Genomic DNA, 277939 nt, shown 5'->3' with positions numbered 1-277939 from the left:
GTGTTGGGGGCTCCCCAGCTTGCCGGTTGTTCAAGCTCCCTGGGGGACAAGTGGAACCTTCTGCGGCTCCCGCCAAGCTGAGAGCTACGGAGGCCTATGCTGCCAGACGGACGGTATTAATAGCATTTCCCTGGTGACCTTCCCTGCCACAAACTCATCAGTCGCAATCAGGGCCTCCCAGTTAGAGACGAAGGAGCTCCGGGAAACGGCCCCGGGCCTGAGGTCAGCTGTTCGCTCAGGGCCCTCGGCAGCAGCTCCGCGGCACGCCTGTCCGGACGCGAGGCTCCTGGACACAGGGTCCCGCAGGGAGCCTGGAGACTGGGGGTGGGGCAGAGGGATGACGGGTCGGGGCTGTGGGCCCTGGCATTGGACTGCGCGATGAGGGAGGCCGAGGGGGCCCTGGGGCCACCTGGATGGAGCAGCACAGACGGGGTGGTGTCAGTATCAGGACCGTGTCCTCCCCCAGAAACCCGAGCCTGGCTGTCCGCGGGGCTGGGTCCTCCGAGGCTGTTCCGGGTGGTCCCAGCATCTGGCGTTTGCTGGCCGTCTTGGCATCCCTTGGCCCAGGGCTCCCAGCTCTGCTCTGAGAGCACAGGGGCCTGGGGTGTGGCCTGCAGGGCTGCCTGGCCCGGGCAGGACCCATGCACGCACACACGCGCGTGCACACACACACACACACACACACACACACACACACACAGCCCCTGTCTCTGACAGAGGTCTGAGGCCCCCACCTCAGGGACCATGGACTCGGCTCTCCAGAGGCTGTGCCGGGGTGGGGAGCTCGGCCCCATTTGAGCCCCACAACCCCAACCGTGCAGCCGCCTCCTGCCAGTCCTTTCCCCTAAATCCCTATTTGCATGGGATGCACCCCTGCTTTCCTGCCCCAAGACGGGGAGGATGCCCGAGGCCTCGCAGGCCACAGCGATGGTGTGGGTGTCACAAGGGCCTTCCCGACAAGGGCGCCGACCGCCAACCTCGGCCTCCTGAGTGTGTCTTCCGGGGAAATCTTCCGCAATCTGATGTCAAATTAAAAAACGAAGCTCAGGCCTTTAAGTGTTATTTTATATCCATGAGATTGGTTTTTTTTGAAAGAGAGAGATGGGAGAGGGGCAGAGGGAGAAGAAGACCCCCCTACTGAGCAGGGAGCCCAGCGCAGCTCGATGCCATGACCCTGGGATCCTGACCTGAGCCGAAACCAAAAACTGCAGCCTCCACCAGCGGAGCCCCCGGGCGCCCCTGTATTTGCAATTTGGAAGGAACAATGGAGAACAACAAATACACTGATTTTACTTATTTTTCGTTCTAAAAGGCACACATTCCCGGGGTGGTGGCTGGCAGGGGAGCCAGACGCTCAGGACAGAAGGCCCTGCGAGCGTCAGGGCTGCGGCAGAAGTGCAATGAGGGGAGGCTGGGAAGGGTTCAGCCTCGTCCTCACGGGTCAGGGGGCCTCGGGCTTCCCTTGGCAGTACCGCTGGCTACTCCCAGGGCCGCGGCCGCTTCGGTCTACAGAGGCTGCTCCTCGGTGGCCCCTCCGCCCGGCATGGCACATGCTCCCCTCTGTGTATGGGGTCGCTCCTGTCCCTGGGTTGAAGGCATTCGTGGACCCACTTCACAGATGGAGACACTGAGGTGACAAGGTTCTCGCTGGGTCCCAGGTCCCACGAGAGTGAGCGGGGACCCTATCCTCTTCTGTCTCCCGAGTCTCTTCCCATGTCCCCCGCAGCCATCCGCCATCACCCTGGCCCCTGCCCTGCCTCCCTTCCTGTCCCATGGCCCAGCCTCGTACCCCCGAGCTCCAGACTGGCCTTCAAAGCAGAGACAACTGTTTAAGTGTTAAACGGCTCCGGGACTCCTGGGCTTCCATTTACACTCCGGATCAAGGGCAAGGAGGAGACATTTTAAAGACCGTGGAGGATCGATGTCTGTGTTCCCCGACGGCATCCACGCCTCCGTCCCCTGGCTGCGGGTGCCTGGCTGCAGGGAGGCTGCGGAACTCCCTTGGCGTGCACAGGCCGGGCGTGTGCACAGGCAGGGAGGGGACACCAGCCGGCCTGTCCGTGATGTGCCCGGGGTCCCGACACACTCAGTGATGGCCCCCCACGAGGAGAGCCCAGGAGCCGGGCGGCTCCCTCAGGGGTCCGGGGGCCCAGGCCAGGGCTGCAGCCAGACATCGCCCAGTGCACAGCAGCAGAGGTAGTGGGCACCAGCCCGCAAGCCCCCCGCGTGGGGAGGGGCCTGCACCCCACCTGGCTGGCTTCACCTGCTCTCTCGGATGCCTCCCTGGGAGGCCATGCACAGCGCTGGAGGTGACCCAGTGCCCAGCAGGGGCCCGCCCCGTGTCCGTCAGTGCACGGGCTGTGAGGAGCCACAGGGAGCCCCTTCTCAGCCACGTGCCGTGCGTCCTGGGGAGAGACCCAAGGGCACAGGCCCTGCTACCAGCCGGGGGGCTGCCAGGACCAAGGTGAAGGAACGTCAGCCCATGGGGCACACAGGGGCCACAATCACCTGGGAGGCCGGGCTGGAGAGGTGTCCCCTGGCCTGGGACCTCGTCACACCCAGACCCGCTCCCTGCTGCCCCCCGCGTCCCGGGCGTTCTTCGCCCCACGAGTGAGCGAGCTCATTCCGTCTTCAGTGTGGCTGCGTCTCCTTCCCTGAGCTCGGAACCCGGGCCAAGCCACCCGCCACTGGGATTCTCCAGCCCCATGACCCCCCAGACTCTCGTCGAGTTGTCTTCCACGCCTCCCAGAAAGGGGGCTCTTCCCCAAGCCGCTGCACCCATGAGCTCCTGGGACCGGTTTCCCCCGCATCCCCATCCCTCCTGGGCACAGGGCAGCCAGTCCCCGTGGCCTCTCAGCCAGAGGGAGGAGGCGTCCAGCCCACAGCCTTGGGTAGACCCTGTCCCGGCTGTGGGCACCAGGGACACTTTTCTGGGCTACGACTCCAGCCCCGACCCCCATCGCCCAGCCCGGAGCTGCCAGACATGAATCTGGGGCTCCCCCGGGTCATGGGGCCATGGCTCCAGGCACATCTATCGTGACCTAGTTGTGTCCCGAGCCAGCTGCTCGTCCTCCTGGTGACTTAGGACAAACAGCGTCCTCCTTGTCCCCTGCAAGCCTTCAGCAACTCAGCTAAGCTGACCCCAGGGCAAAAGCTAGGAGACGTCAGGGGCCAGGGCTCCTGGTGTCCACACGGGACGTCATGCCTCCTCCCGCAATTCACGTTTGGGAAACTGCGGGGGAAGCCCTGGGTTTAGGAAGCTGGTGTGGGCAGGAGTCTTCCCTTCTAAGACGCAGACTCCCTGAAGGAGCTCCTGAGCCGGTGGGGAGCCCCCCATTAAGAAGGCGAACGCGAGACTGCTTTTCAGGAACCCGGCCGCCGGCTGGGGCGGGAAGCAGGTGTGTTCGGGGACCTACCACCCTGCCGCACAGCATCCCTGCGTCCCTGAATGGGGGCAGTGGGCCCAGTGCTTCTCAGCAGCCGGAGCTCTTGGAGACCCCACTGTGTGCAAGGACTCTGGTGGGCGCCACAGGGGCTCCGGCAATCCCGCCCGGGTCCTGCCTCCCCCACATGATCGCCTGTGATATAGGGAGTTCACGAGCCCCTTTTAGACCTGAGACCCAATAAGTCTGCCCCGCTGCTGTGACCTCCACGGCTCCAACCTCCGCAGAATGGGTCGAGGAAGGCCGAGCCTCGGGCTGGGAAGGAGACTCAGCCATCCGTGAAAACATGTCGTCAAGCGGATGCCTGATGAAGCAGACAGACAGACAGACAGTCGGAGAGCGGCATTGCTGGAGCTCAGGGCTGGTCCCGGGGGCGGGGCGCCCGACCAGAGCCATGGGCGGCCAGCAGGGCTGAGGCCCAGGGCACCGTCACTGGGACAGGTTAGCTCCCCGTGTGCTGTGCAGGCGAGCGGGCATGGCACCCAGCCGCGGGGAGAGCCAGCCGGGCACCCCACCCCCGACACGGATTCTCACACACCACTCCCTCCAGGGCAGGGCGACGATCCTTGCGTTGACAGATGGGGAAACTAAGGCCGCTCCCCGAGACACAAAGCACACAGTCTCTAAGCAGTGCTTGGACGTGGGCGACGTGACTGCCCATGGGGCCTGGACGTGCAGGACATGGCCCCAGACTGTCTGTGACAGTGACCTTTACGTGTGGCCGTGGGTCATTTGCACGTCTTCTGTGGGGAAGTGTCAGCAGGAGTCCGAAACCAGGCCTTCAGTCAGATGACCGGGGTGTCTGCTAATGAGCTGCAGGGGTTCTTCTGTGTCCTGGACGTGAATTCGCTCCGGGGGCTGGAGTAGGTCCCCCCCATCCCATCAGGTTCCGAACTCTGCTCCCTGGTCTGCACGGCCACCATGTAGGCGGTGGGGGTCCCGGGGGCAGACCGGCCGGGTGCTGTCTGGCCACGTTTGTGCTCAGAGGGTCCCTCTCGTTCTGTTCACGTGCGGTGCTGGGACAGACACGGCCTTGTTCTGTCGCTGTGCCCTATTCCTCCACGCCTCCGCCCCAGCTTGGGTGCAGGGGGCCAGCCCCCTCCCCCCGCCCCACAAGGCCCTCACGTGCGCACTGTAGCTGGTATTGACGCTCAGGGAGGAGGTGAGGAAGTCGGGCTGAGGACGGTTCTGCCAGACAGAAGGAATCGGTTGCTTTGTTTATCTTGCAGCAGAAATGGGACATTGGAAACGGGAGGGGCAGGAAAGTTTCCAGGAGGAGCTCCACCCGGCTGAGCCCGGGGCCTGCAGGTGCGCTGCCCCCCCCGCCCCACCCAACCAGGGGGCTCCCTGCCAGCCCGCTTCCAGGGGGAGGAGGCGGAGGCACCGAGGGTTTGTGTCACTTGCCGCGCAGGCCACAGGCTCCGACAGGGCAGCGCAGGACCCAGGATCACGTCTTCTCCCCTGGGGCCCGGGCTATGGGACCCCCAGACGGCTGCTCGCCCAGGCCTCAAGGTGAACCTGGGGTCCCAGGAGGCGAGGTGCCTGGAGGCAGTGCTCAGGCCCGAACACGGCCTAGGGCCATCAGTCCATCGTCCCTTTCTGAGTTGCTAATGAGAGCGGAGGCCGAGGCCCCTTCCACTGGTGGGGAGGGGGCACACACGCTGGGAGCTGGGGACGGTCCTCCTGGTGGCTGAGCGTGTTCTGGGTCCCCGCGTGCTCTCCTGGACCCGAGGCCGACCCTGAAGGACGCTCACCACGTGACCTCGCCCTCAGGGGGTCGCACCCAGGTTCCCTGGACTGTCACCGCTCTCTGCTTTCCGGAGGCACAGCTGAAAGGCAGGGGCGTCTTGGGGCGGCCTGGCTCCCAGCGGCAGCCCTCCCCACCACAGGGCCGCTGTCCTGCCAGCTGCCCAGCAAGGGGCACGTTGCCCCAGAGCCTCCCTCTAAAGATGGGTGTCCTCTCCCAGAGGTGGTTCCCTATGCACGGCAGCAGCAGGACAGGAGGGAGCTGCCGCAGACTGGGGTTCTGGCCATGGCCCCAGGGATAGTAACTCGCCGGCTTCAGGTCGTCTGCGCTGGAAGCCTGTGGCCTCAGGGATGCAGCATGGTGTTCCGTCTCCCCAGGTAGCCTGTGGCCACCCGGACCGGTGACGCGCACGTGCAGGCTGGGTGGCCCTCAGTGGCAGCAGCCCCGCCACACCCTGTCCCTGCCGTCCTCCCTGTCCCTCAGCCCTTCCCTTACCCCTGTTCCCTGGGGTCATCCCCCCAACAAGACGCCTGTGCTCTGAATCCTTGTCCTGAGACGAAGGACCCTTAGCGGTTGCTAATGACTGTCCCTCATTCAGAAGTGAGCCATGGTCCGCAGGATCCTCCCCACACTGCTGTGATCACAGTGACGGCGTGTGCTCCCTGTTCGGTCAGAAGATGCTGGCCGCCTTGTCCCTGCACTGAAGGCCAAGGTCCCATCAGGCAGCCTCCATGAGGCACCTCTGCGGGGCACATGGCTTTGGAGAGCCTGAGCTCAACGCATCACCCACGGTCAGCCGGGGCCGCCCACCCTGTGGTCAGTCGGGTAAGTCGCCCTGATGTCAGATACGTAGCCCGCCCAGAGCAGAGGTCGGCAGGCGCAGCAAGCCTTGGCGATAGACCTCGCTGTTGGCCGTGAAGACCTCAATCGAAGGGAGACCCCACGGATCAAGGGAGTGAAGGATGCTGGGAGTTTTCATATACCAGGCTGTCCTCGCCCAAGCGGAGGGTTGTGGCGTCGGTGGTGAGAAGGGCAGTGTGTTCATGGTGGCGGTGATGCTGGCAAAACGTGGCTGCTGGTGGAGGGAACACAGATGCATTGGTTGGGTTGGTGTAGATGCTGGAGGTGGTGGTGGGCCAGGCATCGGTGGGATGTTTGGGGAGCCCACTGACCCGAGTCCAGGGGAGGGGCGCACAGGGCATGGGTTCGGCTGCACCAACAAGCCCAAACCGTCTGAGGGGACCCCGGTAGGCTACCAGGCATCTGTTCGCTTGACCAGCCCATTGAGGGGGCTGCCAGCTTATGCCCAGAGTGGAGACTTTCCAGTGGGTGAGCTTTGTGGGCTGCCCAGAGCAGCTTTCCAGGCAAGGGCAGGAGGTCACTGGGAGGAGGGATTTTGCATTGCTGGTCAAGTCCATGGCTGTTGGCCACTGGAAAAGCTGCTGGCCCTGGAGAAGCTGCAGACCCTGGAGAAGCTATTGGCCCAGGAGAAGCTGCAGATCCTGGAGAAGCTATTGGCCCAGGAGAAGCTGCCACTGCTCACCCTTCCCCTCTCTATCCTAAGAGACTGAGGCCTCTCCAGCTGCGACCCTCCTTGAATCCTAAGAAGAAAATCACTGCTGCACGAACCATCCGAGGATAATCTAGACTGGTTCATGCAGACTCAAGTGCAAGAGAAGAAACCCAAAGAAAAAGCCCGACTGCCCCCCCCTTCCCCTCCCCCTTCCCCCCGCTGCTCTAGAATCTCACACGCCACATCCTCTGAAAGGCATCAGATGAGCTGCGTGTGTGATTCCAGCTCCGTGACATTCTGGAACAGACAAAGTGACAGAGACAGCGAGCAGATCGGGAGCAGCAGGGTGGGGCAGGGAGGGGTGAATAAGGGCACCACAGGGCATTTGGGGGGTGGGGCTCCTCTCTGCGATTCTGGAGGGTGGCCCACCCATTGTCTCCACTTGTCAGGACACCCTGAAGTTTGAACCGTGCACGAGCGTGGGCTGCCGTTCATAAGAGTGCGTTGTCACTGACGCAAGATGGGAGCCACAGTGGAAAGGGGGGTGGGGATCCGTACTTTCCTACCAAATTCTCGGCAAAGGGAAAATTACTATAAAAGGCATTAAGTCTATTAATTTGGAAGGAGGAGGAGGAGAATGGGGCTGAGCTTAGCCACTCTGAACCCATCCAGCTTCGGTAGGCTACCCCTGCCCCCACTGAGAACCTCCGGCACCACCACAGACACGGCCCACCCCTGGGAGCCGGGCTCCGCACAGTCGATGTGCCCGATCCCGAGCAGCCTGGTTGTCCTGGCAGGTGAGCAGGTGTCCTGGGGACACCTTTGCTTTGACAAATCACCACACGGCTTTGTGGTGCCAGGACCTCGATGCACGAGGCGCAGGAGACAGGCTCCGACAGCTGGGCCCTTCTGTGACGCCATGTTCAGAGCCTCCCGGGCGACCCCGCTCCAGGCCGTCGGCAGCCAACCAGGGCCTCGAGCTCTAAGTGGAGGCGCCGTGTGCCCGGCCCACCACGCCGGCTCTAGACCGGGGCCAGCCGCAGACTGAGGCAGGTGCCCCCGGGGACGCCCGAGGAGGCAGCAGGAGCGCCCCTTGCATGCTTTGGCCTGCGGTCGGCGTCTTCGTGCTGTGTCCTCGCGCGGCAGAGACAGGAGCCGGCTCTCTCTCGGGCCCCTTCTTACAGGAGCACTAACCCGTTCATGAGGACCCCACCCTCCCGACCTAATCCCCTCCCAAAGGCCCCACCCCCACATACTAGCCCATTGGGATTGGAATTTCCACACAAGAATTTGGGGGACACAGACATTCGGACCGTGGCAATCACGAAAGCTTGGTGACCACCCCCCTGGAGAGATCACGAGGCAGAGTGGCCCCAGAGGTTGTACCCACCCAGGCCATGGCAGTCCTGCCCCATGAGTGGGTTCCAAGCCCACCGGCAGCCCCGGTCACGGAGAGCAGATGGCAGCTGAGCATCCATGACGTGCGCCGGGTCCCCGGCCAGCCCTGGGCCGCTGCCTTCCCCCGTCCCGAGTGCTCTCCTGCAGGTCAGTCTCCCCAGGCACTGCCGGGGGCTCTCGGGGCTGGCTGCCGGGTCCCCAACAGGACAGAAGTGCCGGCTTGTATTTCTAGGTGTATCTTCCAGAAACGACCTGCCAACAGAGGGCTGGGGACACCCAGTCTACACAACCCCCAGAGGGGAGCACAGGGAGACAGAGGGCCTCCATCGAGGCATCCCCGACACTCCCCCTTAACGCCCCCCACAGACTGTCCCGGGTTCTCTGCTTCTCCGCTCGGCGGTCCCGCTGCAGCAGAGCTACGGGGCAGGGGCCGCTGCTCACTCTTCCAGGACTGAACACTTAAGTCTTTAGGAACGGCAGGAATCACAGATTTCACCCAAAGGCCACACTATCTTGGGTGTCCTGTCACATCACAAATCATACATTGCACACGTGGTCGATCTTTGGAAATAACCAAACACAGGAGGCCCGCCGGTGGGTTTAACCCCAGGGTGGACTGATTTTCCAGGAATCCCTTGGCTCTGTGGGGTCCTGGGTGCCCAGTTCCGGAAGCAGACAAGCTGGCAGGGAAGGATGGAGCTAAGTTCCCCCCAATGCCTGTGGCGGGCGACTGCCGAGCACCCCTCACCCCTCCAGTGAGGCAACCGGCCCATATCTGCGTCCTGTTGTAAGACTGGGGTCCTGGTGAGCTCACTGGCCCAGGCAAGAGCACGGGAGCAGGTGAGAGAACCCTAGGCAGAGGGCCCTGGCCCCCGGGCAGATGTGGGGACTGAGCCTGGCACCGCGGGAGCTCCGACCTCCCTTTCCAGGGATGCCTCTGCCCCGGGGCAGCCTGGTGGGAAGCCGCCATCTCACTCGGAGTCAGGAACACCTCCCTGCCCTTGCATTTCACTCCCTGCTGAAAACGTCCTTAAATCGGCTCTCTGGCTTAGGAAGAAAACAGAGAGCTGGGCTGACATTTCAGGTGTCTGGAATATTCCAAAGCTCCGGTCCCATCGCTCAGGGCCAGAAATACACGCTGACCATATCCTGACCTCAGGACGGCTCCTGGAAGTTAATGCTGTTTTTTTCTTAGCTAAATCCCTTGCATTACGATTTTTTTTTTTTTTTTTGAGATTTCCGATGTTTTCCCTCTTAATTTTCAAAGCATTTATTCCAGGGCCAAACTCCAAACTTCCCGCCCCTTGGGAAACCCCCTTTGCCCGAACTTGGACCTGGGGATTGGGATAGCAGGGAAACTCATCTCCGGCCTCCATCCACAGGAGCTACAGACACACATGCACACTCACGCGAGCACCACACACGCACACACATTCACAGTGTGTACACGCATGCTGCACACACACACACACTTGCTCACACTCGCTCACACCCACCTCTCCCTCAGTCTGCCCTGAGAACTGGAGACCCATCTCCATGTGCCCACACCCCCGTTCCCACCTTCAGTGCCCCCAAGAAGCCTCTGGCTCCCAGGGCATCCATGTCTCTCCCCACATGGCTCCGCGTCCCCAATCTCCCTCCCACCCCATAACCTTCCCTGCACCCTCTGAGCAAATGGGCATCTGCAAAGTCCCCCAGCGCCTCCTCCTGCCCCTGCCTCCTGCTGTGAAGGGCCCACCTCCTGAGACACACTCTTATGCTGTGACATCCCCCTGGGGTCCTCAGGACCCATCCCACCCCCAAGGCCCCAGCTTCTGGGACTCTTGCCAACTCCACCCTCATTCCTGGAGAAGCCACGTCCCCCTGGACTGGCCTCCCCACCCCACCTGCTCAGCCTGCTGGCCTCACCCTGCTGGCCTCCCTGCCTGCGGGGCCCCAGACAGCGTCATCCCAGGTGCCACCCCTCCTTCCAGCCCTGTCTCTCAGGCTCACTCCTTCTGGAGCCCAGGACCACGTTCCAGTGATCCCTTCCCTCCTGTGTGTCCTTGCCTCCCTCCTGTCCCAGTGGGGACACACTGTAGGGAGACTAGGGAGGTGGACAGAGTCTAGAAAGGCACAGAGAAGGGGGCATGAGAAGGGGCTGGAGTGTGTGTGTGTGTGTGTCCGTGTGGTGTGCACATGCATATGTGCCACATGGGACCCGGCCTATGGGGGACGTGAGCAAGGACTGAGTTCTCCTGGGTGCTGGCTACCACCTGCCATCTAATCTGATGCGGGCTGGCGGACGGGCCCTGCTGGACCAGAGCCACCCCGGAGAGTGGGCTCAGAGACACCGCGCCCCTGGGCTCTGCTTAGTTAACCAATCAGAAATGGCAGGGGCGCCCGCGATGTGGGTAGGGGAGGACTTGTTCCCAAATGAGGTCGCTGCCTCCCTGCAGGGCACAGAGCCTGTGAGTCCCCCCACAGGTGGGCCTGGCTCAGCAGCCCCGAGGCATGGGGGGAGCGGGTGGCATGTGTGCCCGCTCGGGGTCCAGGCCTGCAGAGACGGACAGTGGAGCAGGGCCCGAGCCGGGACGGTGGTGGGGAACTGTGGTTGAAGACAGAGGAGTGGGACAGACTTCTGTCAGACAGACTTCCGTCTGCAGCTCCCGACCTCCGGCCCCGCCATTCCCACCTGCTTGGTTGCCCTGGAGCCTCCCACCAACCTCGAACCCAGGCCCCGGGAGCCCTCGCTGACCTCCACCTCCTGCTGAGCTGGGCGGCAGGCAGCCTGCACCCTGGGTGGGGAGATGCTCCCACGGCGGGATCTCCTGATGCCGCCCCCAAACCCCGACCAAACCCCACCGTTTCCCGGGGGTCTGCAGTGGCCCGTGTGGATGGGGGCCATCGCGGGAGTTCCCGATCTGAGGGGTGAACGCGGGGCCTGCGTGTCCTCTGAGACACCAGACACACACTCATGCGTCTCCGGGTCCTCCCGCTCCCGGAGTGACACTGGTGTCAGCCTTCGCAGAAGTGGCTTCCTGGGGACCTCACCCCAGCACACCTCACTTTGCGGAAGCGCGGGCTTCTTTGGAATCTGTGCTTGTTCCCGACATGGCAGGACCTTGGGACCCTCTGAAGCAGCTTCAGACGAGCACTTGAACGCGAGCTGGGACGGCATCCACCTTGTTCACCGCTCTCCGTGCAGAGGAGAGGGGGAGTGTGTATGAGAATTGATGTGCATACGCGTGTGGGGTGGGCTGTGCATGCACGAGCACATGTGCACGTGTAACCTCATGTGAGCTCACGTGTGAGTGTGTATGGCGTGCACAGCCGTGTGTGCGAGCTCATGTGTATGTGACCGTGCAGATTCCTGTGTGAGCGCGTGCAAGGGCACACTGTGAGCATGCGCGCACGTGTGACAGTGTGTGCCCGTGTGTGGATGTGCAAACCGCACCCAGGCTCGGTCACGGTCTTGTGCATGTCTCTGGAGCATTTCCACTCAACAGCTATGAGCTGTCGCACGCTCGGCCTCCTCGGGCCCCGGGCAAAGCAAACTTTGGTGGGCATGACCCACGCAAACGGGCACAAAAGCACAGAGTCCCCTCTCCTGCTGGGGCTTCCGTGGGCACAGACCCCCCCCCCACCGAGCCAGCGTGCACAGGGGACTTCTCAGCTCCTGTGCGCAGGCAGCCCTCCTGCTGTCTGGGTCAGGCCCTGGGGTCTGCTCTCCGGATGGGGCCCCTTGCTGCCCTGGGCATGGGAGGCCAGGACCCCCAGGCCCCAAGCAAAGAGGGATGCCAGAGTGCTCTGCGGCTGCCCGACAGGGCCCGCTCTCTGTGCTCCCAAGGACGCCAGGACCGTGGGCTCCAAGTTCAAAGCAGAGACGTCTCTTCCCTGCATTCACTTGGAACCGCACGTTTTCCCCCTAAGAAAATAAAAGGAAACAGGTTTCCTCCCATTGTGCCGGCGGCTGGGGTCCCTCTGAGTTTTGCTCTGCCAAGAGGAAAGCTGGAGGCTTCGCCCCCAGATCAATGTCCCATGGCCTCCAAGGTCTCCCACAGATGCCACATCCTCACCCCCAGCCTCCTCAGCACCCGGTTCCAGGGCCCGCTGGCCAGGAAAGGGCGCAGATGCTGCAGCTGGACCGCACAGCCCCCTCGAGCAGCAGCCCCACCCTCCGGTGACATCCTGAGCCCACGCCACCCCTCAGCCTCCCTCTGCTGCCTCCGCCTGAGCTGCCCTCCCCCAGCCCAGCTCGAAGACCCTCTCCTGCAGCCACAGCCACACCAGCCCTTGCCCTCCCTCCTGCGTGGGCAGATTGGCCAGTGGGACTCCGTCTGCTGCTCCCTGAGCACGGCACTGCCCATGTCCCGCCTCCCCCGAAAGGCAAGAGACACACACAGCTCTGCGGTTGGTGCGTTTCCCCGCTAAACCATGGGGTCTGCTTCTTACCGCCGTCTGGAGCTCAGCTTCTGAATCCCCTTTCGCCACCCCTCAACCTGGCTTTAGTGTCTACAGTGACAAGGACATCCTTGACACTCCCAAGGGATCAGCTGGCGGGAGTGTGACCCTCATGGGCCAGGGTCTCAAGCAAGCCCCATGGGAACCCCAACATGCCTGGTAGGACACAGAGCCGGGCAGACAGGGTCCATCTGTCCAGAGCTCCCATGGTGTGGGACAGAAAGTGCTTATGTAGTGGTTTAACCACTCCTGATAGGATTTACGTGACAACATGAGCAAATCGTGACAGCAGGACAGGTGTCACAGCACTGCTCCTCAGATTCAGGGCCAATGATGGGCTGGGCCAAACCCCACAGTAGTCCCAGAGTGCGGGACAGAACCCACAGGGCGAAGTGGGCAAGTGGGATGCTGGCAGGTCCCGTACACCCAGCCTGATGGGTGGGCGGGGCCAGAGCTCGTCAGAGCCGCCCGCTGCTCTCTGGACTCTGCCATGCTCTGGGGGGGTAGAGAACCACAGAGGGTGTTGGTGGTCTCGGGGCAGTTTTGTGACAGGAGTGAAACCCTTCCCGGCTGGAGCCCTGCCCAAGGAGTTGCTTCTAGAACTGGTGTTTGGGAGGCTGATCCCTGGCAGCCCCCCCACCCCTGCAGCTGTGTCCAGGCAGCCCAGAAACCCACCAGAGTCAGGCACAGGCCACCCTATCCCTCTTCACCAGCAAGTCAGGGGAGAAAATAATACAAAATATAACAATTTACGGTATGAATGACATAGTTTTCCCAGGCTTAATTAAGATTACGTTTCTTGCTATCAGAAGGAATAGAGGAATACCAGCCCGAAAATCTCGTACCAGCCACACCATGACAATGACTTTGCACTGAGGTGTGGACTTGTGGTCCCGGAGAAGCAGGAGGAAGCCCACTGCACATCCGGGCCTCACGGCGTGGAAATACGAACAGCCACGACTCCGATGGGGACTCTCTCTCTCTGGACAGAGGAAGCGGGAAAGGGTCCTGTTGGGAGAAATCCGGGACAGAGAAGAGCTGGAGGAGATGACCAGTGGCAGCCCCGCAAAGTCCCCGAGAGCTGAGCTGAGGTAGAACTCGGCCCACGGCAGGTGACACAGAACTGTGGTCTGACCCAGCTGGACCCACAGCTCGCAGCTGTGAATTAAGAAAGAAAGTCCACATTTTCCAGAGGATTTTCACAAGACCCAGAGCCTCCACATCACACTGTTGAAAATATTCAGGACAATCCAAGGGATCCAAAATTACTTGATGTACAAGGAGCCACAAAAATGCTCAAGAGAATGAAAACCTGAAGGTACGGCCCCTGCCCCTGACGTAACCCCAATGCTGGAACCATCTGGTAAGGATTCTGACACACCTGTTATAACTATGCTCCACATGGTAAAGGAAAACACACTTGAAGTGAATGGAAAGAGAAATTCTCTGTTGAGAAATAGAAACTACAAAAAACAGCTAAATAGGAACTTTAGAACTGAAAGATAAAATATCTGAAGTTTTAAAAAGTCATTAGGTGGGCTTACTATGATGGCAGTGACAGGAAAGGGCACAGAACGTACAGAGAGATCCATAGGAGATTTCCAACCTATGCAACAGAGGAAAAATCAGCCTGAAAAAGAAACTGAATAGAAGCTTAGGGACTCGTGGCAAGCTAGCAAGTGTCCACTGTTCATGCCATGAGAATCAGGAGGAAGGGAGGGCAACAATGGTGCGGGGAAAATAGTTGAAGTGATAATAGCAGAAAATGTCCCAAATTGGGGGGAAGGCAAACGCACAGTTTTAACAAGCTTAGCAATCCAGAAAAAGCTAACTCAAAGAAAACCATGCCCAGCCACATCACAACGTGCCCAACAAAACCCCCAGGATCCCATGAACCCAAGAGCAAAGGGATGTGTGCCATATTGGAAAGAGAAATTCCAATGACCCTCGCTTTCTCCCCCAAACCACTGAGACCACAAGACGATATGGAGAAACCTGAAAGGCACATCGCTAAGTACAAGAAGTCAGTCCAGAAAGGCTGTGTACCGCAAGCTTCCCACGAGATATTCTGGAAAAGGCAGAAGGACAGACAGAAGAAAGGTAGGGGGGCAGCTGGGGGAGGGTGGAGTTTCAGGACATTGAAGTTACTCTGTGTCATTACATGTGAGTCCAAGCACCAAGAGGGACGCCTCCTGTAAGCTGTGGTTTCAGTCGATAGTCATATTGTAGCAAATTTGACAGTGTGTCGTGAATGCGGGCAGGAGGGCGTGGGGTGGGGGGCTGGGGAGACACTCTAAGCAGGGGAGGGGGGAGGGGCACCACCCTGGGCTCCCTGCTCGATTTCTCTGCAAACCTTAATCTATTAATGAAAAAGAAATCAGGCCCAAAATAAACAAGCCCAAACCCCTTTTCAAACAACACGGAGGCAGAAGGCAGTGGGACAGCGTCTCTAGAGGGGAAGGGCTCCTGCGTGTTAAGGGAGGCACCGCACAGAGTGGGGGAGGGGAGGGGGAAGATCACGGCCCCGGAGCCACGGCGACAGATGGCGACAGAAGACACACGGGGGTAAAGCCAGAGAGCCAACAGCCAAGTTAAAAGGGAGTCCGGCCAGTCGTTGAAGGAAGAAGCAGAAGGAGCAGAGGGACACAGCCGGGGGGGACGAGTGAATGAGCGAAACATCGGACTGAGCCTGATTGCTTCTGCGGGCACATCAGTGTCAACAGTTAAACAACCACCAGCCTGTGTCCACAGGGAACACGAGGGAGAACCAGGGGGTCCACTCTTCGGTGGGAACGTTCTAGAAGAGGGAGCAGAGCAGGAGACGGACCGTGAGCCAGCCCCACCCCAGACCAGGATCACAGGGGCTGTCAGGACCCTGGGAAACTGGCAGGGTGAGGTGTAGGGACCCGTGGGTCTCTGGCCACTGCCCTGGGGTGCCCTGTGACCCCAGCTGGGCTCCCTCGCATTCCCCCGTTGGAGAAGCAGCATCCTAGGGTCCCGTGCCCCTCCACCGTGGTGGGGATGAGCCTGGGATCCCACCACAGAGCTGGAAAGCAAGGCGCCCCCAGAGCTCCGGTGAGCACCCCACTTCCCATCCTGAGTCATTTTTGGCTCTGTGAGAACGTTCCCTGTCTGGCCATCTGCTGGGTGTGAAAGGTCCAGACTCCCGTCCAGCCGGAGAAGGAAGTTGAGACTGGGTGGGGGGACGGCAGCAGCAGACAGGAGCTCACGAGGACAGACAGGAGCTCAGGGGGACACCCAGCAGCCGAGGGCAGGGCGCGGCCAGCACGGGCAAGCCGAACACCTCCACCTGTCGAAGGGCTGTGTCCCAGGAAGCCAGAAGATGGGGTCAGCTTCCTAAAAAAGAGGCCTGTGGCTTAGAGAGATGGAGCTATTTTTCTGCGTCTGCTGTACTCGGACAGCCCCAGAGTGGGGTCCCGGGGGCCTCGGAAGCACCCAGCTTGTCCCCAGGGAGCACAGTGCAGAGGAAGGCAGGAAGAGCATGGGGCAGCCCCTGCAGAGGGACTGAGAGTGAAATAAACAGCACCCTCTTCGCTGGGATCCCAGGGTCCATGCTCTCTGTACAGGGCCCCTGTAAGCGCCAGGGGGCCAGGTGGGCACAAGGCACTGGAGGTGGGCGGCCTACAGGGGGTCTGGGGGTGCTGGGGGACTAGAGCTGGGCTGGGGGGTGCTGCGGCCTGCGTTCAGCCGCCGGGTTTCGAGGAGCCCAGCTCCTCCTGCCTCCTTTCTATCCCCCAGCCCTGCGCTGCCCCATCCTCGCTGTCTCTGAGAATCAGAAGACGCCTGGGTACCCCCGCATCCCACCCGGGCACTGGCGTCAGGGGCTGGCGGGCTCAGCCCCCATCCAGAGAAGCTGGGGGGACAAGGAGTGCAGGGAGGGCCTCGATGGAGGTGCTCTCGGGGGTGGGGTGGTTGGGAGACGCCCCAAGGAGGCAGGGGGTGGGCAGAGGGGAGCCTGACTGGGAAGGAGCTCAGGGCAGGGCAGTGGGGGTCTGCTCAGGATGGGGATCCTAGGGCAGCAGCATTGCTTGGGGGGGCTGTCCTGACCTGAGCTCGTTTCACCAACTCTGGACACCTCTGGGGGCACCCCCCAGCCCACCTAGAGCCACAGACTCCGGGGCACCGTGCCCTGCCAGCCGGAGTAGGGGAGTGCTGGTCCCCAAACTCTGCCCACGTCCTGACCGCTGGAACCTCTGATGAGAACTTACTCGGAGCAGGGGTCTTTGCACATGTGACTGAGCTAAGGACCTCGGGATGGGGCATCCCGGGATCCCCACGGGCCCCAACTCCAGCCCAGTTTCGACAGCCGCCAGCCGCGCATGCGCACCCGCCGCGGGAGGAGGCGGGCAGCCGGAGGCCGAGGCAGGCGGCCGGAGCAGGGCTGGGGCGGGCGGCCACCCGGAGGCCCAAACCGGTGGCCTCTGCATCCGTCCCTCTGCCCCACCACTTTCTCCTCCAGAGCCACCGCCCAGAGTCCCCTTCCTGCCAGCCGGGGCTTTCCAACCAATTACTCACCACGTCCCGGTGTTTGTCCATCTGGGACTCCCGCCCATTTGGGGTTGTTCGGACTTGCCCGGGGCTTTCCGTGTGTCTTCACGCGGCTTCTGTAACGAGCACTTTGTGCACCGGGCAGGCTCCGCCGCCCCAGGGAAGCCGGCAAGAGGAAAGCCCACCACCCACGCGGGGGGTCTGCACCCGCTCCCTGCAGCCTTGGCCAAAGCACCCGGCTTGCCCCACCTCCCGATGCACCCCCCTTCCTAGCCCCACCTTCCTGCCCTGCCCCCAGTCCCAGGGTCAGAGAGCCAGCAGCAGCTTGGCCAAGAGGTGGGCTCACTGTCCGCCCTGGACCGTGATGCTCGAGCGGCCTAGGGGACTGGTGAGGGTCCCCCCACCCCGAGGCCCAGCAGGGGATGCCGAGGCACGAGTGGGGGGCTTGCTGGGGTGGGTCACCCAGAAGCAGACGCTGAAGCAGTATTCTAGGACAGTTTATGTGGGAGGTGAGTGGGGGAGGGCAGGCAGTGGGGTCCACCCGTGGGGGGCCTTGGGGACACTATGGACACATGCAAGGACTGCCCTGCCTGGAGAGAGGGGAAGCTGGGGGCCCTCTAGTCGTCTCTGTCATGGCCAGGGGCTCCTGGGGCATTAATGAGGGAGGCTTCAGGCCTCAGTGAACACAGGATGCCTAGTGCTCGGGGACCCACTGTGCACCAGGCTGGAGGGACAGAAGAAGGAGGGGGTGCTCCGGCGCCCGAGGCCCGGGGGCCCCCCTGACGAAGCTCGAAGCGGAGAGATGCAGCAGGAGACAGAGGGAGGGGGAGATACTGGCTTTTCCCGGGTCCTGCTGCTCGGAACCCACTGGAATATGAGATTGCCCAGGCCTGGGGGCTGGAGGTGGGGAAGCTGTGGGGCCTGGGATGGAGCCTGTGAGCCGAGCTCAGCAGGGGCGGTCCCAGCATCCCACGTGCCTCCCAGAGACTGAGAGGGAAAGTGTCCGGTGGGAGGCGGTGGCCCTGGACCTGCCGCAGGGGAGCGTCCAGCAGACCGGCAGAGCCGAGAGCCCCCAGACGTGCCTGGAGTGGTCAGGGAGCCGTGGCCGGGGCCTCCCAACTAGTCCCCCAGGAAAGTACCAGCCCAATCCGTCCCCCCATTTCCTATTGGCAGGGTCTGCGGGACCAGGATGTCAACACTCGGGCCCAGCCGGCCGCCTCCAGCCCCCCCCGGAGGCCGCGCGCTGACGTGGGTGCTCCGTGGCGCTCAGGCGCCTGGTCCCCTGTTTGTTGTCCTGCCCGCTGCTCCGGAAGCCGGGCTCTCCGCTTCCTGGACGCGCCAGAGGCCCAGCTCCGTTTTATTCCCCGAATAGGAAGTCTCCTGCGAGCTTCTGGCCAGATCCCTGCGGAGCTGACTGCATTTCGGCCAAGACGAACGGACAGGAAGTGTCATCACCTAAATGGGCCGATGGGCCCATAAGAAGCCCAAGGAGAAAGCCCTCCGCGGCCTTGGCCCAGAGAGCCAGCAGGAGAGGGCCACGGTGAGGGAGGGCGGGCCCCAGAGCTTGGGGGCCCCACGCCGCCTGGCCTTGGGGACTGCACCTCCCGTGTCCCCAAAGGCCCCGCATTCGGCTCTCAAACATGCTGGCCGATCTACCAGGCAGAAAAGTCCCAGAACCTCGAACAAGGGCGCCTCCCTAAAACAGTCACACTCAAAAATATTATGACTCAGCCTCCTACTCCCATGATGGGGAGGTTGTCCTAAGAAGCAGGGGTGTGAGGGCACGCACGGTGGCGTCATCCTTACCCATCACCTCCTGCGTGGGATCCCTGCACCTGCCTGGGAGCGCCGGACACGGTCGCTGTCAGGAACTGTGTCACGTCGAAGAGGACATTAGCCTCACACTGGCACATAGAGGGACGGCATCCGCCAGGCCCCGCAGGACAAGACAAGAGCTTCTGTCCCTCCTGCCGTGGCCCCACATGTTCACCGTGGGGGCCCGAGCGGGGGAGCAGCGGCCCAGTCCTCGGAGAGCCGGGCCGGCTGGTTCACGCGGAACAGTCCAGCTGCTGGGTTTGCCACCCTGATCACGCCCGCGGCCCCCGCCTCCCCAGTCCCTCGCCCAACCTGGGGATTTCATGGACTCCGGGATCACTGCCACGTGTCCCCCTCCTCTCGGCTTCAAGGGGCACAGCTGGGCCCTCAGAACCGGGGCAGTGGTCCAAGCACAGGAACCTGTCCCCTCCTCCAGCCAGCCCCCTCGCTGCTGGAAGGGCTGATGGAACAGACGTTCTCTGTGCCCCTGGCGGCCTCTGGCCAGGGCCTTGCCTGGCCTGTACTCTGGTTCCTCTCAGACTGGCCGCTGGTGGGCGCGTTGCCGACTGTGCAGGGAATCGCGAACAGCTTTCCTTCTGGAGTCTGTCTCTTTCATGAAAGAAGATGCCAGGGCTGGGGGTGCCCCCCTCGAACGGCAGGGACAGGCTGGGTCGGCTCTAGACCAGAGGTGGCAGAGGCCACACACCTGGCCAGTGGGGGACGAGACTTGAACGGGAGGCTGTGTGACTCCCTGAAAATCGTGGTGGCCCAGGAGCAGGCAGGGGCTGAGCAAGGGAGGAAACGCAGGTCCCTGGCTCCTGGGAGGCAGAGGAAGGGCGGAGAGGGGCGCCCGGGTGTCGGGGTGCAGGCCTGGCAGGTGGGGACGCAACTCCGGGGCCGTGGTCTGGGTTGGAGCATCCACAGGTGAGGTCATGATGGCGGAGCAGCAGGACAAAGTGGGCAGGAGAGAGGACCGGGGAGGGGACCGCGGCACCCTGGTGGGGGTCACAGAGGCTCCTGGGCAAGGTCAGGGGCCTCAGAGTCCCACGGACATGGCAGACGGGGACCCCACATGGAGAGGCAGCCCGCACCTGCTGCCCAGGGCCACCATGGGAGCCACTCCCAGCTGGCACTGTCCCCAACACTCAGCATGTGACATGATGGCATGCTCTGTCATCACCCCGTTTCCCAAGTGAGGAAACCTGTCGGCCAGGGGGTTTCCAGGACCAGGGACTTCCCCTTCCACCAGAGGGACAAGGCCATGGGGACCCCCAGTGGCAGTCACACACAGCCCCCCAGGCCAGGGACCAACAGGGGTCCTACTCCACCAGCGCCCAAAGCCCTCACCTCTGCACTCCACCACCAGGGAGGGCAGAGCTGCTGGCCTCAGGCCTGAGGTGGCCACTGGCCATCCATGTGAGCTCTGGCCAGCCATGTCACCCCCAGGGCCCAGGGCCCTGAGCATGGGAAGGTGGAGAGGGGGAGGTCAGCTCCAGACCCAGCAGATCCCGGACAGCCCAAATGCAAAAGTGCCAGGCCACTGGTGTGACCTCGTGAGTCACCGTCCCTGGAGCCAGGCCCGGATTATAGGAGACTGACGCGGTTTCCAAGGAGAGAAGCCCCAGCCTCGCATGGAAATGCCCACACCCAGGACACACTCCGTGCCTGCCCTTCCCCGCAGACAAGCCCTGGCCTGCGCCCAGCCGCCTACGTTCCCGGGGAGGGAGTGGCCCCCTGGACTCGGAGCCCCCACCCTGGGCGGACCCCTGCACACCGGGGGCTTTAGGCCCAGGGCGCTGGTCCCCAGTGCTGGGCTAGGGGAACGTTGAAGGAGGGCTTCCCCAGCTGCCAAAAGGCCCGGGAGCTGGTTCCTTCCTCCGCAGGGCTTCTGTAGACAACAGGACACCCGATCCTAGCAGAAATGTCCCCCATTAGCCCAGACTGGACGTGGATGGCCCAGCCTTTGGGATCAGGCATACGGGGGCCACGGGCAGGCTGATTCGCCACTTCGGGTGAATCCTTGTCACACAGGTGGTGGGGGACAGAATCCACTCTGCAGCGGGCAGCATGGCCCAGTGAGACGGCCCAAGCCGGGGGGTGGACAGTGGGTGCCCCCCACTGAGGACCCTAGAAATTTTGTTCCACCTTTTCAGCCAACACCAAGCCCCACGTGTCTCTGTGATTGGTCCCGCCTTGTCGCACGGCCTTGCCCACTTTTCTCAGGCCGGTGGCATCTGAGGCATCCTGGCTGTCACCCCGTCAGCCCGGAAACGCCCTGTCTCCCTCCCACTGGGGACCCGCGTCGGGTGACAGGTGGCTTCCTCCCGCACCCTGAGCCTCCCATACACGGGCCGGGAGGGGAATTAGATTCTGGGAGAAAAGTCCAGCTCGGAAGCCCAGCCCAGCCCTCCGAGTCCCACATGCTGGTGGGGGGCTGGTGCAGCTGGTCAGAGCTTGGCCCCCTCGGCAGCCGCCCCCTGACAGGCAAACCTGGGAAGCAGCGCGGCCCATGTGACCCTCGTGCCTCCAGATCCCTGGCCCAGCACACCCTGCAGGCACTCCTGCCCGTCCTCGGGTGCCCAGCTCTGCCTCCCCCTCTCGGTGGGCACCCCACGCACCCAGCCGTATTCCGGGGTGCCCGACAGCCCTGGGCCAGGGAAATCTCGGCGCTGGCTGACCGACCGGTCCAGCCCCAGTGAACGCCCCGACTGTCCTCACCCAGGCTGGCCTGGGCACCGGAGAGTCTCGCTACAACAGCCCCTCCCCACTGCCCCTTCCTGCTGGAGCCACAGCCACCACGGGGGAGGCCAACGTCTACCCAGTGCCCCCCACGCCACGTTCTCTCTCTTCACTCCAATGGTTCAGCCTGAGAACCCACCGCCGCCTTGCAGAGTCAGCCGGCACCAGGCCACGTACTTCCTAGAGCCCGAGAGATCCTGAGGGGTCCCGCACCCATCCAGCGCTGAGACACGACGGTGCGGCAGGAAGCGGGCAGGACCCACAGCTCACCTGTCCTGCCAGCCTCCCCGGGCGCAGCCCCCATGCCTGGACCCCATAGGCCTGCTGTGAGCAGGAGCCAGTCCCTGGATGTGGGTGAGCGGGTCCCCATTGGGGACAAGGGGTCCCTGCCAGAGTGGCACAGCGGCGAGGCCCTGTCCCCAGCAGGAACGCAGGTGGGACCCAGCGCGGAGGCGGGCCCCTCTGAGAAGGCCTGCTGGTCAGGTCCAGGCAGGGTCTCGGGCTACGTCTGCATCTCTCCGTGCTTCCACTGGGCCAGCGGGTCCCACGCATGGGCCATCCCCGCCCCGTGGGTCCTTCCCCCGATTTGAGGCCCCCCCGGCCGCGCTTCTGCAGGCCCCCAGCTGTGCAGGAGGAAGCAGAGCGGACAGACCCCGCACACCGGCGTCTCGCGGGCTCTCCGTGTCCCCATCTTGGGGCTTTCCCCTGTAGAAAGGTCATGCCTCGCGCCCAAGTCCCTGTCCCCAACTCTGCCATTAGGGGACTGCAAACGAAGATCTGTCTCTTTCACAGAAAACGTGACGGCAAAGCTCCAAACGTGGGTCACGGCTGTGGCTGCACAACTTGGCGAAGTTACTAAAACAGACCCTCGACGCCCTGAAGACAGGTGGGCTCTGTGGGACGTGAGTTCTACCCGATGAGGCTGGTTTTCAACAAAACGTCCACAACAGGCCGGAGTTCATGCAGGGGGGCAGCCCGTGGGGTGGCGGGGGGGCTGGCAGGCCCGGCCAGCCTGGGTGCGGCTGCCCCTGCTCGGTGACCCGCCCGCCGTCACCTCTGCCACAGGCTCTCCTTTCTCAAGCTCGGTTCTGCAGCTCAAACAAGAAAACCCTAAACAGGGACGCCTGGGTGGCTCAGTTGGTTAAGCAGCTGCCTTCGGCTCAGGTCATGATCCCAGCGTCCTGGGATCGAGTCCCACATCGGGCTCCTTGCTCATCAGGGAGCCTGCTTCTCCCTCTGCCTCTGCCTGCCATTCTGTCTGCCTGTGCTCGCTCTTTCTCCCTCTCTCTCTGACCAAAAAAAAAAAAAAAAAAAGAAAAGAAAACCCTAAACAAACAACAGAAGTGGCCGGGGCGGCCAGGGTCCACGGGCTTCCTGGCTGGGGTGGGGACACTGTCTGGGCCCCCGAGGCTCTCTGTTCCAGCGCCCACCGCTGCCATCCAGCCCCTCAGGCTCCAGCCTCCCTCCAAGGGGCTGTGACCCCAGGGCCACTAGGCACCAGGCAGCTTCCCGCACCTTCCTGCCCACTCGCTGGGCTAGAGGAAGCGCCCAGGAAAGGGCCCCCCTCCTGCCCCATCCCACCTGCTGCTCCGACCTGGCCTCTGGTGACCCAGTGGTGCCCACCACAGCGGACCAGCACCCCAAACAACAGAAAATTAAGAGGCCAGCGACCAGAAGCACGCAGAGAAGCGTTAGGCAAGAGTGTTAAGTGACATCCTTCTATTTTCTCAATGCCTCACTTCTCAAACTTAATGTAAAAGTCAAGGGCACTTAGAGTTTTCCCAGCCATTCCCAGTTTGGGGATGAGCGTCAGAAGGTCCCCTTGCGCGGTCACACGGCTGGTACGGGCTGGGCGTGAGCGGCCGAACCTGTCAAGCGGCTTTGCGCAGCGGACAGGACGCACACACATGTCGTCTTCGCCAGGACTGTGGCTTCAGTTGCATGAAACAGGTTGGAAAACACCAGCATTGCCTCTCACTTTGTCTTGCTTTCTGTCCTCGTGCTTAACCCTTCCAAGCCCACAGCTCTGCTAGTGTTTAACGTTTTCCCAGAAGTCTGATGATGCTAGGCGGAGCCTTCCTGGGGACCCACAGGACACGACCGTGTCCTCAACCGACAGTGACAAGGGAGTGATTGACTGATGTCTGGCTTCTTGTTAGGAAACCATCCAATAGAGACTAACGTGGAGACGAGAGCCTGTCACCCCCCAGCCGCTGTCAGCAGCGACCAGTGACCCAGGGCCAGTGGCTTCTGGCCACGCCGCACCCACGGCCCGGCTCGGGTTTCCACCCAAGGAAATCCCGCACGCTGGGTGGGTATCCCCACAGTTCTGCCTGAGCCTCCCAAAAGACAAGTCTCCCTTCCCAAATGATCACACCCGAAAATGAAATGAGCATCTGCTGGCGACTTCAGCGTTCCCAGCTCCCCTCTGTGCCAAGATGCTCCAGGAGACCATAGCTGTGCTGCTCCGCGGGGCTCGCTCGGCTGGGCCACGCCGGGTCAGCGCACAGGGCTGCGGTAGGACCAGGATGACCCTTCCTCCTCTGAGCTTCTGGAAGCTATGGGTGCCACCTGCAGGCTCTGTCTCGGTCTGGTCGGCCCCGGGGTGGGAGTGGGGTCTGTGCCGTCCCGTGGTGCACAGCGTCTGACCGCCCCTCTCCCTGCGACTGGCCGGGTGGGGGTCCGGATGGGGTCTGCGTGCCCTGATCCCCTGTGAGGGCCCCACAGCCCGGTCACCCCCTCACTCCGGGAGCCACTCGGACCGCACACCGTATCCATATTTCACTGGAAGTTGCAAAATGGCGAGATCTTCATTCCGTTCATGCATGTTCATACTAAATTCATGTCATTTTTGAACATTTACGTTCATTACGCTCACATACGTTAGCTGGCTGTTTAGAAAGAATTCTCCCTCATCAACATTTTGTTTATCGGGAAAGACGGGTAAATTCTTGATTCTGCCCCCGGATCAGTTGCCAAATAAGGGGTCCGTTCCCTAGTGTCCTGCCAAGGTAAAGGGCTGAGCAATTAATTGAAAGAAAAATAAACAGGATGACAGCCCTGGCAGGGGCCATGAAGGAGGGGCGTGAGGCAGAATGAGGTGTGCGCGGGACCTGTGAGCTGCTGAGGGCACATGGGACAGGACACCTCACCTCGCAACATTGGAGTGAGGCCAAATGGACCAAATGAAGCGAGGATGTGAACCTTGTGAGAATCCGAGAAATCACATCCTGAAAACGGGTATCATGTGCAAAGGTCCTGAGGCCACTCTGTGACCCCGAGTGGAGGACTGAGCAGGTCCAGTTCCAGGAAGGAAGAAAGGGGTGATGGAGGCCTAGGGAGCCCCCTGGGCAGCTCCAAAGGGCGGTGGGGGGGAGAAGGCGGCAGGAGGTGGCTTCGTGGTGCCCTGAATGGCAGAGTCCCCTTGGAGGAGCCACTGAGGCCAGTCTCCCCTGAGCCTGTCCAGTCCTGATCGCCGTGTCCCATGACCCCCGCCGGACCACAGGCCTCCTGATGCAGCAGCTGGGGCGGGGGCAACATGCGTGTGTAACTGAGAACCTCGAGGGCAGTCCCTAAGCCGAGAGCAGCTCTCGTATCTCCAGCAGCTCCCTCTCGGGCTCCTGCATGGGCCCCTGACCAAGGCGTCCCCGTTGTCTAGAAGACTGAGGCCAGAGGTGCCGCAGCTCCACAGGACCCCGCAGGGTGTGGTGAGCGTGGAGGCCCCCAGGTCCACGTGAGCAGCAGGCGCTCCTCCGGCAGAAGCCAGGCCGGTGGGACTCTGGGGGCCATCACACCCCTTGCTAGGCCCCTACCAGCACCCCTACCACTTTGGGCCGGCCGTCCTGTGACTCAGAGGGGAGGCAAGGCCACCAGAGCGCAGCTAGAAGAGCTTCAGAGGGACCCCAGGGACTGACCTTCCTCTGGGCAGAATTAGCAGGCGTGGCTCAGCACTGGTTGTTCCCTAGCCTGGGATGCGGGACTGCCAGGGACAGAGCGGTCCCCTCCCCAGAAGGCCAGCTCTGCTCCCACCTTGAGGGGCGAGGGGTGAGGCAGACGGTGTGGAGGGAACTGTGAGATGCCTCCTCGGTGTCCTGTCCCATTGCCTCTCTTTGGATATCCCCAGACACCACCCCCCCACACCTCCAGGAAGACCACCCAGCTTGTCCTATCTCAGCTCAGGAAGGGCCAGCTGCAGCTCACACACCAGAGCTGGGGTCCCAAGCCAGGCCACAGGGGCTCACCACACCCCCAGAGGACATCCCACCTGTCCAGGACCTTCCCACCTCTCCAGGTGCCCCCTGTGCCTCTCCCCTGTGCCCTCTCTCTGTCACTGTCTCTGTCTCTCCCACACGCAGAGTACAGAATTCAAAAAATGACAGACCTTCCCATGTGGGAAAGGACTCCATCTTTCCTCTCACATCAGGCATGTGGAAGGGGGACACCAAGGCCTGAGTCACCCAGCCAGGTCCCCGTAGCAGGGACATGGGGGCACATGGCATCATTCAGGGCAGAGCTCGACCTTGGAAAGGAGGGTTCTGTGGACGGCACAGTCCCCCACGGGGACCACAGAGAGGGAGCAGGAAGGATGGGCCACACGGCCACTGCTGGGCTGGTTGGGGAGCAGAGAGCAGACGTGGGTCAGAATCCTGGGGTTCACACCCGCCCACAGCAGGCCCCAGGACTCCGGCAGAGCGAGCCTCACGCCCTGGCCCCGGGAGGAGATGGAAATTAGTGGCTCAGTGGAACTCCTGGGCACACGAAGTTCCCATTTAATTCTCCCAACAGCCCGGGTGTGGAGCCGAGTGACGTCCCCACTTCACTGACATCTGCAACCTGCCCGGCTGCCGAGGAGGCAGGAGGATGTCTGCAGGCCCCGCCTGCCTTGCTGGCCCGTGCGTCCTCCTGTGGATCGCGGCGCTCATGGTGACATGCCGGCGCAAGGGGGCCTCAGGGGCTGGGCCGGTGGTGTGGCTGACAGTGTCTTGCAGGAGAAGACCTTGGTCCCAAGCAGGATGCCCGTCAGCCTTGCCCACCCCTCCTCACAGACGGCCCGAGCGGGAGGCAGACAGACGCTTCTCCCAGGGGCTGAGCCGAGCCCACGGCCAGGCGGAAGCCGACGTTTTCTCTGCGCGCCCTCTGGGAGGCCGGCCACCAGGGAGACACCTTAAATCATTTCAAAGCTGCCACCGGTGCCCTTGGTTGGGGTTTGGCTACTGAAATCCAAAAACGCTCTGAAAGCCACTCCAAGACCAGCTCCAGCCAGCCTCTCCCCTCGCGGGGATGCCAGAGGGGTCCCAGGGCTGTCCTTGCCCCTCCCACACACACGTGCTTGTGCACACACCGCCACTCTCACCTGCGCACAGACTGTCTGCACCCACACTCCCACACGCCTGCACACGTGAGCTTGCACACACAGGAGGGCAGCTTCCCTGCTGTCCCCCAGTGTCCCCACCCAAGCGGAAGCCCAGGCCTGGGGTGGCATCTGGGTCCTGAGGCAGCCACAGCCCCACCTAGAGTCCAGGCTCCAGCCAAGCGGCTGTGGGAGCGGGGGTGGCGAACAGGTGGGGGCCCTCAGCGCTGCCCCTCTGCTGCCCGGATGACAGGTGCTCGGTGCCATGTGGGGTCTCCGAGCAACCGCCAGGCCCGAGCTCTCGCCCTCACTGGCCAGGGCTTCCGGAACTCGGGGCCGGCCCCCGCTGACAGTTGGGGCAGCTGGTGTGTGCCATGGGCAGAGGTACAGCAGGGTCGGGCTGGGGCTCCCATCTCCATGCTCCCCTCCTGAGGCCCCGGCCTCCCAGGCCCGCTCACAGGGGCCGGATGTGAGGCCCCTGCCGTGTGCGCTGCCCTCATTCCAACCACGGCTCGGGCTCTGGGCACCGCCTTGCCCGCTTGGCTCTGGGGCCCAGCCTGGGGCTCCCCGAAGACAGCCTCCACAGGGCAGGAGGGCGCCCTCCATCCCCCGACCTCCAGGTTCCCCGACCCCAGAAGCACTGGCTGATAACAGATCAATTACGGATCAATATGCAAGGAAGCAGCAGCACTCCCAGCCAGGGTACCCGCGGCCCTTCTGGATGGTGACCCTCGCCCTAGCCCCGCTGCCCCCGAGCCCCGCTCGGCCCCCAGGACACCCCCCCGACTCCCTGTGGCTGGCGGGGGCAGAGTGGAGGCGGCTGCTCCGCCCGCGGTGAGCCGGTGTGTCACGGTCCCACACCCTGACACTGGCCTGGAGCCCCGCCTGCTTGGGGTGACCCACCCAAGGGTCCTCTCAGGCCGGGCTGGCTTGTCCGTGGGCCGCCGCGGGCACATCGTCCCCCCACACCAGAGGACGTGGCCCTCGCCGGCGGTGCTCCCAGAGGAAGGCACCGTGGCTCCAGGCACTCACAGAGACCCGGCTGGAGAGAGAGCCCTGGGAGATGGCCCGTGTCCGGCTGCTCCAGCCACCGGCCGGCGAGTCCCAGGGGGGTAGCCTGCCACCAGCTGGAGCCTCTGGTCCCGGCTGGGGGTGCTCACGGGGCAGCGAGACAGAGGAGGGAGGTCGGCTGCTCGGGAACCCCTCCCGGGTTCGGGGGATCACGCCTCCTTCAAGGTCAGGCCCCTGTAATGTTGCCAGGGGACCGCGCTGGCCGAACGGTCAGACCCAGAACGATCGCCGCTCTCAAGGGAACCAGCAAGAGAGTTCCCGCCCTCGCAGTGCTCGTCCACAGGGCGCAAGGCACCCACAGCAGCGGCGGGGCCACAGGCGGGAACCGCAGGTCGCCGAGCAGGGAGAGTCAAGTCACCTCCGTACGCGGGGTCATGCTCACAGGTCGCGCGCGCACGCCAGAGCAGACGGATGAATTCTGCAAAGCAGCAGGATGAAAATCCACACGCAGAGCCCAGCCGCGCTCCCGTGCACACACAGCGACCCGTGTGACCAGGAGCGTGAGGAGCGACCCCGCCACAGACAGGATCACCCGATGGACCCGCCAGGAGGCCCAGCGCTCGCTCGCTGAAACCCGCTGAGGGGTAAACTCGCGTTCGCGCGGCCAGGCCCGGGAGCGCGGACACGCGGTCGCACGTGGACGTGTCCACGCATGAGCGCACGAACAAGATGTCACAGACACATGCGCCCCAGTCCGCCAGGCAGCCGGCACAGACACACCACAGTCGGGCCGGTCTGTCACCGCGCCCAGATTCCGTGTCTGGCTACCGAGGCCCCTCCCCGCTTCCCAGCAGCGGGGGACGCTGATCCCACCGTGCCGTGCCCCCCGCCACGGACTGATCACCTCCCGGAGGCCCCTTCCCCGCAGAACACCGCCACGGTGGGGTGAGGAGGTGAGCGAGAAGCGTGGAGCGCCAACCGCCAGCCTGCAGCGGCGGACGGGGGAGCAGTATGCGACCTTAGGAAGGAAGGTCGACCCCACTCCCCCGTGGATGCACCTTGGGGACGTCGTGCTCAGGGACACCAGCCAGACACAGGGAGACCGGCACCATGCGCCGTGTGCACCTGAGGTCCCTGGGGCAGGCGGGTCCAGAGACAGACAGGGCGGGGGTGTGGGACACGGGGGAGGGGCCCAGAGGCCACGTGTAGTGGGGACGGAGTGCCCGTGTGGGGAGATGGCGGTTCTGGGGGTGGGCGGTGGGGATGGTGCACAGCGGCGAGTGTGCTGAGTGCCCCGGGCCTGCACGCCGGCGGACGGCTTCGCGGGTAACTGGATGTTTCTTGTGCTCTAACACGACAGAGAGGGCCCGAGGGGTCAGGGGGCGCTCCGGGCCCTGCAGCTCGTGCCGGAACGAGGGACAGCCCCTGCCGGCCTGCTGCGTGTGCTCATCCCGGCCTGCTGTACCGTCACACGTCACGTGGCTCGCTGGTGTGGCGCCGTGGCCTTGGCCACCTCGGCGGGGCCTCCCTGGCCGTGGAGGGGCTGAGCCTGATGAGACCCTGCCAGGTCCCCGAGCCCCCATCAGCTGCTGGGACGGCCCCAGAGCAGCATCTCAGGCAGAGCCTCAGAAGTGACACAGGGCTCCCCGGACGAGGGCAGCCTGGAGCGGGAGAGGAACTTTCTGGAACACGGGTTGACAGGCAGGGATAGGTCCAGCCCCTGGGAGCAGCCGGGCCTCCATGTCCCCCACCCTGGCTCCCGGGGCTGGACGGGGGAGCAGAGGAGAGCCAGCTGGAGCCCTACTCCCCGTGCCCTGCTCTCCCCTAGGGGGCTGGCACGGTCCTCCCCGGAGCGGCTCACGTCCCATCGTCCTGTGGTCACTCAGACTCACAGAGTGGACTCTCAGCTGGTATTGGGAAGTCACCCTCGGGGTCACTGGGTCAGTACTTGGACGTAGAGAATTTGTATCCGCTGCTGTCGGCGTGACTGAGGACTCGGCTCGTGGGGACGGTGCCATACAGTAGTCATGGAGAGCTCAAGCCGCTGGGTGTGCCCCCGTGTGTGAGGGGCGCTCGGTCACGTGAGTCCTGGGCAGCAGGGAAGGCCCCTGGGAGGGAGGGGGAGCCCAGCTGTGACCCCACACCCTCAGCTCCAGCCATAGGCCTGGGTGGGACAGAAGGCCTTGTCTCTAAAAGGACACAGGAGGGGACTAGGGACAAATGGCCAGCCGCCTGCTGAGGGCCTGGGAGGACCGGCCACAAGCCCGGGGGGGCTGCCTTCTAAACAGGAGCGGCTTTTCCTGGTGGCCACTTCCTCACCCTGTGGTCCCTGTGCCCACAGAGCTCAAGGGGCAGCTCCAGGCATGACCAGGCTGGGGGGGGTCAGAGGGTGAGGCCAGAAGGTGGGGGAGGGGGACAGATGCCACCTGCTCAGACAGATGCAGGGTGCACCTGCCTGGACAGGCGGCCCAGTGTCCTCAGCAGCGCGTGACCCTGCCGTCCTCAGAGCTCAGGCCTCTCCCCTTCCCACCCCAGCTACACTCACACACACACTCACACCCCACACACACACCTGCCCCCCACACCCCCCTGTATCAGCCCCTCCAGTTTTAGCCGCCCTCCCAAACCTTGTGTGCAGTGATGGTTGGGGGTCAGGGTCATAGCCAACCGCTACACCCCACACCCTGGGAGTCTCACTCAACGTACCCCCGGCCAGGGTCATGCAGGCCTTCCCACCAACACGGGACACACGCTAGAGTGCGAGCGAGGGCCTTCCCCCTTGTCTCTGGCCTGTAACCGTCGGGACTCAGGACAGCCGGGCCCAGGTGCTAAGAGCACGGTGAGGGACGCAGGAAGGGACTGCCGGGGTCCTGGGACTGCTCCAGGGTCCCCCTCCCAGGCAGCCCGTCCAGCCTCATGGCCCCAGACATCCGTGTTCCCTAGCCCCCCAGTGCCAGGGCACACGCGCCACCTACGGCAGCCATGTGGCCTCCTCCAATGTCATGCTGAGTGCCAGGCCCTGTCCTGCCTGCGGGAGAAATGGCAGTCCTTGCAGCTGTCCCCAGAGTGGGGGCCGGAGTGTCCGTCCCCACGGCTTGGTGGGGCACAGCTCGGACGGCACGTTGGAAGGCCATGTGACAGTGTCTCTCAAACAGGGAGCATGTGCCCATGACAGGAGTCCCGTACCAGGTCACTGGCAAGGATGACCCTACGGCCAGTCCATGGCCTAAATGTCCGGGCACGGGGACAGCTGGAGAGACCCGTGGCACACGCACACTTGGGACGCCAGCCTCGGGCAAAAAGGATGAGCCAGACACTCACACCCACGTCCTGACACGAAGGCCATGACCCGTTGCCGGGGGACACAGTGAGGGGTAAAGGGCGCGAAGGGCAGGTTGTGGTGAGCGGTCCTCGCCCCCAGACACGTGCCCTGCCTGGGTCTGTCACCAGACGCTTTGCCACGGCCAGAGGGAGGCTGCCGGGTGGAGGCGGGCCGCAGGGGAGGTGGAAGCACTGAGTTTTGGTGTGATACTGAGCATTTTGTAAGGGACCCTGCAGGAATGTTGGGTTTAAATAAAGTACAAGCACGGAGAAAAGGTGAGCTAAGGCACGGTCACTGCTCAGTCCTGCGGGCAGAAATCAGGGTGCAGAGTCTGCCAGTGGGAGGCCCCCAGGAACTGCCCCGTGGGACAGCCAGCTCGACAAAGGACACCCCGGCTGACTCAGAGAAGCCTGCCCACCAGAGGCCAAGCCCCCAACGCCCGGCAATTGCCACTCGTTACCTCTGAATCACGGTGTGTGCCCCAGGCTGGGGTCCTCAGCTTGTGCAACCGGGTTCATGCGTGCAAGTGCATCTACGCAGGCACAGATGCCCGGGGAGGCGGGGAGCGGGAGCAGCCTGAGTGTGTGCCCAGCATGGGTGCATGCACGGAGCACACGTCGTAGGTACACACGGGTGTGTGTGCTTGGACACGTGTGTGCAAGTGTGTGGAACGGCCTTCGGCTTCCCAGAGCCAGCACCACGATGTGCGAACTCAGGGCCCCGCCTGGCGGCCACCACACCTTCCCATCTCCCCTCTACCTTTCCTGCAGGGCCAGGCGGGCATGCGCAGGGGCTGGTGGGAGCTGGGTGCGGGCTGTGCTGGGCAGGGACATCTTCCAGCGTCCGTCCCAGAGGGTCCAGCCTCAGTTGAGGGGGAGGGGACCATCAGGCCCCCTGTGACGGCCCTGAGACATTAGGAGGTACAGGCCTCCGTCTCTCCGTGAGACTGTCCCTTGGTGCCTGGACGAGGATGTGGCCAGGCCTAAGACACCCCCACCCGGGCCTGTGGTCACCCATGGGCTCAGAACTGGGAAGCCCTGACAGCGGGACCGGTGCTGTTCCCAGGGGCAGGAAAAGGGACGGACAGAGGCTGCCATCAGAGCCTGATGAGAGGTTCAAACAGCCCCCAAGGTGGGAGGGGCGGGGTGCCCCCCGATGTGGGTGCCAGAGGGCCGCCGCACACTCTAGGGCAGGGGCGGGAGGTGGCGAGCCGGCCCTCTCTGGACTCACCCACAGACGTGGGCTGTGCAGCCCGAGGGCCGCTGGCTCAGAGGGGCCAGGAAGCGTGGAAGTTGCTGGAACATGGTCCCCCACGTGTTCCACAGAAGATGTCCACAGATGCCCAGGGGGCCCTGGAAGGTGGGAAGGCAGCCTGGGGTGGTGCCCATCCCCGGGCCGAGCTCAGAGTGGGAGACACAGCCTCCCGGCATGGGCTCCCCGCAGCTCTGCGCCCATCCTCTCCTTGCCAGGGGGAAGCGAGCCCCGCGCGGCTCCAGCAAGGAAGAGCAGAGCGCGGCAGAGCCCTGGGGCGGCCCGGGCGGCCCCGCCATGTGCGCAGAAGGCTCCGCACGGCTGGTCAGAGCAGAACTCCGTGTCCCCGTGTACGGGCTGTGGGTTAAGGCATCAGCCCCTCTTTGACCTGCATTGGGCCAGGGTGTCCCAGGGGTTCCAAAACCAGTGCAGGTGGGAGTCCAGGGGAGGGCCCAGTGGGCCGGTGCTCCCGCGGCCAGGGGACCTGGAACCAGCCCAGCTCACTGTCCTGGAACGCGAGCGGCAGCCTGCGAGGCAGTCCCACGGCACTGGGTCAGCAGAGCTTCCCGGAGGCCGACCCGCCACCGACCGCCCTCACCTTTGCCCCCCGCCCTGCCGCCGCCTTGGCTACTTCTGCGGCAGGAGGGGGATGGGCTGATTCCGGAAGCTTCTGAGGGCCGGACCCTGGAACCAAGATCCTTTCAAAGAGCAGGAAAACCTTGGCCCGCGGGTGGGGCTTTCCTTCTGGTTCCAAAGTCCTGACGGCCAGGCCAGACCCAGGACTTGTTTGGACCTTCAAAGGGACCCGGAGCTGCCCCGAGTGGTCAGCACCCGCCCGCTGCTCTTGGCCTCTCAGTCCATGTACGGGAAGTCTTGGCTGTAGAACGGACACTACCCAGCAATGACCCCTGGGTCGTTAGGGACGCATCTGAGGGGTCAGAGTGAGTCTGGATGCTGACGGGCAGTGACCCTCTGGTGCCCACCCCCAGCTGTTCCCCTGGAGCCTCTCTGCTGGCCCACCTCGACCATCAGCTCCCGACCCTCGCAAGGCTGACACCCCCAGACTTATGCCCTTTAGAGCACTGGTGGCCGCAGGCTGAGCCCCAGCCTTGCCCCTAAGTGGGCTCCTTAGAACAGTCTGGCTAAGCCTCAGGAGGCGACCCGAAGGACGGGGGTCAATGCGACCAGAGCCACCGCATCTCTCACCCCAACCTCCCTGGGTCAGGTGGGGGAGGAGCAGGCAGGGGCAGGCCCCGTCCCACTCAAGGGCTCACCAGACCCGGGGCGTTCCTGAGGGACCAGCCGCCCAGCTTCAAACGGCGGGTCGCTGTGTTTCCTGCGGGGGGGTTTCCAGCTCAATGGCAAGCGTCCTGTGGCAGCCGAAGGCAGTGAGCCAGTCTGCAAACAGGCCCTTCCTCTCCGGGCCGTGGCGGAACGGGGGCCGGGCAAGGCCAGAAGGGGTGCTCCTTGCCTTCTTGCGGACTCCTGCTGGGTTGCTGGCAGGCCCCCCACCTCCCACCCCCGCTGACCCCCCCCCATGACCTTCTGGGCCCCGAAGCTCCGCACCCCACCCCACCCGCGGGGGCCTGCCTGCCCAGCAGGGTGGTGCGACCTTGGGGACAAGGAGCACGGGGAGCTTCCAGAGCCTCGAACCACCCTCGCGGGTTTGGGAACCGAGCTGGCCGGAAACCCCACAGGGCCTGACGGAGGGACCCAAGGCCCACGTGTGTTCCTGCCTGGAGAGCCCACCGCCTCCCCTTCTAGTGCCCCAGCACAGGTGCACACAGGGGCACATGCATGCGCGTGCACACACACGGGGCCAGTCCATGGGGCCATGAAGAGGCCAGGAAGGGCAGGCGTGGGTCAGGGGTCTTCTATGAGCGGCAGCCTGCCCGACGTCCTCTGTTTGGCTCCTGGGAGTGGAGGATGCTCGGTCAGTCTCACAGGGCGCCATGTGTGGTAAACAGAGCCCCAGGGCTCGGGTGGGGGGCTGCCTGGGCCTGAAGACCCTCTGCACCAGCGCCCCACAAGACAGCAGCCCCATTTTCAGGGAGATGATGGGATCGATTCATCCTCTCAGCAGCAGGGACTGCGAATTCCTGTTCATCCCCAGCCTCGTTCACCCTCGGGATGGCCTGTCGTCTACATTACAGGCTTTCCCATTGCTGCACGGCGGCACCTCTCCGCGGTGTGCACCGGCATTTCCCTGACGACAAGTGAGGGGAACTTACTTGCTTATTTGCGATCGGTGTGAGAACATCTGTTCCCAACCCTTTGATCCAACAGCATTCTGAACGTCCGACCCAGGGCAACAGGGGCAGGAAAACAAAAACGCGGCATCCAGCTTGGGAAGGAGGTAGTAAGTTGTCTTTCTGCACTGAGGACAGAATTCGCTGTGTGGGCAATCTTAGGAAAATGTACCAAAAAACTCCTAGACCTAGTAAACATAGTGAGGTTTACATAAGATCTTGGTGCAGAAATAAAGTACATTTTGTTTACAAGCAACACGCACAATCCAAAGTTTAAATAAGAAATAACACCCAAAATATGAAATATTTAGGGAGAGATCTTACCAAAAATGTGCATGTTCTGACTGTAAATTACAAAATATCGCTGAAGGGAATTAAGGTGAATTAAATAAATGAAGAGATGAAGCATGTTTGTGGATCAGAGTATGCGGCTCTGTTCCTTCGAAGCAATCAAAGTCCGATCAGACGCTTTTGCGGAAGCCGACGAGCTGAGTGTCGAGTTCATGGGGAGATGGGAAAGGCCTGGGATAGTCCAAATGGGATAAAGAAGCCTGAGTATGGACAGATACTACCTGGTTTCGAGACTATCACAATCAAGACTGTGCGGTGTCAACATTAGGGAAGACAACATACGAAGGGAATAGAGTAGAGAGTCCAGAAGCACAGGGACAGTTTCCAACAAAGGTGCAGAGACAATTTAGTGGAGGTCGGGCATCCGTAGGCACACGAGTGGAACTTTGACCCACGCCTCTGACCATACACTAAATAACTGAAAATCGTAAAGCTAAATATATAGCCTCAAACCGTAACATTTCTAGAAGGAAACAGGAGCCAATATTCATAACCTTGAGCTAAGGTAAGATTTCTTAGCTACAACACCAAGAGCACGAGCCATAAAAGAATGTGCGTAAGTTGGACTGCATCGAAACGAAGAACTTCTGCTTTTCCAGAAGCGGTACTGAGAAGCGGAGGACGAGCCGCAGACTGGGAGAAAAGTCTTTGCCAAGCTCTTACCTGAAGAATTTACGTCCAGAATACATAGAGAACTTCCTAAACCCCAAACAGGAAAACAAACCGCCCCGTTTAAAAAATGGGCAAAACGCGTGAGTAGACATTTCACCAAAGCAGGCACACCGATCGCAAATAAGCAAGTAAGTTCCCCTCACTTGTCGTCAGGGAAATGCCGGCGCACACCGCGGAGAGGTGCCGCCGTGCAGCAATGGGAAAGCCTGTAATGTAGACGACAGGCCATCCCGAGGGTGAACGAGGCTGGGGATGAACAGGAATTCGCAGTCCCTGCTGCTGGGAGGATGAATCAACGCCCCTTTAGAGAATCAGTCTGGAAGTGTCCTGAGAAGCTGTGACCCGACTGACCGTCGCACTCCCAGGGGAAGGAAAGCGTGAGTCGGCGGGAAGCCTTGCGCACAAGCATGCTAGCAGCTTCGTTGCCCTGGCCCCAAACTGCGAACAGTCCTTGACTGTTCCTGACCTTCTGCGCTGAAACACGTCCCCTAACAATTCCTACTAAGTTGAAGCTCTAACCCATGGCAGCTCAGACGGTGACCTTATTTGGAAGGAGGCTTGTGGCAGATGTCATGAGTGATGAGGTCGCACCGGTGGTCCGGGCCCCCGTCTAGCACAACCGTGTCTGTGTAAAACGGGGAACAGGGACACAGGCTTGCACAAGGAGAGGAGAGAGGCATCCGTAGGCACACGTGCTGGTGTGCTGTGAAGACCTCCAGGCCGAGGCACACGACAGGTGCCAGCAAACGCCAAAAGTCACGGGGGCCTAGCATGGGGTCTCCTTCTGCCTCGGAGGGGGGCACCCTGCCAGCCCCAGACTTTAAGCGTCCAGCCTCCAGACTGTGAGACAATCCCTCCCTCCTGTCTAAGCCTTCCAGTCCCTGGGGCTTTCTTACAGAAGCGTCCGGCCTTCCACCAGGGAGTGGACCCCAGCTGTGGATTTTTCAGAGATGCCCTTTATCTGTTTGAAACCCTTGCACTTGCAAATAAATGAATACATACAATTATTAAATTAAATTGACTGAATTTGAAGTGGCACTAATCCACATCCAGGCAGCGTGGTGTAGTCAGGGCGCGCATTCCGCCAGAGCCCGGACAGAGCCGTCTGCCGTTACCCCTCCAGGTGCTGCCACTCACCCCTCCACGGGACCCCGCCAGCAGCCACTCTGTGCGGACGCTGGGGCATAAGCCTGCCAGGCCTCGAGGAGCTCCCTGGCCCCTGCTGCCAGCTTTGACAAGCAGGGGGGCCCCCGGGCTGTAAGCTCTCCGTGGCACGCAGGCAGCTCACCCGTCTGCCGTCTGGACAAGGGAAAACCGCGTACAGACTCGGGGTGCTGTCTGGCCCTCCAGCTGAGTGTGGCCCAGTCGGCAAGCAGCAGGCACTTGCTGAGAACGCGTCGAGGCTGGGCAAAGTGAGCAGCCAGGCCCGGGGAACCATGACCATGGTATGGGGGACCGCGGCGGGCAGGGAATGAGCCCGGGGGGCCAGAGAGCCTGAGTGGCCGGCTCTGGGGTCGAGAGCCTGCAGAGCCCACTGTGCCAGGTTTCTGAGGACGCTCTCGGAGGAAGCTCCTGCCTGCCCAGACAGCTCCGCAGCTGACCTTGAGAATACCCCCAGGGCCACAGCGTGCCAGAGTCCAGGGGTGGCCTCTCTGCCATGCCCAAGTGCCCCTCTCGCCCTGACCCTGGTGGAACCTGGCTGGGAGACACCAGGGAAGCCTCACCAGGCAGAAGGGCCGCTTGTCCAGGCTTCCGGAAATCTCAGATTTCTTCCGGAAATCTGTGTGCCCCGTGCACACAAACCTGACCTGAGACCCCAGGTGGTCCCAGCCTGGGGACCCCCACGCTCACCTCCTGCCTCCTGCAGGGCTACATGCTGCTGGTTTTGAAAGTAGCCCAAAGCCGGGCAAGGTAAGGGGCAACGTGGTGCACAGAGGGTCCTGGGACCCTGGCCCTCACCCACCAGGGAACCCCTCCCCCTGGAAGCCCGGGCTTCCCTGCAGCCTTTCTCCCCACCGTGGCCGACCTCCGAGGCCAGCAGAGCAGCTCCGGGGGATGTTTGTGCGTCCCCTCCCCATCCAGCGGAGGTGGCACGTGGGGGCGCCTGCTGGGACAGGCAGTGCTGGCCGTCTGCCCGGCCAGGAAGAGCTTCCTGCCCTATGGAGAGCCGGGCTCCAGCGAGATCACATTTCAGCCAGGCCGAAGATGGCTAATGCAGGTGTTGGCCCAGAAATGCCCTTAAAAGGCTGAGGCCGGCCAGACTCCTGTTCCCAGGGGGAGAGCAGGGGCCATGGGGGCGCCGACTGGGGCTGCCCCACCAGCAGTCACTTTAGTCACCATGGCGACCTCCAGTCCATTTCTAACTCTTGCTGGGACCGACAGCCCTCCCCACACCCTCATACCTGGGAGCCTGGGAGCCAGATAGGCGGGTCTGCTTGGCTCTGGTCTTCCATTCGGAGAACAGTCACCTTCACCTGCCACTGACCATACTCCTGGGCACCACTGCCCATCATGTGTCACTGACCACTGGCTCACTGAAGGATGGGGTCAGTGGCGAGCTCCGGTCTTCATCCCAGAGAGACTGGAATCCTGTACCTTCCCCCAGAGCTCCTCCAGACCTGTTGGTCTCTCTGCTTGGTCTCCATGCGCCTGGCTATCTCCTGCCTCAGGGCCTTTGCACTTGTGCTCCCGGCTGGTCTTAGCTGGAGCCGTCCCCAGTGCTGACTGTCGGTGCCCTTCCTAGCTTTCACCCAGCTCAGGGTCTTACATAATGACTCCTTCCCCTGTTCTCCCAGTCCACATCTGCCGTGCCCTGCCCCTCCCCAGGGCTTACGTGGGCCAAGCTGAGAAAGGACCAGGAAGGCGAACGGGAAGTGGGACAACAGTTGGAGTAGCAGAGGCACCCCCAGAAAGTGAGATTCCGGGCTGCTCTGCAGAGAGGCAACAGCCCAGCTACCCGAGGGCAACACCACCATCGAAGGGCAGGGGCAGGGCTGCTCTCTGTCATCAGAGCCAGGACGGGGCAGGCCCTGTGCTCCCAGGACTCCCCTCACCCCTGCCCCCCTCCCAGCACAGCCTGCACTGTCTCCCCAGGCGCCCACCTTCATCCAAGCCTGGTTCTCTCCAGTCTGGGCCTTGAGCAGATGGAAACTCACAGCTGCCAGACGCCCCTTGCCCTTCCCGGGGTCCCCCAGTGACCAGAGGACAGCATCTACTTGGGGACAATAGGCACCACACAGAGCAAAGACCAATGTCAGGGTCAGTGTCTCAAAGCCGTCCTCCCCCCACGGCCCACATGGTCCCAACCCCTCCCCCCGAGCCACGCCGGGCCCATGCTCGGGGCCACCAGCACTCAGACACAGCACCATCCTGGGAAGAGGCCCCAAGAGCCAGAGACCCAAATGCCGCTCTGCCGTGGGGGAAAGGCCAGGCCAAAAATCCCGTTCTGACCCCACCCAGCTCTTCTGAGAGATGCTGATCCAGCAGCCTGAGGCCCCAGAGCCAGAACCTGAGTTTGAGCCGGGCTTCTGAAACCAATAATCAGTGAGCCACGGTGAGCTGGCATTCTCTGGAAGGCCCGAGCATCTCCCTGGGGGACAGACTCCGGCTGGAGGCTCACCGCCCACAACTCTGGCACGGCCCCAGGCCCCGACCGGAGCCCCCTCCCTGGCCCGGTTCCTGGAAGCTTGGTCCCTGGGCCCGGCCAGCTCCTTGGGGCCTGGCGTGTGCACGGAAGCTGCCCCCAGCCGTGGCTGCGAGACCGTGGAGGCGGAGGGCCCGGCTGCCTGCTCTCTGCTCTGCGACGGCCACGGCCCAGGCTCCCCAGGTTCACTCCCAGCTTTGGATCCGAGCTCCCAGGGGCCTGGCCTATTTCCTGGTGAAGCTTCCTCAGGAAGCGCGGCGAGCAACCCCATTTCCCTTGTTCCCAGAACGGGCAGGGAGCACAGAGGCATGGGCCTTCTCAAGCAGCCGGGGCCACGCGGACAGTTCAGGGCCAGCCCGGCCCCGCCACACCTCCGTTCCCACAACTACAAACGGGGACGAGTCTCCCCTCCTGGATCCTGCCAAGGGCCCAAAGCCAGCACCGCCGGGTCCTTCCTGTGGTCCCGAAACCTTCTGGAGGGAACAGCCAAGAGCTCACGGAGCCCGCGTGGTCTCCGCAGCCTCTTGGCACGAGGCTAGGCCCGGACGAGGGTGGGGGACAGAGAATCAAGAGGGCGGACTTCGGGGCCGCGTAAGTGCGGACGCCGTCCACAGCCTCCCTCCATCCCAGCCCCACAGCGACGTTCAGGACACACGGTGCGGCTGGCAGGCGGCTCGGGTCCCAGCTGGGCGTCCACCCCCTTCAGGAGTCCCGGGGGCTCAGGACGGAAGAGAGAGGACAGAAGACAGAGGATGGCACTGTGCCCTCTCGCGGTAACGGCAGCGGGTGTGGCGCAGGAGGGGGGCCTCCCCAGGTGGTGGCCCGTGGGCCAGGCTGTCCCTCCTCCTCCTTCCTCCCTCCCTTTCTCCTGGCACCAGGGGCACAGATCCTGGCTTCTGCCACACATTCTCCATCTGCCCACGCAGGCCCCCTGCGGCTCTCACCACGACACCCTTGCGAGCCAAGAGCCCCCTCCCACGCCCTGCTCATCACTCCCTCTCTTTTATCATTGAGGTCCCCTTGCAGGTCTCTCGATGCCTAACGGCCTACACAAGATAGGTCTGGTTCCAGGCTGTGCTGGAAGGATCCCGGCACGTCTCCCGACTCGTTCTCTTCACCCGCATGTTCCCAAGACACGTGGCTGCCGCGGGCGGAGCCGTGGCTGCCACTCCCCCGCCAGCCCCGGAGGCAGGTCAGCACGGAGCTGTCACCCGCCGGGTGAATGACCACCGCTTCCCACGCTGATGGCCCAACGGCGCAGAGCGTCTGCTGGTGACCGCTGCCCGTTTGTCCATCGGCCTGCTGGCCCTATTCTCTCTGGGTCGCAGGATTTCTCTATTTTCTATGCAATGATCCCGTCGGTTCAAAGCGCTATGGGCACCTGTCGGGGGAGTGGCTGGCTCGTACATCTCCCTTAAGGTGGTTTTGGTAAACGTATGTTCTTAACTGGCTTCCAGTGCGTCGATCCCATCTTCTGCACTTAGGCTGCTCTGATCTGGTTTACGGGCCCTGACCCGGGGTCTGTAGAGACTCACCCAGGATGTTCTCCACCAGCCCTGAGAGCAGAGGGCAGTGCTGTCCTCCTGGGAAAAAGCCAGTCCTTAGAGGGTCACCAGAAGGTGGCCCCTGGCTTCGCTGCTGTCTTCTGGACAGACCACAAGCCGCGAGGGAGCAGCTGCCTGGGGACAGCTAGGACAGGGAAAGGTGTTTGGGGCCGATGGCCCACGGATATGCGCTGGCCTCGGAGCTGGGAGTTCCAGTGGCCCCTGTGGTCAGACCTGTAAGGACGGGAGTCCTTGCCTAGCTCCCCCGCCCCCACAGTGAAACACACCTTCTCAGCCACACGGGGTCCGGCAGCCCCAGGCTTTGAGTGGTGACCTTGTGGCTGGGAGCGAGATGGGCACACGGGGAGGAAACAGCTGTCAGGAAGCAGCCGTCGAGAGCAAGGTTGGCGGCCTCCACGGACCCCCTCCCACCCCAGCACAGCGACGGGACCAGGACGCCTGCCAAGGTTGGCATCACAGGGCAGGCCTGGCTGCATCACTGCACGGTGTCCCGTGGGCGGGCAGGTGCCCAGCTCAGGCTGGGCACAGACCACCACCTGGGTGTGCCTACACGATCTGGCTCGCTCACGGTCTTGTCGGCCCTGGCCGCTGCGACAGAGACACAGACCAGGGGCTCCAACTGCAGTTCACTGTCCCGGTCCCAGAATCGGGAGGTCCCAGATCCAGGTGTGCACAGGACGGGCTCCTCTCGCCTCTCTCCTGGGCGCGTGGATGCCGTCCTCACTCCGGGTCCTCAGGCACTTTCCCTCTGTGCATGTCCCGATCCCCTCTCATGGGGACACTGGTCAGATAGCATGGGGGCCGCCTTAGTGACCTCCTCCTACCTTAATCAATTCTCCAAAGGCCCCGTCTCCATATATGCACATCTTGAGGCACTGGGGGCTAGAGGTCCAACATAGGAATTTGGGGGACGTGACACCGTCCCTGTCACCAACACTTCCTGGGAGCTCTGAGTTGGGCGCCGAGTGGCCCAGGGTCCACGCACAGGAATCTTTAAGGGACACCAGGCATCAGTCCCTTACGGCAATGTTACCAAAGTGCAAGTCCCCGTTGGTGCCCAGGACGACAGGGCGGAGGGTCTCCAGGACTGGGGGGCCGGAGCCCAGTCCTGGACAGACAATGTTGGAAATCTGGGGCTCGGGCCCCCCTCGCTCCCTGTGGGGCTTCCTAGTTTCAGTCCTCAGACGCAGCGCCGCGCCGAGAACCAGAGCTGCGGCGAGGAAACGCAATTCCAGCAGGGGCGCCCCTCCTGCCTGCCTCCCACCACCCGCGAGCACAGGCGCAGAGGGAGGGAGCTCCACCCGTGGGGCCACGCAGGCCTGTGGCTGTGGCCCCTGCTCTCACTCTTTGCCCCTCCCAGCCCCTCAGACGGTGCGGCAGACCCCGGGGATCGAGCACAGCCCCCTCTGCGGGGCCAAAGCCTGTCCTTCTTCCCAGCTCCGAGAATGTGTGTCCAGCAGAGCAGGGGAGGCACTGACAGAAAGCTGAGCAGGGCAGGGGTCCTGTTCCCACCTTGTCCTCCTCGTGAGCAATGTCCACCCCAGCTAGCCTCCCCACGGCCCCATCAGGATGAACTCCACTAGCTCCAGGCAGACTAGAGCCCTCCCTGGATGGCCTGCCTGGGCACGAGAGCTCTGGGGGACAGTGTCCCTCTTGTTCTTAGCCAAAGCCAGGAAGCTGCCTTGCCACCCTGGTGGCCATCCGGAGCTCAGCCCATAGGCCGGTCCGCAGCCTCCTCTAGAAGGCGCATGGCAGGGGGTGATGTGCACAACACAAGGGCAGCTGATGTGCAGAGCCTGGGAGAGGCCCCACAGCAGAGAGGGGCCGGGCAGGGGTGGCCCCGGCTGGGCATTCGGACCCGCACGCCACTCAGTCCGCCACCCTCCACAACCAAGCCTGTCCCTGCTATGGCACAGAAGGGACAGGTCTGGAAAGGCGAGATAAGAGGGGGCTGCGGGAGGTGTCCCCAGAGGGCACAGCCCCATGATTAGGGGCCTGCCCCCCGGCAGTGTTCGCTCACCTCCTTCTTCCTGCGTCTCCGCATCCCAGGCATGTTCTTGGTCCGGCGGACCTCCAGGCCCCCTTCTCGCACACAGAAGGCAAAAGCCAAGCCAGCAGCATGAGCCGCACGGGCTGGGGCACGACAGACAGGATCTGCGCACCTGCTCCACGGGCCGCGGGGCAGCGCGGGAAAGTCAAAGCAACAGAATTATGTGGCCAGGTTTAGGTTTTCAAAAGACCCAGCTGGCTGCTGGGTGGAGAATGCCCTGGGCACGGAGGCCAGAGCTTCGTAAGATGAGGGACACCGAGGAAGGAACCAAGAGGCCCACTTTGACCCTGACGGTGGCCCGTTCACGGCCCTGGGTCAGGCCACAGCACCTGCTTCTCGGCCCAAGGCTGCCCCCAGTGTTCCGAGGGGTGCAGCCGTTCTTCCTGGCACTGGCCGGCTGCTCGGGTGCAGCCCAGGGCCCCTGAGTTGTTTCTGTCCTCGGGGTCCAGCTCTGCCAGGATGTATGGCCGTGGGCCAGCGGGCAAGGGCTTGCAAGGGGGTGATGCCAAGGCCAGGCACAGAGGGACCTTCCTAAAAAGGGAGGTGGGACAGGCTGGGGCAAGCTCAGGGCCAGTCCTTGCTGGCCAGAGTGGGGCCTAGAGCAGAGGAGCCGCAGGGTGGGTGAGGGAGGGCAGCGACGCCCCGGGGGACCAGTCTATAGAGGAAAGGCACAGCTGCAGGTCTGGGGACCTGGGTGACACGCTGGGCTGCTGCTTGGGGCACAGGAACCAGGGCTGGTGGTTTCGATGGCCGAGCCACGAAGAGGAAGCAGGGAAGGGGCAGGCACAGTTGGACAGAAGACGCCAGAGAGAGAGACCTATGAAGCAAGGACTTAGCTCCCTGCAGACTCTGGTCAACACACGCACGCACGCACACAAGGCCGCTGGCCGCAGGAGCTCCCGGGGGCAGGGCCCTTCCCCCTGCTCCCTCCTGCTCAGTGCTGAGCCATCCACGCACCCACACCCGCTCTCCAGGCTCCCCAGGCCACCCCTGACACCCTCAACCAGCCTCCCCTAGTTCAGGGGCCCTGCCCTGGTGTGCAGGGCTGAGCAGCACTGAATTGGGGAACATGAAAAGGGGGTTGGGACGGGGCCCCAAGACGTTGCAATCGTCCTTCCTTGCCCAGCTCAGAACAGGTCTGCAATCCCACATGGGAGCCCAGAGGCCAGGACTGGGATGTTTACATGCGCACACCCTCGGCCCTCCCAACTGTTTCCCAAGAAGGGACCCAGCCTGCAGGAAAATTCTAGTAACCAGCTTTCTAAGAAGCGGCGGGTGGTGGGGTGGGGAGGACAATCTCCAGGAAGGACGGCGCTCAGGGAGCAGCTGGTCAAGGGCAGTATGTTGCTGGAACATTCTGCGGCCAGGGAGCAGGCCGGCTCTGGGGATCCTTGGTGAGATGGCATCCTTCGTACCAGCCCTCTCTGCCCTCTGACCCCGCAAGGCCTGAGGGCCGCACGCCGTGGGCCCATTCTCGTCCCTCCGTCGCGTCAGCCCTGTCGGGGTATGCCGGACCACAAGAAGCGCGGGGGAGGGGCTCTTGTCGGGCAGGCTTTAGCTTCGGGAATGTGAACTCTGTGGCAAGGGGACCTCCCCTTACAGGCCTGACCTCCCCGAAAGGACGGTCCCCTGCAATGCCGCGTCATTGCACAGCACACAGCCCCCGTCGGCCCCATAATCATCCCCCAAGATTCAGCCTCCCCAGAGCAGTCAGTGGCCACATCGTAAAACACAGCTTAGACCCTGTCAGAGGCAGGAAGGAAAGGGGGACCCCAGCAGGAGACCAAATGCTGAGCCAGGCGTCCCGTCCTGTGTCTCCTCCGGAGCCACTGTGGGTCAGTGGTACCGCCAGGGGTGTGGGGTTGGGGGCCAGGCCACCCCAGCTGGCCTCCCGGGGACCTGCATCAGGACAGGCTCGTCCCAGCAGCATGACCTGCCTTTGCTGGGCCCCATCTGCAGGAACACATGGGTTCCCCACCTCCACCTCATGTGCCGGAGGCGTGCTCGGGAAACGCAGATCCTAACAGGAGCCCAAACCAAATGCAATCCGGAAAACATGAACACTAGGGCCAAAACCATGGGACGCGATCCAAAGTCAAAAGTGAAAGCTGATTTGGGTTGGAACCGCACTTGGGGCTCTTCTGGGCGGCCCTGCCCCTTCCCGCCGCACGGCTCCAGGAGCTGACGATACTCTAAGGGTGAACCACGCTGGGATCGTGGAAGGACAAGGGCCCACGGAGGCCTGTCACTGTGGGCACACGCTCTCCTGCCCTTGATGCAGTACCGGCCCACGACCCCGTTCTCCCCACCTCCCACGGCTCTGAAGGCCACGCCTCAGCGAGGCGGGTGCTTTCTGGTCCCGGCCTGGGAAGAGAGGGCCACCTGCTCGCCCTGACCGCCAGCAGCAAGTCTGGGGCGAGACCGGCCTGCTGTGTGGCCAGTGTCTTCACAGAGCGCTGCGATGGGTAATTGATCCCAGCCCTGCAGATCCGAAAACAACAGAGACAGGGGAAATGTGGTGGGTGTTCTTGGTGCGCCCGTCCTCCGGCCCCTGGGAACCCCGAAGCCCGAGCGGGGCCCCTCCACCCAGCCGGCCGCTCAGGCCGCGCTGACAGCACCTTCCGGAGGAGGAACGTCTGGGAGCCGCCCCGGCCCCCGGCCCCCCGCCGGAGCAGCAGCCCCGAGCCCTCCCAGCAGGGACCACGCCTTCCCTCTGTGAAGGGGAAGGCCGCCTCTCCCCAGCGGGGCAAAGCGCAGCCCAGAGCACAGGCTTCCAGAAGGACCTGGAAACGTGCAGGCACGTGCTGAGCAGGGCGGCAGCGGCCCAGACGGGGAAGCGGGCGTCCGGCCGCCTGAAGCGGCCCCTGCCCCGCGGGCTGCCGCCTGCTCGAGTGTCTGGCCCAGGGCCTAGCACTGGCACGGAGGACGCGTCTTGGCCCAGAACCGCGTGACTCATTGCTCGACAAACAGGAAGGCTTTCCACCTGCCTGGCACTCAGTCAGGGTTTCCTACCGGACGACAGCATCAGGAGCCCCGGAGAACAGGCAGTTCTGTTCCTCGCCGGGAGCTTCTCGTGCTGGTGACGTCAGCAGGGCACAAGGCGGTGCCCGGCCCGCAGGGGTGAGTGCGGGAGGGAGCTGGCAGCCAGCATCGGGGCCACCAGGACAGGGACGCTCAGCCCGAAGCCAGGTGCGGGCCTGAGAGAAGGGGGGGCTTCTCTCCTGGCAACTTCCAGGAACGGGATTTTTTCCCAGCACAGCAGAGGAAGAAACAGGATAAAGTTGCAGGACAGTGGGGGACAGGGGGCGCGGGACAGAGGCCTCTGCCTCGGGTCCCCCGTCATTCTGTTGCCGGTTCTTTGTTTTTTAAAGATTTCTTTGTATTTGAGAGCGCGCACAGGCAAGTGCAACGGGGCGGGGGGGCAGGAGGGGAGGGGGAGAATCTGAAGCAGACTCTGCCCTGAGCACGGAGCCCGGAGCCCGACACAGGCTCCATCCCAGGACCCTGAGGTCATGACCTGAGCTGAAACCAAGAGTCTGACGCCCAACAGAGCTCCGCCCCCACCAGCGCCCCCTGTTGCTGTTTTTTTTTTTTAATTTTATTTTTAATTTCTTTTCAGTGTTCTAAGATTCATTGTTTTTGCACCGCACCCAGTGCTCCATGCAGTCCGTGCCCTCCCCAATACCCACCACCTGGATCCCCCAACCTCCCCCCACCGCCCCTTCAAACCCCTCAGATCGTTTTTCAGAGTCCATAGTCTCTCATGGTTCACCTCCCCTTCCAATTTCCCTCAACTCCCTTCTCCTCTCCATCTCCCCTTGTCCTCCATGCTATTTGTTATGCTCCACAAATAAGTGAAACCATATGATAATTGACTCTCTCTGCTTGACTTATTTCACTCAGCATCATCTCTTCCAGTCCCGTCCATGTTGCTACAAAAGTTGGGTATTCATCCTTTCTGATGGAGGCATCATACTCCATAGTGTATATGGACCACATCTTCCTTATCCATTCGTCCGTTGAAGGGCATCTTGGTGCTTTCCATAGTTTGGCGACCGTGGCCATTGCTGCTATAAACATTGGGGTACAGATGGCCCTTCTGTTCACTGCATCTGTATCTTTGGGGTAAATACCCAGTAGTGCAATGGCAGGGTCATAGGGAAGCTCTATTTTTAATTTCTTGAGGAATCTCCACACTGTTCTCCAAAGTGGCTGCACCAACTTGCATTCCCACCAACAGTGGAAGAGGGTTCCCCTTTCTCCACATCCTCTCCAACACATGTTGTTTCCTGTCTTGCTAATTTTGGCCATTCTCACTGGTGTAAGGTGGTATCTCAATGTGGTTTTTATTTGAATCTCCCTGATGGCTAGTGATGATGAGCATTTTTTCACGTGTCTGATAGCCATTTGTATGTCTTCATTGGAGAAGTGTCTGTTCATGTCTTCTGCCCATTTTTTGATGCGATTATCTGTGTTTTGAGTGTTGAGTTTGAGGAGTTCTTTATAGATCCTGGGTATCAACCCTTTGTCTGTACTGTCATTTGCAAATGTCTTCTCCCATTCCGTGGGTTGCCTCTTTGCTGTGTTGACTGTTTCCTTTGCCGCGCAGAAGTGTGGCTGGTTGTAAGAGGAAATGCAAGCCTGATCTGAGCGTGCCCAGATGAGAGGTGTTTCAGGTTTGTCCTGCTGAGCTCAGAGTTGGCCTCTGTCACCAGTCACCATCTCGTTAGGCTTAACCCAACGTCGGACCACAAGTACGCTGGGTCTACGGCCAAAAAGAAACAGCTACACATCCCCAGAAATGTGCGATGTAAGTGCCTCTGTGTACCCACACGAACCCCAGACCCCATCTAACATGGGGACTCAAAATGAGGGGGAGGGGAGAAGACATGTCCGCTCTGAACCGTGGCCCAGCCCCCTCAGTGGAAGGCCATGTGTGTCCGGGAAATCCTTACTATGGATTTCCTTAGTTCTGTGTGCAAAATGCTGGAGCACAGCATCAGACAGAAAATCATCCCCACTTGGGACCGTTTCTCCTGACAAGACACAGGTCAGGAAAGGCAGCCCCAGTCCAGCCTCATGACCCAGCCCTCTCCAACCTGCTGTTTGCTTGACAATGTGGCCGAGGCTGTGCCCTGAAGGACGATCCCTCAGGAGGCTGCCACTTCTGGATTTTTACTCTTTAACGTGCTTCCCTCGTTCTCCAAGAAAGCAAGCTACACATGGAGGCTTGGGTTTTCTTATTTGTGGCCAAACTCCCACCAGGGTTTCACAGGCTCGGAGAAGAGACCTAACAGGGTAACTGCTGGACAAGGGCCAAGACACAGGCTTGGCCATGAAGGCACGACAGAATCCGCCTGCCCCCGACATGCACACGCATGCCCTCACACACACGAATGCTGACACACACGCCCAGATGCACGCACAGCTGCACGCTCGCACACCAGATCTGCGGCCATGTCCACTCACTGACGTCGGGGACATCATGACAAAGGCTTGACCTGTGTCCACACCTGAGTCAGTGTTTGGTGTGAGGGCAGGGCTTGTGGGAAGGCGCCGTGGCGCTGTGTGCATGGGGAGGCAGGGAGGGCTGCACGGGGCTGCAGGAGAGGGACCGCTGTGGTGATAGCCAGAGGCCTCTCGGGCCATCCACGAGCTCACACGCTCCCAGGAAGGGTAAAGCCCAGAGCACGAGGACCCCAGGAGCTCAGGGCCTCCACCACGGCCCTGGAAAGACCTCTCCCTCCTCACTCCTGGGGAGCCTGGACTCCGACAGGGTCAAGACGTCAAGATGGGACAGAAGCAACAAGGGGCTGAGCCTCACCAGTGGGGGCGGGGGCTCCAGCTGCCTCTTTCCCCCAAGGGCAGACCTGCCAGCACAGCCACAGGGGACGGGCTCCGCCAGAGGCAGGCAGAGCAAGGCAATGCTTCTCAAAGGCACCCTCCTGCGGACCAGGAGGACCTGAGGCGAGAACCCCAAGGCCTTGCCCCCACACGCCCCGGGCGGCTATCTCGGCGGGCTCACAGCTCGGCCTTCTGCCCTGCCACCCCTGTGCCCAGCCAGAACCAAACGGAAAGCAGCTCTGACGGCAGGGACCCGGGCAACCGTATGTGCCCTGCCCCCACCCTGTAAGCAGGGGTGCCCGTGGGCGAGGAGCTCATCCCAACATGAGAAACCGCCTCCCACTCTCCTAGCGGGACGAAGTGCGTTCACACGCCCCAGCGCCGCTCCCAGTTCCCCCGGCCTGCAGCAGGCGGAGGAAACACTGATTCATCCCGCAGAGAAGCGGCCAAGTACAATGCAGAAAGGCAGCCAGGGTGCCACGGTTTACAAAGATTGCCACGGGAACGGTTCCCTTCACAAAAGCAGCCTGGATGCCCACGAGGCGAGCTTCTGGTCTGGGGAGGAGGGAGTTCTGTGCCCACAGGACGGCCTCGCCCCGCTCTGCCCTAAGCGGTACCTTCCCAGCTGCCGCCGTCCTTGAGCTCGTCTCCATGGGCGTCTGGTTGAAGACCGAAAGCAAAGCCAACGCGCTGGCCCTTCCGCACGGGGCCGCCTCTCCCTCCGGCCCCACCGCCCTGCCCAGTCGGCCCCAACCCAGCCGAAGCCTGGCCTCCGGGGGTGGCTCGCTGGCCCAGAGCGGGCAGGAGTGTCTTTCTGCTCCTGGCCCATTAGCCTCAGCTCTCGGGGACGCAGACAAAGAAAGACACAGAGGAGGTCTGTTTTCCCAGGCTAAGGTAAGACAGATTGCAGTGACCCCAAGAACGATCAGCTCCCTGGGACAGAAGGAAATAATTTTATAAACTGACCTGCAGATCCGAACAGAATCTTTTAAAAATCAAGGTTTTTAATAGTGATGATGAATCCCGGTGTCTCCCTTGGTGTTAGCCACGTGCTACCGTGGGATCAGGCAGCCACAGGAGCCTGTCATGTGTCCACACATGCATCCACATGCCACTCGGGTGGGTGGGCAGAATGGGTCAGCGGTGGACATCTGCTGCTGTCCTCTTCTTCCCCTGCCTCCGTCCGCGCCCTCAGGGACCTACTGGGGGCACCCAGAGCACACTGGCCAGAGGGGGCCCGAGGGACTGCAACCACTGGTCACCAGAACTGCGAAAGGACAACAGCAGGACCAGACCCTGGTCTGCAGAAGGAGTGAGCCCAGATGAGGAGGGACGCACACCGAGGGGAGGCGGGGACGTCAGGCTATGATCACAGCTCCGCCGCGCAGGCAAGCCGCTTGGCGGCCCCGGCTGGTCCCCTCCCTGCAGACCGCGAGTGCGAGGGTTGAGCTGAAGCAGCGTGGACACAAGCCCTGACGGCCACCAGGAGACCAATGCCTTAAGCCCAGCTCCGGGGCCCGCGTGCGTGTGGGAGGCCTCAGCGTCTCACAGAAATCATGGTACGACCCAATGCCTGTCGTGCCAGAGCACCACATCGCGGGCCTGGCCCTACGCCAGGCCACGCGATTTTCACGCCCAGGGCCAGGGGCCACTTCCCAGCCACTGGTGGGACCCCCGCAGATGCCAGACATTGTAAGGAGGTGCCATGCGTGTGCTTCCATGCGTGCGTGTGGAGAGAAGCTTCCGGATCGGCTGAGCACCCCAGGACGCCAGCATCACTAAGGGCCTCTGACCTGAGGTCTGCAGGCCAGGAGCGCATGGACCTGGGACGGCCGAGGGGCTGACAGCCCAGGTGCCTGAGACCAGGGCCGGTACAAGCGGGCTCTCCCGTCCTGCGTGTGACAGGGACACGTCACCTCCACCTCACCTGTGCTCTGCAGGACACGTGTATGGCAGCAAGTCAGGTGCAGGGTCATGGGAGGTCCAGGTACTGGCCCAGGAGGCCTGTGTCTCACTGGCCGTGGTACCGTGAACTCCGGGGGCATACGGCGGTAGGGCTGGCAGGCCACCCCTAGGCTCCGGACGGAGAGTGTGGCCACCTACTGATGCTAAAAACAAAATCTATCTTCTTTCTATTTTGAAAGGAAAATCAGATATTGCTCCTGCTCCCAGTTCTCCAACAATACACCATCACACAGGGCAAACCATGACGTCTGCCCCATGCTGGCACCCACACACTCGCTGCCATCTCCCAACCTGCCCCAAACTCGTGCTCCGGGTCCCTGACCCCATTCTTCCTGCTCCCTGGACTCCTCCCTCAGACGTCCAAGAGCAACTGTTTGCATAAAACCATTTATTCTAAAAAGCTGAGCTACAAATACGTCTTCAATCAAAAACTGTAATTAAACTATGTGACCGAGAGTCAGTCCTTTTTTTTTTTTTTTGCATTTTTTGGGGCTAGCCTGTTCTAAGAATATTAAATAGGCATTCTTGGTGAGAAACGAGCAGCTGAGGGAGCTCCAACTTGAACTTAAAATCCTTACAATAAAAGCTACTCATGAAAAATACCAAAGATTTCTAAAATACAATGAGGATAAGATACAGGAATCTTTGTGTTTTGAAAATCATAATTGTAATAATATTTCCAAATGACAATCACAAAATTCAACAAATGGTTGGGAAAACTGGAAATCCACAGGCAAAAGCATAAATTCGGACCCTTACCTCACACCATATCCAAAAATTAATTCAAAATGGATTGACCTAAACTGCAGAGAGAAAACAATAAAATTCTAAGGCGAAAACAGAGGCGAAAATCTTCATGACCATGAATTTGGCAATGATTTCTTAGACATAATGTCAAAAGCACATACAACAAAAGAAAAAAAGATTAAGTTAGACTTAACTTAAACTTAACTCTTACACATGGAAGGACTCTTATCAACAGAGTGAAAAGACAACCACAGAATGGAGTGAACATTTGCAAATCACCTATCTGATAACGGGTTGGTATCCAGAATATATAAAGAGCTCCTGGGACTCAACAAGAAGAAGCAAACAACCCAATTCAAAAACAGATAAAAGATAAAAGACATGAACAGACATTTCTCCTAATGGAGACGTGCCAGTGGCCCATAAGCACATGACAAGATGTTCAACGTCTCTGGTCATCAGGGACATCCACATCCAAAGCACCTTGAGATGCCACCTCACTCCCATAAGGGCGGCTCTAATGAAACAAACGGAAAACAAGCCGTGTCGGCAGAGATGTAGAGAAATGGGAGTCCTCGGGCAGGGACGCGGGTGGGAATGCAGAATTGTGCAGCTGTTGTGGAAAAGCTTGGCAGCTCCTCCGACAGACACACAGGCGTCTTGTGTGATACAATTTCACATCTGAGTGTACGCCCAAAAGTCGTGAGCGCAGAGACAGACGCTGGTGCTCCAGTGTGCGCAGCAGCAGTAGGCAGTCAAGAGGCAGAACCACCCGGTGTCCATCGGCAGATGAACACACAAACAGATGCGGCCCAGGCGCACCTTGTCTTACTGTCCTTTGCTGTCCTGTGTTTCACAGGTACCGTTTTTTTGTTGTTTTTTTTTTAACAAATTGAAGGTTGATGGCCTCTGTCTGTCGGCTCTGTATTTCCAACAGCATTGCTCACTTCACGTCCGTGTGTCACATTTTGGTCATTCTTGCAATATTCCACACTTTTTCATTCTTTCTACGTTGGTTATGGTGATCTGTGACCAGCGATCCTCGATGTTACTATTGTCCCCGTTTGGGGTGCCCCGACTGCACCCACGTAAGAGGACAAACTTGACTCAGAAGTGTCGTGTGCGTTCTGACTGCCCCTCCGACTGGCTCTCCCCTCTCTCCCTCTCTCCTCGGCCTCCCTGTTCCCTGAGACACGATACTGAGATCAGACCAATTAAGGCTCCTACAATGGCCTCTGATTGTTCAAGTGAAAGGGAGAGTTGAACGTCTCTCACATTGAATCAAAAGCGAGAGATGATTACGCTTAGTAAGGAAGGCATGTCAAAGGCTGAGCTGGGCCGAAAGCTAGGTCTCCCTCTTGCACCAAACAGCCGAAAGGCAAATGCAAGGAAAAGGTTCTTGAAGGAAATCAGGATGTTTACAACATGGCTTACTGAAGGTTCTAAGCCCATTGCTGAGACGTACTGCTCAGAAAGAGAGATTCCTTTCAAAATCTGGCCATTCACTGACAGTGCGCCGGGTCCGCCACGAGCGCTGGTGGAGACGGACCGCGGGAGTGATGCTGTTTTCACGGCTGCCGTCACAACATCCACTCCCGCAGCCCGTGGGTCAAGGAGTCATTTCAACTTTCTAATCTTATTATTTAAGAAATCCGTTTCGTAAGGGACAGCGGCCATGGACAGTGATTCCTCTGATGGACCTGGCCAAAATGAAATGAAACCTTCCAGGCAGGATTCCCATTCTAGAGGCCATTGAGAACATTCCTGCTTCATCGGAAGAGGTTGATTCTGGCCCTCATGGGGGACCTCGGAGGACTCAAGACTTCAGTAGGGAGTCACTGCAGATGTGCTAGAACCAGCTGGAAAACTAGGATTAGAAGTGGGGCCTGAAGGTGAGGCTGAGATGCTCAGGGTCAGACTTGAGCAGAGGAGGAGCGGCTGCTTCTCAGGACTGAGCTAAGAAGCGGTTTCCTGAGGGGATCCTCCGCCGGGGACGATGCTGTAGAGGCCGCTGGGATGGCCACAAACGATTGGGCGACACACTTAGCTGATGCCGCAGCCCCAGGATTTGAGAAGTTCTCCTGTGGGACAGATGCCATCAAACAGCATCACATGCAGCAGAGAAATCAGTCATGGAAGGGCAAGCGTCATTCCCGTCTGATTCTACGAGGCTGCCTGGCCTCTCCAGCCTGCCGCCACCGCCACCCCGATCAGTAGGCAGCCGTCAGCAACGAGGGGAAACCTCCCACCAGCAAAAGGATCGCGACTCCCCGAAAGCTCGGACAGTGAGCATTTTCTAGCAATAAAGAATCTTTTCATGAGACACGGACATCGTGGCTTTTCGACACGGCGCTCCTGCACACGTAACAGGGAAACCAGGACGGGAGACGGCCTTCACTGCCATACCGCTCTGTTGTGGGGGTCTGGAACGAGCCCGCAGTATCTCTGACGTGTGTCTGTGTGTGGGTCCAATGGAGTGTGACTTGGCCATGAAAAGGGATGAACTGACACAGAACACAACACGGCTGAACCTTGAAGACAAGCCAGACCCAGAAGGACAGATGTTGTACGATTCCACTTAGAGGAGGTTCGTAGGGCTGTCCAATCCATGGACAGAAGCAGGACAGAGGACACCAGGGGCTGGGAAGAGGGCAGCTAGGGCAATGAGGAGATCCTGTTTAATGGGTACAGAGTTTCTGCTTGGTATGATAGAAAGTTCTAGACATAGTGGCTGTGGTTACACAACACCGTGAATGTACGTAATGCCACTGAATTCCACGATTAGTCTACATCTGGACACAATTCTTAACATGCACACTCTCAGAGCAGAGCGACAGCCGTGAGCATGACAGACGAGTTCTGAGTACAAGCTGTCTCTTGACGCCCCCGCCCTGAGCCCGGCCTGGAAAAGGAGCAAAGAGCTTCTGCCGGGTTCATCCCCCGCCTTCTGAGCCCGCAGCCTCCCTACAAGGTGCTATATCCTATGCTGCGTCCCCCAGTGCACCAGGACCTACACCCGGAGTCCGCATCTGCATCACAGGAGAAGACAGGGCAAAGTCTGTCTTGGAGACTTCTCAGGAAATTAGGAAGTCTACAAGAGTATGTATCAACCTTTTCCGTTCCCATTAATGTCACGGCAGCAGAGCTCATGGCAGGACTGAAAAACCAGGGTAACAGGCGCATTTACAACCCTCATTAACACCTTCCTTTGACCCTAGTCTGACTGCCAGCCTGGGGCGGGTTTTGAGCCTCGTGGTGCTCTGCTTGCTACTCTCATTAACTTCAAAATCCTCCAAACTGAGTAAAAGGCATGGGGCCCTGTAAGCCTCCGGGATGAGGCCGCCTCCACCCCGCCCGGCACCATGCGCAGACCCCGCTAAGGATACCCAGCCTCAAAGCCACAGCATGGGTCTGCTTTGGAACGAGGCTCCCCCAGCTCCAGGAGCAAAAGGGCAGTTCCGAGCACCCTTGGGGTCAGGGCGGGGTGGCGTGAGGCCTGGCTGTTGGCCTGGCAGGCTCCACGCCTTTACAGACAGACTGAGCACCAAACTTAATAGAAGAGGAATTCTTTAAAAAATAAATTTAATGGGGCGCCTGGGTGGCTCAGTCATTGGGTGTCTGCCTTCGGCTCAGGTCATGATCCCAGGGTCCTGGGATCGAGCCCCGCATCAGGCTCTCTGCTCGGCGGGAAGCCTGCTTCCCCCTCTCTCTCTGCCTGCCTCTCTGCCTACTTGTGATCCCTGTCTATCAAATAAATAAATAAATCTTTAAAAAATAATAAATTTAAAAATACAGGTACCATTTTCCTGCCTTTATTTCTGATTTTAAATTTACAAGAAACCCTAAACACTGCCAAGCACATGCTTTTTTGGTCATAATTTGTCAGAACTCAAGTGTCTCCTTGACCTTCATGTGAAAAACAGAAATATTAGAAAGGCTAAGCCATTCCTTAAAACTGGCCGTAAGTACTTTTCCAGAGATACATGCTCAAAACATATGCCATCGTTTTTCCCTGGAGTTTCCATGAAGATCTTGCTATCTCTACTGCGCTTCATAATTAGCAGGAGGAGAAGTACCCTCCTTTATCACATCCATCTACTAATTAGCCAAACTACACAAAACTTGGGCTTTGGCCCAGTTCCGCGTCCCTCTGCGCTGCAATCCCATCTTTGGCAGGAAAAGACCCTGCATTCTAGAGGCAGCGTGAGCGAATTACATGGGTTTATTCCCATTACCTTAACAAACACACAAACAGAAAATTCCACGCTAGAAAGAGTCTAGCGTCCTCAGTTTTACCCGCCAGCGGTCAGACCTCCCAAGCCAGCGCACACAGATGGACCAAATTCTGCACCCACGGGTCTCAAGCCACCTCCCGCACGGCTTTCCGGCTCCGCCGACCTGACAGCGTTCGCCGTTCTGTCGGCCCCCGAGACTGCCCGCGCTGTCCTCCCCACCCCTGGCTAGAAAGATGAAGCTCTCGGGGCGCGCCACACAGCAGACGCAGCTTACAGATGTGGACGAGACCCCCAGCACCTGGCTGCAGCACGTTCCTTCACCCCGAGAGGTACCCCGAGCCCGAGCGCCCACAGCATCTCTAGGAGGGAAGCAGCCCAAGAAAGGAGTGAACGAGCTCCCTGATGTGACTCTCTGGGGTGACCCGGACGGAACGTCCCCTCTCACGCGCCCGCTTCTGTTGCTCTGCCAGCGGCCCAGGCACAGCTGAGAAGGATCTGCGAGCTGTGGGCACCCTGGGACACTCCGGCAGACGTCATCTGAAGAACTCACCCAGCGGTCCGGGCGCTCGTCGGGGAGGCCCCTGTTCCTGATCTCTCCTGTATGGAAAGTGGGACTTCCGAGTGTACAAATGCCCAGAACAGCGTAAGGACAGTGCTTCCCACCGACCAAGTATCTGCATCTTAGTAAGCGACTTCCTGATAGCGAGCGTAGTGTTTCAGAACACAGGAGTCGTGCACACCAGTGACTCTTCTGGCTTTCTTTATTCAAAAGTAAAACAGGCACAAAAAAACAACTGAAACGTCCAATGTCACCTGAACTAGCAAGTTCACCGAAAGGCTTAAAGGTGAACTTGCATTTTAGGGAATCAATTATCACTACTAGAGAGAGAATGAACTGTTTTTCAAAACATGTATCTCAGGAAAATGCTGACCAGCGGGACACGTGGCTATCTCATCCCCTTCGTGCCCGGGAACCCAGCGGTCTCGGGAAGTCCCCTGAGCACCGGGAGCTGCTCTAAGACGGCCCTCCTCCGGGTCCTGGACATGGGCCTCACCGGAAGGATGGATCTTCTGCAGGCCGCCCCCTGGCCGGGTCAAGCAGCCGCCCACGGGCACTCTCGCTTGCAGGAGGAAGTGGTGTGGATACATACGCATTCACGTCCCTCTCAAGTCACTCACATTCTACCGTCTATAACACATGACGCACGGTGACTGTTTCGGAACACAAAGTGGGGGCCTGGGGGAGGGGAAGGGACACACCGAGCGCCCCTACTGGTCACGCTCCAGGGCGTGGAGGTCCTCCAGGAGCTCCTGGGCCACGGTTTGCAGGTGCGGGTTGCGGCTCTTGGCCATGGCCACGATGCGCTGCAGAGGCAGGGAGCTCCGGAACTCGGAGGCCGACTTGGAGAAGACTTCCGGCTCCAGGACCACAGACTGGACGAGTCGCAGCACGTGGAGACACACCTCTGTGTCCGGGTCTGGGGGAGAGAGGGAACGCTTCTGGTTAGAATGAGACTCTGCAGGAACCGGTGAAGTCTATCCCTCAGGAGCTCTCAGCCTTTCGGAACGACAGGTCTGATGGCTCGGTGACCACCAGCTGACTGAGACACTGTCACTTCTTGAGGTTAAAGGCTTAGTGCCTAAGAGTGACACAACAGAACTCAATGACCATCGATTTAGTGACGTCCATCCTCAAATACCACTCACACTCGGATAGTCTGAAGACGCGGAACTAAAAATAAGAGCGCCTTCGTGCTGCCCGCGTTTGCGCCCACGGGAGACTGTGTAAGAGGTACTGCCCCGTCTGTACTCGGAGCACATCGGTCCCCCTGAGCCCCGCACAGGCACGGCAGCTCCCTGGGGCCCCCGGGGCCCCAGAGTCATGGGCAGCAGGACGCACAGTGCCGCCCTGTTCCCGAAGAAGGCTCTCTCGAGTCCGGGAAGCTAGTGGTGGGCACGCGCCGCAGCATCGCCGCAGCATGGCTGGATGCGAACAGCCCGGCGCGGAGCCACAGCCGTAACCAGGAGGCTCCGGCTGTCCTGCTCCTTGTGCCTGCCGACCGGGAAGCCTCAGTGTGCCGTCCGTCCACTCTCGGCCGGATGTCGTGATGGGAACCAGGCTCAAAATCAATCCCTCTTTCTTAGCGCTACGCTTAACTCTTTGAACAAGTGAGTGGATCACAAGAGCAGACTCGGGAAGTCCGTGGTGAGAGCTGCCGAGTGTGGATGCTGCCACAGACCCCGCGCTGAGCCGGGCCTCCAGGGCCCAGTGAAGATGGCAGCGCTCCACCCAGGACGGAGGGCAGGACGTCCTGGGGCTGGACCATTTGAGTCCTCCTACTCTGGGGGAGGACATGGCAACTTCTCCCAGTATGGGCCGGCCAGAGACCCACGGCAGAGTGTGGCTGCCACAGGGAGGAGGGCAGGATCGCTGGGAAGGCCTCAGCACCCAGAGGCAGATGGACAGGTGTTGACCCAAAACAACAAAGAACTTCCCTTGTCCCCCAGCATCAGCACAGCAAACTCCCAGCAGCCAGTAACAGCCATCTACAGCCAGGAAAGGAGCGAGAGGAAGGAAGGTGACCCCTGAACACAGGCGCAAAGGGAGGGTCAGCCGCACAGGGGGGAGCAGGGTGCCGAGGAAGACATTTGGGCAGCCCAGCTCTCGCCTCATACTGCGGGAGGAAGAGAGGAGACCTGGAAGCCCATGGTGCACAGAAGGCGAGAACAAAACCCACACCCATCTCACCGCACACCGACAGCCCTGCAAGAGAGGATGCACGGCCCTGTCCATGGCCATGCTGACCTCACCCCTGCTGCAGACAGGCCGGCTCACTACGACCTGGAGACCAAATGCCGCCCATGAGCCATTTCTGTACAGGCTGTGAGTGAAGAGTGATTTTTACATTTTAAAGGGACACTTTTTTATTTTTTTTTTTAAAGATTTTATTTATTTATTTGACAGACAGAGATCACAAGTAGAGAGGCAGGCAGAGAGAGAGAGAGAGAGAGGGAAGCAGGCTCCCTGCTGAGCAGAGAGCCCGATGCGGGACTCGATCCCAGGACCCTGAGATCATGACCTGAGCCGAAGGCAGCGGCTTAACCCACTGAGCCACCCAGGCGCCCAGGGACACTTTTTTAAAAGGGGGGGGAGAATGTGCAGCAGAGACCACATATGGCCTGAAAGATATTTACTATTCAGCCCGTTACAGAAAAAGTCCGCTCTTTTGCTCTGCACACAATGTCCAACATCCAATCAGAAATTACGACAAACAAGGGAAACAAAAGGCCCACGGTGGAGTGACGAAGTAATCCATAGGGCCAGACCCAGATATGACCCAGCTAGAAAACGAATCTGAACCAAACAGGATTCATAGACGGGGAACACCGATGTACATTCCTAGAGTGCATCTGATTGTAATGTAGACCCTAGGGCAAGTCATAAAAAAAGTGTTTAAAGCATAAATGATAAGCCAACAGTACCATAAAATAGAATATTAAAATAATCTAACAGCGAACAAAAAAAAGAGGAAAAAAGAAACTAGAGATACTTTTCTATTTTTCTCTATACATTAAATGCAAATAGTATCGACACACCGAGGACACTGAAAAGAAATAAAAATTTAAAAAACATCGATTAGAAGCCAGAGGATGCATAACACAGCAAGACTTCGCTATACATTGCTCACAGGACACTCAAGATAAATACAAAGACAGAGGTTAAAAGTAAAAACAAATATTTAAAATACGCCTACAGAGCCTATATTACTACCAAACAAAGTAGACTTCAGAACAGGAAACATTACCAGGACCGCGGAGTAACACTGCCTAACCACAGAGCGGTCACCCACCAAGAAGGCAGAAGAGTCTCGGTCGCGTGTGGACGCACCGAATGACAGAGCTTCAAAAGACACAGCAAGATAGGATAGAACGCTACGGGCAAATCGATTCTCAGAGCTGAACACTGAATGTTCTTTCCATTACTGATTTTAAAAAGTAAGGAAAAGAAAATCAGTAAAAACACAGAAGCCCTGAACAATTGAGTGGAGCAAGGTCAGCCCGCGATGACCAACTGTATCCACGTATCAGTAACAATACTTTGGAAACGGAATTGTTTTAAAAGACTATCATTCACAATAGCACCAAAAACAAAATACATTTAGGTACAGATCTCACAAAATGTGTGCAAGATCTGTATGCTAAAAACCATAAAACACCGATGTAAGAAATTAATGAGGATGTAAGTAAACGGAGAGAGAGAAGTGCTTATGGACCAGAGGACCTGATACTGTTATGTCAACTCGCCCAGTGATCCACACCCAGGCACTCCCAGCCAGAGTCCCAGTAAGCTTGTTTGTAGAATCAACAAACTAATTCTCAATTTTCTTTGGAAAAGTAAAGGAATTAAGACAGCCAAAACAGTTTAGAAAAACAGTGAAAGACTCAGAGTACTTGATTTCAAGACTTAAGAGTTATCAAGACAGAGTGATACTGGTGAAGGGACAACCACAGAGATACATGAAACAGGATTAGCCTCGGGGGCTCATTGGTTGGGCGACAGCCTTCAGCTGAGGTCATGATCTTGGAGTCCCAGGATCAAGTCCCACATCGGGCTTCCTGCTTGGTGGGGCGTCTGCTGCTCCCTCTGACCTCTCCCCTCTCATGCCCTCTCTCTCAAATAAATAAAATTTAAAAAAAAAAAAAAGGAAAGAAAGAAACAGGATTAGAAAACACTGGAACACACCACAGTTTTGTAAAATCTCAACAAACATATAAACATATAAATGGCATTTTATATTCTTTTTAAGAAATGCATTTTAATTTTTTTAAAAAATAGCCTTTTCAGGTTACCTGTCTTGGTTCCGTTAGAAGAGAGTAGGAATTTTGATCTTGCGGTTGTGAGTTCAAGCCCCATGCTGGATGTAGAGATTACTTAAATTAATTAATTTAAAAGGAGGGGCACCTACATGGCTCAGTGGGTTAAAGCCTCTGCCTCTGGCTCAGGTCATGATCTCGGGGTCCTGGGATCAAGCCCCACATCAGGGTCTCTGCTCAGCAGGGAGCCTGCTTTGCCCTCTCTCTGCCTGCCTCTCTGCCTACTTGTAATCTCTCTCTCAAATGAATAAATAAAATCTTTAAAAAAAAAAAAGGATTCCTCAAGTAACTCATGGCTGTCTTAATGTAGATATTTCATCAAAGACTAAATACAACCTTATCTTGACAAATAGCCAGACCTTCACGTACTAGTACTCCCTACTTTCAGCAAACAGAAATTCCTTAGAAATGTACATTATCTCTACCCCTGCCCCTCCCTCCACAAACTTAAAAGTATGTATAATCACATGCTCCTCACCAAACCCAGTGCAACTCTTCTAGTCTATGGACCTGTGCTATAATTAAAGCACCTTTCGCACCATAAAAAATTAATTAATTTGAAAAATAATAGCCTTTTCAACAATCAGTGCTGGAAAAAATTGAACACTCATACGTAAAAACAGAGAACTTGAATACATCCCTTGCCTCACATACAAAACTTACCTGAAAATTAATAATAGACTTAAATGTAAAACCTAAAACACCAAGAACTTCTGAAGAAAACAAGAGAAAATCTTTGTAATCTTGAGTTTGGTAAGAATTTCTCAGATATAAAACCAAAAGCACAATCCATAGAAGAAAAAAATGAGTAAGCGCTATCAAAAACATCTGCTCTTCCAAAGATATAGTTAGGAAATGAAAAGATGAACCAGTAGGCCAGAAGAAAATACTTGTAAAACATGTATCTGATTTATTAAAAAAAAAAAAAAACAACGGAATACAGAGTATAAACTCAAAAATACTCAATAATTACTAATAATAAAACAAACCACCCAATAAGAATTGTCAAAATATTGAAAAAGACACATCTTTTCACGTGCTCACTTCCCATTCATGTATCTACTTTGGTTAAACGTATTTTCAAATATTTTACTCACAGTGTCTTTACTCATTGTTGCGAAAATCTGGAAATAACCCAAACATCTTTCAACTGATGAATAGATAAAAAGAGACCACGGCATCTCCGTAGGGTAAAAATGTAAATAGCAATAAAATAAATTAGCAACTGATACACACAAAACATGATAAATCTCGAATTATGCCGAGGAACAAGCTGGACTTTAAGATCTGCACTGGTGACTGCAGACATACGCCTCTGCAGATGTCAAAGCCGCAGGAAGAGAGAAGAGGCCTGCAGTTGCCAAGGCCTGGCAGCGGGAGGGGACGATCCCACCGTGGCACAGGACGACTGCGGAGATGAAACCGTCCTGGGCATTAACTACGGTTTACACGGATGTGACGCGTATGTCGCAAGTCTTGGAACTCCGTACTGGTTAAGTGGATTTCGCCCCACATGAAATTGTAACTCAGTGACACTGACCTTTAAAAAAGGGGAAAAAATTACATCTCTGGACCCTCTTCCTTACTCCCTTCCCCTAAGCCATTGCTTTTTCCCTCAAGGACTGGTTATCTATCTATCTATCTATATATATATATTTTAAAGATTTTATTTATTTACTTGACAGAGACAGATCACAAGTAGGCAGAGAGCCAGGCAGAGAGAGGGGAGGAAGCAGGTTCCCCGCTGAGTAGAGAGCCCGATGCCGGGCTCGATCCCAGGACCCTGGGATCATGACCTGAGCTGAAGGCAGAGGCTTAACCCACTGAGCCACCCAGGTGCCCCTGGTTATCTATTTTCTAAACAATCTGGGGCAGGGACCTCAGGCATAAGTGAAGAAGGATGCTCTCTCTGGAGAACACATGAAGTATGCAAAAATGTACCCATAAATTTGAAGACACCCCGTCCTCCCTACTGTGTTTCCAGAGTCCGTAGGCCTCTGCCCTGCAGACAGGAGACTACATGAGTCCTCTGCGGCCAAGCTGAGAAAGCGTGAATGGTGCCGGCCCGTGGGTTCCCGGGGAGCGGCTGCGCCGGCTCTCACCACAGTCCAGCTACCCACTGCACACAAGCGGGGCATCCGGCAGCAGAAACCGCTCCCACCGTCCCCTCTAGCGGAGGTGACGCACGTGCTGCGCGCGTTTCAGGTGTACCGTGCCGCGATCCAGCACTCCTACGCGTTACTCGTCACCACACGCACACTCTGGAATCCCCACCGCCCATCTCACCCGTCCCGCCGCCTACCTCCCCTCTGCTGACCGTCAGTTTGTTCAGGGAAGGGTCTGTTTCTTGGTCTGCCTCTTTTTTATCCGTTACTCATGTGTCTCGTTTCTGTTTCTTGAATTCCGCACGAGGGAAATCCTACAGCGTTTGTCTTTCTGACTCCTTTTGCTTAGCATTGTACTCTGTAACTCCATCCACATCATTGGAAATGGCAAGATTTCATTCTTTTTGGTGGCTGAGTGATATTCCATTTTATATACATGTATATATATGTGTGTGTATGTATACGTGTCACACACACACACACACACACACACACACACACACACGTTTATCCGTTCATCAGTCACTGGACGCATGGGCTGCTTCCCCAGTTTGGCCACTGTAAATAATAGTGCTTCTCACATAGGGGTGTCCGTATCCCTTTGAATTAGTGCTCTTATGTTTTGGGGTAAATATCCAGTACTGCAAATACTGGGTCATAGGGTCGCTCCGTTTTTAGCCTTTTGGGGACACTCTGTACTGTTTTCCAGAGCGGCCGCGCTAGCTTGCATTCCCAGCAGCGGTGCACGGGGCTCCCCTTTCTCCGCATCCTCGCCAACACCTGTCGTTTCTCGTGTTGTTGATTTTCATCCTGACGGGTGTGAGGTGGGATCTCACTGTGGTTTGGATCTCCATTTCTCTGCTGATGAGTGATGTTAAGCATCTTTTCATTTGTCTTTTAGCCATTTCAATGTCTTCTTTGGAGAACTGCCCGTTCAGGTCTTCCGGCCATTTTTTAAATTGGATTATCTGGGGTTCCTGTGTTGGGTTGTATCAAGTCTTTATGTATTTTGCATACTAACCCTCCGTTGGATAGGTCATTTGCAAACGTCTTCTCCCATTCTGTAAGTTGTTTTTCAGTTTCATTGATGTTTCCTTGGCTGTGCAGAAATTTTTTTTTTCTTGAAGAAGTCCCGATAATTTATTTTTGTTTTTATTTCCCTTGCTTCAGGAGATGGATCTAGAAAAATGTTGCTATGGCTGATGTTAGAGAAAGTACTGCATGTGTTCTCCTCTAGGATTTCTGTTTTCAGGTCTCACATTTAGGTCTTTAATATATTTTGAATTTATTTTTGTGTGTGGTATAAGAAAGTGATCTAGTTTCATTCTTCTGCGTGTAGCTGTCCACTTTTCCCAACACCATTTGTTGAAGAAATTGTCTTTTTCCTATTGCATATTCTTTCCTCCTTCGTCAAAGATTAATTGACCATATAATTATGGGTTTAGTTCTGTTCCATTGGTCTGTGTGTCTCTTTTTGTACCAGTACCATACTATTTTGATTATTACAACTCTGTAATATAAATTGAAGTCTGGGATTGTGAAACCTCCAGTTTTGTTTTGCTTTTTCATTTTCTGGGTTGCTTTGGCTATTCGGGGTCTTTCATGGTTCCATACAAATTTAAGAACTGTTTATTCTCATTCTGTGAAACATGCATTCTGATAGGGATTGCATTAGATCCGCAGATTCGTTGGGTATATGGGCATTTTAACAGTATCTGTTCTTCTGATCCGTGAATATGGAATGTCTTCCCATTCCTTTGCATCACCTTCAATTTCTCTCATCCATGCTTTATAGTTTTCAGAGTGTGGATCGTTCACCTCCTTGGTTAGCTTTATTCCTAGGTATTTTATTGTTTTTGGTACAGCTGTAAATGGGATTGTTTTCTTAATTTCACTTTCTGCTGCTTGGTTATTAGTGTATACAAATGCAACATGTTTCTCTTTGCTGATTTTTGTATCCTGTGACTTTATTGAATTCATGTATCGGGTCCAATAGTGTTTTTAGTAGAGTCTTTGGGGTTCTTTATATAGCGTATTGTGTCATCTGCAAATAGCGAACGTCTTCCCTCTTCCTTACCAATTTGCATGATTTTATTTCTTTGTGTTGTCTGATTGCCGTAGCTAGGACTTTCAGCACTACGCTGAATAAAAGTGATGAGAGTAGACATCCTTGTCTTGACCTTGACCTCAGGGGAAAAGCTCCCAGTCTTTCCCATTATGATGTTCGCTGTGGGTTCTTTATATCTGGCCTTTATTATGTTGAAGTAAGTTCTCACTAGACCTACTTTGTTGAGGGTTTTTTATCACGAATGGGTGTTGTACTACGAATCTCACCCTTAAACATGAGAAGACAATGCATATCACCAGATCTCTGAGAAAAAGATGGTCATCATTTTCAACAGAAACAAAAGGAGGGAAAAGAAAAGAGTGCGCAACAAGAAGAAAATTTTTAAAAAATATTAATACCTTCCTCAATGAGATAGAAGTTATATCATCCATTATTCAAGAATGAGATGTTACATTTTTTAATTCCAAAAAAAAGGCAGCTAGAAATTAAATGCATGATAGTAGAGATGAAGCTCTCCATAGGAAGGATGGAAAATAAAGTTGCAGAAATCTCTTAAAAGTGGTGCTAACTACTGGGTATTTACCCCAAAGATACAGAGGTAGTGAAAAGAAGGGCCATCTGTACCCCAATGTTCATAGCAGCAAAGGCCACGGTCGCCAAACTGTGGAAAGAACCCAGATGCCCTTCAACGGACGAATGGATAAGGAAGATGTGGTCCATATATACTATGGAGTATTATGCCTCCATCAGAAAGGATGAATACCCAAAGTTTGTAGCAACATGGACGGGACTAGAGGAGATTATGCCAAGTGAAGTAAATCAAGCAGAGAGAGTCAACTATCATATGGTCTCGCTTACTTGTGGAACATAAGGAATAACACAGAGGACATTAGGAGATGGAGAGGAGAAGTGAGTTGGGGGAAATCGGAGGGGGAGATGAACCATGAGAGACTGTGGACTCTGAGAAACAAACTGAGGGTTTTGGAGGGGAGGAGGTGGGGGTTGGGGGAGCCTGGTGGTGGGTATTAAGGAGGGCACGTACTGCATGGAGCATTGGGTGTGGTGCATAAACAATGAATTCTAGAACACTGAAAAGAAATTTAAAAAATAAAAAGTTTTTTAGAAGTGGTACTAAAAAAAATACAAAGAGATGGAGAACAGAAGAAAAAGAGGACTAGACTAGGAGCCTAAACATTCAGACCACAGATAGTCCAAAAAGAGAAAACGGAGTCAACAAAGAGTAATGACTCAATAATTCAAAATAATTGAAAAAAGATTACTAGAACTAAAAGACCTAAGTTTCCAAACTGAAAGGGGCCCCTTTAGTTTCTACCAACATTAATAAAATATACATGCAATACCCCAGTCAAATCAGCATAAAATTTCAGCTCAAAAAATGAAACACAAGATTCTATATGCTTCTAGAGGAAAAAACAGGTCAGATACAAAGAGTGAGGAGTCAAAACTGCTCAACACTGGACACTAGAAGATACAGTAATAGTCTTCAAAATTCGGAAATAAAAAAATAATTCTAACCTGAGATTCTATACCCAGCCAAACTATGACTACTTTAGGTGAGGGTAAAATAAACATTATCCTGGGGCGCCTGGGTGGCTCAGTGGGTTAAGCCTCTGCCTTTGGCTCAGGTCATGATCCCAGAGTCCTGGGATCGAGCCCCACATCGGGCTCTCTGCTCAGCAGGGAGCCTGCTTCCTCCTCTCTCTCTCTGCCTGCCTCTCTGCCTACTTGTGATCTGTCAAATAAGTAAATAAAATCTTAAAAAAATAATAAATAAACATTATCCAAACACATATTATCTCAGAAGCTTTGTCTCCCACACACCCATTCTCTGGAGACCTGGCAGGACATGCTCTGCCTAACAAGGAAGTACACCAAGAGAGAGGACGGCACGGGTACACAGAATCAGGAAGGCAAACACACATGAAGGAGAGAATCCAGTTGGGAGGGAACACAGACGAAGAGAAAGGTAATCACTTTATGTACTCTACAGGAGGAAAATAACACAGAACTTAGGTCTGTTCAGGCCACAGATTAGCAAATTCTGAGCTTTTACTACTCACTTTATCTTTTAAAATAATCATGGGAGACTTATTACTTGAGACAGAAAACATTCCTAAGATGTCTCAGTTACGAGTTGGGAGATGAGTGAATCAACCAGAGTGAGAGAAGGCATTCACCTGACTCCAACACAAAAACAATGTAGATATGAAGATAATCGGACGAGAGTTTTTAAGCAGCCAATATAAAAGTTATTCAATGAACTATTGTAACCTGCTGGAAGCAAATGAAAAAAAAAATCTCAGCAAAGAAATCAAAGATATAAAGAAGAACAAAGGGGAAACATTAGAACTGAAAAATACAATAAGTGAAATTAAAAACTTGATAGAGAAAGAGGAAGGGACAGAGGAAAGATCAGTGAACTGGAAGATAGCACCATAGAAATTACCCAACCTGAATAACAGAGAGAAAAAAGAGAAAAAAACCACAGAGCCCCCGGGGTCCAGTGGGACCATAAAGAAGATCTAACATTCGTCTCATCGCAGGGCTGGAAAGCATCTAAGAAACAAGAGCTGAGTCTTACCCTGTTCGGCAGAACACAGACCTACCGATCTAAAAAGCTGAGCAAACTCAAATTGGGATGGACCTCAAGAAATCTACGTATTGCGTGAAGCACGGGGTGTGGTGCATAAACAATGACTCTGGGAACACTGAACAAAACAATAAAATCACACACACACACAAAAAAGAAATCTATGCCAAGACACATCATAGCCAAACTTCTGAAAACTGAAAACAAAGGAAATAAATCTTGAAAGCTGCAAGAGAGAACTGAGACGTTGCCTATGGGAGGAAAAACAATCCAATGATACTGGATCCCTCACCAGGAACTACAGGCGCCAGAACAAAGTGACACAACACTTCCTACATGTCAGAAAAAAAGAATCATCAACCCAGAATCCTATACCCAGTGAAAATGTCCTTCAGAAATGAAGAGGAACTCCAGACATCCTCAGATGAAAGAAAACTTAGACACTCTGTCACCAGCAGACTACTCTCATAGCAAGGCTGCACCACACAAAACGCGTCCGGGACCATTCGCCGCAGCCCCGCTCAGTGACATCCCTGCTGAAACCGCAGCTTAGCTGCAGGGTCCCTTCCATTCGGTCAAGTGGCCTGAAGGGACCGGGAACTGACAGCAGGCGCTCAAGCACACAGGTGCCCTAGAAAACAGCCCAGCGAGTCACAAGCAAACGCAGTTCCCGGCAGGACTTCTCCCGCAGCCCTGAGGACCAACCCCACCCACCTCACAGCACCTTCCCCTGACGTGCGTCTTCGATGGAGCCCCATGGGCCTTCCCAGAGCCCCACTCTTCTGTCCAGCCCTCACCCAGGAGCCCAGAGCACTCACCCACAGACCCTGATAAAGGCACCCAGCCCATGTCCTGCTGCCCTGTGTCTGCACTCTGTCCTCCCTCCCCATGTGGCCCTCCCAGGCCCCTCCAGGACCTCTTTCCCAATCCCTCTGGTGGCCTGTTGTTGAGCTACCGCTGGCCATCTGGGCAGCTTCGCTGCACCTCACCAGTGGCAACTTCACAAGTCGCAACACAGCCCCAGGATGGGGGTCCCCCAAGTGCCTATCATGTGACAAGTGGACAAACAGCATGTGGTGTATCCACGCAGGAAAACATTATTTGGCAGCAGCAGGACGGACTGACACACAGTACAGCACAGACGACCCGTGAAAACACGCTCAATGAAAGAACTCACAAATGACATAATTCCAGCTTTGTGAATGGCCCAGATTAAAGGACATGCATGGACAGAGAAAGCAGATTCGCAGTTTGCAGGGGCTGGGGGAAGAGAACGGGAGCGGCTGCTAATGGGCTGGTGATTTCTACCAGTAGTGATGAAAATACTCTAAAATTAGGAAGACCGTGTCACGCTTGCACAACTGTTAACGTACTAAAATGACGGAATCGTACACTGTACATGGTTGAATTTCATTGTTTGTGAGTTCTACCTGTTTTCAGAGAAAGATTAGTAGGAAAATTGTCAAGATTCTGATGAAAGCTACAGACGAGGCTCTAGTAGGGCACCGACGTGGCTCTCCTGTGTCAGTAACTCGTCTGTGGCTCCAGAAGGCGCTAACATCAGGGAAGCAGGGTATCACTGAATTACTTTTCTCCCGTGGCTGATGTGCCATTTTTCTCACACAGCTTTCAGTAGTTTTTTCTTTCTTTGTACGATCTTCTAGGCACCACTTCTGCAAACTTTCGCTAAGTCTGAGGGAATGAACTGGAGAGAGAACAGCTCAGGACATTCCCTGAACAGGAGAGAAGTGATAAAAGAAACAATCTTGGAACACCAAGAAAAAGCAAAGAATGAGAAGAATAAAAATAAGGACACGTACAATAAGCTCTGCTTCTTAATTACTACAGAGTGTAAAAATATGTGGAAAAAACCCTCCATTTTTCTTGGATGGTCTTATCAAAATGGAGTTAAATTTTGCATCAACTGCACAGATCTTACCTGCACAACTCAGAAAGTTTTGACACGTGTACACACCTGTCTGAACCGTAATCCTGATGGGATATGCAACACTTCTGTCACCACAAAGCTCCCTCATGCCCCTTCCCTTCCAGTCAATCCCTGTCCTTTCACAACCGACGTCCTGATTCCTATGGACACAGAGTCACTCTGCCTCTTCTTGAAAATCAGACAAGTGAGCCCACGCTATTTTCCTAAGCATTATCTCGTTATTAACGCTCTGGCGACTTGAAACAAATGAAGTAACAGTCTGCTTGGCTTTTTTCTACATTTCTAGCCGTTTAGTCCCCTCCTGACATTCTGGGGATGTTTTCTTCTCACGAAGTCCTGCTGAGCACTGAGAGGGACAGGAAATCACTGCACCATACCGTGTTTCCTCCAAAACAGTACACAGATCTCTGTAAACGTTTCTACATTGCGGAGTGCGCAGGATGTGGGAGAGAGAAGTGGGCTAGGAGAGCCACCGGCAAATTCGAAGTCAGCCGCAACTTCCCTGGGTGACACCCTTCACAGTTCTGAGCTCTCCCGTCACTGGTGTCTGTCACAGACACCTCTGAGAAGCACTCAGCTCACACGGCCGCATCTGTCCCCAGCAGCAGCATCTGGAAGGAGCGTGCGTGCAGGCAGGCTTAACGAACGCGTCACGCCCATAACCGGCTTGGCTCAGCAAGGTACGCCAACCCCATGGGCCGGCTGCTGGGCCGGAGGACTGACTGCTGGCCACAGGCTCCGTGGCAGGCAACTTCCCTATTATTATCTGCAGGGATTTGGGGGAAAATTCAAACTGGAAGGCCAGGAGGTGACCAGATTTCAATAAAAGGATAAAGAATTCTTAAATTGCGTTTCTTTGGACACAGACCCTGAAGCTGGTACGTGCTGACCCAGGTTCCTTAGAAAGGAGCCCTGAGACAGGCACACCTGCCCGACAGGAAGGAAGGAAGCTCGAAGAACTCCCCTGCCCACCTCTCCCCTCACTATCCCTTCCCTTTCTCCACACACATCCATCATCACCGTCACGCTAGCTCCATGCGTCCCAAACTGGGCCCCCCGGACCCTGGTTCCCCAGACGATGACGGGTGTTTCCATCTTCCCCACACCCACCCCACAGGGCAGGAGAAGGAAGGACGTGGTGAAACAGCAGAGCCCGGGAATCAGGCCACGGCTAAATGAGGACTAGAGGACAAGGACATGTCACCGAGAGACCCACACACCCTATGTCAGATCTTGTCCCAGACACTGACTCCCAGTGCCACACTTCCCAAGCGCAGGCACTCACGCGGACACAAGGAAAACCCACCAGACCGAGCCCGATGGATTTCCTGGTGGCTGAACTGGCTCCTTAAAGCACGGCTCACACACACATGCTCACGCTCACACACACACGCTCACACACACACACGCTCACAATGCTCACACACGTTCCTGACACACACGCTCACACACACGCTCCCAACACACATGCTCCCAACACAGAAATGCTCACACACACGCTCACACACATGTTCCTGACACACACGCTCACGCTCACACACATGCTCTCACACGCTCCCAACGCTCACACACACTCACACACACACTCACACACATGTTCCTGACCCACATGCTCACACACATGCTCCCAACACTTGCTCACACACACACGCTCACACATGCCCACACACACATCTACCGACACACACTGACACACATATGCTCGCTCAGACACACGCTCATATACACGCTGACACTCACGCTCACACACACACGCGCTCCCATACACGTTCAGAGGGTCCTTCTGTCCACGGTCAGGCCTGAAATGAAAACACACACAGCTCCCTTCCTTGACTGACCTGGTGACTGCCCTTGTCTTTGCAAATTCCTACACTGAACGCGTAGACGAGAACGTGAGGCGAGCTGGCAGCTCCTCCAGGACAGAGGGCAGCAGCCTACAGAGGGGACACACGTCATCCAGAGCCACTCGCCAGCACCATCTCAGCAAAATTACTGAAACAAAGGCTTGCTAGGCGTTGGTTGTTAAATCGCCCACATCGTTACCGTCAGGACCAAACGAGGAGACGTATCAAAGCGTCTTCCGACACGCTCGGCCCGGGGCTGGCATTCCACAAACAGCAGCTTCCACACCACAGGGAGCAAACCTCAGCCCACTCTCCACTGGCGACCCGTGCTTGCCACGCGGCCTTTGGGGTCCTTCCAGCAAAGCAGGACACTCCGAGCCTGGGGCTCTTGCCCTGCCGGTCCCTCTGGAGAGAACACGCTTTCCCGCCTATCCCAAGGGCCCAACGATGACATCTCAGGTTACGGACGCCGCCACGGGCCGTCACGCATAAACGCACATGCACGTTACTCCCGAAACACCACTGAAGATGTCTCTGGAGTTACTCTTCTGTGCTGTGGAGGAGGAAAAATCCATTAAAGTAAAACCAACATCCGTGTTCACAGACCAGCCAAGCCTGATTCTGTCCTTCCCCAACCAGGACACATTACTGCGCCTCAAGCATTAAGACAGACACGTTCCCGATGTCTAACACTGCCTCGGGAGGCCTCCACGAGCGGCACGGTCTGATAAACGGCACTTCCCCAGGAAGCCGGCGCGCTTCCGCGGGGAGCGTCCAACCCGGCCGAGCACCTCGTCGGCCGTCTGCGAGCGGCCCCTCGGCCAGCAGCGGAGCTCCTCTGCCGCCGGGGCCGCTCGAGGTAAGCCCCACATCAGCCCCGCCTTCTCTCAAGGAACGGACGAAAGACGGAACCAACCCAACAAGGCAGCACGTCTGGGCAATGTAGCGATCACACGAGCGTGGGAAAGGGAGGGAGCCCGCGTCAAGCCGCCTGCAGTAAAGGACACGGACTGACCAAACCCACGAACTTCAAGGCGACGACAAAAGGTCTGACGACAGAATCCTGCCAAATGACAAGAACGATTAAAATATTCTTTTATTCTTAACTTCTCCTCACAAAAACCACAGTCTGCTAAATGAAACTTCTCCGGACGGAAGCACATGGTCACCCCGCCAACAGCGGGCGCCGGCGGCCGCCTGTGCCGCGCTCCAGGAAGGGCTCCGCGGCCTGCAGCGTCCGCCAGGGCTCAGCGTGGGAAGCAGAAACAGCCGGGGTGGGGGGCTTCCGGCACTTCCGGTGGCAGGAGGAGCCCTTCCAGCTGAGTCCCTGCCCTGCCACCAGAGTCGGCGACACGGCCACTGTGCAGAACGTCGTCGGGGCCTCTCCTGAGACCGCCTGCGAGCCCATCTGTGAGCCACACGCGGCCGTCGGCGTCACTGCCGCAGGTTCGACCCCACGTCGTCGGGCGGCATCCAATGCTGAGTGTGTCCTCGCACGGTCACGCCACATCGAACCAGCAGCGTATCTGACCTGCGTCCACGCACCACGGACCAAGGGAGGGACCTCGAGGCTGGGCTTGGGCCCCCGACCACCCACCCCCCACCCAGCTGAGCCCCGGCCTCCCTGGCCTACCGCCGACTACGGTGCGGGAGCGCGTGGCGCAGGCCGTGCTGCTTTGGGCAATGCCGCCTTCCCCGAGCCTCAGGGACACCACATCCTCCTGGTTTTCCTCCCCGCGTCGCTTCTTTGTGCTCCTTCCCCTCTCCCTCCCGCGCTGAGATGGTCAAGGTCTGCAGACAGCCGGGAAGACCTTGGGCGGTGCTCGGAGCAGGGGCCGGCCCGGTCTGACGGCAGTTCCCTAAGCCCATTCGGGCTCTCCCGACGCCCCCCAACCCTCGCCAGCCTTTTGCACCCGCACGTTCTCACTGCCCGGGCCGGCCACAGGGCCTTCGTGCCCGTCCTCGGCCCGCGAGGCTCTGCTCTCACACCCCGCCTGGCCGCCCTTCGGTTCATGCAGGCCTCGCTCCATGCCTGGAAAGCAGCCCCACGCCGTCACCCGCCAGCCCCTGGCGCTGCCCCGCCGTCACCCGCAGCACAGGACAGACGCCATTCTGTGTCGTCACGTCTCCACCCAAGTGGAGGCTGCCCGGGGAAGAATTCCGTCTTGCTCACTTCTGAGCCTGCGGCTGTGGGGACGGCCCGGAGCTCGGTGAACACCTGTTCTAAGTGAGCTCCCCGAGGGCCGTAAGCTGCAGGGCGCCCGGGCGTGGGCACCAGCCGCCGTGGGGACAGGTAAACCCGCAGCTCAGCAGCAGGGACTACAGACGGGACGCTGAGCCCAACACGTACTGCACGGGAGACAAAGAAATACAACCTCTATCTAGTCTCTCTGACCTAGAGATTTTTTTCTTAAATTAGAATAGTTCCCGGCCCCTAGCAAGCAAGAGAGCAGAAAGTGCAAATATGACCCTGTTTGTAATACTTAGCATGGAACACCCTTGAAGGAACGATCAGACGTGGGGACGGGCATCTGGAAAGGCTCCCCGGACAGTGCTTTCAAGTGGGTGTGGACGGTCTGGGAGCCTAACGCATCAACCACTAGATGACTAGGACGTGGACGGCAGAACTGTATGTAGTAGCTACCTTGTTTGTCTTTAAAAATCCAAACAGATAACTTCAACCTTTCTGAATTAACATGCCCTCGTAAGGGATGTGAACATCTTGGCTTCTTCCGCGAGCTCATCTGCTTCGGAATCACACTCCAGCAACAGATTCCTCGCTTCCCTCTTCCCAAATCACTCCTTGACTTTTTCAACGTGACACTTTAGACAACAGATCACACACAGAGGGAAGGGGGAAGGTGTTACTTAGCCCAAGTAGGAATTTGCTCCTTTTCTAAAATACTCTTGGGCGGCAGACGGCTCAGCTCCGGTACACGGGCAGAGCCTGCACCACAACCAAATTAGTCCCACTTCAACACACGCCAAGACACAGTAAAATAAGCAGATGCCAGTGAGCATAACAGAAACACGCCTGGCAGACACGGAAGTCTCAGAAGGGTGTAGCCTATTAGATGAAGGCAACACGTAATTTTCTCAGTTCACATTCCGTGTCGGGGGGGTTTATAGACAGCATGGCCCAGCAGAAAACACACGAGCTCAGCAGAGGGTCTGCAGGCAGAAGGCCAGGACGCGAACAGCAGCTGCGGTCCTTCCAAAGTGTCAGGCTATGACCAGGCAGTCGCGTTCTCTGAACCTCGACTTCCTTGTTAGCAACCAAGAGCATGCGGCCACCGCAGTCTGTACGGAGCGCAGAGCAGCACGTAAGCAGCGGATGAGGAATGGGACCGAAACTCCCACTGGCTGCCGTGCTTTCTGTCCACACAGCCTAGCCCCCTCCTCTACAAAACAGCCTCCTCGGGGCGCCTGGGTGGCTCAGTGGGTTAGAGCCTCTGCCTTCGGCTCAGGTCATGATCTCAGGGTCCTGGGATCGAGTTCCGCACCGAGCTTTCTGTTCAGGAAGGAGCCTGCTTCCTCCTCTCTCTCTCTGCCTGCCTCTCTGCCTACTTGTGATCACTCTCTCTGTCAAATAAATAAATAAATCTCTAAAAAAACAAAAAACAAAAAACAGGCTCCTCTGCTCTGTTCTCCTGACCTGTCCATGGTGTTGCCTTAGCTAGGCGGCAATTCTCTGTTATCCCCAAATAAACCCATTTTGGCTGGTAAGTTAACTGGCAGTTTTATTTTTAAGGTCAACACAAGGAAGACTCATTAAATATAAAGGCAGGGTAGGTTACAAAAATGGAAATATGCTTTCGATGTACATATACTTTTAATATATGTTGTGTATCTTTATATGTGTATTTTGTACGTACATACCCACAAGTAGATAAATGTTACTAATCAGAAGGAAGTTGCAGTGCCTGTACGGACCTCAGCAAAGTAGAATTCAGAGGAGGGATCGTGACCAGGGACAAGGAAGGACACTGCGGAACGATCAAGGAGTCAATTCCTTAAGCAGACACGACAGCCCTAAACACGCACGCACCTACTAACACAGCTGCAAACACACAGGGTGAAAACTGACAGGAGCAAAAGAAACACGAAACCCACAGAGATGGCCGCAGATTTGACATCCCTCTCCTGATAACTGATAGGATAAGGACACAGAAAACCAGGAAGGACAGAGAAACCTCAGCAGCAGCTTCAACCACCTTCAAAGTCCAGCACGCCACCCAACAACAGAAGAACACACGATCTTTTCAAGAGCATGAGGAACACCTGCAAGACAGACGACACTTGAGGCTAGAAAACATCTCGGTGAATTCAGGAGGACTAGAATCTCACATGTATGTTCTCTAACCACAGCGGAAATAAATTAGAATTCAAGTCGCATGGTGACTCGGTCATCCGACCCTTGGATCTCAGCTCAGGTCTGAATCTCAAGGTCATGAGTTCAAGCCCTGTGTTGGGCTCCACACTGGGTGAGGAGCCTACTTAAAAAAAATCAATAAAAACACGTCTGGAAAATCTTCAAATATTTGGAAATTAAATAAGCCAATCTAAATGAGAACAGGTGCCACACACTGTATCACAGAGTACGGTGGTGTCACAAAGCAGATACATGGATGGTGTCACAGGTCCCCAGAGGTCAGAAATGCTTTATAAACGTTATGTTGCACGCTCGATCAGTCATGGGTAATCATTTCGTTTCGTAGTAAATCCACACATATTCGTGCACCAACACATTCTTCACTGCAAACACCCAGGGATGCTCAAGAGGTCCTCTGATACAAATGCAGACCCTCGAAGACCCACGAAGTCTCTCCTACCCCGTGAAGCTCCGGGCCACTCCTGTCTTAAATGCGCTCACAGACACTCCTCTGCTCGGGGGCTGCCTCTCGCCCAAGCTGGCTCGTTCCCCTCCCATCGTCTACTGCTACGCACTGCACCCCTGCCATCCCCAGCCCTTCAGCCCCTCAGTCCCTCTGCCTCGCTTCTCCTCTGGCCCAGCCGCCCCGCACTAGAGGAGCTCTGACGCCCAGCCCTCGCCTCCCAGGACACCAGCAGCGCACCTGGCTCCTCGCGGGCTCACAGGTATGCAGGGAAAATGAAATGAATCCACAGAGAACCTAACAGTGAGCGTCTTCCCAGGAAGTCACCGGCCACACTCCCGCATGGGTGAGCAAAGCCGGGTTTGATCCTGACTCCCCCCCTTGCGGGCACTGTGGTCCTAGAAATAGCATTTTCTGAAAGCTGCTGCTCCACACGACAGATGGGCGGGCAACCACAGCCCAGTGCACGGGTGCGGGGCTCCTGCCACACTCACGCACACCACAGACCGGCCGTGGAACGTGCAGAGCAGGGGCACCCAGCTGGCTGCTCGGGGTGAAACGAGGCAAACCCATGTCCTTCAAACGTACAAATTAGGAACCAAACTGAAAACGTGCGGCTGGGAGGTCGGAAACCCTGCTGCAGTCCCCAGCGGTCCAACCAGGCTCCTTCATTCATCTGACAGATGCCAATGGGATACAATGGGCCCCGAACCACACATCATGGCTGCGTGCGAAGCAGGGACGGTGCAGACGGCACGACCTCCCTGGTGAGGCGGACAGTGCGACTGCAGCACTGTCTGGGCTCCTGCAGGGCAAGAGGTCGCAGACAGGCAGTGCCAAGGTATGTGCTCGGAAGGCACAGGACACGGGCCTACTGCCGGAGCCAAACACCGAGCTGAGGGACAAAGGAGGCACCGCTGGTTTCTCAGGTCCTCTGCCCGCACGCTCTGCCCGTCCTTCCCTCGGCTCCAGTTCCCATGCTTTCGAGGCAACTCTGCGATGGGTACTTTGGTTTGCTGGAGTCAGAAATGAGGAAGGTGCTCTGGATGGGGACAAAAGGGTCCTATCACCAGCAGTGACTGCCCGGAGATCAAGGACTCCATTAGGACTGCAAACCTCAGCTTCTGCGTGGAGAATACCCTGAGGCAGCTTTCCTGCGTCCGGACCATTCTGGGCCGCGAAGGGAAGAGGCCCAGACCAAGAGGCCGGGCAGCTCTCTTAGCAGAACGCCGTCAGCAAGCCTTCCCCTGGGGAACGCTGTGGGCACTGTCACGTGCTTTCAAGCCATTGATCTAGTCCACAAGGGGAATGTGACAGAAACCAATCCAGCCCTATCGGGTCGGCTGGCTCGCTCCGGAGGACGGCTCCGAAGACACCCCACAGACGCGCCGGTCGGGTCCTTACCTCGAGAGCACCGGTTCTCCAGCCCCCTGCAGCCCAACAGACGCACACCCATCACTCGAGGATCCCGCAGATACAAGAGGTGGGGATGAAGCCAGCAACGCGCCAGACAGACCTTGGTCCCCACTGCCTCGCCTCACCCTGGAGACCGCTGCAGCGTGCCCCCATCAGCGCCGTTGCCCCTCCTCTCCCGCTGGCGGGTGCTGCGGAGAGCCAGACCAGCCGGTGCACAGGCACAGCGCCGCAGCCTCTCGCTCCCTCTGCTCGCAGGCCCGGGGCGCAGCAGAAGCGCAGGAGTGCGAGGCCCTCCCTGTCTTCCTGGCTCTGACGGAGTTCCCGCTGTGCCTGTAAAACAGAACGCTCCTATCGGCTTCTGCTTTAACAACTGGAACTCGGACCGTCCGGACCTCTAGCGTTTGGTGTTTTTCAAATGCTGCCGTGCATCTACACCACGAGGCTGGCCACCGGCACTCGGCCGCAGACAAAGGTCAGAGCTCACGGACACACAAGGCCTCGTTCGCATGGGCACGCGCCTCGCTCTCCTCGGGGCGGCGGTCCCGGCCTTCCCAACTGAGCGCGGGGCCTGCGCGTCTCCTTGGAGGAGTCCGAAGCCTGCCGTGGCACGTGTGCCTGTCCTCTGGACTCCTTCGGAACTGGAGAGAACGCCGCGTGTGTCCGGCAGCAAGGTGGGAGGAGTGGCCGCGGACTGCCGACTACCGCAGGACAACCGCGGTGCCACCACCGGAGGCGGGCGGCTTCCCCAGGGGACGGTGGTCCACACGGCGGGCGCTCCCGGCGCTTCCACACACATCACGGCAGTTCCACCACGGGGCAGACCTCTCCGGGCCGGAAGGAAAGGGAACACTGCTGGCAAGCGACCTGCCGAATAAGCGAGAAGTCACCCCCGCTGACTCAGGAGGGACGACAGGGACGGACTGCTGGGTCCTGCTGCGGAGGAAAAAACCCCTAGAGGCATGTCTCCCCCTGACAGTCGAAAGAGCAGCGAGATGAGGGCAAGCTGGAAGCCAGGGGAGGGGCCCGGGGGCGTTACGTCATCACTCATGTCCTTCTGATGTCCAGTTTCAGGGAAGGACAGCAACGTCGGACGCGGGCCACCATCCTCCTGGGCCCCCATGAGTTCCATTCCTACGTGGACAAGAAGTGGAGGGTCTGCCACTTGCTTTCTACCTTCATGACTGTCCCCAGCGCTCACCCTGCCCACGGCCACGCCTCTGAGTCAGCGCGGCTCAGGCAGCTCGCTCCCGGGTCCTGGGGCCCTGGGGCACCTGCACACCTCTGCGAGCCCTAGTGTCCGTCTGTGCAAAGCAGGCAGCTGTGGGTAGCGCCCAAACGTGGTGAGCGTGGGCCTCAGTCCAGCGGCCGCCCCCAGCAAGCGCTCGGGGGTGGGTCGAGTTCATACTGGCATCCGCTGTGGTTCATGACACAAACATGACACGGGCTACCGGGGATTAAAAATTAAGCCAGTCACACATATCTAAACAATATCATACAGAAGGCGGAGCACCTGGGTGGCTCAGGCGTTGGGCGTCTGCCTTTGGGTCAGTCATGATCCCAGGGTCCTGGGATTGAGCCCTGCATCGGGCTCCCTGCTCGGCGGGGGGCCTGCTTCCCCCTCACCCACTTCCCCTGCTTGTGTTCCCTCTCTCACTGTCTTTCTGTCAAATAAAATCTTGAAAAAAAAAAACAAATTCAAAAAGAAGGCAACCCTCCACTGCCCCACCTCACGGACGACAGCCTCGCCCCAGTGAAGCTGGGTTCCCGGAAGAATGACATCACAGCGCTCCGTGTTCCTAAGAGCGAAGCCCTCGGTGCCCACCCTTGAAAGCTACACACGTAAGCTGCTGTTTTGGCCGATGTTTACAGTCATGCAAAGTGAAGTGAAACACAGCTAACTCGGCTTAGAAGGAAACTTTGCTGAATGTTATTTGAGGCCAAAATAATGTTTTAATTATCCTGATGACATCCTCATTCCCAATTTTCACTCACTACTGAGACCCTAACAGCTATCATTCCTGCAGGTCAAAATTGGACAAGTGCTGGTGACTCCGTGTGGCCCCGCCTCCTCGTCCAGTTCCCGTGCTGGCCGCACAAGGTCTGCGGCTGACTGAGCTCTTGTGGGCGCCGAAGCTCATATCGGTGTCACCGTTTTACGTTCTACGGTGGAGCCCGGGAGCACAGGCAGCTCAGCCAGCTTGGCTCGAGACCCAGCTAACAGGTAGGATTTGCACAGCATCCACCCTCTCCACGTCGCACGCGCCGCAGGCTTCACGGCGGGAGCCCGTGCTGCACATCTGGTCCACAACAGAAAGGCAGGGAGGACGGAGCTGGCGGGGTGAGTCTTCAAGCACATATGTCCATGACCTCCAACTATCACACCTCCTGTACGTGCCCTCACTCTGCGTATGGGGAAACTTGGACCCAATTTAGGAACTTTTCCTGGATTTGCAACAGAAGAGCGCGTCAGAACAGTTCCGTCAAAAGTACGAGACTGCGGCTCAGACTGGCTTGAGCAGGAACAGCCCATCACCTCTCCTCGAGTGCAGGGGCCAGGCTGCGTTCAGTGGCTCGCTGCCGTCATCAAAGGCCCGGGTTGTCTCTTCTCTCCGTCCTGCCCTCCGGAGAATCGCCTACAGGCTGTCCTCCTCGCTCCCACCAGGTTACAGTGGACGTCCCTGTTCCTATCCAGGGAGGGAGATGCCTTGCCTCCACCCTCGGGGTCCAGATGGACCTACTTCGCTCCCGCGCCCACCTGTGGGCCAGCGACTGCAGACAGACGGGTGCCAGGCACGGACCCGCTGAGGCCCCGAAGCTGAAGCCAGTCACTGGCAGGACAACAGGACTGCACGACGGCATCGGCACATGAACCCTCCAACCTGCCTCACACATTAAAGGGAACTGGGCAGGTGTGAAAACCCAGATGCCTGTGCCCCACTCCCCATCACCTACATTACAACCTTTAGGGACAGAGACCCAAGCATGACTATGAGCGCACGGCGGGGTGGGGGCGGGGGTGGGTGTTGGTTTGTGTGTTTCACAAAACCCTTACTGGAGTTTAGGATCTCGTTCTCTTAGGATCTCTTAGGATCTCGTCATGTGGATCATAAAAGGGAGGCTGAAGGAGCGTCTCGGGGGCTCAGTCACTAGGCGTCTGCCTTCGGCTCAGGTCATGATCCCAGGGTCTTGGAACTGAGCCCCACATTGGGCTCCCTGCTTGGTGGGGAGGCAGATTTTCCCTCTCCGTCTGTTCCTCCCCCTGCCTGTGCTCGCTCTGTCAAATAAATAAATAAAATCTTTTAAAAAAAAAGAAAAAAAGAAAAAGGGAGATTGAAGCCCTGAATAATTAGATACGAGGAAGAAGACAAAGGTGCTGGATAAGCTGTCCAGAGTCCTGGAAATACAGACACAAGCTAGTACCCCAGGGAAGAAGGGTGATGTGGGTCCTAATCCCAGCTGCACCCGGCTGGGAGCTGGGTTACACTTCCCTGCCCAGTGCCCAGTTTTATGTCATGCACAAGAGGGACAGTAATGTTGGCGTGCTATGACCTGATCCAGCATGAGAGACGACTTGGAAGGGTCCTGGAACCTGCAGCGACACGAGCAGAGCTCTAGGGGCACCTTCCCGGATTAAACTGCCGTGGGCAGCGTGGGGGTGGGTCCCTGCCTTCTGGGCTGTTCCTGGGTTGAAGTCACAAGAGCCTCTGGTGCCCTGACAACACCTCCACTCTACACAGGCCTCTGTGGCCAGACACTCTGGCCGGGGGTATGATGTCCACAAAGCTAGAGGGCACACTGCCCGGTGTCTGCTGGTCCAGCCAGGACCTCCCTCTACTGGGACCGTACAACCTTCGGACATAAGCGTTTCCCTCCACAACTGTGGCACTCACAATGCTGCATTTGTGTCCAAGAAATAGAACCCAACAAATATGTGGGAAACACTAACTCCCCAGTTTTACCTTCTGAAGGGTTTCTTTTGACTTCTGAGTAAAAATGGCTTCTGAGAAGTCACAAAACTAATGTCCTCAGCGGAGTGTCCACAGCCAGCAGGCCTGCAAATCAGGTGGGCACTCTCGGCCAAGGCCTCACAGTCGGATAAAGAGTGACGACTCTAAGCTCCAAGTCCGTCCCTCGTTAGCGAGCTGATGACGACCACTCAGGGTCGTCTTGTCTTTTTTTTTTTTTTTAAAGATTTTATTTATTTATTTGACAGAGAGAGAGATCACAAGCAGGCAGAGAGGCAGGCAGAGGCAGAGGGGGAATCAGGCTCCTTGCTGAGCAGAGAGCCCGATGCGGGGCTCGATGCCAGGACCCTGGGATCATGACCTGAGCCGAAGGCAGAAGCTTTAACCCACTGAACCCCCAGGTGCCTGAGGGATGTCTTTTCTTAAAGATGAACAGAGAGGAGGATCATGAAAATGATTCCAGCATTAGGGACCTATATGAAAACAAACCACTAAACATGAAGCACATTTCACATTTCAGGAACCTACTTTTATGGCAGAAAGGAAATGGCCACGCAAAGGCAGAGCGTAAGGGAAGAGAACTCCTAGTCCCAGGCTAAGCTGCATGTGTTTGACGTGAGATGCACTGATGGTCAGTTTTTAGGGACTTTCCTCTCTGAAGTCAGAATCTGACTGCCCTTGGCACGAACACCCAAAACGCTGTCCTGCCAGCCTGGCCCAGGCAACACCCCCTCCTTTGCCTCCCGGCGGCTCTGGCTCCTGCCCACGTTCCCACAGAAGCTCCGCCGCAGATCACCAGCGGGCCCCCACCGGCAAAGCCTTGTCCCCATCCCTCTTGTCTTGAGCCTCGCGTTGCATCTGACCCTATTAGACTCTCTCCTTCTCAGAGAACTGTTTCCTCCTTATTTGAAGTTCGGCCATTTCCACGTACTCCTCCGCTGGATTGCCACAGCCTCCCGTGAGGCAGACAGGTGCAGCACCTGCCCTCCGCTGTGTGGACGCAGCCTGCGCAGCACACACCACCCCACACCCCAAGCCTCTGGCCGATCACACAGACTCCCAAGTTTCTCCTCACCTTCTGGATAGTTCCATGTGGATAGTTTCCACCGTGACTTCAAACAGCACAACCCACACCAAACTCATCTCCCCACGTCCATGAGCTCCCCCTTCTACACTTGAGTCAGTCACACCTTCATCAGACGACAGTAAATCTTGGATGGCTTCCATCTTGACGGATCCAACGTGCAGAGCCAAACACTTTCCGCCATGCTTCCAGGTATGAAGTGGTCATTCGACCAGTCAAGTCCATCAGTGGCTGCACATCCAGTGTTTTAGGTTATGTTTCTTATTAAGGGTTATGTAGGGGCACCTGGGGGGCTCAGTTGGGGAAGCGTCTGCCTTTGGCTCAGGTCAGGATCTCAGGGTCCTGGGACCGAGTCCTGCCTCTGGCTCCCTGCTCAGTGGGAGTCTATGTCTCCCTCTGTCCCTCCCCCTCCTCATGCTCTCTCAAATCAATAAAAAAAACCTTTTCTTAAAAAGAAAGTGTTATGTAAGTTTTGATTAATGAAAGAGAACAGGCCCCACCATCTCCTATAGAAAGGTTGACTTCTTTGGCCTGTAAGACCTTCTGCAGGCCAAGTGTCAAGTCAATTGTTGGAGAGTTTTCGGTTGTTTTTAAGACAAATACCACCCCTACTGCACTGACAGTCTGAACACTGGGCTAATGCAACAGTATTAGGAGGAATATTTAACCAACATGATAAAACACTTATATCAAAAATCTTTCTAAACAGGGGCACCTGGTTGGCTCAGCCCATAGAGCTTGCAACTCCCAACCTCTGGATTGAGTTCAAGCCCTACACTGGATATAGAGATCACTTTAAAAGAATTAAGTATCTGGGTGCCTGGGTGGCTCAGTTGGTTAACCATCTGCCTTCGGCTCAGGTCATGACCTCGGGGTCCTGGGATCGAGCCCTGTGTTGGGGTCCCTGCTCAGTTAGGAGTCTGCTTCTTCCTCTGTCTCTGCCCCCTCCCCCATTTATACTCTTGCTCATGCTCTCAAAAAAAAAAAAAAATCTTTAAAAACAAAAATAAATAAATCTTTTCTTAAAAAAAATTTATAAATAAAGGTCATAAACAGTTCACTTTTTGATCAGTTATCACCACTGTTCACGTAATAGAGTCGCAGCTTACCAGACCCACAGCACAGACAGTGCTCCTGCAATGGCACATCCCTGGGCCGACAGGGACACTGAGGTCACACGGCCCAACTCTCCCCAGCCTCCAAACCTCTCAGCCTCCCTCATTACACAGCCCAGAGACAAACAAAGCAGCCCTCCACCTCCTCTGTGATATAACAAATCATCAACAGTGATTTTCACCCTGAGAGGATACACCTTCAAGCCAACTGGTCTTTCATTCCTTCATCTGAGACACGGTTCCGAGCACGTCCTACGTGTTAAAGGTGCCAGTTCCCTCTGCAAACCACGTGAGGAGCCCTGCCGGCCGGAGCGCTCGCACCAGCGCGGAAGACAGACACGAGCCGCCAACGGGACGAGGAGGGCAGCTGTGCTGTGCGTCAAGGCTGACAGTTGCCACGGAGGAAGACGAAGTGGCACCGGGGTGTGAGCTGGAGGAGGGAGGTACACGACCCTGACTAAAAGGAAGTGAGCCTTGAACTAATGGAAGGAAAACAAAACGGGTGATTCACAGAAGCTCCCAGAGTACCTTGAAATTGGAGAAAAAACTCAAGAACCAGGACTGGGACGGACAGGATGAAGCTGAGCAACGGTGGGATTCCTGCCGGCGTCTCCAGCCTCGGCGCCTCCCCCCCGGATTCAGGCACGGGCGGCACAGGGGGCCTAGCTCCGGCGGCCGGCGATACTGCCACAGGCAGCACAGACCGGCGCCTCCTAGTAGTTCTGCGGCCAGAGTGGCCTTCTTCACAGTTCTAGCCAGGAAAGTCTACGAGGAAGATCCCATCCCGCTCCGCTCACACTCCCACCATGGAGACCATCACCAGGCACTGCAGGGTCCCTCACTGACCGGGGGCCAGTGCAGAAGGCCCGCTCCTGGGAAAAGGGCCAGGAGTGTGGTGGGCAACCAGGGTGACGGCCCCAGAGAAACTAAGTCTAGGGCTAACCTTCCCCGCCCGGAGGCCAACTACACCACAATTGGTCTCAGTCTAGGCCGTGGGGTCACCCTGAGGCGCGTGCAGAGCCAGAGGCGTCTGCAGCCGAGGCCGGGCCGCGCGTGGGGAGCCAAGTGCTGGCAGGCAAGGGCAGAGAGCCCAGAGGCTGGGGAGAAGGTGGCACAGATCCAGAAGAGCCTGCGGTCCAGTCCAGGCTCGGGCCAGTGGAGAGCTGGAGAGCAGACCTTGAAGGGAGGCAGGGCACGGCCCGCGGGCAGCGCAGCCACGGCCTGAGGCAACCGGACCGCAGCTGCCGGTGATGCTGCACCGCGCGGGGCTGCTTGCACGGCTGGTGGGCGCCAGGCCGCGGCTGAGGGGCGCTGGGAGAGGCAGGCGGTGGTCGCAGGAATGCGGGAGAAACCTAAGATCCGGCTCCCACTGTACGGTCTAGTTGGGAGGTAACTGGCATTTGAGAAACAAAAGAACAAGAAAATGTTAAATTTTCTCCAGGTGAAACAGAAACCAAGCAGGGCGAGCGCTGGGGGCCGGGCCGGGCGGGCCACAGACTCCCACGAGGCTCCGCGAGCTGAGCTTCCGGAGCCCCAGCAAGAGCACGAACGTGGACGGAGGAGGGGGAGTCACCGCCGTGGGGATGTTTAAATACACCGTTTCAGGTGTGTGTGTCGTACAAACCGGGGCATGTTACAGTCTGGGGAAGCCGCTCTCTGGGCCGCGATCGCCTCCGACTCTCCTCCCATGTGGCTTTACTAGACTTCCACGGCTGACAAGTCAAATGTTCTACTTTTTTATCATGCTAAAACTTCCATGACATAAAACTTGGGCTGTTAACCATTTTCAAGGGCACGGGTCAGTGGTGCTAAGTCCATCTACACTGTTGTGCAACCGTCCCCGCCGTCCGTCCGTCTCCAGGACTCTGTTCATCCTGTAGATCTCACACTGTGGCCCCGTGAGACGTCCCCCTGCCCTGGCGCCCACCATTCTACTCCCAGTTTCTGAGCGTGACTGCTTTGTGTACCTCGGACGAGTGGACTCACGCAGAATCTGTCTGGGTCCGGCTTCCCTCACTCAGCGTAAGGTCCCCAAGCTGTAGTCACGTGGCCGCAGGGGTCAGGATGTCCTTCTGTTCCGTGGCCGAGGAAGGCCCCACTGTGCGCACCCCGCCTCCCCTCTGTCCATTCAGCCGCCGATGGGCATTCTGGTGGCCTCTATACCTCCGCTCTTGTAAGCCACGCTGCAGTGAACAGGGCTGTACGACTAGCTCTTCAAGACCCTGTTTTTAGTTCTTTCCGGTAAATACTGAGCACAGGGAGAAGATCTCTCCAAGCATCAGTTCGGACAGAGAGCCACTCTGAAACCCCAGCCGTCTGTGGCGATGTCCTGCCATCGTGTCCTCCCAGCTTGAAGAACGCCCTTTCTGCTCACAACAAAACGCCCCCGTCTTCGTATATCCAGGCTTGTGGCTCGCCCCCACTTCTGAAGGGTGGTTTAGGAGGACATGGAATTCTTGGTACACAGTCTTTCCACTCAGAACGTGGACAGATCCTCCCCTGTGCCACGACCACTGTTTCCGACGGGCGGAGAGCTGTTCACCTGGTCGTGGTCCCTTGCTGATTCCGAGATGCCTTCTTTGTCTCGAGCGAGAAAGGTCGAACTGCTATGCATCCAGACGCGGGTCTCTGTTGACCCCACACTGTATCGACTCTCCTTCATCAAAGGGAGGAAGTTTTCAGACATCACTCCCTCAAATAGTTCTTCTGCTCTCTTCTCTGTTGAACTTCCTTTAGGGGCCCTGCACGTATTGGTGTGCTCCCCGGGGTCCTGCGGGCCTTGGAGCTTCCAGCACTTGCTTCACACTTTTCTGTTTCCATCCTTCAGCCCAGATGGTCTCTGTGGGTCCAGCCTTCGCTCTGCTGACGCTTCGGTCAGCGGCGCAGACCAGCTGTGGAACCTGCTGGTAACAGCCCCTTCGTTTCTACTTTCTTCTTTTCCTCCTTGTACTTTATTTGGGTGGTCTCAACTTTTACAGATCTTTATGGTAGATGTTTAACTCATCAACCTCCTGCCTTCCTCTTTAAACTAATAAAACTTCTACTAAACAGTTACTTAGATGCATTTCCTCATTTTTGACATGTAATATTTTTATTGTTCACTTCAAAATATCTGATTTCTGTTACGATTTCATCTTTCACTTATGGGCTACTTAATTTCTAGATGCGAGACTCTACTTATTTTTTGTCACTAATTTCCAGCTTCACTGTACTGTGGTCCAAGAAGATATTCCTCATGATTCTGCTCTGAAGTTTGTTGAGGCCTGCTGTATAACCCAAAACACTATAGTTTTCTTTAAAGATTTCCTTTATTTGAGAAAGAGAGAATGAGAGAGAGAGAGAGCACAAGAAGGGGAGAGTCAGAGGGACGCAGACTCCCCGCTGAGCAGAGAGCCCGATGGGGGCTCGATCCCAGGACTCCAGGATCACGACCTGAGCTGAAGGCAGTCGCCCAACCAACCGAGCCACCCAGGCGCCCAAAATTCTGGTTTTTTGTTTTACTTTGAGACTGTATTAGCAAGTGCATATACAAACTCACATATAAAAACAGATTAGAACCTGACTGGTGGGTTTTCCTTTCCCTCTCAGCCTGTATGCGCTCCGCAGCCCGAGCTGGAACCACAATGAACAACACGTACTCTGTCGATGACTGTCTCGAACCCAGCCTGACGCTGTTTCCAGTGGGTCATGGCGCCCATTCACGGTTCCCGCGCGGGTCGCTTCTCCTGCCCTGTTGTTTCTTGTTTTCTCTCTCACCACCCTCTGAACTAGTTTTCACACTGCAGTTCGCGCCGTGTTCCGGCTACCTGCGGGCGTATGCTCTGCTTCTGTCATCTGTGCACTAGCCTGCGCCGAGCCGTCCAAGTCTGCAGCCAGCCGTGCCCGCTGCCTCCCCAGCCACCTCCCCTGCCACCCCGGGGGCAGGACCGCACTCCTAAACCAGCCACCTGTCTCGCTGCACCGGTGCCCCTGCTGCTGCCTGCTCCCGGCGTTCTAAGCCCGTCGCTTTGGTTCTGTTTGCTTCCGACGGTCCGCACCTACTCAGATGTCCCCACACATTTGCTTTTCCCTCCCGACCTCACTCTCTCTCACACCCGCCCTCTGAGCCCACGCTCCCCCTGATGCACACCGGGGAGGGCTGTGGGGACAGTGGCAGTTGTATCCCACCCCCACGCTGAAGAATGAATGTGTCCAGAGGCCCCGCGCACTCGGGTCAGCAGCTACTCTCCCAGCACAAGATGGGACGCAGCTGCCCCCGGGGCCACTAGCATCAGAAGTGCCGCCACCGGAAGCCACGTCTTTACTGGCCGCCTGCCTCTAAGACCATCTCTGTCCTTAACGTGCTGCGGTTTTCACTACAGTGTGCCGCGGAGTGCGCACTTCTCATCCATCCTGCTTACAAGCGGATGGACTTCCCACGTTAGGGAAACAAGTGTGGCAAACGTCTCAGCCACTCTCTCTTCAAATGTGGTTTCTGTCCACCCGCTCTCCTCCCAAAACTCCGGCTGATCCCGGGTGACACTCTTTGTCTCTCCTCCACACCCCTACCTGCTCCCTCTACCCTTCTCCCTCTGGGCTTCGTTCTCAGTAATTTCTTCAGATGTGCCCCTGTCAATGTAATTCTCTCTTCAACTCTGTGCAACCCGCTATTAAACATCTCATAAATGTATATCCAATCATTGCACTGCTCATCTCCAGAAATACCTCTGCTCCTTTTTCAGATCTGCGGGTCCTTTCTATAATCTCTGACTCTTCACTCATGTACCAATCCCTTCCTTTATTTCTTGAAACATATTAAACATACTTATTTTATACCGATCCAATAATTCTATCTGAAATCTCTGCAAGCCTATATTATCTGTCACTTCGCTAGTGATGTTTCCCATGCTTTTTGTGATTTTTAATATGTGAGCTCAGGTTATTAAAACCTTAGCTCTAACAATTCTTTAAGGACTTAGTTGAAGTCCAAGAATTCTCCAGAAAAGACTATTCTCTAAATGAGGACCACCCACGGGGTCTGAATTAAAGCCTCAAAGCTGCCTGAACACCAACCGAGGGTAGCAAATTTTCAGAAGAGATTCTCCTCCAGTACACTCAGTGCCAGAGGTCAAACAGACGACAGCTGGTCCCCAGCCCGCTCCGAGCTTCCTGGCTGTGACCTGAGATCAGCCTCTGAAGACGGAGGGCGAGGGAAGACCACGGAAAAAGCCTGGCCACTCTAGGACAGCCGCTGGCAGGTTTCATAAGCAAAGGAACGCACACACAAGGCCTGTGCCGGCCAGCCACGAGACCCGCGGGTCCCCACACTCCCCCGCCAGAATAAAACAGAAACAGAGCTACCTTACAGTCCCACAGTCGCCGTACCAGCTCTTCACCCAGAGAACACGAACACATGCATTCGAAGGGACACGTGCACCCTGATGTCCGCAGCAGCATTACCGGCAGAGCCCAACTATGCAGACAGCCCGCGTGCGCGCCCGCTGCGGCACGTGTATACACACGACAGAGCGCCACCCGCCACAAACCAGAACACACACTGGCCACTTGCAACAACGTGGACAGAGCAAGAGCGTCAGAGAGAGACCAACTCCGTACGATTCACGCACATGTGCAATTTAGGAGACCAAACAAATGAGGGGAGGGTAAAAAACAGAGAGATGAGCCAAAAAACGGACTCTTAACTACGATGAACACCCTGATGGCCACCAGAGGAGAGGAGGGCAGGGGACGGGAGAGCGGGCTGGGATGAGTTAGCGCACTCGCGTCCCGAGCGTCCAGTGCTGTACACAAGTGCTGAGCCGCTATCTTGCCCTGCCTGAAATTAGTATAACGCTGTGTGTTAACTGACTAGAATTGAAATAAAACTTTACCAAATTAAAAAATAAATACATGGGGCACCTGGGGGGCTCAATGAGTTAAGCCTCTGACTTCGGCTCAGGTCATGATCCCAGGGTCCTGGGATCGAGCCCCACACTCAGCTCCTTGCTCAGCGGGGAGCCTGCTTCCCCCACTCTCTCTGCCTGCCTCTCTGCCTACTTGCGATCTCTGTCAAATAAATAAATATGTAAAATCTTTTAAAAAAAAAAAGTAATGAAAACACTTCTATCTCCAAAAAGAGGAAGTTTACATAGAGGCCATAAGTGGGGTTCAGTCATGTATCCCTTCAAAATCATCTCAACACCACATCTCCATCTCAAGGCTACGTCCTTGGGACAGCTTGTGGGAGCAGGGAAGACAAGCAGCACGCACACTCCGAGGACGGGGTGTGCGGTGGGGGGAACCTCTGTCTGCCGGAGTCCTGCTCGCTGGTCTCAACCAGCACTCATGTCCTCTCGATGGCCTCCCCAAGAGCAGTTTTCCTGCAGTCACCAAGGGCTGGAGAAGCAGCCTCAGTTTACCCCTGCAATGCTGGTAAATGCTTCTGGGTGTCCCTGCGAGGGTACTCATCTGGGAGGGGACCTGGTCTTTGTTTCCTGTCCCCATACCCTGTGAGGCCGTGGAAACTGAAAGTCATTTTGACAAATGTCCTCAAAGCAGGCATTAGCTCAGGTCTCGTAACTTCTCTGCTGTCCCACATTCATTTGGATTTGGGGCACTGGATACAATTACCCTTTCTCTAGCTCAGAGGAGCAATTTTTTACATTTTTTTTTCATCTCACCCAGCATTTTGACTGTTTTCAGTAAAGAGAGTCGGTCTGGGATCCATTCCATCATACCCTTGGCTCCCAACTCATGCCCTGCAAAGCCGGACAGGAGGGAGATCTGTAGGAGGCCGCAGGAGCTCTCTGAAGGAAGGATGAGCGCGGCCCAAAGCCAGCTGGGAGGGGAGACGGCGGTCAGATTCTGGGCAGACTTTGAAAGTGGAGCCATCGAGATGTACTAACAGATTGGATGTGGGTGTGAAAGGAAAAGGAGCTGAGATTCCCTCTAAGGTTTTCAAAGGCCTGAGAAATCGGAACAGAGTTGTCGTGGGGAGCCCACAGCCAGAGGTCAGCGTGGGGAAGGCGAGGCACGGGGTCTGAGCACACGGAGCCTTGGCGTCCATTAGCTGTCCACACGGAGCCATCCGGATGCCGCTAGCGGTCGTGCACGGGGTGACGTCGGAAGGGCTCTCAGATAGCCACGTGGAGACGGCAAGCCGATAGTGGGAGAAGTGAGTCCGGAGTTCGGGACAGAGGTCTGGGCTAAAGACACAAATCTGGCAGGACTGACACGTCTCAGACCCCTTGGACCAACTGAGTAACCGTAAGGCGGGAGGCAACACTGTCACATGGTAGGAAACACGGCACTATAAAGTTAAAAGTGTGATGGAAATACTCGTTTGCGTGAGCAGTTACATAACGCGTGTGGCCACCATCCCAACACACCCTGCCCTCGTCAGCATTCACTGGCCTTCTGCGCCAGTTCTGCAGCCTACGAGGAATGTTAGGAATGTGGAGAAAGCCTGGGGGAAAGCCAGGCACGTAGCTGAACAAAGGGAAGGAAAGTGAAATCCAACAAACGTTACAGGAAATGAGGTTGTTAAGGCAGGGACAGCTCACAGCAACTGGTCCTGTACTCTGGGTCCGACAAGTCCAGATACGCGAGACAACCTGCCACCTTTAGGCCACAGGAAATAAAAGAAAACGAGCTTTCACTGCCGAGACTGAATGCTAATACACACTAAGACGCTTGGGGTAGAAATCTTCATTTCGCAGATCAGAAAAGTGGGATTCTAAAAGGCTGGGTGAATTCCCAAGTAGAAAATCTGCAGATTTAATCTGAGTCAAATGCATCCAAAGTTGATGTGTTTAAAAATCTCCCGACGGGAGAACTGATAAAAAAATAGGACCCCATTATTGACAGAAGCAATGAAATCCTTTTTCCTAGATCACCTAAAAAACTAGAGGAGATTTTTACTTCTCTAGTGTATTTCACAAAGCAGATCTACCTAAAAGCAAAGGGGTACAGGAAGCCGGTTTTCAAATTCTCTCCTAGCTCTAAGCAGTTACAAGGGTCTAGGATGCAGAAAACCATCACACCACCACCGCCGAGCACCAAGAAGCGTAGATTACTTTTCAGGAAACTATTTTTGTTCCTGTTTTCCTATTCTGTAATAAAATAGACACTCACCCTCCTAAAACACATACCAAATTCTGTAACAAGTTTCAATTTTTAAGCTGAAGTAATTCCACAGGGAATTCAGAGGTCGAACATCCTTGTCTCTGACTGTGGTAACAACTCTAAAGATACCAGGAAACAGACTCGCAGAAGATTTATTCGGGTTTGGGCGGTGCTCACTGTGTCAGAAGAACAAGCAGTTGTCCTCGTGGACAAGGAAGCCCGATGCCACAGTGGGGAAAAGTGGCGTTAAGGCCACTTCACGCCCCCACCCCCCCCACCCCCATCCCTCCCTTACTGGGCGTGACCCAGAGTGTCCACAGGAACCGCCAGCTGGTCGAAGAGCGCCATCTCTAGGGAGCGTCAGGAACGGACACTCGCGGGCAGCTTGGACCTGGAGGGCTGTACAAATTAAAGGGAGACTCACGACAATCTTCACTCAGCCCCGGACAGTTTCCGGAGCACCACAGCTGAAATGGGCTGCCCAGAACACGGAGCCACAGCCCTGTTCCGACGAGCGAGCAGCCGGCCGAAGGTGCTGAGGGACCCCCGGCTGCAGGCTCCTGAGACGGAGACCGTGTGGTTCCAGGACACCCATCTCCGAAGCAAGCCAAGCCGACCTACAGGCAGGCAGGGGGCGGGAAGCCGCTCGGGACTAAGGCTCATGTCTGAGGGGCTTCCGGCCAAGCAGCAGGCCGACAGAGCGGCCGGGAGGTGGGGTCTGGAGCCCAACCCTCAGGACTCCTGCTCAGCGGCTGTATAACCTGGAACAGGCTACTGTGCCCCTAATGCTCCTGCTGCCTCATCCATAAAACAGGATTTTACCTTATCATGGAATTTGGAGAAATCAATCTGTGAATCTACTAAAGCACTTAAAACAGTGACTGGCCCTCAAGAAGGAGCAGGTACTCCCACCTCATTAGCCTCCCGCTCTCACCACCCCCTCCCCTCCCTCAGATGCGGTGTGCCTTGGGCGCCCAGGACAACCTCCTCTGATCCTCTGGGTCCCTCCATTCATGTTCTCAAGAGAAGACAAGCTATTTGGTGGGGCGCATTGGGGGTTCAGTGGGTTAAAGCCTCTGCCTTCGGCTCAGGTCGTGGTCTCAGGGTCCTGGGATCGAGCCCCGCATTGGGCTCTCTGCTCAGTGGGGAGCCTGCTCCCCTCCGCCCCACCTGCCTCTCTGCCTCCTTGTGATCTCTGTCAAATAAATAAATAAATAATCTTTAAAGAAAAGAAAACAAGCTGTTTGGTCAAGCATGAAACCCTGGCGGGTGGGTGTTATCAGGCAGTAGGAAACACAGCCCGGAGACTACAGAAGCTGGGCTTGATCCTGCTTGCTGGCTAGCAAGTCCGCAGGCCATAGGTTCACAGGTGTGGACAGGAGAGAGACGAGCCTCCTGAGCCCAAGAAAAAGAATCACACTATTCACCACATCCACACTGTGCCAGTCCCGCAAGACCCAATCCCACAGGGCCATGCGCAGGCCAGGGGTGTGTGACACGAGAGAAGCCCCGAATCTCTCATGATGGGTAGTGAGCCTGCCCGACCTTTGCCCTGGACGGAGGCACTACCTGTGCTGCGCGCTCGTACACACCCGCCCTTGGCTCTCTCTCCCGACAAGGGTGCTCGCTGTACTAGCATCCTTCCAAAGACAGCCCGGAACAAAGGAGGTCAGTTCCTCTGCTCTTAAGACATAAAGAAACATGAGAGACCGTCTCCCAAGAGTATCTAAATAAATAGACATATACACTGTGTTCGTGGCTTGGAGGAAGCAATATTGCTAAAATATCAATTCTCCCCAAACGAAATGTCAACACAACATAATCCCCATAAAAATCTCCAGAGGATTTTTTTGGTAGAAATGCAAAGAACTCAGAAATAGCCAAAACAACTCTGAAAAAACTAGAACACTGCTAGAGTATTTACAGCACCTGACTTTTAAGATTTATTATAGATCGCTTCTCGGCCTTTTGGCTAAGATCAAGTGTAAGATTTATTATAGAGTGTGGTATTGGCATAACGGTACAGAAATGCATCCACGGAAGAGAACAGCGAGCCCCAAAGCGCACCCTCACACCCGCTGTCGTGACTTTCACCAGAGGAGCACAGGCCATCCAGTGGAGAAAAGAGCCTTCACGCCAACCAGGCAGCCTTACGTAACACAAGAACCGGGACGCCCACCTCTCGCAGCGTGCCAGTCATAATCCAAAATGGATCAGAGACCTGAATGTAAAATGCAGAACCACAGAACTCTTAAAGGAAAACAAACTTAAAATACTTAAGATCTTGACTTAGGCAAAGATTTCTAACCCCCCAAAAAAGCACAATTCATAAAAGAAAAAGAATAAGTTAAACTTCATCAAAATTAAGACTCTTGGGCACCTGGGTGGCTCAGTCGGTTAAGTGCCTGACCCGATTTCGACTTAGGTCATGATCTCAAGGTCATGAGATGGAGATCCATGTCAGGCTCCACGCTCAGTAGGGAGCCTGCTTGGGAGTCTCTCTCCCTCTGCCCCTCCCCCTGCTCTCACTCTCACTCTCTCACTCTAAAATAATAAATACATAAATCTTTATTTACAAATATTAAGAACCTCCAACCTTCTTTGAAGATGCTCTTAAGAAAACAAAAAGACAAGCCACAGCCCAGGAAGAAATATCTGCATTTGTATCCAGTATTTGGATTTGTATGCAGAATACAGGAAGAACTCTAGATGCTCAATTAAAACAGCCCAATTGTTTTAAATGGGCAAAAGATAAGAAAAGATACCTTATCAGAGAAGACACATGGATGGGAAGTAAGTGCACGAGAAGATGCTCAGCGTCACAGTCATAATAAAATTGCAAATTAAGACCACAGAGAGGCAGCGCTATGGTCCTGTTGGACTATTTAGAGTGAAGCAGAGACACACAAGCAGCCACGAGCACGATGGGCCAAACATGGACGGGCTGTTCAGGGGCGTGCAAAACGGTAGCATCCACCTTCCGTGCCCCCAGATGTGCCACTCCACAGTATTCACCCAAGAGAAAGGAGAGTGTATGTCCTTGCAGGGACAGATTATCACGTTCCTAGCAGCTTCGCGTGTAATCATCGCAACCTGCAGACGATCCAGGCATCTACCATCACCTGCATAAATAAAGTAATCGTGGTGTACCCACACCATAAAACACTACTTAGCTATAAAAAGCAAACAACTATGAGTCCACACAATAACATGGACGGGTCTCAAAACAATTAGGTTGATGAGAGAAGCTTGGTAAACGGAGTGCAGGATGTTATGACGTCAGGTACATAAACTCGTGGAAAATGAAAACAACTTCAAGTGCAGAAAGGGGGTGAATGTATCTGGGAAGAGGGGAGTAGAGGGGTGGGAGGGAGGCACCCCCACTGAACACAGGTACCTCTTGGAGGTGACGCCCACCTCCACTCTTTACCGCACAGTGATTTTACAGGTGTATATTCACATTAAAGCTTATCGTTTGCCTCAAATATGTGCAGCTCACTGCAAATCAATTATAACTGAAAACAGCTGTTACAAAAAATAAGCATTCACCACCAAGTAGAACTGAAGCTCAAATAGAGGTCAATCTAAATAATGAAAAAATAAGGAAAGTCCATTTGTCGCGCACCTGAGTGAAATATGCACCTCCTAAATACACAGCGTTAAAAGTTATGATGAATAGATTGGGACAAAATCTTGGGTTAAATTCATGGTCAGACACTGACCATCTCATATTTCTCGGTACATCTCCTGAGGCAAAGGAAACAAAAGCAAAAAAAACTGGTGGGACTTCACCAAGATAAAAAGATTCTCCGGGCATCTACGTCGCTCAGTCGATTAAGAGTCTGATTCTCGATCTCTGCTCAGGTCTTGATCTTGGGGTTGTGAGTTGAAGCTGCACACTGGGCTCCATGCTGAGTGTGGAGCCTACTTTAAAAAAAAAAAAAAGTGACAGGAAAAGTTTCTGCTCAGCAAAGGAAACCATCAACAAAACTAAAATGCGATCTACAGAATGGGAGAAGATATTAGCAAATAACAAATCTGTTAAGGGGTTAGTATCCAACATATATAAAGAACAGATACAACTCATCACCCAAAACACAAATAATCCAGTTGAAAACGGGCAGAAGACATCAACAGATATTTCTGCAAAGAATGTACCCAGAGTCCCAACAGACACATGAAAAGATGCTCAGCGTCACTCATTATCAGGGAACACAGCTCAAAACTACAACGAGATCCCACCTCACACCTGTCAGAATGGCTAAAGTCAACAACACAAGAAACAACAGGCGTTGGCGAGAGTGCAGAGGAAGGGGAACTCTACTATTGGTGGGAATGCAAGGTGGGGCAGCCCCTCCGGAATGCACGACGGACGTACCCCCAAAGTTAAAAACAGAACTATGCTACCATCCAGCAGTTGCAGTACTGGGTATTTACCCAAAGGATATAAAATCACTAATTTGAAAAGATATGTGCACTCTATATTTATAGCAGCATTATCTACAACAAATTATGGAAACAGCCCAAGTGTCCACCAACTGATGAGTGGATAAAGAAGATAAAGAAGGTGTCATATATACACAATGGAATATTGCTCAACCATAAAAAAGAATGAAATCTTACCATTTGAAACAACACAGATGGAGCTAGAGGGTATCCTGCTAAGGGAAGTAAGTCAGTCAGAGGAAGACAAGTACCATAAGATTTCAATCATATATGGAATTTAAGAAAAAAACAAATGAGCAAATGGGGGGAAAAGAGACAAACCAAGAAACAGACTCAACTACAGAGAACAAACTGATGGTCCCCAGAAGGGAGGTGGGCAGAGCATGGGGGAAACGGGATGGGGAGTAAGAGTACATGTATCGTGATGATCACTGAGTAACACAGAAGTGTCATCTGTATTGCACACCACAAACTCCTGTTTAACACTGTATGCTCACTACACTGGAATGAGAATTTTGTAAAATAAAATAAAAATAAACTAGTGGTCAGAGAGGAAAACAAAGAGTAGAGAGAGCTTTTATTTCCAAGAAAACAAAAACTCCACGTACACATAACAAGTACGTAACATCAGAGCTGTAATCTCAGATTTCCTTTTCCCCCACGTGCCTCCACCTGGCATTCAGGGGCCCAGACAACACACAGCGCTGTTTTGTCCACAGAGAAAGGAGCAGGTAAACACCCTTTACCAGCTGTTTTATTTTTTTTTTTTTATTTTTTTTTTTTTTAAGATTTTATTTATTTATTTGAGAGAGAGACAGTGAGAGAGAGCATGAGCTAGGAGAAGGTCAGAGGGAGAAGCAGACTCCCCATGGAGCTGGGAGCCCGATGTGGGACTCGATCCCGGGACTCCGGGATCATGACCTGAGCCGAAGGCAGTCGTCCAACCAACTGAGCCACCCAGGCGTCCCTACCAGCTGTTTTATAAGAGAATTTTTCTTTGGGGGCACTTGGGTGGCTCAGTCAGTAAAGCGTCTGCTTTCGGCTCAGGTCTTGATCGCAGGGTCCTGGTATCGAGCCCCACATCAGGCTTCCTGCTCCGCGGGGAGCCTGCTTCTCCCTTTATCCCTTCCCTGCACTTGTGCGTTCTCTAATAAAATCTTTTAAAAAAATGAAAATAAGTATAAAATGTTTAAAGGTAATTTTTCTTTGTGTCACAAACTCCTAACTAACCCGAAAGAGCCTTTAAGCAGCAGAGCTAGAAATAACCCAGCACACCACTGCGGCCTCCACAGTTTGAGAAGAATGCTAACACCTCAGGACAATCAGTCCCAATGTTTCTAACACCCGACACCTTCCTCCGGCCAGAGGGGAAGAGGGGCCCAGGCACTATGAGAAGGTTCACGGGGACACCCTGTCCTCACCACTTAAAAGCCACCAGAGCAGCGGGATGAATCCTGGGCTCTCGCTGATGTACTTCAAGCCTTTCAGGTTGATGCTCACGTTGTACAGGGACATCAGCAGTAACCTGGAACGGAAAGAAGACAGGTTGAGCTGCCACCCCACACGAGGCCTCACCCTCGACACTCCTGCTGTGACAGGGGCTTTCCTCCGCTCGATGTCCCATTCTGGAGGCGGGGTGCTGGGCACCGCAGGCAGGACGTATGTGAAGCAGTACGGCTCCCTGGGACACTACAGGAGAACGGAAGCTGCGGCCACAGGCCCACAGAATCCCACCAGGACAAAGTCCACAATCAAGGTGTAGAGCCGCAGAGAGGGTCCCGCAGAACACCTCAAGACCTGACTTAGTGAGCCCTCTCTCTGTCACGGCTCCCGCAATTACACACAGGCGACCCCCAGTTCGTGAGGATACTGCACGCCAACGGTTCGGTCAGGGCTTGCAAGCTAACCCTGTTCTTTGCACTCAGGGAACACGGTCCGTGATGTCTGGGCAGCCCGCGCTGGCCACACGCGTGTGTTTGATCCGTGGCGTCAGGCACGAAGAGCACCACAGCCCCAGCCAGCTCTCGAGACAGGGCAGTGTCCGAGTTAAACGGGGTCCTACAAGCTATCTTGCAAACAGAGCACAGCTGGCAAGTCAGAGTCTAATGAAACCAGGAAAACTCTCAGACAAGGTTTCTAACACTACTGCAGAGTACGATCCCAAAATTTCACAGTGCGAAGCAATTTCTTTTAAATGACTACATGAAGATCGGCAAAGCCCTGAAAGAACGAATGAGCTTACAAGAAGCGAAGGGAAAACATCCGTGATGAGAACTGCAGGAAAGTGCAGCTCCAAGCAGGCGTGGGCTCAAGAGGTTGGTTCCAGAAGCACACAGCTTCAGGCCGACAGACTGGCTTTGCACAGATGGACAGAAGGAAAAGCCTCAGACCAACCCAAGACAGAGACTCCCATCACACAGCCGCACACAAAGCCGGGGAAGAGTGAGCCTCCAAGCTTGGTATGAATAAATGCTTTCTGTGTGGCCTGAAAATCCACAAGCCGTGTAATTTTAAAACAAAGGAGAGCTGGGAGGTGCCCCTGGGGGGGCTCAGTCAGTTAAGGTCTGACTCTTGGTTTTGGCTCAGGTCGTGATCTCAGGCCTGGAGCCTACTTAAGATTCTGTCTCTCAGGGGCGCCTGGGTGGCTCAGTTGTTGGGCGTCTACCTTCAGCTCAGGTCATTATCCCAGGGGGGATCCTGGGATCGAGCCCCGCATCGGGCTCCCTGCTTGGCAGAAAGCCTACTTCTCCCTCTCCCACTTGCCCTGCTTGTGCTCCCTTTCTCACTGTGTCTCTCTCTGTTAAATAATAAATAAAACCTTTAAAAAAGAAAAAAAAAAAAAAAGATTCTCTCTCTCCCCCTCTGTCCCTCCCGACCTCCTCTTTCAAAAAACAAAGGAAAAGAAAAAAGGGACAGGAGCCCCTCCAGCTCCCTGGCCAAAGTAAACATGCTCTGGAAGGAAAGGACTGTCAACCTGATCTTCAAAGAATCCCCACAAATACAGCACTAATGTGACTTCATGACAAAAATCACAACATCATGAAAGACAAAACCCAGAAGCAACAGCACCAAGAACCAACAAGAACCAAAATTTAAAAAGAGAATTGTCATTCTAGTAATGATCAATTGTGCAACAGAAAATGGGTACGTTTACGTTCAGTAGGTGTAAATGGCGTAAAAGGAAGTTCAGAACGCCATCGGGGAGCTAGCGAGCACATAAATGCCCAGCCCACCCAAAGGAGAACCTGGAAGAACTTACACGAAATCCAAGTGTAACAATCACAGCGTGAAAGTTCAGGGAAAGGGACGCAGCGGCAGCAGGTAAGGACGGGTAAGGGACAGAGCAGGAGCAGAGCACAGGTGCGGGAAGGGGGAGCCCAGACAGGCGGGACTGCAGCTGGGGCCACGCCTCCTCACGGCAGCCACGAAGACGCCCCGTGGAGAGTGCGAGCTGGGAAACCAAGGACGGGCTCAGACCGTGTTGATCCCCTCAGGCGAGCCAGGGTTAAGAACGCAGAAAAGCTAACTACCCAAGTGCTCGCTCTCTCCAGGAAAAGATACCAGGCCCGGAGTCCAACGCAGATGGGCAACGTCCAGTGTACGACGGAGTTACCTACCAGCAGGGCCCACTGGGGCGCCGAGAGTAAAGCACCTGCTTTGGGGGCAGATGTAAGGGGTGCCAGGACATTCAGTAGCCAGAATCTTTAAGATGTATGATAAAGCAAGTTTTTAAAAAATCAAAACTACTCCCCAAACTCCACAATCAGCACAACATCAAAATTTAAAATCAAGATGGGATCAGTAATAGTGTCATGCCGAGACACGTTGGAGCCTGAGGCAGAAGAAAATCCATAATAGCGATTCAGGCCATTAACAAGGGCCTGATGAAACAAACTGTGGCACGTGCGTCCGCGCAGGCCACACAAACTCGAAAGAGCTGGTTGCTGAGTGCCACGGCTTACCCAGGGCCTGGGACAGGGTGAGCGCTCAGTTCAGACAGGGACAGTGAACCCACCCCCGTGACTGAGGGCCTCAGCCCGGCAAGGGGCGCAGAAACAGTCTTCGTCTCCCCGTATTTCGATGGCTTTTTCAAAGTCAAGGCAATGCTACCAGGTTCAAGAAGACGACACTAGACCATCGCCCGCAGGAGTAGTGATGCCCACGTCTGGGACTACGGTCCTCAGCCTCCTCGCAGGCTACAAAATGAGCCAAACTTGCCACTCCTTTCCAGTTCTCCTGACAAGTTCTACACATTTCAAAACCTACTCACCAGTCATCTAGCTCTCCAGTTATTAAAAGCGTTCAAAGGTCGTATTCATAACAACAACTTTCTGAGGCCTCCAATCCAGGATTCTTTTTTTTTTTTTTTTTTTTTAAGATTTTATTTATTTATTTATTTGACAGAGAGAGATCACAAGCAGGCAGAGAGGCAGGTAGAGAGAGAGGAGGAAGCAGGCTCCCTGCCGAGCAGAGAGCCCGATGCGGGGCTCGATCCCAGGACCCTGAGATCATGACCTGAGCCGAAGGCAGCGGCTTAACCCACTGAGCCACCCAGGCGCCCCCAATCCAGGATTCTTAAGAGAGGAGTTCTCGCTTCTGCTCACCAACACAGGGAGCGGGAAGTCCTTAAAACACAACGTGCTGTGCACACGGCTTCCACGCTACAAGACCAGGGCTGAGTCACTGCTATAGAGACCGATGGCCCCCAGAGCTTGAAATAGTTTCTATCTGGCCCTTGACAAAAAAGCACTGCAACCCCTGCCTTAGCAAATGAACATCAAGTTAGCTGATCTTCTTTAAAACAGAAAAGGTGAAATTAACATTTGAGAGATAACTGGAATACGGGGCAAATTCCAGGAAACACGTCCAGCTGAAATCCTCCACTGACGGCCACTTAACTTTACCGCGGCAAAGATGACCCACAAAATTGACAAATGTCTTTAAGATTCATATTTGGTCAAAGTTAGGCATCGTTAAGAAGCTAGGATGGATAAAGGTCATTGTAACGACCACAGAACCACCTGAGACCCCGTGTCATTGCCAGGCTACATCTCGCAGAAGCCCAGAGACGGCTCCAAGGTCGCAGAGGACTTAGCAAACAGCAACCCCAGAGACCTTCCTATTTCTTATGCAAGTGCTTTCTGTTCCAAGATTTCTATCCTAACCACAAATATTTTGTAAATAATGTATCGAGTTTCCAATTGCAAAGTCAAGAGAAACTGCTCATTGAATGCACTCTTCTGGCACAGGGTTACTAGAAGTAAATGTTGTTTCCCGAACTACCGTAGGACTAGGGGTCAGACTTTCTTCCAGTGACAAAAACAGTAAATTCTGCTTCCTATCCCAAAGCTAAGCAGATGGTTTGTCATAAACGGATTTACAGACTCCAAAAGACAACTTGCCGCTCTGCAGCCTTGGGAAGTGCAGACACAGAGGACATTGACAATGGAAGGACAGAAAGCCAGGCTAACAGAAAGACACCTGCAAACTCGAAAGGCCACAAGAGCAATACAAGAAACTCTCCTTCAAGGAAAAGGACACTGTCTTCATGTAGCTGTAGCAGGCCTGGGGCTCAGTGGACTGGCCTGGTGAGAAGCCCGAAAGCTGTCCTGGCAGTCTGCTGCACAAGGCTGAGTCATTAGAAGTAAAGGTGAGTGACTCAATGATCGTATTCATCTTGGAAGAAATTACAACTAGAAACAACGAAGAATGAACACACCTGGTACTTCAAAACCAGCCAGCAATGAAAATAAACAAAAAGGCTTGTGACGTCCACCCTCCAGAAACAAAAGCCACCAACGGCTCCTCTAGGCTAGAATCTAAAGTAGCCAAATTCCCACCACCAGTTGTGATGCTAAGGAACAATGAGAGAGAAGCAACCGGACGTCTCAGACCAAATGACGGACAGAAACTGGCAGCTGGAAGCCTGCCAAACTTGTTTAAAGACGTATTTATTTATTTGAGAGAGCGAGCACGTACGCAGGAGGGAGGAGCAGAGGGAAAGAGCATCCCAAGCGGACTCCCTGCTGCGGAGCCCACGTGGGGCTCGATCCCAAGACCCTGAGATCATGAGCTGGACTGAAATTGGGAGTCAGATGTTTAACAGACTGACCCACCAGGCACCCCTTTTTTGGAAATTTCATTGAGCATTTACTATGGGCCCATTATAGGAGCAAGTGCCTGTCCCATTAAATCTTCAGTTTTTATTTAAATGCCAGGTAGTTACATACAGAGTCGGATCCGTTTCAGATGAACAATACAGTGGCTCAACACTTCGTACATCACCCAGTGCTCCTCAGGACAGGTGCCCCCGACTCCCCATCCCCCCTACTTCCCCCAGTCCCCGCCCACCTCCCTGTGGTCACCATCAGTGTGTTCTCTCGAGTTGAGTCTTTCTCGGTTTGCCTTTTTGGTTTTTGTTCCTCTGCTCATCTGTTTTGTTTCTTATAGTCCACATGAGTGGGATCATATCGTATTTGTCTTTCTCTTATTTCACTTGGTATAATTCTCTGTAGCTCCAACCATGTCATTGCAAATGGCAAGAGGTCATTGTTTTTTCTTTCTTTTTTTTTTTAAAGATTTTATTTATTTATTTGACAGACAGAGATCACAAGTAGGCAGAGAGGCAGGCAGAGAGAGAGGAAGGGAAGCAGGCTCCCTGCTGAGCAGAGAGCCCGAGGTGGGGCTCGATCTCAGGACCCTGGGATCATGACCTGAGCCGAAGGCAGCGGCTTAACCCACTGAGCCACCCAGGCGCCCAAGAGGTCATTGTTTTGAGGGCTGACAACATCCCGTGGTACATACGCCACGTCCCCTTCATCCGGTCCTCAGTGGATGCACGTGGGCTGTTTCATAGCCCGGCTACTGTAGATAAAGCTGCTGTGAACATCAGGGGGTACACGTCCCTTTGAATTAGGGTTTCTGTATTCTCTGGGTAGACTCCTAGTAGTGCAATTGGTGGACCGTAGGCTAGTTCTCTCTTGAACTTTCGGAGGACCCTCGGCACTGTTCTCCACAGAAGCTGTACCAGTTTGCAGTCCCACCAACAGTGCACAAGGGCTGGGGCGTCTGGGGACTCAAGTGGTTAAGCGTCTGCCTTCGGCACAGGTCGTGCGTGATCCATTCTGAACGTCTGTGTGTGGTGTAAGAAAGTGGGCCAGTTTCTTCTTTTGCATTTTGCTGTCCAGTGTTCCCATTTGTTAAAGAGACTGTCTTTTTTCCATGGGATATTTTTCCTACTCTTTCAAAGATTAACTGACCATAGAGTTGAGGGTCCGCGTCTGGACTCTCTGTTCCACTGGTCTGTGTGTCTGTTTTTGTGCCGGTGCCGTACTGTCTTGGTGACAACAGCTTTGTGATGCAACTTCGAAATCTGGAATAGCTTTACTTTTCTTTTTCAAGGTGGCTCTGGCTGTTTGAGGTCTGTCATGGTTCCGGACAAATTTTAGGATTATTTGGTTTGTAATGTGGCTCCGGGGACCTGGGTGGCTCAGTCAGTTACGTGGCTGCGTTCAGCTCACGTCATGGTCCCAGGGTCCTGGGATCGAGCCCTGCATTGGGCTCCCTGCTCAGCAGGAAGCCTGCTTCTCCCTCTCCCACTCCCCCTGCTTGTGTTCCCTTTCTCGCCATCTCTCTGTCAAATAAGTAAATAAAATCTGAAAAAAAAAAAAACAAAACAAAAAAAAACACAAAGATTCTGTGGCTCCCCTCATCCAGCTAGTAAAATCTGTGTGTGTGACCTTGAGCAAGAGTCTATAGGTTAATTGTTATCTAATATGTAACATCAAAGGCCCCAAAAAAGATACAAAGAATGATACAATATCCTCATCCCTGGTTAAGAAATAAAATCTTGTCACCATCATCAAATCCCCTTTGTGAACTCTGTCGGAACACAGATACTTGAGGGAGGTGGGAGCCACCCCCGCGTCGGTCACACGTCACGGCCAGCCACGCACTTCTGGGTGCTTGCACAGCGCGCACAGAGCCCAACAACTCCATCGTCCATGCCTGTGTGGGTGGCAGCACACCGTACGTGGCCTTCCACGCCATGGGGAGACATCTGTCTACGCTGCCTTGCACAGTAACAGTGTATTTTCACTGATGCATCCCCATTGAGTCGATCACACTCCAGTCACCTATTCTGCTGCTGACAGAGGCTTTCAAACATGCGGTTTCAAACGCAGATGCTATGACGTTTCTGCACAAGCGTCCCAGTGTTTACAGTAACAGCTTTTCTGGAGCATCTATGTAAAAGGGGATCACCTGTCCCAGCACGGGCACACTAGCCGCAGCAGATGCCGCCCACCGGCCTCCGCCTCCCGCCCACTGGCAGAGTGGACAGGCGTCAGCGTTCCCTGGCCTCACGTCTCTCCAAAGCTCCTAACTGTCAGATACCGATTTTTCCCCAGTGAAAGAGAAAGAAAGGTTATCGCGTGATGGTTGTGATCCGCGCTACAAGTGAACTCGAGAACCTCTTCCACCCTCACGAGGCCTGCCGGGGCTTCCTCTCTGAACTGCAGGATTCTCTCTTTCACCATATGTGTGTTAGGTTATTTGCCTTTTTCTTAACAAAAATGCCAAATACAGCTTTTTTTGGTTTTTAAAACATGTACATAGATGATCAAACTAGTTCGAAACCCTAAAAAACATCTTTCAGGAGAATCAAGGTTATATTCAAACCACCACCAACCAATCTATACCTTAGTACTAGACCACGTCACTGGATGGCAAACATTTCGTGGCTGAAAGCTCTACTGCCTGAGAAAGAGTAATACGTAGCAGCTCCGGATCCCAAATGATAGACAGAAACTTCGCAGAAGCTCAGATGACCTTTGTTAATATCTGGAAATGCTGCCTAAGATTTGTCCTCAAACGTACTTCCCTCTTCAAAATATTTAACTCTTAACTCTCAACTCTTACATAACTCTTAACATATATATATATATATACACACACACACACACACACATATTAAATTTAATATAACTCTTAATATAACTCTTAACTCTTACAATATTTAACTCTTAACCAACCAAGATACATTATAACTGTCCTTAACTATAACTTTCCTCCTGCATAATAAAGCTTTGATTAGAAATGACTGAGAAAACCCAATCATGTTTGGAGATTTCTTTTCAACTGGTATTAAGCTGTTCCTTATGTGAAGGTCTCCAGCCACCCAAACGCGTGGTAACACTTTGTATGACCGTAGCAACAAAGCAGATATAACCATCGCCCGAAAGTGAATGACTGTATCTCACTTGCTCCTTTAGCATCCTTTGCTGAGCACCTCCTGTGTCTCATGCCTTGGGAAAGCAGAGCTGAAACAGTCTGTGCCATGCAGAAGTTCACAGCACGGAAGAGGGAAAGAAACACACCCGCCGGATGCATTGTGGTGGCACTTCCAGAGTCCCCCTCCAAGCTTAGTGTCCTCAGGGTAGTTCTAAGGCACTGCCACAAAGACATTTTGTGGAAATGCTTCTAGAATCATTATAAAATACAGTCTGCGTTCTGACTATCCCAGACAAGTTCTCTCCTCTTTGGAAACTGGGATTCTGCAGGGAAAATCAGCCCACGGGTCCTTAGGATGGTGAATCATTGCTCACCAGGGCTCAGCTCTGCAAACAGAGCGACAACCACTCAGAGCCACATCTGTTCAAAGATGTAACGATGCTAGTTTGGCTTTAAAGTATGGAGTGGTCTTCTGCAGCGCTCACAAGCTGCTTCTGCAGCAGAGGGCCTGGGAAACTCCACACGCAGGACTTCTCCCTGACTTAACCCTGCTGATGACCACTGGGACGCCGTCAAGTGGAGGCATAAACCAACCAACAACTTCTTCAAGAAGCAGAGCCAAGTACACCCCAACTCCAGGGGCATTTCTAGAATCTTCCACCCCTAGGTGCCTGGGCAAGAAACACCTTTGCAGAGCTGCTATCTTCTCCGGCCATCCCTGACCATACCCACCATATACTCCCCGGGCCCTGAACAGTGAAACGTGCCCTTTGGATAACCCACGGCTGGTACAGAGGAAACACATCCCCTTCACAGAACGTGTGTCTCAAGCCCAAATCTGGGGGGGGGGTGCTGAGAACCAGTGGTTTTCATCACTCAGGAATGTGGATAAGCCCTCTCTGACTACCTCCCACGGCTCGCCCTGCCGGAGGTCTCTTCTCTCTGGCTGGAAAGCCATCTCGAACCTGGGCCTCCAGCAAACCCATCTGATGATGTCTCCAACAGGTCTGACCCTCAGCAGCAGCTAGAACAAGACGCTAAAAGGCCTCTCACGGGCTGTTCGATACGGCTGGTAGAATTGTAACGAAGGGCAGACAATGAAACAATTAATGAGAAAATTAAATACAAAAGAAATAGTGGGTACTGAGAAAGGCTGGAAGTTAGCCTGATTCTCGAAATCCAGATCTCCCACATGAAACAAAAGTTTTGTTTGTCCAGCTCTTGAGTGTCAAGGACAAGGGCAAAGCCAGTGTCACGTTACAGCCGGCAGGGAAGAAGACACAAAACAGGAGAGGCTCGGAGTCCACACCAGCTTCAGTGTCAACATGACGCACAGTGGCCCTCCACAACCCCAAGGTCATGGTGCAGGCCCAGATGCTGCATGCAGGCCTGGGTGACAAGAACAGACACCAGTGGTGACAGGGGAGCTCCCGACACGGCACGCCCTGAATGCATGGAGAAGAGGTGACAGGGCTGGTCACCAGCTGGTGGCCCTGAAGTCTCTAGCCTCGGCGGATGGAGCCTGGTCTAGGCCGGCCCGGCCTGCACCCAGGCACCCGAGAGGCTGTGCTGAATGTGAGAACTGCCCACAGTGCAGCAGCCCCGGCTGGTGTGGCAGGAAGGCGACCCCCTTGGGGGCCTGGAGGCCAAGGCTTATGAGATATACCACTGAGGCAGACAAGCAGTCCTACCACCCAGCACAAAGCACCTCAAGAGGCCCAGCCTCGGGGCGTGTGTCTGGCCACCAGATAGCGGAATTTTCTAGGTTTGGAGAGTCTTCCCCTGAAACAAACAGATAAACCAGGGCGAGTGGGAAATTCTACAGCCCAAAGAATAGGACACGGAATGAACTCACTGAGGCGGAGCCACAAGAATGTCACCCTGTGGGTGTGTCCCACCAAAGAGATGGCCCCAGCTCCCACATTAGAATCAAGTCTATTCCAAGGCCACTGGCCCACGGTGACTTCAAAGGAAAGCAAAACGAACAGGGCACCATGAGCCATCCTTCATCCTGGGAAATATGTCATGTCATGTCATGTCATGTCATGGTAATCCCAAGGCCACCCAAGCTTGAGTGGAGCTGGCTGACGGGCCCTGATGAAGCCTGTCATAGCACAACTGAGAGGAAAGGGGCTGAAGAGGAGCCAGTGGAGAGGGGGAATGTGAAAATGCTGGTGCCAGAGATGACAACTGAGAAAAACCCCAAGGGCAGCTACTCAAAACCAGAGGCGGCAGGACCCCTCACCCAAGAATCCCAGAAGGCCGCAGAGTCCTCTGACACATGAGAGAAGAAAGTGAGGGTGGGTGGGTGCCAGTGAGGCAGCTGTGCTGAGTAAGCTCTCACCCACCCCCGCTTCTCCCCGGGGAGCAGGAAGGGAAGCGGCTGCTGGGGGCCGGCTGCAGAGAACTGAGGAAGAGCGAAATGGCCGAGGTCACAGAGACTGAAGTCTGAGCCAGCCACTGCGCAGACCAGAGTGGAGACTGACAAGGACACAGAGAGGGGTCCGACAGGAGCCCTAGGGACCTCCCCGCCATGCACACACTCACTCTTTCTTGCTCATAAATAACTAAAGTCTCAAAAAAGAAAAGAAAAAAGCTAGGACTTGCAGCTTCCTGTTCTGCGTGTTCAGGAGCTGGAGGCCACCACACCACCCTAATAAGCAAAAAACTCTACAGGCTGAAAAATCAACAGCTCCTCTAAGATCCCAAGGACCAGGGAGGACACAGGGCAAACGGTCACCACCAAGACAAGGAGGGAGAGATGGGTGAGGACACGGGGTCACAGCTCACTGGAGCAGAGGGCCATGAGCGGAAGCTACGGCAGCAGAAGCACAGGCAGGACACCCGAGCGGACCCGGTCAACCTCCAGCGGCTCGGTGTGGACAAGTGTGAGAATTAACACGTCTGAGGGACCCAGTCACGGAGGCCTCCACGACAGTGTGACATGTACCTCCAGGAGCCCACGCAGGCTTCCAGAGCAGGAGCAGGGGAAAGCACCCGCTCTGAGAAACAGCCAGGTGCTCGTTCTTCCAACAAGGCCTGCCCTCAGGGAAGGCAGTCGACCAGAGCCTGCCGGCCCGAGGGAAAGGAAAACACCAGCACCAGCCCACTGCAGCCATCCTCTCCCACTTAAGGGGGATGGAGGAAGAAAAAACTGAGAAACGCTTGTGAAGGTCAGAGTCCAGAGGCACAGGCTCACCGGAGGCCTGAGCCCTGATCACAGGACTGCAGAACGCGTCCCTCCCCCAGCACCTCACCACCACAGTACGAAGGTTATGTACGGCAGCTCCTTCCACCCAGGTCCTCGTGTCTGGCTATCGAGACAAAAATCACAGGACAAAAGGCTAAAGAACACACGTGCAGCTAGAGCGCGCACCAGAACCAGACGTGGCCGACGTGTCGGAACCGTCAGACCGGGGATTCAGAACAGCCCTGACCAATGTGCTGGAGCTCTGATGGGCAAAGAAGACGGCGTGCAAGGACAGACGGGCAGACGTAAACGGAGACGGAAATCCTCAGAAAGAACCAGAAAGGAACTCTAGAGTCAACAACACTGTACAGAGATGAAGACAGCCTTGGATGGGCTCCCTAGTGGACCGGACACGGTGAGAAAGCGTCTCTGCGCTGGAGAACACACCAATGGAAACCCAAAAACCGCGAGGCAGAGGGACCATAGATGACAAACCAGAACAGAACGCCCAAGGACCGTGGGATGCCACGGAAGGTGTGACCTCTGTGCGGTGGGACAGCAGGGGAGAAGCGAGATGGAACGTCCGACACTGAACCACAGCCCCAGGGGCTCAGAGAACGCAAGCAGCGTGAGTGCAAAACTCAACCATGCCTGCGCACGCCGTGTCCAAACTGCGAAAAATCAGAGACCGAGTGAGCCCTACTAAAGCCAAAGGAAAACCAGCTCACCTGCACACAGCCACAGACAAGAGTTACAGTGGCTTCTCCTCAGAGAGCAAAGCGAAATATTTAAAGTGTTGAGAGGGAAAAAACAAAAACAAAAACACTTAGAATTCTGCATCCAGTGAAATTATCCTTTAAAAAATAAAGAAGGCCACCTTCATGGCTCAGTCAGCTGAGCACCTGCCTTCAGCTTAGATCATGATTCCAGGGTCCTGGGATCGAGCCCTGCATCAGACTCCCTGCTCAGTGGGGAGCCTGCTTCCCCCTCTGCCTCTCCCCCTGCTTGTGCTCACTCTCTCTTTCTCTGACAAATAAAATCTTTTAGAAAATGAAGGAGAAATGAAGACTGTCTTAGACAACAACTGGAATTTGTTGCCGGTAGACCTGCCTCAAAAGAAATGTTAAAAGCTCTTTAGAACTTTTAGGAGCATAAGTCAGAACTCAAATCTACTTAAAAAAACGAAAGAGGTCTGAAGAAGGAATAAGTGAAGGAAAAGTGAAAACTTGCTTTTCTTCTTACTCCATCAGCAGTTCACTCAAAGTAAGAGCTGCAACGCCGTCAACGGTCACAGCCTGCAGGTGAGGAAACTCGAGGCAGCAGGGACCTGAAGCAGGGAGGCAGGGATCATGACAACCACGTGACCAGAAGGCCCTCCTACCCCCCTGGGGCGGACACGGCATTGTCTGAAAGTGGAAGTGGATTCCTCGTAAAGGCTCTGTGAGCTGCAGGGCAGCAATGAAAACCAGTGAAAACATAGTTCAGCGGATTTGCTACGAAAGGAGAGAAAATGGAACCATATAAAATGCTCGATGAAAACCATGCAAAGCAGAAAAAGAGGGGAAGACAGAAACAGGACAAAGACCAAGGGCAACAAATAGAGAAGAGTCACGAGTGTGGTCATTGTGAGTCCAATGGTATCTGTCACCACCATGACCGTCAATGGTCCACAGGCCCCCATGGAAGGACTGACTGTCAGAGCGGATCAAAGACACAGTTCAGCTGTACGTAGTCCAAAAGAACCCACTTAAATATAAAGATAAATATAGAGTAAAAATAAATGAAGGAAGACATGCCATGTTAATGGTAAGGAGAAGGGAGAGTTGCTTTATTAACTTCAGACACAGCAACTTAGGAACACAATTAGTGACCAGGGTTAAAGAACGGATTTACATGATAACAAGAGGGTCAATCCTTCTAGCAGATATAACAATCCTTAACACGCACGCACCTGACAACAGAGCGTCAAACTACAGGAGGCAAAGGGTGATAGAGCTGCTGGCAGAAACAGATGAATCCGCTATTATGATTAGAAACTGTACCATTACTCAGATCACAGTGGAATTCAACCAGAAATCAGTAACAGAAAGGTAAATGGAAAATCCCTAAATAATCCAGAGATTAAACAACACACTGCTAGAGGACACTTGGACCAAAGAAGACGTCACAGGAGAAATTTTAAAATATTTGAACTAAATGAAAATGAAAATACAACTTACCAAAATTTGTGAGATGCAGCAAAAGCAGGACTTAGAGGGAAATTTATAGTACTGGATATATGTTAGAAAAAAGAAAGATCTAATCAATCTTCGGGGCGCCTGGGTGGCTCAGTGGGTTAAAGCCTCTGCCTTCAGCTCAGGACATGATCCCAGGGTCCTGGGATTGGGCCCTGCATCAGGCTTTCTGCTCAGCGGGGAGCCTGCTTCCCCCTCTCTCTCTGCCTGCCTCCCTGCCTACTTGTGATCTCACCCTATCAAATAAATAAATAAAATCTTTTTTAAAATAAATTAAATTTAAAAATAAAATAAAATCAATCATCTAAGTTTCCACCTCAGGACACCACAAAAAAGAGAAACAAATTAAATCCATAATAAGTAGAAGAAATAAGAATTAAAGCAGAAATCAATGAAACTGAATACAGAAACAAGTAGAAAAAAAAAAATCAAGAAAACCAAAAGCTGTTTCTTTGAAAAGAAATTGACAGAGGACACATATTACTAATATCAGAAATGAGAAAAGGGACATCACTACAGATCCCACAGAAAGGATAATAACCAAATATCAGGAACAGCTCAGTGGACAACCTGGGTGAAGTGAATCTGTTCCTTGAAAGACAAAATCTGGGGCACCTGGGTGGCTCAGTGGGTTAAGCCGCTGCCTTCGGCTCAGGTCATGATCTCGGGGTCCTGGGATCGAGCCCCGCATCGGGCTCTCTGCTCAGCAGGGAGCCTGCTTCCTCCTCTCTCTCTGCCTGCCTCTCTGCCTGCTTGTGATCTCTCTCTGTCAAATAAATAAATAAAATCTTAGGAAAAAAAAAAAAAAAGAAAGACAAAATCTGCCAAAACTCACACACGAAGGAACAGATCATCTGTAGAGGCCTCTATCTAATAAAGAAATTGAGTCAATACTTGATAATCTTCCAAAACAGAAAACACCAGGCCCAGATGGGTTCACTGGTGAATTCTACCAAATATTTAAGGGAGAAATTATACTAATTCTCTATAATCTCTCTCAGAGGACAGAAGCAGAGAATGTTTCCTAACTCATTCTTTGAGAAAAGCATTACCCAAATACCAAAAACACGAAGACAAGAAAACTATAGGCCAATACCTCTCATGAACACAGATGCAAAAATCCTCAACAAAATATTAACAAATTGAATCCCAAAAAGCATATCTAGAATTATATACCATGACCAAGTGGCATTTATCCTAGGTGTACGAGGCTGGTTCAATATTTGAAAATCAATTAATGTAATCTGTCACATCAACAGGCTAAAAAGAAAAATCACAAAATCATATCAATAGATGCAGAAAAAGCACTTGATAAAATCCAACATCCATTCATGATAAAACTCTCGGTAAACTAGGAATGTTTAATTGGACAAATCTGATAAACTGGTTTCAGCTCAGGTTATGATCTCAGGTCACAATCTCAGGGCTGTGAGACTGAGCCCTGTGATGGCCTCCACGCTGGGCATGGAGCCTGCCATGGAGGACAGGAGAAGACAGGAAGGGACAGGACAGGAAAGGATGAAAAATAGATTGGGGAGCCTGGGTGGCTCAGCCGGCTAAGCCTCCAACTCTTAGTTTTGGCTCAAGTCATGATCTCAGGGTCATGAGACTGAACCCTGCATGGGGGGCTCAGCAAGGGGTCCACTTCTTTCCCTCTCCCTCTGCCCTCCCCTGCACTTACACACACACACGTGCATTCTCCCTCTCTAATAAATAAATCTAAAAAAAAAAGGTATACAGGTTGGGAAGAAAGAAATCAAACTGTCTTTGTCCACAGAGGACATAATCATCTATGCAGACAATCTAAAAGAACCAACCAAAAACCCTCCTAGAACCAGTAAGATTATAGTAAGGTTTCAGGATACCAGGCAGCCATACAAAAGTCAAGTGGTTTCCCATATACCAACAATGTACCTGTAGAATTGAAATTAAAAATGCAATACCACTCACCTTAGCACCTCCTAAAAATTAAGTACTCGGGTATATATATAACAAGATATGTATAAGACCTGTATGAAGAAAACTAGAAAACTCTGATGAAGCAAATAACTAAATAAATGGAAAATAGAAAGAAAGGCAGATGGGAGGGAAGGGAAGGAAGAAAGACAGACTGGGGCCTCGGAGTGGCACAGCTGGTTAAACGTTCAACCCTTGGTGTTAGCTCAGGTCATGATCTCAGGGTCGTGAGACCCAACCCCACGTCAGGCTCTGGGCTCAGTAAGGAGTATGCTGGAGTTTTTCTCTCCCTCTCCCTCTGTCCCTCCTCTCTTTCTCACTCAAATAAGTAAATAAATCTTAAAGAAAGAACGGAAGGAAGAAAGGAAGAAAAAGGGAAGGGAAGTGAGAAAAGAAAAGAAAAAGAAAAAGAAAAAATGGGTAGATTGATTCCATTTTCATGGACAGGAAGACTCCACATTGTCAAGACATCTGCTCTCCCCAACTTGGTCGGCAGACGCATGGATCCCAGTTGAAATCCCAGCAGGTTACACTGGGGCTTAGCAAACCGACTGTAAGGTTCTGTGCAGAGGCAGGGGCCGGAAGAGCCGACAGGGCACGGAAGAACGGGTTGGAGGACCAACACTACCTGGCTTCAAGCCTCACCATGAAGCTACAGGGGTCGAAACGGTGTGGTACTGGCGACAGAGAAGACAGAGACGAATGGAACAGAACAGAGCTCACAGACCCGCGCAAACACAGCCAGCGGACGCCGGACAAACAAACAAAGGCAACGCAAGGAAGCGAAGATGGTCTCTTCAACAAGTGGCACTGGAACAACTGGACGTCCACGCGTGCGAAAATGAACCCAGATGCCAATCTTACGTGCGCCACAGAACTACGTCAACATGCGTCGCAGACCCCAACATAAAATGCAAAACTGTAAAGCTACCAGGGAATAACGTCAGAGAACATCTGCGCCCCGTACAGCGACGCCTGTTTTGTAGACACAACACCGAGCTCCGTGAACAAAGTCACTGATAAGCTGGACGTCATCAAAATTAAAAACTTGTGTTCCATGAAAGACCGTGCCAGGAAAGTAAGAAGACAAGCCACGGACAGAGAGAAAATATTTGCAGAAGACACATGTGATAGAGGAAAGTCATCCAAAATACACAAAGAACTCTTAAAACTCAAAGCCATGGGAAGACACGGACGGGCCGTGACAGCATATCAATGAGTGACAGGAGCCGGTCTGAGAAGGCTGCATCCCGTGTGATCCCAGCGACAAGACTCACCGGCGAAGGCACAGTGGTGGGGCCGGTGACGGGTCAGTGGTTGCCAGGGGTGGTGGGGGAGGAAAGAGGAACCAGTAGAACACGACAGATTTCTAGGGCAGTGGAAACACTGTATGTTTTTGCCCTGATGAACGTTATGTCATAACACAGCGGTCCAAGCACAACACGTGTACACACTAAGAGTTAACAGGTAAACTACAGTCTTCGGGCGATTATGAGATTATGACGTGTCAGTGTAGGCTCATTGTTGGCAAAGAAAATTTTGGTGAGCGATGCTGATGGTGGAAAAGAGTATGTGGGGGGGGACCAGAGGGAATGTGGAAAATCTCTGTATCTTCCTCTAAATTTTGTTGTGAAACTAAAACTGCTCTAAAAAATGTAAGTCTTTTTTTAAAATTCCCTATCTCTGGGTCTGAGGCACCAAACTGCTGAAAATGAGCAGCCTTTGCTCACAGAGATGAAAAGGGAAGAGCCAAGTTACAGTCGGGAGAGCGAGAGGCCAAAAAGAGAAGCGGACTTCCAGTGCCAGAAACGTCCTGGCTCCAGAGGACCCAGGTCAGGCGTGAGCAGGGAAGGAAAACACGGCCAAGCGGCCTGCAGATCCGGAGGCGGCCAGAGACCGTGAGGGCAGGACAGCCACTTCGGGATGGCGAATGCCGAGGTCCCAAGTGGGGTTTGAGGCGAACAGTCCACAGGTGGGCTCTGCTCCGCGGCGGATGGTAAACGGCCAAGCAAACGTCTCCGGACGCGAGTCTGCGCGTCGCCCGAGGCAGGACAAGGGCTGCGGAGGAAGCAAGCACGCGCGCGGGCACCGCAGGGACTGGGAGAGACGCGGCCCCACACAAAGCCTAGCCTCGGAAGCCCTGACCTCGCGCAGACCGCAGCGCGGGAGAGACGTGCAGTATCCGAACGCGCACGAAACCACCGCCGCCAGGAGAGATACAGCCCGACGGAGAGGGGGCAACAGACGCGGGCAGGTAATTCACAGGAACAAAACTGCTGCAGACGTGCCCCTCGCTGGTAACATCCACCCAGAGACAGGCAGGCGGATCCAGAGAACAGTCTTTCCAAGAGGGGAACAGAGGACGAAGCACTGAGGAGGGCCGGGGGCCCGGAACGCCGCTGCTGTCGGGGGAGGTGCGGGCTCTGGTGGCCGCGTGGCGCCGCCGCACCGGGGAGCGTGCGCCGCTTCCCTGCCAGACGCCGCTCTCCGCGTCCGGCTCCTGGAGCGGCGCTCGCACGGGCGGGCAAGGAGGAGTTTGCCACAGATGCTCCCCACGCTGCTCCGCGTGAGCGGTAAAGCCTGAAAAAAACCCAGTGCCCGTCAGTCGGGGAGAAGACAATCCAACCGTCACACGTTTTCCCGTGCAGGACACTTGAAAGGAATTCACTAGAGCCACAGACGCACGTGTGAACACACACGCAGAACTGCAGGAGTCACGCGCCGTGCTGTAGCAGACTGCTCACGGACATGTATCTGTTGGTAGAAAATACCAGAACAGACTCGAGAATCTGCTTCCAGATAAGGCGGGAGCCACAGCCCACGCTCTGCTTCCACCGAGCGCAGCTAAGAATTCTGAACAGAAAGCACGGAGCGGCTCGTGAGACCCCAGACAGGCAAACCGGAGCAAGCAGGCGGACCGGGAAGTCCAGAATTCCGAGAGCAGCGACCACCAGCGAGTTCGCCCTCCGGCCCCCGAGCCCAGGGGCGCCACTGACGCGCCGGGCACCGCTCGGGCAGAGGTGCCAGGGAAGGGCTCTGCAGAGCGCGGGGCCCCCGCGTCACCCCAGCTGTGTGGAAGGAAATCCTCCCCGGCCCTGGATGCTGCGGAAGTGCAGGACGCGGCGGGGCGCGCAGAACCCCAGCAGGCCAGGCGAAGGGGAAACCCAGTCCCCGGCCCGCGGCGGGGAGTTCAGCAATCAGGCAGGTGACCCCACAAGGCTGTTCAGAAGCCCTGGCCTCACGCCAGGCGCCGCGCATGTCAGTCTAGTCACCAGCAGCATATCCCAGCCTGGGGAGGACACGGCCGGCGACGAGCCAGGTGTCAGGCAGGCACGGGTGGCAGCAGAGGGCAGTTCTGAAGCCAGAAGTGACCCAAAAGGCTGGTCAGAGCTTATGACGGGAACCCAACCAGGCTGACGGCCCACTCAAACAAAAACGACGCTTTCTCCACAGCTTCGGCAAGACCTGGGGTATCCCCATATCCCAATGTCCACAGTACGACCCAAAATTACTCTGCACGTGAAGAAATGGGAAAAATCCCAACTCACAAGGGAAAAGACACCAGGCCAAGATGACAGAGACTTTAAAGAAGCTACTAGAAACAATGTTCCAAGGAGGAAAAGCAGCCACTCAGAATGAACAGTGTGGTGGGCAGAAGCCTAAAATGGCCAGACATCTCCCGCCCTAGTCCCCAGGGCTGGACGCAGAGCAAAACACCTTGATTGTGGTAAGTTCTTTGGAAGACAGTGACAGCAAATGTAACGGACGTGACCCATCAAGGGACTCGGAGTCCATCAAGAGGGAGTTCATTGCGTGATCCCTAACTTAACACCCATGAGCCCATCAAAAGCACCGCATTCTCTCCGGCTGGTAGAAGAGGAAGTCCAAGAGCTTCCCAGTATAAGGAAGGATTCGGTGAGCTTGGAGATGGGTGGCTTGTGTGATCAGAAATTCAGTGAGCCCAGAAGCTAGAAAAGCCACACGTGACAGCCAGCAAGGAATAAGAGCCTCAGACCTACAAGGGCAAGGGATGGGATTCGCTGGCAACCTGAACGTTCCTACAAGCCACCCGCCTGGAGCCTCTGGAAAAGGGCCAGTCAACACCGCGACTCTGGCCAGAGACCCTCGTCAGAAACCCAGGTAAGCTCCCCCACTGGACTCCGATCTACAGAACCAAGAAGGACGTGTTGTTTGAACCACCAGGTTTTTACCCAGCAGAAACCCAGTCCGATTTTCGTACCTGGAGGTGGGACACTGCTGTCACAAACACTTCCAAGCTCACTGTGGGGCAATTAACAGAACCCTGAAGCGTCACATAATAGCATCTGGGGCTCACTGACTGCTCTAACGGTGAGAATATTCTTTTCGCATCTTAGGATTTTTCTGAAACAGCAGTGAATAAACAACACATCCCTTAATTCTCCACGTCATGTGTTTCTTCTGCTCTTTTGGAACTGTTGCCAAATTACCCGTGTTTACTTGCAAAAGAAGCCCAGTCAGCAAATTCTAACTAATAAGTAAATAAACATGAGCTTTTTAATACCATCCACCGTACACTTTGAGTTTGGTGCACTGTCCCGGCCTCAGGTCCCCCAGAAGCTGCAGCACGGTGTCCAACAGAGCCCGGCTTGAGTTAACCAAGAATTCTCGACCACACGCAATGGCGGCCACATCTGCAACAGAAAGATAAGACGGAGCATCAAAATCACTGTTCCTTCAGAGCCTGGAAAGCCTGCCTGAGACGGAGTTTTTTGCTCTTTGTCTCCTAACAGACCTACTGAAAATGCAGACTAGCCCTCGAGATACGACCAAACAGGGCCATCCGGGGAGCTGACAGCCCAGAGAGTAACTGACACGCACAACAGTCACCAAGACGCTGAGTAATGCCCCCCGTGCTTAGCAGACGCCTCGGCGGGGGAACAGAGCTCGGGATCTAAGTATGTCTGCGACCTGACCGCAGCGCGCTCCGGGGCCTGGATTCAACAGCTCGGGGCAGGCAGGGTTCACAGGGGAGGAGGACGCGTACGACTCCATCTGGGACCAAACACACTGAAAGCCAATTTCAACCCTAGGAGTGAAAGCCTAACGACTTTGAACCACAGTAGCAAACTGAAATCATGAGATCAAAAAAGAGTATGACCACTAATCCTGAAAAAGCTCTTTTCTAAATTTTACATCCTATTGTGGGCCGGCAAGTATCACGTTTCTGCAGGCCAGAGGCCCTGATGAAACCAGGTAATCCCACCAGCCCCCGCTGGAATTCCAAGGCCGTGGCTCACGCTGGCTCTGTCAATACCAGCGAACACCCGTCCGGCCACATTGGCGCTCACAGCATTTATTTGTGTCTGTGTTGCTGAGACTTTTCTTTAGCTAGGTCTAACAATAAAGCATGATTCACAGTGACTAAAATTGCCAACTCAGACGACCAGGCCAGACTTGGAGAGAAGCAGGGCAGCGGCAGCCTTGGCCACCCCCTGACCCCGACGGGCAGCTTCCAGTAATCCACAGGTAAACACGGCGTCTCAGGTGATTCTCAGAGATATCCTTCACTAGTTTCAGGAGCTTTTCTTCTATTTTCAGCTTGCTGTTAATTATCAAGAATGGAGGATAAAAAAAATAAACAATAAAAATTAAAAAAAAGAATGGAGGACGAACTTCATCACTTATTTGCTCTGCCTTTGATTGACTCCAATACGATGACGAACATAGAATTTCATCTGTGCTACCAGATGAGCTCACGGCATCAATCCTGGACGCTCCTCTTTCTTTCTGTCTATCCGGACAAAGAAGAATCAAGAGAGTGATCGTCAAGTCTCTTAACCCTAACAGATTTTTCCCCACTTCTGCTTGCCTTTTCAGCAAATTCTGCTTCCTAAATGGTGCAGTGTTATCTGGTATGTAATTTCACAAGAGCTATAACTTTGCTGAAGACGGGACCCTTCACTGACATGAACTTGCCTTCTTTGTTCCATGTGAACCTGACCATCATATTTTCTAGTATATGACACACTCGAGTTTTAGTAAAGAAATATTTGCAAGGAAATGCAACCTGCAAGCATTTGGCATCAAAAATTGATAGAAAGTCATTTGAAGACAGTTTTTCAGAGGAAAGTGTTTTTCCTGTAGCTATAGTAGACCACCTCCTGGAAACCCCACAGAAAAACCTACATCTAGCCACGTCCTTCGTTTCCGGAGATGACTTGCCCACAAACCATGCCTCCACACAAACCCGATGTTGTCCCTGCCCTGTGACTCGTGTGACTGGCAGAACGCAGCGGAACCAACATCGTGTGACTTTCAAGGCATCTACCTTGGTCTCTTGCCACTTTCTCTGGAAGCCTAGAGTCGCTAAGGAAGAAATCGAACCATGCTGAGGCTGCCCGACACAGAGACCATAGCCAGCAGGCACCGTGAGAAGCTGAGACTAAAGGGGAGAGAGAGCCCCACCCCTTGCGAGCCCCCCACAGCCCCACCCCTCTGCGCTGTGAGCCGCCCCAGCCAAGGCCCCACACACTGCGGAGCAGCAGCGAATCACCCCTGCCAAGCCCGGAGGACGTAACCGGCTGGGCTCGTGTAAGGACCTGAGGCTTCAGGTGGCTCGTGTGACAAGCCGTAGAGAACGGGACATCACCGAGCTATCGCCGGAGAGAGCGCTACAGAGCAAGCCACACACCGCATCTCAGCAGGTGACAGCACCCAACAAAATAGCCAAGGCCCGCAGGGCAGGTCCGGTAAGCCCCCGAGCCCATGGCGTACCAGTAACTAAAGAGCACGTGACCGAGGAATGTGACCATGACCAAACTCCTGCACAGAAGCCCCAGCCCTCACGGGTCTGTCCGGGACGCCTACAACGCAGCTCCAAGACCAGAGGATGCCCGCGGGACTTTCTGTCAAAATGCCCTTGGGTTCACTAGGTTTATTCTGTCAAATTATTTACCATTATTTCTATTAAGTTACCACAGTAATTACGTAATTTAAGAAGTGAATCTGGTGTCAGTTACGCATGCTGATAAAAATACACAGAGCTGAGGGGTGCCTGGCTGGCTCAGTCAGAAGAGGGTGCGACTCTTGTCCTCTGAGGGTCATGAGTTCAAGCCCCAGTTTGGGTGCAGAGATGACTTAAAAAAAATCTTGGACCACCATCTGCCTTCAGCTCAGGCCATGATCTCGGGGTCCTGGGATCGAGCCCTGCTTCGGGCTCCCTGCTCGGCAGGAAGCCTGCTTCCTCCTCTCCCTCTCCCCCGCCACTGCCTGTGTTCTCTCTCTCTCATAGTCTCTCTCTCAAATAAATAAAGTCTTTTTAAAAAAATCTTAAAATACATATATACAAAGAGTTGAGATATGTTATGTCTGATATTTTTGCTTTATAATAATTTCATCTTATCTTCATCAATAGAAATAACAACGGGGTACTAGCATAACGACAGACAAACAGATCCATGATAGACGTGAGAATCCAGAAATACACCCTCGTTTTATTTTCCTCAACTGATTTTCAAGAAGGGTATCAAAATAATTGAATGAAGAAAGGACAAATGAATAATCTTTTTAATAAATGATGCTGGGACAACTGGATATTCACATGCAAACCAATGGAAGTTGACATCATATATGAAAATTAACTCAAAATGGACCAAAGTCCTAAATATCCAGCTAAAACCAAAAAGTCTTGGAAGAAAACATTGGGATAAATCTTCATGACCTTGGATCAGACAATGGTTTCTCAGATATGACACCGAAAATACAAGCAACTAAAGAAAAAAAAGACTCGATATCAAAATTTAAAACTTCTGTACTTCAAAGGACACTATCAAGAAAGTAATAAGGCACCTGGGTGGTTCCATGGTTGGGCCTCTGCCTTCAACTCGGGTGGTGATCTTGGTGTCCTGGGATCGAGCCCCCGCATAGGGCTCTCTGCTCAGCGGGGAGCCTGCTTCCCCCTCCCTCTTTCTGCCTGCCTCTCTGCCTACTTGTGATTTCTGTCAAAAAAATAAATAAAATCTTAAAAAAAAAAAAAAGAAAGTAATAAGGCAACTGACAGAATGAGAGAAAAATTTTATAAATCACGTGTCTGATAAGGGACTGGTATCTGGAATATACAGAAAACTCTTACAGATCAATAATAAAAAGATAAGTAACTCAATTTCAAAATGGGCAAAAGTGTTGAATAAACATTTCCCCAAGGAAGACATACAGATGGCCAGCAAGTACGTGAAAAGATGTTCAACATTTCCGGCCAGCAGGGAAATGCACACGAAAGCCAGTGAGATCCCACTTCACGCCCACTAGGATGGCCACGATCAAAAAGTTAATTAAAAACACGGACGAGTGCGTGGAGCAACTGCAGCCCTCGGGCATCGCTGGTAGGCCTGGAAAATGGGCTGAAAGCCCCCCGAGTGGCTAAAACCCTATGATCATGTGACCCCGGGAATCCCACCCCTACTACCCACCCAACAGAAATGCAAACACACGACCAGAGCAAAACATGGACACAGACGTTCACAGCGTCATTATTCATAACAACAAAGTAGAAGCAACCCAGAGACCCTTCAGTTGATGGATAAGGGACAAGGAATACATGCGGTTCGGCCACACACCGGAAACCCAGTCACACACAGCAACGACGCGGACAAGCCTCGAAAACACGATACTGAGTGGGAGAGGCCCAGCACAGAGGACCCCATACGCTGTGATTACACCATGTAAATGCCGGGAACAGGCCAGTCCAGAGACAGAAAGCAGATCAGTGGTCACCTGGAGCCTGGCGAACGGCGGTACTGGGGAGTGACGGCCATTAGCGGGATTCCTTCCTTTCTTCTCAGGGGGGACAAAAAGGACTCGAAGTGGACTGTGGACATGGAGGCAAATCACATGATGCCATCAAAGTGCATACTTTAAATTGGCAAATTGTAGAGTAGATTATTATATCTCAGAGAAGCTGTTCAAAATAACAACAGTAGCAACACAGGCACAGTTTTCGTGTTTGAGAAGTTACTTAGTCTCCGTTGACAAAACTCTCATCAGCAGCACTAACACTGCACCACGTTTTCTTAAAGAAACAGAAGCAAGTTTCCTCTAACATTAACATTGTGACCTTTGTTTCATCGTCTGGTGTTTGTTCTTCGCATTTGCTGTGGCGGCTCCTAGGGCCGCGGCACTCTCCCCGCGAAAGCGCGCCTCTGTGCGCTACTTATGGAAAAGCCCTTGGGAGCTGAGAGGGTGCCCAGTCCCACTGGGAAGTAGCCTCAGAACGCAGTTTTGCTCATAGTTTGGGTGATCCGGCTTCTGATCGGGATATTAGTTTGTCCAAACTGTGTATGTGATTCAGGAAATAGGCAAGAATGAACTGTCGCCCCAAAATCTCTACGGGGAAAAGATTCTATGGACAGAATCCACTCACCAGAGCAAAAGCCAAAAGAGCTCCACTAAATCTTTACAAAACTTCCTCAATGCCCTCCAGCGGAAGCCTCAGAAGGCCACAGGCCAACGGCGACCAGCTTCAAAGAAAAAGGACTGGTCATTCCTTGTACCAGTCCTTGCAATCACCTAGTGTCACCTGCTTTTAAAAAGCCTAATGGTCAAGGATATGCACTCGCCCAAGATCTGTGGACATGTAACACAATAATTATATCCCACTTTGCTGTGCTGCCTAACCACATGCCACCCACCCTCCCGCTGGAGCAGATCAATGCTCGGGTTCCTTTACCGTCCCATTCTATAAAGTCGGCCAACTTACTTGCCTTCACCTGGAAAACCAACAGTTCATCCAGAAAGTGACATCCGCAGGGACTCGCTGAGTTCCACACTACTCCTCTCGGATCATAACCCCAGATCTGAAGGATACTCGGACAGTCTTTGTCGGGATCCCTCTGATCCAACATGCACATCAACTGCCTCCTCCATCCCATTAATCCAGAAAGCTCCAAGGTTGACTATAACTGTTTCCTCACTGAGCAAGATGAAGAGGGATGTGAGCGCCTAAGGAAACAGTCCAGTCCAACAACACAGTTCATTAGCTAGGCCATACAATGTCAGCTGAAGGAAAGCTCTTATCTAAGGGAGGAGTACAAGATATCTGACATTATCCAAGACCAACCGCTGAACGACAACTAAGAAAATATCTATGACGAACCGGAGATTGTAGATAATACATTCCTAGTTCCCCTGATTTTGCAAGACCTCTGTGTGACCGGACTAAATCCAGCATGTCAGAACCAGGCCCATGGAAACAAAACAGAAACAAAAAAGCCTTTCGATGACCCTAAAGTACCTTTCAATAATTACCTCTCACACCCCAGATGTGAGAGGTAATTAGTTAATTTGATTAATGAGGTAATTAATTAAATCTATGTACATGAAAGGTTAAGGTCATGGCCCAGGGCAGTGGCTCTCAAAGTGACACAGAAAGCTGATTTTGCCCTGAGGAGACACTTGGGGATGTCTGGAGGCGTTTTTGATTGTCACACTTTGGGGCTAACTATGGCCTCTCTAAGGGTAGAGTCTAGGCATGTTGATGACTTCCTACAACACAAAGGAAGGCCCCACGACGGAAGATTCTAGTGCTGAGGTTGAAAAGTGATGCTCTAGGCACGGGCACAACCACTCAAGCCCAGGGTTAGCACAGACCTCAGTCACCAGGTGGGGTCTGACACTCCCCTCAGAAGACGAAACCGAGGGTTCACAGACACAAAAACACGGGGCTGGTCAGAGGCAGAAGCTGAAATGGCCACTGGGCCTCACCTCCCAGCCCGTCTTCTCTCCCACACTGCTTGCCCGTGGTAATGCGAGTGCGTGGGAGGACCAGGAGAAGCGGAAACACGGAGAGGCGACTGTCACGGAGCTGCTATCAAAGCCTCGGGTGCTCTTATGTCCATGACATGGGTGCGTTTACTGTCTGTAAATTTTAATTTTTTCTAAGTTTTTCTTTCAATTCCAGGTAGTTACATAGTATAATATTAGTTCCCGGGGTACAGTATAGTGATTGAACACTTCCGTACATCACCCAGTGCTCATCAGGACAGGTGTCCCCCGACTCCCCATCCCCTACTTCCCCCAGCCCCCACCCACCTCCCCTCCGGTGACCACCAGTTTGTTCTCTAGAGTGAAGAGTCTCTTTCTTGGTTTCTCTCTCTCTCTTTTCCCCCTCTGCTCATTTGTTTCTTCAATTCCACATGTGAGTGAGATCATAGGGTATTTGTCTTTCTCTGACTTACTTCACGTAGCAGGATACTCTCTAGCTCCAACCATCTTATTGCAAATGACAAGATTTTATTTTTTCTATGGCTGATTAACTGTGAATATAAACTACCTATTCTTTCTTCATTCATCAATCGATGGACACTTCATCTGTCTCCATAATTTACCTATTGTAGATAATGCTGCTACCAATATAGGTGTGCACATATCTTTTAAAATTAGTGATCTCCTGTCTTTTGGGTAAATACCTAGAAGTACAATTGCCAGATGGCAGAACAGTTCTATTTTTAACTTTTGGAGGTATGTCCATACTGTTTTCCAGAGTGGCTGCCCCAGTTTACATCCCCACCAGCAGTGGAAGAAGGTTCCTTTCTCTCCACACCCTCGCCAGCACCTGTTGTTTCTTGCATTGTTGATTTTAGCCATTCTGACAGGTGTGGGGTGGGATCTCGTTGTGGTTTTGATCTGCATTTCACTGACGATGAGTGCGATTGAGCATCTTTTCATGTGTCTACAGGTCACCTGGACATATTCTCTGAAGAAATGTCTACTGATGTCTTCTGTCCATTTTCAACTGGATTATTTGTGTTTTGGACATTGAGTTATATCTGTTCTTTATATATGTTGGATACTAACCCTTGGTCAGATATGTTATTTGCAAATATCTTCTCCCATTCTGTTATCTGCAAATATCTTTTAGTTTTGTTGGTAGTTTCCTTTGCTGTGTGGAAGCTTTTTAATTTGATGAAGTCCCAACAGTTTACTTTTGCTTTTTTTTTAGTTTATTTTGCTTTTGTTTTTAGATATATAGAAACATATCTAAAAAGAAGTTGCTTTGGCCAATGTCGAAGAGGTTACTGCCTGTGTTCTCCTCTAGGATTTTGATGATTTCAAGTCTCACATTTAGGTCTTTTCCATTCTTAAATCTTTTTTTTAAAAGATTTTATTCATTTATCAGACAGAGATCACAAGTAGGCAGAGAGGCAGGCAGAGAGGGGGCAGGGGAAGCAGGCTCCCCGCCAAGCAGAGAGCCCGATACGGGGCTCGATCCCAGGACTCTGAGATCATGAACTGAGCTGAAGGCAGAGACTTTAACCCGCTGAGCCACCCAGGTGCCCCCAGTTCTTAAATCATTTTTGTGTGTGGTATGAGGAAATGGTCCAGTTTCGTTCTTTTGCATGTTGCTGTCCAGTTTTCCTAACACCATTTGCTGACGAGATGGGGTTTTTCCCCCAGTGGACATTCTTTCCTACTCTGTCGAAGATTAACTGACCATACAGTTGTGCGTCCATTTCTGGGTTTTCTATTCTGTCCTATTGAGCTATATGTCTATTCTGTGCCAATACCATGCTGGTTTTTTTTTTTAATACCATACTGTCTTGATGACTACAGCTTTGAAATAATTTGAAGTCAGAATTGTGATGCCTCCAGCTTTGATTTTTTTCCCCAAGGTTGCTTCAGCTACTTGGGGACTTCTGTGGTTCCACACAAATGTCAGGATTGTTTGTTCAAGCTCTGTGAAAAATGCTGTGACACTCTATACAGAAAACCTGAAAGACTCCACCAAAAATCTGCTAGAACTGATAAACAAATTTAGACAAGTCTCAGAATACAAAATCAATGCACAGAAATCTATTGCATTTCTATACATCAATAATGAAGCAGCAGAAAGAGAAATTAAGAAAACAAGCCCATTTACAACTGTACCAAAAACAGTAAGACACCTAGGAATAGGGTCACCTGGGTGGCTCAGATCATTAAGTGCATCTGCCTTTGGCTCAGGTCATGATCTCCAGATCCTGGGACAGAGCCCTGAGTCAGGTTCCCAGCTCAGCAGGAAGTCTGCTTCTCTCTCTCCCTCTGCCTCTCCCCTGCTTGTGCTTGCTCCCTCTCGCTCCCAGATGAATACATAAAATCTTAAAAAAAAAAAAAAGACACCTAGGAATACACTGAACCAAACAGGTGAAAGACCTGTATTCTGAAAATCATGAAACACTGATGAAAGAAATTAAAGACGACATGAAGAAATAGAAAGGCATCCCATGCGCATGGATTGGAAGAACAAATATTGTTAATATGTCTATACTACCCAAAGCAATCTACACGCTTAAGGCAATCCGTATCAAAATACCAAGCACAGGGGCGCCTGGGTGGCTCAGTGGGTTAAGCCTCTGCCTTCGGCTCAGGTCATGATCCCAGGGTCCTGGGATCGAGCCCCGCATCGGGCTCTCTGCTCGGCGGGGAGCCTGCTTCCTCCTCTCTCTCTGCCTGCCTCTCTGCCTACTTGTGATCTCTCTCTGTCAAATAAATAAATAAAATCTTAAAAACAAAACAAAACAAAACAAAAATACCAAGCACATGTAGATGTTTTTAAAGACCCCTTGTTTTAGAAGGCAGAGGATCCATGTGACAGCTGAGCCAAGGTTACTGTACTGCCTGCTCCCCAGAGGACAGTCTTGGTATGAGAGATGCATAAGCCCCCACGGTCTCTGTGAAGCAGGACCCTAATGAAGTCATCTTCCAGTAAAATTCACAACATAGAAGTGGGTACTTCCCAACTCTTTGTGAGTTCCCATGTGAGCCCCTCCGAGTCCAAATAAACAAGGTCAAACTGAGTTCGTATGTTGGGCAACAAGGCTGCTTCACCTGCTGGCCAGCCACCTCAGCCCCACACACCAGCCAGCAATTCCAGCAGCTCGGACTCACAACTTAGCAGAATGACAAATTACATTCATCACAGGGCTTTGGGGTCCCAGCAAACAGCAGAGAATCCAATCACCAAGTCTGCCTTCTGTTTAAAAAAAGACCTCAAAACGGGGCGCCTGGGTGGCTCCGCTGGTTAAGCAGCTGCTTTCAGCTCAGGATCCCAGGGTTCTGGGCTTGACTCCCACATTGGGCTCCCCCTGCTCTGCGGGGAGCCTGCTTCTCCTTCTCCCTCTGCCTGCCACTCCCCCTGATTGTGCACTCGCTTTCTCTCTCTCTCTCTCCCTCTCTCTTTGTCAAATAAATAAATAAACTATTTTTTTTTTAAAAAATACCTTAAAGCAATTTAAAAAGTGGAACAACGCAAGCCCCCTCCTTCTGAAGGTGCCATGAGAGCCTAGAAAAGGGCTGGGCTGAATCAGGACTGGCCCAGACACCGTTGGAGTCTCTATATCCATCTCAAAGCGGTGTTATCAATTTTTTTAAAATCACCAATTTTTAAGGGATTATGAAGAAAATGTCTACACAGGATCTACCTCATTCGGATTTCAGTGGATGAGGGATAATGCCATGAGGAAAAATAAGATTTCGTCTGTCTTTCGTTGCAGAGAATTGCCCGAAGAGCAGCGTAGGCTGGGGCAGAGCGGAAAGAGCGACAGAACAGAGTGAAAATACCGAGAGTAAATCTGACAGTCGCAGCAACAGATCTGTTTCACTGAGTTCAGAACAGTGATACTCACTACTACCTATCACTTCCCGCTATACTGAGGCAGTGTTTATTAATTATCTAGTCATCCGGCTTTGTCACCTACAGCAGGTTTGCCCCAGAACTCTACCTTACAGTAACTATACTCGTTGGGAGACTATCGGGGTTTTCGGAACCTTGATTTACTGGACCAAAACAACAGCAAGAGCTCGCTTATGCTTAAGGCTTCTACTTTAACCAGATGTTAATAAAGTGATTCCAAATAACAAGCAGCTAAGGTACGGTTTTGTTTCGACTCCTTTCCAGGCACAGAACTGAAGAGAACACGCCGGCCCGTCCTGTGCTTCCCAGGTCAGTCTTCTTCCTGACCGCAGGGCATCCCATCACCTGGGCGGTGCCCCACAACACACACACTGCGTGGCGACCCCACACCCACCCGACCGGGTTCTGCGGGCTCAGGACCTCAGGACACTGCCACGTTCCCAGGACACGTTCCTGCCCACACAGCCGGGCCGTGTGCACCGCCCCAGACACACGGCTAGCGGTCCCCGTGTCTCAGAAGGACGACTTACTTGTCATGACCCCAGCCAGAGCGCACACAAACTGATTCTCAGCAGAGTCCGGCTCCTTGACATCCCCATCCAGCGACTTCACGAAACTCTCCATGGTCTGAGCAGTGATGCTGAAAAACTTGAGCGTTTTCTCCTGAAAGCGTGGAAAGGAAAGGGTCACGCCCCTGCGCAAATACTGGTGCAAAACACAAAGGCACAACAGGAAGCCTCCGCGTGAAGGACAGAGCAGTTCTTAAAAGTCCACTCCCTCCTTACAAGCTCCCATATGGAAAAGAGCTAAAAAGAGGAAGTTTGGAATCCGTAGAAAAATAGCGCTGCAGACGGAAAGAGCAAAACGAAATACACGGGAGGGAACGGAGCAAACTTGCGCAGCGGTGGAAGTACCAGGGTGGGCTCACCCCGACTCCACTAGGAATATGCGAGAAAAATACGTTCTCTGTTGGGTCCAGGCAGGAAAGCACAGGTTTCAGCCACCGGAGAAGAGCTTTTCAAACAGAATGTTAAGAGAAGCGCCAGCACGTCGGGAGACGGCGCGGTGAGCAGGTGGGCGGGCACCTTGCACCTCTGGAGGTTACTCAGCGCAGGTCCCTCCCAGCACCCCGAACCGCTGAAGGGCCTCCCGGGGGCGCTGGGGTTCAGGGAGACCTTCAAGGCCGACGCACCCACCAACCACACAAGGCAGTTCCACGGGCTGCTACAGTGTAGTGAGACCGGGTTGTGGGGACGGCACAGCTCTGGAAATAGGTAAAGCCGGCGCCCTGCACACTCCCAGCGGGCCGGGTTTTATGGTAGCTGAGCCAGTAAAGCTCCACAGATATTAAGATACGATTCGTCTGCGCCTAAAGCCTCGCGTAACTCGTTTCTCCACGCCTCGAGGCCTCCGTCAAACCTTCCTGCACCTGTTCCCTGTGCACAACCTCACCGCCTCGCTCCCATGCCTGCCCGGTCCTATATACCTCACTCGCGGTCGGCACCATCTTCCCGAAGTCTCTCGCCCCTCACTCTCTTACTCAAGACCCTCGGGGGTCCAGTTGTGCCACCTACTGGGTAAACTCAGCAACCTGGCACCTGAGGCCTTCCAAAATCACATGCCGTCCTCGTTTTGTGACGTTACCGCCCCCGACCCTACCGTGCTAACCCCCCCCCCCCCGGGTCCACTGACCCAGGCACCGTCCGGAAATCTAACTTCAGGCTGCTACGCCTGTGCCTCTGATGATGCCACTCCCCTCCCCTCCCCGTGTCTGCCCTTGACCCCGATTCCAGCTCGTCAAAGCCCATGTCAGATCTCTCTTCCTTGGGGAAGCTTCTTGAGAGAGAGAGCGTGTGCTATTAACACGCGTATGTAACGTAACATGGAACCGCCAACAAATCAAATACCGTGTTACCAGGAAGTAACCTGCGTTATCGGGCGGATACCACAACCTCTGTGAGCCCCGGAAAGGGTACGCAGGAGTCAAGGAACGATCCTGAAGTGCAACAGTCTGGGGAGGAGGGGCTTATGTCACTCAGCTTACACGGCCCCGAGCCCCAGCTCTCAGGGGCCCCGGCACACCGCCGCGCCAAGGCTACCGGACGGACGACCGGAAGACATGGACGTCGTCTGCGGGCGCCTTAGTAGGACACACGGGGCCCTCTGGGGTCCCTCAACGCTGACGGGCGATATGCAGGGAGCGCAGGGGCACGCTTACTCCTCCCAGCATGGCCTTGACCACGTCCTCGCTGGCGGAGACGCCCCACAGCAGGGTGCAGGCCGCCGCCCCCATGTCCGTGCAGTACTCTGCCTGCAGCAGGAGCTGCCGCCTCGCTTCGTCCAGCTGCTGTCGAAGAGCGAGTTTCTCCTAAAATCAGAACAGAATAAGATCCGCCAAACGAACAGCATTCAACCTTCAAATACCTCTACCACGTTTCTCACTCAAACTTTTTTTTTAAAAATGCATGCAAGGGCGCCTGGGTGGCTCAGTGGGTTGGGCCTCTGCCTTGGGCTCAGGTCATGGTCTCAGAGTCCTGGGATCGAGCCCCGCATCGGGCTCTCTGCTCCGCGGGGAGCCTGCTAACCCCCTCTGCCTGCCTCTCTGCCTGCTTGTGATCTCTCCCTCTCTCTGTGTCAAATAAATAAATAATCTTTAAAAAATTAAAATTAAAAAATTAAAAATGCATGCAGAATTACAGAAAACAGCTGGCAAATGAAAACTAATCCTTACACAGTCACCATCCATATTTTTCAAAAGTTCGGAGGAAAAATAACACTCTTAAAAAAAGAATGTACTGCTGCATTAGAGCTTGGAAGTTTCACCAAAGACTTGAGCCCAGCTTCAACTAAGACGAAACATGAGGCACCGAGAGTTGACGCCAATGGGGGCACCTGAACCAAGTAACGACTGAATGCGGCGATCCACAGAGCACCGTTTCTAGCAGAAGGGCCTGCCCCCTCCAGACGGCTCACTCGAGTGGAAAGACAGCAGATGACACAGCTAAGCCCAGCTAGGACATTTGGGGCAGAGACAGGGAGAAGTGGGAAGGAGGGCCGCCCAGGCATGCCGGTGCCAGTGTGACGGGAACATGAATGCCAGCTGGCAAACCTCAGCCAGGGCTGCTAACAGTGAACCATCCTCCTGATGTGCCCTTAGACCTTACGAACACTCCTAGACTCGTTCCAGGTAGCTCTTGGCTCGTATGGGGCTTCCTGGCCTCCCCAGCCTCCACCACTGGTTGCACTGTTGCTGTTACCTGAAGTTCCCTCAAAAGGCGAGAGTGTTCCCTTAAACTCAAGAAATATAGAAACTGGTGGCTCGGTCGGTTGAGTGTCCAACTCTTGATTTCAGCTCAGGTTCCGCTCTCAGAGTGGTGGGATCCAGCCCCATGTTAGGCTCCACGGTCAGCTGGGGGTCTGCTTCCCTCTCCCTCTGCCCCTCCTCCCATTTGCATGCATGCATGCTCTCTCTCAAATAAATCTTTTTTTAAAAGTTGGGAAGTACCCACTTAAGTATTTTAGATGTTTTAGGTTTTTCTTTTAGAGAGATGAGTGCAGGTCAGTTAGTGGGGAAGAAAAGGAAGCAATGGGCCACAAATCAAACTCTGTTGCCTTCACAGCTGGACTGAGGGAGGTCCATTCACATCTCCCTGGGGAAGAGGTATTTGGTATGCAGAGGACCATACACATTCAGACCTATATTCACACTCATTGTAGGAGAAAAGATGGTCACTAAACCAACGAAACAGGCTAATACTGCCTTAGGTGATTACAAACTCTGGTTTCATCCTAATAACTAGTCTGGATTCCTAGATGTGTTCCTCAGCTGAACCCACAGAAGTCAGGGGGACATGTGCAAACCTACATAAGCACTCCCTTTCCGAAATCTAGCTTTTCTCACAGTTGAAGCAGTCCGTATTCCAATTAGTCTGGTTATGATGCCCTTTGACAAGATCACACAGTAACTGCTGAGAATGACCAGACAGGACGGTCTGCACCACAGTCACATGTGGTGGTTACAGGCACATATGCCCTGGCACAGGGCTGCACATTTAGTACAAGAATATCAAGAAGAACTCAACAAGAGTAATTCCATTCGCAATAACACCAAAAAGAAGAAAAAGGAATAAACTTAAGAAAAGCAGTTTAAGTCCTGTATATTAAAAACTACAAAGCATCACCAAGAAAAAGTACAGAAGATCAATCAATGGAAAGACATACCATGTTCATGGACTGGAAGACTAATATTGGTAAGACGGTAATCTCCCCAAACTGACCTACAGATTCAATGTCTATCAAATCTCTGCCACAATTTCAGCAGGCTTCTTTGTTCAAAGAGATTATCTATTCTAAAATGCATATGGAAATGCAAAAAAAAAAAAGCTTGTAAAAGAAAAACAATGTTAAAGAGAACTAACACTGCCTGATTTCAAAAACAAAAGCAAAAACAAAAACTTATTATAAAGCTACAGAAATCAAACCAGTGTGGTACTAGCATAAGCATAAACATATAGATCAATGAGACATTAAGATTTATGACAACTGATTTTAGCAGAAGTACCAAGGCAATTCAATGGAAAAAGTATAATCTATTAAACAAATCGATGCTAAAACAACTAGATAAGTATTCATATGTAAAATAATAATAATATATATGTATTTTTTAAAAGAGTTTATTTATTCGACAGAGATCACAAGTAGGCAGAGAGGCAGGCAGAGAGAGAGGGAGCAGAGAGCCCAATGTGGGCCTCGATCCCAGGACCCTGGGATCATGACCTGAGCCAAAGACAGAGGCTTAACCCACTGAGCCACCCAGGCAACCCAAAATAATAATAATATTAACTCAAAATTCAAAAAAAATATAATCATAATATTAACTCAAAATTAACTCTAACTCAAAAGAAAGACCTAAATGTAAAATCACTAGGAAAAAATGTCTCTGGCCCTAGGTTAGGCAAATTTCTTAGATGTCATAACAAAATCATAATCCATTAAAAAAACTGAACATCAAAATTTAAAACTTTTACTCTTCAAAAGACACCATCAAGAAAGTAAAAAGGCAAGCAATAAACTAAATTATTTCCTTTTTTAAAAAAATATTTTATTTATTTATTTTGAGAGATCGTGTGAGAGAAGAGAGAGCACAAGCAGAGGGGAGGGGCAGAGGGAGAAGCAGGCTCCCCACTGAGCCAGGAGCCTAAGGTGGGACTCGATCCCAGAACTCTGGGATCATGACCTGAGCCGAAGGCAGACACTTCACTGACTGAGCCACCCAGGTGCCGCAAGAAACTCTTAACCACAGGAAACAAACAGGGTCATTGGAGGGGAAGGAGTGGGGGGATGGGGAGACCAGGGGACGGGCATTCAGGAGGGCACGTGATGGAGTGAGCACTGGGTGTTCTATGCCACTGATGAATCACTGACCTCTACCACTGAGACTAATAACTCACTGTGTGTTAACTACACTGAATTTAAATTTTTTTAAAAAGATGATGTTGGTTGGGAAAAAGGCCAAAGTTGTACACCAGAAGCTCATGTAACATTGTGTGTCAAGTTTGTTTCAGTAACAAAAACGTAATTTAAAAAGGTAAAAGATGTGAACAGACATTTGTCCGAAAACTACACGAATGAATAATAAACACGTGAAAAGATACTCACCACAAGGACAACGGAAATTAAGACCACAGTGAGACACCATTACACACTCGCTAAAACGGCTGTAACTCAAAGGACCAGCAATACCAAGTGTCCACAAGAATATGGAAAAGTAGGGCCTCCACGCGTTGCCGGGTAGGACGCAGGACAGCGCGGGCGCTCTGCCGGACAGTATGGCAGGTCCTCACGAAGTGAGCCGCACATTCACCGTACAGCCCAACAACTGAGCCCCCAGGTAGCTCCCAAGAACAATTACAGTATATGCCCCCACAAACACGTGTACGTGAATTCCCAGCAGCATCACCCATCACAGGGAAAAACCGGAAGTAAATGTCATCAACTGGTGAAAAGATAGAGAAAATGCGGTACCGCAGAAAGGAACAACCGACACGTGCTAACGTAAATGAACTTCCAAAGAGTCCACCGACGTAAAAGACGGCCTGTTGTGTTTCTGTACTTCTACAAAACATTCAGAAGAGGCAGACCTATAGAGACAGCGGGTCTGTGGTTGCCTAGGGCGGAGCCAGGGATCGAGAACGAAGTATAAACAGATGTGGGATGGAAGTGTTCTGAGAACCGGACAAAATCCAGCAGCCACTCGTGATAAAAACACTTAGCAAACTAGCAACAGAAGGGAACTTCCTCAACTTCATAAAAAGCATCTACAAAACACTGCAGCTACAATCGCATTTCTGTCTACAATGGGGAAGGCCACAAGCGAATGGACGCAGGAGATACATGGGAAATCTCTGTATTTTCCACTCAATTTTGCTGTGAACCAACGGAATACTACTCAGCCATAAAAGAGAACAAAATTGGGGCGCCTGGGTGGCTCAGTCAGTTAAGCATCTGCCTTCAGCTCAGGTCATGATCTCAGGGACCTGGGATCGAGGCCTGCGTGGGGCTCCCTGCTCAGCGGGGAGTCTGCTTCTCCCTCTGCCTGTCTGCCCCTCCCCCCCACCGCTCCTCCTCTATCTCTCACTTTCTCTTTCTCTCAGATAAATAAATAAAATCTTTAAGAAAAAAGAAAGAACAAAATCCCACCATTTGCAATGACATGGATGGAACTAGAGATTATTACGACAAATACCAGACGATCTCATTTATACACAGATTGTTAAGAAATCAAACAAACAGACAAAGAGGACAAAAGGAGAGAGGAGCAAACCAAGAAACAGATTCTCAACTACAGAGAACTCACTGATGGCAACTGCAGGGAGGTGGGCGGGGGCTGGGGGAAGTAGGGGTGAGGAGTCAGGGGGCACCTGTCCTGAGGAGCACTGGGTGATGTACGAAGTGTTGAATCACTATATTGTTCATCTGAAACGGACACAACTCTGTATGTAACTACCTGGAATTTAAATAAAAACTTAAAAAAAAAAAAAAGCCCAAGATCTATTTTTTTAAATCATACTTAGTGATGAAAGACTGCCTTCCCCCAAGGTCAGGAACAAGGCAAGCTGTCCGCTCTCGCCACTCTGATTTAACACAGTGGCCGAAGCTCCAGAGAGTGTAGAACACAGAAGAAACAAAAGGCAGAGACAGTAGAATAACTAGCACCGTCCCTATCTGCAGATGCCGTGATTGTCTATATAAAATCTCAAGGAATCTAAAAACTCCCCAGACTTCACAAGTGAGTCCAGCCAGATCACAAGCTATAAGATCAACACACAAAAAGCAATCACGTTTCCGTGTGCTAACAGCAAAAAAGTGAAAACTAAAATTTAAAACACAACACCACTCAAAATTGTTCCAAAGAAAATGAAATGCCAGGTACCTGGGTGGCTCAGTCAGTTAAGTGTCTGCCTTCAGCTCAAGTCATAATCCCAGGGTCCGGGGATCGAGCCCCACATTGGGCTCCCTGCTCCGTGGGCAGTCTGCTCTCCCTCTTCCTGCTGCTCCCCTGCTGGTGCTCTCTCACTCACTCACTCTCAAATAAAATCTTTTTTTTTAAGATTTTTATTTATTTATTATTTGACAGAGAGAGAGGGAACACAAGCAGGGGGAGTGGGAGAGGGAGAAGCAGGCTTCCCGCTGAGCAGGGAGACCGATGCGGGGCTCCATCCCAGGACCCTGGGATCATGACCTAGCCAAAGGGAGATATTTAACGACTGAGCCACTCAGGTGCCCCACAAATAAAATCTTGGGGAAAAAAAAGCGAAATGCCTACCAGCCGCTGGTCCCATGCCCCCCATGGCCAGTCTGCAGACCGCTCTGAGTCAGTGCTACAGGCCTACGCCTTGCCAGGACTCAGCACTGTCTGCCCAGGTCGGCCCCACGATGCTGGTGGACCTCAGCAAGTAGTCTGGGCCCCTGACCCTGCAGGAAGTCAACAAGCGGCCACGACACGCACTGCAGGTCAAATACACCAGCGCTGAGGTCGGACGAGCTGGGCAAAGTGCTGATGCCCACCCAGGTTAAGAACCAGCCCGGGGCGCCTGGGTGGCTCAGTGGGTTGGGCCGCTGCCTTCGGCTCGGGTCATGATCCCGGGTCCTGGGTTCGAGCCCTGCGTCGGGCTTTCTGCTCGGCGGGGAGCCTGCTTCCTCCTCTCTCTCTCTGGCTGCCTCTCTGCCTACTTGTGATTTCTCTCTGTCAAATAAATAAATAAAATCTTTAAAAAAAAAAAAAAAAAAGAACCAGCCCACCAGTATGGCATGGGATAGCCTTGATCCAGGCCTGGGTCATGACAGACCCAGATGCTCCCAGCAGGCAGAACCCCAAACCCGGGCAACGGCTCCCTTCTCTGGAGGTCAACAGGAAGGGCAATGACATCAGCAGTGGCACGTTTCTCTCCGATTACATGGGATCTGGGCCTCCCACACCTTCACCTTTACGTCTGTCTGGCTGCTTTACGAGCATGGTGGGCCGCTGAGGTGTGACAAGGCCATTCTCAGCAGCCAACCCAGAGACCGCTGTGGTAAATTCGAAGTGGCATCTTCCCACAAAAAGTATGAGCCTGGGCCCCTGGCGGCCAGCACGTGTTCCGGGCTGAATAGGACAACGACGTGTCCAGCTCCGTGAGCAGCTGTCTGGAGGCAGAAAGGAGCCCGGAGAAGGGAACATCCTGGAGACGCCAAGCGGTATCTCAAGCTCGGTGATGCCGATAGATTTCCCCCCTTCCCTGTTCCCATTCTCACAGACAGAGCTCAGGCTGACCTTCCCTTCTGCCTGTCCTTTGTAATTCAACAGAGTCATACCTTTATGTTCTGATCAAATCTGAACTCTGTCTTGGAGGACATGTTGGTGCTAGGATGGGGTCATAAAATTGTCAACATAAGAACAGCAACTCGGTGAGAAGATCAGGTCTATGGGAAGAGAGCAGAGCATCAACAGTTCTTTAAGGGAGGTTTTAAAAAAACAGATTTTTTTATTATTCTTTTTTTTTTAAGATTTTATTTATTTGACAGAGAGAGAGAAATCGCAAGTAGGCAGAGAGGCAGGCAGAGAGAGAGAGGGGAGGAAGCAGGCTCCCTGCAGAGCAGAGAGCCCGATGTGGGACTCGATCCCAGGACCCTGGGATCATGACCTGAGCAGAAGGCAGAGGCTTTAACCCACTGAGCCACCCAGGCGCCCCCAGATTTTTTTTTTTTTTTAAACCAGATTCCTTGCTGCTGCCTTTGCGAGTCTGAGTCTGGAATCGTGCCTGATGGCATCTTCTGGTCAGTCTTCATGACACCGCCAGCCCCCTAGTATGTTATGTCTGAGACTGGTTACTGGGGGTCAGTGTCTCTGGTTCCTTTAAAGAGAGTACTGGAAGGAGCTACAGGGAGAGTCGCTTTGTGGTTCTGCGCGGTGGTCTAGACGAGCTATGGGGCTGGGTGAGAAAACCCCAGGTCTCCACCATTAAACTGACCGCTCTTCACTGGTGGAAGGAAAGCCAGTCTGGAGTTTCCGCACGGTGGATTAATTCTGCTACCTGCTTACAGCTGAATAAAAATAAAAACGTTCTGTGGAACCAAAAAATAAAAAAGAAAGAAAATGAAAGCCTCCAGTAAAAATCTAAAAAAACGTGTATAGGATCTGTGTGCGGAAAATTCCAGGCCACTGATGAGAGAGATGAGAGACAACACACAGAAGTGGTACGACGTGCTTTGTCGACGGACGCAGAACACGACAGACAGGACCGCAGCTCTCCCTAAACTCACCTGCAGGCATGACACCATTCCCGTCAAAACCCCAGCACGAGTGTTTACGGACACGGGGGAGCTGATCACAACACGTACATGGAGAAGTAAAGGGCCTGTCTACACAATTTGGGGAAAGAAACGTCCGACGGGAAGAATCGCTTTACCCAGCGCTGGGGCTCACTACGTGCCCGCGGTAAGCCGGCCAGAGGGCTCTGGCGGGAGAAGAGCTCCCGGACGCGAGAAGCCGGAACACACCAGGCGAACAGGCCCGACGGGTCCCTCCCAGAGGCCGAGAGCAGGTCCATGGAAGAAACAGCATCTCTGCCACCAAGCACAAGAGCCACTGGACCAAAAAAAACCCAGAAAACAAAAAACCTCGACCGAAATTTATACCTTAAACAAAACTTGCCGCAACATGGATCAAGAATTTAAACGTAACATCTGAAAACATTAGACAGAAGCAAATCGTGGGGACCCAGGGCCACAGGGAAAGTTCCTAGAGCACGAAATCCACAACCACGGAAGCGAACAAGCCACAGGCGGGACCGGCAGGCGGAGCACGTGCGCTCCGGGAGGACCCCAGCAGGAGGGGCTGCGCCTCCCCCCGCCCGCCACGAGCGCTCTGCAGCCGCCGTCCGGCCGGTAAGGGACGTGTGCCCAGCGGGCGGCAGACCCTCTCGACGGCGAAAGCAGCAGCTCACTGGAAAGTGGGCCAAAGACGCGAGCAGACGCAGGAGAGGACGCACAGACAGCCGGCGAGCGCGTCAGCCAGGAGAGAGCCGCCCGGTCGGGCCGGCACACGCCTGCCAAAACAGCCGAAACAGCACCAGCGGCACAGCAGATGCCGGGTCGGACGCGGAACAAGTGAATCACGGCTGCCGGAGGGAACGTCAAATGGAGCAGCCGCTGTGCTGCTCGTCAAATCGAGCTGGCGATTCCTTGCAAAACCAAACACGCAGGGGCCCCGGGTGCCTCTGCCGCCGACTCTTGTTCTGACTCAGTCCGTGATCTTAGGGTGGTGGGATGAGCCCCATCGGGCCCCTCACTCGGCAGGGAGTCGGCTGGAGAGTCTCTCCCTCTGCCCCTCCCCTCACTCATGCCCCCTCTCTTTCTAAAATAAACCGATCTCTAAAAAAAAAAAAAAAAAAGAATAGGGGCACCTGCGTGGCTGGGTGGGTTAAAGCCTCTGCCTCCGGCTCGTGTCATGATCTCAGGGTCCTGGGATGGAGCCCCACATCGGGCTCCCTGCTCAGCGGGGAGCCTGCTTGCCCCCCACCTCTGCCTGCCTCTCTGCCTACTTGTGATCTCTGTCAAATAAATAAATAAAATCCTTAAAAAAAAAACAAAACATGAAACATGCATTAGCATGCAACCCAGTGACTGCAAATTTAGGCATTTACCCAAAAAAATGAAAACGCACAATCACCCAGAAACCTACGCACGGATGCTCACTGTCCCGCTCTTGGTAACAGTGAAAAGCCGGAATCCACCCAACTGTCCTTCGAGGGAGGTAAGTTAGATACTGTGACAGCTCCGTGCCGTGGAAGCCCGTACAGCAATGAAAAGGAACAGACTCCTGATTGCAAGAATTTGGATGAATTTGAGGGAAAAAAGTCATTTTCATGACATTCCCTTTCCATGACATTCTTGACATAAAGTTACAGGGACTAACGTGGGTAGCTACGTGTTTGTGGCTGCCATGAGGCGAGCGCGGGGAGCAGGGGACGTGCAGCTGCAGCAGGGGCCATGAAGGGACGTCCATGCTGATGGAAGAGTTCACCCTCTAAAGACGGTGGTGGTCCCAGGAACGTACCCGTGGGACAGAACTGCACTGGGGGGCACCTGCAGGGGTCAGTCCTTGACTGTCCGACTCCTGCTCTCTGCTCCGGTTCTGATCTCTGCGTCACGGGATCGGCTCTGTGGGGCCCCGCACCCGGCAGGGAGCTTACTCGTCCCTCTCGCTCGGCTCCTCCCCCGGCGCGTGCTAAGTAAATGAAATCTTCTTTAAAAACTGCACAGAACCAGTCAGACACACACACACACGCACACACACACACAGGAGTGCGTGCGCACCAGTGACATACAGACACACCCCGGGGGTCGTCCCCCTGGTCTCCCGCTCACGCCACACACCGCAGTGAGCCCAGATGCTGCCACAGGGCACACTGGGTGCAGGGCACAGGGGACCTCCCTGGATTTCTCCGGACCTTCCTGCCATCCATAATTCTTTCTAAAAACTTTTAACCAAAAGCAAAGTGGGCTGTGGTAAGGCTGCACACGCACACACAGTCACTAAGGATGACCGAACTCCACTTGTACGGCAGGTCTCTCTGCCACACAAAACCTCTCTCAGCAGAGCGGCTGGGAAAACAAGAAACAGTAATTAAGTCCTGACGAGTTCACGTGGGTAAAGTGGATCCTCATGGGGCGCTCCTCCGGCTGGCCCCCGAGTCCACAGCAAGGCCCAGCTGGCCTTGCACTGATCTGATTCAACCACCACAAGCCTTCCTTGTCCGGTGGCCGTTCTCGGGGGGCAGGGGCCGGGGCTGGGGCTCGGCTAGCACACGTCCTTAGGAGCTGGAGTCCACACTGTGTTTCCTCATCGTATCGTACAGCTTGGACCCAGAGGCTTCTGTCTGCCGCGCCTGACGTCTGCCCACACCACAGCACTCGCTGGCAGTGCTCTCATTTGGGGTCCGGCCCCTGCATTCCTTCCGGATTGCACAAGTCTAAAAGAAGCTTCCAGAGTCCGCCTCAGGATCTGTGCAGACCTGGACAGAGACCACAGAAAAGGCTACGGAAAAGGCAGCTGCCCGTTCTGTACAACGAGAAGAGATGTGGCCTTGCCACGGCAAACTTGAAAGGGCTCCCCTCTGTATCAGAGTGGCAGGACAATTAAACAGGAAACTTCAGTGGAAACAGGAAATCGTTTAATCCAAAATATCTGCACATTTTAACTCAGGGCAAACTGTCAGGGCAGGAACACGCTACTCGTCTGACCTTCCTCTACCAGGCCCTTTCATCCTCTATGCTCGTGCTTTACCGGAATGGCTTATTTTTTTTCTTCTTTATTGATTTAAGAGCGTGCAGAGGCACGCACGAGCCCATGAGCGGGGGAGGGGTGCAGGGGGAGACGCTCTCAAGCAGGTGCCACACCAGCACGGATCTGAGGGTCAGCACCACCTGAGACCATGACCTAAGCCAAGTCAAGAGTCAGATGCTCAAACTCCTCCGGCCCCAGGTGCCCCAGCGTACTTTTAAGGATCGCATCTACAATGCTCACAAAGCGCGCATTTTCCCTATCCTTATTGATTAAGGAAGAAAAGGAAAGCGAAGGTTCTGCCCAGTTAAGTCTCAACCTTAACAAGGACGTCTCAGCAATTTCAGTAAGTCACGAACCCACAGGCACATGGCTAACTTTTACCAAATTCCTTCTGGTCTGCCGGTCGGCGTCCTTGAGACCAGGAAACCTCGGGGCCCTGAAAAACGAGCCAGCCCTCCGCCTTAGCTCAGCATGACCTAGCCTAGGACAACGCTAAGATTCAACTTTCATTATGTGACACTCGACCTAACTCAGTCTCGAGACTAAAACTCTTTCCCTGACCTTTTCTGCTTGCTCAGTATTAAAGTCCGTACAAAACCCACCCGTTCGGGGGAAAGTCCACAGCAGCCACAAACCGTGAGAACTCCCTCCCATGAGGAGGCAGCGTGACCAGACACTCCGCATGAGGCAGTGGTCCTGTGACGCGCTACCTGGCCCCCTGACAGTGCTGACAGCGCCTCCTGAGCCCGCCATGCTGGGACGACCACGGGAGCCGCACGGACAGCGGCGGGCCACCCGCCGGCACACAGGGAACGGCATATGCTAGCTGCTGTTCCTCGTACTGTTATCGACTCAGTGGTTAAAAATAAAAACATACACACTCCGAATTTCATCGGATGCGGCAGGACCGTTCCAGTTTTACAGGCGAGAAGGGGAAACAACTAAGTCCACACAAAAGCCATGAATGTGTAATTTTGAAGAAATACCATTAGTCTCAGCAAATAATAAAACTCATCGGCTACTTCTAACATCAACAAATTATGATCAGTAATGATCCCCTAGGTTAATTCAAATATTTCTAATTAATACATCCCTGATTATAAATTATAACGTGCACTTTTTTCAAGATTCTTATCAGGCTGTGGCTTTTAATGTCCTGAAGTGGTCTTTTTTTTAAGATTTTATTTATTAATTTGATAGAGAGAGTGAGAGGGAACACAAGCAGGGGGAGTGGCAGGGAGCCTGACATGGGGCTTGATCCCAGGACCCTGAGACCATAACCTGAGCCAAAGGCAGACCCTTCGCTGATGGAGCCACCCAGGTGCCCTGAGGTGGGAACCTAAAACTCAGGGGCGTCTGGGTGGCTCCGTTGGTCGAGTGTCTGACTCCTGGCTCCAGCTCAGTCCATGACCTTGGGGGCCTGAGATCTTCCCCGCATCTGGCTCCTCGCTCAGCGGCAAATCTGCGTCTTTCTCGCTCTCCCTCTCCCACTGCCCCGACTCGAGCGCCCACACACATGCTCTCTCTCAGATAAGTCTTTTAAGAAAATGAAGCGTAAAAAGAGTAATATAAAGAGGAAGTGACAATCACACGGCGTCCAGGGAAAAGCCTCCGCATGAAATGGCCAAAAAGTCAAAACGTTCGACTATTGTCCAAGCATTCAGAATTACGTTTTACTGTTTTTTAAGACTTACGCATTTATTTTAGAGAGAGCCCGCGCACACACGCGCAAGAGCACAGGGATGGGCAGTGGGGGACGGAGAGAGAGAGAGAGAAAATCTCCAGTGGACGCCCCGCTGAGCGCTGGGCCTGACGCAGGGCTCGATCCCAGGACCCTGAGATCACAACCGGAGGGGAAATCAAGAGTCTGACACTTCACGGACTGAGCCCCCCGGGCGCCCCCACAATTCTCTACATTTTAAACTACAGTCTCTTGAGGCTCAAGGGCTGGCGCGGCCGCCGCTGCGCTGGGGGGTGTCCGGCAGCGGCCCGCGGGCGTTGTACCTTCTTCTCCCTTATGCTGTCAGCCTGCGCGGCCTCCAGGCGGGCTCTGAAGTGCGCACAGTCCGTCCTCAGTTGCTCTACCTCTTGCTCTTTCCTTTCCAGGTCTAGAAAGAGAGACACACAGTAACACTCAGTGTTTCAAATCACGAGTCCCCTCTAAGAGCCCATCGTGCCGCATCTGTTAGAAGAATGGGCCCTGGTCGCTGGGGGGGCTAAGTCACAGAACCGGGCCTTCGATGACCAACATTCTAGAAGTTCTGCTTTCCAGGTTTCTGTCCATTTTTAGCCCATACCAGACAGTACTTTTGTCGTTGTTTTCAGTCTTGGGTTTTAAGACCTCATTTTACTGCCAGATCGTAGTCAAGGCTTTAAGGAAGTGGGTTATGTAAGAGACTGAAGGCAAGGCTGAGAAGCCCACCCGCCCGCCTCGCGGCACAGACTTGGATCTGCTCCACGGCAAGCAGGAGGCGGCGCAGCGCGGAGACGCGGCAGCCGGGGCTGATTCACACCGACTGGCAGACTGACTCAGGAGGAAGAGCTGCCGCGGCTGTCAACAGCACATTTGTGTCTGAAATCAAAGTCTGATTGATTTTTCTTTAATTTTTTTTTAAGATTTTATTTATATGACAGAGAGAGGTCACAAGTAGGCAGAGAGGCAGGCAGGGGGTGGGGGGGGTTGCAGGCTCCCCACTGAGCAGAGACCCCGATGCGGGGCTCGATCCCAGGACCCTGAGATCATGACCCGAGCCAAAGGCAGAGGCTTAACCCACTCAGGCATCCCACGTCTGATCAATTTTAAATAAAGGATATTATGACGTAGAAATACTGACATTTAAAAAGCAAAGAGGGGCGCCTGGGTGGCTCAGTGGGTTAAAGCCGCATCGGGCTCTCTGCTCAGCGGGGAGCCTGCTTCCTCCTCTCTCTCTGCCTGCCTCTCCGCCTACTTGTGATCTCTGTCTGTCAAATAAATAAATAAATAAATAAATAAAATCTTTAATAATGATAATAATAATAAGCAAAGAAACATAGGACTTAAAAATTTAAGTGTCCTGACTTCAGGTACTAAGAAATCTTCCATTTTTATGCGACCGTAGATTGAGAGCTGAGGGGAATGCAGTACTCGCACCTTCTCCAACTGAAGCAGCAATGCTGTGGACAGTGGTCCCCACGTGTTACTGTCCACCAGGAGCCCCTAAAGGGCAGAGCTGCCAATTCAGGCCTGGGAACCTGCCCTTCCAGCAAGTTCTCAGGTGAGGCAGATGGCGCTGGTCTGGGAACAGACTTTGAGAGATACGGCTTCCGGACGACAGCCTGGTCTCTGGTCATTAACACGATGAGATCAACACACAGCCAGCGAGAGCCAGCGCGAGCCCAGCAACCGGAACGTGGGGGCGGAACACCAGAAGGGGGTGGGAGGCGGCAGCCTGCGAGCTGGCACTTCCCTCTACCTGAGGGGGAGACGGCCGGCAGCACTCGCTCGGGGGAGGCGCAGACAAGAGGAGGGGTGCGGCTTCATGGCCCAGGGCTTGGAGAAGGCGGGGGGCTGCCAAGAACAGCAGGGGCAGCCCCGAAGCTCTGGGGAAGCGGCGTCTGCGTGTTCAGGGAAGCTTTGTCCTAGAGGGAAGATGAGCACCTAAAGCTGCGTATTCAGCTCCAGACTCAGAGAGCGGCTGGCAGAAGTGCTCTCAAAAGGCGTTTCCCAGGGGCACCCGGGTGGCTCAGTGGGTTAAGCCGCTGCCTTCGGCTCAGGTCATGATCCCAGGGTCCTGGGATCGAGTCCCGCATCGGGCTCTCTGCTCAGCAGGGAGCCTGCTTCCTCCTGTCTCTCTGCCTGCCTCTCTGCCTACTTGTGATCTCTGTCAAATAAATAAATAAAATCTTAAAAAAAAAAAAAAAAAGGCGTTTCTCAGAAGCCACGGGCAATAAAGTGGGCCCATCTCTTCTGCTCAAGTCCTCCCTTCCGCCACGTGTCATGCCCCATCGGGACCCTCCCCGGACTCGGCTCCGGGCCGCGCAGGAAACCAGCCATCACTCCAGGGCTTAGCTTCGACGGCTGCACCCCTGCGCCGTGTAACGACGGAAATGAAGACTTGCGTTATTTGTAATTATGAGTGAACTATGAAGTGCACATGGTCAGCAAAAAAAAGAAAAACAGAACTAAAATAAAATTATTAGTGGTGCAAGCTTTTTTTTCCCAGCTCACTTCTGAATTTGCGTGTACCATCAAGCTGTACGTCGCTCTCACGCAGCAAAGGAGACGCGACCTCTCATCTGTACGAGCCGCACGTACAAAACCATGCAGGAATTCATCTGGCCGCCCAAAAGTTTCTCTTTAGGACAACTTCACACTCGCTCTGTGTAGCTGTACCTGACCCTGCCACAGGCTGCCATAATGAGGGGCAGGATCAGACGTCCCACTCCCCCCGGGTGCCGCACAGAATTCCAAGTCCGCACCCGCCCACCCCAAGCACCCTGAGGCGGCAGGCGCCTTTCCGCTGTATGAGGCCGCCGCCTGGTGGCCGGGGGGGAGCAGTGCCGCCGCCTTCCGACAAAACCCACGCCTTGCTCTCCCCGCATGGCCCCCAGCGGGGCCTGCAGCCCCGGGACAAGCCCTGGGCAAGGCAGGCATTGTCACCCCAAATCCCTACAATGGCACTTGGAATTTTATAAATATTTGTCACACGGAAGAATCTCACTTCTCTGCCCACTCCGTCTGCTAACCCTCGAACAGAGAAAAAGACACAGCCACTGCGATGAGGCCTAATGATGAGAAGACACTGCTTCCGTGACTTCTTTTAAAAACCAGAGAGAGGAGGACACCTGTTGGTTAAGCAACTGCCTCCGGCTCAGGTCAGATCCCAGAGTCCCGGGATCAAGCCCCGCCTCGGGCTCCCGGCTCCACGGGGAGTCTCCCTCTCCCTCTGACCTTCTCCCCTCTCATGCTCTCTCTCACCATCTCTTTCTCAAATAAATAAATAAATAAAATCTTAAAAAAAAAAAACAGTGACGGAAGGAATAGGGACAGTGGATGACACATTATAGTCAAGACATGATCTTATCCAGTTCTTATCAGAACAGGAAAGGAGCTGCCCCAGCCTACACCGTCTTCTCACTTCTCGTCTCTGGCAGTCGCCATGGAGCCGCCATCGCAGCCTCACTGTCGGGGAGTGAGAGGGCGGCCAGGACGGACTCCCAGTGCGGACCCCCAGTGCAGAGACGCAATCTGCCCCACAGGCGTTTCCACATCGATAAGGCTTCTGAAATGCACATTCCTTCTTTAAAAGTTTTAGTAACAGAACGACTGGACCCCTTGCCTTGTTCACGGGAAGGGTGCGGAGAACCATCAGCGACAGGAGACAGCGCTACAGAGGAAAAGCAGCGCTTCTAAAAGACCGAGCAAAGAAATGGAAGCCCTGTGGAAGAGATCACTTTCTCCGACCCTTCCTCTGTCTCCGGCGCGCCCACGCCAGGCGCATTAACTACCGGCTGTTTCACGTTAACATCAAAGTATTATTTTCGACCAAAACAGCTTAAGATCCCAAATCCAAAAGAAAGGGTACTTAACAGCTCTTAACTTCTCCACGTCGGTCTCTAAGAGGTTTAGAAAAGAATTCACAATTAGCCGCTGAAGGACCGTCTTTGCCGGGAACTGAGATCTGAAAGATGTGCAACAAAGCACCACAAAGTGCACAGTTTATGACAACAGAAACATCTTCTCCCCTAGCTCCAGAGGCCACAGTGTCAGCGGGCCCCGGGCTCTCTCTGAAACCCGTGGGTGAGGATCCTTCTCTGGCTCCTCCGGCTTTCAGGAGCCTGGATGTTCCAGAATTCCCATCGGCCTCCGCTGTCACTGGGCTTTCTCCCAGTCTCCTCACAGCAGCTTCCCTGTGCACAGCTGTCTCTGGGTCCAAACGTACCCCTTCTGCAAGGACACCAGTCATCCTGGATCACGGCCTATCCTAAAGATCTCATTTTCACTTAATCAGCCTGTCTGCAGTGTAAGTTCAGAAAGTGGAAAAATGAGAATATTTCAGGGTTCATTAAAGGGGGTGCTTTAGTTCAAGAGCTTAAGTGCATTTCAAATCCTTCTACACACTACAAGCCAGCCGAACAACACTTTAATCAACCGTAATTGTGTTTTAAACAAATCAAAGGGGGTAGAGGAAAAGAGTTGGAACCAGAACACGGAAACAGCATTTTTTTCCCACGGTGCCAAAAATCTGCTCCCCAAACCGCTCTTCTTCTTCTAACTCAAAGGCCACTGGAGTGATCTTCTGTAGGACGAAGACCACGTGCGACTAACAGGAATCCGTCCGACACCGGCACGGCCAATGGACGTGGCAGCACCCGTGTCACCACCTGCAGTGTCTGAAGATAGGAGCTCCTTGGGCTCCCTGTAAATTCCCAGGGAAAAGGGGCAGACTTTTGTCCTTTGCGCGTCACGACCTTACCGAGCAGTGCTTGACAGACGCGGGGCACGTAGCGAACGCCTCCCTGACGGGCTTAGACCATGTTCACCGAACTCCTGCAAATAAATGCCTTCACACACAACTAAGATCGGTCTTGCTGAACTCAAGAGTTCTGGTAACGTATTTCTCAAACCAGACAGACGGGAAAGGTTTCCGTTGATTGGCACGTGAGCGCAAAGTTGAAGACCGGGTGTCAGGAGTGATACATTCCGGTACCGTCTCTGCTTTCTCCATCTCGGCTACCATCCCCCCTCCTCTGTGCCCCTCGGACCTACCCTCCACCGTGCTCTGTGCTCCCAGAGGACCTGGGCTCCCTGGCTTTCGGCCTCCTGTTCAGTTGGGCCAGTGACAGTCTCCACAGGGACCAGGGTCGAGAAGAGACCTGCTAGGACATTCACTTCTCCTCTGCACCATCCCTGCCAATCTTCCAGCAGCAGTAACACCACCTTCTGGGTGAGGGACCTGCCCTCCTGTGTACTGGCAGCTCTCGGGGGAGTCCTGGCACCCCAGTCCTCTAGCTGCCAGGGCTTTGTGACCCCCGTGTGTCTCCCCCAAACCCTGCCCACACCTGTGTGCCCTCACTACATTACACTTCTGGTGGCCCCTTTTGTTCTTGACGAACATGGACAGGAGACACTCTGATATTAATGACTTGGGTCACTAGAAACTTTGGGTCATTATTTGATTTTAAAAATCTCTTTTATTTAAAGACTTTATTTTTACATCATCTCTACACCCAACGTGGGGCTCAAACTCACAACCCCAGTATCGAGAGTCACCCATTCCACCGACCGAGCCAGCCAGGTGCCCCTATAATCCCTTCTCACCATTTCCTCTTCCATCGTACTCTTCCTGATGCTCTCTCTCATTCCCATTCCCATGGACCAGAACTCATCATTCTTCTCTGAGCTGAAACAGAGGTCTCCCTCTTGTCATTAACACCAGACTCTTGGGAAATTAATCTCGAAACACCCACCAACACTTTAGAGACCACATAGTACACTGGCTTTCAAACCCCACTGCTAACAACATAAGAGGGCCTAAAGGACACGTATATTCTATAAACACTTTTTCCATTTTACGATGTTTTGCAAACTTTTTCTTTGGGCATAATTTCAAACTTACAGAACATTGCATGAGTAAAAATAATACAAACAATACCCATATTCCTCGTACCCAGACGTATGTGCTGGCAACATTTCACGTTTGCTTATCACTGGCCACACACACACACACACAGGGAGCCAGCTGAGGGTAAGTACTTCAGTGAGTGTTTCCAAAGTATAAAGATAATGTCCTACACACCTACTCTGCCTGGTTGTCAACTTTAGGAAAATTAGTATTAATACCTTTATGTAATCTACTACTGACATTCAAATTCTGTCAAATGACCCAAAACTGCCCTTTACAGTATTTTCTCCTTCCCAGTACAACCACCAGTCCAGGGTCAGGTATGGCCTTCAGTTTTACCTTCAGCCTCCTTTAATTTGGATCATATGCACGGCCTGTCTTTATGACATCACGGTGTGTTTTTAACAACTTAAAAGGCACGACCACACATAGGGAAGGACTTCCATTTCCAGCTGTGATGGCGAGGTAGCACATCAATCTTCCCATGGGGAATAATTAGGAAAGCGGAATTTAAACCAACTAAGCCCTCTGAAGGTATGTGAGAGTTGCTGAGCTACGGGGCCCTCGGGCCAGCACCCAGGGAGCCGGAACAGGCGCTGAGGCACAGGAGCCCCGCCTCCCACCCCATTCCTGCCAGGGACCTTGGCATGTTCCAAAGCAGCACAGGCAATGAGGCAGCAAAGCTGGACAGAGAGGTCAGCAGTGCCACGGAGCTGGGAAATGAAAATAAGCTACAGAGCGGTCCGACAGCCAGGACGTGGGGTGGGCCGTGATCCCAGAGGAGACGGAAGCACAGAAAAGTGAGCTGAGGTCAGAGCCACCTTCTTCCTCCAGGCACTCAGCAGAACGTAAGCAGCACACGGAGGCTGCAGAGGCGGACAGAGAGTGCAGGGGAGGGGGACGACTTGTTAGAGAAATTACTGCCATCCAAAGCCTCCACAAGTTTTCACTTTTAAAAAATCTGTTAATCAATAAAAAAAACGACCGAGATGGGCGCCTGGGTGGCTCAGTGGGTTAAGCCGCTGCCTTCGGCTCAGGTCATGATCTCAGGGTCCTGGGATCGAGTCCCACATCGGGCTCTCTGCTCAGCAGGGAGCCTGCTTCCCTCTCTCTCTCTCTGCCTGCCTCTCCGTCTGCTTGTGATCTCTCTGTCAAATAAATAAATAAAATCTTAAAAAAAAAAATTAAAAACAAAAACAAAAACAAAAAAAGACTGAGATTACCAAGAGGGAAAGTAGACACTACAAGCAGACCAGGAGGAGACCCAGCCAACGGAGTTGCCAGATCCAGAGCTTTAAAATAACTGTGGTTCATGTTCCGGCAAAAGACAAAAAGGGGATTTCATCGGGAAGCTGGAATAAAACTCAACCAAGTAAAAAATCAGTATTAGAAACTAGTAAGGGGGCGCCTGGGTGGCTCAGCGGGTTAAGCCTCTGCCTTTGGCTCAGGTCATGGTCTCAGGGTCCTGGGATCGAGCCCCGCATCGGGCTCTCTGCTCAGCGGGGAGCCTGCTTCCCTCTCTCTCTGCCTGCCTCTCTGCCTGCTTGTGATCTCTGTCTCTCTCTCTCTGTCAAATAAATAAAATCTTTTAAAAAAGAACAGCTAAAAAACTAGTAAGTACTAATAACGAACAATATGAAAACAAATAATAAAACTAATAAAGAATTCAGAATCAAATCTGCACATGCCAGCGCTTAGAACAAAACCAACCGTAGTACAGGACGGAAGGCTGTGTTTTCAGAACTGGTGCTGGGCCAGTTGGCCACATGTGGCTACTGCCTGTTTCTTAAACAGACAAGGATGACGTGAGTCACATAATACTACATCAGCACAGAAGGTTCTATGGGACCATGCTCACAGGTACAAATTTTAAATTACACAAAATAACGCTCTCCTGTTGCTAAAAAAAAAATCAGTCAGGCTCTCCCCGGGTATCATGGCTGCACTAGTCCTTATTCATTACTGATGTTCCCTGAACGAAACAAGGCTGGTTCACAGGAGTAGCACTTAATCACGTATTTAAATAAGTTTTGAAAGGTTAAAACTAATGTTGATTTTAAAATGAAAGAAACGAGACCATAATTTTCGCTTGGTGTCAGCAGGAAATGGTACCTGATCCCATCCGCAGACTCTGGGTTGAGTGTCTGGCGCCCGCCGCTCGGGTGCCTGCCGGTTGCTAAGTTGCGTCACCCGCCATCGCAAAGAAAGCACATGTGTTTGAAAAGCGTCTTACGGGACAAGCCAACGGCTCTTCCACCATCTCTCTCCAAATGTACCTGGGCCAGTAGGACAGGGAACTGTCAGACCCTGTGACTTCACTGTAAAACAAAAACATCTGACCCACTGGCTTCACGCTTCCAGATCGCTTTCACTGAAAAACATCGTGATACCGCAAAGTGAAATGTTGAAAACTTCACCATTTGCAATTCCTTATCGCTACGATTTGTGTCTTTTCCTTGTTACTTGACAACCAAAACTAAAAATAGAAGTTAGACACTGAAGATGGTACTGCATCTGATTTCCAAAACCTGTAACATTATATTTTGTTTTCATCAAAACACCTTCATTGTATCGATCTTACAAGTAATGTTCTGACAGAATCTTCTAAATGTGCAGAAAACGTAACTATCTATTTTACATATTGTACCACATATAAACAGGATTTTTTTTTCTAATAGGATTCTAGGGGCAGCTGAGTGGCTCAGTCGGTCAGAGTCCAACTGTTGATTCAGCTCAGGTCATGACTTGAGGGCTGTGAGACAGCCCCACGTCGGGCTCTGTGCTCAGCGGAGAGTCTGCTTGAGGTTCTCTCCCTCTGTCCCTCCCACGCTTACACGCACACTCTCTCTATAATAAGTCTTTCACGCAGTATAATACCCTCTAGTTCCATCCACGTCATCGCAAATGGCAAGATGTCATTTCTTTTGATGGCTGCATAGTATCCCATTGTGTATATATACCACATCTTCTTTATCCATTCGTCTGTGGATGGACATCTAGGTTCTTTCCATAGTTTGGCTATTGTGGACATTGCCTGATATGAGGAAGTGGAGATGCAACGTGGGCAGTCTGGGGGTAGGAAAAGAATAAATGAAACAAGATGGGATCGGGAGGGAGACAAACCATAAGAGACTCTTAATCTCACAAAACAAACTGAGGGGTGCCGGGGGGAGGGGGAGGGAGAGGGGGGTGGGGTTATGGATATTGGGGAGGGTATGTGCTATGGTGAGTGCTGTGAAGTGTGTAAACCTGGCGACTCACTGACCTGTACCCCTGGAGCAAATAATACATTATATGTTAATTTAAAAATTTAAAAATTTAAAAAAAAATAAAAATTTAAGAAAAGGGGAAAAAATAAACATGTCCACTTGTAAGTAAAAAATATGTCAATAAGTTCTCTTTAAACTGAAAAAATAAAAAAAGAAAGTCTTTAAAAAATAAGACTCTGGTTTAAAACACACATTTTTCCCCAATAGCCAGCCATCGTACTACTGGGTATTTACCCTAAAGATACAAACGTGGTGATCGGAAGGGGCACGTGCGCCCCAATGTTCATAGCAGCAACGTCCACGAGACAAACTATGGAAAGAGCCCATGGAAAGATGTCCATCCACAGACAATGGATAGAGATGTGGTGTGTACACACAACGGAATACTATGCAGCCGTCAAAAGAAACGAAATCTTGCCATTTGCAACGATGTGGATGGAACTGGAGGGCATCACGCTGAGCGAAGCAAGTCAATCGGAGAAAGACAACTATCACACGATCTCCCCGATATGAGAATGTTGAGAAACAAGACAGAGGATGGTAGGGAGGGAGGGATGTGAAACAAGATGAAACTAAAGAGGGAAACAAACCCTAAGAGACTCTTTTTTTTTTAAGATTTTATCATTTATTTGAGAGAGAGAGCATGAGAGGAGAGACGTCAGCGGGAGAAGCAGACTCCCCGCCGAGCCGGGAGCCCGATGTGGGGCTCGATTGCAGGACTCCAGGATTAGGACCTGAACTGAAGGCAGCTGCTCAACCAACTGTGCCACCCAGGCACCTGACAAACCCTGAGAGACTCTTAATCTCGGAAACAAACTGAGGGTTGCTGGGGGCTGGTGGGCAGGGGTCGGGGTGGCGGGATGATGGACACTGGGGAGGGCATGTGCTATGGTGAGGGCTGGGAAGTGTGTGAGACCGATGACTCACAGACCTGCACCCTGAAGCGATAACACATTGTATGTTATAAAAATAAAAAAATAAGTAAAATAAATAAATAGTAATAAAAATAAAACTTTTGACACACACTGACACAGTAACAACTCCGTCATTGCTAGATGAACAGACGCGAGACGGTGAGAGACCAGGGGCCGAGTTACCTTCTGCTGGGTACTTCCAAGTCTCTGCTTTGCCGAGGTCATCTTACGGCGGCTTGAGGACCCACAGGTACCCCCATTTCACGCAGATAAGAAAGAACAAGAATTCAAACGAGGCCGGTCGCACTCCTAACCGTCTCTAACCCTTTCCCGAGCTCCCGGAGTGGCGCGGTCCGAGCCAGAATGGCGCTGCTGGCTCAGGGCACTTTCTTCACCCCGTCCAGCAAGTGCTCAGGGGCCCCTCGGCCTGAGGGCGTCCTCCTCCCCGAGGGCCCCCCTGACCCGCACACCATGCCACACGCTTCCGACAGAGAGCCTCAGTTTAAGTGTCACTACCTCCCGAGGTAAACGCCCCGTCCCCATCTCACAGGCAGGGACACGGCCGAGAGTTCGCCCGAGCAGTGCACAGGCCGCTCCGTATTTCCACGCGGAGCCCCGGCCTCGCTTCGCACCGAGACTAATCACTTCTTCGTGGGCCCGTCCACGCCGTCCACGCCGTCCGCACAGCCACAATCCCGCGCTCGGAGCACTCCCGGGCCTCCCTTGGTGAGCATCTGTCATTAATTCTCCCTCGCCTTCCACCCGAGTCCTCCCGCGTTTCCTACGCTCGGGTCCAAGAATCCGTCCGCTGAGAACGACGTGCAGTCCCTACGTCAGCGTCAGGTCCGCGGGTAACCTGCGCCTGCCTCCCGTCACAAGTCAAGAACGATAAACCGCAATGACTGTGTCTCCCACAAACCGCTGTCGTTTGCTTCCCTGGCTCCCCGGTACCTCAATCCTTGCTCCGCGCATCAAGCCGAAGGAAGAGCTTCACGGCCGGCAGCCAAGCCCGCGGTCTCCCGCCTGGGACGTTCACACACGCCGAGACCCCAGCCCAGAACACCCTCCTCCTACCCCGACGGAGCCGCCTCGCTCCGCAGCGCTCCTCTATCCCCACAAGACCTCAGGAGCCGCGGTACCTGCCCCTAACCCAGCACGATTCCAAGTCCCACCACGCGTCTGCCCGGCTGGAGCAGGGATTAAGTCCCGCTCACGGCTTGACACTCGTTTGATGGACGGGGGCCCGCGGGGCCTGAGCCATCGAAGCAACCACACCCGCTCCGAAGGAAGCTTCCCCTCGAGGCGGGCAGCGCTGCCCTGTCCTCGCTCCCTGCCCGCCTTCATTCCTCGCCGCGCCACCTCCTGGCTGACAAGCGGACGGCGACTGTGGGAGCCAAGGCAGCTCCGACCCCGGTGCAAGCCAGGAGCCCTGCTAGGGCCGACGGCTGGAGTGTCCGGCCGCTCCCGCGGCCACCTTGTGGTCCCCGGGGGCCTCTGGGGAGCCATTCTCAAGGCCACGGCGCCCGTGACTGGTCTCAGAAGGCCCAGGGAAGGGTCGCCGAAGCTAGTCCTTACCGAAAGGAGAAGGACGGGATCTTTACCTTCAGGTCACCGAGCAGCAAAAACGCAGCTGGAACCGGGTGGAAGATGCTCCAGGAGGTCACCTTCCAGGCCGGGCCTCAGGCCCCAAGCCCGCTCCGCCCGCTGGGACGCCCCTTCACGCTCAACACCTAGGTGCCCACAGCACACCGCCTCACGGGAACCGAGCAATTCGGAAGGAACAACGCGCAGGGAAAGGGGAAGCCCCTTGGGACCAAATACCCAGGCACAGAGAACGCAGTGGGAGGCCAACGCGGGCCCCCCCGTGCCTGTCCCCGCGGGAGGACAGTAAAATGACACTATCAGGAGGACAGCACCGTAAGCCGTAGGAACGCCCGGCGGACCGACGGGAAGACCGAGCCTGTCTAGGCAGTCAGGCAAGCGCGAGTGCGCACTGAGGTTCGGTCCAGCAACACAGCGCTCCGAGCCGCCTACCGTCTGGTCCAGGTTCCTGGGCGGCAGCGCTTTCAGGGGACCTGATGTTTTGGTCTTTATCCTAAAAGCCAGGAGAAGCCACTGAAGACACAGGCAGGGAATGACGTCACCAAACTCAGCTACGAAAAGCCCCACGGGCGACAGGGTACGGCACTAACTAGAAAGTGACGGTGAGTGGACAAACAGGAGGCAGGGATTCAGGGACATGATGGGGGCCTGGGCTCGGTGGCGGCGGCGGCAGCGGACTCGGGAATTCAGGATCCAGCCAGGAGGGGACACGTAAGGACTTATGGGAAGAGAGGCTGGGGGCAGGGGCGGAAGGGGAGTGAATAGTGAGGAGGGGTGGGCGATGAGAGGGATCCTAGGGCTCTAGGTGGAAGCTTCTGCCCCGGGGACACCGAGGGAGCCCAGAGGGAGGGGAGGGACAGCATGAGTCGGACGTAAGACAGGGGAACCTGTCCTGCAGGTTCTGGGGCTGGGCCAGCCCAGGGGTGAATCCAGCTGCCAAGTTACCGGGAACGACGTTTCTCCCCGGGACGCAGCTTGGCAGTAAAGCGTCACAGCGACCCCATCGGGGACTGCTGACTTCCTACGCACAAAAAGCTCACTCCGTCAAATCCCCGACTGCCAGAAACCTTGCTGTTTGGAATGACACCAGTAAGAAGGAAACCTCCCTCGGTCCCTGCAGGGTCAAAGTCACCAGGACAAAGGGCAGCAGCCCTGCTTTCTGGCTAGCTGCAGGACTTCAAACAAGGGACGTCCAGACACAATTTTCCACATTGATCTAAACGTAGTTTTCAAAGAAACGAGGCCTGGGTCCGCTGCAGTAGGACACGGTGGTGGCCCCACGCACAGCCCCACTTTGCCTGCAGCCCAGCAGATCAATGTGGTTTAATGTGCGCTTCGCCTAAACTCCACCTTTCCCGAAACCCACAACTCTAGCCTCTCGCTGGCAAGATGCCCACAGTTCCTCACGGTGTGTCCCCTCGCGGGAAGGCACCCACAAGCCTGGCCTGGCCGCACCCGGGGTGCTTCCTGACGGCGGCAGGCTGATTAGTGCAGGACAAACGCTGAGAACTGGAAACAACGGTGAGACCAGCGAGAAGGAATGCCGCGTAGGAAGGGGTACGGGGCCCTAACTAAGCCTGGCGGTTTGGGCCAAAGCGAGGGCCAGAGATAAACCTGGGAGCCCCTGGCACCACGATGGGAACGAAACCCGAGTGCCTGCAACCGCCCGCGGAAAAGCCGTGGGGTGAGGGAAGCGCCCTAAGCCTGAAGCTCCGGCGGCTGCACTGGCCTAAAGGCTGCTGCAGGGGACGCATCCGCCACGCACACCATGACGAAAGGGCCAGAGGGCGGGAGAGAGGACGACAGGGCCTGGGGACCACAGGAAAGAGCTCCTGAAGTCTAACGGACCCCGTCAGCACGGACCTGTCTGTGGCCCTCGCTCTCGCACGCAGTTTTGATCTCGTGGTGTCTGAAGGCTGCCCCCGGACAGACTCGCGCTAAGCAGCCCAGGAGACCCCGGTGCAGTTTCCCGAACGCCGGCGCGCTAACTTGCAAAGCAGCACAAGCACTCAGCGCGCCAACGTGCCCCGCTCTCAGTGCACATGGGTGACTAGCTGCTCTCAGGTCAGCGCTGAGCCTGAGCTCAAAACCAGGGACTGGGAAGCCGGGGACCGGGAACGGCGACGTGACCGGCGACCTACAGCATGTCCCGCAGGGTCTCCGTGGCAGACAAAATCGCAGATGTTGACATCTGCGGGCAGGACCGCTTACAGAGAGCAGCGCAGGGGCCGGTGAGGCCCCCGGAGGCTAGCAACAGCCCTGCAGGGGGAGGACGCGGAGAACACCTGTTACCAGAGCCCAGCGAGGGCGGAGGCTGTCAAGGAGGTCCTGGGGTGGGAGTCCCGGCCACGGAGGGAGCAGGAGGAAGCACCCAACCTCTCTCTCCATCCACTTGCGAGCCCTGCTGGCGGCCAGCAAGGGGGTCAGAGGCAGCCCGTGTGCAGGAGTCCCCCGCCCAAGCACGCCACAGGGTAGCTCAGGGTGGGTCTGGGGCCCCAGAGAGAGGCTCAGCAGGACAGGGACGTGCCCTTCTACCGGCCTGACCGGGAGCATCTGCACAACCAGAACTGTGTGCTGTTGGGTCCTGGCTGCTCCCTGCGCGCGCCAGCGCCGGACACACGCCCCGACCCCCAGAAACACGTCTGAGAGCAGGCCAGGCCGGGGCATCCTCCAGTTCTCTGGCCCGGCAGGGGGCGGGACCAGCCCGAAGCGCCACACACTGACTCACCGCCACTGAGCCGGGTCAGGCGGGCGCAGACTCCGTCCCAGAATCAGAGCGCTGCAGGGCTCCAGAGGCGAGGCCAGATCTCCGACTCGGAGTGGGCAAGGCCCGGCACTTCTGCACTTCAGTCAGTCCCAGAAGCGGACCTGGCGGGCGGCGGGGCCCCTGCCTGCAGCCCCCGACTTCGCTCAGGTGACCCCTGGGTTGGGGGGCGGAGCCCACGTGAGGCTTCAGGCCCAGCAGAGTCAGCCTGGGACTCTCTGCGTCCCCCGCGCCGCGCTCTCCCTAAAGTATATAAATCTTACCCCAAAACGACTGACCTGTCCACTCGCCGACCAGCAAGTGAACACACGCCCGCCACGGACGCATTTAACACCTCGCGCGGCCTCAGGAGGCACGACCTCCGTCCGCACCGGCTCCGAGCTCTGGACGCAGCTGCCGCGGGAAGACCGCCGCGTCCGCACGGCCGGAGGAGACGCCGAAGGGCAGGGACCCGGCTGCGGGCGCCTCTCCCCGTCCCAGACCAGCGCTCGCGGGCCCGGCGCCCGCAGCCGTCCCGGGCGGCCTGCGCCACCTCCGTGGCCGCCGCAGCTGAGGAGACTCACTTTTCTCCGCGATCTTCAGCCTCTGGAAGCTCCCCAGCACCTCCCCGTTGAGAATTCGGGGCAGGAAGTCCCGGATCTGCATCACTTCCGTCGTCAGCCGTTCCAGGTCCTTCTTGCGGACTTTAACGAACTCCTCCCGGGCCCCCACGCGCTGGAAGACAGGCAGGTGTCCCCACGGCCCGGCCCCGCGCCCCCCGCTCCGCACGCCCGACGGGAAGCCGGCTGCGGCCCTTCACCTGCACGGGGCCTCCCCCGACGGCCGACACGACGCCGGCCGCCCCGCGCCCAGCTCCCCGCACGAAGCCGAAGCTGCCTCCTCCACCCGGCGCCCGGCCGGCCCGCAGCGTCCTCCGCCCTCCGGGGGTCGGGCCGCCAACAGGCACGGGGGGCCGGGCGCCCTGCTCCAGCGAGCGCCGCGAACGGGCCGCGACCAGGCCCACGCCCGGGGCTCCCCCACCTTCCTCCCCGGCAGCGGAGGCCATGGCGCGGGGACCTGGGCCCGAGGGCCGGGCTCCCTGCACACGTCCGGCCGTCGGGGCCCCCGCCCCAGCACTCAGCGGCCCTGCCAGGCCCCCGCTCCACCCGCGGGGCCACCCCGCCACCGACCAGGCCCCGGGCAGCCGGGGAGCACCGCGCAAGCCCAAACGGGCCGCCGCCCAGCGCCGTTAGGACAGTGGCGGCAGCCCGGGCCTCCTCACTGACCCGACAGGCCTCCTCAGCGCCGCCTGCCTCGCCCATGGCCGCCGCTGCCGCCTCGGCTCCGTGCGCCTGCGCCGTGCCGCGCCCTCTGACCCCTCAGGCCGAAAGCGCGGGAACGCGACCACGCGGGGCCGAAAACGGAGCGCAGCGAGGCTCAAACCTCTTAGCGTGGCAGCGGCGTTCTCGGCTTCGCGGACGAGGATTGCAGTGGGCGAGATCCCGAGTGCGCTGTCCCGCCTTAACCGGATTTTTTAAAGTCGTTAACTGCAAAGTGGAAGGACAGGGAGACCCGAGTGTAAGTGTCAAGTTATGGAAGTCGAACTGGACCTGTCCTGCTTGGCAAGGGACGCTGCGCTCGGGGGCGGTGCTTTCGAGGGACCGTCCGCACACGGCAGGCGGCTACACTCCCTCGCTGGGCTCTGAGCGACACTAGCGAGGCCCAAAGCTTTCTGACAGCGGGCTCAGCGTCTGCCCTGGATAGGGAGGGCAGTCCAGCCAGCTGGCGCAGCAACTGAGACGCCCACCACGAACTGGAAGAGGCCACCTCGTCCATTCACTTGCCCCCGCATGCCCGCCGAGTTTGCAAAGTAGGGTGCAGCCTGTGGGATCAGGTGGACGGGGTTATTGCACAACTAAGACTTCGTCCGTTTCTGTAACTGGCGGGGAACAACAACGTCAGGGTCCCCGGAACGTTGTCCAGGCCTGGGAACAGACTCACAACCACACACTCTAAATCCCTACACCACGTCGGGACCCATCATCCCCTGCACCTGTCCTTGTACCTGCCTCTGCCATCCCCTGCACTGAGACCTGACGCTGACCCTGCCATTCCCTGCACGGACTGGATGCTGACCCTGTCCCCACCACCCCCTGCACCAAGACCTGACCCTGATATTGACGCTGTCACCCCTTCACCGAGATCCGGCCCTGTCCCTGTTTCTGCCATCCCTGCGAAGACCTGACACTGACTCTGTCCCTGCCATCCCTGCACCGGAGCTGACCCGGACCCTACCAGACTCCGCACTGGGTCCTGCCCTGCCCCTCCCCCGCGCCCCAGGACTTGTCCCCGCCCTTGACCTGCCCCGGGACCTGGACACTGGGGACGCTGGAAGACGCTGCCTCGAGGGCAGCAGAGGCTCAGACCTGGCCCCCAGCAGGGCGACCCCTCAGTGGGGCTGTCCCCAGCATCCCGCCAAAACCCCAAGGACCGCGTCCTTCTGGGTCTGCACCGCGCAGAGGCGGCTCCTCGTTAAGGGCTCGCCGCCGTGTCTCCCGCGGGGAGCGCCCCGTCGGACGGAGCTCTCGGGAGTGGGCTTCAAGACTCGAGACCCCCGAGACGGTCTTCCGTCTCTGCCGGCAACACGGACGCTGGCTAGCCGCGCCGCCGAACGCCCGGAGCTGCGGCGACCCGCACGCAGCCGAGGCGCAAAGGCGCCCGGGAATCGCGCTGGGCTGCTCGGCCCGCCGCCAGGGTCCGCGCGCTCGGCCTCGGAACGCGCCACGAGCGCCGGCGGCCGGCGCCTTTGTGACGCCATCAGCCCGCGCCCGCCGCCGCCGCGAGCCGTCTTCTGCGCAGTCGCGGCCCCGGGCTGCTCGGCGGCGGCGGGAGGCTGCGGGCGGCGGGCAGCGGCCGGGCATGGTCCAGCGGGCGCGATGGCCCCCGCCATGCAGCCGGCCGAGCTGCAGTTCGCGCAGCGGCTGGCGTCCCAGGAGAAGGGCATCCGGGAGCGGGCGGTGAGGAAGCTGCGCCAGTACCTCAGCGTGAAGACGCAAAGGGAGACAGGTGGGCGCGGGCGGCGGGCGGCGCCACATGGCGGCCGGGCGGAGGGGGGGGTGCGGGGCGCGGGACCCGGGGGGCCGTCCGTGCGCGTCCGCGCCGCGGGCACCGCCCCCCGCCGACCCAGCGCGCCGCGACCGCGAGGGGCTGGCTGGGACGCCGGGAGGCGCGGGGAGTGGGGCGGCGGGGGGCGGGCGACTGACCCGGGGCCGGGCCTCCGCACCCCCGCCGCGACCCGAGGGCCTCCGCGGGAGCACGTGTTGGCGGGAGTCCGGCGGAGTCGACGGACGGGCCCTGCGGTCCACGGCGCTGGGAGCCGGGCGGGCGCGGTAGCGGCGGTAGAGTGTGAGCGAAGAAGGGGAAGGGAGGTCCGGGGAAGGGGGAGCCCCTGTTCCGGGCGGGCCTCTGGGGAGGTGAGCGGGTGCGGACGGCCGCGGGGGGGAGCGAGCGCGCCCGGAAACGGCTGTCAGAGGAGGGAGACGGAGGCTGTTGGGGCTCGAAGCGGAACGAGCGGCGGTGGCCAGGTCACCCCTGGTTTGCTCCTGACCAGTGCGAGGCCATCGAAGGGGTCCGTGAGCTCTGGACGCTGCGAGCGCCGTGGGCAACGGGGCTTCTGTGTCGTGCCCGCACGAGTCTGGGTTTGTTGACTGCGAGCGCTGCTGCCTTCGGAGTCTACGGAACAGACATACGGGCCCCTGCGCTGGCCTCCTTAGTGTCGTTCTGTCGGGGAGAAATCGCAGAGGGGCACCCAGGAGAGAGAAAACACCGTTTTAGGGCAAGTCTGCGGGAAAGGAGGGAAGACCAGATTGCCGACTTCAGTTCTGCTGGGAACCCCCGAGAGTCCACTTACTGTCCTGGCTTCAGGGATCCCAAGTCCCCTGAAGGTTCCTGACCCACGTGGCCAGGGCAAACCTGGCTGCTGTCCGCTCAGATAGGCCTTATGGACAGGGTCCTCCCGCCTGGGTGTCCCAGGGGCACCTCAGACTCAGATGCCCGGAAGTGTTTCATTTTCCTCCCCCTAAAACCTGTTCTCCTCTGCCTCACTTCTGTCCCCATCCACTCAGCGTCTGGCTGGGCACACGGTGATGTCCTAGACGCCTCTCCCCCATCCTCTCCCCCAGCCCTCATCCACTCTCCCGTGGCGTCCCCGTGTGCCATCCTCTGAGTTTCTTTGCCCTTCCTGAGCCCCTTTATGCCATCTAGACTCAGAGTTTGCTTCCTAACCAGTCTCCTTAACTCCATTTGCCGCTCTCTTGAACCTGTCCCCCACAGACCAGCCTAGGGCTGGTCTAAAACTGTTCTCATCACGTCCGACCTTCCTGGGTTTCTGGTCTGCAGGCAACGGTCTGTTCTTCCTGTGCCCTCCCACCTCAGCCCCTGCATGACCGCCTTGTGCCGGCTCCTGGCTATGGTGTCTCTCCTCTCGGCCTCTGCTTCTCTTGTTCGCTCCCGGCGCCCAGTCCAGCGTCACTCCCTCCAAAGTGCCCTCCATTCCGTCTCACCCCGCCCCGCCAGGGTTCCAGAACAGCCAGTGTGTCCCTGCCTGGCACTTAGCTGCGGCTTTGTTACCTGTCCGTGTGTCATCCTTCCCCAGACAGTGAGCGTCCGTCTGTCTGCTCAGCTGCAAGTGGGAGCGCATCCAGGCGAATGCGGGGCCACCTGTGCACAAGAACAGAGTAAGGGCATAAGGGCTGAGACGGCCAGACGGAGCTTGTTGCTCAGACCCCTCTGGCGAGGAGACCCAGGATCTGAGGGGACACGGGCGTGTGAGGCCAGTGGGGATACACCAGTGCTCCCAAGGTCATGTCTGATCAGCACCCATCACGCCGAGAGTGACTTATTCTGTGTCTCTTGTTCATCACCATGTCCACCTTGTGTGGAGTACGCTGGCGAGTGTGGTAGGCAGTGACCACAGGGATGGAATAAACAAGGTTTTTGCCGCCACTGAGCCCCATCAGCATGAAATGCCCTTGGGGAATAACTTGGCCTGATGTGTGCATCTCGTTGACAGGCTCACAGTTCGTTGTGGGTTTTTTGTTGTTTTTGTTTTTTTAAGATTTTCTTTACTTACTCATCAGAGAGAGTGCGCACAAGCAGCAGAGGGAGAAGCAGGCTCCCTGCCGAGCAAGGAGCCCGGTGTGAGGCTCCGTCCCAGGACCCTGGGATCACGACCTGAGACGAAGGCAGCAACTTAACCCACTGAGCCACCCAGGCGTCCCAGTTTGTTGTGTTTTGGCGTGTGCACAGTAAAGGAAGTATGAAATCTTAGTCTTACTGATACAGAACTGCCCATCAGCAACATAGATAGCTTTGTGTTTTGTTCTGGGTTTTTGTTGTTTGTTTGTTTGTTTGTTTGTTTAAGTGATCTTGTAGTACCTGGCTGGCTCAGTCTGGTAAGTGTCTGACTCTTAATCCTAGTTCAGGTCTTAATCTCAGGGTCGTGAGTTCAGGCCCCATGTTGGGCTCCACGCTCGGCACGGAGCCTAGTTACTAAAAAAATATAAAAGTAATCTCTACACCCAAAGTGGGCTCAAACTCAAGGCCCTGAGATCAAGAGTCAGATATTCCACCAACAGGGCCAACCAGATGCCCTGATGGCTTTATGATTCTAAAAACAAATTGGAAATCTTTGCAGTGCCTCAAGCAGCTAAATGTTGCTTTGGTGTTTGCGTGAAGCACTCACAGAACGATCGCTGTCCTCCAAACGGGAGCTCATTTGTCTCTTTGTTCGTTCATGTCTTCAGCAGACAGCTCCTACTGTGTGCTGTCAGTAGTCTTGGCGCTGGGAATAGAGCCGTCAACAAAAGACAGAATTCCCTCACCCCCCAGTTTTATTGACTCTGCAACTTGAAACATTTACATCTGCAGACCTGGGAACGTATCTTAAAATCAACCTTGTGAGCATTTTATTTGCCCTCTTGCTTTCGTACGGTGGCTCATAAAGAACCGTGCATCTTAGGGCGACGGGCTCTCAGATTCAATAATGGGGGAAGTGTTTCCTCATACTGTTAGGTTTAGGGGGTCTCTGGACCGCGTGCAGAGCTGGGGGAGTTTTTAACTGACTGCATGTGGACTCACCAGACCTCAGATGACTCCTGAGCTCATTCAGTGCTCAGCGGCAGTCAGGTGTTTCCATTCCACGGCTCGTGGGAGTTTACTCTGCCCACATCTCACTTGGTGTTCGCCTCGTTTGTTGCAAAGTAACTAAACCCATGTTGTTGCCAGAAGCTTAGTGGCACTGGTTTAAGGAAGTCAGCCCCAAGAAAACAGATAAAAAGCAGTTGTGAGCTGAAACTGCTTCGGATGAGTACCTTACCCGCACAGTGAAGAGAAGTTAAATGATGAGCATTTCTCTGTTTTGCTCTAAATGCTTCAAAAATGGGTACTTTAGGCCTCCCTCCGGTTATGGAATGAGTGAGTCGCAGGGTGAAAGTACGGAGAACATAAGCAGTGGCATGGTAACGGCGTTGTGTGGGTGACACATGGTAGCTTGCGGCGAGCACCTGAAACTGATGTAACACAGTGTGTCACCTGTAAGTCCACGTAAAAAAAAGAAAGAAAAGAAAAACGGGGGCTCACTGCAGCGTGGGACTCTATCTCGGGGTCATGAGTTTGAGCCCCACGTTAGAGGTAGAGATTACTTCATAAACGTCCAAAAAAAATGCTACTGTGTTTTGACCAACTAAATTCCTGGTGAAAACCAATGGTTTTTATACATATATTGGAAGTACATGTACGTACATGTGGATGGAAACCGTGAAAAACCGTAAAACCTACCAGTAGCACTGACGAGTGCTCTGCTCTTACAAAGCGCGTCTAGAACATGCTTTTGATTTTGACCCTAACCAGAAACTACGTACACTGTAGGCGAGGGAATGGGCCGAGGGCTGGCCGCTGGCTTTCCGATACAGCACGGCCGGTAGGGAGCAAGCTGGGGCCCAGCCACAGGTTCGTGTCCACGACACTTCACTTCCTCCCAGGGGAAGAAACAGACGGTATTTCACGTCCGACCCCCTGTCCTGCCCGTGGTCTGGGGTCTGCTGTCGGCCCATTACTGGGTTGGGATCCGTCGTCTTCCGTTACGTGAAGCTCTGCAGTACACACACTTTGCCTCTCTGCCTGTTGGAGGTGTGGGTGAGCCCCACGTGCTGGGTGCGTCAGATTGTCGCTTGGAGTTGGTGAGAAGAACCGTCTGGAGATAAACATGCACTGTGCTATTTTTAAGCGCGTGGCCAAATGTGGAACGCGTGGCACGTGTGACGCCGTCTGGGTTACACACACAGCCATGCGTCTGTGTGTTTCTGTGCTATGTGTAAGCATTATGTCGGCGCCCAGGGAGGATCCGGAGAGATGCGCGCCAGGTCCCTCTGGGGCTCAGCGGGGTAGTAAACACGGCACTTTTGATTGTGTAACTTTTGGTGTAACATATGAACATCTTGCGATAAAAATGTGTCTTTATTGGTTAAGACTTTTTTTCAGTTACAGCTTGACAAAACATCCATGCCAAACTGCTTTGTTTCATTTGACTTGTTTGAGAGAGAGTGTGTGCAGACGCAAGCGAGCAAGAGGGGGAGCGGCGGGGGGAGAATGTGAAGCAGATCCTGTGACCCTGAGCCGAAACCAAGGGTCAGACACCGAATCGACTGAGCCACCCACGCGCCCCCAAGCCAGACTAGTTTTTAGGGGAAACACCAAAGCACAGCTTCACAGAGGAGCTCACCTGATGGCCCCAGAACTGTTTTTCTCCTTGGCAGACTCCGCGCCCCGACACTGCTTCCCTTCTCCCGCAGGCTCCCCGGCACGGCAGGTGTAGACTGCGTCCTCTTCAAGTCTGCAGAGAGGGCAGGAGCCTCTGAGAGGAGCAGACTCACTGTTCCACTTCAGCCCCGTTACTCCCTGCCTGGGTTGTCCCCTCTTTCCACTTCCCCCTTCCACTAGGGTGTCGTGAAGCAAATCGCAGACATCTCCCCTCCACACAATCCCTGTGGCTCTCCAGAGCCTGAGGACTCTTTCTCACACAACCACACTACCAGCATCACACCTTTTTTTTTTTTTTTTTTAATTCCTTCCTATGAAGTAACTGAACTGAACTGCTGAGCTCTCCCATCACCTCGTGGATTTTTCTGAGCCACAGGATCCAGGCAGGAGCCGGCCACTGCATCGCTCGCTCTGGCTGGGGCTCCAGATCTGTCACTCACGCCATAGTCGTGCTAGCAATGGTGGGCCCCCAGGTGTGGCTTATTCACAGCAAGGTAGGAGGGGTGGGGAAGCCAGTTGCCATGTCGTTTGCCCAACCCCTAAAGGAAATACATCTTAATAAACTTTAGCTCCTGGTATAGTGGTTTGAAGTGAGAACCTGTCACAGAGAATCAAAATGCACCATAATAAAATAGCTGATACGAGAAAGGTCTCAGGTAGCTTGGAAGTCCGTGCACTCCCACGGTGGACGCGCTAACTTCAGGATGGCCAGAGGGGTCTGTTCGCCGCTTGTTAATTACCTTTCGGTGTGTTGAAAGTACATTGTGCCCGGTGTATGTGTGCTTCCTGGCATTCACCTAGTTTGTCCTTCTTTGATAATCCAAAAGTGTTTTGCTAGTATCTCCTAGTGAAGTGTTAACACAGACCACTGGGGACATGAGCCAAGCCTCGAGGATTCTGTTTGTTCTCCATAGGCTTGGAAACTCCAGGGATGTGCACTTACCTGATTTTTGGGATCCTTTATGTCACTCAGCAATTACTCCATGACACCGGGGGTCTACCCGGGAGCCAGAAGGCCGTGTGTGACTCGTGTCTTGCTCAGGGGCGGTATATGGCTTGAAAATGAGTCCGGACAAGACTAAGCAAGGTGATGGCACTTAAAGCCAGGCAGACCTTGCCCAGTTAGTGAAAACTGTAACCAGGAGGGGGAGAGGTCAGGGTGTGGCCAAGTTTGACCCCGTGGCAGGATCCTTAATAAGGTCTCTGCAAGAAAGAGTATCGCAAAGCTCTCCTCGTTTCCGCAGGGCCAGCTCTACGGGACTGGGACTTGCAATTGTGTCTGTAAGAGCAATGCCAGTGTGGGGAATGCGGCCCGAGTGTGCCGGTGTGAGACGCGGGCTCTCGGCAGAGAGGGGCACCTAGAGGGGCTCCTTTTGTGAATGACCGCCTTGCTATTGACTTTTAGTTGTGATGACATGCACTTCCTTACACTACCCAGAGAGCGAGGATGTACCACCACTACCCCCTGCCCCACAAGACATAAACTACATGATCTACACCTGTTTATTCTTATACTGCAAGGAAGTGGATGCTTCAGAATAAAAAGGACATCTCTGGGGGCACCTGGTGGTTCAGTCGGTGAAGCATCTGCGTTCGGCTCCGGTCATGATCCCGGCGTCCTGGGACTGAGCTCTTGGCGGGGAGTCTGCTTTTCCTTCTCCTCCCCGCCCCCCAACTCGTGCTCCGTCTCTGCTCGCTTTCAAATAAAACCTTAAAAATAAAAAAAAAATTTTTTTTTAAAGACCTTTGTGGGTAAGAGAATGAAAACGTGTGTGGTGTTATTGTCCCTGCTCGCGTGGCGGTTCTAGGCGCTGGGCGGGAAATGCGAGGGCTCTAAGACGTTTGTGCTGTTTTGTCCCCTAGGAGGTTTCAGTCAAGAAGAACTTCTAAAAATATGGAAAGGGCTCTTCTATTGCATGTGGGTGCAGGATGAACCCCTCCTCCAGGTAACATACAGTTCCCTTTGTCGTATGGCTGGGGTGTTTTGGCCCAGGTGGAGAAAAGGGCTTGCTCGTTTCCTGCTGGGTCCATGTCCCGTGCACGTAAACGCGTTGTGATGTCACTGCTCAGGGTTCAGCTGCCCGCCTCTCGTCCATCCAGACAGCGACACTGGGGCTGGGCAGTGAGGTCCCCTTTTTAAATAACAAAGAATATGCCTACAGTGCAGATTCCGTATTTCTCTGTCATAGTTTCATAGCTCGTCCCATGGAAGGTTTTACATGACTGCATATTTTCGAGTTTGTTTTGTCTGTTACTGCTGGTGGTCAGTCGTGGCACGGCAGTGGTCTGAGAGCCTGTGAGGACTGGGCGGCCACCTCGCGGGGAGTCGGGATCTTTGTAGACCAACCCCAGACCTGCCTCTGACGCCCCAGCCTTAACGTCAGGTGGAGGCTGGGTACAGAGGTGCGTGTTCTTCTGGACCCAGCTGCCACGCACGCTGAGCCCCACCACCAAAGCCGTCTCAGGAGGGGACTCAGTGTTGACAGAGCTTTGCTACGTGTGCATAAGAGTAGGCCTGCCTCTGTAGGGCGGAGGGTGAGCCTTGGGGAACGCCAGCTCGCAAGCCCATCGCGGCCTGGAGGTGTCTGGGTTACTGTGCGGCCCCCCCACTTCCCCAGGCTGTGTGACGGCGCGCTTTGATTTACTGCTTTTACTCCGCTGAACACATTTTGAGTAGGACAGCAGGGCCAAATATTTTTCAGTTACATTCAGCAGTGACAGCCGACAGCTTTAGTGGAGGAAGAAAACAGAGGAGGGGGAGCATCCCTTTCCAGTCTGGGAGTTCCTTTAAAGCGGGTGAGGAAGACGTGAGTGCGGACGGAGTGCAGGTCCCCCTAACGAGGGCTGTGCTCCTGTCCTGAGCAGGATTCTTTGGTGGCCACTCCCCAGGGGAAGTCTCTTCCTAGACCCGGACCACCAAATTCTCCCCACCAGCGGGCTTGCCGTGTTGTAGCAGGGCTTGACTTCATGGGGCCCGTGGGCCCTGGGCAGAGCCTGGACGGGAGCCCTTCACCTTCACTTCCCACCCGCGCCCACTCCAGCCTGCTGCGAGCCAGCGGAGGCCAGGACTGTCTGTCCACACACAGCCCTGAGGGGTGACAGTCCCCGTGTCTAACCGCCAGGGAACCCCTTGCCGACATTGCTGTGCCGTAATTTGGGGGCTAAGGCTAGAATCTCCATCACGTGATAAGATGTTTAAAGCCAGGAACTGGTGGCTAGTTTGCCCGTGTGGGTCATTTGCGCAGAAACCAGAGCTGCTGTCCCTCACATGCAGTGTGATCTGCAGAGGCATGTCATGTGGCACAGCAGTCCCCTGGGACTGGGACCTGTGCGTGTGGTGGAATTGACATGGTGACGTGGCTTGAGGTCCGGACGCCAGCAGACGCTGTCCCGTCCTGGTGCTGCCGCGTAGTAACCCCGCTGTCTCTCCCCGACCCCGCCTTTGCAGGAGGAACTAGCGAACACTATTTCCCAACTCGTCCACGTTGTTAACAACTCAGAGGCCCGTAAGTTCTGACATTTTCATGCTTTTCAAAGCTTCCTCGTCCATCGGCTTGGGTAACTTGCCTGGGAAACTAGGTCCTGTGGTTTCTCCTTCCTTGAGGGTTTCCTTTCTCCAGGGGCTTATTGGACAGCATCTGGGGCTACCAGTGCACACCTGGCGGGAGACAGACCTCCCCCGTGGGAAAGCCGTGACCCCGAAAGGGCATCTTGTGCAGTGTCGTGTGACCTCGCACGGATTTCAAAAAAATAAATTTTTTTCTTTTTTTCTTTTGTTTGTTTGTTTTTAAAAAATGAGACTCTCCAGAGTCTGTGCCTTCTGAGGTGCTGTAACGCGCTCAGAGGCTCGGCATGTGTGTGCCGGGGCTCGCCGGAGCCTCTGGCGGCCAGGCTGACCCGAAGACCGGAGCCACGGAGGGTCATCACTGGTAATAGACCGCACAGTGAGCCCTCTCTACTAGAAAGAGCAGACAGAGGGACGGATGAATTATCCCTGAGACACTCAGGCTTTGATTCCTGGCTGAGGGCGAAGAGACCGCAGAAGTGGCGGTCGGTTCCGCTTAGCGCTCTGCGGCACGGAGGCCCCACTGGCCTTAGGGACCCCAGCGGCTCCGTGTTTCCGCCGGGCTCCAGCCCCCTCGTAACGAGCGGAAGTCTACACGCGGATTATCCTCTTGGTTTTCACGTATCAAAGAAGAATTGTGCAAAAAGAAATAAAAACAGGCTGAAAAATTCAACAGTTACTTTTGGATGGAAGAGTGGTAGATTCGCGGCTCAGAAGAGAAAAATAGAACATTTTGTTAGAACTCAACCAGCTGACACAGAACATGAAACCGAAAGCTGAGTTTCTGCGCAGATCGTCCAAGCGCTCGTCAGAAGCGATGGCTCTGGATTGGTGGTTAGGTGTAGGTGGGCAGAAAGGGCCCTGTAGACGAGGCTCAGAGAATTTTTGATTTTAATAGAAACACGGCTTTGCGGGGAATAGAGAGAAGCGCTGCGTAGAGCAGTGTGGCTGAACAGCAAGATACCGCCAGCCTTGCTGTTATGACGGGCTTTGTGGAAATGGAAAATAAATTACTGAGCGAGCTTAACTGTTGATCAGATTTTCTAGCTGCCAAAAAAATTTTTGGAAAAAGTAAATAACAGAGAATCCTAGTTTGTTTCCCTGTATTACTTTCTTGCTGTGTGGTCGTATGTGAGCCCGACACCGAGTTCTCAAAGCCTTTCGTTCGCCACAGAGCACCTGTTCATTCAGACATTCTGGCAGACGATGAACCGCGAGTGGAAGGGGATAGACCGGCTGCGCCTGGACAAGTTCTACATGGTAAGACCTGTGCGCTTTCCCCCATCGGCTTCGGTGGCCTGGGGCGGGCAGGCGGCCAGGCGGTTTCGGGACAGGGGAAGGGTGTCCGTGTGAGGTGTGGCGAGGGCTCCTGCGGTCACGGGACAGTATGTGCATCCGTGGTCGAGGGCAGCTCTCTTTTCTCACTGTCAGTGAGTTTGGAGTCCTTCGTTAGCACTTTCTGATGGGAAGCTCCCTGCGGTGATGGTGACCCTATTCTCACTTCGGAGATGCGGCTCGGCCAGTTCCACGGGTCTCTTCCTCTGCTGATGGACGGTCGTTTCTTTCTCTCCTTGTGTAACAAAAGTTGTCTCTCTCCAGCTGATCCGTCTGGTCCTGAGGCAGTCCTTCGAGGTTCTGAAGAGAGATGGCTGGGAAGAGAGGTCGGTAAATTATTGGGACCAGCATTTGGTGGCTTTAAAACTTTTAAAGTAGGGGCACCTGGGTGGCTCCATGAAGCGTCTGCCTTCGGCTTGGGTCATGCTCCCTGGGATCAAGCCCCGCGTCGGGCTCCCTGCCCAGCGGGGATCTGCTGCTCCCTCTGCCTCTGCCTGCTGCTACCCTTGCTTGTGGCTCTCTCTGTCAAATAATTAAAAAAAAAAAATCTTTAAAAAATAAAAATATAAAACTTTTAAAGTAACAGTGTGTTTTTCAAGCATTTTAATGAGCGAGCTGGGATGAGTTGCCTCATCTCTGCCTTCCGCTCTGCTAACTCCTGGGAGGAGCAGAGCCTCCTTCCGCGTGAAGAACTCAGAGCCCGGAAGAGGCTCCTGGAGGGGCCGGGCCCACATGCAGCGTGTTCTGCCCATCGCACGGATTGCGTTTCTCCTCGCAACACGCGCTCAGCCTCACGCGCTTTGTCACGCCGCGGAGCATGAGAACGAACGGGACTGTTTCCTTTCGGGGAAGAGAGGCGTTGGCCTGCCGTAGTTCATAGAACCGTGTGTGTGGTTTCTTCAGCCGAATCAAGCTGTTCCTCGATGTCCTGATGAAAGAAATCCTGCACCCCGAGAGCCAGTCTCCGAACGGGGTGAAGTTCCACTTCATCGGCATCTATCTGCACGAGCTGTCCAAAGTGGGAGGGAGAGAGGTAAGACGCCGCACGGCTGCTGGTGTCCTGTGACTACAGCTGGCCTGACCGGGCGCTGGCTCTGCCCGTGGCCCCCGGGTCGTGGAGGAGGCGCTGTGCTCCGGCAGGGGCGTCGGGAACAGGCTCAGGCTCTTTCAGCGGATCCTTCCCCAGCTGGGAGCGCGTGCTGAGCAGCGCAGGGCAAGCGGGAACACGGGTTGTGTGCTAAGGATGCCCCTGGAGGTCTCACTTAGGGACCGTGGGAAGCGACGAACGTAGTCCAGTAGTAGCACAAGGACGGGGTCACGGTGTTGATGTTTTCAGAGGCGGCAGATAAAGCTGTGCTCGCGGATGCCTCTCCCGAGCGTGGATTCACCCGTGCGTGGACGGTGTGTGGAAGGACACCGGTTCGCTTGCACGTGATTGTCTGAATTTGGGACTGTCAGCAATCTTTGCTTTTTTATTTTTACAGGTGTTCTGCAGTGAACACTTTTTTTTTTTAATTAAAAGGAAGTAGAAATACTACATTTTAAAAAACTGGTCGGTCTTACAGTTTTTGACATCTGTGAAGAGCCTGTCTGTAGGGCAGGGATCGCAGAACAGCACGGGTTAGTGGGCTGGTTTTCTCTGGTCAGTGGACTGACCAGGCACCTGGAAGACGGCCGTGGCCTCTGGCCTGCCTCCCCGAGCATCTGGGCAGGTCACGCGGTGGGTTTTGGGTGTGGACAGAACTGTTTTCCGGACCTAACCTGTGTGGAAAAGGTGAATGGCTCCGTTTCCTAGGACGTATCAAACATTGTTTCTATTCTGCTTTTGAATTTCAGCTTTTGGCAGATCAGAATCTCAAGTTTATTGATCCGTTCTGCAAAATTGCGGCCAGGACTAAGGAGTGAGTCCCGTGTTTGCTCTCGCAGCCTCATTCGGTGCTTAACCGTGGGCAGTGGTGGTGGAATCGCCGGGAGGTGCGACGCAGGACACCTGCGAGGGTTTATGCAGAGCCCAGAACAGCTGGACTCCGAAATTCCCTGTGCAAGATGTGGGACGCCCTGAGTCCGGCCTGGACTCTGCTGGCTTTGACCCCAGACATCCCAGGAGTCACGCCCTCCCACTTCTGTCCACCCTCCCCACGTGGCTGTCCACCAGCCCCACACCAGTGCTGCCTGGGTGACGGGTCAAGGCAGGTGCTCGGGAGGCTGCAGTGGGCCAAGCGCTGGGCACCCCGCCACCCACGCTCATGACTAGGCCACGCCTTGTCGTCACCTTCTCCCCGCTGTCTTCCGCCCTCAGCCAGACATTGGTGCAGACAATAGCGAGGGGTGTTCTAGAAGTCATCGTAGACCAGTCTCCTTTCAGCCCCGAAGAGACCCTCGAGGAGCAGAAAACCCAAGTGGGTGAGACCGCGTTCTCCGAGAAAGAGATGCCGGAAAACGAGGCGGCGTGGAGGAAACCAGTCAATATAAAGCAGACGGGTGAGATGATTCCCCTCAACGGTCAGTTTAGACAAAGTTCTCAGCAGAACAATTTTTTTTTTTTAAGATTTTATTTATTTATTTGACACAGAGATCCTAAGTAGGCAGAGAGGCAGGCAGAGAGAGGGGGAAACAGGCTCCCCACTGAGCAGAGAGCCCGATGTGGGGCTCGATCCCAGGACCTTGAGATCACGACCTGAGCCAAAGGCAGAGGCTTTACCCCACTGAGCCACCCAGGCGGCCCTCAGCTGAACACGTTTTAATGCATTCGTGGGAGCCTCACTGCTACAACCTAAGAGTTTGTCGCCAGGGGCCCCGCTGTGGGCCGTACCTGGGAAGAGAGGCTGGGGTGCGCTGACACGCAGCTCTGCACCCGGGAGCCCCCTCCGTGCCCGTCACGCCCACACCTCCTCCTGGTCCTACCAGTCCCCACAAGGTTTTATGTTGTCGTTGCACTTGCTTTGGCTTCTGTTTCTATTTCGGGTTTTTGAGGTTTAGACATCCTAATGGGGCCCTGTGTCTGCCAGAGGGTCCCAGGTGGGCATTGTTTCCGTGCCGCCTCCTCACCTCCGGGGCCCCTGGGGCTCCCTTAAGCCTGTGGGCTGCTGCCGCTGGGGCCACCCCTGGAGCCCACATTTCAGGGGCCCCTTGACCCTGGCAGTGCTGAGGGTGCGGCATTAGGTAAACGGGACAGTCAGGGTACACCGGGTTTTTGAAATGTTATATAGACCTTAAGAAGCTGAGATTTCAAAAACTGATGGCCAGTGGAAATTTCAGCATTTTTCATACAAGGTGCCTGGTTTGGCACGTCCCCTTAAAAGTCTGGGAGGCTCCAAGAATGACCGTTGTTGGCCCCGCACGGCAGAGTTGTGGGTGACTTCTGCTTCCTTTGTACCTTTTCTGTTGCTCTCAATTTTCTACAGCAATCGTGCATTATTTTTTAATCAGAAAAACTGTTCTTTTACAATGGAAGAAGAAAAACTTTAATCTTAAGTTCAGCGTGGGTGAGGGGACTAACCAGGTGACCTTGAGCAGGTGTTGCGTGATCACGGGGCTGTCCCCAGCTCCATGGGTCTTGCATGTTGCCTGGGACCCGTGTGCACAGGGCCCTGCGCCGTCTTCTCCAGGCTGGGCCCGGAGGCCCCACCACTAACCAGCCTCTAGGATTTGACAAGTTGTGAGTTTTCCTTGGTGATTTCTATCTGCTTCTTCATGGGCATCAGGGCTCTTCGAATTCCTTTTTAAATGTCACGAGTCGCATTATTAATAATTCATGTCTGCCACGGCAGCCCTGTGAGACATTAGTACGTCATCCCAAATTTACCTGAAACCGGGACAGACTCCCGAGTGCTCTGCTCCCATGTGCCCGGGCCTCCTGTCCCCGCTGGGGTCGACGGGAAGACAGAGCACTGGAGGGTACTGAGGGCAGCAGAGGTTTTGTCTGTGACATCACTGAAAGGCAAAATGTGCGATTTGTCCGCGACTTCCTTTAACAGACTTCTTCGGGAGCTGACAAATGTGTTGGCAGGATTTTCTCTGTGCAGAGACAGAGACGGCTCCTGTGGAAGTAGTCGTGGCCTTGTGTTTCAAGAGCTCTGTCTCTGGGTGTGTTTTGATAGCGCTGGGCAAGCAGCAGTCCAGAAAGGACGGGGTCCACGACGACGGGGAGCCTGGAGGGCGCCTGGAGGACGCCGGGCCCCTGCTCCAGGTTGGTAGAACGTGGACTTGCTGTGGCGAGGCCTGGCTAAATGGGAATTAGGGACACAGCTCATTTTCTGCACGGCCCGAGTATGCAGTCATCTCTAATCCCTTCGCCTGCTGACGTCCTCTTCCTTACGATGAGCTTACTGGAGACGAAGGGGACGGAATTTTGAAAGATGTTAGTCTCCACTTTGGCCTGAACCGTAAATCCCGTTCCCTACAACAAAGGCAGCTCCGTGCTTTTCCAGTAAAGGTTACCGTGTTGCCAAGCGCGAGTTGGACATCTAGAGTAAATTTACAAAGACACACACCTGGACAAGTTTCATGGGGTGTGGTTTATTTACCACGACTTTTTTTAAGGAGAGAATAAATAGAACGGACGAGGACTAGCGTCCCCCAACAAAAAGTAGAACAGATTTTTCAAACATGGCCCTGAACATCTTGGTCACTGGGTCTTAGCCCTCACCTGTGGACCGTCCTGCTGAGTGTGCCCGGAGTCCCACGCCGCCGGTGTCTGTCACCAGCGGAAGGGCCTTTCTAAGAGTGGGTCGCCTGCGGGTCACGCTTGCTGCTCTTCTTGTGCAGTTCGACTACAAGGCCGTTGCCGACCGACTCCTGGAAATCACTAACAAGAAGAACATCCCTCCCTTCAACAGGAAGCGTCTCTCCAAGCTCATCAAAAAGTAGGTGACTACTGGGCGCAGCCTGTATTCACGCATCTCGTGGGGGAGGGTGCGTCCCCTCCCCACCCCCCTGCCCGGCCCCCAGCATGTCTGGCCATGGCATGTCCCCGAAGGTTTTGGGGAATGGCCACTCCCCTGCCCACTCCAGGCTGCCTCCTAGTGGTGCGAAGAGAAGTCGTGGCCTCAGCTGGCGTCAGCAGAGCCAGAAATTGTGGCGTAGGCAAGCCGCTCGGGTGTGATCGAGGCCCTCATCGCTCCCCCCCCCCCCCCCCCCCCCCCACCGTGGGGATGCCGGAGAGCGGCTGCGCCTGTAACTCAGATGGAGCAGCCGACGGGACTGCCACCATGTGCACAGCTGCCCCTCTGAGCACTGGACGTGAGTCCACGCTAAGGAAAGCCCTGTAGGACGGCTGCTCTGATTTCCCCATCGCCCACAGGGCTCGGCTGGTGTCCCAGCTGGCAGGTGGCGGAGCTGGGCTCAGGCCTACTCCCCACACCCCCAGAGCTCTGCCCCCCACCAGCACACAGCCCCCACGCTTCCCATGTGCTCCAGCCCTGGCCCCGCGGGGAGCGTTTTCTCCACCCGGTGAGCAGAGAGGACAAGGGCTGTCGGCAGAGAGGGAAGCTGTTCCAGCCCAGAGAAAGAAATTGTCATTTCTTCTGTTCTGTGTGAACGAACCAAGACAGTCTCCAGGTCGCCGTGTCCCGGAGGGCAGTTCCTCCTCCACTTCAGGCCTCTGGCTCACAGCACCCTTGGCCTCCCCTGGGGAAGGAAAAGACAGCGGCCCGCGCTCGCCCAGAGGGCACAGCCTAAACGTCAGGTCCTGTGTGTTTGTGGAAGACAGAAAAGAGGGCTTTCCTCAGGGGCCCTTGTTCTGTGTTTCAGGTTCCGGGATCTCTCCGAAGGTGAGGCCGGGGGATTGCAGCGGGTGATGGTACTTGCACGTGGCCCCGCTGGGGCAGTCACGGCAAATGCTGAGAAACAGGACTGAGAGGCGCTGGGAGCCTTAGCAGCAGCCCTCAACTGTGAAGGCCGTCCTCGGGCTGAGCTCCTGCCTCACCACCGTGCACCCAGGCCACAGCAGGGCAGAGGGGTCCTTGTCATTTCAATGGGGGGATTTCTGTTGGTCCAGGAAGCTTCCAGTTTGATTTTTCAGGAAAAAGAAGTCGACCCCTTAGGCTCCCTTTCCTCTGCTGTCATGGTCGTCGTGCCCCTGGGGAAAAGCTGTCGTCCGTGGCCAGTGCCATGGGAGCGAGAGTGGCTGAGCCCTAGGGGCTCCGCTGTCAGCGTGTTCCCCCATGGGTGCCATCCCTGCGTCTGCGGCAGCTTTGGGTTGGGGAGGTCATGATAGCAGGGATGAGGACGTGGAAGTCAGAGTGGAGAAGCTTCCCAGGCAAGGCGGGGGCGGAGTCTTGATGGTCTCGGCTGACGAGCTGCGGCTCTGGGGTCCGGCAGGAAGCGTGTCTCAGTTCGGTTTTGTGGACGGTGTTTCTGCTGATGAAGATGACCAAACCCTCGACCGAGGAAGGCAGAAGAGAAAAGGAAATAAAGTTCTAGAGAGAACAGAGCTGGAGAAGGAGCGAGGTGAGCCGCGAAGCTGGTGCTGGTGAGGGAAGAGGGCGAGGCGGGTGCAGGCCGCTGTCGGGGAGTGCTGGGAGGCCTGGCCCCAGATGGGGCTCTTGGCGGCTGGAGAGGAAAGAGCTGAGTGTCGTGGCTGTCCAGGGGACCACCCACAGCCTCCCAGAATGTAGAGCCCGTGTTCCCTCCTGGGGCCGCCTTCAGGGGCTGCGCAGGTGCGAAGAGCACGGGACTCAGCACTCCCCGTAGCTGGTGTTCACGTCCGGCCTGGCTCTGCGGTTCCCACGGGCCTGGACAGGGCTGCGGGAACCGGTCTTCGGAGGCTCTGGCCCTGGCTGGGCCAGGGAGAGCAAGGCGCCCAACAAAGCCTGCGGCCACCCTGACATCAGACACTGTTCACGGGCTCCGGTGTCTTTCTAGGAAACAAGTTGTCTCTTGCTGAGGAAGAGGAGAGCGAAGCCAGTGTTCAGAAAAGAAAAAGGAAGAAGAAAAAGAAGAACCACTTCCAGCCTGAGCATTCGGGGTCAGGGCCGGAAGCTGTGCGCCCAGAGCAGAACGGGGGCGGCAAGCCGGAGGCCAGTGCGGGCAAAGCCCCGAAGACGCCCCTGGAGCCAGGGACAGTGGCCACCTCGGGCCCCCAGGAGCAGAGCGGCGTGGAGCCCGCCCCAGTGCACAGCAGGAGAAAACGGCCCAGGAAGAGGAGCCCCAGGGTGCAGGGCGGGGGCGTGGAGCCTGCATCACCCCTGCCTCCGGAGGACGCGGCCCCTGGCAGCCCCAGCAGTGCCTGCGCTCAGGCCCTGACTTCAGGAGCCTCCCCGGCTGGTGGAGCTCCCATCCCAAAGAAGAAGCGGAAACTGGGAGCCCTCCCGGTCAACGGCAGCGGCCCCCCGGTGCTGGCCTGGCCCCTGTCCCCGGGCAGGAGGCTGAAGAAAAAGAAGGGAGAGCCCAGCAGCCTCGACCTGCACAGCCCGTCCGGTCAGAAAGCCGTCATCCTGAAAAAGAGGAAGAGGAGGAAGGAGGGGCCTGAGTCTGTGTCACTCAGTGGGGTGCCAGAGGCAGAGGCCACGCTTGTCCCAGCTCTGGTAAGGCAGCCGGCCCCGATCTGCGGGGCAGAGGTGGGGGGACAGGCCAGAGTTCCGGGCCGAGGAGCAGCCCTGGTTTGTAACAGCCCCGGCCAACGAGGAAATACACCGGTGCCCTGGCGCCCCCACCCCAGCAGGTTGCTCCCCCCACAGCTGCAGAGGGGCCAGCCCCAAGCCAGGAGGGAGTGCCCCTGGCCGAGGACACTGCTGCCCTGCCGTATACACGGGCAGCCGTCCCCGCCAGACCCTGTTCTGCTGTTCCTTCGTCAGCTCCCAGCTTTTCTTTGGACCTTTTGGGGCCAGTTCTCTTACCTTTCTTGCTTATCTTTTTAATGGAAAGCCTGTCTGCCCGTCTGTGCTTACGTGTCTGGAGCTCTAGATCTTTCCACGTCCCTCCCCTTTGCCCCCCACCCCAGTGTGGCCACCTCGATACCCGGCAGGAGTAGTTACAAACCCTGCGGCCCACCGAGCTGTCAGTGCTTACTCCCTGGCCCTTCCCAGACAGGCTTGCTGCCCGCGTCCGGCATGCACATGGGCGGGCACTGCTGTGCGGCACCCAGGGAGCCGATGCCATGGGTCAGGGGCACCCGCGTGTGCTCAGCTAAGCGCTATTCCCAGGCTAACGGTGCTTCTGACCAGTTAGGTAGGTGAGTCTGTGCTTGGGAAAAGTCTCAGCTGGGGAAACACACAGATCTGTCCGCTGGGCTCTGGGAAGCCTGGTCTCGCCTTAGACTGTCCCCTGAGCAGCTCTGTCGCTGGTACCACTGTCCCTCGGCCCCCGCGCATCATTCATTTGGTCTCTTTCTTGCCTGAGACTATCCGAGAAACCTAGTCTTATCTCTCAGGCCCAGACAGTTTTCCTCGGCACTGGACAATTGCTAAAGAGGTTCAAGGGAGGGTTTTCCTCTCTAAAGCGGTCGTGTGTCTCTGCTGTGGGGTGCTGGCGTGCAAAGGAGGCTCCCCAGGTCTGGCCCTTACTTACGGCACCGTGGGGTCTGCTGAGGGAAGGCAGCAGCTTCCAAGCTAGGAACGCGAAGACCCTGCAGAATCCAGCAGCACGACGTCAGCCGGGCAGGGGCCTGGCGGGGGTGGCGGTTGGCCGCCACACACCCGGGGACGGTTGTCTGCCATAACAACCCGCAGGTCCTAACTGGACCTCGTGCTCGCTCTTCTGCCCCCGACATCTCAGTGGCTGGTGAGGTCTTTGGTCCGAAATGAGAAGACGAGTCACCGTGTCACAGGCGGTCTTTGAAAGGCAGGAGTCTTCAGAGCAGGGAGAGCTAAGTCGGGAGATAGATAAACGTGGCTTCTTGTGGCTGAGCAGCTGGGGAACCCTCGGCCACGTGGGCCCGGAGTCCACACTCACCAATTCCGAGAGCCGTGTTGGGCAGGGGGCGGGGGGGGTGTCTGAGCTGCAGACGCAGCGTCCTGTGGGCCCTGGTCCCCCCTTGCACACGGGTGTGACCTCTCCTCTCTCCCCTCCCTTCACAGGGGGGTGGGGGCGTTTCCAGCCCCTCGAAGAAGCGGCCGTTGAGGCCAGAGAATGACTTTGTGCGGTTCGACACCCCCTTCTTACCAAAGCCGCTGTTCTTCAGAAAAGCCAAGAGCAGCACTGCTGTCGCCTCTGTGCCCCGTGCCCTGCAGGTGCGTGAGCTTAGCCCCGCAGGCCACCCCCAGCCTCCCCGCAGCCGCACAGCCCACTGCTGCCTGGGAGCCACACACGCGGGCGCTGGGCGCTGGGCCTCGGGCCCCACTGCTGGCCCATGGAGCCCTGGTCTGCCGTGCCGGGGGTCCCCAGGGCTCGTCTCTCGGCAATCTGGGATGGCCTGAGGGATTGGCTGCGGGGATTGCAGGTGCCGTGGGTGAAGCCTCGTCTTTGAATGCCTGGGAACAGGGGAGACCTGGAGGAGGTCGGCATGGGTCACTGCCCAGGACGCAGGGAGGACTGGTCGGGTGGGGGAAAGAGTGACGGCTGCTCCCGGAAGCCGGGTCGGGGTCATGTAAAGCACACGGCCAGCTCCGCCAGGTGCCGTTGGGGGTGTGGAGCCAGGTGCAGAGCGAAGCCGAGTAGGCCGGGGGCTGCTGGGCTGGCCCTGCCGGGAGGCCCACAACACAGGAACCACTCTGGGAAGAGGAGGTGCTGCCACGGCACCTGCTCGTACTAGCAGAGGGGCGACTGCCTGTGTTCGCCGCGCGCGCACCGTGTCCTGGAGACACCTGCCAGATGATCCCGAGGACAGGAGACAAGTTCCTGTCCTAAAACGTGTAGGCCTTAAAGCAGGAATGGTGTGGGCAGAACTGGGGCGTTTCATCACACAGGGCGGGCCCGCACCCAGAGTCTTCCAGACAGAAGACATCTTGGCTAACTCTGAGTTGTTAGAACCCCCGATCTGTCTGTGTGGGAAACGCTGGGGAGCATGTGCGCTGCCCCCCAAAGCCAGAGTCCGTCCCCGGTGTGTGTAAGATCATGAAACTCCAGGTGAATGGGCGTCCTTGCCGCTCTGAAGAGCTGAGCTCTCCCATCGGCTGGGAGGTTCAGACCTTATGCCGTGCCCTGCGTCACCCCCAGGGTGCAGCACATGGCCGCTGTGTGCCCAGAGACACCAGGCCCAGGGCTGGCCTGTCCTGACGGAGGGTGTCCAGGGGCGGTGCAGTCCGCCCAGCCGAGCGCCCCCACCACTGCTGTCTCATTCCCTTTGTCGTTCTCCCTTTGCAGCGAGACAAGACACCATCCAAGAAAGTCACCTTCGGGCTGAACAGAAACATGACTGCAGGTGAGTGTGGGAGACGCAGGCCCTGATCTATTCCTGAGTCGGAAGTCCCGCCGCCAGGCTTTTGGTGGGTCGGCCAGGGTTGGGTGCGGAGGGGTTTCCTTGGGGCCTCTGGACGGTTTCTGCCTGGGAGAAGACGCGGTGGAAAGCCCTCTTGAGCCTGGACCACCCAGAACGCGCAAGGCTGGCCTGGCCTGGGGTACCGACGGACGGTGGCCAGCCGTGGCTGCCTCGGGAGCCATGTCCCAGGGGAGACGGTAGGAGGGACGTTCTCATCTGGTTGCTTTTAGTCTTGGTGCTATCAGCTTGTTTTGTTTTGTTAACGGAAGCCAGACTCTGAAAGGATGCAGTGTGTTTTAAGACCTGATTCTTCGTAGGGCCCACCAGTAAATGTGTGCGTGTGTGCACGTGTGTGTGCGTGAGGGGGAAGGGACCATCCCTCGGCCCTGAGCGGCCCCAGAGCTTGCAAGGCCTTGTTCCGGGAGCTGGAGACAGCGGGGGGAGCCAGAGAGCTGGAAGGAAAGTCTCCCGCAGCCACCACTCGAGCCTCAGGCTCATCCGTGTTCCCTGAGCACCCCTGACCCCCCGAGTCCCTCCTCTCAGAACCAGACCCGCTGGCGCTCCCCTCCCATGGTGTCTGCAAACACTGGTTCATTCGTCCCCGTGAACCAGGATGCCGGCAACCTTTCCTCCTGAAGCTCTGGGCCCGCTCTCGGCCTCGGGACAGGCACTGCCCTGCTGGGGTGCACAGCCCGGCTCCCGTGGGAGCCGCCGGCGTGTGAATCAGCGACAGTGCCCATGGGGGACGCTGCTTGGCTGGGGGAGGCAGGTCGGAAGTGCTGCCCCGTTAACGTGGGGCCTTGCTTTCATCCGGGCCAGAGTTCAAGAAGACGGACAAGAGCATCCTGGTCAGTCCCACGGGCCCCTCCCGAGTGGCCTTCAACCCTGAGCAGAGGCCCCTGCATGGAGTGCTAAAGACCCCCACGGGCTCGCCTGCCAGCACCCCTCCGGGGCCCAGGAAGCTGCTGCCCGCCGTGCCGAAGAGGAGGCCGACGGCTGCGGACTTCTTCTAGTAGCAGCGGAGCCTCTCAGGCTGCGTTTGTACAGAGAGTCTATAAATTATAACTTTAAGACGGTGGGGCCTTTTCTGTTGGTTTCTAAGTCCCCATGAACTGCGTGTAAACAAGGTGTGAGCGGGCGCTGCGGGCCTCTGCCTAAGGTTTTGCTACACAGGCCGTCGGTGTGAGTTCTCCGGGCCTGGCGTTTGCGGTGACTTCGGGGACCCCCACCAGCCTGGGAGCCGAGCACAGCGACCGTCCGTCACGTGGCACTGCGGCCATGGGAGCCTGGAGGCGGCAGCCTAGCTCGGGCGCCCAGCACTGTGGCAGGCCCGGGGGGGAGGGGGGGGGGCTGGCTGCCGGCTTCTTCTGGTCCCCCCCAAGCTCCCGGCCTTCCTCCCCCGGTCCACGGACATCTGACAGACTGTGCGGGGCAGACGCCCGTAACCCGACCAGCAATAACGCGGACCTGCAGGAGGGGCGGGGAGAGGAAAGCCCCCGCCCTCGGGTCGCCCCTTCCCTCCCCTGGGCCCTGTTTCCTTCCGTGTTCCTACCTCTCAGGCCAGCCCAAAGTGTCTTGACGGGGGAGCGGCCCTCCTCGGCGCTCACCCGCGACGGGGCACACTCCTTGCTCGGGGTCCGTGCTCTGGTCACCCTCCTTCCCTTCCGCCAAAGCCTTTGCGGCAGCCGGAGTGACCGGCCTCGCGGAAGCCGCTCTCCCGACCCCGGCCGCAAGGCGTTGCTTCGCAGGCGCGGCGTCCGACCGCTGCGCTCCCGCCGGAGGCCCGGAATCGGCCCGGAATCGGCCCCTGAGAACGTGTGCGTCTTCCTTCGCGCGCGCTCTCACCAGACGTGTGGAAGCCCGCCCCGACGATTTCTGCCGATTTCTGCCTTTCGCTCGCTACGGGGGTCGCTGCGGGGGTTGAGGCGCTCAGGCTTCCGCCGAGGAGAGGGGAGGGAGCGCGGGGAAGCTGCGGACGGGAGGCGCGCTCGGGCATCACATGGTCACCTAAGGGGAGCCCCTGGGCCTCTGGCTCCCATTAGAGTTTACGAACACAAATCCCAGACCTCAAGAAAGGAATGAACTCGGGGGTCTGTAATGTGGGTGTGGGGGTGCTCCGTGCTGCCCTGGCGCGCGCTGTCTGCTCGGGGGACCTCGGGCCTCCCTTCCTGCCTCCGCCCCGTGCAGGCCCCCAGGGCTGCCTCAGTGGGACCAGCCCCCACTTCACCTGACCAGGGAGGCCCCCTTGGTTGGCAGGGCTGTGTTGATGTGACTCTAGTTTCTTCGTCATGTCGCCAGGGTGGGGCTCTGTCAGCAGTTACGGGCCCCGGGGGTCAGGTGGCCTGTGCAGCAGAGGCGGGCGGAGAGGGAAGTGTGCACCCTGTCCTTTGCCTGCTCTGTAATGAAGTTCAGTCCTGATTAGTCCCTGAGAGAAGAGGTGACTCGACTGAGCCGTCGGTCCCTGTAACGAGAAGTCTGGCATCCGAGATGCTGGGGCCGTGTTCGCGGGGCCGGTAGTGCTGCGTTCGGTAAGACAGAACCAAGGCCGATCATGCCAGAAGATGAGATTGGGAGAGTCACGTATTTTTAACTTTTTGTCTAAGAAAAAAGTGTTCCATTATCGTTGGCCAGATTATTTTTCTAACGGTTTTTATTTTAGCTTTAAAGATGGGCCGTGCAGTCCAGCGGCCTTGAGATGTTGTAGTGAGACACCCAAGGGCACAGTTAGGTGAACGCAGGGAGCTCCCGTCACGTGCACGGCGGCCTCTGCTGCTCCGGGAGATGGGCCTGCTGGTGAGGCCGCGCCTCCGGACTCGGGTCCAGCAGCGACCGGGGACTCTGTCCCTCCCTCTCTCAATCTGTCCTGACTTACTCCATGGGTAAATTGGGTAGGTTTACGGGGGCGTATTTTTAATGCCTAGATTTTGGCAACAAAGGAAGAAAACTTTTTTAATTCTTGTTACACACACACACACGAGTGTGTTGCACAAAGAAATGTATTTAGAATACCAGTTTCTACGCGGTGCATGTCATTTTCCCAGGCAGAGTAGCGAAGGGGACTTGGAAGTCCAAAACTGGAAACCACTTACCTTAACGCTGGTGAGCTAGTATTTTGTAAAACAGTCCTCTTCTGCCCCCGACCCCCTGTCTGGTTAGTTTTGTACACTTTGGTACCACACTTTATAAATGCGTAGTCCTAACTCCCGTGTACCCGCAAACACAAAGGAGGGTCAGGGACATGCGGAAGTGCTTGTTGGTGTTGGAAAGGACATGAAATGGAACCTGTCTTTTGATCTGTGTGTTTTCTCTGGATTTACCTGGCTCTGCTGGCGAGAACCGTGTGTTGACGATCGGTCTGTACTTCTGTCTGCAGTGTGTCCGTCACATCCAAGCCAAGTCCAATAAACAAAACCTCTCTTTGCACTCACGTTAGTCCTTGATGTTGTACGCTTCTGGGGAACGACCGGAAGGCAGGGGGTTGGCAGATGCTGACATCGGCCCACATGCCTGATGGGGAGGCTCAGGGCCCTGTCCCTCCCCCACACGCCCTTACCCCAACCCCGTGAGGGGCTGCTGGGCGCGGCTCCCGGACGCTTCAAGCATCTGCGCAGCTGCCCGAGCAGAAACACCACTACCGGCCCGACGCCTCTGCTCCCCAGGCCTCGCCTCCACGCGGGAGCAGAGAGGTGCCCGTGTCCCAGGCGGAGATACTCAGCTCTGTCCCAGAGGCGGGCTGCCACTGCAGCATGAGGCTGGTCTGCTGGGTGACCTGCCGCATTGCGTGGGGGGGCCAGGGCTGTGCTCCAACTTTACCTGCACGCGTTCAGACTTCCTTGGCTGTGGTCTGGATTTCAGACCGGCCCGCAGAGGGTGACTTCACCCCTCAAACAACAACTCAAATGCCAGTGGGACCTGTCCCCGCCACTTGTCGCCCTGATCTGACCCCAGGTCTCCTTGGGGAACTCCTGCAACAGCGGCCAGCTGGGTTTCGGGCTCTTGCTCTTCCAAAACGTAGCCAGGTTTGGCAGGCTGTACCTCGATTAAATGCAAACTCCCAGAAGGGGCTCTTGGGCCACTCAGGCCCGACTGCCTCTGCCTGGCTCTCGTTCACCCTTCACCCCGTAGGGGTGAGCACGGGGCCTTCTGCCCACACCCACCCCGTCCTACGATGCTGCACGTGTCGGAGCAAACCCATTGCCCGGGGCTTGGGGTCGGAAGTCCCATCACTCATCCACCACAGACCTAAAACCACACACGTCAGAGCTTTTGAGTTTTTTGTATTTGGGGGGGGGGGTTGAAGATTTTATTTATTTGAGAGAGAAAGCACAACTGAGCTGGGGGACAGTAAAGGGAGAAATAGACTTTCCATTGAGCAGGGAGCCCTATGCGGGGCTCGATTCCAGGACCCTGAGATCGTGACCTGAGCCAAAGGCAGACGCTCAACTGACTGAGCCACCCGGGCACCCCCGCGCTCATCAGTTTTAAGAGTGGTCCACACGGGCGCTCTCCCCATTTCTATGCCCGGACTCTGAGCTCCCCGGGTGACAGGCTCAACTCTGTCCTGGTCTGCGCTGCAGGGGCGACAGTTCACAGGGTCCGGGGCCACTGGAGCCGACTGGCAGGGAGGACAGGTGAATCAGAGCTCCGGGGGGAGGGCGGGGAGCGTGCTCAGGGCTGGTGCTGTCTGGAGGAACGATCGCCCTGGCTGTACGTCCAGCCGAGCTTGTACAGATTGGTACCAGACTCGACACTGTGTTACCTTCTAAGCCTCTGCTGAGCTCACGGAAGTCCAGAGATCAGCAGTGCTGCTGCTTGTGCCAGCGTTGGTAGGACAGCACATGGGATCCATGGTTTCATTTGCGCATGTCTCTGCCCTAACTTACCTGACTCTGCTGGCAAAGGCTGCTCACGAGAAGGTAGCATTTGAACAGAGGCCCAAAGAGATTGAAAAGTGAGCCCTGTGGGTGTCTGGAGAAGGTCCTGCAGAAGGAGTCGCACACACAAAGGCCCTGCGGCAGGCACCTGGTCAGTGAATTCTAAGAACAGTGAGGAGGCGGGACTTCGGGAAGGTAGCGTGCACTGCTCAGGGACCAGCTCCCCAGGAGAGACGCCTAATCACGCAGGGAGCCAAGTCTGAACACGGGCGCCGCACGCTCCGTAGTCACCCTGCAGGGGGACTGGCAAAGGTGGGAGGAGGCCCAGCTCCCACCCTGAGCCACCTGCCACTGAGTGCCCCCCCGTTCCTGACACCCCACGGCCGCTCGCTGAAGGGGCCCCGGGCTCTGCGTGCGATTGCCAAGGAAATGCCAGGCACCGCAATGCGGGCAGCAACAGCGGCTGCTCGGGGTCCAGGGCCACAGGCCACTCGTCATGGAAGTGCCAGCACCGTCCAGTGGAAACGTGGGGACAGCTGTCACTTCCAATTTTCCAGGAGCCACATTTAAAAAAAAAAAAAAACAGGTGAAATCCATTTCAGTAATACATTTCATTTACCCCCAAATACAGAAGCAATCTGAGTCAGGATGCGGCCCATGTCGCTGCAGGCCAGCCCACGTGTGGTCTTGGCCGTGGCGGCTCCCGGCCAAAGGAGGGTTCAACTCCTCTGGGACCTGGATAGCACTGGCTAGTGCCACGTGTGTGCCACATGTGGTTTCCATCAGAACCACCCACGAGCCCCTGTGACTTTTCCAGATGAGGTGCTGACGAGCTGAAGGGGACCCCCCAGGCCGCCGCCCTCCCGCGTGAGGCCCATAGGTGGTGCTGAGGGCATGCGAACCCAGGGCTCCCATGGCCTCTGAGGGGACACGACCTGGGCCAGGTCACCCCTGCCCAGTGATTTCAGAAGCACACAGACCACAATTACATCCATCCCCTTTATTTGCCCTTTCGACTTCCATAACACTCTAGGGAGAAATGATACGGAGTCATACCTGGAGTTGTCTCCTGTGTTTTTGATTTGCCAATTTTTAAGGCTTCCTTGAACATAGAGATCCCTGGTCCTGAAGGAGCCGAGCTACAGTGATCGTCAGGGACTGATGGGAGTGAAATCGGACAATTCACCTCTAGAAGCAAAAGGTGCGAACTACGCGCGTACCCGTCATTCCACGTCAATGATGTTGTACTGAGCAGTCAGGAATGCACGTGAAGGTTTCCTCACAAGTGAGTCTAGTGGGGTATTTGTCATAGGGAGCGCGGGACGCGACCGTCCAGTAAGACACTCGTTGTGTTCTCGCAGCTCGGTGGGAGGGAGGCAAACCAGACAGAGAAGTCACTGAGAATATTGGAGGACGTGTGAGAGGTGGAAAAATGTAATGTTATGAATGTAAGTTATCCATTCAAAGTCGTGATCTTGGGGTGCTGTTGGAGGCTACGGCATGGTTGGAGTCGTGGATCAAACCAGGCCCTGACTTGTGTCTCCTTTAAAGTCGGGACACCTTGACAAGGGGTTAAGGACGGGAAAGTTGAGTAGCACTGAGAAAGGGTCTGTGCTATGTGTCATGCACTCGCCTACGTGACTTCCCACACGCTCTCCCTACAGAAGGGAACAATGTGGTCAGGGTCATGGATTCTTAGCTGGTCCTTGTTGTTCCTGTACCTCCCATAACCCACTCCCTGGTTGATTGTCTTGCTAATGGCATTAGCCGAGACTACCTGGCATCATGAGGTTTGCTTGTAGTTAATGTAAACTTGTTATAGGAACTGCGGTCATCTGACTAGGTACTGATGTATTACTCCTTCTACTGTGGTCTGCCTTATAAATGCTTGTAAGATGTGGAATAAAATCAGCCCTGTTGGACATCCTCCTCAGTGCTCCTCCTGCCCCCATCTCTTTGTCTCTTAATTTTTTTTCACCATCCTCTCACCCTCACGTCCCTGGTCGATTTGTCATGCCGGCCGCGACAGGGTGCCTGGGTGGCTCAGTCTGCCTTAAGCATCTGCCTTCGGCTCAGGTCATGGTCTCAGGGTCCTGGGATCGAACCTGCTTCCCCCTCTCTCTCCCTGCCTGCCTCTCTGCCTACTTGTGATCTCTGTCAAATAAATAATTATAATCTTTAAAAAAAAAAAAAGCATGATCTTTTTTTAAAGATTTTATTCATCAGAGAGGAAGGGAGGGATTGAGGGAGGGGGGCAAAAACAGGAGGAGGGGCAGGCAGAGGGAGAAGCAGGATCCCCAGTGAGCAAGGAACCCGAATGTGGGATTCGATCCCAGGACCCTGATACAGGGCTCGATCCCAGGACCCCAGGATCATGACCTGAGCTGAAGGCAGACGCTTAACCAACTGAGCCACCCAGGTGTCCAGAAATTGCGATCTTTAAAAAAAAGGGGGGGGGTCTCAAGCGGCACCTGGATGGCGCAGTTGGTTAAGGGTCCGACTCTTGGTTTTGGCTCAGGTCATGATCTTAGGGTCGTGAGATCGACACCTGCGTCCAGCTCTGCACTCAGCATGGAGTCTGCTTGGGATTCTCTCTCTCCCTCGGCCCCTTCCCCTCACCCTCTCTCTATCTCCCTCTCTCTCCCAAATAAATAAATCTTAAAAGAAGAAGAAAGTCTCACGTCAGTCTGTGTCTTGAGCACCTACCACATTCGCATAAACGCACACAGATAGGCCGAGAAAGATGACCCGAATCCCGTCTGCTCTCGGGACGTGGGACTGTGGTTTCCATTTTCTTCCCTGTGATGTTTGTCGTCTCCCCAAGTGGTCTACAACATGAGTTTGTTTTGCGACCAGAAAACCGTGAGTAACCGTTACCCGTCCCCGTGGGGCACAGTGAGAGAGAGCAGTCGCCAGGACGATCAGCGCGCCGGGTCCGCTCAGACGGCGCGGACATCCGGCCACTCCCCTTCCCAGAGCTGCTGCTACGACCGCAGATTCCTTCGATTTCCCTCTGCTTTTCCTCAGTGAACAATGTGCCACAACAGGCCCCTCAGGGGTCTGAAATCCACGGCTGTTGGCCCAGATTTGGGTTCTTTTCTGACCTGAAGTTTCACTAAGGAGAAAGAAGAAACATGTCCCGTAAAGCCTGGCCAGAAAGAACGGGGGACGCTCCAGGCTCTTTCTTTGGGTCAGGAGCCATGAGCGATAGCCCCTCATGGGCTAAAGGTGACCTTTTTTTTTAAGGTTTTATTTATTTATTTGACAGAGAGAGAGCACAAGTAGGCAGAGCAGCAGGCAGAGGGAGAAGGAGAAGTAGGCTCTCCGCTGAGCAGGGAGCCCGATGTGGGCTCGATCCCAGGACCCTGAGACCATGACCTGAGCCGAAGGCAGACACTTAACGACTGAGCCACCCAGGCACCCCTAAAGGTGACTTATTACACATTTTTCTGAACTTTTGGGAGAAAACCCTCCAGATGGCCTGGAGCAGTGTCAGGGACAGCCCGGAAGTTGTCACGGTGACCAGCTCATTGGCCTAGCACGGCAAGGTGAGTCTCAAACCCGACCAGCATGTTTGAGGCTTAAAAGGCAGAGCCACACCCACACAGGTCAAGAAAGAATCAAGGGGATTCTCTCTCAAGGTTCAAAAAAGTCGGGGCTCTTCCCACAAGGGAAGCAAAAGAGATAATCCGTCAGAATAAAGGATACCCGGAACCCAGGCCTGGGCTTCTGCTGTTGCCTCTTTTGGTTTTGTTTTGTTTTTTCCAAGTAAACTCTGCACCAAGTAAAGTCCTACGTGTGGGACTTGAACTCACGACCCTGAGATCAAGAGTCCCACGTTCTTCCAACGGAGCCAGCCACCCCAGTCGTTCCTTCTCAAGAAGGACATTCTGGGGGCAGCTGGTGGGTTAGTCTCCTGAGCATCAGACTCTCCTCCTTCGTTTTCTTCTTCTTTTTTAAGATTTTACTTATTTATTTGAGAGAGAGAGAGCAAGGTGTGGAGCAGAGGGAGAAGGAGAGAGAGAGTCCCAAGTAGATTCCTGGCTAAGCCCGGAGCCTGACACGTGGCTCAACAGCAGGGTCCAGAGTCTCCATCTCAGCTCAGGTCTCCATCTCAGCTCAGGTCTCTCGATCTCAGCTCAGGTCTCCATCTCAGGGGCGTGAGTTCAAGCCCCATGTTGGGCTCGAAGATGGTCATGGTACTTACTTTAAAAATTTAAATAATAAAAAAAGAACATTCTGGGGGCACCTGGGTGGCTCAGTGGGTTAAGCCTCTGCCTTTGGCTCAGGTCATGATCTCAGGGTCCTGGGATGGAGCCCCACATCGGGCTCTCTGCTCAGTGGGGAGCCTGCTTCCTCCTCTCTCTCTGCCTGCCTCTCCACCTACTTGAGATTGAAACAAATAATATCTTTTAAAAAAATAAATAAAATAAAATAATAAAAAAAAGAACATTCTGGAATTGAATAATGTCTAGAAGCCTGTTCTCAGAGGATGGATGGAGCCACTTGTAAATACAGGAGGATTTCAAGCTAGAGTCTTCATCCCATGAAAATGGCGGCTTGGAGTCCACCGGTCATCAGAGACTGAACCTTTCCACCAGCTTGGTTCCCGCAGACCAGGGAATCCTGATAAATGATGAGGAGGAGACTCCCGGAAACGCTCGCCGGTGCCCCACCCGGGTGTCGTATCCACATCCAGCCGTCTCCTGGGTCCCCTCAACACTGCTGTGATACACTCTTCTTACTTCTACACTGGAAGAAATGGGGGACACTGAGTCCAAGAGTTGGCCTGATTTGTCACTCCAAGATGCCCACGGCTATGAAGGGCTAGAATCCGCCGGGCCAGTGTGACTCCAGTGTCCAGAGCTCACCCTGCTACATGACCTGCATTGCCCTATCTTCTGTATTCCCCAAGCCCCGGGATCTGGGCCTGGCTGACTGGGGAGAGACTGTCCCTCTCGGGGCCAGCCAACCCTCAGAGACAGCAAAAGGGCCTTTCCCATGCAAAGGAAGCAGCCCAGACCCACATTCCACGCCCCTTCTCCTGCCATCGCTCTGCCCAGGAACCAGACAACCAGAGACAGCCCTGGACGCCAGAGCCTGCCAAAGGTATTCAAACCAATCGATGTCCATCCCGCTTGCCTTGCCTGTCTCCTCGAAACCCCAATAAAGTCTCCTGCCTGTGCACCCCCCTTTCCAACCCACCTGGTGCTCACCCACGTGGCCCTGTGTGGTGTGGGCACCCTGACCTCTTGGAAACCTCGAGTGGCAGGCTATCTTTTCAATGGCAGCATCTCCCAACCTGTTGACCTCACCGTGTGAATAAGAACGAAATCCTACCTTGGACCACCTCTCAGGCTATAATAAAACCCACCCGGCAGGACAGAGAGCGCCTAGTGCAATGACATTTTAGAAAGCACCACGGAGTCTCTCTCGTCAAGCAGGGGCATGCATCAAAGACATGCGGTGAGCTCTCAGGGGTCCTGCGGTAGCCCAGCACCGGCCGACCACAGCCGGGAAGCGACAACCAGCAGAAGCGGAGGAGGTCCGCAGGGCCCTGTACTGATGCCAGCCCTTTACAAAGGGAGGATTTCACAGCAAACCGTCACTTCTCAGACCCTGACCCCTGCGTGTGTGGCCACTTCAAACGGCAGCTGCTGCACGGGGCTCTGCCCGACTGATCTCCAGGAGGAACCGAGACCCCTCCCTGCTGGGACAGAAACAGCAGTAAGGGCTGGAGCTGACCCGGACCGACGGAGACCTTATCTCCACGGTACACTCACAGACTGACATCACGTGGAGTTGTTCACTTCTATGTCCTGTCCTGCCTAAAGTGCCATGTGGCCCATCTCGTGCTATGCTCTGTGTGACCTGTAAGAAGCCAAGGTCAACATGTGGGGAGATGTCACTGAGTTTGGAATCCTGACTCTGCCTCATCAGCACGTTGACCTTGAGGAATGAATAAAGCCGGCGTTGGGAAAGACACACTGTTGGTGTGCGGGCTTTGGTCGCATGCTCCGGACACGGTGGTCTGCGAGGTGCCGTGGTCTGACCATAGAGGCAGGGGCATCGAAGAACCGCCTAGCCCACGGGCCGGGTTGCTCCAATGACAGATGCTTAATTCTTCCAGTTCCGCACGCTGGAAGTCGAAGGTTCCCCTGGGACTTGGCCCGATTTGGCCCCAGTGAGAGCTTGCTTCCCAGCGTACAGGTGTCCCCTCCTGCTCATGGCGTGCTCGCGTGCCTGTCCTCAGCTTGCACGCAGGGACCCCGCTCTGCGGCTGCCACTTCTAAGGACCCAAACCTCCCAAGTCAGGTGCCGCCCCTTATGTCCCTCAACCTTCATGACCTCACAGAGCCCAGCTCCAGAAACCATCACTCTGGCAGGTACGGCTTCAACGTATGATTCTGGGGGATACAACAGACAATATAATAGTGATTATAGCAGTTAAGTCTCTGGAGACCCCCATCCCTCGTAGCTGACATCAGAGGCAGCACCCTGGCCAGGAGGAGCCTGGGGACTGTGATGACTTTTCTTGGGGCTGAAGTCCGTATTCACGGTCTGCTGGTAGGACACGACATTGGACACTGGGAAGGCGGCAGAAAGTCTGGGACACACGATGTGAGCTGAGCCCAGCCAGCTTGTCCTTCCATGGCTGTCTGCTTCTTTGGGACCAGTGCCAACGCATGGGACCATTAGGGGGCCGAGCTTGATGGCCAAGGTACCCAGGCGGCTTCAGCAGCAGAAACGGATTCTCTCCCAGCTCTGGAGGCCAGAGGCCCAAGACCAGGGTGTGAACAGGGCTGGTTCCTTCTGGGGGCTGCAGAGGAGAGTGTGCTCCCCACTTCATAAGGACAACAGTCATGCTGGACTTAGGGCCCACCATAAGGACTGCACTGTAACTTGATTACATCTGCAGAAGGCCCTGTTTCTAAATAAGGTCACACCCCGTGGGGACTGGGGTTCGGGACTAGGACATGTGAATTGGGGGAATACAGTCCACCCGTAACAGGCAGCCTGTCTGTGAAGGTCACCTCCAGTGGAAGGTGATACGCTCTGGGGATGGGCTCAGCCAGCCTCTTCCCAGGTCATAGGCCCCTGTGGCGTTGGCGGGGGGATGGACCCAGGCCCAAGTGCGGTTCCAGCCCCAGGGGTACTCTTCTGAAGGGATAATAATCAGGGCCAGAGCTGCGCACACACCTGGGTCTGGGGGCCCCAAACACACCAGGCTCAGCCACAGATTCTTTCTGTTCTTTCTCGGTGAACCACTTTCTGGGAACCTCCTGGAGCCCACCCACTTTCCTCTCCGGCCACCCTCTCCCCAAGGGACCTGGCAATCGGCGGCCTCTTCCTAATCAGCTCAGAGCAAGCCTCCAGGACAGCACTCTGTGTCCTCTCCCAGGAAGGGCAGGTCTGTCCTGGAAGGACGGGGTGGGAGTGGGGGTGGGGCTCAGCTCCCCTCCCCCACCCCGACACAGTGGCGAGGCGCCCCACCCATCACCTGGCTGGCCTGGACGCTGAGGATCTTTTCAGCAGACTGGTGGTTTCGCAAGGTCTTCACTATCTGTCCCCAGGAAAGAGGTTTGTTTGAGGACAGGTCATTCGCAGGAACGGTGCTCACGAAATACTGACATTCCCTTATCTGCCCACCTAAGTGATCTCCAGAGCACCTGCAGCTGAAAAGGGGCCCCCGGGGCCAGACTCGGTTTACCAGCTTCTCCAGGGGACTCTGCCATGACTATCCTGATGTCCATGGGTGCCCTGGGAGTGAGGACCTTTCCAAAGCCCAGTGAAAAGTGAACTCACCAAAATGTCATGCCCAGGGTTTTGACCTCAACCTGGGCCCTCTGTCAAGGAGGAGGGTACTAGAGCCTGGGGTCCCAGAGGCCTGTCAGCGTCTTACCCCCTAAGTGCTGTGGGTTTACCTGGGCTGAAGGTGGGAGGGGGGTAGGGATGAAGAAGGGGGCGGTGCACAGGAGGTTTGTCCAGAAAAGCAGAGGGGTGGGAGGTGAGAGATCAAGGTGGGGAGGGGTGAGGTCCATGGCAGAGAGTCACGAGGCCTCCTGAGAGCCAAGGGTCGCTGAACTCAGGGAGGAGGACCGAGAGCAGGCAGTGAGGGCTGCGGCTAGCTAGCGTGTCTGGCCCAGCAGCACCTGTCCCCGTGTCTGTAAGAACGGGTTTCTCTTCCTGCTTCCTCCTCTGGGAAGCTGGATGAGTCGGCCCCATGCGGCCTTGGGGAGCTTAAACATGTTCATGGGGCCGTGGGCTTAGCACACAGTAGGCGCTGCATGTCGCCCTTAGCATTAATCAGGATGTCCCTGCTCTCGAAAAGCTGAACCGCTGAGGCCCTCCCCTCCTTCCCGCCTGGGCCAGCGCCTGCCGCCCGCATCGGCCTTGCCCCCAGGACAGATGGGTTCCAACACGAGCCGCCCAGGGACCCGCATCACCCAGTCCTATAGCGTGAAGCCCCCGGGGGGCAGCGCGGGAGCCTCATGGGATGGGGCGCAGGGACTCACGCCTAACGGCGGGCTCTGAAGGCAGAGACCGGGCGCGCGGGGGTGCGTGCGTGGCCCGCCCGGACGTCCTGCAACGGGAGGGTCGGCCACGTGCCCGCGGCTGGGGGTCCCCAAGGGTGACCTGGCACCGGCGAGAGGTCCGCCGTCAGGCCGCTGCGGGGGTGGGGGGGATCGTCCCCAGACGGGCGCCCCGGGAGGGCAGGGCGGGCGCCGGCCGGGGCTTCCCCGCGGGGCGGCGTGGTGGCCGGAAGGACGGCGCCCGGGCGCTGCGGAGGGGTGGGGGCTGGGGTTGGGGGGTGGGGAGGGGTGGGGGTTGGGGAGGGGCGGGCGCGCGGGGCGGGGGCGGGGCTCCGCGGAAGCCCCGCCCCCGCGCCGAACGGGACCCGCGCTTCCAGGCCGCGCTGAGGTCACAGGGAGGCGGCCTGCCCCGAGCCGAGCGCCTGCCCCGAGCCGAGCGCCTGCCCCGAGCCGAGCGCCTGCCCCGAGCCGAGCGCCTGCCCCGAGCCGAGCGCCTGCCCCGAGCCGAGCGCCTGCGCCGCGCCGAGCCGAGCCGAGCCCCGCGGGCGGCGGACACGCGCGGCCGCGGCGGGCCCGGCATGGAGGCGGAGTGCCGGGTGCTCTCCATCCAGAGCCACGTCGTCCGCGGCTACGTGGGCAACCGGGCGGCCACGTTCCCGCTGCAGGTAGGCGCCGCCGGACCCCGAGCCCCGACCCTGGCCCGGCCGTCCGGCCCGCGCTCCTCCGCCGAGCGTCAGGCCCCGCGGGAGCCGTGGCGCACTGTCCGCCCGCGCCCCTGCCTGCTGCGGCTCCCGGGGGGACGGGGTGGGGAGCGGGGCGGGGGGGCGGCCTCCTGACCCTGCCCCGGGCGGGGGCGCGGGACGCGGGGAGGGCGGGTGCTGGCCGCGCACCTGCCGGGGACGCCGAGCCAGCTGGCGGAGTCCGGCTCCCGCCGGCCGCGGTGGGTCCCACCTACGCGGACTCTTCCGGGACGTGGTCCGGGGCGGCGGGCGGGGCTGGAAGGCCTCCCGGCAGGGTCGGCGCCGGACGAGACCCGGAGACAGAACGGGGCCCCTGCCCTTGGGCTTCAGAAGCCGCTTTTCAAATGTTGTAGAGCCTCGACTTCCTGTCGGGCTTGCTCCCGCCTCTCGGGCTTGTCCTTGGGGGGTCTCCCAGGCCAGGAGCCCACTGCTTCCTGCTGCAGCCCCAAGGTTATGGCTGGGTGGCCCGGCGAGGGGCAGGAGGAGGCCTGGATGCCATGGGGTTTCATGCCAGCCCAGAGGCAATACCAAGTTGGGGCACGCCCCTGCCGTGGCTGCCCCGCAGGAGTGCTGGGTGGTCACAGCAAGGTCGTGGCTCTCCTGGACTGCCTGTCTTGGCCTCTTGTCCCTGGCGGGCACCCCCAGGGCAAGAAGCAAATGTGGCTGGGTCCCTGCGTGCCCCTAGCTCCTTGGAGAAGGGGGAGCTCTGCTTCTGGGTGGGTTGTGTGGACACGCTCCCTGGGGTGGTCCCGTGCTTGGGGACAAAGGTGCAGGGTCTGTGCAGCAGGGGCCCACCCAAAAGGCAGGACCAGGAAGGGCTTATGAGAACAGCATCAGCCTGCTGTCCCGTCAGAGAGCAGCCCGCGCCCTTCTTGGCCAAGGAGTCGCGGGAGCTGCCCTTGGCAGAGTGTGCGGGGCCCCTGCTGGCTTCCCTGTGTCCTGTGCCCAGCCCCTCCTTACTGTCCAGCCACACACACTTCCTTGTTTCTCCCTGCACTGGGCAAACCGTTCCCCTCCTCGGCTCACCTGGGTCACCCCGTAATGGCACCCTTTTTCCTTCCAGGCCTGTGTTCTGAACTTCCACACCGAGGTGTCTCTGACCAGAGCTGTGGTTTTTGCCTGGGGTTTTTTGTTTTTTGTTTTTTTGGGTTTTTTTTTAAAGATTTTATTCATTTGACAGACAGCAATCACAAGCAGGCAGAGAGGCAGGCAGAGAGGGGGAAGCGGGCTCCCCGCTGTGAACAGAGAGCCCGATGCGGGGCTGGATCCCAGGACCCTGGGATCATGACCTGAGCTGAAGGCAGAGGCTTAACCCACTGAGCCCCCCAGGCGCCCCTTACCTGTGTTTTTTTTACCGCCCGGCATCCTCACCCGTGTGCCGGGGCCGTGGGACATAGGCTGGGGCAAGGGTGGTGGTCCTCTCATCTCCTTCGCACTTGTTGCGGGGCTGGAGGGGCTCTGCCTCTGATGCAACCCATCCCAGCACTGCCTTCCAGGCTGGTGAGGCCCAGGAGGCGTTTGGCAGGGGTCTCCGAAGGCAGGAGCCTCGCTTCCACTCTGAGCTCAGTTGCTTCATCTGTAGAATGGGCGTGATGCCTGCTCCTGGGTTGTTTTAGGGCCAGGAGAGTTGGGACATGTGAACACCCCTTGGAGGTGCTGGCTACTGAATGAGGTGGGCCAGCGTGCCCGGGGCGCCGTGCTCACCCCCCAGCGTGCAGGAGGACCGGACGGGGTTGGCATCTCGTGGAGGCCGGGACCTCCGCCGGGGGGTGGGTTGGCTTTTCAGTTCTTACCTGTGTGTGTCTTTTGCCCTGATTTCCTCCCCTTCCTGCTGATTACCGGAATAAGATACGGTATTGGGGGATGGAGAGGGCTGAGGAGGGGAGAGAGCCAGGGGTGGTGGTGCTCCGAACGTGCTCCCCGTTGAGCCGGACCCCGGACAGGGCAGCGTCTGTGTGTTTGGGCGGCTCAAGCCGTAGCGTCTGTGGCCTCAGTTCTGGAGGCTGGAAGTCCAAGACCAAGGTGTCAGCACGGCTGCCTCCCCCCCCCGCCCCAGCGGCGTCTGCGTGGTGTGTGGATGGTGGGGTCACCTGGTTCCTCTGTGCACATCCGTCTCCTCACCTCTTTTCTCGTGGGGACACGGGTCAGAGTGCATCGCCGCGACCCCAGTGACCCCGTTCTGCCTTAAGTACCGCTTTAAAGATGCTGTCTCCAAACACATTCACATTCTGAGTGGTTGAAGGCCAGGGTTTCAGCGTAGGAATTTGGGGAACACAGTTCGGCCCATAAAAAGAGCAATTTCCAGAAGTTTCCTAGTTCACTGCACACACACTGCTTCCTTGAGCAGAGTCTCGATTTCCTATCAGCCTGCAAGTGCTTGCTTTGGCCTGTGTTCCTTAGCTCTGGGAGGAGCAAACCCTTAACACTGCGGGGTGGTCTCTGCGGGCGTTTTGCTACCTCCCCACCGCGCCCCCCAGTCTGGTTACCGCTGGAGGGATGGCCGCCGACTGACCTCAGACTGGCCTCAGCACAGGACGGGCTGGGTCGGACAGAGCCTGGGATAGGCTTGGGGCCCCCGCACTTGCACTTTCCAGCAGGGGGTTGGAGGGGAGGCATCCCTGAGCGCCCAGAGTTGCGCTCAGTGGGGGGTACGTTCTCAGGGTGATCGATCCCGTAGAGCTAGACAAAGGCACACTTGTGCACACAGCTGAGTGTGGGAAGAGAACTTAGGAGGGGCAGCAGAAGCCAGGCTCTGAAGAAGCCCCTGTGGGGACTGGGCCGCTGTCCCTTTGTCTCGGGATCTCAGGCTCAGGGACTGGGCACCGCGGGCCGAGCCTTTCCAACCCTGGCGTGTACAGGGAGAGCGGTGCTCCTGGGGCTCCTGGCACACAGACGGGGCCGGACTCCCCGGTGAGTGTGGTGCAGACGTGCTGGCTGGTGGGAGGCCTGTGAGGCTCGACTTCAGGGCCCTGGTTCCCAGACTGCCTCGTGCCAGGTCCCCAAAGCACACCGCTCGCCGCCTCAGGCACACGGCCCGTGAGCAGCCGCCCTCCCTGGGCAGAGGAAGGGGTCCAACCAAAGAGAGGGGAGCAGAACCTTGACCCTAGTTTTGAGTTTGGCTTTCAGGCTGAGTCCAAAGTATGTTCTAGTGACCAGCGACAGAGAAATGAGAGGGTCGGGCGGGATGATCCCATGTTTGCAGAGCGAGGACAGTAAGGGCTGGCTCGCGGCCCGCATGGCCCTGTCGGTGGAGAGACGGCTGACAAGTCTAGGGCGGACAGGCCAGCGATGCATCAGGGACGCCTCTCTGAGCACGGCTCAGCCTTCCTGCTGCTCCGGCCTTTCTTCCTGCTGCTCCGGCCTTTGATTCTGGGGCCCGGAGAGAGCGGGGGAGGATGGAGGGCGGGAGATGAAGCGAGCCTCTAGCACCAGTGGCCAGTGGGACGGCCTCCTCTCGGGAATTGGACACTGGAAGTTCCCCCGAGCCGGGAGGTGCAGTCCCTCTGAGCCGGCTGCCTGTGTGTCAGCAGCACCCTCTGGGGAGAGGGGAGCACCCAGAACCCCCAGGTAGCCACACCACCTGCTCCTGGGCTATAGCGGTGAGGGTACCGCAGACCTGCGAGGCTTGGGGTGGTGTCAGTGTCCCGGGGCCGCTCTCCCCAGTGCTGCAGACGGCGGCATTAAAACCACAGAGATTCTCTTGCCCTGCTGGGGGCCAGAAGCCGAAGTCTGGGTATTGGCGGGGCTGCACGCCCTCCGGGGGCTCCGGGGGCTCCGGGGCCTTCCTTGCCTTGGACAGGTATGACCTCTGTGCTGGGGTGGGGATGTCTCTGCAGGCCCACAGCGGAGAGGCGCAGCCTTGGAGGGTCCCCTCCAGTAGTCTGGAGTATCTGATGTGGGCCTTCGCCTCACGCCCATTTAATCCCGTGTCTGGGTCTTTTGTGACCCCCTAAGCAGGAGACATTTGTTTCCAGCTTTTTACCTTCATGAACCCCGGAGCCTCAAGGTGACCTTGTTGAGAGGCAGATCTTTCCGTTTTTTCCGGAGCATGCCTAGGCTAGAAGGGCCTTCTGTGGCAGAACGCACTTGGAAGATTCCGGAAGAAGGTCATCCTTAAAAGACGGGGTTTTCGCCCCGTTCCCAGTGATGCGTGTACTGGCAAACAGTGCCAGACCGCTGACGTGAGGGAGTGCAGCGGCCTCCTGCCCGACACGGACATCCACTTCCTTGGAGGCGGTGTGCTGGGTCTGGAGCAGGTCCTGGCATGTTCTGGAACGTTCCCTCGTGCCCCAGGACACGCAGCCCTGCTCGCTTCACACCTGCCTCCTGTGGTGATTCCCGTTTCCCAGCCTCCGCAAGTCCCGGCTGATCGGAATGTGTGTGGGTCGCATAGCCTGTGTGTCACTTTGTGGTTTCTCCAGGAAGGTCCAGAATTGCTCAATTTCTTGATTTCCTAACCTAACGGGCTTTCTTGGTTTGGGACTGAGGTTTCTGTTACTCCTCTTTGGCATGGAGGAAGCCAGAACATAATTGGTCCCGTTTTCTGATATTTTCCTCACCATGTCTGTGTGCATGTGTGATGAGTGCGTGTGTGTGCGCGTGTGATGAGTGTGTGTGATGTGTGTGCGTGTGTGTGATGAGTGCGTGTGTGCGCGCGTGTGATGTGTGTGCGTGTGTGTGATGAGTGCGTGTGTGTGCGCGTGTGATGAGTGTGTGTGATGTGTGTGCGTGTGTGTGATGAGTGCGTGTGTGCGCGCGTGTCCGCATGTGATGAGTATGTGGGCGGGTGTGTGTGCGCATGTGTGCGTGTGTGGTATGTGGGCATGCGTGTGTGCGTGCGTGTGTGATGAGTATGTGGGTGTGTGTGTGTGCTGTGCTCCGACTGAGGCTCTGGCTTCTGTTTGACTGGGCCTCATGGGGTCTGGGGTAGCGTGGTCTGTGCCGTCTGGCCGGGGAGGGTACGTCTGTGCACAGGGGCTCCCGTGACGCAGGAGCCATCGGCTTTGTGGCTCGTGGGCTTGGTCATCCCCGGGGCATGCCGATGTGGGACGCTGACCTAGAACCAGCCAGTTCTGAGCACACAGCGGTGTGGACGAGTGACACAGAGGAAGAGAATCAGTGACGGGGTTTCAGGAAGCAAGGAGGCAGGCGCGGGGTCCCAGCCCCATGATAGCATCCCGTGGCTGGCCAGGGGGGCAGTGCCTCTCCTCCTACCCCCCCCAGAGCAGCCACCCTATTCCCCGTTCAAACCCAGCGTGCTGCTGGGAGCTCAGGGTGAGGCCCCCCACTTGGGGTTTTGTAGCACAGCTAGGCCCCCAGGAGAAGCCGACCACTGGCGCACGGACCGTGTGCGGGGCCTGGCAGGGGGCCGTGGTCCTGGCCACAAGCACTGGGAGCCAGGAAGTTGGGGCACAGGGTGTGCTGGGAGCAGGGCAGGGGTCTCGGGGGTCCAGGGCTGTGACGGCCAAGGCGGAGGGGTGCATGCATGTGGGCAGGGATGGCCACGGGACTGAAGGCCGGCTGCAGGGCTGTTTCCAGCAGGAGTGCCCGTCGGAGGTTGGAGGACAGTGGACGCGGGTCGAGCCAAACCGCTGGGCCGAGTAGTCCCAGGGTGTGGGCTGAACCCGGGCTCTCAGCCCCGAGGCCGACCTGGAGGCCAGCGGTCACGTGACAGTCTGGTAACCCCCTCTTCCTTATTTCTGATTTCCTGCGGCAGTGGCTACAGATCTTGCAAAGCAAAGCCGTAGAGAGGATTCTTGAAGACAGTGACCCCCTCCCACAGAGGGACCGGGGTGGTCTGGGCACAGTGGGGGAGCCGCGCTGGAATTTTCCAGAGCCTCCCGTCTTCCGAGGCTGGGAGTGCTCTGCACCCCCGCCCGTGAGCTGCTGCGTTAATGACCCTGTCTTGTTGGCTGTCAGCAGAGTGGGTTGAAGCTGCGGCAGTGAGGGGGCTCTGGCCGCGGAGAGCGTGCGTCACCCGCCCAGGGCCCCCCCGATGTACAGCCGCCCTCAGGAAAGGCTCCGGCTCTGCATCGGGGCACAGGGTGGCCCCTGTGCGGGTCAGGACGTAGGGCTTGGTGGCCTGCCGGCGTCCCGGCTGTCCTCGCTCGCTGCTGGTGGGTGCACAGCCGCGACGGAGCATTTGAAAGCCCCCCTCCCCCGAGGAGTCACTGCAGATGTCCCCCCCCCACCCCTGCACACGGAGAGCTCACTGGAGGCATGGGAGGGGGGAGCCTCTCGGCCTTCTCTTGGCAGGACACAGGCTGCTTCTGCGCACACGGCCGCACCCCCAGCCTCTGGCAGGTGGAGGGGCCCCTCTGCGGGTGCCCAGCCCTGGCACCTCGCCAGAAATGCCTCCAGTTGGGGCCAGCCGGGAACCTCAGTGGCTTGCTCGAGCCTGAGATGCTGGCCACCACAGCGTGGCCGTGGTTCCGTGGCCCAGGAGCCGCCAGCTTTCCGGCAGCTGCGCGATAAGGGAGCGGGCTTTGTTGTGGGGGCTGCTCGGCCGAGGCCCTGGGGTTTTTTCTGAGATGGGAGCGGGTTTGCTGGTGGAGCCTGAGCCCCGGGCTTTGGCCACGTCAGCCCTCGTCCTGAGGCACACAGGATGGTGGACGCAGGAAGGCCGGGGCTCCTGGCCTCCCACGGGGGCTGGTGGCCACTGGCTGGGCAGTGCTGGGAGGAGGGGACTCTGCGGGGGGGGGTCCCCTCTCCTGTGGCCAGGGTTTCTTTTTTCTTTCTCGAAGGGTCTTTTGCGTCTTCTCACTGCGTGTTGCTCGTGTGCTGGTAGATGTTATAAAAAGTGGGGGGTGGCGGAGGCTGGTTCCGGTGTGTGTCCCCGTTGCCGTGGTGACTGCACACGGTCCTTGTGGGTAGAAGAGGTGTGGCCACTGTGGCCTCCGGTAAGTGGGATCCCGCCCTAGTCCAGCCGCTGGGGAGCAGCGCTCGCAGTGAGAGGCGGTGAAGTCATTAGGAAGGGCTGAGGCTGGGCGGGTGTTACATTGGTTCTTCTTGTAACTCGTGTGGGTTCTGTGACTCTGGCCTTCGTAACAGTCCCACAGCAGACGGTCTCGCACAGCTGCTCTGCTCAGCACCTGCCCCGAGGCGGCCGGCGCTGGGACCCCTTACCCCATCCAGAGGCCAATGGCCCTTCTGCCCCTCCACCTGGACACCTGCTTCTGCCTTGGCGCCTGCAGGGAGAGTGGCCTCACCTGGGTGACCTCCCTGGGGCCACAGACCCCCGTCCGAGGTGCCACCCGCACTCAGATGCGGCTGTGCGGGGTGTCCCCAGGGGCCATGGGCTCTCAGGCTCACCGTGGAACCATGTGACTCGCACAGAACACGCACACAGGCAGGGCTGTCCCGGACCAGTGGGGGGTTGGTCCTGTCCCTCCGCAGAGCCCATGGGGCACAAGGGGACTCCTCCCACCAAACGGGACTCACGTGAAGTCTGTCCGGGTTAGGAATTTGGGTGTGGGCCGCACACGGAGCAGGTGGGGAGCGTGGCCAGGGGATGGGGGGACCCAGGGGCTCCCAGGGTGTCCAGACACGGCCCGGACTCCTGGACCAAGTACCCACCTGTGTCTGGCTCCGCGGGGGCTGCAGGAGAGGTGGCAGGTGCAGTGAGGTCCAGCCCAGGAGTGGGGACCTGAATGAGAAGATTTACTAGGTGTTAACCAGGGACAACTGTCCCCCACTGTCCTGGACGTCACGGTTGCCGCTTCCCTTTCACAGACGGCTTCCATGGGGGCCCATTTCCGCCAACTCGGGAAACCCGCAGAGGATGCTTTCCCGGAAAAACTGCTGGCACTCGTGCAGGCCACTTGTCTGAGCCTCGTGGAGCTGTGCGAGCTTGTGGGAAGCGCGGGGTGCCCCTCGCTGTTGGCCGCGCCAGCTTCCACCCAGTATCCAAGCGCCGCCTACTCTCAGAAAGTGCGGGAAACCTGCCTTCCGAGTGCAGCCACACCTGCCTCCTTCCCTAAGCAGCTGCGTGGAAGTCAAGAGGGGCGCCGGCCTTCAGGAGCATGTGGGGACGGGCTCTGCATGGGTGCACGCCCCCGGGACTGGCCTTGCTCCGTGGTGGGTCCACGCCTGCGCAGTGGCATGCCTGCAGTGGTACATGCCCTGCACGCAGCATGTGCACTGAGTAAGAAGCCATGTCTGGTGCCTCTCTTGAAGTGGAAAAGCAGGCCCGGGTCCTGAAGCACAAAGTAGGGACTTCGTTCTCCAATCAGTGTTTTGGCTTCAGGGGATTAATTATCCGCACAGCCAGTAGCAGTGAGCGGGTAGTTGGCAGGGTTCTCGAGATTTGTGTCGTGGCCAGTTCAGAACTGTGTCTGTCGCCTTGATGAGAATTCTGCGGGATCTGAAGCCGCGCCGGCAGGCTGGGAGGCTGCTTGTCAGGCAGGCACTCTGGCCGAGGGCCAGTATCAACTGTGGAGTTTCACGGGGCCGCTGATTCATATTTTCTTTCTTTGAGTTCAGGTAACACCCACTCAAATGCTTAAATATTTCAGAGAGACGCGGTAGACCCAGGTCACAGGTGTGTGGCTCAGTGAGCAGCCACAGAGGGAGCTCGACCGTGGATCCTCCCCGGGCAGCGGGAGTGGGAACAGCACCCAGACGTCCACTTGCCTCCCCCAGCTGCCCGAGGCCGCTCCAGAGCACCAAAGCAGTGGGGCCGGTCTCTGAAGGTTCGGGGGAGACCTGGAGGGGGGTGGGCGGTGTTGGGTGAGTAGGGGAAGAGGCTGGGAAGTCCCTGGTGTGCAGGAGAGGGAGGGGATGGCCAGAGACCGGCCACCCCCAGCCCTTGGTGTCTCCTCTCCCTGTGTCTCCCCCAAACCCTCCAGTCTCTCTCCTTCATCTCTGCACCCCTCCCGCTGTCTCCTTCTCCGCCGTATCCCATGGGATGCCGACCCACCCCATGCAACCCCTCTGCGGGAGCTGAGGTCTCAGTGTCCCCGTGCCCTGTGGAGTATCTGTACGTCTCCAGAGTTTGTCGAACTCTCTCACCCACTGGGTCCCCCGTCCTGTCCTTGTGGACCAGTGTCATAAAAGGCTCCTTTGTTCTTGTTTTCCTGGGGTTGGAGAGGGAGAAAGTCCAAAGGTCAGCGGGCTGGTGAACCCGGTGGACCCGCGCACTCCGTTCATGGGGGTGTTAACGTTCCCAGGCCTCCTTCCCCTGGGGTTACCTCCGCCCCCAACATCAGCCGCTGGGGTCAGGGGGCTTGGATGTCACACACTCCCTCAGGGTGGCTGTCTTGGCCCTTCTCTTGGTGCCTCCCCGGGGTCCCACTGCCTGTGTGTGGCTTGTGTGGTTGGGGACTCCCAGCAGCCTGTGGGCGCCCTCGGCCCTAGAGGTGAACTGAGACCCAGCTAGGGTGGGAGGGGACAGAGGGGAGATGCTGCACCCACTGGGTTCTGGAGGGCTGGGGGACAGCTTGGTGGAGGAGCCCTGGGGCCGCAGGGGGGTGGTTGTGATTTAACACACTGCTGGGGGGGAGGAGACAGGATCCTTCCAGGCTGGCCCCGCCCCTCGGTGGCCTCACACAGGCAGGTGCCGGCTGCTGGCTCAGGCCTTGTGCCGACCCCAGAGGGAGCTGTGTGCAGGGACAGAGAGGGTCAAGGAGGGCTGTGCTTCCCCAGGAAAGGGTGACACAGAGACTTGGAGAGGTCACGTTGGTGGCCCGGGCAGGACCCGGCGGAGGTGACGGGAAGCAGGCAGAGACGGGGAGACAGGTGCTGCTGCTGGGTAAGCGCGTGCCTCTGGGTTTCCAGGCAAGACGGTGGGTCGTGCCACACTCGTCCCCGCGGGGGGGCGTGGTTTTCCGGCTCTGGCCTGGTGAGGTCCATCCCTGTCCCGGCTGTGGGTCCTCCCACAGTGGTGGTGCCAGGGCCCAGGCCCACTCTGAACAGAAGCAGAATCCGAATTAAACAGCTGTCCTGACGTGGGGTCACGTGGCTCCAAGGTTAGGGCTGGCCGTGACCCTGTTCGGGCTTGAAGTGGCCCCCAGACAGGTTGTGGTTGGAGCCCGAGTCTGAGCCTGACAAGCCCCCTGGCCGCCTCATTCACACAGGGGTGGGGGGAGAAGGAAGACCTGAGTGAGCCCCCCCCCCCGTGCCGATGGACCCGGGGCCCCACCCCGGCTCCCGCTGGGGACCTGCCTGGTTCCCATGGGTCCGGAGGTCATGGCCGGGCCCTGGTGCACTGTTCACACTCGTTAGGCTTTAGTTCGGTCCTGGGTGTCTGGGCCTCACCTCATGGCTTTACCCTCACCACGAGCCCCAGAGGCCTTTGTGCCGTGCCGGGCAGACTTCCTCAGGCAGCCGGCTCTGCGGAGGGACGAGGTGGGACGCAGGGGCTGCCCCGAGAGCAGTCGGGGTCTGTGCAGCAGGCCTGGGCCTGGGTCTGTCAGCAGCAGTGCCAGCCCCGATCAGCCAGAAGGTCAGGCACAGGAGGCTGGGGGCTGGCGCAGGACACGACGGCCGAGGGCTGGGCCTGGCCGTGTCCCAACACCCACCCCCTCTGACGGCCGAGGGTTGCGGGAAGGGCCCCAGAGAGGACGTGGCTCGTGGCCCGGGGGCTCTGCGGCATGCCTGCTCTTGTCCCTGAGCGAGTTTGCACGTGCAGAAACGGGAAGGTGAGCCGAAGGGAAGACGGCCCTCCTGGCCGCTCCGCCAGCCCCATAGTGGCTTGGGGAGGCATCTAGACTGTTTGGACGTAACCTTTCTTCCCTTGTTTGAAGAAGGAGCTTTTGCTTTGTACAAACTTCCTTTCTCACTCCATGGCACCTGGAGCCTGTGTGCGGTCACCTGCCCCCTGTGCCGTGGGCGCGCCCAGCCCTAGGCCCCAAGGTGCCCCCTTGCAGCGGGTGGTCCTGCCCGTGAGAGCCAGGCTCCCGGGGACAGAGCAGCCAGCCGTGCTGTGCAGTGGGGAGCCCTGGGCACTGCCCCCCCAGAGGGGCGGTGGCCTCAAATCCACATCCCTGAAACAAAGAGGACCTCACAGCCCTCCCTCCGTGTCTGGAGACGGACGCCTTGCTGTCGCGCACTTTTGGGCATTTTCACTCGGCAGGATTTCCAGAGGCTAAGCGCTCCGGGTAATGGTGCCCCCGCGTATTCCCAGCTGCGGCCCCTCGCCAGCAAGGGCCCCCAAAGTCCGTGCCTTGAGCCCAGCTGCAGGGAGCCTCCTGCCTGCCCCCAGCGCCCTGGCTCTCTCACAGCCGGTCCTTTTTTGTCTTGCAGGTTTTGGGATTTGAGGTTGATGCACTGAACTCCGTCCAGTTTTCCAACCACACAGGTAAGGCGCTGTTGGCCCGAGAGTCACTGAAAGCGGGGAGAGGGGGGCACGGAAAATGGCCATGAGAAATCTGGGGACCCCACCCCTCGCCTGACAGTCAGGAGCTGGAGTCGGGGGGCCACCCAGCACATGCGGGGTACAGGGGGCTGGGGTGTAGCCTGGCCTTGGGCTTGGGTGCAGACACCGCATTTGAGTCTTGGCCTGGCTGCTTGAAGCTGAGTGCCCCAGGGCAGGTTGGGGGAGCCTCCCGGCACCCCGGTCTCCTCTGTGAGATGGGGACCTGTTCCTAGCACCTGCTGCCTGGCTGAGCCCTCTTCTGGGTGCCTCCGTGGGCCCTGAGCAGGACCCCATGGATGCACATGCCCCTGGGGGGCACGGAGCGGATCCAGATTTTCTCTGTTTGAAACCAGCACCTTGGGAACTCACGTGGTGTCGCCTGTCTGAGCACAGGGGACACAGCGACTCCTGTGCACAGAGGCTTTGAAACAGAACTGCTGACTCAAGGACATGTGAGGGACACCACCCTCAGAGAGGCCCCGGGTCGTGGGGACAAGGTTCCTGAGCCCACTCCCCCACCAGCTGACCCCATGGCCCCGGGGGCCGCCTGCCATGTGACCCCACGGTGCCGTAGAGGCAGGGGCGTGAGGCCACTGCCCTCCTGGAAACATCCCAGCATCGCCCCTCCTGCAGTGACTCTGAACCCAGATGGAACCAGCAGCAAGACAGTCTAGATTCAGGCTGGCGGAGTGCCTACTGGTGTGCGGGTGGGTGCCTGGGCCCCAGCCCACACGCCAGGAAAGATAGGCTGTGCCGCTCCTGGTGCAGTTTTTCTCAGAAGGGACAGGGTGCCGTGAGCCGTGGACCAGGGGGGAGACGTTTGGGATTCAGAAGAAAGTTCTCACCGAAGGCCCTTCCCTGACTTGATTTGCCGCGCGTTCCGGGTGCTGTGAAATTTGGAGAAGCCCCAAGAAGTTTAAGTCGATTCAGTGAACTTCCCCGAGTCCCACAGGTTCTGACTGTTCTAACCACCTGCCTTTCTGTCTAAGTAAATGAGCCAGACTGGCTGAGCCACTCAGTGCTGGAATTAAATTCGTTGCAAACATCACACGGCGCCATCATTCACCTCAGTTCGGTAGAAGCCAAGACTCCGCCGCTTCTGCCCAGATCCCCGGGTGCGGGAGGGGCTTCTGGGGCCTTTGGTAGCGCGCTGCCTCCTGGGCTCCCAGAACCTCCTCGGTGCTGGACTGACCATCGCGAGGGGCCTCTGACCCGCCCCAGAAGAGGGGGTTGAAGACAGACCCCGAGTGCGTGGACCCGCAGGTGCAGGGGCTCGTGGCAGGGCCCCACTCCGGCCTCCAGGTGCTGGGCGGACCCACCTGGTGAGGGGACCTGTCGGGCAGCTCCCGGGCGGCAGGGACCCCAAGCACCCCCAGCTTGGACTCGACAGGGTGGTCTATGCAGCCGGATCCTGAGTCCCAGGGGTTCAGCCCAAGGCTTTGGACCCGGAAATATTTAGGGTCCTTTGTTCCCCTCCCCCTCTCTCTGTCTCTCTTTTTTTTTTTTTTAAAGACAGATGAAGAGTGTGTGTGCAAAGTCAGGGAGCAGGGCAGGAGGAGAGGAGAGAGAATCTTGTTGCTTTTTAAGATTTTATTTACTTATTTGACAGAGATCACAAGCAGGCAGAGAGGCAGAGAGAGAGGAGGAAGCAGGCTCCCCACTGAGCAGAGAGCCCGATGCAGGGCTCGATCCCAGGACCCTGAGATCATGACCCGAGCCGAAGGCAGAGGCTTTAACCCACAGAGCAACCCAGGTGCCCTTATTATTTTTTAAGATTTTATGTACGTATTTGAGAGAGAGCACAAGCAGGGGGAGGGGCAGAGAGAGAGACAAGCAGACTCCCTGCTGCGCACAGAGCCCGGCCCGGAGTTCAACCTCCCAGCCCAGAGACCATGACCTGAGCTGAAGTCAAGAGTCGCATTCTCAATTGACCGAACCCCCTGGGTGCCCCCATTTTTACCTTTTTATTTAAATTTTTTAAAATTTTTTAAAGAAGGTTTTATTTATTTATTTGAGAGTGAGCAGAGGCAGAGGGAGGGAGAGAATCCCAAGTAGACTCCCCACTGAGCGCAGAGCCCAACGCGGGACTCGATCTCACGACCCTGAGATCATGATCTGAGCCCCAAGCAGGAGCCTGACGCTTCACCGACCGCGCCCCGCAGGCACCCCGTTGCCTCTCTGTAAGGAGAACCAAGGCACTCACGGCGAACAAGTACCGTGTACATGGGGAGAAAGTCACCACACCACCTGTCCCCATCCGTGAGCGTCCTAGTCCAGCACCACGCTGTCCCGCTGTCCGGGCGGGCCTCGCTGTGGTGCCCTCTCCATCGTCGGTCCTACCGTGCACTCGGTGCTCGGCTCACACTGTGCATGACCGGCCGGGACATTTCCACCCCGTGCCTTCAGCACCCTGCTCGACAAGCGGGTCTGTGGCTCACACACGGGGCCCCTGAGCAGCTCCTGGTCACTGCCGAGGCCTGTGAACACGGCCGCCCACACTGCTTGTGTCCCAGGGTCGGGCCGGTGGACGGGCGCTGCCAGTGGCTCTGTCCCCACGCACACTGCCCCGCGAGCTGCCACCCGCCCACTCTCCAGGGCATAAAGCTCTCTGTTTATAAACAGCCTCTTAGCACATCTATGTGCCGTCGAGCGGGTTCACGTGGTGGAGCGTGGGATTGCAGGTTGCCCGCACACCCACAGGGGGAGCGCCTTCCCTACCCCGCTGGGACCCGCAGCACAGCAGCTCCCCAACCTCCCCCTGGCCCTCCTCCTGGGTGCTGGACCGCTCACCTCTGTCTCTGCGGTTTGCTCATTCTGAAGATTCCGGATAAACGGTCACATGACAGCCGACCTTAAATGGCGTCTTCCGCTGAGCTGCATGTCCTCCAGGCTCGCCCTTGTGGTCGCGTGCGCCCGTGCGTCACTCCTGTGCGTGGCCGGTGACAGTCCATCCCGGTGTGGGCGGACCGCACTTGCCTCCCGTGTCCATTCGTTGATGGGCACGGGTTTACGGGGCACGGCTGTTACGAGTGGGGCTCCCGGGGCCGCCTGGGGTTCCATCGGTGAAGCATCTGCCTTCAGCTCAGGTCGTGATCTTGGGGTCCTGGGGTCCAGCCTGCTTCCCCTCTGCCTCTGCCCCTCCCCCTGCTTGTGTGCTCGCAAGCTCTCTGTCAAATACGTAAAATCTTAAAGAAAAAGAAAAGACCTGGCCATGGCCTGAGGCCGGGGAGGCTCGGTCCTGGGTGAGCAGGTTTTGGGGAGTAGAGCCGGCACGGGGGTGAATAACCAGGCGTGGCCCCTTCTGTGCCTGCGCCCTGTGAAAGCAGCCAGAGACCGCGTGTAAAGGACGGGGCTCGACGAGGTCCAGCAGAACTGGAGGGTGACGAACAGACACTGAAAGCGGAATTTCACGGAATTCTCACAAGTCTGAATTACTTTTTTTCCCCCCAACCATGTGAGAACAGACTCACTCAGCCTGCGGGCCAGGTGGGGCTCCTGGGGCCTGCTTTGGTGGCTGCTCCTCTGGGTCCGGGTTTCTCACGTTTGCTGTGGCTAAGGTTCGGCCTGGGCCTTGCTAAACCGACTGCCAGGCTTCCCGAAAATCTGGGCTCACTTGCGGGGCCGGGCCTGAGAATCTGCATTTCAGATGACACCACACCACCTCCCTGGGTTGCTGGTGCTGCCAGTCTCAGAGGCCCCGCCGGGGAGAGGGAGGGTGACGTGCTTTGGAGGAGGGAGGCTTTGGGAGCTCAAGGGTTGGAGGGACATTCCTAGGGGTTAAGGATAGCCACAGTGTGCTGGGGGCCCCCGGGCCCACCCCCAGACCTGGCAGTTTGCTAGGGGACCTCCTGGGACTCAGTAAAAGGGCTGAATGTCGCGCACTCCCCACAGGCTACGCACACTGGAAGGGTCAAGTGCTGAACTCCGATGAGCTGCACGAGCTCTACGAGGGTCTGCAGCTGAACAGCGTGAACAAGTATGACTACGTGCTCACGGGTGAGTCCCCGGTCCGCCTCCCTCCAGGACAGGTGAGCTGGCCATCCTGGTGACCTCCGGTCCCCCGCAGCAGGGCCGCAGGGTGTTGGGGAGGGGTGGGGTGCAAACACCAGGTCTGCCACGTCCTGCCCCCCACCCAGCTTTGGTTCCTTAGTCAAGTTTACGGTGAAGGACCTGTGTGCATTTACTTGCGTTGTCAGAGTGACGTGCTTCTGCTCGAACTCGGGAAACGCGACAGGAGGGACGTGTTCCTGTCCACCTCTCACTCGTGGCCTCTTCCATTCACGTAGCCCTTGGCGTTTCTTCTGGGAAATGCCCGGTGTCCCCTTAGGGACCGCAGATGTTGGGACACTTGGTCTGAGCCCCGCCCGCCGTTCCGTAAAGCACAGCGGTTTTGAGGGTGCTCTGTTGCCTTGGGCCCGAGCGGTTGATGTGACCCTTCTATTCTGTGCGGCCCGGATTTTCCTCCCAAAGGTTACACGAGGGACAAGTCCTTCCTGGCCTCGGTGGTGGACATTGTGCGGGAGCTGAAGAAGCAGAACTCCAAGCTGGTGTATGGTACGTGCTGGGCCGTCACCTCCTCTAACCTGCGGGTCGCACCTGTGGCCCTTGGACGGGGGGTTCGGCCTCCCTCCTGGCACCTCTCCTTCCCCGTCCACCTCCCCCGGCCTGTAAGGTCAGAACATGCTGGGTGTGCAGGGGCGCGTGCCTTTAGGGTGCTGGAAAGGGTTCAGAACGTCTTCGTCTGTGTGGGGACAGTTGTGGGAAGTGGGTGACAGACGGGTGGTAATCTGTGTCCGCATGTGAGGGCTGGAGCGGCTGGATGTGGTTGGGGTGTGTGTGGCCACTGTTGGGCCTAGAGAGGACGGCAGAGGGTATGGGTGTCCCAGTGGGTCTGTCTAGTGAGGGTGGACATGGGGCGAGGCTGAGGCGCATGCCGGCTGGCCGGTCCCTGGCCCCTGGCCGCCGCACCAGCTCCTGGGGTGTCCGCCAACCAGAGACCTCTTCTGCCAAGGGACGTGGACGGTCTGGGCTGCTCTCCCGCCCTGGCATTCAGACAAGCCCAGCCCGGGCTCTGCAGAGCCCTGCCATGTGTGGGACACTTCCTGCATCCAGGAGGGGACGCCAGTGCCCTGACGTGGGGGCCCCTCCAGGGGAGCAGGAGCCGGGTTTTGGAGGCCCACATTGTGCAACACCTGTGTCTTCTTTTCAGTTCCGTCATGGAGGCAGGGCCTTCCCGGGGTGCGGGTGCAGACGAATGGGGTGCCGTTCCACGTCCCCTCTCAGAAAAGGCGCAGTGAGGGTCAGATAGAAATCCGAGCACTCCGTCGTCTGGGACGACAAAACACACAGTGCCAGGTGACAAGGCGAGCGAAGGAAGGAGGCCGTGTGTTTCCAGGCTGTTGGCTGCATACGTGAAATTTAACATGGAAAGGAACGTGAGGGGCTCTCATCCTCCAGGTAAGGTGTTTTGCTGACTGATGCCCTCTGTGTCTCCACAGTGTGCGACCCGGTGATGGGCGACGAATGGAATGGCCAAGGCTCCATGGTTAGTCCTCTCACGCGTGGGAGCCCACACACAGGACCCTGCATGCGGCCCGTGTCCTCCTGCCCGGAAGCAAGGGCTGGCGGATGGGGTTTCCCATGAAAGACTGGAGAGCAGATCTCTGTGGCCCTACGTCCCCGCCATATGAGAAAGCCGCTGGCCTCCAGCGGGCTCAGCTGGGGGAGTGCACGGCCCTTGATCTTGGGGTCATGAGTTCGAGTCCCATGTTGGGTGTAGAGATGACTTAAAAGTAAAATTTTCAAGAAAAAGCCACATTTTGCAAAGGAACAGACACGGCCATCTCCTAGTAGAAGTTCACGCATGGACACTGAGATTTGAATTTCCTATTAAGTTCCATGTGTCATACGTGTTCTTAGTACTACTTTTTATACCTTCCCCCCAACTGCGTAACAGCAGACCAGCCGTGACTTCCCGACCCTCAGTGTCATGTAGAGCAGTGGCGGGGGTGGGGGCGGGGGTGCCATCCAGGGAGGGAGGTGGATTCCCGCGGGCGAGAATCAGCCTGGGGCCCCTGAGACACGGGGGCTGGGAGGAACAGCAGGGGTCAGCCCGTCGTGCAGCTCCCCTGTTGTGGGCCCCCACCAGGACCCGGGGCTCCTCTGCAAACACGCTCTGGTCCTGCTCCCTCCTGCTGGGTGCATCAGCCTGTGTGCCTTGTCGCCCTCCCCTTCAGTACGTGCCCGAGGACCTCCTTCCGGTTTACAAAGAGAAGGTCGTGCCGCTTGCAGACATCATAACCCCCAACCAGTTCGAGGCTGAGTGAGTAACCTGGAGCCGCTGCAGCTTTCACACTGCCCCGTGGGGCTGGCTGGGCCGGCCGCCGAGCCTCCCTCACTCCTTGGACGGCCCGGCCTCAGAGCGGAGCAGAGATCTGGCCAGGGTGGGGGGACGGGCCATTCACCCCCAGGGCGCCGCAGCCCGACAACGGCAGTGGGTGGTCATTTCACTGCATGTCCTGGGATCGTGCTGACCCCCAGCCGAGTTCCTGAGCAGCAGGAGAGGGGGGAGCTGAGGGCCCGTGGGGGTGACACAGGCCCGGGCGGAGACCCCCCTCGCCAGCTGATGCAGGGGACCACCCGGGTGCTCCGAAGCCCACGTCCCAGTCTCTGGGTGGGATTAAAAGGAGCTGGTTGGGCCCTCGTGGTAGCGAGCTTCCTGACCGTCTCTTGGATCGTGGGGCCCACCTACCTGATCAAGAGCCAGTCTGGGGGGCAACGAGTGGGGTGTCTGCGTGCGCTCGTCGGTGCCACAGTGCGGCTTGGTGGGTTCCCCCGTCTCTGCGGCTGCCTTTTGAAGGAGTGGTGGGTGGGGGCCCGGGGACTGGGGTGCCTGACCTGGCCCACCCATCCCGGTGAGAGCGCCGTGTCAGTCACCTGCTGTTTGCATTGCGCGTTTTGATTTTCCGTGATGTCGGTCAGTCACGGGCCTCTGAGGTGCCTGTGCAGCTGTCCCTTGCTGGGTTAAATTTTACTCTCGGCGGGTCCTTGGCCACGTGGCCGTGGCAGCCGGGTCTGTGATGGCCAGCAGGCGCGAGCTGCTGCGGGATGGGAGGCGTTACCCAGCCCCCGCAGCTCCAGGGGCGTTTCTGGCAGGACCCAGAGAAGCAGGGTGTCACCTGTGTCCACCTGTTCACAGGTTACTGAGTGGCAGAAAGATCCACAGTCAGGAAGAAGCCTTGTCGGTAAGGATCTCCGGAGGCTGGCTTGGGACGGGGGCACCGGGCGTGGTAGGGAGGGGACAGCCGAGTGCCCTGGGGATGAGAGCGATGGGCCCCCAGGGGGCCAGCAGGGGCTGCGGGACGTGTTGTGAAGTCCCCACGGGCCCTTGTGTTGGGCACGGCAGTTGCAGTGTGGGTCTGGGCCTGGGTGACCCTGTGGCCGGCTCTGCTCACAGCGGCGGTACCTAGGGGGTCCTGCAGGGGTCCTGGGGTGGCCGGAAAAGAGCCGCAGACCCGGGGGCCGAGATCGCAGCCACCCTCTGTGGGGTCCTGAGAGGTCAGGGCGATGGGGCGCTCTGGGTGTGACTGGGGGGGGGGGGGCGCGTCCCTTGCGGGTATCCAGCATCTCGTGGCCCCGTCCTGGCCTCTGTCTCGGTGGCCCCGGTCCCCACCGAAGACGCTGCACGCCGCAGCCAGTCCCATGCCGGCAGCCTCGTGCTCTGCTGAGTGCACACCGACGCGGTTTCCAGAGCAGGAGACTGGGACCTGCCAAGGCCAAGGCGGGGCGTCCGCACGTCTGCCCGGAGAGACACAGTGCGGTGCACGGCAGCCCCAGCGTCCCCTGTGGGCCCGCTGTGCACCCTGAGCCAGGACCCGTGTGCGCCCAGCGGGGTCGGCAGAGGCCAGCAGGAGGGTGCACGTGGCCAGACGTGGGGAGTCAGTGTACACTCGTGCATGCGGCACGGTCATGTCTGAGTGCACGGGGGTCTGCGTGTGCACCGGGAGACTCATCACAGGGTGTTGGCTCGCACATCCGGGGCGCTGACGCGGGGGGCGCGGGGGGCGGCACATCGGGGCCTGCAACAGAGCCCGGCCTGCCCAGGTCTCCACTGACCCACAGCAGGTGGACGTCCCCGCGGCTCAGCCATGCTGCCCCCGCCCCCGGGGGACGAGCCCCCTTCCCTGAGATGAGCGCGACCCGCCGGTTGACCCACTGGTTTCGTCCTGAGACGTGTGCTGAGGCACCCCTGTGCCCCGGCAGGTCATGGACGAGCTGCACGCCATGGGCCCGGACACGGTGGTCATCACCAGCTCCAACCTGCCGTCCCCGAGGGGCAGTGACTACCTGATCGCGCTGGGGAGCCAGAGGATTCGTGAGTCCTGCGGGGGCCTGTGGGGCCTCATGGGTCCCTCACTGAATGTGCGAATGCCGCCCGGGGTTGCGTTCCCTGCACACCGTCAACGCAACACACCAGGGCAGGTCATACTCACCGACACAGAGAGCACACGGCCTCCTCGCCGCTCCCTCCATGTCTGTGGGAGAGTGTACCCCCTGCACCCCCACACACCCCCGTTTCAGTAAGTTCACGTCCCTGTGGCTGTAGACACCATCCTTGCTCCCTGGCCGCGGGCTCTGCCCATGTCTCATCGCAGGAGCCGTGCTCCCCCCGCACCTGCTGTGCTGCTGGGGGTTCCAGTAACCACCACCTTCCTTGGGACAGGGCGTCTGCCCCAGTGAGCCCCTGAGAGGGGACGCTGGCAGGGGAGGAATGGGCAGGGGGGACGGCCAGTTCCCAGACCCGAGGGGCTGGTCCTCTGCTGACCCAGGGTCTGCGAGCCCATGGGCTGTGCTCTTCTCCTCCAGGGAACCCCGACGGCTCCGTGGTGACAGAGCGCATCCGCATGGAGATGCACAGGGTCGACGCGGTCTTTGTGGGCACTGGGGACCTCTTTGCCGCCATGCTCCTGGCGTGGACACACAAACACCCCAGCAATCTCAAGGTCAGCGGGCCAGCTCCCTCCCTGCCCCCAGCAGGGACTGTCTGAGCGCCGCGGGGGCTTCGACAGCGGGACCGCATACACCACGCTGCAGTGGGCCGGTGTGGCTCCGGGGCCGTCCTGAGCCACACAGGGTCTGGAGGGTGAGCCGGGGCCTGGGAGGAGTCAGTGTGGCCTCAGTGAGGGTGTAACTAGGAGCCTCTCGCAGGAGAGCAGCCCGTCAGCGCTCGCACTGAAGTATCATGGTCCAGCCACTCGATAGACTCAGAGGCTGGGAGCCCCCTCGGAGGGCCGGGGACAGGGCTGCAAAGCCAGACTTGCAAAGAGGCTGTTTCTCGCTGGGAGTTGTCTGTGTGTCCGTCTCGCCCCTGCTCCCCACACCGTGTGTGAACGTCCACAGGTGCGAGCGTGTAGGGGTGAAGCCATCTGGCATAGGCCCCACTGGGCAGCGGGGCGGTTGCTGCTCGCCTGGTAGGACGGGGGCCCCAGTGTGCACGAGGCTGTCCCGGCCGCTGGGGCCCCATTGCCTACTGTGGCACAGCGGCGGGGCCCCCACCTCCGGAGCGTGCACAGGAGGGCAGCAGCAAGGGGTGCTTGAGAGAGAGGAAGTGCCTCGTCTGTGCGGGGGCCGCCGGACAATGGGGAAGCTTCAGGTCGGGATCTGGACGTGGGTTCCCCAAAGCCATCTGTGCTGGGCGTTGGGAGGGGCCTGTCTCCCCTGGGGGGGGGTGAGGCGCACACCCTCCTGGTCAGTCCCAGTCCTGAAACGCGGGGCTGAGACAGAGCCCAGCCCCTCTTGCCGACAAGGCGCAGGGACGATGCTGTGTCTGACCGGTGCCCCCGCCCACACGCCCAGGGACGAGGGTGAGCACAGACGCGCTGTTTCAGTTGGCCCCATGGGCGTTCCATCTGGTACACGCACCTTGGCCAGCTGGTGCCCAGTGGAGGCCTTGCTGCTGGGCCGCCTGAGGCCAAATCCACGCTCGGCGCCACCCTGGGTCCTGGAATTGAGCAGGAGGGCGTCCACTCACGTTCCCAGCTTCCGCTAAGCCCTGAGTCTTTGACTTCGAAATGCCAGCAAGCGATGGCCTTAGCCAGCTTCGCGGGGGGGGGGGGGGGGGGGGGGGGGGGGGAGCTCCTTTCCATGTTGGTCCTTCACACCTACTTCATTCTGGAAACACGGGTATTAAGCACCAACTGCATGCCAGACAGTATCAACAGGTCTAAGGCTCTGCCCTTCCCCAGAGCACAGGAGTCAGAGGGAGGCCGTTAATTGTGGTGCTGCGGCATTTGCCCCGCGCTCCTGGGATCTTTGTCCCAGGGACCACCCGTCCCAGGGTGGGGAACCTGTGATGGTAAAGCCAGTGCCCTGGGGACTCGGGGTGGAGACAGCGCTTGTGGACACGGAAGACCCCATCCGGGCTCGGGCATCACAGGAGTGGGGGAGCTGTGGGCTGTGTGAGTGTCCCACACCCCCCTCGCCCACAGGTGGCCTGTGAGAAGACTGTGTCTGCCATGCACCACGTCCTACAGCGAACCATCAGATGTGCAAAAGGTATGTCCTAGCCAGGCCCGTGGGCGCGCGAGGCGGCTGGCACTGAGAGCGGAGGGAGGGAGCAGGAAGGACAGCAGCTGAGCCCCTCTGGTGCTGGCAGCGGGTCCCCCAGGCTCCTGCCGCCACCACCACCACTCGCCTTCACTCGGGCAAGGACCTGCCTGCAGGGTGCGAGCTCAGGATGGGAGCTCCAAGGGGCGATGCGGGCTGTCAGGGCTCGGGTGGGGTGTGGGGTGACATCAGGGTAGCTTCTGCTCTGTCCCCATCACTGACACTTTGTCCCGCAGCCCAGGCAGTGGGAGGGCTGAAGCCCAGCCCGGCACAGCTGGAGCTGAGGATGGTCCAGAGCAAAAAGGACATCGAAAACCCGGAGATCGTGGTCCAGGCCACGGTGCTGTGAGGCCCCTGGGCCACCCGCCCCCAACGCACAGCGTGTGGTGTCTCCCTTGTCGTCCTGTGAACACGTAGCGTCTGCCTTAGAGCTGTGACTGAAACTTGGTCTTCTTTTTCTTTCATGAGTGTCCAGTATCCACCGGTCTTAATTGTGAAAACGTGCTGGTCGTGCTTTTCAGGAGTAACAAAGCAATCACAGAAATCTGTAATTTGGGGAACGTAGCTCCTCACGGCTCTCCTGGCTCAGGGCGCCATGTGTCCCGACCCAAGTAGCCTAGGGCTGCGGAAGCCCAGGCTGTAGGTGTCCACGAGGAACCCTTGGGTTTTAACCATTTGCGCCTGGAAGGGTCTTGCCAAATCTCTGTGTTGTCTTTCTGACCGACCCTCTCTGCTCCCACTTCAGGCGTCTTGGTTGTCACTTAGCCGTTGGGGAGGTCGCCGGGGAAGGTTGTCCCATGGGGACCGTTTAACACCAGCTGGCCCGGCACACATGGGCACTGTGCGGTCACGCTGGGGGGCACCTTTCCAGGACCCAAACATTCAGGTGGTCTGCATGTGTTGTGCCCATCCATGGGACCAGGGACCTGCAAGTTGACATGACAGAGACGAGGAAAGGTCCTGTGGGTTGGGGACAGCTTGTGGGAGCACTAGCACATTGTGCTCCCTAGTCAATGACACGGCAGGTCGAGTATACACTGTGTTTGCCCCCTGTTGCAGGGAACAGGTGTGTCGCACACGGAGCCAGGGCAGAGATGGGTGCAGGAGGGCAGAGGGGGACAGCTGCCCCTCCCCGCTGCCTCTGCCTTCTGTGCCACCCGGAAGCTGGGAAGCAAGAGGCGGGTCGAAAAGCCAGCTGCAGCTGTGCCCAGCCCTCGCAGGGTAGGGTGTTGGACCCCAGGGAGGGACTGGGGCACAGTGCCAGAGGAGCGGCTCCCAGTAGCCGCTGACGGAGGCCACAGCCGAGGCCTGGGCACCAGGCTGGTTGTCTGCTGCCGGGGTGGTCTGTCTGGCCCCACTTGGCCCAGAATTTTGAGGACTCCCAGGTGTAGCTGTGAGGAGGGAGGCGTGCCCGTCCCGTAGACTCGGCCTGCCTCGATCGCAGCTCCCAGCCCCTGAGCCCCCGTCCCTCTGTGTGTGGGGGTGCAGAGGTCCTCCTCTCCCGGGAGCCCCCTTGCGCACGTCCCACAGGCAGGTCCTGTCCTACGGCCCACACCCCCGCTGCGGCAGTTCCCCATGACCTCCAGAACCACTGCCACCCCCTTGGCGCGGTGTTTCCACTCCGGTGAGGACGTCCCGAAACAAAAGCCGGCCTCCGTGTTCTATCCGCTTTTCTTTTTCCCTGTCCTTCCACGTCCTGAGTGTCCTCACTCGCGCAGCAGTACCCGGTGGCTGTGCCCGGGCTCGGGGTTCGCGGCTCCCATGGCGGGCGCGGGTCAGGGCATGTGTCCCTGTCCTGTGTCCTGGTTCTGAGGACCGGGCTCCACTTAGCCCTGGGGCAGAGCCTGGCTGCCTGTCACTGCCAAGCAGAGCTGGGGAGACGGCCACGCCACCAGCCAGCAAAGGAAGGTTTTTTCCCCCTCTTTTTTAATACTGAGAGCGAGGGTAAGATGGGAAGGATCCTGAGTGTGTGTGTGCCTGCAGTGCAATGGCAGAAAAGCCTCCGCACTGCTACGGTGGGGGCTGGAGGGGCTCGCTGGGTCTGTTCGGTGGCCTTGGGGAGCCCCCTGCAAACACTGTCCGTCTGCCTGTTCACCTCTTATTTCAGAGGCTCAGCCTTTGTGCCCCCCTGACTTCCTTCACTGGTACTATATGTACAAAGCCTCCTGCCCCCTCATCAGCTTTCTGGCGGGGTCCCGGGCGTCTTCCTCTGTCCCTCTGACTCTGAAGCCCCAAGCACTGGGAGAGGTGGTGTCTTGTGCCCTGGCACCCAGCAGCAGGAACCTGGTGTCCTGAGAGCCTCTGCAGAGTGCGGGGCTCCTGTAGAAACGGTGTCCGGTTCCGTCAGCTTCCGTGGGAGACCATCCAACCCTCCAGCTCCCAGCAAGGTGTGTGTGTCCCATGCTGCCGCTGAGCCCGTGCGATTCTGGGCTCTGTCCTCCGTGCACCCAGAGCCCCCGGCTTGTCTTGCTTACGATTTCCCATCCAGAAGTGCACGTGGTCGTTAGTGGTGTTTTTATACAGGTTGGGTCCAGATTAGAATTAATCTTTGTTTCTATTTTCCATAGTCTAGTAACACGTGAAGTAATAATTATATATTTTAAGATGAGAGATGTATTGGTCTTAAATCACCTGCTTATGACCAGATTACAGATTTCAGTAGTTCTTCAAAGCTTCTGTAGACCTTAAAAATCAATTACAAAATACCCTTTTTTAAAAAATATTTTCAGATCATTGCCGAGTCCTGCTGAGGTGATCGTGTTAATCTGCATTATTTTTGTAATACATGTCAGCGGTGGTAAAAGTGATGCTTCGTTGTCGTCTTCTTAAACTTGTTGAAACCTGTTTTTTAAAATGTTGCCCGGCTTTACGATGGACTGAGCGTGGTTTGCCAAAACCGCCCGGATGACTAAGCAGAGGGTGATTTCCACATTCAGCCAGAGGCCAGAGCGCGCTGCCCGCACCGTGATGCCCGTCCCCGGTGCAGGTGTACAATCCCCTCCCATCTCCGTCATCCGGGAAGAGTGATGCTGCGTGCTGGTGGCCGGGAGCAGGGCCAGGTGGGTGGGGCCTGGCGTCACTGGGTGTCTGAGGCCACTCCCGACTCTGCCGTTGCCTCCTTGCTTGACCTGATGTCCACTCCCAGCTGGAATGTGCGGCGAAGGAGGTGACAGCATTCCAGCTGCTGGGCTGGTGCCCCGAGCAAGCCTTTCCCTCGTTCTTCCTGCCTTTGATGGAGCTGCCAGTCCGGAGCTTGGGGCCACACCTGCCTGCCTCAGAAGCCGCCTTCCAGCGACCTGTGCCCGCACCAGAACAGCTGGCAGTCCCTGTCGTCCTCCTCTGTCCTGCCCGCTGCTTGCTCCGTGTCCCTCAAGCACAGCTCCCCGTGGGTCGGGGTTTTGACAGGAGCCCCCCACCCCCCACCCAGCACCTGCCTGGGCGGGAAATCAGGGAAGGAAGTTGAGAGGGCAGAGGGGGTCCGGGGCAGAGTGTGGGCTCTGCCTCAGGGTGGGATCCATGCGGCCCCCAGACTCTGCCGCGGGGGTCGCGGCTGCTGAGTCCCGTGTTCACCGCCCGCCGCCAGGCTGCAGGTCCCGCCCTCCTCGTCCCGTCACCGCAGCTCGGCGCTCCCCCTTCCCTGCGGAGCCGGTGCAGCTCTGGGACGCCGGGTCCGCTGCGCCAGGCCCGGAAGCCTCGCGCTTGCGTCTGGAGGGACGACCCTCCCCCAGGACACCTCCTTCCTTTCTGCCCCAGGGCGCGGGTGGGCTGGACGCCTGCCGCTCAGGAGCACAGCGGCCGTGTGTCCGCGCACGTGTGGTCCGCGCTGCGGTCGCTGGGCGGTCGGAGCGTCTGCGGCCAGAGGCGGCACGAACCCCCGCGCGTGTCCAGAGCCCGCGGCGGCTGCGGAAGCTGGCCCTGCACCTGCAGCCTCCGCCGGCAGGGGGCGGGTGGGCGGGGCCCGGGGCCGCCACAGCGCTTGCGCACCTCGCCCGCTCTCTAGGGGGCGCTTCTCCCGCGGCCCGCGCAGGACTTGGCTCCCTCGGGGGCCGGGCTACTCGTGCGCATGCGTCCCGGGCTCGCCGCAGACTGGACGCGAGGGCCTACCTCAGGCCCCACCCGAGCGCTGCCGGCTCCGGCCCGACGGCTTCTTCCCGGGGCGGACGGGCGGCCCCGAAGCTGCGGGGCCTGGAGCCCCGGCGGCCTGAGAGCCCCGGGGTGGGGGCGGGCCAGGGCCGGTGCAGCCCCCCGCCGCGGCCCACACCGGCACGGGGCAGGGCGCGCTTCTGTGTCCTTCCGCGTCCCGCAGGCCCGCCCGTCCCCCGGCCCAGCTGAGGAGCAGAGGGCGCCGGCCGCCCGGAACCCCTGGGCTCCTGCTCCGCAGAGCCGGCGGTCTCGGGGGACCCGGACCCCCCCCCCCCCCCACTGACCACACTGTCCCCAGCGGTGGGGCGAGGTCCTGGCTTTAGAGCCGCCGCAGTCACTGTCTCCGCGGCCCCAGCTCGCGCGGGGAGGGAGAGGCCGAGGTCCGGTTCCGCGGCCGGGGCGGGGGGGGGGGGGGGGGAGAGGCGCTGGGCCCGGCCGCGGCCCTCGGCGGGTCCCGAAGAACAGAGGGAAGCGAAACGCGCGACACCGCGGCCTCGTGCGCCCCACAGAGTCCCGGGACCGTCGCGCTGCCGGGCGGCGCAGGTGGCACTCCTGGGACTGGGTGCGGCTCTCCTGGACGACACGGGGCCCCGAGGACAGCAGTGTGTGCGCGAGCGCGTGCTCTCGGCGGCTCGGCCGCGTCCATTCCAAGTTAGACGTTTAGCCCGGATTTTGGCCGATTGCAGGACTGGGTGGGCAGGAGGACGGCGGTGCTGACTCCGAGCCTGACTGCGGCTGGGCTGGGCCTTCCGGGGCATTAGCTGGGCTGGTTGCGACGGCCGTGCGGGAGAGGGAGGGAGGGTCCCTGAGGTCCAGGTGGTGGCGGGGGCAGCCCCGGGGTGTCCAGCCCGCCTTCTGTGCGTGTGTGGGTGTTTATAAAGTCCCCACCGGCATTGTAAAGTCCACGTCTGTGCGCTGTGGACTCACGATCACCCACAAATAAATCTTTCTGGTGATGGTCGTGCTGTTCAGTGATCTCTGTTCCCATCAGGAGCTCCCGGTTAAGTACACGAAGCTGCTCCGCCGGCACAGCCCGCCCGCTGAACACGACCCCCTGCCAAGGAATGAGCCTGTGGGACCTGACCCGACAGTCGAGGCCCAGGTCTCCTCTCCCATCTGCGCTGTGCCCTGGGGGCTGGCTTGTGAGCCCTGCCGGAGGGCAGGGGTGTCAGGGAGGGTGGGGTTTCCTTTCCCCGGTCCCTCCAGGCCAGAGTCTGAGAACAGGCTTCAGCCACTGATCCCTGTCACTGCCTCTCCTGGGTCCTTCAGCCCTGCGTCGGGCCGGCACTGGTCACACTGGCCAGGCAGGTACAGCGCTCCCTCCCGTGATTCACCCACACCTTCGCGACTAAGTCCGCAGGCAGTCTCCGGAGCACCAGGCTCCTCGCCTGCCAGAGAGGCACAGGGGAGTGGGACCAAACGGGGGAATCGCTTTGTGTCCAAAAGGCCTCACGCTTCATGTCAAACCCGCTGCGGACTCTCTCAGGCCCCTTCGTCGGCCCCCAAGGCCCTCCTGGTGGACGACTGTGTGTGGCTGCCATGGTTTAGAGCGACGCGGGCGCATGCACCGTGCTGGGGGCAGGGAGGGGACAGGTCGAGCTAGGTGGGCCCAGCTGCTTCCTCCTGGAGGCTCCGGGGAGAACCTACCCTCTGCCGTTTCCAGTTTCCAGACAGGCCTGCACTCCCGGCGCGTGCCCCCCACATCACAGCCGGCAGTATGGCCCCCCAGTCCCTCTTCTAAGGACCCCAAAGTGACATTGGGCCCCCCAGAGAGCCCGGGGTCATCGCTTCAACTCAAGACCCTTAGCTTAATCACACCTGGAACGTCCCCTTGCCAAGTAAGTTAACATCCACAGGTTCGGGCCCATCCTTGGCGGGAACCAGGTCAGCCCTCCACGTCCTATGAAAGAGATAGGGGCGAGGTTACCTGGGTCTTCACCCAGTCACCCGTCTCTCTGAGGCTCTGCACGGAAGGTCTAGCATAAGACCGCTCACAGCTGGGAAATCTCAGCCATCGAGAGGATTCCTGGTTCTGGCTACCCCTGGGGGGTGGGAAGACTGGCCTCAAGTCCAGGCCTCACCCTGGAGCTTTCCAGACCGGGTTCCTGGAGAAGAGCCTAGGCCCCACCCTTGAGCTACAGTAGTATGAAAGGGGTGCCATCCCGGGCTGGCAGGTGAGACAGAAAAAGGGACAAGGCAGGGAGAGGGAAAGAAGATGCATGGGGGGTGTGGCCCGGCGGCCTGCTGGGCTTCCAAGTCTCCCATCTCTGCCATCTCCAACCGGTCAAAGTCCACCTCCCAGGGGGGCGGACACCCTGGGCTCTGGAGGCGCGGGTCCCACGGGTTTGGACGTCGCTGCCAGAGCTGCCACAGCAGAGGCCAGGGTGGGTCAGGATGGACAGGAGGGAGGCCCGGGGCCTGCAGAGGTGAACAGGATACGGTACAGTGACAGGAAGCCCTGAACCAGGTGAGGGTCCCCCTCCTCCATCTTCTGGTCACTTGTCAACCACCTCCCAGGTGTCAACCACTGTCGACTGCTCGTGGTCACTGTGCAGTGGGAGCGCCAGCTGCAAGGACGTGTGCCTTTGTAGTCCCGAGAGGTCACCAGTCCCCACACAGGGGACTGCTGTCTTTCCCTCTCCTTTTGTGGGCTCGCTCTCTCGCTCTCTCTCAAATCTTTAAAAAAAAAAAAAAAATGCTACGTGGACATTCTAATTGTTGTGATTGTGTTCCGGTCTTTCATTATTTTACAATATGATTTTTCATCCTTTTCTCCCCACTTTTTTTTTTTTTAATTTATTTGACAGAGATCACAAGTAGGCAGAGAGGCAGGCGGGGGTGGGGGGAAGCAGGCTCCCCGCTGAGCAGAGAGCCCGATGTGGGGCTCGATCCCAGGACCTGAGATCATGACCTCAGCCGAAGGCAGAGGCTTAACCCGCTGAGCCACGCAGGTGCCCCCTTTTCTCCCCACTTTTTTTTAAGAGTTCTTTATGCGTTAGCAGTATTAACCCTTAATAGGTTACAAATCTGTTCTCCAAGTTTGTAATTGGAGTCCTAGATTAAAAGCCTGTGTCCAGACCCGACTGTAGAGGAATTCACACATTCCTCTAGAATTCTCCTTGTCTAGCCCTTGTCTGCTGGGGCCACATGCCTGCTTTTGCAAGAACAGAAAACATGTGAATTCCACTTCCAAGCAGCTCAGGGAGAGTCTCCTAGACACCCCACCTGGTGGTGACAGGCAAGCGGCATGGAGGACTGTGTCCAGCACCCAAGTGACATCCATTACTGGCTCCTCTATCTCTAGGCCAGCGTGCACCTGATCTAAGTCAGCTGACTGTGGTTTCCGCCGGCACCATGTGCCGGGAGCAGTTAGGGACCTCTGAGCTGGTGAGGAATCCAGGGGCCCCTGGAGGGGCAGAACCAGGCCTGGCTGAGTGTGCTGACCTGTGCAGCCCGGCGGGGGGGGTGGGTGGAGGGTCAGGCTTCGGGAAAAGTGACATTTGGCAAGAATTCTGGGCGGAGAAGAGGAAGCTCCTGGGCAGCTGGGAAGGCGGCCCACCTGCTGGCCCAGGGGACTCGTTCCCACCTGGGGAACCTGAGCGCAGGGTCTGTGACGCTCAGCTGTGGGCCAGGTCCCTTTCGTGGGCTTCTTGGTCCTGGAGCACTCTCAGGGGTGATGGAGGAGAGCTCAGTGAGGGGCCGTGGTTGGGGGGGCATCACCAGCCTGGCACAAAGGGCTACCTGGTGGGTGAGAGGCACAACTGGAGGAAAATCCTGTCGTAGAGAGACACGGACAGGAGCCCCATGCGGGTCCCCACATTGAGGGGCCGTGGGGCAGGTGGAGGAGCTCCAGCCCAGAATGTCCCCCAAACCAGCTCCCAAATAACTCCCCAAGCTGAGTTACGAAATACGCTCAATCTTCATTTCAGGGCAAAATGGCTCGACGGCCGAGAGTAAGAGCCTGTTAGGGAAGCTTCCCATTCTTCCAGCCAGGACAGAGTCTAGGACGCACGTGGCTCGTTTTAGGGCTTTCTTCTGCAAACCATTGGAACGGTCTGCCCACTGTGCGACCCTCCCGTGCTCTGCTCTTCCCTCCAAGATCCAGACCCCAGAGGCCCCCTCACACCACAGACGCAAAGAGGTTTGGGAATCCGAGACCAAGCTGAACCCTCAAGGATGATTTTCTGCCACAACCTGAGCCACACAAGACACCACACCCTCCCTCCTTCTCCCAGACATGGTCATGCCATGGCCTTTATTTACAAAATGCGGACAGAGAGCCAACCGAGCACAGGACCGACGTCCTTGACGGCAGGGACCCTCTGGAGAACCCAAGACGTGCGGTGGCCCAGGGCTCAGCACACTGAGCTCAGAGCAGGAGCTCGAGAGACCCTGCAGGCGGCCCAGGGCACAGCGAGGCCAACCGACTGTCCTGCACGCCCACCTGCGTTACCCGGAAGGTTACGGCCTCTTGCACACACATCTGTGTTTCTGCGAGAGCGGAAGGCAGTGTGTGAGTGTGTCCAGGTGCCCTAGAGCTAATGCTCTGGAACGAGATCTACCTAAATCCTTTCATTTTATGGGGGAGACCGCATGGAGTCGAGGCATGAGTGCGGGGAGCTGTGGTTCGAACACGGTCTCCCAGAATCCTGGGTCCTCTGCCCACTTGCTGTGACCTTGGGCAACCATCCTTGGGCTCAGCTCTGCAGTGGGAAGGGGCGTCCAGCGAGCTCCAGCTGGCGTGTGACCCAGGAGGGCTTCCCGTGCCACAGCAGGCTTGGGGCTTGCGAACGACCACAGAAACACATCCCTTCACCGCTCGATGCTCCAGTATAGGATTATGGTTTCAGTTCCAAGAAAACACCCCAACAAAGGAATAAGTTCATGAAGATTTAAAAATATGTATTTAAAGAGAATATAAGCCGTCTTTGAAAGTAATTAAGATCAGTGACAGTACTTTGTCTCTCCCGCCAAAAGGCAGGAAGACAAAGGCAGGGACGAAAGGCAGGGACGCAAGAGAGGTGCGTGATACTCCCCCCGCCCCCCAAGTGGCCCCATGGAGAAACGACATTTGCTTTTGATCCCAGATGTGTTCACAGTGGACAGAAACACATGGATGGGCCCCACTCAGTGTGGGAGCTAGAAATACGCCAGCTCGTCATGCTTGGCCTTGTTGGTCTGATAGCTGGACAAGGCCAAGGGCTTGTTTTCATGCGGGAGACTTTGAAATACTCGAAGGTGCACAAACTCATCATCGTCAACTTGAACCTGGAGAGACGGAAATTGGGGGGAGGCAAGTGAGGGGCAGCCAGGACCTGTGGCCCCACGTGTCCCTGCTGGGCCAGCCTGCCTAAGGCTCTGGACAGGGTAGGGGGACAGATCCCTTCAGGTCATCAGCTTCCTGCTTCCCAGCCTCCAGGCCACTGGCCCCCCGTGGTGACACTCACCTTGATGAAGTAGTTCCTTCCAGCGACCACTTGGCTCCTGAACTCCACGGCCTTAAAGGTAGCGAACTTCTTGTTTTCCCGCTCTTCCAGCTGGGCCTTCACCTTGGGGAGGGCACAGAACGGGGAACCTTAGTGGCTTCCCGCCTGCAAGAGGGGCTCACCCCGCTTACTTCTCATATGAGACGCTGCACACGGATTCCTGTGCCTCCCGTCACAGACGTTCTGTAACCCGATGTTCCTTACAGTAGGGGACACATTCAACTCTTAGCTCCCCCCTAAGGGGCAGAAAACAATTCCCGGAGCCCCTTCTTCCTGCAAGTGCCATGCCCGGTCTGCACGGAAGGGACTCTGCAGACAGCTCACAAAACTGGCGGGCGGTGGGGGGTGGGGGGGTGGTTAGCGACACCCACAGAAGGGCCCACCCCCCCTTCATCTGCTTGGGGATTGGAGGCAGGAGAGCCCTGGGCTGCTGGCAAGGGTGGTAACAGGTGATGCCGCTACCTGGCTGGCCAGGCCCGCCCCTGCCGGTAGAAGGGCGGCTCCCACACCGGTGCCTACGGGGAGAAAGAGCCCCCAGGTCAGGTAGCAGCCTTCGGGGACCGGGGGAGGCCCCAGGACAGGACTGGCGGGCACTCCTCATCGGGGCAGGTGCACAACGTCTTGGGAAGCGGGGTCAGTCCCGGGGTGCTCCCCTAAGGAGCCAGCAGGGACGTGCAGGAGGCGGGGCGCGGCCTCTCCTCGTAGCGGCCCGTCAGCAGCCGCGCTGTCCGCCGCAGTTCCCCTCGCAGCGACCCCACTGCCGCCGGTCACTTCCCAGCGCCCCACACCAGTTTAGGGCCCGCGGCCTGACACACGTCCAGCACTCCGCGGGCGAGGGAGGACTTCGTCTGTCCGGGAAAAGCAGGAGCGGCGAGGCAGGGCAGGGCCCTCCGGCGCGGGCGGCCGGGGGAGTGCGCGGAGCCGCGGCCCGGGCGGGGTCGCCCCCGCAGTCGCTGCAAATTCCCCATTTCCCCGGGTCCCGTGGGGCTGAGTCACCGCCCTCCTCGGCGGCCGGACGCGGAGGCCCCTGAGCCCGGCCGGGGTGCCCGGCGCCCGGGGAGGGGGCGTCCGCCAGGAGTCCCGGGCCTTCTCCGCGCGCTGGACGCGACCTCCGCGGGCCCGCGCGCCCCCGCGCGCCGCCACCTGCCGCTCTCGGAGGCGACCCCGGGAAGGCACCGCGGGCCCCGCAGCCCCGGCCGGAGCCCCGCCCGCTCCCGCCTACCTGGTCGGCGATGGCCTGGGTCTCGGCCGTGGCGGGCTGCGAGGCGGTGGGCGCCCCGCACATCATGCTGGCGGCGGACGGAAGCCGAGCTGGACGCGGGCAGGCGCGGCGGGCGGGGCAGCGACCCGCGCCCAGGTGTCGGCTCAGCGAAAAAGGCGGACGTCACGTGGCCCGGGGGCGGGGGCTGGGGCGGAGCCGGAGGCGGGGCGAGGACCGGAGTGATGGGGGCCGAGGGCGGGGCCTCGCGACGGCGGAGGGCCGGGGGATGAGGAGGGCGGGGCCGGGGGCGGGGCCTCGCGAGGGCGGAGGGCCGGGGGATGAGGAGGGCGGAGCCGGAGGCGGGGCGAGGACCGGAGTGATGGGGGGCCGAGGGCGGGGCCTCGCTGGGCCGGGGGCGGGGCCTTGCGAGGGCGGGGCCGAGGGCTGGCGGCGGTGCGCAGGGGCGAAAGACCGTCGCTGTCCTCTCCCTTGGTCGCTCACCAGGCGGGGGACCACGGGGACCCTCACTGTCCGCACCACGTGGGGATCAGTGGTCGCGTGCCGTAGGGGCGTCCCCGCACTGCAGCTTTGGTGTCGTCCTTCTCTGGCGGGTCAGGGCGGAGTGTCCCCACTGCAGGGGACAGTTGGGGTCCGGCCCACATGGGGGTGGGGGTGGGTTTTGGAGGGGACGGTCTGGAGTCACCCTGCGCGGGCCTGGACGCAGTGCTGGGGTGGGGTGGGGAGCGGGCCGCAGTCAAGTGGTGAGCCGACCCCAGATGAGAGCCCCCGGAGGAGGGGAGAGGAGCCTGTGCCCAGCCAGGACCTGGAAGAGCAGGGGACAGGGGCAGGAGGCTGTTGGCGCATCCCAGAGTCCAGGATCAGGCCCTGCCCGGCCTCACTCCCCTATGCATTCAGCCACCCTGAGCCCCACGTCCTCAAGGCCTGGCTCCCCCATCCCGCCCGGGCAACTCTGACTAACTCTGGAGGTTAGTCACCAGCATGTGACCCAGTGGCACGGTGGAGGGCTGGCATGTGTGAACAGAGGAGACACTAATCTGTCCGGGGATGGGCAGGAGATGGCTCCCAAGACTTCCAGCCAGGCTCGGGGAGGAGTGGTCAGAGCAAGGGCATTTGGAAAGGGCTTGGTTAGGACAGGATTTGGGTTAAGATTAGACAGATTACACCACCCAGGGAAGGGGAAGGGTCCCACACTTTATTCAGAGCAGGGGTAGGGCCCATGCTAGGAGCTGTCCAGACAGAATTGGTCTTTTAGAAAGGTCCAGACCCCTGCCACCTGTGGCCGACCCCTCATTGGATGCTGGCCTCCCCCCCCTCAGGGGGTGCTGACTTGGCAGGAGTAGGCCCACCCTTATCTGCTGGTGGGCCCAGCGAGCAGGTGTGTGGGGAGACAAGATTTTCTGGTACCTGCAAGGGCAGCGCCCAGTTTGTAAGTTCCGTAGGGATGAGGTGTGGTTGAGCCCTGAGGAGTGGGGAAGGGCAGATCCCACAACCCATTCCCAGTTGCACAAATGTGTGAGTCAGGTTTGACTCCATAAAAATGGAGAGCCTCCCTACACGGAAAACAAACCATCAGAAAACAACTGTCACGATGGGGAAGGGAAGGCAATTCTCCCTGCAGCTCAGTGGGATTTGCTGCCCTCTCCTTCCCCTCCTCCCTCTGTCCTCCCCAGAGGGTTTTGCTCCATCTTGCAATGTGTTAAAAAGAAAACCATCAGGCCCAGAATGGAGCCACTTAGGCCAAGTCACCAAGCCAGGAGTCGTCGCTAACCTAACCACACCCACCCCCCAGTCCCAACCTTCCCCTACCAAGTGTAGCCCTAACCGCCCGTGAGGATGTTTTGGAGGCCCCCAGGGAGGTACCCTGTCCCTGGGGCCCTCTCCCTGCCCCCAAAGAAGAGGAGGGAATCTGCTGGCTCAGAGCCCTGCTCCCCCCCGACCCCCACCAGGAAAGGTAACCTCGCCGGAAACCATCTTTTCTTTTGCTGATTGTCCTGCACTGTTTCCGCCTGTAACATCCCTACCTTTGGTACAGCTGCCCGAGCTCTTCTCTTCTTGCTGGAGGGGATGCCAGTCTACTAGCGGGTCGTTTCATAAAGCCACTTAGACCTTCAAACTCACGCAGTGAAATTTTATGTTACAACACATGCCTCCTTGGGTCTGACACGCTCTCTCCCTGCTGGACCCCGGTCCTCATGCGCTGTGATTTTATGGACAGGAGGCTACACCCGGGAGGATAAGCAAAGAGAATCCGAAGGAAAGCGAACAAAGCTGGCCCCCGGCAGCCCCGGGGATGGGCAAAGACCCACAGCAGGCCGGGATGGGGGCAGCTTTGTCATGGAAGAGAAGGAAGGTGCGGTGAGCTCCATGGACACTGTGGGCGGGCTCACAAGCCAGGCATCCTGTGGGGTTGATTTCAGGGACGGCTGTCCCGAGTTTGGAGGGGAAGAGAAGTGGGCAGTCACGGCCAACTCCTGACTGGTCCAGCCCTGGGGCCGTGGTGTGGCTTCCAGATGGTCGTGTAGAGGTTGTGGGTCAGAGTTCTCTGGTCCCATGTACATGGTGTGGCCACAGACCCTCCGTGGAGTCCGTCTCTGATCCTGCTCTCTGCATCCGCGGTTTTCTCCTGCGGTAGGTCTGGGACCACATAGATGTTCGCAAGCAGCCCCAGAGCAGACTCGGAGGCCAATGCCGGGCACAGAGGCACACCTCCCTCCTATGGGCTGTGCGGCATGGGACTGGCTGCGGGACATCTCTCTCTGGCCTTCTCTGCGGGGAGGCAATCTCCAGGGCTTTTGAGGTTTGTTTTTTTTTTTTTTTTTTAAGGAGTAAATGAGTTAATCAGTGCGACATGTTTGGGACAGCATTCCAGCCCCAGGGCGAGCTATAGTGCTATTACTATGCTATCTCTAATTAGTACACTAACTTAAATCTCTCCCACAATTAGCTTCACTTTTTCTATCCAAAGGCACTGCAGAAGGCTGGCATTATCTCTCCTTCCTTCACGCTGCAGATTCTCCTCTTGCTGGAGCCAGAGAAAAAGACCGAGTATCACGTCTCTTAGAGCCAAGACCTTGGACAACACTTGCGCCTGACATCTGTGACGCCGCAGCTGTGCAGTGTCTGGTTTGCTTGGCGTGGGGAAGGCAAGGGGCTTTTTTCTCCATGTCGAAGGGTTCCTTCTTCCGCAGCGAGGTACTCAGCTCCTTTTTTCCCTCTTTGGTGACCCACACCTGCTCCCAGAGCTAGTCTCTCTGTGCTTGTGTTCCTGCATGCAAAAAATCGTCATCGGAATGCGTTGCTAATTAAATACCAGCCCAAGAAACCCTTGAAAAAAAAAAGAAAGAAAGAAAAGAGGAGCACCTGGGTGGCTCAGTGGGTTAAGTGTCTGCCTTCTGCTCAGGTCATGATCTCAGGGTCCTGGGATCGAGCCCTGCATCAAGGTCTCTGCTGAGCGGGGAGTCTGCTTCCTCCTCTCTCTGCCTGCCTCTCTGCCTACTTGTGATCTCTGTCTGTTAAATAAATAAATAAAATCTTAAAAAAAAAAAGGAAAGGAAAACACAACGAAAAGGAAAGATGGAAGATTTACACAATGAAGCAGTTACCAGTCACCAGTCCATCGTCACTAGCAAGGGAAGTAACAGTGAGGGAAAACCCCAAACCAGGTGTCCCACGCGGGCGCACCAGCATCCCGCCTCCCGCGTTAGGGTGCATCCCAGGCCTGGCTACCTGTGGTTGCTGCAGAGCGAGTGCACTATGGCTTTACCTCTGAGCCGGGCCCTCGAAGGGAGCCAGCGCCAGCCGAGGAAGCTCTGAGCCCCTCGGGAGGGGTGGAGGGACCTGCAGAAATTGGGACAAGTGAAAGGAGGGAACAGACGTAGAATCTTAAAAGGCCCTTGTTGTCAACTAATGCAGGCCAAGGGTTTCCTAAGCGGAGAAGCCTCAGCAGAGTCAAGGGCAAGGCTAGGTCCCAGGTGGTAGGGGGCAGCTGACTCTCGGGGTACACCTGATGCACCTGCCCTGGGCACCCCAGTGGTTCTCTCCATGTCTGCTCCACGTCTGTGTCTTTGCAGGCAGACGGGCAACAGTGGGTCCGGTCCTCGCCGTTGCACCTGTCACACAGGAGGAACTAAGTAAATACTTGATTGTTGTATACTTCCGTAAATCACAAATAAAACCACAGTTGAAGCAATCAGTGTGAGGAATTAAGGAAAATTCTTGGATGCAGAGAAAATTTATAAACATCTCCATCCTGGAATTTAGAAGCACATCCCAGTCCCACCCGTAACAACGGGCTGTGCCTTGGGAGGAAGGGCTTCTCGAAGGGTGTTTTATTTCCCTGCTGTCTGCTCGCCCGGCTGCCTGCTGAAACTGCCATTCTGCAGGCTTCCCCTGGAGAGTCGGGTTCTCGGGAGCGCAGGGGGGCCCAGCGGCCCCGGAATTGGTGGTGTTCACTGAGCTGTTTCCAATAGCCACCTCGGACGGTGGGACAGAGGCATTTAATAACTTTCCTCCATGTGATTTTCTGTATTTTTCCGAAGCCTTATTAAACAACTTTTTGTTTTTAGAAACAAGAGTTGTCTTATTTTGGAATACTGCATGTTCTTGAGACGTTAATGATACCGTGGGAAAATGCTAGGTATGTTATTGAAAAGCAGCTTCAAAACTGTCAATAGAGCGTAATGAATATAATTAATAAGTTATATTGATACGTTAGTGTGTCATTAACAGAAAATCCGATGCAGAGAAGGAGCAGGTGCGCGTCATTTGTTCTTTCAGACCATGAGGCTACGTCCGGTTCCTTCCTCTAAATTTTATTTCCCTAATTTCTATAATGAGAAATTGAGAGCGTAAACATGAGGGAGGAGCCTACGTGCATGCCGTGAGCAAGTGAGTTTGAGTCTGGAGAGAAGGTCTGCAGGCAACAGCCTCGGGGCCCTGGGGGGACAGCGGAGAAGTGGTCCTGGTGAGGGCGGAGGGCACTCACACACCCCGGAGCGCCGTGGGTCAGCTGGGGCGTGTCCTTGGCCTTGTCCCCTACGTGCTGGGCGGAAGTGTAACCTGTGAGCCTCTTTGCTCGCCTACAAGATGGCAAAAATCATACCTCCCTTGCAGCACTGTTTTAGGGTTTGCTAAAGGCGGATGCGGAGTCTGAGGCTCGGAGTAACCACTCATGAGACGTTACTGATTTTATCTTCCTCCCCCCTTTGGTAGTGGGATCCATAGTGTCTCCTGAAAGTCACGACCATCTGGAACCTGGGAAGGAGCCATTAATTTGGAAATAGGGTCTTGGCACCTGTGGATAGTTAAGAGCGGTTACTAGGGGGGCGGGGGGTGCTAAATCCAATGGCTGGTGCCCTTGTAAGAAAACTGGGAGACCCAGAGGGTGAGGCAAGGACGACAGCGGGTGAAGACTCAGTGGACAGGGGTAGGCAGAGATGGCTGAGAGGCCACCTGTACCCATGGCGTGCCGGGAGCCTGGGGGAGGCAGGAAGGGTCCTCCCCTAGAGTCTGCGGAGGGAGCAACACACGGGATCCAGAAACAGGGATTTCTGTTTCCCTGTTTCCACAGCAGGACAAGGGTGAGAAGTGGCTCTATGAGCTACTGTATGGAAATGCGATGGCCCTTATTATCTGTGGAGTAAATAAGCATACTTCTGTTCCTGATTTGTACCTAGTGAGCTGTTCACAGCTGTCCTCCACACTGTCAGCACCGGACACAGTCCTGGGTGTGGTCGGACAGACACACCCGGCTTCGCCTCTGTGGGGCAGACGTGACGGGGTGATGTGTGTACGAGATGAAGACATCCATTCCCCACATTCCTGGCTGGCTTTTCTTTTTCTTTTCTAGCACTTAAAACTTTTTATTCTGAGATAAGTTTAGGTTCCAAAGATAGCACAGTTTGTGCAAACTTTTCCCAGATGTTGGCACTATACGGAGCAGAGACAGCAGTTTTCAGAAGCAAGAAGTGAATCTTGCTCTACAACACACGCGCTGACCCACGGGACTGACTCACTCACCATCGTCTCAGTAAAGTCATCTTTCTGGTCCCGCCTCTCCCACACGGCTGTGCAGTCTGTCTCTCAGCCTTTGTTTTTCAGGACCTTGATCCCTTTAAAGAGTATAGATCACCTTTCTTTGAGGACCGGTTCTCTTTGGGGCTGGGGGGGGGGGTTTCCTCCTGATCGGGTTGATGTTGTGGTTTGGGGACAGGAAGAAAACTATTGATGCAAAATGAGCCAACTTTGAGAATCAAAGTCAGAAAGAGTTTTCTTTGAGCCCAAGTTACACTCTGGAGAATGAATAGCTTTTGCAGGGTTATGTGCTTTTTTATTTGCATCTTGTGGAATCTCTAGGGCAAGATGGTTTCCCTTCAGCTCAGTCGTTCACAAAGCAGGTGCACCTCGGATGCGTGGGGTGTTGGGCCATGAGTCAGGTTTCTGGTTCAGTTTCCGTACGGTCATGCCGACTTGGAAATCTAAACCGGCTGCCCGTGTCTCTGGGGCCCTCGGAGATGCTGTGTGTTTTTTTCTCACCACAGTGATGCTATGTCCTCTCAGTGCTCTGCGTCAAGGGTACCTGGTATCCGCGTGTCTTCTCACGGGGGACGGTGACTTCCGTCTTGAATAGAGTGGTGTCTTCCAGGTTTTCCACTTGAGAGTGACTATGTCCTACTGTAACCACTAAGTACCTTTGAGACTATGCAAATACCATATTTCCTATCACACTTTTGCCCCCAATTTTAGCATCCATGGCAGGTCCTTGCCTGCAGTGCACAGCAGACTTTGACAAGTTTCGTAAGAGGGAGAACTTTGCAGTCAGAATAGAGCACATTCATTCATTTTTAAAAAGATCTATTTTGAGAAAGAGCGTGAGAGCCAGAGAGAGCACCCACGCCAGTGTGGGGAGGAGCAGAGGGACCGGGAAGCTGGAGCAGACCCCCCGCTGAGTGTGGAGCCTGACACGGGGCTCAATCCCACATCCCTGAGATCACGACCTGAGCTGAAGTCAAAAGTTGGGACGCCCAACCGACGGAGCCACCCAGGCACCCGCACATTATTTTTTAGATCCACCGGATGTGATGCTAATCTCCCATTAGCCACCAGCATCCAACAGCTGTTCACACCGTAAGGCACATTTTAAAGCGCATGTTGGTGCATTTTGTTATTTTGGTAAAGTCTCGTGTCACAAATTCACCATGTGCTCATTGAAATCGCTCTTTTCTTAGGCTTGGTTGTCTTTTTCCTTTTGCTTTAGGACCGTTTGCAGCTCATCACGCTGCCCTTCGTACCGCACACGAGTGTCTCTTCACTGCCTGACCTTGTCTTTTTCCCAATGTCACTATTCATAGATGTAAACATTTGGTGACGGAGTTCATTCTGATTCTAAATCCAGTTTCTGGGGGCGCCTGGGGGGGCTCCATGGGTTAAGCCTCTGCCTTCGGCTCAGGTCATGATCCCAGGGTCCTGGGATGGAGCCCGGCATCTGGCTCTCTGCTCAGTGGGGAGCCTGCTTCCTCCTCTCTCTCTCTCTGCCCCGCCCCCCCGCTTGTGCGCTTTCTCTCAAATAAAATCTTAAAAAAATAAATAAAACCAGTTTCTAAAATGCTTCCCAACTTTGTCATGAGAATCTCCAAACACGGACAAAATAGGAAAAACAGGGCAACACCTGTGTTCTTGCCCCTGGCGTCCACCTTTGCTAACATTTCACTCTATTTGCCCATTACTACGGGTGGTTATTTGCTGAATCAACGTCCCGACATTAGGACACCTCACTATTGCCCACTTTGCAGTTGTTTCCTCAGGGCGAGGGTACTCTTTGGCATCCAGTGTTGGCAAACTAACGTCTGTGGGCCAGATCTGTAACACCACCCGCTCCTTTTTTTTTTTTTTAAAGTAAGCTCTAGGGCGCCTGGGTGGCTCAGTGGGTTAAGCCTCTGCCTTCGGCTCAGGTCATGGTCTCAGGGTCCTGGGATCGAGCCCCGCATCGGGCTCTCTGCTCAGCAGTGAGCCTGCTTCCCCCTCTCTCTGCCTGCCTCTCTGCCTACTTGTGATTTCTCTCTCTCTCTCTCTCTCTGTCAAATAAATAAATAAAATCTTTAAAAAAAAAAAATAAAGTAAGCTCTATGCCCAACACAGGGCTCGAACTCACAACCCCAAGATCAAGAGTGGAGTGCTGCACAGACGGAGCCAGCCGGCTGCCCCACATACCCCCTGGTTTTGAACACAGAGCTTTCCGGTACACAGCCGTGCTCGTCATTTATGGGCGGCGGCGGCTCTCATACCCGGTTCGGCCCATAACTGAGAATATGTCTTACGCGTGTAGGCAAGGGGAGTCCTGACTGCTCTCCTCAGAACCTCGCGCTCGGAAGGCTGGCAGCTGTCCGGAGCGTGGATGTCAGGAGGGTTCCCGCCACGCGATGAGAGCACCTCCCTGGGCCAAAACCACTTGCACAAACAGTGTGGCTTGTGGACCTTAAAAATAGTTATTTTGCCAGATAAAAGGGGTTTATTCGGGAACAGCAGAGCATTGTGTCTGGAAACGAGCGAGCTACCGAAAACCATCAGCCAGTCCGGCCAAGGCTCGAAGCTTTGTTTTCTGGGGACGGAGGAGGAAGTTGGAAGAGGCCGTTGTGGACATTAGTCCGCCGGAGAGGAGCACGGGTCAGGGTGGTGACGGTTTCTCCCGGGCTGCCTGCAGCAGCGGCCCATGTCTCATGGGGGATGCAGGAGGCATCTCTCCCCGTAGGGACCCTCACCACGGACTCTCCTGCGGACGGCTCTTCCGCTGGGCCTGGGTTGACATCTGCCCTAATCGTGGCGGGCGGCGGCCCCCCTTCTAGCTTCCCAGCTCCACCTGGGTGAGGGTCCCCGGGTTGATTTTCACAGGCTGGTGAGGGACACCTGCTCTCCCTCTGGGAGCCTGGAATTTTGGAACGAGACAGGCAGAGGATCCCCCTCGGTAGAAGCCTGGGGCTGACCTCTGACCCGCTGCGGGCTACACAGCATCGCACACGTGTCACAGCTCTTCGCTGCGAATTCACAAAATGCTGCGATCCCACCGGGAGAAGCTTCTGGAAGCCCCTCCTCGCCTCACTCAGCAAGCCGCTTCCGGAGCTCCTTTTGCTTTAATAGATCACAGCAGGAGTCCCCCTGGCACATCAGGGCCCACGGGCGGTCGCGGGGGTCCCTGGACACACAGCACTTCGCAGAGCGACTTCGCTGGCCCCTCGCGCGCACACAGCGCTGCTCCAGCCTGGGAAAGCCGCACCTGCCCGCACTGCAGCCGCACGTCGTCGGTGGGAGCTTTCAGCGCTCCCTGCGCGCCCGGGTTCCCGCAAGCTCTGGACGTCGCACCCCGCCCCGGCCCCGCCGTCCCGCGAACTGTCCCGCGCGGGCGTGCGGACCCAGAGGCGCGGCTTCAGGCCTCTCTGCCCCGTGGCCGGTGGCCTTTCATCACCGCGGGCGCCCCCGGCTCCCCTTACCGCACTTCCTTCCCCGAGACACTGACTACGACCGGACGCTCCACCCGCCGCGCGGAGAAGCCCGAGGGCGCGTCCCCGCCGCGCGTCCCCTTCCCGCGCCGCCCGCGCCCCGCCCGCCCGTCCCGGTGGGGCCCCGCCCCGCTCCCCGGGAAGCTCTCGGTGTCCGGCTGCCGGCGGAGGGTCCGCGGTTCAGGCCGGGGCCGGCACCGAACCGAACTCCGGCCGCTCTCGCTCCGCAGCCGCTCCCCGGCGCTCCCGGGCTCCCCGTGAGGCCTTTACTGGGTTCGTCCGGCCCCTCCCGGCCCGGCCGCGCGAGTCCGACCCTCCGGGAGCACCGGCCCAGCCGCCCTTCCCCCTCCGTCGGGGCCTGTCGGCTGTCGCCGCCCTCAGCGGCCGGGCCGAACTACGGTCCAGTGACCGTCAGGCGCGCGGACGCTTCAGGGGGTCCCTTTAATCCCGAGCGTCCGAGCGAACCGACACCCCGCCCGGCAGGCGACGCCGGTATTGCGCGGCCCGGCCGCTAGGCGGCGGTGCAGGCGGCTCCGGAGAAGACGTCGCGGCCCTGTGACGTCACGAGCCCCGAGCGGAACCGGCGCGCTCCGTGACGTCATGAGCCCGCCCGCGGGAGACCGGCGCTGTCGTGTGACGTCGCACGCGCGCCGGGGTGGAAAGACGGGGTGGCGGCGGGCCGCGGGTCCGCGGCGTTCGCCATGGTTCCGCGCGTGCAGCTCCCACCCGAGATCCAGCTGGCCCAGCGCCTGGCCGGAAACGAGCAGGTGACCCGGGACCGGGCGGTGAAGAGGCTCCGGAAGTACATCGTCGCCAGGACTCAGCGGGCCGCAGGTTGGCGCGGGGCTGGGTGGGCCGGGGCCGGGCGGGGGCCGCGGGGCGGGGGGCGCGGGGCGGCCGGACGGGGGCGGGGGCTCGGGCTGGCGGGGTTGGGGGCGCGGGAGCCTGGGAACCTCGTGGGCCGCGCACGTGGCCAGGTCCGCGCGCGCGGGGCCTGCGGGGGAGCCTGTCCCAGCCCGGTTTCCTGCCCGGAGAGCCCCTGGCGCCGCGGAGCCGGCGGCCTCCCGGGACCCCGGATCCCGCCTGCGCCGCTGCCCGCCGTTTGCGCTCTCGGAGCGGCCTCCTGCACTTCCGGATGGCGGTCCGAGTCGGGCGGCGGCGGATCCCGCCGGGCCGAGCGCAGCCTCGGGTGGATGGGACACTCGGACGCGGCCCCGGCAGGGAGGCCCCGCGAGCGGCGTCCGTTAGCAGCGCAGTCGTGAGCCCCATCCGCCGCCTGAGTCCGAAGCGCTGGCGGTCGCCCCAGCCCGGCGGGAGGAGCCCCCCGCAGGCTCCCCTCCTGGTGCTGAAGTCCGGGAACCGCCGCCGCAGAAGCCCCCGCCGCGCGCACCTCGGGCTTCCCTTAGTGCGCCCGGTGCCTTTGTATGCCCGCGCGCCTTACCGTTTGCGGGAGTTAAGTTTCCCCTTCGGAGTTGAGGCAAACGCGGACAGGGCACGAGCCCCAGCGCGTCAAGCTGAATGAGTTGTACGCAGGACACCACGCCGTGTCCAGCGTCCGCGCGGGCACCTGGGGCCCTGGATCCGGATACTCGGGGTGTTTGCTGAATCATGAGACGGCCCTTACGGGGGGTACTTAGAGCCCCAGGCAGTGGGAGGGGACCGGTGTGCTTCCCGGTGGAGCACTGAGCTAAGGCCGGCTCCGCGTCCCTGGCGTAGTGTGGCCCTGACAGTTGGGTGCGCTTTGCCTGAGTGTTGCTGGTGCCGCCGCAGGTGGTTTCACTCACGACGAGCTGCTGAAGGTCTGGAAGGGACTGTTTTACTGCATGTGGATGCAGGACAAGCCGCTCCTCCAGGTGAGTGTGGGAGCTGCTGGAGCCCCATCGTTGGTGCAGGACAGAGGGCGGGTGGCTGACCCTCTCTCCAGTGCAGCCAAAGGCACTGAGTGGAATTTTACAGCTTTGACACTTTGTTTGCAGTCAGAGGGCCGGGGCCCATGGTTCGAGTGTAGGTGGTGGTGCTAAGGGAGCACCATCCGGATGGGTGTGTGTCCGGGCACCAAAATGAGGGACGAGGAGGGACAGAACCCAAGTCTGCTGAGAAAAGGGTTTCTCCTGCGAGTTTTCTTTTTTTTTTTTTAATTTTCTAAAAACTAGAGTATTTTTTAGAGTAATTTTAGTTTCACAGCAAAATTGAGAGGAAGGTACAGAAAGCTCTTGTACAGCCCTTTTGTCCACACGTGCACAGCCTCCCCCCCCAGCCGTGCGTTCGTTATAGGTGATGAGCCTGCCTGGCACAGACTGACCCCCAGAGTCCATAGTGGGTGTGCGGGTTCACCTTGAGTGTGTGCATTCTGTGGGTTTGGACAGGTGTGTGCTGTCACGCACCCCTGGGACAGGATCTTACACAGGGCTGTGTCACTGCCCAAGATGCCAGCTTTCTTTCTTTCTTTTTTTTTTTTTTTTTTTAAGATTTAGGGAGCCTGTGTGCATTGGGATGGGGGCGGGGAGGGAGAGAGAATCCCAGTCCGACTCTGCACAGCGTGGAGCCTGTCGCAGGGCTCAGTCTCACGACCCTGAGACCATGACCTGAGCCAAATCCGAGAGTCAGACGCCCGGCCTCCTGAGCCACCCAGGTGCCCCGAATGCTGGCCTTTTTGAAAGTGTGTTAGAATAAATCGTTCACTTTTTCAAAATCACCTGGGTGGTGAGGGTACCTTTATTTTATTTTTTTAAAGATTTTATTTATTTATGTGACAGACAGAGATCACAAGTAGGCAGAGAGGCAGGCAGAGAGGGAGGGGGAAGCAGGCTCCCTGCTGAGCAGAGAGCCCGATGTGGGGCTGGATCCCAGGACCCTGAGACCATGACCTGAGCCGAAGGCAGAGGCTTAACCCACGGAGCCACCCTGGCGCCCCGGGAGGGTACGTCTAAAACGCAGAGTCCTGTGCTGTATTCAGTGCCCAGTAAAAGGCGGCTCTGGGATGGTCTGTTTAGTAAGTGCCCTAAGGGATGCCTGGCACAGCGACGCAGTGACGGAGGCTGGCAGCAAGCAGTTTCTAGGGGTCCAATTTCTCCCAGCTGCTCGGGGCGCCCCATGGCTCCTGGGCCCTCCTTCGACTGTCAGCCTCTGTGGCTCGAGGCCTCGGTCATGGGGGCAGTGGCTGCCCGTGGTAGTGGGGCGCCGCTGTCCGCTCCGGCTGCGGGAGGAGGCCTTTCACAACAGTGCAGCTTGCAGACCTGAAGCACGCGGGGTTGCGAGGCTGGCGGGAGCTGCTTCTCGTGTGCATGAGCGCGGGGGGCGCGCGGGTGTCTTTCTGTTCCTGCTGCTGCTTGTGAGACCACGTGTCCTCGGGGTCAGAGAGTGTTGTTCTTTTCTCTTATGTGTGCGTGTGTTTGCTGCTCTCTACCCAGGAGGAACTAGGGAGGACCATTGCCCAGCTCCTGCATGCCTTTCAGACGACAGAGGCACGTGAGTACCCTGGCCCCGGGGAGACCCTTTGGGAGGGGCAGAGCTGCCCAGAGTTGGCTACCAGACATGGAAGGCTTGCGTTCTAAGACGAGGGGCAAGCAGAGGTCCCTTTCCTGGCTGGCATCGCTGGCGCTGACCGGTGGAACCCTGTTCCACGTGTCTGGCCGCATCGAGTTGTTTATCTCGCGTGGACCCAGCTCGAGGCTGAAGGGCCAGGATCTAGTTTTTAAAATGCAGGTGGACATCTCGTGCAGTGTTGTTGAGTTGCTGGACCAAGTCATCTGGTGGCGGCGTTCCCTGTGAACGCTTCCCCGACTCCTCCGTGTTTTTGTCCTGCCCAAGATCCGTAGCCCTCAGCCCTGCTGTCTGCCCGCTGTTGTCCCTTGGGCATCTGTAGGCATCTTGATATCGGACTCTGGTCCGGCTGAATTAAGCTTCGTGGGGTGGAGCCCGGGCACCTCCCTCTGACACTCAGGGTGGGGGGCAGCCGGGGGGGCCCACGCCTCTGACATAGATGGCTGTGGCTGTTGCCGGTGGGGCCCGTGGTTACGCCTGGTGGGTGGGTTTGGTTGAGTTACGGTTAGTAGGTAGAGTAGTCACGGTGAGAGACCGTGACTAGGTCTCAGTCTGGGAGTGCGTCGCTGGCATCTGAGTCGTCAGTGGGGGTCCGTCTGCCGTAGCGTTCCGCTGTGAGAGCCTGCAGAAGAGTTTCTGTGCTCAGCAAACGGCGGCACAGACCGATCACGCGCTAACAGTTGAATGGGTCATGGACTCACTGCCCGCGATCGAACCGTCTGACCAGCCCTTTGCTGTTGGAGAAACTTGTTACGGATCAGAGAGGCCCCGTTCCTTTCCCGAGGTCAAGGCGCGGGCAGGGCTGGTTCCCCAAGGCCTCTCTCCTGGACGTGCAGGCGCTGTCTTCTCCCGTGTCGTGGCGTGTTCCTGTGTGCGTGTCTGTGTCCCCGTCTCTTCTTAGAAGGACACTAGTCACGGTGTAAGGTCCACGCTGGTGACCTCATTTTATCCTAATTAACCTTTTGAAGACTTTATCTTGAAACAAAGTCTTATTCGAGGACCTGGGGTTGGGCCTTTGACATGACATGGGGGACACAGGTTCGCCTGTAGCACCGTGTGTCTGACCTCCTGTTACCGGGAGGGTTTGTGCCTATCCGAGTGCCCGGCGTGGGGGTGGGGCGGGGCCCAGCCAAGCCAGGAGGGGGAGAGCCGCCCGCGGGGGTCAGGCGGGGTCTGAGCAGTGGCTGCTCTTGCTGCTGGCTGTGCCCGCTCCGCGCCCGTTCTCCGGGGCACCGAGGCGGAGGTCGGAGCTGGGCTTGGCTTTTCTTTCTGAGGTTCCCCCAGCCCCATCTCTAAGCCTCGCTTGTAACAGCTCTTCTGAGTGCGACAGACTGGACTGAGGACCCCAGAGGCTGGCCACCTGGGATGTCCTGAGCAGCTTTCTCCGTGCTTTCTCCCCTTGCTTCCCAGGGCGACTTCCACGTCCCCCCGTGATTCTCTCTGACCTTTTCTCCTTCAGAGCACCTGTTCCTGCGGACGTTCTGGCAGACCATGAACCGCGAGTGGACAGGCATCGACAGACTGCGCCTGGACAAGTTCTACATGGTGAGGGGCCGTGCTCCGCTCCTGGGCCCTGGGGAACCGGCGGGGCTGGGGGAGCTGGGGCATAGCCCTGAGTGCTGCAGCCTCTGGGCCTCTCCTGCCGTGGCAGGGCGGCCCTCCTGGGGACTGACCCATACGTCTCATGGCCTGTGAGGGGAGCGCAGGCCGTGGCGGGCGCGCAGGGCTTGGGTTGTCCAGTGTGTGCCCCATCTCCGAGGGTAGGTGAGCAGGCAGAGAACTCAGGACTTCAACAGCACAGGTTCGGGTTCGGAGGAGGAGGGTCAAAGCCGCCCACCTGGGGAGGACCGGGGCTGCAGGCTTGTCCCCTGCTGGAGAAGCCACGAGCTCGTGCGTGCCAGCAGACCTGCCGGGAGCTCTTGCCCCAGCCATAGGCCCTCATCCACTTGTGGGCGCACAGGTGGGAAGGTGCTTTTTGCTGGGCGGGGATGGATGGTAGAGCCGTTGTGTGCAGAATCCCCTTTCCTTTCTGCCGCCGCGCTCCTGAGAGTTCAGGGTACTGCGTGGCCCTCAGATTCGGAGACTCCGGATCCCCACCCGCATTTGAACGGCACTCCTGTTCCCGCGGTGTGTTCACTGGGGCTTGCTGTCTGCGAGCGGGTGTCCCAGCGGGCCGTGGGCTGGGCCTCACTGGGGATGGTGCCTTTGGGGCTGCAGTTACTCGTGACTTGCCACTGGGATCGGCTCCCCGCCCAGACGTGGCCTGGGGTTCCGTGGACACTGTGTGTCTCAGATGTCGGGGTGAGCACCCGCTAGTGGGTGAGGCATGGAGCTCTGGAAGGGAGGGACGCTAAAGCCTCTGGGGCCGGGGGCAGGGGCCGGGCTGGGCACGGCCACACAGCGCGGATTTACAGACGTAGGAGTCTCCGTGAGGTGCCATTGCTGTGTGCGTGATAGGATGGCTTTTGTTGCTGGGGGGGCTGTGGGACCGCATCCGCCAGCACAGCCTGCTGGAGAGGCCAAGCCTCCAGTGGCTGCAGGCACTGGGAGTGGTGTCACCAGGGCCCCTGGTGTCCCAGGGCACATCTGATGGCCAGGAAACCCATCCCCACATGCATCCTCTGTCCCTTTACACTCGCGGACCCCACGTGTGCACGGCTTCCCATCTGGACGGAAGGAAAACCGGCTGGAGAAGCTGTGAGCCGTGGTCAAGGGGAAGTGGGGCATCGTGGTGCTGGGGTCAGGATTTGTTGTAAAGGGTGAGCTTTGAAAGGGGGGAGTTTTGCCTCTGGGGATGAGAGAGGAAGCAGACACGTTTGTTGTCTTTTGGGGAGAGCAGTCCGTCAGAAAGCTCAGGGGAGCCTTTCCCCAGGACCTCAGCCTCCTCGGGGGGACAGGCTCTTCGTTCCCTGTTTGCACTCCTGAAATGACGACCGTTGCACTTGGCTTTCGTTCGTGACCGCGGTTGCTCCCCGATGTGTCTGCTGTGAGCCCCAAGTCCTGGTGCTCTTGGAAGGCGGGCGCACTCCAACCTGGGGGCGGCGACCTGTTCTCTGGACTCGGTGTCCCCTCTGCCAACAGCTCTTGGGGGCCTACTGTGTGCTCGGGGCCACAGAGATGACCGGGAGCACGGGGGGTTCTGGGGAGGTTGGGCTGTGCCCCACTAACGAGGATCTCCGTCCATGCCACAGCTCATGCGGATGGTCCTGAACGAGTCCTTGAAGGCCCTGAAGACGCATGGGTGGGAAGAAAGGTTGGTACTCGAGGCCCGTCCGGAGCGCGGCCTCTTCTCGCGGGCGAGCGTGTCTTGGCACTGGGGGCGGGGGGCTGGGCTCATGTGCTTCTCCCTCAGTCCCTCGTCAAGGAGAGGTCCATCTTCCCGTTAACGGGGGACCTGATGGTGCTTGAAGTGAACGCGTTTTCAAAATTAAGGTTTTGTGTCTATATTCACAGAAGTGAACGTTTTCAGCCTTGACGGTAAGTTCTTCTGTGAATCCAAACTGAGTTTTCTCGTTATTACGGTTTTGCTTTTCAGTATAACTGGTGTATAGCTGAGGTGCGCTTTTTTGTTGTTGTTGTTGTTGTTTTTGGTGTAACGTGGTGTATTCCACTCTGTCGTCAGTGGCGTGTGCCTTGGTTCTAGAAACACGTCATTCAGACTTGTCGCTTTTGACAGAGGTGCTTGCGGGGGGGTAGCGCGTGTCCCCCAGACGACGAGGCTTGTGTTTTTGGCCAGCCTCGGGCTTCCCCTGGCCCTGGGCCGGCAGGGCTGTGCCGAGCCCGAGCTCCTCCTCCACCCTCCAGGGAGCCCGCTGGGGCAGGGCCGGCTGAGCCGGGGCTCCCCGTGGTGGCGGCCGGCCTCTCCGCGTCTGGGAGGTGGCCCGAGAGCCGCCGCACCAAACGGGTTTCTGAGTTCATGTTTTGAAGTTTTTTTAATTAGTATAAAGCTTCATTTTTTTCGGTCTTTTCTCATTACGAGAGTGACATGTTCCCAGTAGAAGGAACTCAGAAAACTTTGTCAGACGTCGAAGGAAGACGCGAGCCCCCACCGACAGATCTCTGGGACGCCGCCGTGCTCCAGGCGGCATTGGCGTCGGGGCAGACCGTTTGTAGGCTGCTGTGGTTTCCCTGAAGACACGCCAGCGCCCCTCGTGTCCGTGCCTGCTGTGTGCTCTGGGGGGCGGTGGCAAGGGGAGACAGACTTGGAAACGGCATGTTTGGAATGGTTTTGTAATGAGGCCGGGTACGCTTGACCGGTTTGTTTCCAGTCCGTGAACACGAGCACCCGCGCCGGCCCAGGGGCTGGGCTCCGGGAGAGCAGGGTGACCTACTTGCCCCTGGCCCACTTTTTCCCATGTGGAACAGATCGGCAGGAGCAGCCTGTAGTTCCCTGGGGTCTTCGGAGTTTAGAATTACTACGAATGACCTTTTCGGGCAAGGGTGCCCCTGCTGGTGCCGGATTTTCATCCTTTCGTTCCCGCGAGCCGAGCCCCGGGGGGTCTCACTGTCTCAGGATGTAGGATTCGGTCCCCACGGGTGGCTCGTGCATGAGCAGAACCGGAAGCCGAAGGGACGTTTTATTTCTGTTAACTCTTTTGGTTTGTTCTTAAAAGAGTAGTCCTTTCTCACTGCTGGTGAGAGGTGCAGAGTGAGCCTTTGGGAGAACCCGGGAGTCTCTGATGGGCCCTTCGAAGCGGCTCTCTGTTCCCATAGCCTGTCCCCGTTCCCGCGCACTGGGTAGCCCTGCTTGGCTGGTCAGCGTTTGCTAGTGTCACTGGCCTGGGAGGAGGGCTCCCCTTTCCTGAGCTGCAGACGGCATCCTCCCTTCTGTTCTGGGGCTGGTGAAGCCGCAGTGCTGTCTTGTGTGACCCCCCCCCCCCCCCCCCCCCCCGCAGGGCTCGTTACACACCACTGTGTTCTCCGGTTCAGGTGTGTTACTCAGCGTCCCCAGGCTGTAGATCAGCAAAGACTGGTCACCAGAGCTCTCTGACCCGGGAGCCCCAGGCCTCTGAGACCACGGACACCAGCACGCTCGGGGACAGCAGATGGGGCTGGCAGACGTGGCCGGCCCGGGGCCACATACTCTGCCGCGGGACCGGGAACGCAGCTCTCCCCCGTCTCTGTGCCTCGCCTTTCCTCTGCCCTGGTGTGCCCTCCTGGACAGTTCCCGTGAGGACAGAGCGATGCAAGATGCCGTGGTGTAGTCTCCTGTCACACCTGGCCTTTGCCCTTACACTTGGGGTCTGCGCACAGAAGGGAAGGCGTGTGTGAGCGTGTGCGACGTGTACACGCCCAGCCCTTATAGCGGAGGCGTGGCCTCGCCACGCTTGTGTTGCCCACGGTGGCCCCGGGTCTGTGGTCAGGAGTCCTTTGTGCTGGAACGCACCCAGGTCACCAGGTCACCTCCCGTGGAGGTGAGGAAGCCAGTGAGTCGGGAGGCGGGCGCTGGCCCGGGATGGCATCGCTGTGCGGGCTCCTCGCCGGCGGGGGCTGCCTGCCGCACTGGCCGCTTTCCGTTCTTAGGCAGATCGAGCAGCTGCTGGAGCTGCTGACGACGGAGATCCTGCACCCCGACAGCCAGGCCCCCAGCGGGGTGAAGAGCCACTTCCTGGAGATCTTCCTTGAGGAGCTGAGCAAAGTGGGCGCTGCTGAGGTGAGGGCAGCGGGCCGCAGGCGGTGGCCGACCCCTTCCCAGGGCTCCCACACCAGGGACCGAGGCAGCCACCCCCTCCTTATCTCCGTAGCTGACGGCGGACCAGAACCTCAAGTTCATCGAGCCCTTCTGCGCCATCGCTGCTCGCACTCAGGAGTGAGTGGCAGGGGGTCTCCTCCGGCCTGGGTCTTCTTTCCCCCAGCTTCTCAGGGTGCCCGCCTGTGGGGAGTCGCTGTTCCCTCCCGGGAGAGAGGCGGAGTCGCGTGTGTGTGACGGGGTCACCGGAGGGGCCGCAGCGGGGGTGGGGACGGGTGGGGACAGGCGCCCAGCCTGACGGGCCCGCTGGCGCCTGCTGCCCCCCAGCCCCCTGGTTTTGCATAACATCACTCGGGGCGTCTTCGAGACGATCGTGGAACAGGCCCCGTTTGCCATCGAGGACCTTCTGGATGAACTGGATGCGCAGGAGGGGGAGGAGGGGACGTCAGAGGACGAGGAGTGCGAGCGGGATGCACCATCCATGGAGCCAGGTGAGGAGTCAGCGCAGCCGCGGTGACGGTGCCCGTTCAGGCCGGCAGGCTTCAGTGCTTGCGGGGGTCCCTGCAGTCTCCCCCCACAGCCCTGTTCTCAGGATGCCGTCCTGACTCCCGCTGGTCTCTAGCCTACTGTTCCCCCCCCACACCCCCACCTCTGCCCTGCTCACCCCTCCTCTCCGGTCCCCGCCCTCCACCAGGCCCACCCGGACTTCCCCGTCTCCACCCTGTCTCCCTTGCTGGGTTTCTCCACAAGGTGTCCTACTTTTTTGCATGAATCACTTGAAATCACATAAATTACTTGTTTATCATTTGTGGCCTTTTCTCCCCACCGGATGTCGGCTCTCCTGGGCCAGGGAGTTCTGTTGGTCACAGCTGCGTCCCCAGTGCTGGGAGCGACCCCAGCACAGAGGAGGAGCCCGCCTGATGGGGGTTGGGGGGAACGAGGGAGCGGTGGGTCCTCCCACAGGGAAACGTGCCACGGGTGGTGTCCACTGAAGGCCTTCGGGGTCATGGCCCGGGCGCCCGCTGCTGCTGACAGTCTTGATGCTAACGTGGCTCCTTGTGGGGCGTGGGCTCATCCCAGGGGGCCCGTGGACTGGGTCATGGCCCGTGGCTGCAGGGGTGCATCAATGCGCCGGTTTCGGGACTTCTCCCTGCCACCTGCTCTTTTTTTTGGTGGTAAAATCCGCATCATGTAAAGTTTACTACGTCAACTTTTTTTTTTTTTTTTTTAAGACACGTTTGTTCAGCGTCGTGGTCAGACTGTTGGTTTAGTGGTCAACAGCGTGGGCGGGACAGGAAAAGCCCACGTTGGTCTTCTGTGGGAACGCGCTGTGCTGTCCGCAGAACAGAACCAACGCTCTGATGCGCTCTTAGTCACGAATCAGTCCTCGAGACGTTTGCTCTGACGCTCTAGAGCGTGTCCTCTCCGCTGCAGCTTGGCCCTGCCACCACAGGGCGTGGCTGAGGGCCCAGGTCTCTTGGAAGCCGTGGCTTGCCTGGCTCCCTCCTGTGGCTCCCCTGCCCCCGTGGCTGCACCCGGCTCTGCTCTCCTGCTCAGCTCTGTCCTGGCAGCGAGGAGAACCTCCTGCTGCAGCCGGAGCCGCTGCGGCCACCTTGGTTTCGTGGTTTGGCACAGGACTGGCCTCCACCACCACGGGCCAGAGCCCCTGCCTCCAAAATTCCCTCCTCCCGGGTCCAGAGTTGCAACTGCCCAAGTCCTACCACCTCCGCCTGCCGTGGAGTCGCTCCGTCGTCACCAGCTCCGTTCGTTCCTGCCCCGCGGCCGCCGCCTCACCCCTGGGAATGCCCTCCACGACCGTGGTTGTCCTTCCCACCAGGCCACCTCCATGCCTACCACTGAGGTTTCCAGAACCACTTCGAGCTCTGGCTGGAGCAGGCCGTCGCGGTCTCTGGCTTAGATGGGGCTCTTGTTCCTTCACGACGACATATTTCTGAGGGACAGTCTAGTCTGCCGAGTCACTGTCATCAGATGCTGCAAGAGCTGGGCCCCCTTCTTGCCGTTGCCTCGGTCCTGTCAGTCCGCCAGTTTCCCGTAGTGTTCGAGAACTCTTCGCTGCTGCTCTCCCGCGGCTTAACGCCACCATCAGAGATCTTTTCCATGCTGAAACGGGCGCCAGGCCTTTGAGAGTCTTCTCTTGAGACAGCTGTCTTTGGTTCCACGTCTTCTGTCCTCCTCGTGTGGCCTTGGGGACAGGGCTGTGTTCCCCTCCTCTGCAGCGGCGTAGGTGGCAAACCCCAAGCCTCTGGGGCACTCAGTGCTCAGGTCTCTGACCCTGCGGTCCGCGAGGATCCCCGTGCTCGGAATGGCTCTGACTCCCAGGGCTGGTTCGAGAGCTCAGACCTCCCACGAGCTGCGGCGGTGGTCCAGGCTCCGGGAGACTCTGTCTTGGGGCGGCGGGGGGCGAGGCCTTGACCAAGCATTCCCTGGAATTGTCCCCGGGCGGGAGAGGAACTGATCGTTTGTGAGCATTCACTGCATTCACAGGCTCGTGCAGCCACCACCGCCGTTCGCCTCCAGAACTTTCCAGCTTTCCACACGGAAACACTATTCCCCACAACAACCCGTCCCCAAGCACCTGGCACCCACCTTCGCCTCCCTGTCCCCGTGGGTCTGACTGGTCTGGGTCCCTCCTGTGAGTGGGTCACACGCTGTTTGTCCCGTGGCTGGCTCATCTCACTGGCCACGGTGTCCTCGAGGTCCATCCCTGTCACAGCATGGGCCAGTTTGTTTCCTCCTCCTAGGGTTGGGTACTGTCCCACCACGTGAGGCCGCGTTGTGCTTATCTGCGCCCATCAGGGCTCCCGTGGGTGCTGCCATGTCTTGGCTCCGGGGAGTAACGCAGTAAGCACGGGCGAGCAAGTGTCTCTTGGGGACCCGGCTTCCAGTTCTTGGGGGCCAGTACCCAGACGTAGGCTTGCGCGGTCACGTGTAATTCTTAACATTCTTGAGGGCCTCCCACTGTGCTGTTCCCACTGTAGCCGCATCTCTCCGTGTACCCGCCTGCAGCACGCGGGGGCCCAGCGGCCTGTCACGTTGCCAGGAGCCACCCCCATGGGTGGGAGGGGGTATCTCCCCGAGGTCCCTGTCGACCAGGGACGTGGAGCATCTTCACGTGCCCGTCGGCCATCTGTGCGTCTTTCTGGAGACCTGTGCGCTCGAGTCCTTTGCTTTCAGGGGGTCGTGTGCTGCGGAGTGCTGGGAGCTCGGGCTGCCTTCTGGGCGCTCCAGCCCTGTCCGTCCGGGACTCGCAAGTAGCTCTCCGCTTTCTGCTGGCGGCCTTCTGCATCACGGCTGTTGGTGCGTGGAGCGTGAACTTCCATCACGTTCGGTTGGTCTCTTGTCCTGCCCCGGGGGTCTTTAGGGCCCTAAGAGCTCATTGGTGCAGCTGGTCTCGTGAAGGTCTTGCTTGTGCTTTTTCTTTTTTTTTTTTTTAAGATTTTATTTGTGTCAGAGCGAGGGAAGGGACAGAAAGAGAGGGAGAAGCCGGCTCCCCGCTGAGCAGGGAGCCCGATGCGGGGCTCGACCCCAGGACCCTGAGATCATGACCTTAGCTGAAGGCAGAGGCTTAACCTACTGAGACACCCAGGTGCCCCTGCTCTGTGTTTTGTTTTGTTTTGTTTTTTAATTTAATTTACTTATTTGTTAGAGTGAGAGACCATAGTCAGGTAGAGCAGCAGGCAGCGGCAGAGGGAGAAGCAGGCTCCCCGTGGAGCAAGGAGCCGCTGCAGGACTCCACCCCAGGACACTGGGATCATGACCTGAGCTGAAGGCAGATGCTCCACTGACTGAGCCACCCAGGCGTCCCTGCTCTGTGTTTTTTTTAAAGAGTGCTACTGAGTTCTCACACAGAGGTCTCGTATTTCCTTTAGATTGAACTTGTGCTTGAGTGAAGGACCCAGTTTTGTTCCCTTCCCTGTGGCCTTCCAGTTTTCCCAGCACCTTTTTTTGAAGATACTGCCTTCCCCCGGTGAACATTCTGGAACCCTTACGGAATTTGGCCCTATGGAGTTAAGGGTTCCTTTCTCTTGCCGTCTGCTCCGACAGCCCTGCTGGAGTGTTTCTAGGTGGCTGTGTGCACCCCGCCCCCGTGCCCCCTGTGTCCCTAGCATTTCATCCCGCCATCCTGTGCATCTTGCCCGTCCTGTCCCTTGGCCCACGGAGCCTGCCTGTGGCCCCGCCGTCCTCGTTCTCTGTCACGCTCGCCTGCCTGTTGTTAGTTCCGTTCTGCAGGCAGTGACACCGAGCCCTCAATGATCAGAAACACTGTCTCTGTGGCCCCTTGATCCGGCCTGCGCGGTGGCTGGACCTGGCTCCCCTTCTTCCTTGGTTCTGGAATTTCTGACCCTGTAGCGGCTTCGTGAGGCATCCGTGGCTCATGCCCGCGAATTTCACCCTCCGGACGATGGCTCTGGCCCGCCTGCCCGGGCACGTCTCCTCCAGGGGCTCCTTGCCCTCTTCGAGGCTGCCCTAGCCAATAGCTGTGCCTCTGCCCAGGCACACGGGCTCGTGGGTCCTGGGTGTTTGTGCCCGGGTGCTGTGCACGCTGGGCACGCATGCTTGAGTTCATGAGGGCCCTTTTGTTCCAGGCTCCCCCCGTGGGGCTGCACCCCCCGACAGGAGCGACGAGCCACTGGGACGTGGTGAGGACGCCGTGGGCCCCGTCCTCCAGGTGGGTGGCCTGGGCTCGCGGGGGGTAGGCGCGCTGGACCCTCCTGGGCAGCGGCCGGGAGGCCTTGAAACCGGGGCGGGGGTGGCCGATGGGGCTTGGGCTGCGCTGCTGCTCACCGGCCCCGGGTGTGCTCTCTGCTCGCCTCGTGGGGCACAGGGCAGAAGAGACGGCATTGCCGGGAGTTCGCCTCGGGTCCCGCTTGGGGTCAGAGCCCAGCAGGAGCAGACTTGCTGGGAAGCTGTGAATGTTGGTTACTTGTTAAATTAGTGAGAACGAAGTGTATTGGCTTAAATGACATCTGTCAAAATGAGGGTGACGCGTGTTCTTTCTGCCGCTTTGACGTGGCTGCTGTAGGGCGTCGTCACAGAGGCTACGCGGCCGGGGTGGTCTCCTCGCAGGGTGGCAGCGGCCCCAGGGGCACATTCGCTGCCTTGTGTTGCACACAGTGTTTGCGTGTGCAGAGGGGACTCAGGGAGGGGAGGATGCCTGTGCATGTCCTTGGGACCCACCGGAGGATCTGCACCTGGTCCGCACCTGGTTCCTGGGTCCTGGACCAGGAGGTGACCGGCGTCTGTCTCTGTGCTGCAGTTTGACTACAAGGCCGTGGCCGGCAGACTGTTCGCGGTGGCCAGTGAGCAGAGCACCCCTTCCCAGAACCGGAAGCGCCTCTACAAAGTGATCCGGAAGTAAGTTGCCCTGAAGGGGGCAGGCAACACCCTCCCCTTCCCCTTGGAGTTGCTCTCTGCCCCACCTGCCTCCGCCCCAACTGGCTCCATCTCTCGGCCTCGGTGCCTCCTTCCCGCCCTTGGAACCCAGATGGAGGGGCAGCGTTGAGGGTGGCCCCCCGGGCAGCCAGCGGGAGGGCCGTGTCCCCACTCATGTGGAAGCTGCGACCCTGGTGAGCACCCATCTTTCCTTTCAGGTTGCAGGACCTCGCTGAAGGTGAGCATCTCAGGCCGAGATCCCGGCCCGGAGCCCCGTCCTTGTCCTGGGCACACTGTCTCCCATGGTCGCCCTCCCCGCGGGGTCCATCGCTGCCCAGGCGGGGCTCCCTCTCTGGGAGAGGGTCCTGGGGTGCTCTGCGGCTCATCCTTGCCCCTCTCGGTGGCTCTCGGGTCAGGGCGTGCCAAATCCCCGGGAGGCCTGACGCCCAATGCCGGTCCCCAGGGCAGGGGCCTGAGAATCTGCATGTCCCGTGAGTTCTGTGGCCTGCCCTGTGGCTGGTCGGCGGTGCTGTGGACGGGGCCCTCCCGCTGTGAGAGGTTTTAGACACAGAGTAACATTGGGGGCGGTGGTTGATGGTGTAAGCTTGCACGGCCGCCACCGTGGCTCTGCCCTCGGTGTTTTCCTGTCCTTGTCTCGTGTCCTCCCTTCCTCTGTCCCCACAAGGTCCTTGGTAGCTCAGGTCCGGTGTTTGTTGGTAACGTTCTCACGCGGCGGTGTGCGTGAACACCGGGTGTGTGGTGGGGTTTCCACGCACAGAGCCCCGTCGACACGGAGAGCATCGCCATGGCCCCTCTCAGCCTTAGCTTTTTAGGGAATCGAGGACCAGGGAGCGTGAGGGCTCCGGGACCTGGCTCTGGCTGGCGGCCCATCTCCTACACGGTCTGGAGCCGCTGGCCGCTGCCTGGGCCCAAGCACGGGGCCATGAGGCACGGAGTGCACGGCGGTGGTGCCCGTGTGGCTGTTCACGGCCCCGACGTGCACACCGAAAACACCTGACCTGCCTTAGCTTCCTGATGGCCGGCTTTGGTCTGTAGGCATCTTCCCAGAAGATGACGTACCGGAAAAAGCCTACAGGAACCTGCGAGACGAGGAGCAGGAGAGGAGGCCAAGGAAGTGTTTGCCCAAAGCCAGGTCACAAAACCATCCAGGTAGGACGGGCGGCGTCTGGCGCTGATGGGGCGTTGGTATTTGCGGGCTCAGCCTTGCTCTCCCCTCCCTCCCAGCTTGTCCGCAGGACTGTGGTTAAAGCCCTGCCGGGGCTGCCCTGCACGCACTGCCCCACGGGGCCATGTTGCTGTGCAGATGGGCTGTGTGCGTGGGACCAGGCAGGGCAGGAAAGGGCTGCGGAAGAGGGACAGGTGTGGGCCCAGCCCTGGCTGAGAGCCCTCCTGTGTCGCCCGCGTGTGCTTAATGGTCTCCGTCTGGGGTCTGCCCTTGGCAGGGTCTCCTGACTTCACCCTGATTCTCTTCCTGCCCGGGTCACCTCCACCCGTGTTGGCTTACGCCTGGGCCCTCGCTGTGCTCACTGGCCTGTCCCCTGGCTCTGTCCTGCACCAGGTTGGGTCCGCTCCATCCTGGGTTTGAGCCAGCCCATCCTCTCAGTCTCACCTTCGCAGCCCCTTCCTGTCAAGTCTGCCGGCCTGCTGGCTTTCCTGCGGGCTTGCCCGGGTCAGCCTGCCAGGTCGGGAGCCAGCACTGTCTCATGTCTGCCTGATGGCCGTGGGACTTGATGTCCACACTGGCAGGGGCACTCTTGTTGGCGCGGGCAGGTCTGCCACCGAGGCTGTCGGGTCCTCTTGTGTGTCCTTTGTGTGGTCCTGGAGCTGGTGCTGTGGTCAGAATGGAAGTGGGGTAACCAGGCCTTGACGGTGCCTCGTTCACGTGGCCTTGCTGTTTTAGGGAAAGGCAGGAAGGAGGACTCGTGTCCAGACCCGAGCTCCGGATCCAAGAGGAGGATGAGGCGGCGGCGGCGGCGGGGTTCGGGAGCTGAGTCTGTGGCGCCCCAGGAGCAGCGTGGGGGCCCAGGCGGGAGAGGGGCTCGGAAGAAGAGGCGGCGGCTTCGGGCTGGGGCCAAAGTGAAGGGGGCCAGATGCCAAGAGCTACAGACCGAGCAGCGGCTGCTGCAGAGCCGGAAGTGACCCCAGCAGGCCCAGCACACGCAGGGAGGCGCTGTCCCTTTGGCTTCTTGCGCTGAGTGGCGTTGGGGCACAGGACCGCAGGGCCCTGTTCCTGAGACGGAGGACACAGTTCTCTGACGCGCTGTGTCGGCACAGGGTCGGGCCCCAGAGAGCGTGGATGCCTTGCTGACCTTGGTCAGGCCAGAAAGCCCCCGGACATAAAACTGCTTGGCAGACCGCCCTCCCTGGGCCAGGGTCTGGCCGGACGTGGGAGTGTCCGTGAATAAAGTGCTGTACGGCTCTTAGGAGCAGGGTGGTGGCCAGTGGTGTGACCAGACAGGTGCTGGTTCCCCAGTCGTGTTTGTATCTTGTGTCCATCGTGTGGGGAAACCGTTTTCGCGTGTGTCAGAGTCTGGGAGAAGGAGCCGAGCGGTAGCTGTGGCTCTGTGGGTGGTCTCTTCACAAACTCGTGTCCAGGGCCATCGGTGAACCTGTCCTTGTGTTAGCCCCGTGGCTTGGGGTTGACGTGTCCGAGGTTGGGGGGGCCCGTGGCTTAGGTTGACGTGTCCAAGTTTGGGGGGGGCATGTCTTGGGTTGACGTGTCAAGGCAGGGAGGTCGGCTTGTGGGACTGGGAGGCAGAGACCCCAGTGCGCAGCCCCACTGTGCCCCTCGCGGCCCCCCTCAGCCCCTTGATCCTGCGTCAGCCCTCTTGTGGGTCCGGGGAGGGTACTGAGCGGAGCGCCATGCAGAGCCCCGGCGTGAGCGCGGGCAGCAGTGCTGCGTGGGTTCCTGGGGACTTGCTCGTGGTGCCGCGGTGCGGTCAGGCCCGCGTGCGTGGCAGGTAGATGCCATCTGGGTCAGCCGGCCTGGTCACTGCTGGGCTGAGGTGTGCGGGTGAGCCCAGCAAAAGACCCATCCAGGCCTCAGCTGCTCCGTGGGGGGTGCCCACTGGCCATCACCTGTGTTGGAGTAGGAATCCTCCGCCCGGGACCAGCTGCCTCTTGGGGGGGGGGGGGGACACGGCCCAGCCCTGCTCAGCAGGGGCTGGCGAGAGCAGGGGTCCCCTGGGGTCTGTCTTGTTTTGTTCTAAACTGCTTTTCCGGAGTGCTCGCTGGGCTGTCCCACGGCCTGTTTAAAGTACAACAGTCAGGGCTTCTCTGGCTCTGGCGCCGCAGCCCGTTCAGACATTTTCACTCATCCCCAGGAGAAGCCCCATGCTGGGGGCCTCCTTCAACTTGGGGAGAAAGCCTGTGGGAAGCTCTTGGGCCGGCAGGAGCCCCTGGCGTGGGGTGGCGCTGGGTTACGGACCACGGGGCTCGGAGTCGGTCATCCCTTTGAACAGCTGGAAGGTCTAGAACAAACAGCTTTTGTTCCAAGTGACTCACATCCCAGTGACAAACGTCATTTACAGCTTTGTGGTTAGTAGCCGCCCTGCATCAGGATCTCTCCTGGACATGCGCTCTGGAGCTCAGCCTGGGGGCATCTGGGGTGCCTGGGTACCTGGGTGCCGCCTTTGTGTTGGCACACATAGGCAGGACAGAGGCTTCCGCCTGGTGCCCAGAGACGGCTGTGGTCTCTTGGCTACCAGCCCCAGGTCACCGGGGTTCCAGCCTTTTTCCCGCTGTGGCTTGCTGAGGGGTCAAGGATGGCACCGCCTTGAATCACCAGAGGGCTTGCGTCAGCCCTGGGCTTCTGTGAGTCGGCTTCTCCGCAGACACCACTGCGGACTCTAAGTCCTTTCCACTTTAGTTAGCCACGACCAGGAGGGAGTCAGGTCTGGGTGGGGTTGGGAGGCAAAGTCAGGGGCAAAGAGATGTCAGGGATGCAGCAGTGGGGTCTCGGGGCCGAGGGCCGGCGGGCAAGGAGGGGCTGGGGTGCGGGAGGTTCACGCAGGGGAGTACCCGGCTGGCCAGGGCGGTTTGCCCCAGGTCCTCTGGTAGTGGGATTGAGGGTGGACTTGGGGACAGTCCTGCCAGCAGCCCCAGGTTGGGATGCTCTCCGACCTATGGCTTGGGTAGTGCCAGCTTTTTCACATGCTGCCTTATAAAAAAAACAGCCTCTTAATCACTAGGGGTCTGGCAGCAAAGGGCTGTCCTCATTCCCAGCCCGGAAGTTCACCACGTGGGCGGCAGGGAACAGAGAAGACCCAGCCGCAGTGGTCGGTGGACCGCCGGGTGGGCTGGTGGGGCGGATGCAGGGGGGTCCTGTCCCGGGGCCCGTGCCCTGCAGAAGAAAGAGGAGGGCCCCAGGGAGCATGCACGTGCTGTTCACCCGCCCCCGTCAGTGTGGGGACAGGCTCCCGGGCCCAGCCTGCAGCCCGTGAGGGCCAGCTACATCCCAGATGGGAATGTTTCCTCAAATGACCTTTCTGCTGCAAAGAGAACGCGGCAGCCAGCTGACCCCAGCAGTGGGCAGGCTCGGAGACTCCGCTGAAAGGGGCCACTTGGCTTGTGAGTTGGGCTGAGTCTCTTTCCCAAACCGGATTTGGCTGGAGGGAGCTGTGCCAGGCGGGGCCTTGTCTCGCGGCAGCCTCCGTTCCCCGGGCACCCTGAGACTCCGCTCCGGCGCCCGGTCTCACGGCTCACTGGCGGCTGCCATGGCACTTGCCTCTCGGGGGGGCTCGTGTTGCCCGGAGCTGCCAGTCAGCCGGACGTGTGCACACTGAGCTTGCACTGCCGGCGGCTCTGTGCCTGCGGGGGCATTGCCTGTGGGTGCGTGTGCAAGGTCAACGCGCGGCTCCGCCCGTCTGTGCACGTGAGCCCCCTCCTCCCCTGCTTCCGTCCAGGTGCTGCTGTCCCCACCTCCCTGCTGTACCAGCCCTCCGTCCTCTCCCCACCCATTTGCCTTCATCCTGTCCGTCGCCCGCCCTCTATGGGAGAGACAGAACCAGGGCAGGGCTCTCTGTAAAGTAACTATTCCCGCACGTGTTACCCATGGTGTCCTGGCTCCACGGCGTCCTCGCCTATGGCTCTGTCCTCCGTGGAGTAGCCTTGTTTGCAGGGAGCCCTCTGTCCTTGTGTGGGTGAAGGATAGGGTGGAGGTCGAGGGAGGGCAGCCCCGCCCTGTTGCGTGGCCTCTGGGGATGTCCCCTGGGCCCGATTCACCCCCACGATTCACTCCCACGTCCTCTCCCTCATATCCACACATCCCTCTGGGACCTGCCCCAGGGGCGGGTGCAGTTCCCCCTGCTGCCTCTGGGGGCGCCGGTGGTCCTTGGATGGCATCTCTGGTCCCTCCCGGCCCGGTCAGCAGGAGTGCTGGCCCACGTCTCCCTCTGGCCAGTGGTTAAAGCCCCATCTTGTTCTTTTTCTTGAACACAGGGTTGGACCCTGCAGCTGTGGCCTTCTTGGCACTGTCCCCGGTGCCCCGGGTGGGTGAGCAGGACTCTGGGTCTGTCCGACAGGGTGGTTGCCTGGATCGCCACCGGGCCCTGTCAGCCCAGCGGCCTGGCCGGCCCCACAGGTGACGCCAACGTGGGAGCAGCGGCCCAGGCCCCTCCCTGCGGGTCCTCCACGCTCGTCCGTCCTGGAGCCTGCAGACTTCTCACTGCCAGTGGCTGGGAAGCAGGCCCTGGGAAGATCGCGCATCCCTGCCCGGGGCGCCCCTGGCCACCGCTGCCGACCTTGAAGGCAGAGCGTGGAGGCAGCCCGCCCTACGCACTTGGCACCTGGGCCTGGGGAAATCTGTGGGGCCTGTGACTCCAGGGCTTGTGGCCCTTCCTACCTCTTGGAAGCTTCTAGATTCGTCAGAGTGGGGGCCGACAGTGCGGGCAAAGGAGAAGTGCGGCCCCTGGGGCCTGTTGGGAGCCAGGTTTGGGGTGGTGGTGGCGGGTGCCCCTGTTCACGGACCCAGCGCTCTCCTGTCTTGAGGGGGTCAGTGGCAAAGGTGCCCTGGCTCCTTCTCAGGTGGGTCCCTGACTGCTGCCTCTGCCTAAGGGCAGGGGTCGGTGATCTCTGACCTCTCCACCCTCCACGGGGCTGTCCCCGCTGCTGCCGGCACCCCACGTCTGGAGACCCAGGAGTGTGGGTGGAGCCCCAGGCTGAAGGCTGTGGGGAACCAGTCTGACCTGCCCTCCTTTCCCGGGGTGGTGCAGCAGAGCCCCCGAACTTCAGGGTTTGCCCTTGTGTCCCAGCCCCTGCCTCTGCCCGTCATTTGCTCAGCTGGGGAGCCCAGCGTGCTTGACAGGCCCCACACAAGACGAGGAAAGGGAGCAGCGGCGTGGCCTGTGCACCCAGCCGGTGGGCACGCCCAGGTCCCTTTATAGTTTGAGGGGGGCCCTGGGTGGCCGTGCTGGGTTCTCGCCCACCACGAGGCCTGGCTCATGGGGGCAGTGGGGACGCCGCCCCTCCTCTGTGCCTGTGCCCGCCTCACTTCGGAACCTGCGCGGTGGGGCTCTGGATGACGACATTCGGTTCTTTGCAGGGGCCTGCACTCCCCGGCAGGGCCCCGGAGCTTGGGGTGTCCTGAGCCCCCCACAGCCCAGCTCGCTGTCCCTCCCTGCGGTCATCCCCTTCCCTCTTGTTTCTTTTCTCTCTTCTCTCTGCTTTTCTCGGTAAATGCTCACTCAGTGCTGCCATGCGGGGGCTGGGACCGCACTGCCGAGGTCAGGCGTCAGGGTGTGGCCCGGTGGACTCCTGCTCAGGTCTCCCGGGCTGACGTCGAGCTGGGGGCAGGGCTGCCGTCACAGGTGAGGTGTGGGGTCCCTGGCCCAGCCCACTGGCTGCTGGCAGAATGCAGTTCTCAGCAGCTGGGGGCCTGAGGCCTCTGTTCATGCTGACGGTCGGCAGCTCCCGGCCCTGCCTGCAGCCACTCCGCGCCCCTCCGCCCCTCCGTCCTCTCCTGTGCACTCCAACCTGCCTGATTAGGACAGGCCCACCTACTCTGGGGCCGACTGAGCACCCTGCCGCCCACAGCCCCCATGTCCAGGCCTTCTCCGTCCCGAGTCTTACACTTCAGAGCTTGGCCCCGTCCCTTTCCTGCCCCTGGAAAATTCCCTGCTCTGGGAGGTTTGCCAGAATGAAAGGGATCGAAAACACTGGCATGTGGGGGGTGGGGGCGGTTGGATTGACTAAGCCGGAGAGTGGCCCCGAGTTCCCTGGCTACCCAAACTGCCCCGCCTTGCCTGGCTGCTCTGCGGATTTCCCTGGCCCGGGTCCAGGGCTCCTGGTGCCGGGCAGCGGGGCAGGGACTGGAAGGGGGCGTTCTGGGTCACCTCATCACCCCACCTCGTCTGCAGCCTGGTCGCCCCGCCCCACGGTCTGGTTTCCCCATGTGCTCTCACCCTGCGCTGCAGAGCACCCTGTGGCTGGGGATGGGACTGACCCAGCTCGGGGTCACCAGCCCTCAGTGTGTCAGGGCGCCCCGGGAGCTCCTGACGTGGTGCCTGGGCCGCCCAGAGGGCGGGGGAACCAGCGGGTGACCGAGGGCTGGTGGCTGGCCCGTCTCTTCCTGCCGCGGGTTAGTTCCTGGGCTGGCTCCTTTCCCGGCGCAGGTTTTAAGCTACTCTTTCTGGGGAGTGGATCCTGCCTTTCATGCTGGAGGGCCAGACCCCTCCTGGGGGCTGAGCCAGCACACCTTGGGGGACCTCTCGGGCTCACCCCAGGGCCCCATTTCCTTCGTGGCACTTGAGTGGCCTGGACCTTGCCCTCACGCCCTGGGAGGGAGGGTCACTGTTGCTGTTGGCAGCCCTCCTGTTCAGGAGGACGGCGCTGTCTTGCGTGAAGGCTCTGGGTCACCCACATGTGGAGAAGCCGTCCCTCCGCCCGTTCTCCCTGCTGAGGTCTGAGCCCTGCACACCCCACAGCTCCACTTCCGAGTGTCCCCTGTCCACGGGGCCACCCCCCACTTCTCTAAGTCCCACGTTCCCAAGGAAACGGGGCTTCCAGAGCAGCCCCGACCTGACGCCTTTTTTCAGAGCCCTTTGCTTTGCACGGTGTGAAAGGCGCCTCCTTCAAACTGACCTGAGCCCTCTCTTCCGAATTTCCTGGGCAGGAAGCAGACCCAGCCACTTCAGTGTTGTTTGGACTGGGCCCTGGGGGTGTCCCTGAGTTTGTGTCGTGTGTGGGGGCTTGTAGGAGGCGAGGCAGCCCTACCGTGCGCTTCCCAGCCCCGTGTCCGCGCAGCTTGCTGGAGGGCCGTTGCTGTTTTCTCGTCTCGGGATTATTCATGTAACACGTTCTGTCTGGACGTGGGGCGGTGCCGTGCTGGGCTTCAGAAGGGACGCGTTGCTTTGGAGCGAGCGCTCCGACTAGCCGAAGCCAGACTCAGGCTGGTGAGACAGGAGGGGGGCCTCGCTGGGCCCCGGGGGCCCCCGGGGGCGTTTTGGGGAGATGGTGCAGGTCTCAGGTGAGGTCTCCGCTGGTCAGGTCCCTCTCCCTGCTCAGCCCCCTGTGGCTGCTGTCCCTTCACCAAGTGGCTGTGCCGGGACTCCGCTGGCCCTCACTTGCCGGCTTGGAGACGCTCTCTATGGAGGGGGGCCTTGCTGATGGCCACCCAGTCCCTTCCACGGGACCTCCGGGCCCACGACATCGGAGTGGGAGGTACTGGGTGGGGTGGGGTGGCTCGTCCAGTCGAGGCTCCCCCACATGGGGTTTCACAGCAGGAAGCGTAGTCTTTCCCTCTCCTTGGGGTAAGCTCCTGACGGGCGAGGAGTCGTAGGCGGCGTGGCTGGTCTCAGCTGAAAGCGTGGCTGATGGCTGGCTGTCCGCAGGTTTCCTGCTCGGCCCGGGACTTGAGCCGGAGGCTGGTGTTCAGTAGGGATTCCGAGAAGGCCTGGGAGGGAGGAACCCGGAGCCACTCTCCGCTGGAGGCCAGCTTCGGGTCGGGACTAGAACCTGTGATGTGTCGGCCAGGCATCCGGGGGGCCTTGCCTGGGTTTCTGGTTGCCGTGGGAGGGTCCTGTTCTCTGTGAACCGGGCTGAAGCCTGCAGCCCCGGGTGGGCGTGGCGCTGGCCTGCAGTGGGCCGGGGCGATCCTCGACCAGGTGGCTCTGGAAGCAGAGCCCGAGTCGGGGATTCTCATCCCGCTGCCCTGAGAAGGTGGGAGGGCAGTGGGGAGTAGCCGGGACGTGGGCCTGGCTGGCGCAGCATCTGCCCCCCCCCCCCACCAGAGCTCCGGAGCACCAGTGAGCCTCAGAGCCGGGCCCATCCTGAGGCTGGGTCCTGTTGTTTGGACTGGTCCCGTCCCCTCCCCGGTTCCATCACTGGCTGTGACGTGGGCAAGACCTTGGTGAGGATGTTCCAGGTGTGGGGGCCCATGCCGGGAACGGGGTGGAGGGTGCCAGAGGCAGGACCGGCTGCAGGATGTGTGGGGTCCCCCTTAGAGTCAGCAGAAGTGGCACCTGGGGGGGCGCCTGGGGGGCTCAGTGGGTTGAAGCCTCTGCCTTCGGCTCGGGTCATAATCCTGGGGTCCTGGGATGGAGTCCCGCATCGGGATCTCTACTCATTGGGGAGCCTGCTTCCTCCTCTCTCTCTGCCTCTTTGCCTACTTGTGATCTCTGTCTGTCAAATAAATAATTAAAATCTTCAAAAAGAAAAAAAAAGTGGCACCAGGGTGACTCAGTCAGTTAGGTGTCTGCCTGCAGCTCAGGTCAGGATTCCGGGGTCCGGGATCGAGGCCCGCATCGGGTTCCCTGCTCAGTGGGGAGCCTGCTTCTCCCTCTGCCTCTCTTTTTCTCTCTGTGTCCCACGAATAAAATCTTTAAAATAAAATTTTAAAATCTTTAAAATAAATACACACATAAAATCATGTAGAAGTAACTTACGGGGCCTCTCTTTAAAATCACGAAGGATCTTGAGGCGGCGACTACAGGGCATTGGCCGGAGTGCAGGCCCTCTGTGCATGGGCCCTGGGACTGGAGCTTCGCACCGGCTGTGCCGCGGGCTCTCCCTGGGGTGGAGCCGCCGTCTGTGCCTCTGCGGAGGGCCCACCACGTGCCAGTCTCCACTATCCGGGAGTGCACGTTCCAGTGGAGGAAGAGCTGGGGTTTGGGGCAGGTGGCGGGTTGGGTGTGGAGGGGGAGGGGCATTCTGGGGTGGTCACCTTGGCGCACACACCAGAGGGGGCAGAGCCGTGAGCCAAGCAGGTGTTTGGGACGCTGTCCTTGGCCGGGGGCAGCCAGCAGGGAGGGGCGGTGTCGTCTGCTCAGCCTGTCGAACCAATCTGGGACCACGGCGTGAGACCAGCTGCGGGCACGGCGGGCTCCTCCTGAGGCCTTGTCTGGGTGTGCAGATGCTGTCTTCTTCACATCCTCGCACACTCGTTCTGTGTGTCTGCGTCCTCCTCCCCTCCTCTCGGGGGACGCCGCTCCAATCGGGTTAAGACCCAGCCTGTGACCCTGTTTTAACCGAACCACCTGTACCTCCCAAGCACAGTCGCGTTCTGTGGTGCGGGGGGTCAGGACCAGGACCTGTGAGTTTGGGGGATGCGTGGTTCAGTCCCTAGCGGGCACTGTGGTCCAAGGAGCGCGCCCAGAGGTCTGCAGACCGAGAGCTGCATACGTCAGGAGCCTTCAGGAAAAGTGCCTTTGCTGCCGCAGCGATGGCGAAAATGGTAATGTGTCTTTCAGCGACTTTCTGGGGGTTGTTGTCCCCTTTCTAGCAGGGATCAGGCTGCAGATTCTAACATAAAACAGAAGGCAGTTCATTTTGTGGAACTCTGTGTCCCCAAACCACAACACACCTTAGTGACTGGTGCCGTGATTTGCTCTCTGCAAAGCCCAACAAGTCTTCCCCGTTCTAGAGCGCGTGTGCCTGAATCAGGGAGGGGCCAAGGGAGACAGAATCCCAAGCAGATTCCCCGCTGAGCGTGGAGCCCAACCCGGGGCTCGATCCCACGACCCTGAGATCATGACCTGAGCCAAAATCAAGAGCCAGACTCCTAACCCACAGAGCCATCCGGTCGCTCCTCAACCTTTTATTTGAAAACACCGGGCAGTGTCCGTGTGCATGGGGCAGAGGGAGGGGTGGGTCTCCCCACATCCTAAACGTCCCCAACAGCCCTGTGTCCCAGAGCTAAGAAAGCAGAAGATGAAGTGTCACCAGGATTTCATTTCATCTCAGGGTCAGAATAGGAAGGAAGAGGTGGGACAGTCCCCACCCCTCCACTGTGCTGCCCCCGCCCACCCTAGGGTCTCTCCCTGCCTTGCATGACCCACCACGCCGTGGGCGGGTGCAGCATGGGAGCCGTGATCCCGAGGGTGGCCTTAGTGTCCTTCCAGTCACGGGTGCCGTGTTGGCAGTGTGGCGCGGGGCCCTGGCCGGCGCTCAGACCGTCAGTGAGGAGGCGGCGTGAGGACTCAAGCTGTCACGGGGGTGTCCGATGCGCACGTCTTGTGACGATCAGGGAGGGAGCACGTCATCGAGGACTTCGGGAGGGTGCGGGGGACCCTGTTCGTCCTTTGGAAAAGGATTAATGAAGGGCCAGAGCCACACCCCAACCCTGCCCTTCCCATCCAGATGCTCCCAGACCCGCCCCTGCGGGACGAGGGTCCAGAGTGGAGGCGGGCAGCTCTCTTCAGAGAATCAATGGAGGAAGGAAGTGTGGGCTCCGTCGTGCAGCCCCGACTCGGTCCAAGGATCCCAGTGATGGAAACCAGCAGTGCTGACCCCCCACACAGAAACAAGCAGATGGGCCTCCTGGAGGAGGACACCACCACCGGCGACAGAAGGACGTGTCCAGTGACATGAGGGGGACCACAGGATGGGCCGCCTGGTTCTTCAAAGAAACTGCGGGAAGGGGGAAGGTGGAAATCCTATTTTCGTGGCTTTCCCTTTATTGTCACCTTGTAGGAATTGGAAACGAGATGTTTGAGAAGCCAAACGTTTATGCGGGACCACAGTGGATTATTTGGTTATATTGTAAAATTGAAACCATTTTAACTCTGAGTCTTCTCGTAGTTTATGTGAACAGAAAGTGTAAACCCACGCACAGTGTGCTGTTGTCCCGGGCCGGGCCCTCGGTAACTTATCCGTGCTCCGTGCACACTCCTGGTGCTCTCTGGGGTATGGGGTCCCCCGAGGCAGGGCCCTGGAGGGAGGGTTGGGCCCTGCCAGGCAGCCTGCTGCTTCCAGACCTGACCTGGAGAGAAGCGTGTCACCATTAGGTGACCTTCACCCTCTCTCTCTTCCCCGCGGTTGGTATCAGCACCCCGGGTGCTGTGGGGATGGCCACTGTGCACCTGACCCTCTGGGCCGTCACTAGGGCGTGTGTGTTCGAGTCTGTCTGCCCCAGACTCGAAGCCAGAAGCGGGGGGAGAAGATTGCTCAAAGGCAGCGTCTGGCTTCCTGCCTGGTCACGAGGGGACCCCAGCCGGGTCGGTAGCACCCTGCGGCCCCCGGGGGCACCCCCCTGTGTTCCCCACCAAGCAGTGACCGTCCTGACTTGTACAGTTATCACCGTCTGTGTGTTTGAATGGCGTCCCGGCTCACGCACGCCTCCTCGAACCTCCAGTGTGCTCAGTCATCCCCGTGACGGTTCACAGCGTCCTTGTGCAGGTAAAACACAACCTAGGAACCGCCATTCATGGCCTCGAGGACACTCGCCTGCATGGTCATTGCATCCCATGGCCACGTGCCCATCACCCCAGAGAAACCCACACCTGCCGGCACTCACCCCACTGCCCGGGGCCCCCCATCCTCTCTCCGTCTCCACGGACCCATCTCTATTGCGCAGTCTTGTGGACAGAAGCGCACTCCGTGGCCTTTGTGCCTGGTGTCTCTTCCTCTGCATCCTGTCCTGGAGGCCCACGCACGTCGTGGCTGGGTCAGTGCCCCCCCATTGCCCCACTCGTGGCCAAGGGACACAGCACCGTGCGGGTGGTGTTTGAGCCTTCGTCTGTCGGTGACACTCGCTGTGAATGTGGCAGCTCTGGTGTCCCCCGTGCTCCTGTGCTCTGTGGTGACCCCACGGAGTTTACTGGGAGCCACCAGACTGGGCCCGACTCTTAGCTTCACGGTGCGTCGCTTCTCTTCATGCCGTAGCTCTTCTTAACCGTTTATCCGGGAAGCCCGGCCCTTGGCCACAGGGTGTCCCACAGCTGGGCCTGGCAGGCTGTGTCCTTGGGGTGCGGGGGCGGCATCTGTCGAGTCCCACTGCCTGTGCGCCGTAGGTGTGTGTGGTCCGTGGCACAGAGCCACGCGGGGCACCAGTGGGTTCACACACTCCTCCCCTTGCTGGAGAGCTGCCTGGATGGCCCGGATTGCCCACGACCCCCAGTCTGTGCTGCCACGAACGGCCTGGGACACATCCTCCCTGGAACCAGCAAGGGGATGGGCGGCATCAGGGCCTTGACCCGGGGGACCCTGGGATCTGGAAGACACAGGGCTTTGGTGACCTACGGGGTGACTGTGGCTGGGGCAGGGGCTGAGACTTGTGTACAGAGGCGTTTGTGTTCGTTCCCTGCTTGGGTCCACAGGGACACGCGCACACTTGAAGTGCAGGAGAAACGTGGAGTGTGTACGAGGGCATGTGTGTGCGCGAGTGCACGTGTGTGCGGGACAGCTGGCCGCCCCGCACTCGCCCGCCTGCCCGTCGTGGCTGCAGGCGGCATCTGGGCAGCGTGCGGAGGCTCTGCTGTGTGACTGTGGCTTGTCCTCTCCCCCGACTCTGACACTTGCTGCCCCCGTGCCCGGCGTCTGCCCAGTCCCTTTCTGCAGCGGGTTTCTGTCAGAGCCTCCGGGATGGTGGACCCGACCTTGGCCCTGCAGGGAAGCCGTCCCGCTGGTGCCCAGGACAGGCGAGGGCCCCCATCTCCCCGGGGCTTAGCGGGTTCTGGGCCCTGGCTGGCCTGGGGCGCGTGGTGGGCCTCATGGGGTCCTGCGTTTCCGGGGAAGCGGAGCCTTCTTCACATGCACGGGAGCTCTGGTGTTCCCCCCATTTTCCTCTGGCACCATCTGCCCCCTACGTGGCTGCGTCCCCCAGAGAGCGCATCGGAGGCCGAGTCCAGCAGACACCATGATCAAGGATGTGCGCACTGTGCGTCCTCTCAGACCCAGGCTGAGGGGACGCCACCAGCTCTGCCTCCGTTCCCCTGGGGGTGGCCCTGTTAGGGTGGATGTGGTGGTGGGGGTCACAGAGCTGCCATCTGTTGGCTCCCTGGGGCCTGCCGTCCTCAGGGCTCTGTCCCAACACCCAGGACAGAACCCCAAGGGAGGTTTTGCCGGAGGCGGGTCGTCGTGAGTGGGCGTGGCTGCAGTCACAGGCCAGCGACCTTCAGGTGGAGTCCGGACGAACCGCTGAGGCAGCCCGCAGAGTTCCGGAGGGGCTCCGCCTGTGGGAGTGCTCCCACTCACGCGTGGCCGCCGCGTAGGGCCTGGAAGCCCGTGGTGGGGATGGGAGCGGGCCAGAAGGGAGCCAAAGCCCAGCAGCGGGGCGTGGGGGGGAGGGGGGGCGCGGCGCGTCCAGGCGAAGTGCTGCAGCCCCTCGGTGGCCCCTCGAGGACAGGGTAGGGCTGATGAAAGGCTCCGTCCCAGGGTGGCTCGGGGCAGGGTATCACCTCTGGGGCTCCCTCAGGAGACACCTGTGACAGCCAGAGCCTGGGAGCTCAGGGGCGCTGATGGAAACCTGTGCCGTGCCCTCACCTGCCGGCTGGCCCAGACTCTCCTCGCACCCGGACACCCTCCGCCCCGACCACAGGTGGGGAGACGTCTCGAGGTTCCAGCGGGTGCTCCCAGGGTGCCCGAGGTTCTCGGCGGAAGCACAGTCTGGGGACCAGCCTCACGGGGCGCAGCATGGCAGGGAGGTGGCCGTGCAGCTACAGTGGCTGTGCAGCTATGGCCTCTGTCAGCTCGTGCTCTGCCCGTGTCGCCTGGCACACCGTCCCCCACTCCATGGCAGCCGCTGTCCCAGGTATGGGCCCACGCAAGGTGGTGACCCCGAGGACCAGCCTGTGTGCTCCCCAAAGGCCCCTCCAGGGGCTCCAGACCCCCACAGCCCCACTGCAACTCAGGCTTCCTCCCCTGTGCTGCCTCCTGGCCGTCCCTGGCTGGAGGGCTCCCAGCCCCGAAGAGGACCAGGCAGGCCCACTGCACTGGCCCTGGCGCTTCCTGGCAAGTGACTTAGGGTGAAGCAGCACTCGGGCGTAGGCAGGGGGGCTGCCCTGCCTGCCGGTGGGGGCTGGCCCGAGGCAGCCCAAGAGCCAGGCCCCGTCTGCCCCTCGGGACCGGCAGCGGGAGCACCTGCCTCTGCTACGTGAGGACTCACTGAGTCGATGCGTGCAGAGGGCTGACCGCGTGCGGGCACAGAGCAGCTGTGGGCAGGTGTTAGCGATCCCACGACCCCACGTTGTGTGGCGTTTCAGCCGGCTCGTGCGTATGGCCCGGAGCCGACCTCCGAGCTCTGGGAGGAGGTCAGCAGGTGGCCCTGGAGTCAGACGGATTGGAACCGAGCGGGTGGTCGGGAAGCTTCCGGAACCTGTGCGTGCCCGAGAGCCGCCCTCCTTCCCTGGTGACAGGGCTTAGCAGAGAGGAGTGGTGCGCTCGCCCCTGGGGAGATGCGATGGAGCAGTTTATTTAAAGGAAGTTGTATTTTTGGAGAAGCCTCGCAAGTACACTCGTCGCTTAAGAGAGAAGAGGCAGTTGCATCGCAAACCTGCCGGAGGCGAGGCCCGTCCGCAAGGCTCCAGCCCATTGTGCTGTCCCCGCGCCGCGCAGCGTAAAGGCGGCTCCACAACAGTAATTTGTGTCTCTTAAGTCGGCGGCTATAAATAGTGGGACAGACTGAGCGGGAGCCGAGAGCAGCTGCGGAGGTGCTCGGGATGGCAATTAGCTCAACCGGCGACTCCCTGTGGAGCCAGGTGATCGCGGGAACGGCCAGGCAAGGGCCAGACGCTGTGTGCTGCGGTCCTGTGGAGCGTCCCCCGAGCCCCTTCTGCTCTCTAAACCGTCCTGGGCCATTTCCAGGGAGGGGACAGCTGTGGCTCCCGCCCCATGCCCTCCCCAGGGCCCAGAGAGCCGCGGGGCTGACACGCACACGTGGACACAGGGAGGGCACCCTGCCCGCAGCCGATGCCTGGTGTTGGGGGAGCGCCGTCCCCCTTCTGCTGGTGCTTGCCCATGGGAGGATCTGACCCTCTGGGGCTCTGCACTGCAGGGAGCTGGGGAGCCCGTGTGTGCCCGCCTCCGTGTGTGCGTGCTGGGGGGGCGCCCACAGCGGAATGGCCGCAGGGACCCCAGGAGGCCCCGACTCCGACCTCCCAAAGACCCTGCCGCAAGGGCGGCTGGAGGGTGGGGAGCCCTTGTCCGTCCTGCTGCCCTAACCCCAGGGGTCAGGCTGCTGTGGACCTGGAGCTATAACATAATGGCCCGTTATCTTCCCGGCACATCGGGTGTAGTCAGGGTGACACAGCAGCACCCCGCAAGAGCTGGCGTAGACGAGTCCAGGGACGAGCGAGAGGCCTCTTTTATAGAGGAGGCGTGGGGGGGGGGGCGGGGCTCGGCTCAGGCTGTTGTAAACGGAAAGTCCATTGGAGTAAACCTGGAGCTGGATGTGTAGTGGACTCTCATTGGCTGGGGTGGGACATCTCTCATTGGCTGGGCTGTTGCCAGGGGAAGAGGAAACCTCCCTCCTTTCTGGGAGAGTCAAGTACTAGCCCAGGAGGCATCTGCCTGCAAGGTGTGTGCTTTGATGTGGGCTCTGCAGGTGGGGGCGGCGGCGGGAGGGGAGCTGCTTCTGCCCGCCTGCAGACCCCATCTACCGGGTGTCCCCGTGTTAAGGACACCAGCGCCCATGCGCGGGGCTGGGGTCGGGGGAGGGCAGTGAGAAGAGGCGGCTGGCCAGGGCCAGCTCCTGCCTGTATCTAAAATGCTGATATTTTGTTCATTAGTTTTCTGTTTGACGTATTAAAATACTGAACTAAAGGGCTTGTCATCTCAGCTGTTTGAGTTTTTGGCACCACCTTCAATATTTTGTTCCCCTGAGCGGGGCTTTCCCGCCCGGTCTTGCCTGCCTGACCCTAGAGGACCCTGGGCTGACCTGCCCCGCACATGGCTGTGCCCTTGGGCTTGCTGGAGTGGGCAGGGCCGGGAGAGGGGACCCGCCCGTGGGCTCTCCACCCTGCAGACATGCGGAGCACCTGGACGGTTGCGGAGGGGAGCCTGCAGTCACCCCGTCCCCCTGGGGAGCAGCCAAGATTCCTGTCCTTAGAGGCCTGTCCCCACTTCAGTGCTGAGCTAATGAGTTTTATTGCCTAAGAAGTGAAAATACAGCAAAAATACAGCAAAACAAAACCCGAAGGACTGCCTCACGGAGGGAGCAGGCAGAAGCAGATACGAGCAGGCAGACAGCAGAACTGGTTTCTGGTTTTTCCTGCCTCAAGCTCATCTTTGTTGCCAAAAGCCAAGGAGCGTAGAGGGCCCAGGGCGTGAGCCCAGACCCTGATGTGAGTGTGTGCGCGTGAGCACGAGAGCACGTGCAGCTGTGAGCCTGAGCACGTGGCCTTGGAGGTGTGTGCACACATGTGAGCGTGAGCACGTGAGCATGACCCAGTGTGAGCGTGAGTGTGTAAATGTGTGTGTTTGCGTGTGACACGCAGCCAGCTGGACAAGTCTCCGGAGAATTAAGCAAGAATTAAGCTTGCACACGTGGGATTCCTTTGAGAAAATGTCCTTAAAATGCCAAAACTATGGGGCCGGGAAGGACGTGTGGTCGGTGGTTGTAAGGCGGGTGCAGCTGTGGGGGGGCCACGCCACAGGGGGCGTCCTGACCGTGACCCTGTGTGACGGTTCTGTGGGTGTTACCACTGGGCACCCAGGCGAAGGGCATCTGTTACTTCTGATAGTGGCACGTGAAAAGTTTGTTTTTATTTATTTATTTTTTGAGGGGCGGGGGCAGAGGCAGAGGGAGAGAAGGAATCAGAAGCAGGCTCCGTGCCCGGCATGGAACCCAACACGGGGCTCAACGCCACGACCCGGAGATCGTGACCCGAGCCACAGTCAAGCGTCGGACGCTCAATGGACTGAGCCCCCCCCCCCGCGCCCCTCAGAACGAGAAGTTGAACAGTAAACGATGGCTGGCGGGACCAGGGCGGGTGGGGCTGTGCGCCAGGCGTGCTAGAGCCTTCCTAGCTCCAGGCCCCGTGGCGTCCCTGGGGCAGGCTCTTCGTCCTGCTCCGAAACCTGCCAGCCGGAGACATGGGCTTGCTTGCTGAGACGTGCCCCCCATAACAGACGTCTTCTGGCCAGAGATTGGGAAGGTGAGCCTAGACATTTGTCACCACCTCACTCTCCCTGGCTCTCTCCGTGACGCCTGCCACCCCGCCGGTGTGTTTCAGCATTGTCATCGTCTCTCTGGCGGAACAGGGCAATCAGAAGACAGTCACACCCGGCCTCCTTTGTGCACCCGAGAGGTCTGGCAGCTCCGGAGACAACGCACCAAATTGTTTATGTTTAATCTTTTCTTTCCTTCGGTTTGTCGGTGTTCCACGTCGACTTCGGTTGGACTTTGAGTGTGTTTGCCCAGAGGAGTGAGCGTGTGACTGGGCCAGCATCAAGACGGGGGAGCGGTGCTGGCGGAAAGAGCGCATCCCCTGTCGACCTTGGCCGTGGACCTGGTGTCCTGCTCCCCGGCTTGGCAGGGGGGCTGCCCTCAGTGGGATCCTCCCTGAGTCCTTGCCGGCAGGCGTGTGGTGCCCACCACACACACACCATCCAGGGGACCACGTGTCTCCCAACTGGTGTCTGACTTCACCGAGTCAGCACCCTGAGCAGACCGTCACAGGCGCCCAGGCGCCAGCGCGAGCTGCCCTGCATTCTCCCTTCACATTTAGCTGATGCGAGAAACGGATGGAGCCAGAGACTCGCCGGGGACCACACACAGCAGATGCCAAGCACAGAGAATTTCAGCCACGGCGTTGGCAGAATGAAATACCAACAAAGCGAATTCCCTTCTCTGATCTCTCCTGGTGGCTCGTGGCTTAATCTGCTTGTTTCTCCCCATCTATTTTCTTCTATTTATAAGTTGCCGGCGCTGTGTAATTTCATCTGGTTGCAGTCGCAGAGGGGAATTGAGAATTTCATTTTAGAACTGTCAGTAGAACAAGAATTGGTGTCCTCTGGTCTGACTGCTCCATGTTCTTGGGCCGAGCTTAGATGGCGAGAGCTTTCCCTGCACTCACTGGGCCCTTTCTGTGTGTATTGAGAAGGAAGGGGTTGTAACGAGGAAAATACAGGTTTTAGAATGGAAAGTCCAATGCTCGGCTCTAGAACTTAATGGCTATTTACACTTGGGCTTCCCAATCTCAAGGTCACTTCATGTCACAAAATGGCTGCCAGAGCTCCAACTGTCATAACCATATTCCAGGCAGGAATAAGGAGAATGAAGTAGTGACAAAAGAGAAAGGACTCCTGTCTCGGCGGAGGGGCCCTCTTTAAGGAACTCTTCTAGAAGTCCCAGCCCATCATTCATAATTTGTTCAGCAGCCCCTCTGCCAGGGGGTCTCACAAACATCTCTAGAGCTGCACAGCCAATCCTGGGCTTGGGTCAGGGGGGAGGAGGGGAGAGTGGGTGTGGGACGTGTGGTCAGCAAGTGTCCCTGCTGACGGAGGCTCCCGGCTCAGCCTGCTGACCGTAGCCCTCGCTCGTTCTGTTCATGGCACGAAGCAGTTTGTAGCTGTGGGTTTTATCTGTGTCCCCAAAGAACGCAAGCCCCACGAGTGTGGGGGCTGGGCTGATCGATCCCCCAACCCCGGCTGCCGTCAGTCCACAGGAGTGCAGTGTGGGTGTTTGCTGGGAGAGGGTCTGAGCCCTGCCTCCCAGGGCCGGTGAAGGGACACCCCCCCCCGGATTCAAGCCCACCTGTGGAGGAGCACAGGCCTCCGACTGCCCCAAACCTCCACTTTGCAGAAATGCGTATCCGGTCTCTTATCTTGGCTGTTAGAGAGGAGGGGCCTGGAGCCAGTGGGGGCCCGTCCCCGGCCCTGGGGAGGGGGTGCGGCCTGCAGCTCGGGGTCTGGAAATAAACAGTCCGCCTCCACAGCCTTGTCTGCCTGTGAAATTCAACGTCGCATTTCAGGTAATGTCGGGGAAGGCATGAGGCTTTAAATGGTCAAGTGTGTTTATTGGGGAAAGAACACTCCTTCCCTGTCTTCTCGGGTTCTGAAAGTAACCGCTTTTCAAAATAGACTTTAATATTTTTGCTTTAGTTGTCCGTTTGCTCCTGTGCGAGCCTTGGCCTGGCTCAGACTGGGTGCTAGGGTTGCTGGAATGGGACAGGGCCCCATCTGCAGGGCTCCGAAGGGGCTGTCGGGACCAGCCGGCCGCCGTACCTGGGAAGGGCAAGGGCGGGAAAGGCTGAGATGTGGGCGAGAACCCGGCAGATCTCTGAGGGCAGAGCAGGACGGAGCCACAGTATTTCCATCTTGGCCAGAGTCCCGGAGGTTTAGGGCAGAGAGACCTGGACCCCAGCAGGCAACAAGGGAGTGGCCCGATCTCCCAGCATAGTCTCCTGTGGGTGGGGGTCCTGTTCCCACCCGCTGCTGAGTGGGTCTGCCTCAGGCTTCTGGTGTCAGATCGCCCCGAACCCCCGCAGGCCGGGCCTCCTCAGCACGGGGCGTAGGGGCGATCACGCTGTCCTCAGAAACAGGGAAAGCGCATGACCCACTGGCAGGTTCTACTGTGAGAGTCAGCTTCTAGAGCCTCACCTGCCCACGCCCCCAGATGGCTGTGGGAGTCTGTGCCTCCCTCAAGGCCCCAGGCTTGTCCTCGGAGGCTCAAGGGCCTGCTGCCCTCCGCCTGGCTGTGCCCATGTTTCCACACGTGGCGACACCGTGCGCTGACCCCCGAAAGCAATTTTCTCCCTGCTTTCAGGCTCCAGGAGGAGTGCCTGCCCGGAGCCCCCTCCCCCTGGTGGTTCTGTTCTCAGGGGGCTTTGGGTGGAGTGAGCGCTCCTGTTTTCTGAAAGGCAGACCCCGGGAAATGGCTTGTTCTCCGAACTGCACGGAGTCTTAAGTAAGGAGGACCCTCGGGGCGGTCCAGGGGTTCATCCTCCAACCCGAAGCACCAGGTTTGGCTGACCCCTGTCCTCCCCCTGATACCTTGATCTCAGACGGGGTCTTTTTGTTGGTCTTTCAGAATCCTCTCAAGTTCTGTGTTTGCTCTCTTCTCTGCAAATGAGGAAGCAGGTCAGACAGGTCCTGAGCTGTCCAAGGTCCCTCTGGCCACCAGGGGCACAAGCTGTCGCCGTCCCTCCCGCAGCCCATGGGGCAGGAGCTCCCTGGTGACTCCGGCCGGGGTCTGCCACCCACCCCCAGGGGCCGGAGCGGATCCGCTGCTCCCTGAGGCTCTCTTGGTCTGTCCCCAGGTGACCTTGGCCTCTACTTCATTTGGGGCAACATGCTGGCCGCGGCCAGGAGGCCTGTGGAGGCTCCTGCTGGAGCGCATCCAGGCTGAGCCTCACCGAGCCCTCAGGCCTTCCTTCCCCCTGAGGGTCTGCTCTCTCCTGGGACTCTTTCCCAATCCTATCGTGAGACTCAGGACAAAACTGGCTCGAAGTGTTTGAGTGGGGAGCAGTGTCTCGGGGCTGCACCCCCCTCCCCTTCCCCTGGCCTGTGCTCCTGGAGCCCCTCGCCCCTCGCCCCTGCCCTCTGTTCGCTCCTGTGAGCCCTCGTCTGGCCGGCCGGCCCCAGCCCTACCCGAGCCTCAGGCCCGGAGGGTTTTTCCTCTCCATCCGTGGTGCACTTTCCCAAGGAACCCAAAATGTCTGTTTCTAGAAGCGCTAGCATTCGAGAGCTGTGGATGACTTACGTCTCAGCCAATGTCTCCCTCCTCGGCGCCCACGCCACGGGGCCTATTTCTAGCCGCTGGGTTGCACGCGGTGCTCAGAATCCCCAGGTTGGCCTGCGTCACCTTCTTAACCAGACAGTCCAGCCACTGGTTTGTCCTGACTTCCACGTGGGCTGTCCGTGGCCCCGTCCCGGACGGCCGGTGTCCCGGCTGACTGAGGCATGTTCTTGTCCAGCGCCGTTCACCCTTAGTTGCTGTGTGTTCGACTGTGGCCTGAGAGTTCGAGACGCGTGTTTGGAGTCTGGACACGGGTCCCAGCAGCATACGTCTATGCCCTGTTTTGGGCCCCTCACAGGGGCCACGGTGGCCCTCGGCATTCCTGCCCCAGAGACTACGACACTGAGGGTCAGAGTGGTCACCTGGATTAGGGAGCAGGGGTCTTCCAGCTCCTTCATTCAGTCGACTCCGATTTTCTCAGCCTTACGGCAGAGATGGGGACGCGCTGTGGTGACGTCGCTTCTCCTCCGGGTTGTTTTGCAGGGGGAGTTTCGGAGGTGACTCCGTAGGCACGGAGGCGCTCACTGTGTGCGGTCCTCCTCGCATCCGCAAGCGTCTCCCAGGTGCCTGCCCCGGGGTGTGTGCTGCTGGGACCGTGGCCCTGGGATCGTCCCTCGGAGCCCAGCTCCTTGCCGGGTTGGGGGGGTGGCTCTGAGCGTCCGCCCTCCCCGACAGTCCGATCCCCAGCTCGGCGGGACAAGCCAGGCCACGTAGCCAAGTCCCAGTATTTAAAACCCATAAACAAGCCAACAGTCCTTCTGCTGACGGGCGATGGGTCTGCCCCGTCCTCCCACCTGATGCATTGCCCGAGACCCGGGCTGGGTCAGACCCTGGACACTGGCTGCTCTGCGGCGGGTTCTGGAAGGCGGTGGGCGGTGTGCGGAGTGCTGACCCCCTTCCCGGCTGCCCCTCCTCTGCCTGGCCCTGGCCCTCCTGCTCCCCTCCCCCACCCCCGCAGGTAGCCCCTCAGGCCAGGGCAGCCTCCCTTGCAGGATGGAGAGCCTGGAGGCGGGCAGGGGGTCACGGGGCAAGAAGTCCAGGTCCTGGTGGCTGGAACGGCATCTGGAAGGCCAGGGTTGGATCTGATCCTCCCCTTGGCCCTACAAGCTCGTTGTCCTCGGGGCTGGGGCTCAGCCCCGTCCGGGGAGACGTGACCTCTCATGCCCTTTTAGAGGCTCTTGCCTTTGCTGCTTTGCCGTCTTGGGACCTTAGATCACTTGCTCCCTGTCACCCAGTGGCCACCCAGAGGCCAGCTCTGCAAACCAGCCCCCGTGCCTGTCGTCCTGCTCTGGAGGCCAGGGGAGCACCCGAGAGGCCCCCAGGGCACATGGGGTCACTGGGGAAGTGGGAGTTGGTGGTTACAGCCCCGACGTGGGGGCTGCCCCCAGACCTGGCCCTGTCCCCCTCCTCCTCCCCCGGCTGGCCTGCTCCCCTGGGACGCACACCCGCGCTGACCACGAAGAATTCCTGTGGCAGGTGGCAGGGCAGGTGGCAAAGGCACTAAATTCTATCGTGTCTTCACACGTGGTACATGCTCGATCCATATGTACCTTCTGCAGCTGCTCGGATCCAAGACCCACCACAGCCAGACTTCATGGCCCAAGAGCCGGTATTCCAGACGTTGCGGCTCTGTGCCCTTCTCCATGGGGGCTTTGGGTGGGAGGAAAGGCTGAGGAGGTTGAAGACTTCCCGAGTAGCAGACCTCATTTCCTCACTGCCATGTGTGAAGGTCTGAGCGCAGGGAGACCCGGGGCGGCGGTGGGGTGCTGAGGTCCCAGATGATCGGGAGGTGCCTGAGGGCCCAGACAGAAGGAAAGGCGGTGCCTCAGTGTACGGTGGCCCAGGATGATGACTGAGCAATGACTGAGTGATCCGGCGGCAACCCCCACCCCCCCCACCAGGGGCACAGACCTGCGGGGCCCAGCTAACCTTCCCTAGATGATGGGGAGGACCTGGCTGAGGTGGGGTGGGGGGACACTGGGCCCGAGTGGGGAGTCTGCTGTGCCCGGTGGTTCCTCTAGGTTCAGCCCTCAGCTTCTGGCCTTGATCCCACGGGAGCTGACCGCATGGACAGGACCTGACCAGTCCCTTACCAGGTGTAGTTGGCAGGTGCGTATCTGTGGGGCCTTGTTCAAAATGCATAAAGGAGTTTTGGCCCAGACAGAGGCTGGGGGTGCCGGTGGCCCCTGCTGTAGGGGACTCTCAGGGCTGGAGGGTCCCCCTCGTGGTCCGGGGTGCACTGGGGTGGCCAGGAGGCCAGACTAGTTCAAGGCTCCAGTGCTGGGGGCAGCCAAGGAGGGGTGCATGAGGTGAGGGAGGGGGAGCTGGCCCAGGCAGAGGAAGTATGGCAGCAGACACCTCCTCCAGGAGGCCCTCCACAGGGTCACCCTCCCTGGGCTACCATGCCTCTCACGGGGTGGCCCCAGGGCCCGGGCTTCCTGGATTCTGGAGAAAGTAGAGGCCATTGCCTCTCTCAAATGCTGTGACCCATTTTCAGAAGCCAATGGCCTTGACTGTTGTCTGGGATGTGTGGCTTGGGTCTGGACGGGCCTCTCATCCCCTCTGGGTGTTTTTGCTATGGAACAGGGACTCCTGGGTCCTCTGGGTCTGAGCTCATCCCCTTCCTGCCCCAGAAATGCGTGCTTTCTCCTGCCCCTTGGGGCTTCTAAGACTTCTGAGCCTGCAGGACACTGGTTGGAGCTCCCAGATCCCCCGCAGACGGGCTAACTGGAAAGGGGCTCTGTCTCTGGGCCGGACTGTCCCTCCTAGCGTGTCCTGTCACCTGGGCAAAGGGTTGTCCTGGGGCTGTGGCTCCGAGAGTAGCTGGGCCTTCTAGGCAGCACAGCCTCTCATTTCTATAGACACAGTCCTGTGTCCTGGTCACAGCAGTGTCCCCACCCAGAACGTGAGAGTAAGGAGACTTTCAGCAACTGAATGGTAAGATGGGCATAAGTCCCCAGCTCAGGGCCTCCGATCCCAGCAGCGGCAGGCTCTCGAGGAACACGACGGCCCGACTGCTATCGGCCTGGCGCCTGGGGGCCAGCGACATCAGGGCACTGGGACCCTCGCCCCGTGGGGCGTGTGGCTGAGCAGTCCTGACCCCTGGGCCTGAGCCCGTGCCTCTGGGCCTCAGAAGCTTTGCCCAGCAGCCCCCAGGTCGTCCCTCCGCCAGCGGGGCACGGGGAAAGGCAGAGGGGCAGGGGAGCCTCGCCCTCTCTCCTTCCTGGTTCAGCTCTGGCACCACGACCGCTCTGACCCCAGGAGGCGCTCCGGTCGGAGAGCAGACGGGTGTCTGTGAACACCCCCTGCCTTGGGTAAGACTGACCACCCTGCTCTCTAATGGGCTCTGCTGTGTGGCGAGTCTACCTGGGGAGCCGTGCAGGGCCTGACAGCGGATTGAGGGGCGGCCTCACTCACATCCCCAGTGCAGGTGCAAAGACAGACCCATCGCCAGGCCCAGGATCCCACAGAGGCCCAGGGATCTTCTGGAACATTCTGCTCGCACACACATACCGCCTGAGAGGCCCAGGAGAGGCGGTGGGGCCAGCCCTTCCTGCAGCCGGTCTGTGCCGGGGCAGTCCAAGTCTATCCAACACCCAGAGACACCCCCAAAGCTGAGGTCCAGAAGCAGGAGGAACCCCAGACCACACCCTGCTCAGTCCAGAATGGTGGCCCAGGGTGGGTGTGTGGGGCCCGGCAGGGTCGAGCTGCATGGCTGGGCCCCTGGGGTGCTTCCCAGGGTCATCTGTGTTTGGATGATAAAGAGACCCTTGGAATGGGAAAGTGGATTCTGTCCCCCCCGCCGTGGTGTGGTGGGGGCAGGTGAGAAGGGACCCGCCAGTCCTGCGCCCCTCCGTGCACAGCCTCCTCCTGGGACCTGCCCAGGCCACAGGCACAAGCTTGCCTAAGGCTTCCAGGCCCTCAGTGTGATGGACAGTGGTCCCGGGCCCCACTGTGGTCCCGTGGCCGAGCCTGCCTAGCCTCAGTGGAGCTACCCCTGTGAGGGTCTTCGGGAACATGTGGGGTGCTCGGTGCCCGAGGAACCTCAGACAGACCACAGGTACCTTCTTTTCTTTCTTAAGATTTTATCTGAGAGAACTAGAGAAAGTGAGAGAGAGCATGAGTTGGGGGAAGGGGCAGAGGAAGAGGAGGCGCAGACTCCCCGCTGAGCAGGAGGCTCTGAGCGCAGGACCCCGAGATCATGACCCGAGCTGAAGGCTGAGCCGTCTGGGCGCCCTGCCCCCCACGAGTAACGTTTTACTCTAAGTGTGTCCCATGCAATGTTCGGGACATACTTGTACGGAAAACTCACAGTTTATCTGAAATTCCAGTTGCACGGGAGGCCCTGCCTGACGAGCTCTTGCAGAGGGGGAGTCCAGGTTCCCAAGGAGAAGCTGTGGTGGGACAGGGCCTTGGCGTGTGTGTGTATCTGTGCACATGTGCATGTATGTGTACGTGCGCACACATGTGCATTTGTGTGTATACGCACGTGCACGTGTGCACGCATGTGTCTGTGCACGTGCATGTGTATGTGCACGTGTGTCTCTGCAGGCACAGCCCAGCAGAAAGCCCCCTGCTCCGTGGCTCCAAGTCCAAACGCTGAGCGGGTGAGCAAAATGCACGGGAGCCTGGAAGAGCGGGGTCTGCAGGTACGGCCCCGGGCGGGCGGTGGGGACTGGGGACAGGCACCGGGCCCCGACCCCGCACAGCTGTGCTTGCCGAGGCCGGCCCTCGGATCGCAGGCTGCGCTCGGTGCCACCGGCCTGTCCGCGTTGTTACGGGTGCTCTGTGAACGCTCTCCGAGACTTCCGCAGAGAGGCCGCGGCCAGGCCACCCGCATGACAGGTACGGCCATGTGGGGGGGTGGGGCGCTCAGTGCACCAGTTGTCTCAAGTTCCAGCAGGTGCGCCATGTGCTTCACTTGCTGGTCAGTCGTGGCAGCAGACGTCTCACCACGGAGACCACTCACACGGACCGGACGTTAACAAGGTTAAAATACAGGGGCGCCTGGGGGGCTCCGCCCGGGTGGCGTCTGACTCTTGGTCTCTGCTCAGCTCTTGATCTCAGGGTCGTGAGATCGAGCCTCGTGTTGGGCTCCTCGCCCTGCTCAAGATTCTCCCTCGCCCTGTGCCCTCCCGCCTGCGCGTCCTCTCTCTCTCTGAAAAACTACGGAAATCTTTAAAATAAGTTAAAACACAAAAGGCCACATTCACCTTACAATTTAAACCAGATACTTTACTTCAATTAAAATCACTTTCTGACGGAGTGTTCATCTTCTGATCGATGAGGGACGGCCCTGAGGCCAGACCAGGCACCAGAGAGTCAGGAAACTTAGTAAGACAGATCAATGCCACGAACTCTCTCAGGAGAGTCCTCTCCGGAGA

At 57.4% G+C, this 277939-nt stretch overlaps 8 protein-coding genes, 1 long non-coding RNA gene and 1 pseudogene across 22 annotated transcripts; 8 read left to right on the top strand and 2 right to left on the bottom strand.

Annotated features, from left to right (window-relative positions):
- The first annotated feature begins 31891 nt into the window (after window positions 1–31891).
- On the top strand, window positions 31892–33237 carry LOC125093641 (translation initiation factor IF-2-like; annotated as a pseudogene).
- A 2733-nt stretch (window positions 33238–35970) lies between these two features.
- LOC125087838 (collagen alpha-1(I) chain-like) lies at window positions 35971–51336 on the top strand. The gene is made up of 5 exons (XM_047708556.1): window positions 35971–35993; window positions 37093–37258; window positions 37681–37724; window positions 39459–40229; window positions 49267–51336. The coding sequence occupies exons 1-5, from the start codon at window positions 35971–35973 to the stop codon at window positions 49523–49525; spliced, it is 1263 nt and encodes a 420-aa protein (XP_047564512.1). The 3' UTR covers window positions 49526–51336.
- A 5269-nt stretch (window positions 51337–56605) lies between these two features.
- On the bottom strand, window positions 56606–159414 carry HSF2BP (heat shock transcription factor 2 binding protein). 7 transcript variants are annotated; one of them, XM_047719020.1, is made up of 9 exons: window positions 159006–159127; window positions 157937–158040; window positions 157078–157228; window positions 142366–142469; window positions 129754–129903; window positions 128066–128198; window positions 117432–117561; window positions 97699–97802; window positions 77699–78428 (listed from the first exon to the last, which is right to left on the bottom strand). In XM_047719020.1, the coding sequence occupies exons 3-9, from the start codon at window positions 157157–157159 to the stop codon at window positions 77959–77961; spliced, it is 1173 nt and encodes a 390-aa protein (XP_047574976.1). In that variant the 5' UTR covers window positions 157160–157228; window positions 157937–158040; window positions 159006–159127; the 3' UTR covers window positions 77699–77958. The 7 variants fall into 7 exon arrangements, 6 of the variants coding, with proteins under 6 accessions (XP_047574943.1, XP_047574982.1, XP_047574976.1 ...); XM_047719002.1 differs by having other exon boundaries at window positions 158866–159059; XM_047719010.1 differs by having other exon boundaries at window positions 158920–159054.
- Window positions 159345–180644, top strand: RRP1B (ribosomal RNA processing 1B). 7 transcript variants are annotated; one of them, XM_047718945.1, is made up of 17 exons: window positions 159345–159559; window positions 166175–166257; window positions 167760–167817; window positions 169051–169136; window positions 169476–169537; window positions 170115–170244; window positions 171048–171112; window positions 171511–171692; window positions 173312–173400; window positions 173979–174076; window positions 174963–174982; window positions 175530–175661; window positions 176076–176423; window positions 176463–176737; window positions 178229–178381; window positions 179454–179511; window positions 180388–180644. In XM_047718945.1, the coding sequence occupies exons 1-17, from the start codon at window positions 159430–159432 to the stop codon at window positions 180579–180581; spliced, it is 2163 nt and encodes a 720-aa protein (XP_047574901.1). In that variant the 5' UTR covers window positions 159345–159429; the 3' UTR covers window positions 180582–180644. The 7 variants fall into 7 exon arrangements, with proteins under 7 accessions (XP_047574901.1, XP_047574891.1, XP_047574872.1 ...); XM_047718935.1 differs by having other exon boundaries at window positions 171511–171686; window positions 173309–173400; window positions 176076–176737; XM_047718916.1 differs by having other exon boundaries at window positions 159346–159559; window positions 176076–176737.
- A 148-nt stretch (window positions 180645–180792) lies between these two features.
- LOC125093616 (uncharacterized) lies at window positions 180793–182995 on the top strand. Its single transcript, XM_047719077.1, has 2 exons — window positions 180793–180905; window positions 180951–182995. The coding sequence occupies exons 1-2, from the start codon at window positions 180847–180849 to the stop codon at window positions 181648–181650; spliced, it is 759 nt and encodes a 252-aa protein (XP_047575033.1). The 5' UTR covers window positions 180793–180846; the 3' UTR covers window positions 181651–182995.
- Window positions 182996–193418: 10423 nt separating this feature from the next.
- On the top strand, window positions 193419–218477 carry PDXK (pyridoxal kinase). Its single transcript, XM_047719065.1, has 11 exons — window positions 193419–193641; window positions 204958–205012; window positions 208961–209065; window positions 209540–209623; window positions 210568–210614; window positions 211306–211391; window positions 212268–212313; window positions 213332–213443; window positions 213935–214071; window positions 215557–215623; window positions 215911–218477. Exons 1-11 carry the CDS (start codon window positions 193555–193557, stop codon window positions 216021–216023), a joined length of 939 nt encoding a protein of 312 aa, XP_047575021.1. The 5' UTR covers window positions 193419–193554; the 3' UTR covers window positions 216024–218477.
- Window positions 218478–218920: 443 nt separating this feature from the next.
- Window positions 218921–222438, top strand: LOC125093621 (dapper homolog 3-like). Its single transcript, XM_047719086.1, has 2 exons — window positions 218921–219077; window positions 219112–222438. Exon 2 carries the CDS (start codon window positions 219191–219193, stop codon window positions 220004–220006), a length of 816 nt encoding a protein of 271 aa, XP_047575042.1. The 5' UTR covers window positions 218921–219077; window positions 219112–219190; the 3' UTR covers window positions 220007–222438.
- Window positions 222439–224694: 2256 nt separating this feature from the next.
- Window positions 224695–226684, bottom strand: CSTB (cystatin B). Its single transcript, XM_047719096.1, has 3 exons — window positions 226526–226684; window positions 225265–225366; window positions 224695–225085 (listed from the first exon to the last, which is right to left on the bottom strand). Exons 1-3 carry the CDS (start codon window positions 226589–226591, stop codon window positions 224957–224959), a joined length of 297 nt encoding a protein of 98 aa, XP_047575052.1. The 5' UTR covers window positions 226592–226684; the 3' UTR covers window positions 224695–224956.
- A 6408-nt stretch (window positions 226685–233092) lies between these two features.
- LOC125093639 (uncharacterized) lies at window positions 233093–234006 on the top strand. Its single transcript, XR_007125304.1, has 3 exons — window positions 233093–233210; window positions 233591–233650; window positions 233781–234006. It is a non-coding gene; the product is annotated as an uncharacterized LOC125093639 (long non-coding RNA).
- A 2154-nt stretch (window positions 234007–236160) lies between these two features.
- On the top strand, window positions 236161–253086 carry RRP1 (ribosomal RNA processing 1). Of its 2 annotated transcripts, none has more exons than XM_047719043.1 (13): window positions 236161–236850; window positions 237787–237869; window positions 239427–239484; window positions 241019–241104; window positions 242751–242812; window positions 245083–245212; window positions 245304–245368; window positions 245576–245739; window positions 249856–249938; window positions 250527–250624; window positions 250861–250880; window positions 251699–251812; window positions 252564–253086. In XM_047719043.1, the coding sequence occupies exons 1-13, from the start codon at window positions 236718–236720 to the stop codon at window positions 252800–252802; spliced, it is 1335 nt and encodes a 444-aa protein (XP_047574999.1). In that variant the 5' UTR covers window positions 236161–236717; the 3' UTR covers window positions 252803–253086. The 2 variants fall into 2 exon arrangements, with proteins under 2 accessions (XP_047574999.1, XP_047575008.1); XM_047719052.1 differs by lacking the exon at window positions 236161–236850 and adding an exon at window positions 237383–237643.
- The last annotated feature ends 24853 nt before the right edge of the window (window positions 253087–277939 follow it).

Source organism: Lutra lutra, chromosome 1 (genome assembly GCF_902655055.1).
Source record: "Lutra lutra chromosome 1, mLutLut1.2, whole genome shotgun sequence".
NCBI classification, from domain to species: Eukaryota; Metazoa; Chordata; class Mammalia; order Carnivora; family Mustelidae; genus Lutra; species Lutra lutra.
This window is presented reverse-complemented; position numbering and strand designations above follow the sequence as displayed.

Excerpts from the sequence above, each read along its gene's own strand:
- LOC125087838 (XM_047708556.1), top strand. The coding sequence starts at position 35,971 with ATGCCGGCGCACACCGCGGAGAG. Across the intron at positions 37,259-37,680 it reads CCCGGGGAACCATGACCATG|GGCTACATGCTGCTGGTTTT; the intron begins GTATGGGGGACC and ends TGCCTCCTGCAG. Across the intron at positions 37,725-39,458 it reads GTAGCCCAAAGCCGGGCAAG|GCCCCGACCGGAGCCCCCTC; the intron begins GTAAGGGGCAAC and ends GCACGGCCCCAG.
- HSF2BP (XM_047718987.1), bottom strand. The coding sequence starts at position 159,414 with ATGCCCGGCCGCTGCCCGCCGCCCGCAGCCTCCCGCCGCCGCCGAGCA. Across the intron at positions 117,562-128,065 it reads TCTGGCTGGGGTCATGACAA|ATGTGGCCGCCATTGCGTGT; the intron begins GTAAGTCGTCCT and ends TTTCTGTTGCAG. Across the intron at positions 57,341-97,698 it reads GCTCTGGTGGCTTTTAAGTG|ACCCGGACACAGAGGTGTGT; the intron begins GTGAGGACAGGG and ends TCTCTCCCCCAG.
- RRP1B (XM_047718916.1), top strand. The coding sequence starts at position 159,430 with ATGGCCCCCGCCATGCAGCCGGCCGAGCTGCAGTTCGCGCAGCGGCTG. Across the intron at positions 173,401-173,978 it reads ACGCCGGGCCCCTGCTCCAG|TTCGACTACAAGGCCGTTGC; the intron begins GTTGGTAGAACG and ends CTTCTTGTGCAG. Across the intron at positions 174,983-175,529 it reads GTTCCGGGATCTCTCCGAAG|CAGGAAGCGTGTCTCAGTTC; the intron begins GTGAGGCCGGGG and ends TCTGGGGTCCGG.
- LOC125093616 (XM_047719077.1), top strand. The coding sequence starts at position 180,847 with ATGGGAGCCTGGAGGCGGCAGCCTAGCTCGGGCGCCCAGCACTGTGGC. Across the intron at positions 180,906-180,950 it reads CACTGTGGCAGGCCCGGGGG|CTCCCGGCCTTCCTCCCCCG; the intron begins GGAGGGGGGGGG and ends GTCCCCCCCAAG.
- PDXK (XM_047719065.1), top strand. The coding sequence starts at position 193,555 with ATGGAGGCGGAGTGCCGGGTGCTCTCCATCCAGAGCCACGTCGTCCGC. Across the intron at positions 210,615-211,305 it reads GGAATGGCCAAGGCTCCATG|TACGTGCCCGAGGACCTCCT; the intron begins GTTAGTCCTCTC and ends CCTCCCCTTCAG. Across the intron at positions 213,444-213,934 it reads GCTGGGGAGCCAGAGGATTC|GGAACCCCGACGGCTCCGTG; the intron begins GTGAGTCCTGCG and ends CTTCTCCTCCAG.
- LOC125093621 (XM_047719086.1), top strand. The coding sequence starts at position 219,191 with ATGCGGCCCCCAGACTCTGCCGCGGGGGTCGCGGCTGCTGAGTCCCGT.
- CSTB (XM_047719096.1), bottom strand. The coding sequence starts at position 226,591 with ATGATGTGCGGGGCGCCCACCGCCTCGCAGCCCGCCACGGCCGAGACC. Across the intron at positions 225,367-226,525 it reads CCCAGGCCATCGCCGACCAG|GTGAAGGCCCAGCTGGAAGA; the intron begins GTAGGCGGGAGC and ends GCCCTCCCCAAG. Across the intron at positions 225,086-225,264 it reads GAAGGAACTACTTCATCAAG|GTTCAAGTTGACGATGATGA; the intron begins GTGAGTGTCACC and ends CCGTCTCTCCAG.
- RRP1 (XM_047719043.1), top strand. The coding sequence starts at position 236,718 with ATGGTTCCGCGCGTGCAGCTCCCACCCGAGATCCAGCTGGCCCAGCGC. Across the intron at positions 250,881-251,698 it reads GTTGCAGGACCTCGCTGAAG|GCATCTTCCCAGAAGATGAC; the intron begins GTGAGCATCTCA and ends TTTGGTCTGTAG. Across the intron at positions 251,813-252,563 it reads CAGGTCACAAAACCATCCAG|GGAAAGGCAGGAAGGAGGAC; the intron begins GTAGGACGGGCG and ends TTGCTGTTTTAG.